This window comes from Eleutherodactylus coqui, chromosome 1 (assembly GCF_035609145.1).
Source record: "Eleutherodactylus coqui strain aEleCoq1 chromosome 1, aEleCoq1.hap1, whole genome shotgun sequence".
In the NCBI taxonomy this organism is placed as follows: Eukaryota; Metazoa; Chordata; class Amphibia; order Anura; family Eleutherodactylidae; genus Eleutherodactylus; species Eleutherodactylus coqui.
Window position 1 is genome coordinate 351,911,314 of NC_089837.1, and position 288,358 is coordinate 352,199,671.

The following is a 288,358-nucleotide window of genomic DNA, read 5'->3' on the forward strand; positions in this document are numbered from 1 at the left end:
AGACAATACCAAATATGTGGGGTTTTATATTTTTTTTACCTTTTTTTATGCTAATATGAGAAAAAGCATAAAAAAAGGATTTTCTAACTTTTTTTTTACATTTTTCTTTTTTATTCATTTTTATTATCTTTTTTTTTGCACAATTTGTGTACTTCTGGGGCACTTACAGTACAGCACTGATGATCGCTGTGATAAGGCATGGCAGGGCTACTGCCCTGCCATGCCTTATCGCTTATACAGCGATCACAGGCTATGGCAATACAGAACGCCAGTGTCTGGCATCCTGTTGCCATGGCAATCAGCCGGGCTCTCTGCGATTATATCACGAGAGCCCGGTGACGTCACAGAGGGAGCACGCTCCCTCTGTGAACACCTCCCATGCCGCGATCTACATAGATTGCGGCGGGGAAGGGGTTAACAGCGCGGGGGGGTTGGGGTGCATCTCCAATGCATCCCCGCTGTTGCAGCGGGAGGCCAGCTATGACTGACAGCCGGCTCCCGCTGCAGGATAGCGTGAGATCATAAGTGATCTCTCGCTATCCCCAGGACGTAAGTTTACGCCCTGTTGTGGGCAGTACCCCGCTGCCAGGATGTAAACTTACGCCCTGGAGTGGGAAGGGGTTAAATGCTGCCCTCTCGAGGGCTCTGTATGAAACATGGAGAAATAGAGCATGCTGTGATTTATATCTCCTGCATTTTATACGGATGTCCCCTCACAGTTCCAATGCAGGTGTGAATGGAAGAATGAAAGTACATAGACTTTCATTGCCTCCATTCACTGCGTGTGTCGATGGGAAATACGTGTGCATAATACACGGTGACAATACGCCCGTGTGAATGAGCCCTTATGCGACAATGGTTTCTGCAACTGAATTTAATAATACTGTAAGTAAATAAGTAGTAGTTACCAAAGTTTGATTTCTCTTATAATTTTTCATTTACCGTACTAATATATGGATATTTTAACCCTCATGGATACACTGCAGATTAAGGCATAAGCAGTGGATGCAAAGAAGATAAAACATATAAATCCTTCCAATATATTTCACTAGTAGTTTTGGCTTTCAAATACTAATGAAAAATACTGACCAAATCTACAGCGAGGCCTTAAAAGGGTTACTCCACAAAATCTACAGTATAGGGAATGAATATCTGGTCAGTAGGGGTCTGACTGCTGACGTCCCCACTAATTATAGCAAGGTAGGTCCAATCTGTTCCCCATTGAAAGAAGAAGTGGTCATGCATGTGTACTACCACTCCTTTCATTTCTGTGGGACTACCAAGGATCATCAAGCACTCAGCTATCCCCAGTATTCCCATGGAAATTAATGGAGTAGAATTCATAGAGCTTGGGGTGCAGAAGAGTATTACATGTCTCAATTTCCAAAATGGTGGAATAGTATGAAAAATTGTTTAGTACATGCAAGGCCGTGTTAGCAGTGTGTTACACCCTAGGGACAAAGTTAAATTCAGGCCACTCCAAATAGAATATACACAGTAACTTCCCATGTATAAAACAGCAACAGACTAAGCAGATCAGAACCAGACCAGAAATTCCTAATCAACACAACACGTTTTTAAGTCTTTCTATGGGCAGATCATGTTATTGTTTAATCAGATAAACTCTTTTGATCAGCTCTGCCTCGATAGACAGTACTACCATTGCACTGGTGAATTACTGCGTCTGACAGTTATTGAAATCACATCTACACTGCTCAGTACTGCAGTACACTAGCCTTCATGCTGATGTTATGTCTCTGTACTGTGGAGCGTTTTCTTGATATGTAGTATATAGAACAAAGCATTTCAGCAGGCTCTTCTGACCAGCTCAGAGACAACTAAAAATTAAAGATACAGCCTGCAGAGGGGGTGATACATGTCATAAGTCATATAGTGTCCAGAGCTAGCATTATTCCTTATGAACACACACGCAAGGTTATCCTGAGAAGTCATCTGAAATTGATTTATTGTTTTGGTGACACTGTATTACGTGTGCAGGTCCTGACTCCCATTTTGCAGCTCACATATGCGCATGCAAGAAAAATCATGGCACGTTCTATCTGACGCGTATTATGTTCTCATACACATCTTTTGCACTGACTTTTCTTTACTGAACCCTGACAGATTTCCATAAAAGGTTCTGCTTTAATTGACACTTAGCTTCGTATTTTCTTCTTTCTAAGTGCACTGTTTATGTTTGCAGCATTATCTAATGCTATGACAAATCTTCTGGCATTTTAAATAAACACTAAATGTACGAGAAAACTATTTAGTGCATACCCATACTATAACAAGAATAGCAGAAACCTTATAGCTACACAAACGGAACTGTGGTCTCCTGTTTCACAATAGATTTCCCTTAAATGTGTCACTCCTTTTTCCATTGAAAGTAGGATATCACAGAGCTAAAGTAAAAGCACCTTAAGGCCTCGCTCACACAGCGTTTAGCGCTGCGAGTGATGCGTGTGCTTCTAGCGAGTGATGCGTTACTGGGGACGGTAATCTCATGTGTTTTCACAAGTCATAAATAGGATAAGTTAATGGGTGCCAACTCGATTATTCAATTCTAAGCGCAAAAGAATTAGCGTCCAAATTTTACGTACGGAATCTAATTCCATCACTTCCCAATGTCATAGAAACTTGAAATTTGGCACGAGCATTGATTATGTCATAAATAGGAAAAGCTAATGGGTCCGAACTCAATTATTCAATTCTAAGCGCCAAAAAATTAGCGTCCAAATTTTACGTACGGAATCTAATTTTCTCACTTCCCAATGTCATAGAAACTTGAAATTTGGCACGAGCATTGATTAGGTCATAAATAGGAAAAGCTAATGGGTCCCAACTCGATTATTCAATTCTAAGCGCCAAAAAATTAGCGTCCAAATTTTACGTACAGAATCTTATTTTCTCACTTCGCGATGTCATAGAAACATGAAATTTGGCACGAGCATTGAACATGTCATAAATAGGAAAAGTTAATGGGTCCCAACTCCATTATTCAATTCTAAGCGCCAAAAAATTAGCATCCAAATTTTACGTACAGAATCTTATTTTCTCACTTCGCGATGTCATAGAAACATTAAATTTGGTATGAGCATTGATTATGTCATAAATAGGAAAAGTTAATGGGTCCCAACTCAATTATTTAATTCTAAGCGCCAAAGAAGTAGCGTCCAAATTTTACGTACGGAATCTAATTTGCTCACTTCCCAATGTCATAGAAACATGAAATTTGGCACTAGCATTGATTATGTCATAAATAGGAAAAGCTAATGGGTCCCAACTCGATTATTCAATTCTAAGCGCCGAAGAATTAGCGTCCAAATTTTACGTACGGAATCTAATTTTCTCATTCGCGATGTCATAGAAACTTGAAATTTGGCACGAGCATTGCTTATGTCATAAATAGGAAAAGTTAATGGGTCCCAACTCCATTATTCAATTCCAAGCGCCAAAAAATTAGCGTCCAAATTTTACATACAGAATCTTATTTTCTCACTTCGCGATGTCATAGAAACATGAAATTTGGCAGGAGCATTGATTATGTCATAAATAGGAAAAGTTAATGGGTCCCAACTCGATTATTTAATTCTAAGTGCAAAAGAATTAGCGTCCAAATTTTACGTACAAAGTCTAATTTTCTCATTCGCGATGTCATAGAAACTTAAATTTGGCACAAGCATTGATTATGTCATAAATAGGAAAAGTTAATGGGTCCCAACTCGATTATTCAATTGTAAGCGCCAAAGAATTAGCATCAAAATTTTACGTACGGAATCTAATTTTCTCGCTTCCCAATGTCATAGAAACTTGAAATTTGGCACGAGCATTGATTAGGTCATAAATAGGAAAAGCTAATGGGTCCCAACTCGATTATTCAATTCTAAGCGCCAAAAAATTAGCGTCCAAATTTTACGTACAGAATCTTATTTTCTCACTTCGCGATGTCATAGAAACATTAAATTTGGTATGAGCATTGATTATGTCATAAATAGGAAAAGTTAATGGGTCCCAACTCAATTATTTAATTCTAAGCGCCAAAGAATTAGCGTCCAAATTTTACGTACGGAATCTAATTTGCTCACTTCCCAATGTCATAGAAACTTGAAATTTGGCACGAGCATTGATTATGTCATAAATAGGAAAAGCTAATGGGTCCCAACTCGATTATTAAATTCTAAGCGCCGAAGAATTAGCGTCCAAATTTTACGTACGGAATCTAATTTTCTCATTCGCGATGTCATAGAAACTTGAAATTTGGCACGAGCATTGATTATGTCATAAATAGGAAAAGTTAATGGGTGCCAACTCGATTATTCAATTCTAAGCGCAAAAGAATTAGCGTCCAAATTTTACGTACGGAATCTAATTCCATCACTTCCCAATGTCATAGAAACTTGAAATTTGGCACGAGCATTGATTATGTCATAAATAGGAAAAGCTAATGGGTCCGAACTCAATTATTCAATTCTAAGCGCCAAAGAATTAGCGTCCAAATTTTACGTACGGAATCTAATTTTCTTACTTCGCGATGTCATAGAAACATGAAATTTGGCACGAGCATTGATTATGTCATAAATAGGAAAAGTTAATGGGTCCCAACATGATTATTCAATTCTAAGCGCCAAAAAATTAGCGTCCAAATTTTACGTACGGAATCTAATTTTCTCACTTTCAAATGTCATAGAAACTTGAAATTTGGCACGAGCATTGATTAGGTCATAAATAGGAAAAGCTAATGGGTCCCAACTCGATTATTCAATTCTAAGCGCAAAAAAATAGCATCCAAATTTTACGTACGGAATCTAATTCCATCACTTCCCAATGTCATAGAAACTTGAAATATGGCACGAGCATTGATTATGTCATAAATAGGAAAAGCTAATGGGTCCCAACTCAATTATTTAATTCTAAGCACAAAAGAATTAGTGTCCAAATTTTACGTATGGAATCTAATTCTCTCACTTCCTGATGTCATGAAAGCTGTGCTGTGATTGGTTGCTATTTCTTATACTGCTGAGGTAACATGAAAGCTGTGCTGTGATTGGTTGCTATATATTATACTGCTAATGCAACATGAAAGCTGTGCTGTGATTGGTTGTTATATATTATACCACTGAGGTAACATGAAAGCTGCGCTGTGATTGGTTGTTATATATTATACCGCTGAGGTAACTTGAAAGCTGCGCTGTGATTGGTTGTTATCTAGATATATAAAAACGAATGTATGTATGTATGTCTGTCTTCGCAGCAATGCGCGACGGGTAAGCTAGTCTATATATATAAAATTGAATGTATGTCTGCGTGTGTTTCTGTCTGTCTGTCCTTTATGCGCTACTACACCATTCATCCGATCGCCATGAAACTTTCGGAAGTTGTTGAGTACACTCCTGGGAAGATTATAGGCATAGTACAAATATTCTATGTTAAATGGCACGTGCACGAGCGTCGTCGACAGTTACGACCCCCCGCCCCCACGTAGATCGTTCGATTTCCATCATTGCCACTAATTCTCTCACTTCCCGATGTTGTAGAAACATGAAATTTGGCATGAGCATTGACTATGTCATAAATAGGAAAAGGTAATGGGTCCCAACTCGATTATTCAATTCTAAGCGCCAAAGAATTAGCGTCCAAATTTTACATACGGATTGTAATTTTCTCGCTTCCCAATGTCATGGAAACTTGAAATTTGGCACAAGCATTGATTATGTCATAAATAGGAAAAGTTAATGGGTCCCAACTCGATTATTCAATTGTAAGCGCCAAAGAATTAGCATCAAAATTTTACGTACGGAATCTAATTTTCTCGCATCCCAATGTCATAGAAACTTGAAATTTGGCACGAGCATTGATTATGTCATAAATAGGAAAAGTTAATGGGTCCCAATTTGATTATTCAATTCTATGCGCCAAAGAATTAGCGTCCAAATTTTACGTACGGAATGTCATTTTCTCACATAGAAACTTGAAATTTGGCACGGGCATTGAATATGTCATAAATAGGAAAAGCTAATGGGTCCCAACTCGATTATTCAATTCTATGCGCCAAAGAATTAGCGTCCAAATTTTACGTACGGAATCTAATTTTCTCACATAGAAACTTGAAATTTGGCATGGGCATTGAATATGTCATAAATAGGAAAAGCTAATGGGTCCCAACTCGATTATTCAATTCTATGCGCAAAAGAATTAGCGTCCAAATTTTACGTACGGAATGTCATTTTCTCACGTAGAAACATGAAATTTGGCACGGGCATTGATTATGCCATAAATAGGAAAAGTTAATGGGTCCCAAGTCGATTATTCAATTCTAAGCGCAAAACAATTAGCGTCCAAATTGTACGTACGGAATCTAATTCTCTCACTTCCTGATATATATAAATGAATGTATGTCTGTCTGTCTGTCCTTTATGCATTACTACACCATTCATCCAATTGCCATGAGACTTTGGGAAGTTGCTGAGTACACTCCTGGTAAGATTACTGGCATAGTACAACTATCCTACGATAGGTGCCGCGCGTACGAGCGTCGTCAACAGTTATGCCCCCCAGACAAAGTTCGTTTGATTTCCATCTCAAGCACGAAAGCAAAAGGCATTACGAGCAACGGGATGAGTGTTCAACTACAAAATGATGCATCCGCCGAACGTTTCGCAAGACAATTGCTGGATATTGAGAATGCTGAGGTAAAATGAAAGCTGTGCTGTGATTGGTTGCTATTTCTTATACTGCTGAGGTAACATGAAAGCTGTGCTGTGATTGGTGGCTACTTCTTATACTACTGAGGTTGCATGAAAGCTGTGCTGCGATTCGTTGTTATATATTATACCACTGAGGTAACAGGAAAGCTGCGCTGTGATTGGTTGCTATTTTTTATATTGCTGAGGCAGAATAAAAGTTGCGCTGTGATTGGTTGTTATTTCTCTTACTGCTGAGGTAACATGAAAGCTGCACTGTGATTGGTTGTTATATTTTATACTGCTAAGGTAACATGAAAGCTGCGCTGTGATTGGTTGTTATATATTATACCACTGAGGTAACATGAAAGCTGCGCTGTGATTGGTTGTTATCTAGATATATAAAAACGAATGAATGTCTGTCTGTCCTCGCAGCAACGCGCGACGGGTAAGCTAGTAGATGATAAAATTCAGTAAGATATTTGGTTGTCGGATCATGGAATAATATCTGATATACTCGTTTTCCATTACTGTATAGTCGAGTTGGTCCATGACTACTATGTTTTCTGCTTTGTTTGATGGTTTAATCACTAATTCATGATTATTGTTTCCTCCATTTGGGCTATATGGTCCACAGCTTCCAGCCATTGGATTCTCGTGGGAGGCGAGGGAGATTTCCAGAGCCTCGGAATTATTTGTCTCATGGCTATTAGGAAGAATCTAAATGGGCTTTTTTTGTTTTTGCTATGGAGCCAGGGAGTATAGAAAGTAGTGCCGCTTCCGGTGTGAGGTCTACCGAGTCCCTAAAGATTGCGTTGTAGAGGTTTATTATATCTCTCAAGAGGGGGGAGATCAAGGGGCACTCCCACCAAATATGGAGGAGGCTGCCTATTTCCTGGGAACAACGCCAGCAGGTATCTGGGGTCTGGGGATTTATCCTGGCCAGAATTGCGGGTGTTCTGTACCACTGCGAGAGTAGCTTGTAATTAGTTTCTTGGTGCTTGGACGATGTTGTTAGGGTGTGAGTTAAAGGACTTGAGCCACTCTTCGTCTGTAAAAGTTTTCCCCAGCTCTCTCTCCCATTTCCCTACGTAACCGACAGCGTCATTGCGAGTCTCTGCTGACACAAGAATATGGTATATTACTGAGACCCCGGATTTAACCGGCGTGGGAGACATACAAAGTCGTTCAAATTGGGAAAGAGGAGATCTGAGAGCTTCCATGGTACTCTGGGTCTGGATAAAGTGTCTCATTTGGAGGTATCGTAGCCACGCTTCAGGCTTGGAGGCCCCCTCCCCCAAGATCTCCCTCATGGGCCGGACCCCTGACGTGGAGATGACATCTCTGATCCGCAAAGGAGGAGGAGTCTCCTCTGATGGTCGGGAGAAATTCTCATTTAGCAGGGGAAATCTGGGTTTCCAGATAGAGGGCCCGGTCTAGATATCAGTCCAAGGCGGGTCGCGAAGTTGTTCCAAATGTCCAGAAGCCCTAATTCATGATTAGTACATAAATCATCAAGGATTGTTTTCTCCTCTTGATTTAAATTAGAATGTATCATGTATTTTCTTTGGTTTGACCTCGCAAATTTCTTTTGTGACCAAACGAGTTAATAGGTCTATATTGCTGTATTGGCTCAAAGTTGGTGTATTTTTGGATTTTAGTAATAGTCTTGTAAAGGGGACTGTCATAGGCAGTGTGCCTGTGTCATTTTCTTCTAAGAGGTTTATCAAAGCCTCCAGAGCAGCAAGATCATTCTGATTCCCCTGTGCATCGTGTTTAGCTCTTATAATATGATACTTATGGAGAGCTGGCTTCCTTGAGAATAAATAACCAGGAAAACACACTAAGGGCTCTTTCACACAGGCGTGAAGATTTTCGGCCGGCCGTGTCATAGCCACAGCGCAGCAAATCGTGTGAACGTCTGAGGGCATAAACAGAGAACAATAATATTCCCCATGCAAAGTGTAGTTTGCATGTCTGCTCTGCCACTAAATACACTGAGAGCAGCACACTCTCTCCCTAAGTACAGAGACATATCACATTCATATAGCTTCTTTCTCTGGTCCCTCTTATACAACACAATTTATCTTCTGTGCTGGTATACAGTTTTTCATACTAGTAGCAAAATATATTCTGTGCAGAATATCTCTCCCTAAGTACAGACGTTTTGTATAGGTATATAACATTCATGCAGCTTCTTTCCCTCGTTCTTCCACTGCAACCCACTCTATCTTCTGTGCTGGTATACATTTTTTCACACCAGCATCATTATATCCTCTGCAAAATATGTCTCCTAAGTACAGACCACGTTTTGTATAGGCTTATAAATGTGTTGCAGTCCTTCGTGAGGGTGCTAACATTATTTGAGAAGTTGTTCACCTTGCAATCTCCTCCGGCACATATAGTTTCCCTTATATACAGCCTATTGATAATGGAATCCTGTGATGTGGATATTTTAAGCAAGCCTAGGAAGATGACCTGGGGGCTGCGATATCCATCGGGGATTGGCAGAAGGCTTGCTTGTTTGCACATAAGCTGTCCGTTGCATGTGCCGCTCAAGAAAAAAGTTATAAGATCTTGTCAAGGTGGTATAGATACCTGGTTCGTTTGCACCACATTCGCCCCTCGGTGTCGGACCGGTGTTGGCATTGTGGGACTGACAGGAGCACAATGATCCACGTATGGTGGAGCTGTGATCGGGTGAAACCCTTCTGGGACAAAGTGTTTTGAATTTACAATTCGGTGACCAGGAAGACAATCCAAAACACCCCACAAATAGCAGTATTCTCTATCTTGCCAGGCTCGATAGGAGGTCAGAAAAGGGGTCAGCTTAGATTTTGTCTGGCAGCTGCGAGGGTGGTGATCCCACGACACTGGCGAACAGCCCACGTGCTTTCCATGAGTGAGTGGCAATAGAAAATGGCACAACTATGCCGCATGGAAAAACTATGTGCTGAAAAAGAAATTTCTAATAATATGGCAACCTTGGTTGGACTTTGTGTCCTCTGTGGAGTTCGAGGCCCTGTTTTCATAAACGTTCATAAATCTTGATGCCGAAGATGAGGATAGTTAAGATCAAGGTGATTTATAAATCTGTAGACATGGTGGACTGACCATGGGATGGTTATACTGGTTGTCCATCTTCCCCCCCTCAACAACCCTTCAGTACCCTCCCTTCCAACTCTTACCCGACTGTCAATTTTCCCTTGTATTGTATTATTTTTTTTTCATTCAATAGTATTCTTTTTTTTCCAACCTTGGATTTCAGTTCTTTATAGGTTATCCCCCTTTCATTTTTTATTTTTAGCTCTGGTTGCTGGATACTTTGCACCATAGGGTTGGGATCTTTTTTATGGGATACCTTATATGTTCACACAACCCCTTCCCCCAGTCCCTCCTTGCCTTTTTTCTTTCCTGCCTTTTGTTTCTTTTTCTTTGTGTCTCCCGCATTTGTTTTGGAGCTTAGACCAATACAGTATATCTATGAAGATACTCCTGTGCTGATATGGTTAATTCTTGTGACAGCATTTGACTTGCTAGACAAAGATTATGTGATAAGATAGGCGAAGGAGATTTTATTTTTGCACAAAGGCTGAGCTCTACCAGTTAAGTTTTTGTAATCTACTTTGATATGTATTTCCTGATTTTATGTGGTCCTGCAAGACCTGATTTGTCTGTTCTTTGAAAACAAAAAAAAATTTCAATAAAAAAGATTGAACATAGATGTGTTGCAGCTTCTCTGTCCTGTGTTCAGATGTAAAATGGCAGCTGGTAATAAGTCGTTATGTTATACAGTGGGGGAAAAAAGTATTTAGTCAGATACCAATTGTACAATTTCCCCCACTTAAAAAGATGAGAGAGGCCTGCAATTGACATCATAGGTAGACCTCAACTATAAGAGACAACATGAGAAAACACATCCAGGGGGCGGAGCCTGACCGCGGAGAGAGATGGCCACTTGCTAGAGCGGCTCCGTCGTTGAGGCTGTACAACAGACATCCCGCTACAGCTATTAGACCCCAAGATGGGAAAACTGACAAAAGAAAGGAGCGGAGAGGCTTCAGGAACTCCAAAACCGGCACGGGGACAAGCAGACCTGCAAAAATACCTCCGAGAGAGAGCTGCACGCTCCCCCCGCGCTCCTATCAAGATGGCGCCGGCAGCGGAGCCGAGACCTCGCAGTGCAGGAGGGGGTGAGTCCTCATCTGAGGGAGAAGAGGAGCAGGGAGTCTCCAGGGCTTTCATGAGGGATCTCATCACTAGGGCTATGAGCCCAGTCCTAGCGGACCTAACGGTAATCAAAGAAGAAGTCAGGCACATGGGCAGGAGAGTGGAGGACCTGGAGGGAACTTCTGCAGCTATAACGTCACACTCGCTAGAACTCGCACAGACTCTGCAATCACAACACCAACACCTTAACAAAGTTCTTCTGCAACAGGAAGACTTAGAGAATCGCAGCCGGCGCAGTAATGTGCGCATTAAGGGGGTCCCCGAATCCTGGGTGTCGGAGGCCCTCCCTAAGGTGATCCGAGAGATATTTGCTACATTGCTGGGTGCAGACAAAGCAGCGAGCATAGTGATTGAGCGAGTTCATAGAGCATTGCGCCCGTTACCCTCTGTAGAGGAGCCCCCAAAGGACTTAATCTGTAAACTGCTCTCATATCCGGATGCAGTATCTATTCTAGAAGCGGCTAGAACTCAGAGGGGCCTACAGTATGAAGGAGCGTTAATTCAATTCTACCAGGACCTCTCTCCCACCACGCTGGCCAAACGCAGGATTTTAAGACCCCTGCTGGAAGCACTGAAGGCAAAAAACATAAGGTACGCCTGGCTGTTCCCTTTTGGCCTGGGGGTGACCCACAGAGGCAAAAGAATAAATATTAGAACGCCTGATGACCTGCGCAACAGCTGGCACCTGTTGGACCTCGAGCCCATGGAGATCCCCAATTGGCTCCCCTTACCGGACTTCCCTCCTTTACCTACCCTGCCAATCGCAGAAAATTGGAATACGGTAACCAACACGAAATCACCAAGGAGTAAGAACAAGAAGAAGCAAAGAGAGGAGCTCGCAGAGACTGACACCTGAAAGCCATACCCAGGGCAGTTCTACAAACCTTCTGGGTAAGAGAACTTTGGGGCTTTCACGGCTCACTCGGGGATTTCCGGGGTTCCGGGCGCCACGGATTTAATGGATGGCCCCGTCCCGTCCCTGCTTTCTCTTCTTTTTTTTCCTTTTGCCCCCCTCCCCCCTCCCCCCTGGAGTACTTCAGACTTTTCGGTCCTCAAAAGACTGCGTCTAAAAAGAACCCCTATGGAAAAGGGATGTCTGACCGCCTCATCCGGATCAGGCACGGAGAGTTTAAAGTTTATAAAGGTTTAAACTGTAGTTTAATTCTGCCTCACATTCACGAACGTAACCAGGTCTTTGGAAGACCACGTTCGTCTCTCACTAGCAAAGTGAGAGAAAGTTAAGAGAGTTAACTGATTGTTTTATTGTCTCATCGCTTAATTGTTGTATTGTCTTGTGATATCTATTCCCTCAGTCCTACGTGTATTCCCCACCCCTTTTTCTCCTTCCAGCCTACCCTTTACTATAGATTCTTCCGGATCTTCGACGTCCAATCCCACTTCCTCAACTCGGACTGCAACTAGGAGCAGAGCAAGTAAGACGGCACGGGTTTGCCCTGCCCGACGCGACCGGGTGAGCGAAACACAGGGCCTTGCACAACATTTGCCGACCCACAGTCCTGGGGGAAAAATCATCTCGGAACCTGCAGACTCTTAATCTTTCTACTCTTTCTTTAGTGACACAGTGATCTCCCTGGTCGGATTCTACTCATGGAGGTACTGAGATGCACATCCTTCAACGTCCGGGGCCTCAACACGCCGCAAAAGAGGTATGGAATATCCCAATTAGTCAAAAAACACAAATCAAAAATATTACTCCTTCAGGAGACACATTTTAAGGGGGGCAAACATTTCCCCTTACCAGGGAAACAGTTTATGCAATCTTTCCACAACTCTCACCCCCTTTCAGCCTCTAAAGGGGTTTCTATCCTCTTCCACAGGTCGGTTAACTTTATTCCCTCTGCGGAGTATTCGGATCAGGAAGGTAGAGCGCTGTTTGTCAAGGGCTCGATCAACGGAGTCAGACTTACTATAGCAAACCTTTACGCTCCCAATACCCACCAGGTTGAATGGTTACTTAAACAAGTCAAAATTCTCAAAGAATTCGCCAGTGGAGAAATCTTGATGGGAGGTGACTGGAACCTTACCCTGAACCCCTATCTGGATTCATCTAAGGGTAGATCCCAGGTCTCACAGGGACGCATTAGTAAATTCCTTAAAGCTGTCGGTGACCTTGGACTAGTAGATGTCTGGCGCACACAACACCCTTCAACCAAGGACTACACCCACTTCTCACAACAACATGGGTCTTATCAAAGATTGGATTATTTATTTACATCCACAACCCTTCTACCAAAGGTTACCAGTGCAGTCATAGACGTGATTTCAATATCGGACCACGCTCCCATTCACTTAGACATAACTATAGCAAGCGATAGTCCCAGAGAATGGATATGGCGAATTAACGACACCCTATTAGACAGGGAGGAGGATAGGGCCAAATTATCGGAACTCTTGGAGGAATATTTCCGTTTAAATGGAGAGAAGGGCCCTAAACCCCCGGTGGTGTGGGAGGCCCATAAGGCCTACATGAGGGGGATACTCATCGCGTTAGGGACCAAACACAAGAAACAACGAAATAGAGAGATTGACATATTACTATCCCAAATTGCAAAGCTGGAATACGCCTCTAAACTGTCATCTGTTATGAACAATCTGGATGAGCTAATAGAAAAACGAAGGAAACTGAGCCGGCTATTGCAATCCAGATTTAATAGAAGGCATTTATTTCTTAAACAGACAATATATATTCAGGGGAATAAAGGGAGCAAGTTTATGACGGGTCTTCTTAAAAAAGCCAAATCCAGAAACCATATTAACTCAATAAAAGATAAGGCGGGCAGGATAAAAACGTCAACGCAGGAAATAGCCAAGGTATTTCAGGATTTCTATACTAAATTGTACAATCTAAGAAAACGCCCATCCCCGATGGAACAAACCCTACATATTAGTAAAATAAACACCTTTCTAGAGTCATTAACACTCCCCAGACTAAATGAGGCAGATGCGCAAGCCCTTCTGTCACCAGCCACAGATAAAGAAATAGAAAATATAATCACAGCCACCCCCACAGGCAAAAGCCCAGGGCCGGATGGCTTCTCGGCCACATATTTCAAAACTTTTAAAGCAATACTTATCCCTCATATAAAGAATCTTTTTAATTCACTATTACAAGGCGAGGCTTTCCCTAAACAAGCATTAGAAGCTCACATAGCCCTTATCCAAAAGGGGGAGAAAGACCCTACAAACTGTGCAAACTACAGGCCAATCTCGCTTATTAATGTTGACGCGAAATTGTGGGCCAAATTCCTCGTTAGAAGGATGGAGGACCATATTCCCAAGTTAATAAACAAAGAGCAGGCGGGGTTTATCAAGGGCAGGGAGGGGAAGGACAACGCATATAGACTGCTGCATGCGATAAAGATAGCCCAAGCACGCAAAATTCCTACAGTATTGATCAGCACTGACGCTGAAAAAGCGTTCGATCGTATCAATTGGACGTACCTAGAGAGAGTGTTGCTTAATTACAACTTCCCAAGCCCCTGGGTCACGGCAATATTTTCTTTATATAATAACCCATACGCAAGGTTGAAAGTCAACGATTCTCTTTCACAGGCATTTGAGATACGTAATGGGACAAGACAGGGGTGTCCGCTCTCCCCGACCCTCTTTGTCCTAGCGCTAGAGCCCCTGTTACAAGAGATCAGGAGCCACCCAGAGATTGAAGGGCTATCAGTAGGACGTCAGATGCTTTCTTTGGCGGCCTACGCCGACGACATTATGTTCGTCGTGTCGAACCCGCGGAAAGGGATCCCCACATTAATTAAAACTTTGGACACTTTCGGTTCCATTACAGATTTTAAAATAAACTACGCAAAGTCTAAGATCCTGAATGTCTCGGTGTCTCCAAAATTTAGTAGTATTCTGAGGTCCGAATCACCCCTAATATGGAAAGAGGACTATATCGAGTACTTAGGGATTAAAATCACGAAGAAGGTAGAAAACCTATACACATACAATTTTCAACCCCTTCTGACACAGATTAAAAACCTGTTGGGTACATATGATTTGCCATACCTCTCGTGGTTCGGGAGAAAGAATATTGTCAAATCCTATGTGACCCCTATCATCACCTATAAAATGCGCATGATCCCGATTCACATTCCTAAACCATTCTTCCGGGCCCTGAATTCTTTGCTAGCCTCGTACGTATGGAACCGGAAGAAGCCAAGAATTGCACTTAGCTTACTGTCCAAAAGAAGAGAAGAGGGAGGGATGGATTTACCCAACATCTCAAACATATACAGAGCCATAAAGCTCACGTACTGGCTGGACCTTACCCACCCAAGCAGAGATCTCCTTCTCCAAAAATTTGCGGAATGCGCACACGGGGAAGACATAGTCAAAGACCTGTGGTTGCCCGGGAGACAGCGATATACTTCCAAAAAATTCAATCCCTTATTGAGGGCCCCCTGTGAGACCTGGGACACATATAGGCCCAACCTTGCACCTGACCCTTCCCCAATAGCCCCATTGAGTATCATGTACGATCTGGTGGGTATTGACATGGACCGGAACATGAGAAATATATGGCAATGTCTTGCAGGCGCTCAAATAAGAGAGGTGCAGGCACTAGCTAGCCAAGAATCGGGCGAGGCTGGACAGGCTCTGACTGCTAATTTACAAATCTCTTTCCTACACAGAGCACATATCAGCAAAACGACAGAAGAATTTCTTAGAAAACATAGATCTACCAGACCCCACACCCCCTTCGAGAAATTCTTCTCGGACGGAGCGCCCAAACAAAAACAAATAGCGAGAGTACAAAAGAAATTTATCGATCCCACCATAGGCTACAAGCCCGCATTTCTCACTTCCTGGGAAAAAGAACTCGGTATTCACCTCACAGCAGAGGACACAAAACTAACCTTAAAGCTAGCTTTTGGCCTATCTCCGTGTGTGGCACTGCAGGAATCTCATTACAAAACCCTCGTTAGATGGTACAGAACACCGCAGTGGCTACACACGCACAACTTGGCCTCGCACGACAGGTGCTGGCGTTGTGATGCCGACGGCGGCTCATACCGCCACATATGGTGGGATTGTCCAGCTATCATCCCATACTGGAAAGAGATTGAACGCTCCATAAGAACAGTTAGACCCAACTTTGTACTGACCCCAGAGATAATTTTCCTGTGGAAGCCGTCCCCTGAGTTTCACCCCACGAAGGACAAACTAGTCGCTCTGCTAATTGATGCGGCGAAAGCGCTTATACCGGTATGGTGGCTCCAAAAGTTAACCCCCACTGGGACACAATGGAGAGAAAGGGTTGACCTGATCTATAATATTGAAGAACTCATTAGTTGGAAGAGGAACACTCACGACAAATTTATCAAGGAGTGCGAGTTGTGGAAACGTATAAGCTAAGCCCCGTGTCACACATTAATACATAAAGACGGGAGGAGAAACGCCCTTCCCCGTCCGGGGACGAGGCGGCTTCATCTCACTCCCCCACATAACGAACCTCTACATTCAAGCTGCGGTCGCCCAGCCTTGCTGGGGGGACGCCCCGGACGTTGAGGGAGATCTTAGCAAGGTGCTTTCCACTGGAAGCCTTCACAATGGAAGCCTGAGGCGGATGACCAGGGAGACACTAGAGGGAAGGCGGTATTGGCGAGCGCCCCCCCCCCCCCATTCAAGAGACAGGTAAATTCGGAAGAGCAATATATACCTGCTATAACATCCCCCCCCCCAGACCCTTCCCCACCTTACCCTATCCTACCCCACCTCCCATGTTATGTCTTTTGGTATATGTTTTAGATATTTTGTGTATAGGATAGCCGCGCATTAGGCTATTGCATATAGTAGGACCCAAGTGAATTCGAGGACACTAGAATTAAAGAAGCGCATTCATTATGATTATACGCTAAAGCTTTATTAGTCCTTAAAAGGTGACCTATGTAGGGCCCGATTATGTCCAGGGTCCAGCTTTGACTTTTATTCTGATATTGTTATTGTTCTCTGTAAAAGTGAAAACTTTGAATAAAAATGGTTATAACAAAAAAAAAAAAAAGAAAAGAAAACACATCCAGAAAATCACATTGTCTGATTTTTAAAGAATTTATTTGCAAATTATGGTGGAAAAAAAGTATTTGGTCAATAACAAAAGTCCATCTCAATACTTTGTTATATATCCTTCATTGGCAATAACAGAGGTCAAACGTTTTCTGTAAGTCCTCACAAGGTTGGCACACACTGTTGCTGGTATGTTGGCCCATTCTGTCATGCAGATCTCCTCAACAGCAGTGATGTTTTGGGGCTGTCGCTGGGCAACACGGACTTTCAACTCCCTCCAAAGGTTTTCTATGGAGTTGAGATCTGGAGACTGGCTAGGCCACTCCAGGACCTTGAAATGCTTCTTACGAAGCCACTCCTTTGTTGCCCTGGCGTTGTGCTTGGGATCATTGTCATGCTGAAAGACCCAGCCACGTTTCATCTTCAGTGTCCTTGCTGATGGAAGGAGGTTTGCACTCAAAATCTCACAATACATGGCCCCATTTATTCTTTCATGTATACGGATCAGTCGTCCTGGTCCCTTTGCAGAGAAAAAGCCCCAAAGCATGATGTTGCCACCCCCATGCTTCACAGTAGGTATGGTGTTCTTTGGATGCAACTCAGCATTCTTTCTCCTCCAAACACGACGAGTTGTGTTTCTGCCAAACAGTTCTACTTTGGTTTCATCTGACCATATGACATTCTCCCAGTACTCTTCTGGATCATCCAAATGCTCTCTAGCAAACTTCAGTCGACCCAGGACATGTACTGGCTTAAGCAGGGGGACATGTCTGGCACTGCAGGTTCTGAGTCCCTGGCGGCATAGTGTGTTACTGATGGTAGCCTTTGTTATGTTGGTCCCAGTTCTCTGCAGGTCATTCACCAGCTTCCCCCGTGTGGTTCTGGGATTTTTGCTCACCGTTCTTGTGATCATTTTGACCCCACGGGGTGAGATCTTGAGTGGAGCCAGATCGAGGGAGATCATCAGTGGTCTTGTATCTTCCATTTTCTAATTATTGCTCCCACAGTTGATTCTTTACACTAAGCTGCTTGCCTATTGCATATTCAGTCTTCCCAGTCTGGTGCAGGGCCACAATTTTGTTTCTGGTGTCCTTCGACAGCTCTTTGGTCTTCACCATAGTGGAGTTTGGAGTGTGACTGCTTGAGGTTGTGGACAGGTGTCTTATATACTGATAACAAGTTCAAACAGGTGCCATTACTACAGGTAATGAGTGGAGGACAGAGGAGCCTCTTAAAGAAGAAGTTACAGGTCTGTGAGACCCAGAAATCTTACTTGTTTGTAGGTGACCAAATACTTATTTTCCACCATAATTTGCAAATAAATTCGTTAAAAATCAGGCAATGTGATTTTCTGGATGTGTTTTCTCATGTTGTCCCTCATAGTTGAGGTCTACCTATGATGTCAATTACAGGCCTCTCTCATCTTTTTAAGTGGGAGAACTTGTACAATTGCTTCCCATATGCAACATTGTGGACACATTTGGTGACATCATCAAGGTGTCCTGGCTGCACGCTGACCTCTTTATCAGACATTTTGGTAAATTCAATTTTCCAACGATTTTGTCAAAAATCAGGTCAGGCTCACCCGATTTGAAAATCAGGGGGGTTTGACCGCCTAGCTGATCATGATGAGCAACACTACTGATAATCACAGAAACAGCATGCACAGGGGGGAAAATGGGGAGCAATGCAGGATATAAGTCATATAATGGCCAGAAATAGTGTTATAATAGTGTAGACACACAGCAGCTTATTCTGAAAAGTTATCTATAAAGCATCTACACTTTAAGATGTTTTAGGGCATCAGCAGAGGCATAACTTGAAGATCCTGAGCCCTGTAACAGTGGCCAAACCTACCATGTGACATTTATAACATTGGTGTCCTTCTTAACTGGGAAAGCGACCTTTGAGCTTCAGCCACACATGTGAATGGGAAGATTTTGACTTGTAAAGTGATGCAAAATATTTTGGCGCTATACTGTATTAATATAGATTATCATCATTATGTATCAGATTATAAAATTGAGCTATATTGGATGTGATTCATTTATGACAAATTTCATCTCAATTTGAAGAAACTACGTAACACAAACAGGATAACTTATCAAGGCACTTGTTCCAGTTTTCTAGTATAAAATTTTTACAAATTTTGGTGCGCTTTTTTGTGTAAAAATTTGAGACTTTTTCCATTTTGTAGGTTTGTTGTAGCCAAATGCAATTTTCCTTAAACAATCCTAGGATTCTTTATCGCCTTTATTGGGCTGCTTCTGTTAGACTGCTTTTATGGAGGTTTTGTATATTTGCACTATTCTCCTGATATTTGAGAATGTTAAAAAATAATAAATTTCATAAAATGTCCATATTAATGCAAGAGACTGACCTGATTTATCACCATAGAAGGCAATTGGTAGAACATAAAATGAAAGTTGTAAAACAAAAAAAGAAAACCCAGAGTACTTGGCAAGATTTTTCACATTCCCACAACTCCGTAAACAAGAAAGGAACAAGAGGATGATTAGAAATTATCACTTTATATAGTGAAGCCAAATAGTTGATAGCCAGGATTATGTAAAGCAGTGCCAGCATAGGCATGTGCTGTAACAAGCAACATTACAAAAAGAAATCAGAAATCAAGATAGACTGTTGGGATCTGCAATACAGACCTAAGATCTGACCCTTGTCTGATGGGGGTCATTATTGTTATTATTAATAATAAGGGCAAGGTTTAATATTGTATGTATGGTAACAACTTAAAAAAAAACGTTTGGTACTGTGTTAGCCAGTAGAGCAAAATGTGATTATACTCAGCCTTTATGTTGGAGAAACAGGACAAAAACTTAAAGTGAGGATGAGATCTCACTACCACGCAATTAAACAGAGAAAGACAGAATTACCTGTGGCCGAGCATTTCTCTGGTAATGGACATGACATGGAAGATATGAAAGTTTTGATATTGAAGAATGGTTTTAAGTCACAAAGCCATAGAAGACTTTGCAAATATAAATTTATAACTTTTGACACTTTCCATACAGGGCTAAATTTTTCAGAGGATTCATGCTTGACTGGGAGGTATTAGACATCTATAGCACAGATAGGACTGCTGGCCTGGTGACCCCCCCAACAGTAATTCAGAGACCATAAAAACTTCACTCCCTTATCAGTGTCTGGTAGAAAATGTTTGTTTCTGTTGCAGTATTCTTTAAAGTGCAAACCAATCACATCCGTGTCTGTGCCTTGCCATAAGCATGTATGTATAAATATGCATGTCTCTTCGGATCTATTTAATTTAAGCCTAAAGAGGAACCCTGCGTTGGTTTGGAAGCTCACTATAACATCATGTATTTTTGTTAGCCATTAAAAGGTATCATATCTACAAGATTACTTGGTTTCTCTTACTGAGAACAATCACATTTTGGTAACAACCTAAAATGACTTTTGCAAGATGTATTGTAAATTCAAAGTTAGGAACATTAAATATTTTCCTAATTACAAGAAATGTTCTCATGCCTGTTTCAATATATTTGTGCAATGTTTCCATACTGCATTTTCGAAAGGCTCAGAAATTCCCCTATGTCTTTTTTGTTATGCCAGAGAGGAATGTGCATGCACAATAGTCACTTGTATATGGTAACAAATGCAGATTAGTAAAGCAAATGTGCCTATTGGGAAAGTTCAGAAATGCCCAGAGGCATTATCCTTGAGCCGGACTTGACCAATTACTTTTAAATCATATCCAATTTTTCAGATAGCTATTGTGTGTACATGAGGAATAACACTATTTCTGGCTACATTTCCCCTATTTTCACCCCATTGTAGGCTGTTTTGTCTATAAACTAGCATAAAAGCTAGGCATGAGACTGACTCCACACTAATTGTTTCCCTAGTCGGGCAAGGGGTTTTACTCGCCTCTTGGATCGCCGACCTCGGCATCAGGAAATGGGCACCACACATGCAGATACTCCAGAGACAGGATTTAACTTCAATTCTGGTGCCTGCCAGCATTTATTTCACAGCGCAAAGCATGGCATATGCAGCATACAAAGTCCATAATTTAGGGTTCACAAACCCACAGGGCCACTATCGCTACCCTGCCCGGGGTGTCTAGAAGGCGCTTTCCTCTGTCAGATGCGTTAGGGTTCCCACACCTGGTCCGCAAGGGACCTCGGGCTCCCTGTCTCACGCAGCGTCTCTCGACTCCTCTCTGGCTAGCAGCTCTTCCAGCTCCATGGAGCTATCAATTTCCGCTGAGTGGGTTAGAAACTGAGCTTTAATCTAGTTTCTGCTAAACCCATAGGTCGTAACTATTTCTTTTCATACCAGGAGGCTTGTCTGCACTCTCCTACAGGCTGTAGTGCTGTGTACTGCACTTCTACACTAGATACCAATAGAATGAAGGACTCTATTGTTGTGTAAATTGTTATTGTTGTCTTTAATTAAATATTTAATTAATATTTTTAAGTTACCGTATATACTCCGACTATAAAGGTCTGTTTAGACACAACGATTATCGCGCAAAAGATGTCGGTCAAGCGACTTTTGAGCGATAACAGTTGTTTCATTTACAGTGCAAGATGATCGCTCAAGATGAGCGATCACCTTGCGATGCCAGCAGAGGATGCAGAAGACAAGCGGGGTGTCCCCGCTTGTCTTCTGCATCTAGCTGTTCCCCGCTGCGAGCGCCCGGCTGTTATGCAGCCGAGCGCTCGGAGCGGAGGATGCAGAAGACAAGCGGGGTGTTTTCTGCATGGAGTGCCCGGCTGTTATACAACCGAGCGCTCGATGCCGGGTATGGAGAACAGAGCTGGCCCGCTCTGTTCTTCATACTAAGCCTGTGATCAGGGAGTGGGATACAGCTGAAACAATAGTATCAGCTGTATCCCGCTGTGAATCCCTGATAAGGCTCATAGTCATCTTTCAGCATGCTAAAAGACAAAGATGAGCAACCGCATAATGAAAACTGCATGATGTCAGTGCAGGTACACTCAACGATTATCGATCAAAAGACTGCTTTTGAGCGAATTTTGAGTGATAATCGTTGTGTCTAAATGGGCCTTAAGCTGAGTTTTTCAGCACAAAAAAGTGTGCTGAAAAAGGCCCCCTTGGCTTATATTCGAGTGAGGTAAAGAAAAAAAAACAATACTCACCTCTTAGCCGGCATCAGTGTCCCTGGTGCAATGCTCTCCCCGGTGGTATGGCAAGCTGCTTCAGACGTCTTCCCACTGTTATCTCCCTGGCTCGGTTTTCAATTCCCCCACTGTCAGCGCTGTGTAACTAAGCGCTGTGATTGGATCGAGCGCCGACCAATCACAGTCGGCGCTTGATTATTCACAGCCATTCAGTGAATGACATCACTAAATGGCTGTGATTGGTTTATCACGCATCGGCTGTGATTGGCTGGCGCTCGATCCAATCACAGCGCTTAGTTACACAGCGCTGACGGCAGGGGATTTGAAAACCGAGCCAGGCAGATGACAGCGGGAAGAAGTTGTAGACATATTCAGAACATTGTCTTCTGTTGCCTCGTTTTGGCTGGAAGGTCAAGTAAGGTCAAGTAAACTAGATGTGTCCTTTGAACCAGATGAAATTATTATTTTTTTTAACGTTCAAACTCTACGCTAGTGTGCGCGAGTTTAAAAAAAAAATCCGGTAAGATAGGTCCTGCCCTATCTTTTTCACATGTAGAAAAACTATGCACGAGAAAGATAGGCCAAGGCCTACCTTTTCTCAAATGTGTAGTATTAACGTGCATGAAACCAGATCAATGGTTTCTTTTCATCCTATTTTGCGGCTGTGATTTTCATGTCTGATGGCCATGTCTGATTTGTGGTTAGTCTACAATATATAAAGTTTTTGCAGCTTGTGTATTGTGAGCTAGGCATGATATCTACAATAGTCAATATGCCTTTGAAGAGTTAATTAACTGTCGATGGCTTTAATGAAAACTGCCAGAAATGAGTGAGTCATTTGGGTCTGCATGTTCATAATCTGGTCTTATCTGTTGCTATATATGTGGTATCCTAAAAAGTTCTTCCTTCTGTGCTTCTTGTTATAAATGGTATTTTACTGTGTTTACTTCTAGTCCATTGCAGATTCTTAAAGCTAAATCCCTGCTTGGCGTGAATATTGTCTTGGAGTCTTTATACTGATAAGTCTAGGATGAAGGAGAAGGGGAGCATCATTACAGTGCTTTGGTTTTTTTTAGTTCTGGCCTCTTGCCTTATACAGACATTATTAGCTTGTTCTCAGGATTTTAATGTGTTTCAAATCATTGAAACATGTCATGAAGTGTATTTTTAGACAACTCCTTTAGATTTGATTCACATGCAGCATTTTTTTTTTAGGTTAAAAACCTTGCATCCAGAGGTTACATTAAACGTTAGCACAATATGGTAAAGTCTGTATACACAGTGGTTTGGCTTTTGGTGTTTTTGTAGCTCCTCTGGGGTCTATGGAGGTGTTTTCAAAATATATCATAGCCTTGGCATGTTTTTTTTTTCTTTTTTTTTCTTTGGCACTTTTTAAATAGGACTTCAAAAATGCCAAAAAAAAACCATAATTAAAAAAGAAATGCCATAAAGTGAAAAAAAAACTAAAAGGTTGGTAAAAATGTAATTAAAATGCAAGAAATTCATAGCATTTTTTTAAATGCTGAAAACATTGTGTTTGAAAGAGGCCTTAAGTATCCACAGACTGCTTTTAAGGCAAGGATTATATTCCGTATTTTTCAAGTTGTTCATGTCTGTCTGTATGGCTGGGTCTGTTATACAATGTTTTACTTTATTACTGCACTAACAGCCTAGGTATCTAGAGAACCATCAATGCCACTGGTTAAGGGTATGTGCCCAGATCTGCTGCGGATACTGTCAAATGGAAACTTCATTGGAAGTTGATTATAGTATTCTAGCCACCCAAAAAGAAACCTTGTCAAATACTGGCCTTATATTTCTCTAAGTGCAAGTAATGAGATGACAATGCTACTTAGGGTCAGAGGCCACACAGCAGGAATTATTGCTCTGTTTAGGCACAGAGGGGATATTATTACCTTGTGTGGGGGCAAAAGGGGGAATTACTACTATGTTGGAGTAAAGGGGATATTATGACTGTGCTGGGGCACAAATGAGGCAATATTACTGTATTGTGGCACTATTATTTTGTGGGGCACTGAAGCATTTGGGTAGTGGCAGGATGGGGAAAGTGTGCAGAGATTTGTTGTGGCTGAAAGGAGTCTTTCAGGCGATCTGGGTCTAGGTCCGTGACGGCGAACCTATGACATGCGTGTCAGCACTGCCACGCGTAGCCATAGTCGCTGACACGCGGCCGCTCACACCGTTAGTGAATACTAGCAGGGGCCGCATCCCCTGCTGGTATTCACTAACCAGCACTACTAGCAGCGCTGATCCCGGCGCACACCGTAATATCAGTCTGTAGTCGGGATCTTCCTTCCCCCGTCCCCCACCTGTTGGTTCCGCGAGAGCGTCTGGGGGAGGAGGCGTCCAGCAGCACACTGACGTCACAGTGTGCGCCGGAGATCATCTCTGCTAGTGGCGTGCCGGGCGCAGGAGGAGCGGAGCTTCCAGGAGATAAGTACGTGGGTCTCAGGGGGCACTGTTACTGTTGGGGGGCCGCTGTTGGGGGCAGTCACTGAGGGGGTCAGTCACTGCTGGTCGGCTGCTGTGGGGGTCAGTCACTGCTGGTGGACCGCTTTGGGGGTCAGTCACTGCTGGGGGGCCGCTGTGGGGCCATTGTGGGCGGTGCTGTCGCTGCTGGGGGGCCGCTGTTGCTGCTGGGGGGCGCTGTGGGGGGGCAGTTAATGCTGGGGGACGCTGTTGGGGGCAGTTACTGCTGGTGGGCCACTGTGGGGGGGCCGCTGTCACCACTGGGGGCTCATCATTACTGAGATACGTGAGGGAGAGGCAGCGAGAGGTGAGGGCCTGTGCTATGGGTGTTTTGGGTTTATTAAATACAGTTTTCCATTACAATTATACGTTTTTGTTATTTAAACTATAAATATCGCGAATTTATGTTTTTTTTTTTTCTCGAAGTGACACACCGCCCGAGTTACGCTCGTTTTTTGGCGAATTGTGACACACCGAGCTCAAAAGGTTGCCCATCACTGTACTGTGCAATGCTCTCCCTCAGCTCCACTCCCCGGCTTCCGGCTCCCAGCAGCCTGGTCAGGTGAGGTCACTATAGGCCGCTGGGAACTAGAAGCTAGGGAGAGCTGACAGTGGGAAGCCTTTTGAAAAGGTGAGGTGGAGAGCCGCATCGTATTTCCCGTCAAAATCTGCACCAATGGTATGCATTTAGATGCATATATCTTTTGAGTTAAGGAGGCGCAAAGTGTGGCTTGTGCACCTCATTTTTTAAGACCCTAGCAATGCCATAGCTGCTAGTGTTGCATTGATGAATCAGTTGAGATCCAGGGATGCAGTGGAAAGTTCCAGAAAACATTGACAGCTATTAAGAGTATTGGTAGGGGAAGGGGAGGAGTTTAAGCTAAACTTGAACACTGGGGCCCATGAGTCTTTAGCTGTGCTCGATTGAATACAGTTGGGCACTGTAGTGTGCAAGGAAGAGTTAAAGGGGACTAACTTTTCAGACAAGTTATGCTCATGTACTAGCTTGTGTTCGTTTTATCATTTTTGTAATACACTTGCATTAAAAATGTTGCTGCTTTACTACTGTAAATTGTGTTTGAAAAGGCTGCTATTGGGGGTCTCCTTTCCATCCTCTTGCAATCCACTCTCTGCAGTTTGGTTCAGAACTTCCTTAGTAACAAGGACACAGACATTTCCATAGCAAAAAGGAGAGGGGCTATCCTCACAGGCGACTCCCCTACACTTATACCTATTTACACTGACAGATGATCGCTCAAAAGTCCCTAAAACAACAGTCAGAGAGACAGTTTTGAGCGATCATCTTTGCATACTTTATATTAGCTAATTAGCTATTATGGAGCTATGCAGGCGGAGCGGACACAGCCGCGGCCGCTAATAGAACACTACTACTGTTTTGCATAAGCATACAGCTGTACTGTTCTCTATGCTTACAGCCCGTGCCCCGCTGTGAATTCACAGCAGGACACAGGCACAGAGAATCTTATCAGTGCAGCCAGCTGATAACAGCCTGCTACTCTGATAACAGCTGATCACTCAATTCTAGCAAACTAGAATTTGGCAATCAGCGACTCGTGCATGAAAAATGCACGATGTCCCTGCATTTAGACAGAACTAGAATCGCTCAAAGGATTCTTTTGAGCGAATTTTGAGTGATTCTGTGTCTAATTAAGCCTTGTCAGGCTGCAAACTGACAGATCTGCAGACACTGTGATAACGATCTGCACAGTCTCTGCCTCTCCTGCTGTTAAAGCATTAGGGTATATGTCTGTGTGTGTATACACACATTATAGTGGGTTTATTAGCCATGTGGCCAGAATGTCTGAGTGGCTGAATCATACTGGGAAAGCATTCAGATGCTGTCTCCCTGCTGATTGGACTACAGACTGTGCAATGCAGCATGGGAAGTAAGAGCAAGGAAGTGCAGATCAGTGAATTACTGGCAGAATGCTAGGCTTGCTACATGACCCCTCCCTGAAATTGAACTGCGAACAGCAGAACAACAAAAAAATGGGGAAGACGACCTGAAAATTAGAACTTACAGAAATATTCAAATAGCAGCGAATCAGTGAGTGAGAAACTGGTGTATTTTAGAAAATTTGTTGAAAACTCAAGTACGCTTTAATAGTCTTCTCTGTGACATATGTATGTGGTTTGTGCGAGCTTGATAAGATCATGAAGGTGGTCGAAACGTTGTACTTAATGTGGAGACTATAAATCCACATCATTGGATGTGCCTAAGAAAAATTTGGACTTCTTTGTGCTGCTCAATTTTTGTACTGCTGTTACTACGGTGGATTTGAAGTCGCAATCCTTGTAGTGAGCAAGCACTTTTCCTGCTTCCCCAAAGCGAACTGGTATGTGGTTGTGCTGCTGACATTGTGTTTATGTTGTACAGGTGGGCATGATGTCATCATGCCATCTCCAATGTTTAACTGAGGTCTAGCCAGAAGAGACATGGCTTTTACTGCCTGGCAATGTTTGAGCGACTGTGTGGGAGCATTGGCAGGCGAGTATTCCTTACTGGGGAATTGGGAGCATTTCTTGACACAGTAGAGGGTACTTCTTATTCAAATGACACATTGTAAGGCATACTTTCTTCCAAGGGCACATTTACTGGCAAGTTTTTTTTCTCTCTTTCTCAAAACACAGCATGGGGCATATTTTTATTCCAGGTCACAGTGCTTGGCACTTTTTATTTAAGACCATAGCATGGAGTATACTTTTATTTATGGACACAGTTTGGGGCACTTTTTATTCAAGGGTACAGTTTCGGGGTACTTTTTATTCAGGGACAAAATACTAGGGCATACGTTTATTCAGGGGCACAGTGTGGAGAAATGCTGCAAAAGCAAGGAGTAGAACACATCTAGAACCAAACTCTGTAGAGACGAACTGTGGCTGGGAAAAATCATCATGGTGGTCTGAGCTGAATGGACAAAAAAAACAACAAAAAAAACGAACATCTACGAGACAATGTTACCTGTGAGTCACTGAATAGAAATGTTCATTCTTCCTCTGACCGTATCTGATCAGTCCTGAAGTCACCACAAATGATTTTGATATTATATTTATGTTATGAGCTTGGTTCTAGTACAGTATGTATGTTATGATCTTGGTTTTGGTGCTTTTGTTATACTGTATTACGGAGGAGACAAACAGTTTAAGGATGGACTACTCATGGGTCAATGCTGTGCACTTGCCACACTAGGCGAAATTTGCCAGCTATCCACTGATAGGCAGCATGAGACAGCAGCAAAGACACCCAGTGCTCAAGAACCAATTAGAGCAATCTCTTGCTGGAGGCAGGGTTTTCAATCCCGATTACCAGCAAGAGCTGCTCTGTTGGCACTACTGTGATGGGTCACTATTAATATTGGGGCCGAATGCCGGGGAGCAGCTGGAGGGACCCGGATGGTGCCTGCTAAGTGAGTATTGCTTTTTTTTCAGCTTTCTTGGATGCGTTTTCAGCTGTGCTGAAACCAAAGCCAAGACGCTGGCATAACACATGGCAAGGCTGCTAAAACCACAGCATATTCATATAGGCATGAGAATTAAAGATGATCAGAATTGTAAGTTGATTAACTCCTTAGTGCTGCAGCCAGCTTTGGTGGTGATCTTTTTTATTTTTTTCACCCCACCCCCCTTCCAAGAGGTATAACTTTATTTTTCCACATAGCTATATGAGGACTTGTTTCTAACAGTACCGTTTAACGTTTTTAGGAATTAATGATGGTTTTCATTTTTATGGCAATAACTGTGCAGTAAAAGTGACACTTTAACTTTATTCTCCAGGTTGGTACAATATGATAACACATTTATAGTTTTTACTATGTTTTGTTGCTTTTAGAAAATTAAAATACCTATAAAATTGCAGTTCTCCACACAAATGACAAGACCTCACATAGCTTCATCAACAGAATAATAAAAATTTTATAGGCCTCAGAATACGGACATTTTTTTTTTAAAGTGCCCATGAGTTTTTAGTCCATATCCTAGGCAGGCAAGGTGACCAAAAAATGCAATTTTGGCTTTTTTTTTTAAAGCGACTTACCAGGCCTGGAGAAGCAAAGATGACCACACCAGATTCTCTTACCTGAAACACACTGTACATTAGTATGCATCATTAGGCTTAAGGCCCATTTACAATGAAAGATAACCGCTCAAAAATCGCTCAAACGTCAGTTTGAGTAACAGTTTTGAGCAATCATCTTTGCATAACTCTAAGTAGCTAATTAGCTACTAAAGAGCTAATGCAGGCGGAGCGGGATACCGCCGCGATCACTATGAGAACAATGCAGCTGTTTTGCATATGCAAACAGCTGCATTGTTCCCTGTGCTTTTAGCTGCTGTCCCGCTAAGAACTGCCAGCGGGATACCAGCTGAGAGAATCTTATCAGCGCTGCTGGCTGATTGCTCATTTCTAGAAAACTAGAAGTGAGAGATGAACAAACAGTGCGCGAAAAGTGAACGTTGGACGTTTGTTTAGACTCAACGTTTATCACTCAAAAGGCGGCTTCTGAGCAAATTTTGAGTGATAATCGTTGTGTTTAAATGGGCCTTAAGACACTATACCTGCTTTGATTAACTAGTGCTGCCCACATGAGCGTTGCTGGCCAGTCATAGCAACATGTAGTGTTTTAGACTACACGTGTATCAGGTAGTTGACCATCTTTGCTTCTTCAGGCCCAGAGCGCTGCTTTTTGATTGTGTTGGATAAGTTAAGGGATACTGTATTTGAATAGTTTCACAGACACTGCAATACCAATTATGTAATTGTTATTGTTTACATCATTACCATAATTAATAGTAAATGGTTTTCAAGCACTTAATTTAATTTTTTTCTGTTTTTGAAAATTGTTACATTTTTTAAAAATGTTTTTTTTTTTAAATCCCAAAAGACTTCACGATGTGATTGCCTGTATATTGTGTCAGTCATCATTGTCCTATTAATGCCTGCTTTCTGGTGGGGCCTAATAGGCTTTCGTACATGGCAGACCTGAAGGCTATTTTTAGGCCTCTAGCCATAGCAGCCCATCGGCCGCCCGCCATCATGCTGCAGGGGAAGGATGGTCGATGAGTTAACAAAGTATGCATCTTCCCACTGTCTAACTGCTTAGATGCCTTGGTTACTATTGGCCATGGCATGTAAGGGGTTAACATATCCTAGATTAAAATTCTCTTTAATCAAGGTCCTTGTAGATGGATGTTAGCTGTATAACACAGCAGGCACCTACTGTGCATAGAGTGAGCTGAAGTCTTGATCCCGCGTCCTACTCATTCCCTGAGCACATATGTGATACTTATACAGCAGATGGTGCGAAGGAGTTAAAGAATATAACCATCAAATATATTCATTATTCCATTTTCATGGTACATAATCTTCATTCCTTTAATTGACTACCATGCCTTGGCAGTGTTTCTACATTTTCATTGCACTCTAAAAAGGATTCTCCATGCACATGGTTAGACTGTACTATACCTTTTAATTAAACTTTATAACTCATAGTATGTAAGATATTGTATTACTAGTGATCGCTATTACATGCGTTATACGTTCTCTGTCAGTGACTGAGCCTCACAACCAAAAATATCTACTTACGGCCGGCTTCACACAAGCATATGTATATTTGAACACGCATGAGCGTGTTTTTGCGAAGCATTGCTTTTTGCGTGTGCATCGGCATATTTTACTGTACTTTTTACAGGAGCACGTGCACACCAAAAAAAAACTGCATCGATGCTCCCAGCTATTGAAATGGCTAATTAGTCTAATGAGTTCAAGATGTGTTCTTTTTCCTGCGCAATTACACAGTGTATCATGCATCTCCTAGCTTATTGCATGTGCATTTATGCATCCCCGTTGATTTCTATGGGGACTTTTGGTGTGCAAATGCACAGCAAAATAGGGGATGCTGTTTTGGGGTTTTTTTGCGCAATCGAAATATACAGGAAAATACATGTATGTCAATGAAGCCATTGAAATCAAAATACGCTTGTGTGCAGCCAGACCTTAAGAGTGCATTCACATGGGTGATTTTCCAGCTAGATTTCTGCGCGTTGTGAGATGCACAGAAATCGCACGGGTAAAGAACCCTTTTTAATGGGAGCACTTACATGTGCAAGTTCTCTCCTGCAGTGTTGCGAGAAAAAATAATTAGAGGAAAAAATTGCAGCATGTCCTAATTTTGGGCGATATTGTCCATTCTTCAACATAAGAGATAATAAGAAATTAAATAAATCACAAGTGTTTTTCCCAAAGGGAATAATACGTGTTTTTCACGCACGAGAAAATCACAAATGCTGTGAAGTGAATGTGATGGATTTTTCTTGCAAAACGGATCACTCTCACATAAACATCACAACTTTCCAAGTGCATTATCGGTCTGAGTTTCTCAGACTAATATCGTACTGGAATGAAACTCCCCAAGACAGTATTCAGATGAACAAGTATGATTTTGGTCTGTGAAAGTCTTTTTCTGTGCAATTTTCATGCTTTTTTGCAATTTGCATGCACAATTGTGATCCATTTAAATCAGTTTTTCATGCGAGTTTAAAAAATTGCAAGGTATAGGCTCCTTTTTTTCTGTGGTTTTATAGTAACGTCCGTTAAAAATGAATCACACTCACTTTATGCGAGTGTAATCCATTTTGTGAACGCTCCCATAGAAAATAATAGGTGATTCTTGAACACAAAAAGCATAAAAATAGGATATGCAGCAATTTTTCAAACTCGGACTATTGGTCTGACCGAAAAACAGCATGTATGAATGAACACATTCAAATGAATACATGCTATTTGTGTGGAAGTTCTGTTCATCTTAGACCTGTAAAGAACTTGTGCATTAAAAACACCCATGTGAACGCAGCCTGAGGGCTCAGTCACACGGGCGCATCCGGGCACCAATGCACAAGTCTTCCTGCAGGATAAGACGGCCGCACTGCAGGCGCAGAGAAAGAACACATGACCAGCTCCATTGCCGGTCATGTGTTCTTTCTTCCGGCGGTGCGGAGAGTCGTCCACACCTGCAGGGCGGCCGTCTTCTTCATGCAGTAACATGGGCGCATTGGCACCCAGATGCACCCGTGTGACTGAGCCCTCATACACAGTATATCAGAGTATAGTATTTGTCAATGATGTGAACATAATTCAAAACAAATGTCACTGACAAAATGTAATATAATAGTCTTTTATTCTTTAAAAATTCCACTCATATACAAATATTGTTAAAAATCAGAACCCACTCTAAACAGGAAAACATTTCAACAAAAAGAGAAACTGAATAATATATTTGGTCAAACCTTTTCCAAGATGTTCTGTAAAATAAGAGCTCCTTAAATATAGAATATATTAATTAATTACAGTAAGATATCTTGCATTTTTTCTGTACAATGACTCTACTCAGTAGTATAACATGTGTACACATTCCTATGCATCTTGGTAGCATGAGATACAGTATATTCGATAGTATGACAAAACAGTGGGCGGCATATCACCACTAAAATACATTATTTATAATGTGGAGTCAGTCCCTTTTATACATTTTAAGGCAAAAATTTGCTAAAGTAAAAGGAAACAATGATGTAAAGGCATTCTAAGGAACGTTTCGAATATAGTTTTAACCACATAGAACCTTACTTCTGCCCCTTGGCACGTTCTAAAATGTTCCCACCAAGAAAGCATGCCACAAATGTTTATTTTATTGTCTCCAAGGCTGAAATGTACTCCACTGTAAGCACAATAAAGTACATGCATAGACTAAGGCTTTGTACACAACTTCTAGTAGCATTTGGTTCAGCTTTTAAGATAGCTAAAAATGATAACCAATCTCTATGAAGGGAGAAACGGGATTTCAAAATGGACCCTATATTGATGATACTATAAAGCAAATTAAAAAAACAACATGGTATATATGTGGTTTGCAACCGTGAAGAGCAATGCATGTATAAGTGTATCATCAACTTCCTCGCCACAGCAGAGCAAGGAAAGAAGATAAGAAAAGAAAAGTCAATTGTAAAACTTGCCACAAAAGAGTTGGTTTTCTATTTACATAAATCAAGGAGATGAAGCCCGGTACACACTGCACTACTACTCTTCTTACATCAGACTGATCATGGGACAATCACATGGACAACTGAGTGATGATTTAGGTTAGATGGTTCAAGGTTACAATTAAAAGTTTCAGTGATGTTCTCTGAACATGCAAGTAGCAGCGGACTTGAATGAAAAATGAGGCAAAATCTGTAAGATTGTCTATTCGCTGTGTAATAAACTTTTTTAAATTACTAAGTTTAAAAAAGTTGAATCAAGTTACAATCCTTGTGAAAGGCTGAATACTCAATAGCTGAGGCTGTTGTAAATAGTGATCATGTGGTATAAACCAGGTCTTTCGAGATCGCATGGTTTTTGAAATCTCACCCATTATCTTTTTAAGACATTAAAAAGTCTAATTAGTGCGCAGTGCGGTCCTTATGAATCATCGACCATGAAAAGAAATATAGGTACTATAAAACCAGGTTTCCATCAGCAAAGAAAAGTTCGAAAACAAAGCAGCCGATGACCCGATCCACCATTGCTACTTACTTTCCACTCCTCACACACAACTTACAGTGCTAAAATCTAGATAAACCTCAGAATGTAGCATTTGTGCGGATATGGTGAAATGGATGAAGACACACCGGAGCTCTCTTGACAGATGCATATGCGGTAAAGAAGACGTGCGACAGCTTAAAACTTCACACAGTGAATGTCACAGCTTCTCAGTGTCATAGCTGAAGGGAATAGGACAATCCGTAGATCAGAAGTGGACAAGCTGATCCAAGCAGATATTTTTGGCAATAGCGGACTAGCACAAGTTAAACATGAAAGTAATCTTTGAACTGCCTTTACGCAAACTGACTACAGAGTATTGTGTGCAGGAAACGTCTCCTTTCCCTATGATGACAGGGTTTAATGCATGCTGCAGCCTTCCCTGAAGTCACATCATTTCATGTGTATGTCAGCACCAACAGGGACTAAGAACCCCTCCCCACTATCTTATAGAAAAGAACTAGTAATTTTCCAAAATCCTGCATTGCCAAAATGATTTATTTTCCCCCCACAATTAAGATGTCCAGTTATTGCACCGTTATGTACAGAAAAAAAAAGCTACAAACATTTTTCTTTTAGTTTTTCACCCACATTATTGTTGCAGGTGAAAACATACAAGCCCGGTCTCTGTTGAAGACTTGCGAACATTTGGGATTCTTCAGTTTGAACGGTGGTGACAGAAAACTTTATTTAGAAATATTGTTGTCCGAGTGTTGCGGATATCGTTTCCTCCTGCAGAAGCAAAAAGATAAAAGATGTCAATCTTCAGAAACACTTTTTACACCAGCAATAATAAATCTAAAAAATCACCAGTGTTGAAAACTGCCGTATTCTGTGCTACAGTTGTATCAATTATGTGGAAGATAATTTTATTTAAAATTCCCTGCTAGATGTCCCTCATTGATAGCTTACCTTTTCAGCAATATGACATACTTAGACTCGGTTCACATTAAGCATACATTTTTTTGCAGAACAGCCTTGTATTAGAAAGCGTGCTCGACTAGGCTTTCCAAAAATTAACATATACAGGATGCGATATAGATTGACCAAATGGATGCCAATAAGATATTCCTTTGACATATTTATCTTATAGATGTCTATGGTGTCAGCACAGCCTGTGCTCCTGTGAGATTCCAGCGCTAGGGTGAAAGCGCTCTTGCAAAAAAAACAACTTTAATTAATACAGAGCTACTTTATTAATATGTAATACCAAAGACAATAGACTAAGTCCTGCTTAAATTAATATGTCTTATCCTCATTAGCATATTTTTTGGACTATAAGATGCACCCCGGGTTTAGACGACAGAAAACAGTAAAAATATTTCATACTAACTTAAATTTCTTTGGGGGTCTAACAAAGTGAAGGGGCTAGCGTCATTAACTTTGGTGTTCTAGTATACAACTGTATGTACAGAAGAGGACTTGCACCCCGGGGAAGACGTGAGTGATCTCCAACGTTATCTGCTGGAGGGGATCAGGCAGATAGAGGGAGGACCGTGTAGCCGCGGCATGGATGGCTGCACAGTTCTCCTGATGATCAGGCAGGGAGAGGGAGGACCGTGCAGCCGCGGCATGAATGGCTACACAGTTCTCCTGATGATCAGGCAGGGAGGGGGAGGACCGTGCAGCCGCGGCATGAATGGCTGCACAGTTCTCCTGATGATCAGGCAGGGAGAGGGAGGACCGTGCAGCCGTGGTATGGATGGCTGCAGAGTTCTGATGATTCGGCAGTGTGCTGTAATATTGCAGTGCTAGATCACTAAGGCAGAGGTCAGGGGTCTCTGGATCTATAAGACCTCCCTGCCTCTAAACAATAAAGCTCAGATGCTCTTCAGCAAGATTTTATATTGCTGAAAACTGCATCTTCTAGTCAGTTGAATATGGTAATTAAATTAAAACATATAGAATAATAGAATGGTGGAGTTGGAAGGGACCTCCAGGGTCATCGGGTCCAACACCCTCATCAATGCAGGATCACTAAATCATCCCAGACAGATGTCTGTACAGCCTTTGTTTGAACACTTCCATGGAAGGAGAACTCCCCACCTCTAGTGGTAACCTGTTCCACTCATTGATCACCCTCGCTGTCAGAAAGCTTTTTCTAATATCTAATCTGTCTCCTCCCTTTCAGTTTCATCCCATTGCTTCTAGTCTTTCCTTGTGCAAATGAAAATAGGGCTGTATCCCTCTGCACTGTGACAGCCCTTCAGATATTTGTAGACAGCTATTAAGTCTCCTCTCAGCCTTCTTTTTTGCAAGAGAACTGTGACTTTAGAATGGTATTAGGTGGGTATAGAAAAAAACAAGTCTCTTCTTCAACCTTACATTGTAGTGGATTTCCTCTCAAAAGAATATTAAATGTCATACTTGGGGAAAAAAGAACATTTGTAGGGGAAAAGAAGGAGATAAAAGGAAAAGGGAAAAACATCTACACATTTCCACTACATCATTCACACTGTCTGGATGTCCTATTTTATTTTTTAATTGGGAGTAAAAGTGAGACCTCAGGTGCTCTATAAACACCTTTGTAGATTCTTCTATCACTTTCCAAATAAATAAGAGATCATCAACATACCGCTAATATCTTTATAGTAACTTTATAGTTTGAGTCATTATGGATGCGATTACACCAATTTTGTGGTTTTTTTTATCTTTCTTTTTTTTACATAAGGTTTTTTCATTTTTTTCTTCCTTTTCAAAGGGTTGCGGAATCTTTTTTAACCGCTTAATGATGAGGCCCGTTTAGGCCTTAAAGCGACCCTCTGGGTCTAAAGAAACAAAGACTGCATCACCTCTCTGACTACCTGATACACACTGTGCATTAGTATGCATTGTTGTCTTAAGACATTTCATGCTGCCTCGACTGGCCAGTGCTACTCACGTGAACACCACTGATCAATTAACACAGCTGTAGTGTCCTAGACTTATGATGTATCCCAATGCACAGTGTGCATCACGTAGTCAAGAGAAGCAGTCTGGATCAGTTACAGAATATGTCCGTATATCCGTTATTGGAGAAATAAAAATTCACCCTGGCGTTGATTGATATAGAGGCATGGACCAACGTAGTGTATGAATCCTTAGTTGATTACTACACATTGCTGCACCACACTAGCAGAAGTAATCAATAAAAGATTCATCTTCACCTCTTAGGTCTGAGTATACATATCCATCAGTACCAGATGTGATCCACAACTTTTGATTTCAATGTTACATTATTGTTACATTGAGTTACACCGTTTTTATTTTTTCATTGACATGGTTATAGGGGCTCTTGAAATAGTATTTTTTTCTGCCGTTTGGGGGGTACATATAATTATACCGGTATGTACCCCCAAACAGCAGAAAAGATACAACATATAATTTTACTGTGTGATTTATATATTTTTGCAGCATCTATATAGAAAAAAACTAGTTTTTTAAAATCATTTTTTATACTTTGACGTTTCACACTGAATAGCCTATAAAATTGATTCTTCAAGTTATTATAGACCTGTGGAAACATAATACATGTGAGTTTTTTGCTTTTAATGTAATTTATGCAAAAGATAATATAATTTCCCTTAATTCCTATCTAGAAGCAGAATATTGGGTTACTTCTACCCCTGTGTAGTAGTAGGACAGATGGAATTTTAATTAATCACTAATTAAATCGAGCCCCCTGACCTTATAAGATGGATCTCTAATTCCTCTCACTCTGTGTTTTTTGTGTCTTGTGTGGACTATATAGACTTTTATAAAGATTTCTAATAAATAAAAAGCACTGACCCAGATTGTTCTTGACTTTGAGAGGCTTTCAGAGTAGTTCCATTCCAGGACTGTTGAACGGTTTTCAGTATACCTAGAAGGGTCAGTCAATGGAATTTAGTGCAAGTAAAATAAGTTGCTTTCACATAATATAAAATTAAAATTCCAAACAAATATCTATGTATAAACATTCTTAAGGCTGCATCCGCACGGGCTACAAAATCTCGCTACAAAACATCGCTTATGTGAAAGAACCCATTGGAAACCATGGGCTTCAGGGCTTATTCCGACGTGCGTATAGCGGCCCGGGTTTTCACGCCAATATATGCTGTCTCTCTCTACAGGGGAAGGAGGCGGGCCGGGCCAGGAGCAGTGAACTCAGCTCCCGCCCCCTCTCCGCCCCTCACCACTATTTGCAATGAGAGGGGCCGGGACAGGCGGAACTTAGTGGTGAGGGGCGGAGAGAGAGCGGAGAGGGGGGTGGGAGCTCAGTGTGTGTTGCCCCAGGCCCGCCTCCTTCCCCTGCAGAGAGGGACAGCATATATTGGCCGGGTGTGAAAACCCGGCTGATATATGTGCACGTCGGAATAAGCCCTCACATTGTAGTCCCATTACAGTGTAAATGATTTTGTAGCGAGATTTTGTAGCTCGTGTGGATACAGCCTTAGTAAATAGCAGTCAATAACCTTGTATTTAGTGATTACGTTCCTGAATATTGGTGATGCCCATTAAGAGTGACCTAGTTATTCCCCCAACATTTTCCACATTTTCAGACACCAATCAATTGTTTTCACTTCCATCAGACTAACAAATGTGTCCGTTTAGCATTATCCTATACAAATAGGAATAATTAGCCTCAGCTCTAGAAAATAATCCATACGCTGCAAACACAAAAAAGGCTTTAGGCTGAGTTCTTACAAATATATGCAGAAGTCACCTTTCTACCAATCAGCAAATAGTTGTAGCTAGGTCATAACAACTGCAGTAATGGTTGGCCACTGGCATCTATTTAAAAGCCTTCTTTTTACCATTACTTATTGACAGTGCTGTGATTTTCGCCTATAATGACAGCTTATCTTACATTGTTTTCGGATTCATAATTAAGTTTAAAAAAAGTTAAAAAACATAACACTGCAAGGCCGAAATTATGTAGAAACCCCTCAGGGGTTTCAGCCATTTCAGCCACATGAATTGCTCACTGATAAATGCAATTTGGATTTTAGTTAAAATATTTAAAGGGGTGTACAACTGAGTCTGTGATTGACTGCAGCTGTAAACACAGCGCTGGCGGGGTGAATGGAGAGGCAGCGCTGGCGCACTGGGGAGCCAGGATGGGTGAGTATAGGCTAGTCTTTTGTTTTTTTTTACAGGGGCAGCATATTATTATGTAGCCCCGCTGGAGGAGCAGCAGGGCGTAGATGCTAATGTAACAGGGCAGTGGTGACAAAAAAGGTATTATCACATTACCCTCCAGCATCTAAAGCCCTATTTACACAACACTTGTCCCCGCATGTACTAGCTCCTGTGCTGAGTATCATTGGCTCGCAACGAGGAGGCAGGAGGAGTTTTTCCTCCTCGCTCTCCCCTGCCCCTCTCCATTCACTTAACATAGAGGCCATTCAGTACTGAACGGCTGCTGTTTATACTAAACGATGATCGTTCAGCTCATCTTTCATGCAGCCTAAAAGATGATACTCGCTTCTGTGTAACACCACGGGAGCGAGTATGTGCAGGGACGAGTATCAGACATCGTTTGCCTGACATTTGTCCCGTGTAAATGGGCCTTAAGCCTTGCTGCTCCTCGGTGTCTGTAGCGCTGCAGACACATGTGGAGGAATGTGGGGATGATAACAGGGAACAGAGTTGGGGGAGAAGAAGAGTGCTAGGACAAAAAAGCAGTGGCTGTCACAAATGGCACACATCATAAGGTGGCGAGGGAGGCCTGGAGAGCCTCCTTGCTTGGGCGATGGTTCGCAATTGCGACCCATGAAACTTCATTTCATCTGTTGTTCCACTAACCAGTAGCACTGACTTCCTTCACTTCAATAGGCATTTGTAGGATTTGCAGAGACCCTGCTGGTGACACAATAAAGGGAGATAGGTGTGACACCTAGATTACACCACCAAATATTTCCAGTAGCTGCAAACAGGATTTGCACAATACTGAGGAATTTTCGACCACTCCTTCATGCAAATGTGTTTCAGTTCATCAATATTTTTTGGACATCTTGCATGCACAGCCCTAACTTGGTCTTCAGGTCACGCCACAGCATCTCAATAAGGTTAAGGTCAGGACACTAACTTCGTCTCCCCAAAACACAAAATCATCTTCTCCTTGGAGCACTTTCTTCGAACAGTTGTTTATGTCCACAGGATCCCATTTCTCTGCATGTTTTTTTTGGATCACACCAATCTCAGCATACTCTCGATACAGCTGCACACGAAAACGCCACATGGAAGTTTTTGAAATACTGGCCCTGGCTAATCTAATAGTGATTACCATGCCGTACTGGAAGTCACTCAGGTCGCTTGATTTTCCCATTCTAGTTTCCCATTCCAATATGAGAACTTACTCACTTGATTTTATGCTGCACTCTGAGATTAAGGGCTCCTTCACACTGGTGAGAAAATCGCATGATTTTCTTGCGATGCGAAAGTGAGTGAAAACACATGATTATGAAACCAATGATTTTCAATTACTTCATTCTCATTTACCATGTTTTCACTCCTATGATGCTGCGTGTAAAAAAAATTGTAGCATGTTCTTTCTTTCTATATCGCCCATTATCCACAATGGGGTCGGTGGCAGCAGCAACGGCCCCATTGAAAACAATGGGAGAACATCCACGCCAAGGAATTCGTCGCATCACTGCGGGGCTGTGACATCCAGGGGTTTCCACATATTGTCAATAGGGCCAGCCGCAGCAACACCAGCCCCATTGAAAACAATGGGAGGACATTGCGATCTCCAGCTTGAAGTTGCCATTGAAGTTATTTGATTGATTACAAATTTTCCCCTTTTCTTTTAAAAGACCAGCATTTCAAATGCTGTTCTTAATATTAATTCCAGCGGCGTATGACGTGCCTAATATATGAAGAGGTGCACGCCCCTACACAGAAATGTGTGCCAAGTCTGACATTTCTGGTATAATCTATGCCAAGTTGCTGGTGTCAAGTATACATAAATGTATTGGTCCAGGGTGGCCACGCCCCCTCCCAACAATTCACCCCCCCATCTTTTGTGAAAGTGGAGGACGGTTGCAAAGATTCGCCAAAAGTCAGGCATTTTGTAAAGACAGAAGGTGGCGTAAAATCTTTCATGAATGTTCCCCCTGAGGCGTGCCACTGGAACATTCGCCTATATGACTGTGCATACAGATCAATCACTGATACTATATACTACACTGAATCTTTTCCCACAACATCAAATTGCTCAGTTCCTCCTGCTCTATAATATGCCGCCGCCAGATCAGACACCATGTTCAATGTGATGGGTTGCCTTTAAATTTTACTGTCAAAAATGTGCGTTACTTTACTGCTTTTTTAACATGACTTTTTTCATTTAAGTTTTTCTTTTATATTGAAAAGAGATTCTTAACTTTAATTTGCTTTATTCATTTTAATTCCATGTGATATAATCTGTCTCTTCATGTAAAATCTGAAACCAGCATTGATGACAGCATCCACAGAGTTAAATGGAGATTAGAGTTTTCGCTGATCTTTGCTGATAGAGCAGGCTGTGGTTATTATGGCAGTTACCCTGCTCATGATCGCATGGGCACAGTAGCAGCATGATAAGTAAGCTTGTTATGATGCCACAACTCGTTACCGCTCTTGACGGAAATACTAGTCATGCGTCATAAAGCAGAACGTGACTGCTTGGTAGGGCCAGTGACAGCTGTAATTTTTAATTTACCGAGCAAATGTGACAATTTAAAACTTTAATTCCACCATATGCAGATGCAAGAAAAAGTAAGTGAACCCTTTGGAATTACTTTGATTTCAGCATTAATTACTAATACAATGTGGTATGATTGTTATCTAGGCCAAAATTATAGAAAAATATAATACTAATAACACAAACAGTTGTACCCTCCATGTCTTTATTGGGTGCACTGAAAAGACATCCAGGGTGCAGAAAGAAAACGTTAACTCCTGAATTTGGTAACTTGTAGATTCCCCTTTACGAGCAATCGCCTTCAACCTCCTCATGAGCTATTATCGTGGGGGATGATGCAGAAGCAAGCACATACACTCACAATAAGGCTTCTTTCACACGAGCGCATATCGGCTGGCCATTTTAATGGCCGGCCGTTATTTGCTACGTTGGGGGCGAAAAACCTGGTGAACGGGCGCACAAATCAAACGTTTGTGCGCCTGTTCATATGGCCTGGTGAGGCCGGCGCAAATGCGCTGACCTCACCAGGCCATCTCCCATTTCCCCTCCCTCCCCATCGCAGGCTTACCTGTCTTCCTCCCCGCTCGGTCTGTGCAATGGTAGGGGGTGGGGCGGAGCTAAGTACCGATCCACCCCGCCTTCTCCTATTGATGGCTATGGACAAGGGGCGGGGAGAAAGCGGGTTCTTAGCTCCGCCTTTTGTCTACAGCCATCAATGGAAGGAGGCGTGGAGGATTGGCGCTTAGCTCCACCCCCGCCCATTGCACAGACCGAGCGGGGAGGAAGACAGGTAAGCCTGCACGGGGAAGAAGAATAGAGGGAGGGAGTTTAGCAGCCACGCTGCTAAACTCCCTCCCACCTACGGGCACTGCCATGGGCTCCCATAGGAGCCCGTGCAGCGGCTGAAGTATTCCGGCCCAAGATAGTTCCAGAACTATGTTTTGGGTCCGACGTAAAAACGCCCGGCGCTATATTGGCCAGCCGGGCGTTTTTATGGCTCTCGCAAATACACCCATGTGATCTGATGCATTGGAATCCAATGCATCAGATCTCAGCGCATATGGGCTAGCCGTGAAAACGGCCGGCCGATATGCGCTTGTGTGAAAGAAGCCTAACTCTGGATAATCACTAACCCTCCTGGGTAAACCATGGGTATCCTTTCACTGCCTGTTACTGTACACATTTGGTTCCTACTACTTTAGATTGACTAGCCAATGTGTCTGTGTGGAATGGTCCCATCCATGTGCTCTCATATTGCTGGTACCAGCCACTAACAAGTTCCCTATCAGTGTGGTGTCTAAGTGACATCCCTCCCCAGCACAATATTGGATAGGATAAAGTCTACATAAATCCACTGAGAGCCACTGCATTTTGAGTGCCAGAAAAATGGGCCCTCATTGCCCTTGTGAAAAGCAGTAATTTTTCCTGTGCAATAAAACATAGCTAAAACAAAAAAAGGTTTGGTACCGTGTTAGCCAGTAGAGCAAAAAGTGATTGTTCTCAGCAAGAGAAACCCAGTAATCTTGTAGATATGATACCTTTTAATGGCTAACAAAAATACATGATGTTATAGCGGGCTTTCCAACCTCTCAGGGTTCTTTCTTAGGGCTCAGTCACACGGGCATTTTGTCACATGATTTTTGTGCGCATAACTGATCCACTCAAAAAAATTGTGTGACCTAAGCGGGCGGCACGGCAGAAAAAAACGCTGCTAGCAGCATTTATCCGCCTAAAAGGCTCGGTCACACAGGCGTTTGTACGCTCAAAAAGAGCGTTGCCCACTATCCTCTGCCACAGTTGTGCCATTCATGAATGGGTGAATGAGTGCTGCCTCTGATTGGCTGAGTGCTGGGACCAATCAGAGGCAGCTCTCAGCTGTTATTCAATAGCTGAGAGCTGCCTCTGATTGGTCACAGTGCTCTGCCAATCAGAGGCAGCCCATTCATTTTAAATCCCCGCCTGCTGAATACTACTGAAAGCAGTTCAGGAGAAGAGCCGGCTGGACGCGGCTGAGCCCCGGCAGCTGCAGAGAGGTGAGTATATATTTTTAAAAATTTTTTACACTTTTTTAGGATGGTTTTCAGGGAAGGGCTTATATTTGAAGTCCTTTCCCGAAAATTAATACAGTGATGGCCGGCAGCCCATTGGTTTCAATGGAGCCGACTGTATTGCTGTGACAACTGTGGCAGAGGAGAACGATCTTTAGTATATGTTCTCAATGGGGTCGGCGCTGCTGCCGCCGGCCCCATTGAGCGCACATACACAGAACACAACGATTTGCCGCAGATTGCAGTTACATGCGTTCTACGAATCATTGTGTCCTATAATTTTCGCTGCATGCATTTATGCACATGAAAAAGTTGCACATGTGACCGCTCCCATTGCAAAGCATTGGGTCTATATAGATGCGTATCGCAAACGCAGCTGTCATACGCACGTACAAACGCCCATGTGACTGAGCCCTTAGGCTTAGATGGAATAGATCCGAAGAGGCATGCATATTCCATAAGCCTGAGGAAGAACCCTGAGAGGTTCGCAAGCTCGCTGTAACATCATGTATTTTTGTTAGCCATTAAAAGGTATCATATCTACAAGATTACTTGATTTCTCTTGCTGAGAACAATTACATAAAACACAAACACATATGTAATATATTACTAGGCATTCTCACCTAGCAGGAGGAACCTTTACTCCCACACACTAGCAAATTTCTACCCAACTTAGGCCCCTTTTAGATGAGCAGATTTATTGTTTGAATGAACGAATGAGTGAATTACGTCATCGTTAGTTTGTAATCCTTCATTCTTTCACATTCACTGTATAAGGGAAGGAGAACTACTGAATGAGTGCTGTATAAACCGAACGATAAGTGAATGAGCCAACGATGATTTTTATGTCTGCACAAAACGAACAACTAGCGAAAAGCAGACAATTATCGTTGTCAATGGCTGCGTTTAGACTAAACCGTTATCATTCACTTTCCCTCGTTTGAACGATATTTTAAATGATAATCATTCCATCTAAAAGCACCCTTAGCTCATGTTTGAGAGCCATCTTGCATAACTTCCTGGTTTAACCCCTTAGCGACCAAGCCTGTTTGCCCCTTAATGACCAGGCCAAATTTTGGAAATCTGACATGTGTCACTTTAACATAGAATAATTCTGTAAAGGTTTTTGCTATCCAATGGAATGGTGATCACATGACTGGGGACTGCATATTGCGGCCCTCCGTGAAATCTCTAGGCAATCGGCTACATTTGGTAGCCAGGAGATTTTTAATTCGCCGGGCTAGCCCTGGCTTCTGCGTATGAGTCTGACATTTTGCAAATGGCGTGCATGCGCAGAAGCCTTGCAGGACCAGATCGTTGCAGGACATCATAGAGGCCAGAGGTGAAGAGTTTCAACCCCCATCACAGATTGGATGCACGAGACAAGATGAAACTTTAACTTTTAAAAAACTTTTGTAATCGCATGATTGGGGACCGCACACCGCGCCCCTTGATGACAGCTCCAGGAGGCAGCCAGTAGCAGGGGGCTGTTAACCCCTTAAGGACATGGCCTATTTTGGGCTTAAGGACGCAACGATTTTTGGCGGATTTTCTTCTCCATTTTTCAAAAGTCATAACTTTTTTATTCTTCCGTCGACGCGCCCATATAAGGGCTCGTATTTTGCGTGGTGAACTGTAGTTTTATCAGCGTCATTTTTGGGTACATTAACTATATTGTAAAACTTTTTTTTTTTTAATGATAGCAGGGAGAGAAAACGCATTAATTCTGCCATAGATGTTTTTTTTGTTTTTTTTATAGCGTTAATCATGCAGCATAAATGACACAATCCATTTTTTCTGCGGGTCGGTATGGTTACAACGATACCAAAATGTTTACATTTTTTTTAGATTTCTCCACTTTTCTGCAATAAAAACCTTTTTTTTGGAAATCTTTTTTTTTCTAAATCGCTGCATTCAAAGTCCTGTAACTTTTTTATTTTTTTATGTACGGAGCTCTATGAGGGCTTACTTCTTGCGAGACGGGCTGTAGTTTTTATTGGTACCATTTTGGGGTACAGCCTGCTTTTTTGATCACTTTTATTGTGTTTCAGTTTTTTAGCGTTTTTTAAAGGTTTATTTCCATGCACAGTCAAAAGCATGTGCAGCTTATTGTACGCGTCGTTACGGACGCGACAATACCAAATATGTGGGGTTTTAATTTTTTTTTACCTTTTTTTATGCTAATATGAGAAAAAGCATAAAAAAGGGTTTTTTTCCTTTTTTTTTTACATTCTTCTTTTCTTTTTTTTTTTTATACAGTTTGTGTCCCTCTGGGGCACTTACAGTACAGCACTGATGATCGCTGTGATAAGGCATGGCAGGGCTACTGCCCTGCCATGCCTCATCGCTTATACAGCGATCACAGGCTATGGCAATACAGGACGCCAGTGAAGTACCCCGCTGACAGGACATAAACTTACACCCTGGAGCGGGAAGGGGTTAAGACTCCCAAACCCCAGGGCTTTAGTCTACAGGGTCAGCAAGTTTTTACAGCCTTATGGAATAAAACCCAGACCCCCAGGACGTGAAAACACGTATAGGTGGTCACTAAGGCGTTAATGGATTCAGTCTCCCAGTCCCGTTCTCTCCTTGGCCACTATTTGATTTATTGTCTGTGACCACAACAGGTCTGTTAGGAAACTAGTCTCTGTGGTCACTGACAAATGAAGAGAGAAGGAAAATTAGAAACAAAAGGGGACATTGCACAGGAAAATGACTGCAATCATGTTACATGGCATTCTGTTTTTAATTACATGTCAGATCCTGTTTTGTCACTAAATTTAGGCTTAAAGACACACATGAAAAAAGAGAGTACAAAATCACACTACTTACCATCCAAGTGATACCGTGAGATATATTTGAGCCCTTCATCTAGTAGAATGACAGGCAATGAGATTTTCATAACTACCACCCACTGATACCAGTTTAATGGAGTTACTTGAAAAATTAGCTGCAGATATAAAAAGGCAATGATGTTTCAAATTAGCACATGTTCAAGAACTGGCTTTTATTAGCCATCTAAAGATCTACAGAAATGTACGACAGGAAATTTCCCATGTGCATTTGTACTTACCGGCATCGGCTTCACATACAGTATAACGAAGTGTAAAGCCATAGACATTACAATTGCACCTAGAAGCCAGATGTTGAGCCATGGTGGCATCCTCAATAATGACTGATTTTCAGACAAGCTGTAAATATAAAAAGTACATATATTAACCATTTAACTACTGATCATTTATCGGTCTTTCCTTTTTTTCATATTCGTGTTCTAAGAGCTAAAACTTTTTTATTTATTTGTCAACATAGCTGTATGAGGGCTTGATAGTTGCAGGACACATTGTATTTTATATGGTACCATTTAATATACCATATAATGTATTGGAAAACTTGAAAAAATATTTTTGAAAACACATGATTTTTTGATTACTTTTTATTGGGAAATAGGGTCACCCCCAAAAAATTGCCATTCTGGCTTTATGTATTTTTTCTTGACAGCATTCACCATATATGATAGGTTATGTGATACTTTGATTGTTCGGACTTTCTCTTTTTTTAATTCTTTTGATCATTTTGTGAGAAAAATAGGTAAAAGGGTTTTTAAAAATATTTTCCACTTCTACATTTTGTTTTTCATTTTTTGGTAAAATTCTACACAATTTTATTAGTGGCTTTAGGGGGCTTGAACTTGTGATCATTTGATTGCTTCTACAATATACTGATATACTGCAATACTTCAGTATTGCAGTATATTTTATTTTTCACCTTCACATATTTAGCCCTGCCATTGGCCACAGACAGGAGGGCTTGATATGGTTAAATATATGTCAGCCCTGGGAGCCTTCATTAGGTCCAGGGCTGGCACAGCAAACATCAGCACCCCACGATCACATTACAAGGAAGCAAATAGTGAAGGGGAAGGGAGACAACCCCCTTCGGCTGACATTTACATGCTGTGGTGAGTACTGACTGCCCATGTAAACTGTCAAAACAGCCGCAATCAAGATCCGGCTCTGATCGTGGCTGTTTATGGTTGGTGTTAGCTATCAGAAACAGCTGGCACCTGCCAGGTATGTGGCCGGCTCAGCTCCCGAGTCCACCTCAATCCCACCCTGAACCTCTGTTTCATACATGAACATCCTAGAGGCGGAAGAGTTTAAGAAGTAAAATAGGTCTTGTTATATTATAGTTTTTATAGTCACACAAATTTTTTCAAATGAAATCACAAACATCCAGGAATGTACAAAAACAAACAATATAATAGAAGTAGCATATCTGCTTCAATAAACTTTATTTATTTTTTTAAGGAAAATTCTTCGCTAGCTATATTATTTCACCTTATTTAATGATCACTAGAACTAATCACACAAAAATCACTAGTACATGGTACCAATGTCTGATCACCATGTGTCCAACTGCTGTGCCCCCCTATTGTTAGCTAGACCTACGTACCAATATTGTTAAAAAAGCACTAGGTCTTATAACCTGTCAGCTTGGATTGGCTCTTTCTAAGCAGTTACATACACGATCATTGACTATAAAGGAGTGAATTAAACACTTGCTTCTGGCTTCCCTCCGCAGATTATGAATGATTTCCAGCAATTCTCTTAGCGGTACACTTTGTGATTAGCTTATCATTAGAGGATCCTTCTGATGGAATAAACTGTCTGAAATTATTATGCTTAAAGGATTGTGGGCAAAATCTATTTAGCATTTTGCAATAGTTTTTTTGGCATTCAAGTTACTAATTTTATGTATGACTTGAATACAAACTTGTGACTCTTTAGCCTTTTTTGTACTTGTATCACACGTTTTTTAAAAGTGGGCAGGGCTTAGCAAAAAGGTAGCAAGGCCTACCACAAAACTGGTATAAATTGTAGTGGAAATCTATGCCAGTTCATAGCAGTCAGAGTTTACAGTCTAACAAATGGACTAGCCATACATGCCAAATTATTAGGAGCCCTGTGTCTGAAATGGGGGATTTGAGGTGGAGGATAATTCCCAGAAAAGAAGATGGTGGATATGTATTCATACATTATAAATCTGTGCTAATACTTGTAATGTATCATGATCACTGCCTTTGCTTCACCTGTAATATCCTGTATTATAATGGGGTACAATTTGACCTTTTATGCATTTACATTTTGGGAGACTTCATGAATGAAGGGAAAAGGGACAAAGAAGTGACTAAAGAAGAAAAAGCCACAGTGAAAGGAACAATGGACCCTGGAAGTGGGGGCAAAAATTATTAGCCTGCTACAAAGAAGGTAAATCCCAAGAAAAATGTTCATGGACCTCATAATAAGTGGCAGTGGATGTTTACAAGATAGATACATGAGACAGACTTTGGGGCGGGGGGGGGGGGGGGGGGGTATGTTTCGGGCAAATATATTTATTTGTTTAAAAATGACAAAACACATTTAAAATAAATAATTTAAATCTGATAAAAGCGCCCTGTGGCCCCTAATACATTTGGCGTACATCGTTGCAAGGTGCTCTTTACTTAAACCAGCATATAAAATGTTCATCTAAGTAAATGTCCCCCTTCAAGTTCTAGCCATCTGCAAATTCTTTTTTCAATGTAAAAATAAAACTAGAATACAATCATAAAATAAAACACTGACCAATAATTAGACTTTTCACTTGTTTTAAATAGGACTTGGGAACACGTACAGATTTAGTGCCTTAATTTTCTCATGTACTATATAACAAAATAAAATTCAACTAGAAATTTCAGGTTTGAGTTAACGTTAATGATATCAAAACTCCGAAGTCAACATCAAAAGTTACTTTAAAGACCTAATATGGTAACATCCATTGCCATTGAGAGAACCACAAATATCTTTCTAATCTCCACAAGCGTAATATCAACTTGTTTGTTTTCAATGATAATATCAAGAATTCAGAAATGTGCAACGTATACCATTTATGGCATGGGGAATGTGGTACAATTTTACCTTATATAGAACTATTGACATTTGTGCACATTTACTATTCAATAATATTATTAGTTTCTGCAACATAAAGTCATAATTGAGGTTTCTTATAACAGAATGAATTTCCAAAAATATTTGTTTAAAATACTATAAAAACATAGAAAACCGATGGCAGAAAAAGCCCACATGGTCCATTTAGTCTACTCTTTTACCATTTCCTCTTATTTCTCTCTTAGGATAGATCTATGATTATCCTAGGCAGCTTGAATTCATTTATTGTTGACTTTCCAACTATGTCTGTTCCAACCATCTACTACTCGATTAGTAAAAAAAAACCCTTATTTTCTGACGTTGCTTCTGATTGTGCCCACTTGTTCTAGCTTTTAGCTTCCTAATAAAAACTTATTTCCCAAACTTTCTTTATACCTTTAACATATTTGCAAGTTTCTATTATGTACCCCCTTCTCCCTTCTCTTCTGCAGGCTATACAAATTATGTTGTATAAGGGTGAATGCCCACGGACATGAATCGCTACGCATTTCCCACTGCGGAAAAACGCGTGTGATTCTGCAGCTATTAGGTTCTACTAAACCTAATAGCTTTCTGTCTGCCTATGCTCACTTGCAGAATTCTACCACGGATTTCCGCAGTGGGAAAAAAAGAATCGCAGCATGTTCTATTTTTCGCGGATTTACGCTGCTGGAGGTCTCCATTAATAGAGCATTAATGGAGACCGGGGAAATCCGCGATCACTCGCAGGCACCTTTTTGTTTTTAATCGCAGTACTCCCGCACCGTAAATCTGCACGCATATCCCGCATCGTTCGTGGGCATGAGCCCTAAAGGGGTTATTGGGGCAAATGGTATTCTGTAAAAGCTTGCTGAGCTTGCAGTATGAAAATGACAGATTACATACTCACTCTTCTACGCTCACCCACCCCTGCCATCTCGCTGGCTCTCCAGTCCCTGCTGAACTTAACTTCTGGGAGGGGAGTGGTGACAATCCGACACTAGGTGACGCGAGTGCCGCAGCTGAAGGGTGACAGTGCTTGGCTTCAGCGGTTACATGGCTCTTTTATTGGGGACATAATCGCCGGCTCCCAGCACCTAATAGTGACCAGCGGGCACTGGAGAGCCGGCGAGATAGCAGCAGCAGTGTAGTAAGAAAGAGGAGTATGTGAAAAAAAAAAGCATACTCACCTCCCTTCAGCTGCCGGGGCTCAGCCGCGACTTCTGGCGCTGTCCCCGACTCTGTAGTTCTAAGCTATCAGCAGCCAGGGATTTAAAATCCCCGCCTGCTGGTAGCTCTGATTGTGATTGACTGAAAAGCTTCAGCCAATCACAATCAGAGCTACCAGCAGGCTGGGATTTTAAATCCCCGCATGTTGCTAGCTGAGAACTACAGAGCCGGGGACTGCGGCAGAAGTCGCCGCTGAGCCCTGGCAGGTGAGTATTTTATTTTTTATACACTTTTTTAAATGGTTTTTCAGGGAGGGGCTTATGAAGCCCTTTCCTGAAAAGCCATTGACGGGGATGCCGGCAGCAGGATTCTCTACCGCAGCTGTCATGTGTGACAGCTGTGGTTGAGAATTGAAGATTGTGGCAGATGCAGCAGATGTAGCAGCAGGGAATTCTTTAAACTAGCGGGGGTGAAGGAAACATGAGTCGCATGCGGCAGATGTGTTCTTCATGCCCGCGGGGGTCACGGCAGCGGCGGAGAGGTAAGTAGGTTTTGTTTTTTTTATATTAATGTTTCTTTTTCAGGAAAGGACTTATATGTAAAGCCCTACCCTGAAAAAGAATGCAGGGGTGCCGGCAGAGGGGCTCCATTGACAACTAGCACGCAGCTGTGTTCACGCGTGTTTTTGCTCGTACCTAGGTGCGCATGTATGTACGCAACTAAGTACGCACAAAAACACGCTCGTGTGAACCCACCCTATGAGGTAGAGCTCAAAAGATTGACAAGTATAAAGTTTACTTAGGCCGGGCTCACACTAGTGGATTCCAATTGTGGAATCCGTGATCCGGATCCGCAGCAAAACACAGGCATTGTAAAACATGTACTTTTCGATTTTTCATTCATACTAGCACTATTTTTCCGTGGACAACCTCCATTGAATTCAACAGAGTCCGACCAGCAGCCCATACACAATAAACGTTGCATATGGGCTGCGGTTACCTGCGTCATCGTTTAACGATGGCGCAGAAAATAAAAAAAAACCCTGTGCCGCACATGACTACCCGTGAGCCTCCGCAATTCAGTGGAAATAGATACACAGGGTCACCAGCCTGGCTTTCAGCCGTAACCCGCATGCGGAATCCGGTCCGCCTGTGTAAGCCCGGCCTTAGTCTCATGTAGGTCTGGTTCAACATTTCAGTTCTATGTTTTTTTGGTTTGTTTAGTGGGGGTAAAATGTTTTTTGCTCATTAGGCCTTAGTCAGACGGGTGTTTTTAGCCGCGATTTGCGCATGCGCATGCGTCCGGCGATTTTTTAAAACCATTGCTTTGCAATGGTATCGGACACATGAGCGCTTTTTATGCGCTCGTCCGATAAATTATAGAACAAAAAATTGCAGATCGCACCTATCTGCGATCTGCGATTCCTGTTCTCTTCTCTATATGCGCTCAATGGGGCCGGCGGCAGCAGCGCCGACCCCATTGAGAACATGTAGAAGACAAATCATTCTTCTCTGCCACAGCTGTAACAGCTGTGGCAGAGAAGAACGATGTTTGCCCATTGAATTCAATGGAGCGGCAATACAGCCGCTCCATTGAAAGCAATGGGCTGCCGGCGTGCGCGGGGTGAATTGTCGGGAAGGGGTTAAATATATAAACCCTTCCCTGCAATTCATCCTAAAATGTGTTAAAATAAAAAAAAAATTGTATACTCACCTTTCCGCTGCAGCCGGAGTCCAGCCGCGGCCGCTGTCAGTTCTCCTGAACTGTTTCTTGGCACTATTCAGCCGGCAGGGCTTTAAAATCCCCGCCTGCTGAATGATTTGCCTCTGATTGGTCACAGCCCTGACCAATCAGAGGCTGAAAACACTCACACACCCATTCATGAATTCATGAATGGGTGAGTGACTGCTGCCTCTCAGCGCTGAGCCAATCAGGGGCAGGTCTGACTCACATCCATTCATGAATTCATGAATGGGTGTGAGTGAGGCATGCCTCTGATTGGCTCAGTGCTGAGCCAATCAGGGGGCAGGTCTGACTCACACCCCCTTCACACCCACTGCAGGACGGCCGCGCGGAGCTCCGGCTGCCGGCAGAAGGTGAGTATACAATTCTTTTTTATTTTTACACATTTTAGGATGAATTGCAGGTAAGGGCTTATATATTTAAGCCCTTACTGACAATTCATCCCGGGCTCGCCCGCAGCGCATTGCTTTCAATGGAGACGGCTGTATTGCCATCTCCATTGAATGCAATGCGCTGGACAGCTCCGGCCCGTTTCTAATGAAACGCGGCTAGGAGCAGATTTTCGGGCGATTTTCGGGTGACTTGCGCGCACCGGTCACGCGATTTGCGGATGTGCATCACTCATGCGATCCGCAAATAGCGCGAAAAAACGCCCGTCTGACCTTATAAGGCCTTAGAGGTGTAAATAGTTTAGATTAGGGACAGTAATAAAAGTGATCCAGGGATCCCAAATTTTCTCAAATTGGGTAATTTGGGCAAGACTCTTGGCAGGTAATCTGTTATTTTAATACTGCAAACTTAGCAAGGTTTTACAGAATACTATGTCCCCTTTAAATCTTTCCTGATAAGTTTTGTTTTTCCACCATTTTTTACAGCCTGTCTTTGGACTTGTTCTATTTTATCAATGTCATTCTATAGATGAGGTCTCTAAAACTGAACACAGCATTCCAGATGTGGTCTCACCACAGCTCTATGCAGCGGGATCACAATCTCCTTCCTTCTACTGGTTATACCTCTAGCTATGCAGTTGAGCATCCTACTGGCTATTTCTTCCTTGTTTTGTGCTTTAGCAGCATTAATAATATGTTTTGCCTTCTGTCTAATTTTATATAATTCTCTGTCAACTACACTTCCGGTTTCATTAAACCTCTTACAAGCAGACTTCTTTTCATTTAGCATATTATGAACTTCTCCAGTGAACATAGTGGTTTATTTTTCCTTTACCTTTTGCTAGTTTGTTTGACATAAAGTTTAGTTGCCATTAAGATGGCTGTTCTTAATAATGTCCGCTGGGCACACGCTCCTGCTGTTTTATTCCACCTTGTTTATTCACTTTTGTAAATGCAGTATGGATACTCTAATCTACATCAGGCATGTTGAAGTCTCCAATTTTTTCAATTATCCGCTGTGCCCTTCTTTTCTAATGTCGTTAATGGGGTGGTGGCTCACTACAGAGCTGCTTCACAGCACTTACTGTCTGGAATAGCCGTATAACCTCAGACTAAAGACTGCAGCCTAGCAAAGCCCCCCCCCTTTTTAAAACTACTACAGTTTTTGAAACTACGCAATTCTTTCTTGCTGCCATTATGTCACAATTCACTCACAGAATTATTATATTATTAGTAATAATAATTTTAAGGCAACGTTATTTTCAGAACGCCATACATAGGTAGTTAAACAGGGGTTTAACTACCTTACATATGGAAAAAGACAGGAAAGATAAACATAGAATAAATATAACCTATAAATATACTAGAATTCCAAAGATCTACACCACCAAAGCGTGTACAATGCACAGTCATGATTCTCTTTTTCTCCTGGAGAAGACTGGCTTTGGCTTATATTTCTAGACATTGTTCCAAGACCTGTTAAAAGGTCAGACATTGAGTTGAAGGAATGTTGCTTTCTATAGGTGGCGCTGCAGAGGCATTGTTCCATCTTTCAATTTGCGGAAATTTCCCAGAGCAGCATGAATGGCTTTATACATCTCCTCATACCTAATGGGTGTTCTCCTAAAAAATAATCTTTACCCCTCCCAACCTAGAATAAAACCATTCAAAAGATAATTTAAAAACATACTTTATTGTAACCATCAGGTAAATACAGAAAAATGGCACATAAACTCATTCAACATTTATTAAAACAAAAGCCCTGCCTAAAATAAAAAAATGAGGGTATACTCCCCTCTGCTGGAGCCCCAAGATGCAGCTGCTAGCCACCACTGGTATTGGCAGTGACTTTTGGGTAGATGGTTGGGCGGAAGCACGTGACCGCTGTGGACAATCAGAGGCCACAGCAGAACCTCACCAACCTCCTGGCATCGTATCACCCAGGATATGAGCGCTGATGCCAGGAGCACTGACACAAGAGTTTCTATTTTGTGTTTCTTTTTCTTCTTCCCCTCTATTAGAGAAGGAGGAAGAAGGCAGAAGAAGAAAGCTGACACAGTGGTTAGCATTGTTGCCTTGCAGTGCTGGGGATCTAGGTTCAAATTTGACCAAGCAGATGTTGGACTTGAACCTTAAAGGCTAGGACCCTAGCACTGCAAGGCAATGGTGCTACTGGAGGAGGGAGGGGGGGGTATTTTAGAAATTTAAGACTGTGCTATGCACTAGTTTTAGGAATTTTGGTGAAGTTCCATTTCAATTTGAACCAATTTGGACAAAACTAAAGTTCTTGCTGAAGTTTTCAAAAGTTTGCTCAAATGTTATAGTGTGGTTAATAGACTAGAAAGAAAGGTTCCGTGTTATTTTTAACCTTGTCTTTGTTTATTCACCTATTAATCTCTATCATGATAACCATGAGCTCTGGCTTTTTGGTGCCACCTATTGAAATCATCCCTGTAAGTCACCGTATATACTCGTATGAGCCGACCAGAGTATAAGCCAAGTCAATATGTTTTACCACAAAAAACTGGTAAAACTTATTAACACAAGTATAAGCCTAGCTATACTCAAGTATATACTAGGTAAAAAAACAAAACAACCTGCAATACTCACCTCCCAGCCGGCGTCTGTGTCCCCGGAGCGATGGTCTTCCCAGTGGTGCGGCAAGCTGTCTTGAGAATTTTCCCCACTGTCATCTCCCTGCTCTGCTTTGAATTTCCCCGCTGTTAGCGCTGTGTAGGTAAGCACTGTGATTGGATCAAGCACCAGCTTATCACAGCCGGCACTCGATAAACCAATCACAGCCATTCAGTGATGTCATTCACTGAATGACTGAATGATCGAGCGCTTACTTACACAGCGCTGACGGCGGGGGAATTCAAAGCCGAGCAGGGAGATGACAGCAGTCTCAAGTAGCCTGCCGCACCGCCGGGAACACAGATGCCGGCTGGGAGGTGAGTATCGCAGGGAAGGGGGTTACCCCACTCAAGTATAAGCCTGGGGGGGGGGGGGGGGGTTCAGCACAAAAAAATGTGTTGAAAAACTTGGCTTATACTCGAGTATATACGGTAATTCCTGACCCATTTACAGGCCTTACAACAGGACTAAAAATATAAGCCAAACCAGAATCTTTTCCATAAAGAAAAGTGACCCACAGACATCCGTTTCAGTGTTTTTGCCTCTTGTCAGGGCAGGGTATTGGTTAGCTGGTGGAGAGGCCATTAATGGAGAATAATGTTTCACCTTGTGGACCCTGTCAAGTTGGAATAGGGTCTTATAAGCTAGCCAAAGTCAAACATTTATTATTCAGCCTACCTGTTGAGGGCATTGAACATCTCAATAGTTACAAGCACTGAAAGGGCCATAGTTGTGGGATAGCGGGACTCAAACACTTCACAGTCTATGCCCTCAAACAATTCATGGTCAGGTGTGCATTTCATAAAATGTCTCTGTAAAGAAAAAAATAATTAGAAAAAGCTTGGTAATGTTTGCAACTGTTTCCTTAAAAAGGTATTCTAGGACTACGATGCTGATTACCTATTTCTCAGGATAGGTCATCAATATTAGATTGGTGAGCATCTCCCAATCAGGGCCCCCAGTGATAAGATGGAAGAAGCTATGGGAAGGTTATTGGCCCGCTACGCCAGGCACAGCCCGTATAAGAAAAATGTACAGCATTGTGCCTGATATGCAGTGAAATGGCTACAGCGTTCAACCATTTGCCATGGCCACTTCAGATGGCTGATAGGTGGGGGTCCTACCAGCGGAGCCCACCAATCTGATATTGATGATCTATTCAGAAAAACCTTCTTAAGCCATAAGACTGATTTATATCGTTGTTGAATTATGAAAAAATGTGTATATTTGTGGAAATATTGATATAATTTTGACCAGTGAGTACAGTTTTAAGTTGTCGTATTTCATCCATATACTGCATGCAGTATATACAGTACATGCTAGTAAAATTAATTACCTAGCAAAAAAAATGTTTTATTTCACTCCCTCTGTTGTTGAGATTACAAAAATAAACTCTTGTGTAAGAGTGCATTTTACAATAATCGTAAAGTGACCCTCAGGGTTCTGGGCAAAATTCTGTTCCTGAGCTAAAGGGGGGAAGCTATATTACCCACTGTCGTTCTTCTGTGCCAATTTCCCTCTGATCCACTGGTTCAGGATCCTGTTTTCACCTGTTCAAGATGGCCACTGCAATTTTCTAGCTACCTAATGCACACTGTGCATTGCTTTCTGATTGGCCACTGCTCATCATGTGAGCAATGCTGGTCAATCAAAGAGCAGGTATAGTGCATGGTAGTCTAACACTACCAATACATTGTGAGGATTATGTATACTGAAGATTGTGTGGGCCAACATGGACAGCTGAAAACGGGAGCTGTGACTGGCAGATCAGAGGGGTATCAGCACAGAAAACCAACAACAGGTGATATAATTGCACCCTCCTGTCCCAGGACACAATTTTGTTCCAAAATAAGAGAATTACTTTAAGCGGTTTTCCGAGGCATATTAATGACCTATTCTCAGGATCGGTCACAAATTGTTGTTCAGTAGTGATGAGCGAGCATACTCGCTAAGGAGCAATTGCTCGATCGAGCATTGCCCTTAGCGAGTACCTGCCCGCTCGGGAGCAAAGATTCGGCTGCCGGCGGCGGGCAGGGAGCTGTGGGGGAGAGCGGGAAGGAATGGAGGGGAGATCTCTCTCTCCCTCTCTCCCCCCCGCTCCCCCCTGCTGACTGCCGCAACTCACCTGTCACCCGCGACGGCAGCCGAACCTTTTCTCCCGAGCGGGGAGATACTCGCTAAGGAGAATGCTCGATCGAGCAATTGTCCTTAGCGAGTATGCTCGCTCATCTCTATTGGTCAGCAGAGCTCTGCTGCTGGAGATCATCATCAATCAGCTGTTTGCTGGGCCTTCGGACTACACTTGCAGTGGCCCAGGTTGGTATTGCTAACCTATTCTGAGGATAGATCATAAATAGGTAAGTCCTGGAAAAGCCCTTTAAGTGTTTATACACATCAATCAGAATATCTATTGGCTTGATCAAGAATATTTACCACAATTAGCCCTTAGCTACACTGTTCGCACTGTGGAATTGCAAGTAAGATATTAAATGCAACTAAGACTTGATCTGGAAGAAAACATTCTCTACAAGTGAGTGATCTGATTTAGAAAACGACCATTTATCTTTTTTCTTTGCCTTTTTTTGTCATATTAGAGAAAATGCCCTTATTCCATCAAAATTCCACAATTTGGCTAGATAAAATGCACAAATATAGAAAATCTTTGGAATGTGGTCTGTCAATCCTCATGTATATCAGGGTCAAGGACCTCTTTTAGGCTTGGCCAGACTAGTGTGTTTTTTGCGTGCCGATGTGTGCGATAAAAAAACACTGCTCACATAAGTGGAAAACATGTGAACAGGCAAAGTTTCATATGCGCAGTGCATGAAACTTTGCCTGTTCACTGGAGCAGCTGTGATTGGTGAAGTGCAGCTGCTTCATGAAGGTCCCCTCATCACTGAACACTGTAGGGTTGCCTTCATCCCATTGCTTTCAAAAGGACGACGGCAGCGCCAGCCCCATTGAAAGCAATGGGATAGCATCGCGGACCTCTGCCACAGCTGTAGCAGGGAAATCTTTTGTCCCCGCTGCAGTCCCCTCATCACTGAACACTGTAACAGTGCTGTCACAGTATTCAGTGATGAAGGGACTCACCGTGGGGATTAACGGAACCCTCCGGGAGTCCCCTCATCCCCGCAGTGACTAAGGGGTTAACAGCCGGACATTTAAAGATCCTTCAGGCTAGAAGCACATTTTAAATGCCCTGCTGTAAGCAGCGGGGAAGCTATTGGCTGTGCAGGAGTTTCCATTAACAATGGAAACTCCTGCATAACACGCACCTATGTCCTATCTATCGCTTTAAATTCTGCAAATATGAACACTTCTATGGGAACCCATTGGTTCTATTAGAAGCATGCATTATGCTCGCACAAAGAAGGAAGTGGAAAGCGGAATACTGTAAGTAGTACCAAGTCAGTTAGTCAGATGTCTTTCTAGAGCGCTATGATATTACAGGATATAGACATTAGGTGACCAGCGGGGTTGATGTTCTCGAATCTTGATCCAGGGATTACTCTGGCTGCCATTATGGAGTCAGGAAGGAATTGCCTTCCCCTGGACCAACAAAGAAGGTGTTGAAACGGGCTGAACTAGATGGACATTGTCTTCATTCAGCCTAACATACTATGTTACTATGTAATTTGCCCATACATTTTGCCAAGTAATTGAAAATTATGAAAAACAATATGAGAGTTCCAGAAATGATATTAAGGCCGTTTCTGCTGATTATGTGTATAGCATTATATATAGAAGGAGAGCCGACACTCCTCTTGGCCCATATTATATACACACACACACATAAACAAGAATGAAATGAAACTCACCAGCTGGTAGAATGTGACCTGTGGTCCGTCTTCATCATATAAGAACCACCATGTTGCAGCCCCCACAGTGGCTAAGCCTACATAGACTGTGAAAAGAAATGAGATGAAAGGGATTCAGGAGATGTGTGGATGAGTCTGTATTACATCACTTTCTTTTGTGCAATATGATAACTGAAGTGTAGACACAATTTTATTAGTAACCATTTAAATCTTTGGATGTGGAAAGAGAGCTGAGATATGAACCAAGTACAGAATCCTGACTGATGACATCCATTTGGGAGTTGCGAACATACTCTTAAGGGCTCCTTCATACGGGTGTATGTGTTTTTGCGCATGCCTCAGCACAACATATTTGTAAGAGGCTTTTTTTGTGCGCATCAGCGTATTTTACTGTACTTTTTGTGCACACATGGCATTTGTGCACAGCAGACGAACACGCACAGATTTAAATGGCTATTATTTACCCTACTGCGTTCCAGATGTGCTTTTTCACTGAATTGCACCCCTCCCATAGATGTCTATGGGGACCCTCGGTGCACAAATGCGCACAAAAATAGAGCAATTCCTACTTTTTTTGTGCATAAAATTGCACGAGATGAGATGTAGAACTCATTGAACTCAATGGGTTTTATGCTCTGAGTATTGTGCATGTAAATTAAACACGCGCAAAAATACATGCAAATATGCCCATGTGAAGGAGCCCTAAGGCAGTCTTCAGAAGGCCATATGTGAGTTGTCAGGCGCAGCTCACATTGGACAGTACCCGTACACATGTCTGTGTGCTGTCAGATATCCGTGTCTCATTCTCATTCGTGATACTGACCAGAATACGACATGCTGCAATTTTTTCACAGATCATCTGTCTGTGTGAAAACTCACACATGTGAATAGCCTATGAAATACATAGACAGCATATGGATGGGTAATATGCCCATGTGAATGGGCCCTAAGTGTATGTGCACACATTGTGGAAATTTTCTGCATTTTTCTGGGCTCCCCTGGCGATCGTCAAGGCTCCTTGCATGTTGAGGGGATGCAGCTATCTGCCCTTTTGTATCAGTAAGTATCTGGCCGTTCTCAGTGATTGTTTGATTTTATATTTTTCTCTCTGTGATACATTTATATTAGTGTAGAGACTCACAAGGAGCGAGGAGCCTTGACGATCAGCTTGTGAGCTAATGTTTTTGGCAAAAATCCAACTAATACCGCGCATTTATTATGTATTATTCACATGCAGTGTGGCTTTTAAACGCCGGAGGAGCCCAGGGTGGCTGTACCAATGTGGTCTACTTTTTGGGGTGCAGAGCAGCCCGCCGAACTATCATTAATAGGTTGCTAGTCTGCATGGTGGTCTACATGTATCAGAAGGTCTGGCACTTTGTATCTACTCTGTGCAGGAGTATACAGAGTATACACCAAGCAGCCACCCCCCTCTATATAAAGAGGCTATGTGAGTGGCTGTTTCATCGGTGTCCCTCAGAGGTGCAATTGGCTCCCTCATTTGGCAGTTTAGCCGCTTGAAGGGGATGCAGCTATTTGCTCTCTTGTATCAGTAAGTATCTGGCCATTCTCACTGCATGTGTACTACTTAAGCCTATATTTATATACCTTCATAAAATCACCAGAACTGAAAAGGACAAAATTCTGGTTCTAAGCTGGAAATATCAACCTATAAAATATAGGAATTACATACCTCACGTAACACACATATACATATATATGTTTATTTATTTATTTTTTAAACGCATTAACATACATTTGTGCCTAAAACTTACATTAATTCACTGTATCTCAGACTATATTGCAGATGTAGCATTGATTTTGGTCTTGCTTTATAGCCAATCAAAGCGATCTATCACCAATATAGCATGAGGTTGCATAAACAGTCAGGAACTAGGGCTGCAGTGAAAGCTGCGGGTATATGCAGCTCCCACTTTAACCTTCTGTATCTCAAGCTTTCCTGTAACTAAAACTGTGATATAAGAATCTTGGCTTTAAAGTAAGACCAAAAGCAAATCTCTATCAACAATACAGCCCAATATATTGTTATATGAATGAGATTAGTGCTTTTCTATGCAGCTTTAAAGACTGACAGGGATGGAAACCATGTGAAATGGAGATCAAAGAGGTCTCCATCACACCTACTGAACCCTATGGTTCCATCCTGCTTCCCGTTGCTATGCAGTTTTCTGCATAGAAAACAAAAATCTGATACAGAGCCTACGCTGGATAGAAGAGCATAATGTGAAAAAACTCAGAAAGCACTTTGGTTTAAAAAGAGTTTTGAGGAGTCTCTCCTGCATATCTTTTGGGAGTGCTCACAGATGTCTGGCTTCTGGGAGAGATTCACTTTATCATTTAGGCCAGCTGCACATGGCCACATTTGCACTGTGGATTCTGAAGCGGGCATCCGCATCCGGATTCCGCAGCAAATACTGCCCATAGCATGCTATGGAAAAGTGTTTTTTCCTGTACAGAGCAGAATTAATTGTGATTTACCACTTGTGGAGAAAAAAAAATCGCAGCATGCTCCATTTCAATGCAGATTCCGCATGGATGGCTTCCATTGAGCTCAATGGAAACCGTCCGACCCGCGGCTCTTCCACAAAGACATTGCGGAAGTGTCGCGGGTACCTGCGTCATCGTCTAGCGACGACGCAGGAAAAACAGGGATTCGAAAGAACAAAAAACTGTACTGTATCCCGTGCGGATCATCTGCAGTAGAGAAAAAGAAGTGTGCAGACGGCCTTACACAGTTCTACATTTGCACATCTCCATATCTCTAGCAATATTCTTTTCACATCTTTATATTTTATTCTCAGATTTTATCGTAAATCAGTTCCTAAACATCTTATTAATACGGCTAGGACCTGCATCACAGCTTTCTGGAAGTCCAACATACCTTCTTTCCTGGCTCATTGTTTTCATAAGGTGGAGGACATCAGGAGAATGAAGGAACTCCCTACTCTGCTATACGACAGGTTTGATGGCTTGGCTCTCTGCATGGAATCTCTGGCTTATTTTTAAGCAGTATAGAGACATTGAGGGTGGGCTAGGTTGAATTTTCATTAGATGAAGCTGAAGGTGGGGTGTCTGCTCTCAAGATTCCAAATACCCCTTCCTGATTTTTTTTCTCTCTCTCATTTTCCCTCATTCTAAATCTTTCTTTTCTATATTATGAAGCACAATTTTATTGGTTCTGCAAGTTGCTCCCTTGGGTCCATATATGTACTCGGGGGATGCCAACTGTTATTTTGTTCCTTTCTCACGCTGATCACAACCTAAGGCTCTAACTTGGTACCGGATTTAATTATGTGATTGCATCAATACACTATGTCCCAGACTACACTTGCCCATGTGTTCTGTTTCTGATTTAACGTTTTTTCTGTCAGGTTTGATTTGAACTTGTATCCTTGTTTTATACTGTGTTTGTTGCTTTTTGAATAATCGAAAATAAGGAATTTATAAAAAAAAAAAAAAAAGGAAAAGTTTTGAGAAAATACCTCCAATGGCGAGGTATCGGAAAAATAACCATCCACTGATAAGTGGCTCTCGAGGATTACGAGGCTGCTTGTCCATGATGTCAAGGTCAGGTGGGTTAAATCCCAGAGCAGTTGCAGGTAAGCCATCAGTGACCAAATTAACCCAGAGGAGCTGAACAGGGATGAGAGCTTCAGGTAGGCCAATGATAGCAGTAAGAAAGATGCTGAAGGGGAACAAAGTGACAAAGTATTGTCAAAAAATCAAGACATATGGTATTATTACATATTTCTATTTAATGCGTTGAGACTAAAGATTTACAGAAATTTCACAAATATAAACTAATACCAGAATACCTTTCTTTGCATAGGGATCGATTAAAGCAACAGGTGTAAGAGGGGCATTTATTCGATACACCTGCCCTTTCATGTTTGGAATTTCCTGTATGGAATTGAGACCCATCACCCCAAAGTGTAGCATGCAATCAAGTTAGCGATTTTTCTGTGGATCAGTTTCAGTGTGAGTTCATGCTAAAGTCTGAAAAATGAGCGATCCCAATGAACTGGACGGAGACCTGGTCATTGGTGCTAGACTAGCCAGGACTAGGATTTTAAAAACTGCCAAACTTGTAGGATTTTCTCATGCGACAGTAGGGACAGTATACAGAGAATAGTGTTATCAAAGGAAAAAAGGGGATTCTGTGGGTATAAACTCTGATTCTGATAAACAAGCTGTGCATAATGAGGCAATCTACAGCATAACACAATGCTGGTGCTCCAAGTAAAGGTGCATTTAGACACAAAGATGATCTCTCAAAAGAGAGCTTTTGAGCGATCATTTTGCATAATCTACTAATTGGTACTAATGCCTATTAGTACCAATTAGTATCGTGTAAACTGCCAGGAGCTGAATTTATTCAGAGGAGCACCTGCTGCTCTGAATAAATTCTTTGTTCTGCTGCGCCGATTACAGCTGAGACCATGTAATCAGCTGTTATCAGTGCTCCCCGGGCAGAGCACAGCGTGCGGTCTGTCTTATCAGCTGTTTTGCTGAACGGATTTCAAGCTGAACTGAAATCCATCGTTCGGCAGAAAACTGAAAGATGGGCACATTTACATGCAGCGATTATTGCTCAAAAGATGGATTTTGCGCAAATTTTGAGCAATAATCATTGTGTCTAAATGGGCCTTAACATGTCCAAGTGCACAACTCATTGTTTCTAAGCACGAATGGGCTATAACAACAGATAATCAGATTGAGTGTCATTGCTGTCTAACAGAAAAAAAGACAACACTCCAATGGGTCAAACAGCAGTGCAAAATCATCCCTTGTTCATATAAATACAGATTTCTGTTGTGACCAGAATTTGGCGCAAGCAGTATCAGAACCCTTTCTGTCAGCTGTTAAAGTGATCATTCAGTGTAGGCAAGTGGTAACTGAGCTTTGGTTTGGGTTTTAGTATAATAAAAAGTATGAATTTGATACACGATAATTAGTTTTGAACAAAAATCTATGTAACTGCAACAGCATGTTGGTAGATTCCAGATTATGATTCACAGTAAAATTAGCTATCCGATTTTGCCATCTCAGGCCACAGTGGTATCCTTTCCTTACGACTATGTTCACAGTTGTGTCAAGACTTCCGTTTTTTAAATCAAAGTTGTGATCCAGTGCTGGGTCCATTTTACAACAGATATGAGTCTGACCAATCCCCTTGACTTACAAGGCGGTTTGATTGCCATTCTTCCCGATGGAATTTGTGATGGAGACTCAGACATAATTGTGAACAGTGTCTACCTGTCAGGGAAGCAGGCAGATTGTATTTGCCATTGTTACCATCGCAAATAAGCCGTGAAGTGTTTTTTTCAAGCATGCATCCAAAAAAAAAGTGTATATTCTTGTTTAAAGTATTAATAAACTTTCTGTTGACTTGTAGGAGTAAATTGTCATATCTGTGGATATACCATATTATATAACTGGCCATTATAATTATTTGTATCCTACATTTTATAGCCGTTTTCCCCTTTGGAAGGCTCGATTTATAATCGTCAATTTTCCCTGAATTCAGCTCCAGAGGGAGCGTGGACTTGCTGCTTTGATGTAGAACATAATCAAAAGCAGCAGCATGGAAGATATAGTACAGAATGACTGAGTAGTGTAGATGTGAATTCTCGACTGGAGTGAAGTAAAACCCTTACAGGAAGCTGCAGCAGCATCTCTGTGTGTATCTCTGCTTCTCTCTCACTGGGCTCCTTCTATCTTCTTCCCTCTACACTGAGTTGTGTGGGCTGCAGCTCTAATCTAATAGTGTAGGAACTTGGTGTGATGATTTTATTAGTACATTCAAGGTGAGTTAAAAGTTCAGGAGACAGATGGAAGGAGAAGTGGCTGATATGTGGAGAATGAGGCATCTTTCTGATATAAAATATATTACAAAGCTTTTATTTTTGCTTGTACTATTTTTAAAATATAAGGTTTGGGAGGTTCCTAGTCAAGTATAAGACAGGCAGTGAGGCCGAGGGTATGATAAGGGATGGGATCCGTTTATGAACCAAGTCACCTTCCAGTTTTAAGTCTGCAAAATTGGAACAATTCGTACTATGAACTGAATTCACAAAAAATATTGCTTAAAACTGAAAGTCGTTTACTAGGAGGAAAACATGCATAAAATGGTGGCTATATGCTGTATAAATATGGTGCAGATGCTGGAGCAAGTTTTTATTCAGTATCCGTTGTAAAAACACTTTCTTCAAATTTTTTTATAAATTTTTTAATAAATGTGCCTTGGTGTGTCTCAACTATTATATCAGGAAAATATGCAAATACTGAAACATAATTGATTTCTATATTATGTATATGGACATCTAGAAAATACCAGCAATGTCTTACCAGACTACTTCACCAACATTAGAAGAGATAAGATAGCGAATAAACTGTTTCATATTATTATAAATTGCTCGCCCTTCTTCAACAGCAGATACTATAGTAGAGAAATTGTCATCAGAGAGAACCATTTCTGCAGCTGATTTTGCCACCGCCGTGCCAGAACCCATAGCAATACCTATCTCAGCCTTTTTTAGGGCTGGAGCATCATTTACTCCATCACCAGTCTAAGAAAACAAGGAAAATAAAATGTATCAACAGGAAGACCTAATATTTTTAGTCCATTCTACTATTCATCTTCTTATTATATGACAGATATCTTACCATGGCAGTGATTTCATTGAATGACTGCAAATATTCTACAATTTTGGACTTGTGTGCTGGTTCCACACGGGCAAAGCACCGAGCACTACGGCAAGCATCTCGCTGTTTCTCTAATGGGAGGTCATCAAACTCCCTGCCAGTATAAGCTTTGTCCGTTATGTCCTCTGAGTCCGAGAAAATTCCAATCTTTCGGCAAATCGCCACTGCTGTGCCTTTGTTGTCACCAGTTATCATTATTACTTTAATTCCAGCTACTTTGCACATCTGAATCGAGGTAGTTACTTCTTTACGAGGAGGATCAAGCATGCCAACACACCCAACAAATGTCAAATTTGTCTAAGAAAATATACACCATAGAATTAGTACAATTTTATCATTAACACTTTAACTAACAAAATAAAAATAAACCTGTTTAGAAACACCTACCTCGTAATTGATAAATTTGTTAGAATCATCTAATTGCATGTCTTCCAATTTTGATGGCACATCTCGTGTAGCTAGAGCAAGACAACGTAGCGTATCCATACCAGTACCCCAATCTCGAATCTTGGACATGATCCTCTCTCTAGCAGATGGAGTCAAAGGAAGCTTTGTGGAACCCACACGTACATAATTACATCGCTCTATTACACTTTCAGGGGCGCCCTAAAAATTAACAAACATGTTCAGCATGCTAGACAAACATAGAACCAAAAAACTGCTTAAATTTAAAAAAAAATAACCAAATGTACTGAGATTTTTTTCAGAATTTCTGATGATTTTTTTTAAAACAAATAATTAAATTAAACTGGATTTAGAAAAAAAGGCTTTCCTTTACATTTACCCTCAATTTAGGAATCAACTTCTAACCTTTGTAAAGGAAACCCTTTGTAAATGCTGCACCAAAAATGCACTGCATGAACTGACTAAAGTCACATAATTACTTCTACATGGGTTATATAACTAAAAAGCAATATTAATAGGATTAGACTGCTGTTTATAATACGTCTTCTGGAGAAAAATATATTAACAACCATGGGTAAACTTGGATAGTTAATTCTACACTAGATGGTGGTATAGCACCATTCAACAAAGTACTGTAAGTAATCATATGGTATTCCCTGTTAAGAGGATCAGTGGCCACTTGTGTGTTAAGAATTGATTTACTAGTACAGGCTTCTGACCTCTGAATTAGATGGTCTTTATAACTACCTTCTTTTGTTGTCAATTCAAGTCTCCTGAAACAGTTTTTGTGATACAGCGCTCTTTGCAGAATCCAAAGATTGCTGGGTAAAAAGGGTCACAGCAGTAAATCTGTAACATTTTGCACAGTTCTGAAGTGAGCAGTAACTTATTCTGTTTATTGCTCATACATTATAAAAATCAGAAATGAACTAGATAGTGCTTGTTTACATAAACGTTCAGGGACTCCATCTTTCTGCTCGGTTATGGGATTAGAAAAATGGAATCTATGGCTGGAATGGATCTGTCCTATTCTGGAACTGAACAAACCCCATTGACTTTAATGGGGTCGTCTTGCTTCTGTTACATCCTCCGACATTTTCCTAGATGAAATGGAGCGTCCTGGATTTTAACATAATTTTGTATCACAGGCTCCGAACCGAATTTAGAGAGCAAATGTGAAAATAGAAGAAATAACACATCTTAGGATCTGCTTAACCTTGCTTAAAGGGAACCTGTCACCTCCCTACAGCATAATAAAGAAAGTTATGGGTGATGTATTTTTTACACTCAACTGCTTCCTAGTTCTTGTGGTGCCTGCTGCTAAAGACTGCGCAAGGAACTGTAACCCAACTCTTTTTACAGTGCCCTTAGATTTGCATGGGAGAGTACACGCACAGGACTCTGAAAGAGCTGGCTGTTCAGTGCCATGCATGATCTACAGCGGTGGGCACCACGAGAATCAGGGAATGGGTGAGTATAAAAAAAATACATCGCCCGGCTCCCTGTCATCTTGCCTAACAGCACCATAAGCTAAGGGGACGGGTGCCCTTTAAAACAAACTCTAATTTAAAAAGCCTCAAGCTAAATTCATACTAAAGCAAGTGCTTTAATATTTACAGGATTTATGGCGGAAATGAAGAAGCTGTGGTGCTTATCCAGGTTGTTCCTACGAGCAGTTTTTATGTGATAGTCTCTATTCAATAATTTATTTAATTGGCACATTTTTAGTGCACTCAGCAAAACTCGTGGACCCATCTGCGTTATACAACTAGCAACCACCTGGAATAGCTAGGATCCATCTGTCATTCGATTAGAGCCCCCTGTTTTCGTATGAAGCTATAATGCGGTGCTCTAAAAGTGGCCTTCAGGCCTGCCATGTACAAAAATGTTCAAGAATGTAAAAAAAAAACAAAGTTAGGGAGAATCCACAAGGGCGGAAATTCCGTGGCGAGATTTCCTGCAGAATTTTCGCCTGTGCACACTGCCATATAATTGCATTGGTTTATGCAATCCTATGCAGACAGTCACGAATTGACCGCGTGAAAACTCGTGCGGTAAACAAATCGCGTCATGTCCTATTTCTGGGCTCAGGAGCATCTAGGTGCTTGGGTCCCATCACTGTAATGAAGTTCTTTCAGCAGGTGGGGATTTAAAATTCCCACCTGCTGAAAAGGCTGCGTCTGATTGGCTGATCGCTCAGCCAAATCACAGGCAGTGCTCAGCCATTCATTGAATCCCAGCTGAGCGCTGCCTGTGATTGGCCACAGCGCTCAGCCAATCACAGGCAGCGCTGGGTCAATCATTGAATTACTACTGGGGGCCGCTGTGGGATGTCACTATTACCACTGGGGTCACGGTGGGATGTCACGTTTACTACTGGGCCACGGTGGGATGTCACTATTACTACTGGGTCAATGTGGGATGTCACTATTACTACTGGGGGGGCCGCTGTTGGATGTCACTATTACTACTGTGGCCACTGTGGGGGTCACTTTTACTACTGGGGCCACTGTGGGGGTCACTATTACTACTGGGGCCACTGTGGGATATCACTATTATTAATGGGGCCACTGTGGGATGTCACTATTACTACTGGAGCCGCTGTGGGATGTCACTATTACTACTGGAGCCGCTGTGGGATGTCACTATTACTACTGGGGCCGCTGTGGGATGTCACTATTACTACTGGGGCCGCTGTGGGATGTCACTATTACTACTGGGGCCGCTGTGGGATGTCACTATTACTACTGGGGCCACTGTGCGATGTCACTATTACTACTGGGGCCGCTGTGGGATGTCACTATTACTACTGGGGCCGCTGTGGGATGTCACTATTACTACTGGGGCCACTGTGGGATGTCACTATTACTACTGGGGCCACTGTGGGATGTCACTATTACTACTGGGGCCGCTGTGGGATGTCACTATTACTACTGGGGCCGCTGTAGGGTGTCACTATTACTACTGAGGCCGCTGTGGGGTGTCACTATTACTACTGAGGCCGCTGTGGGATGTCACTATTACTGCTGGGGCTGCTGTCGGGGGTCACTATTACCCCTGGGGCCGCTGTGGGGGGGGTCACTATTACCGCTGGGGCTGCTGTGGGGGGGGGTCACTTACCGTTGGGGCCACTGTGGGGGTCACTGTTACTGCTGGGGCCACTGTGGGGAAGGGGCCACTGTTACCGCTGGGGCCACTGTGGGGGGGGGGGGGTGTCACTGTTACTGCTGGGGCCACTGTGGGGGGTCACTGTTACCGCTGGGGCCGTCGTGGGGGTCACTATTACCGCTGGGGTATGTTTACACGTAGCAGAAATGCTGTAGAATGTACTCAGTGGAAATTTCTGTGGCAAATTCAGCAGTATTTCCGCATCCAAAATGCAGTCAAAATCTGCACCCTGTCTATTTTGAAGTTGCCCTGTCCTTTTTATAATGACGGAGGTAAAAATCATACATCATGATAAGCCCCACCTCCTGACATGTTGGAACTTTGCGATAAATAAGTCGGTTTGGGTTGCAGTTTGCGCACTCGGTCTCTAAAAGGTTCACCATCACTGCATTATGGTATTTGAGGTGTATGGGTAACACTGTGATTAGAACATATTCATAAAAAAGGTAATAGATTATCTCTATTATTGTATATATGTGAATTTTAAAAAAGGTTACATTTCTGAAGGTCTTGGGGGGGGGGGAAAACAATTAACCTTTAAACAAATATTACATTGGAGTACTGTATCTCTTTTCTGCAATCCAAGCATAGTAGCCAACGACATATCGTAAGCATGGGGACAATGCTAGGGCTGCTGCTGCCATATTTAACCATGGGAACCCATGATCACACCGTAAGCCTCGTGATAGGTAGCCCCCTCTGTTTGATTAATTAGAATTCCCAGGTAAAGGGCTATAATATCAAGATCAGAGTGATCTCAGTCTTTGCTACGAGAGGATAGCTATCAATCATACCTGTCTTCCTACAGATAATGACATGAACATGATTATTGTGCCTGGGTCATCCCTAAGATGCACACTAAAGGAGACATTCGTTAACAGTTGGTTTTCAATTATGTAATTGTACACTGCATACTGCCAAAAAGTTAAAGGAACTATATCACCTACATTTTTTTACTTAAAAAAAAGCTAGATAAACGGATCCTTTTTTTATCATTCATTTTTATTTTCTGATTATAGATATTTTATTCTATTATCTGTATATGACTATGGGGCTGCTTTTTGCTTGAGCAGCATTTAAAAGCATTTGGAGATATGCTTTACTGCAGCTTCATGGGCCATTCACATAGGAGCTGACCCATTAGCTTGCATGGGAGACTGTTCTCGGCATGCTCTGTGACCTGCGCAAAGAGCAGTTTGCAGGGAGGGAGTATAGATAATGCGAATGGTAGTTAAGGGTTAACAATTATGTTCTTTACCCACAATAAAATATGATGATCCATCTTACCTTAACAAACATCTTGCTGCCAGATGCTGTGCCACTGGAACCAACAGGAGTGCAATACACAGACATGGATTTGCGATCGCGAGAGAACTCCAAAGTGCAGTCCTTCTTCATAAGTTTCTTTATAACCTGATTTGGCATTGAAAGAGTAAAATTCTTCTAGACACACCATTCAATTCCTTATCCACAGTTAATCTGAGCAACCATTGTAATAGTTTATGATATCCACAAAGCTTAAACACCAATTACATGTTGCCACCTTTTAACAGACTGGAATTAGGTGTATAATTACAGGGAGGCTGTCACGGATTGGTAAGAGGTCTCTTAAGATACTATTTGATTAATTTTGAAGCTCCTTCCTTTGAATAGGTCTATGTGGTATGAAGCAGGGAAGCATACACACACACAACCTCTTGCAATGACTTGCCATAAGGGCACAGTGAAGAATTCAGCCCTCTACTGGCATCTTAGGGAATATTTATAGTTACATATCCGACAGTACATTTACTTGTATCTTCTTGCTTTTACCTACAAGGTACTTCATAGTGACAGAATTCAATCTGTCAGCAGAATACAGACAGCATACCAGGTGTGTTTGTTGGAATCTGGCTTTTTTCTACTGCTATTCCTACTTCTCCTCCAGACTAATAAAAATTACCTAGCAGCCATTGACTCCTAAGCAGAAAAATGTAGGAGTCAAATGTAGGAAAAAACCCCATAAATGACACATTAAAGGGGTTCTGACATGAATAATGTTTTTATGCTTTAGCAGCCATTGTTCCCTGGTGTGCCTAATGGACCCAGGGAACCCATGGTTTAATGGCTGCTAAAGCATAAAAAGATAATACTTACCTGTTCTTCTGTTGTTGTTGACATCGGGGGGTCATCTCCCGGCAGGCGCTGCTCCTCCTCTTCTGTCTGCACGAGCCGCGCCGCTCCGGGATCGCGCGCATGCGCAGTGGAGAGGTGCCCTCTCACAGGAGTCAGGACGGGCTGCGTCTCCATTGCGCATGCGCAGCACTCCGGAGTTCAGCAGGACGGACGGGCCGCCCACAGCAAGCACTGCTTGTGACGTGCTTGCTGTGGCGGTCCGTCCGTTGACCTCGGAAGTGCCTGACGGACGGACCAGAGCAGGAAGCGGTCTTTTTGACCACTCCTGCTCTGCTTTAAAGGCACAGAAGAAGATGCCGGCTGGAGGGGACATGCCTGGCGATCGGGCCAGGCCAGGCAAGGTGAGTACAATTTTTTTTTTTGATGTCAGAACCCCTTTAACTTTATAAATATATATATATTAAATATACACACTATATATAATCTTGATACATATTTATACATACATATACATAAAAAGTAAACAAGGGCTTGTCCACATCAGCACTTTCGTTTGTTAGGATGGAGCTAAACAAAAGCAAAAATGGAAGTCCTGGACCTTACACATGCCTGGCAAGCATGGCGTTGGATGGAACCAATTAACTATAGTGGAGCACCGTTTTGTTGGGGATTTTCATGGAAATCAGCAACGTAGGCTCCAAACTGCAGTGAGTAAGCCCCAAGACATACTGTGTGCAATTCCAATCCCTGCATCCACCCAATTTGTTTAGTCTACCCTAGTCCTGCAGTACAATAAGGGTGCAATTACATGAGTGTCATTAATATTTGTGTAAGAGCACTTACTGCTGGGCGGCACCTGTGCTTACAAATGCAGTCTAGCAATTATCAAGAAAAAGAGTGTGCGCTAGCGGCTAGCCGCTTCCACATGGGTGATGCGTTTTTTGGTAGGCCACACCACGGCCAAAAAGCGCATGACTGGGGCCAAGTCACCACAAAATCTTGCGTTTTTTCGCTGATTCATGCAGCTGGTTGCAAGCTATAGACACCGCAGCCTGGGATTCCTGCGGTTGGCCTAAATACTCCTAATGGCTCAATAGAACCAGATGGCATAGTTTAGCAGCGCTAGCCGCTGCTAAATTCCCTCCCCGTCAGTTTAGAAGCCTATGGGAGACGGCAGCTGATCGCGGCTGAAAAATAGGGCAAGGCCTATCTTTTCCGGCCGTGTCAAAACATCGGCCGGCGTATGCAGCTGCAATGTCCTATTATCATGGCCGCAATGTTTGGACGTGGCTAAAAAGTGGCCATCTGAATGAATCGATTAGAATCCAATGCTTCAGATGGTCGAGATATTCGGCCAACGTTTTATCGCGGCAAACTAGCCGCGATAAAACGCTCATGTGAAATAGGCCTAACACTCAGTCTTGACCAGCCCTGCAGTAGAGTTGTATCCAGTTGTCTCTTTCCTCTAAGATTAAAGCACATACAGCTCAACAAATGTGAATTTATGCTGTTAGGTGCAAGCATACTTACAGAATTGCAGGCATTTGCTCGTTCAACCTTAGAAAGCTTGGTCAGATCAGTATTAAATACATTCATCTTTTCCACAAGGCAAGTCAAGGCAGTCTCTGTTGCTTCTCCCACTTTTTCATAAATTCCCTTGGACTGCAAAATGAATATACTGTCAATAAGTTAATTCCTTATCACAAGAAAAAGCCAAGATTTTGGAAGGGCAATATTCTTAAAGGGCCACTCTAGTGATTTTTAAAATGTCTTCATTACTAGCTTGTTATCCACGACTTTGTCCGCATGAAATTTGTATTTTTTAATCTAATCTGTGTTTTGCTGTATATTGAAATGTAAAACATTGAAATAGTGAAAGGAATGTATCTGCAGTATGCTGTCAGTGCAGTTCTGTACGGCTTTGGTCTTGTCATGTTTTGCTAGCATAAAGGTTTTGTGGGCTATATGCACCTGAACACGCCACATATAGTTGCCCATGAGAAAAACATGGTTTTTTCTAAATGTACAGCTGCTACCTTAAGTGTTTGCCTTGAGCCTTATTGATCGTCATTAAAAAAAATGATATTTTTACAGGGAATTGCAGCCTTTTGAATTGAAAAGGCAAATCCACTGGTATTATCGGAACGTGTGGAAATAAAACACTTTCTCCTTTTGCTATTCCAGTCATAATAATGGCTCTTACAATATTTCGCCCCAGGTATGTAATTTGAAATCGGGGGCCATTGCACAGTTTTGGTGCATCAAGATTACACATTAATAGGACCGGAACACAAACTTTTAACCTTAGATTTGTGCTAGATTTGGCTTGCACTTGCGCGGCATATTAAAAGGAGACCAAAAAATGGATAGGATAGGATTATCAAAACCATTTCTTACACAGCTGAGGTGAAATAAAAGCTGTGCTGTGATTGGCTGGTATTTCTTATACTGCTGAAATAAAATGAAAGCTGCACTGTGATTGGTTGCTATGACCAACACAGATTTTCTTTAAAATCTCCATCCATGTTAATGTGTTTTTGGTTCAAGTTTTAATCCCGGGCAACGCCGAGTAGCTTAATCATCACATACGTGTGGCAACGACATCTGCCCTTACGTGTCGGGCCATTTGGGGAGGTCTAGCTTAAGATATGCAACCCCTTCCCATCCATTCCACCGCACTTAATAATCACATATGTGCGGCAATAACATCTGCCCTCACGGGTCTGCCCGTTTGTATAGGCATAGCTTATGATGTGCACCCTCTTCCTGTCCGCCTTGCCGCATGGCATGGCGCCAGAACGGAGGTGCACTTGCGCATTATCAAATAAATCTGTCTTGTCGCGCTCCCTAGAGAACTCTATAAATTTTCAGGGAATAAAACGAGGCCTATGTCCATCCTCAAGATGTAGGCCCCCTGTCCATGGACGTGATTTTGCCGTCGGTAAATCGCTGGCAAATCACGCCCTGTGAAGCTTTCCATAGCGTTGCTATTGAAAGCGCCGTCCCTCTGTCCACGAGCGGAGAATCATTGCGATTCTCCGCTCGTGGCTGGCAATTCGGCAATGCTGCGAATTGCCGCGATTCTCCGCGGGCAGCCTATCTGTCAGATAGGCTAACCAGCAGAGATTCGTCTGCTGGCTCCTGCTGCCGGGCGGAGATCCACTGGGGGATACGGCAACGCCCGTGGACAGGGGGCCTTCAGCTATCTCCCTGCCAAATTTAATCAAAAATTTGGCACAAAATCTTCAGGCCTCTAACAGAAGCTGAAGGAATTTCACTACTCAGCATGCCCATCCTCCAAATAAAGAGAATGGCTCTGCCAGAATAGGATCAAAGTTTTGGAATGGCCCAGCCACACCCTAAACAAGAATCCCATCGAAAATCCATAGATTAACCTGAAGAGAGCAGTACACATGAGATACCCTTGCAATCTGATAGATTTAGAGCGCTTTTGCAAGGAAGAGTGGGCAAAGGTTGCCAAGTCAAGATGTGCCGTACTGATAGACACCTACTCAAAAAGACTGAAGGCTGTCATAAAATCAAGGTACTAGTTCAAGCTTGTGCATATATATGAAACCACATTACTTTAGTTTTTTTCCCCACCCTAAAGGATTTCAATGGAATTGTACAGATAAGGGGTCACAATGAAGGTGGAAATAAATCTGAAATGCTTCATCTTCATTGAAATTTTTAACATGATAAAAACATGGCATTTTAATAGGGGTGTGTAGCCTTTTTACATTCACTGCACATGTAGACTTTCCCGTGTAAGGCTGGGTTCACACAGGGCAGATTTGCCGCGGATTGCCGTTGCATATCCGCACTGCGGCAAAACCGCTGCGTTTGCAGTGCAATGCAGCACAAATGAGATTTGCCAAAAAGCTGTTCTCACAGGACGGATTTCTTCTGCACAGCCGCAGTGCGGAAATGCAACTGAGGCGCGGTTTTAAAAGATGCAGCATGTTCATTCTTTGGTCTTTTCCGCAGCGCTTTTTTGTCCATAGACCTCTATGGACGCAGCCAAAACTGCACCAAATACGCGCCAAAAAGTTGAAAAACCGCGCGCGGATTTTTCTGCATGAAAATCCGCAAGCCCAAATTAACCTTTGAAGCGGTTTTGCCGCAAAAGCAGTTTGCAGCAAAACCGCAGCGGAAAAACCGCGGCAAAACCGCCCTGTGTGAACCCAGCCTAAGCGATAATTTTATCTTAACATCTCTTGTAGTATTCTACATAATAATTGCCCCATGTTCCTATATCTTGTAATAAAGATTTTGTTCTGGAGATTGTATCACAGGACCATACCAACCTCATTAAAATCCAAAGAGGAGTCATTACAGAGAGCACAGATTGTAGCCAGTTCCACCAAACCGTCATACTGTCCAGCCTGAACAGGGTTATCATCTTTCAAGCTGTTTAAAAAAATGCAGTAAAACCATTAAAATAAGCTTTATTTGGCAAACCCAGCATTTTACATATAGCTGTACTGTAGTTCAATATGTCATTCCTTCCATATTGAGGAATACAGGATTTTTTTAGTTGCATTTATACAGAATATGACAGAAAACAAGTTGTAAAATGATGCATCAGATGTTATATTACGTTACCATATTTATACCATATGGTGAACGCCGTAAAAAAATACCAAAAAGTAATGGTGAAATAACTTTTTCCCATTGCCCCCCAGTCAAAAATTAAGAAAAGATATTCAATACATAATATGTACCCGAATTTGGTTCCTATAAAAGGTAGAACTCCTTCTGCATCATACAAGATCTCATATAGCTACATTGATGAAAAATAAAAAGGTTTTGGCCACCAGAACACCAAAAAGGATATGATTTTCTGATTCTTAAGGCTATTAATTGTCACTAAGGCTTCTTTCAGACAAGCATATTGTAACTCCGTATTTGGTCCGTGTTTTGCGGACTGTAGTACAGAGCTAATGCAAATCTATGTATCTATTCACATGGCCATATTTTTTATGGCCGTTTTTCAAAAAGCAGCATGACGTATTTTTGTCTGCATTTACCTCCACTTTAGTATTATTTTCTATTAGATAAAGACAGGTCAGTATTTGACCAGTAGAAAATAATACCAATGATAGTAAATAGGGAGGCAAATACAGATGAAATTCTGATGACATACAGTTATAATGTAAGACGTCCGTATTACGGATCTGTATTAAGGACGTGTTAAGGCCCTTTTAGACACAATGATTATTGCTCAAAATTTGCTCAAAGGCCGTCTTTTGAGCGATAATCGTTGTGTGTAACTGCACTGACATCGTGCAGTTTTCGTTAAGCAGTCGCTGATTGCTGATCTTTCAGCGTGCTGAAAGACAACGATGAGGTTTATCAGGAATTCACAGTGGGATACAGCTGATATTATTGTTTCAGCTGTATCCCGCTACCTGAAAACAGGCGGGGTGTGAAGAACAGAGTGGTCCAGCTTTGTTCTTCATACCCCGCTCGGCTGTATAACAGCCGGGGGCTCGGAGCAGAGAACAGCTGGATGCAGAAGACAAGCAGGCCTGCTTGTCTTCTGCATCCCCCGCTCAGAGCGCTCAGTTGTATACTAGCCGGGCGCTACGAGCGGAGAACAGCCTGATGTAGAAGACAAGCTGCCCCACTTGTCTTCTGCATCCCCCCCTTGGAGCGCTCGGCTGTAAAACAGCCGGGCGCTCTGAGCAGAGAACAGCTGGATGCAGAAGACAAGCAGCCCCGCTTGTCTTCTGCATAACCTGCTCGGTATCAGATCTTGCCGTGTAATGCACACAACGATTAACGCTCAAAAGACATCTTTTGAGCGATAATCGTTGTGTCTAAATGGGCCTTTACACTACGTTTGTCTGAAATTGGCAAAAGGCGTTAAAAATGGACTTAAGATGATTGAATTATGCGCTAATTATTTTTACATGAAACAAATTTAGAATCTACAATTTATAAAGGTGACTTTTTGGGAGGGTTTTGTCCAATTTTATTGTGACTGTTAAGGGGTTAAATAAACGATTCAACATGGTGGCCAACATTTCAAATGAATTTGGAGTAAGTAGGTCACAAAGTCACCCATTCATAGCATTTGATGAAATGATCATTGCAAGATACAATAAGAAAAAAAAAAGCTTTGTTTAATTTAGACTTAATTAACAGATTTCCTAAGTTATGGCATCCACATCAAGACTTCCAGTTCCCAGTAAATTTGTTTGAAGCAACACATTTGACTTTTGTTATTTTGGATAAGGACAGAAAGGCTTAATATTGGACAAACAGTACTCACACTTGCCCCTCTGGAGCATAAGTAGATCCAGTAATACTGAATTCGTAAAGACTGCAGTTCGTTCCTTCAATCTTCTCAACTACAAACATCTTTAAAGAAGCAGAAAAATGCTTAGAACACATAATCTGGACTCGTGTTACTAATTCAAAGATGTCCAAACAAGGTAATACAAGACACAAAGCAGCTGAGTCGCTGGCACTGCACCACTGCAATTTTCTGCTTTTTGTTCTACTTGATTATCCTTGGATCGCTTAAAATGGGTTTTAATTAATGAATCTCAATAACATTACACATCAAGTGCAATTTAACCTTGGCACACACACCTGTCATCTTAAGGAGAAAGAATACAACGCACCAGTTCTCATAATGCCTATGCTTTCCTGTAGGAAAATAAACTTGTCTTTGTAGCTCATAATAGGATATAACCACAAAGTAAAAAAACAAAACATTTAATGGGACAAAATAAAAAACAACCATATTTAAGTATATTAATCAGGTATTTTTTTGAAAAATGCTTCACCCTACAACTATTTATTTTACTTATTTTACATGCGCATACATATTCCGCAGCGCAGTATGTCACTTAATATTAGGTTCTGTCCCCATGGGAGATCACAATGCACACTTGCCTATTAGCATGTTTTTTTTGCATGTGGCAGGAAACCAGAATACCTGAAACGTCATGTAGATCTTGTCCATGGTGGGATTTGAACCCAAAGCTGCACGACAACAATGCTAACCACTATTATGTCAAGCCGCTGTCCCAGAAGGCCGGCTTCATGCAAGTATTTTAGGACTCTACTCAGGAGCCTTCTATTCAGAATCAATGATGGCATCTTACAAAATGGGACCCGATCCCATTCTTTGCACTAAATAGAAGGCACCTGCACAGTGGCATAATATGCTTGTGTGAAACCAGCTTGTAAGTGGTATGTAAGATGTAACCTTATTAAATAAGTTGCCTGTTCATTGATATGGACTATACATTTTGCTGAAAATACAAAGTACAACACAGATGACATTTTGATGTTACAATCATGCCGAAATTTTTATTGTAGCTTCAATGATAAAGTATAGCAATGTTTTGGACTGGAATAGCTCCCTATCAAGTCTGTGGATGGTGGAAGTGGGGTCACTGGTCGCCATAGGAATATGTTAGATTAAGGGCTATTACAGCCTGAAACATTGCTATATTTTATCCCTACATACCATAAAAATCAATGGAAATTCTACACAATTATTGCATTAAAATATTGTGGGTGCTGTCCTACTTTGTATTGTCTGGGCTATCTCTAGATTTGTATCGCATATACAACTGAGGAGTTCAACCATACGCTTCTGTCTACGCATTTTACTAACAGTTTACTCAGATGTTCACAACTGTTATATATATAGCATAAAATACAATTTTTGACAGCAGCACTTCCACAATGTCCCTGATATACAGAGGAGGCACTCCACAAGAGCTGAAATGCGTATATATATATACATATATATATATATATATATATATACATACACACACACACACACATATACATATACACACACACACAAGCATTATGGTGTAATATATACTGTATGTGTTGCTTTGCTTTCATGTCGGCTGTGGTATCACTGTGGAGTGTGAGGCTGTGACTGTATGAAGGAAGGAGTCTTTTCTGAGTGACAGTTTCAGGGGATGCATAGTGGACTGAGGCCAGAGTTTGCAGATGCCGAAATATGCTGCACAACCATACTATCAGGTAGGGAACCGTGTGCCAACGGTCTGTAAGATAGTTCGAGATCTGGTCACCTGGAGAGTTGTAGTGACCAGAGAGTGGGAGATGTGACGTGGGCCTGTGCTAAACTGAGGAGAGAAGATGCCGGCAAATGGAAGCGACTTGGAGACAGAAGCAGTACAGATGCTTTTCTAAGCATGGCCTGATGTGCAGTTCCTGGCGAGTCTGGTGAGTTAACAAATGACCATTAGTAGTCTGGGAGTCTATAGAGTTGTTCCATGTAGGAGATAGGCCTGCTAGTGCTCAGTATCGTCCACAGTTTAGGTAGTAATAGCTGAAGTGCATCATTATGTTGTATGGTTAGATTTGTAGAGTCTGCTGGGGTTGTGAGATCAGTCAGCCTAGTATGGGGAGAGAGGTGCTGTGTTCCAATCTTGGAAAACAAGCAATTAGGTCCTGATTGGGATAAAAGAGGGACCACTGTCCTTATGGGCTGATGAGAGAACTACATTATGAACAGAGGCCATACTGTTCTGAATTCTATTTGTTACAATTTCTGCAATATTAAAGAAATACACAGGTTCTGAGTACTGAAACCTGCAAGATAAAGTGTTATTCCTATCTCAAGTTATCTCATATCCACAAAATAGGGGATAGCAGATTGATCGATGAGGGTCTGACCACTGGGACCCCCAGCGAACTTCAGATTTTAACCCCCAGAGTGTCTTGAAGTGTGGGCAGCTCAGGGATCACTAGAAATAGCCAAGCGTTTGAATTGGTAGTTTGTTCCAAAGCACCTAAAATGCTGCCTTAAAATAAGAAAAATGAGGTTTAAAGACAAACATAAAGGAAAGAAATAATGCAGATAAAGCAAGTAATGGCATATAAAAGTCAGAAAGATGCTGGAAACTGTGAATGGCTTTCTTTGTGGTGGACATGAGCTTCATCAGGGTCCTGTACAGAACACAGAAAAATAAAATGGAGCCAACCTCACCCGGTGATCAAAGCAGAAGCTCATCCTGGCACATATAAAGGGCAGTCCAGAACATTTAGGACTGTACTTTCTAGTCAACAAATTGATGCATGTACTTCAGTAATGCAGGTGTTTTACCAGTGAAATGCCCATGATGATTGGCTGAGTCATCAAGCCAATCCCATGTGAGGAAGATCATCACAGTCTGTGGCATTGTATGTGTGATGTGGTTTCTATTTACAATGGCCCAGAAACTACAATGACAAAGAAAACTGCTGTCTAAAGATGGCTCACTCACTACTATGTATTCTAAGTATTCTGTTTCCTGTGCAGACGTCGTTGTGTAAAGAGGAGAGGAAATGACCTGTCCACGTCACCAATTGTCAATGGTGGATACTATGTTATTTATATACAGGTGATAGCTTCCTTTGTAAATCTGCCTGTGATAATAATGATATGACTACTGAAAAAGTGATCTCTACAGAATAGGACGGTTATGAGACTCAGTGACCAGAGTAAAAACTGCAAGATTTCAGGATTAAAAATAAATAAATATTATATATATATATATATATATATATATATATATATACACACACACACACACACACACACACACACACACATTGACCAGGGAAGAGAATTGTTTAATTGTGTTTGGAAGTGGACATCAAAACTTTTAGGTTGTTTACTACTATGTCAATTACAAAAACTTGCTAGTAAAAGAAGTGTGACAACCGAGTACAAAAAAAATATATTATATCGATATACTACGCATAAATCTATGATATTTAGCTGTAAATAAAAGATTGTGCAAGTCAACAACAAAAAGCAGTAACGTTGCAGTGGGGTGTTCCTAGTTTCACAGCACTGACTTGAAGACCAAACTATTCTGAAAGCATACAATTACTATACAGACACCATGACTACGAATTTACTATATGTTTGATCCTTTATAATTTTACGTAAGAGGAAAAATGAGCTAAAAGAATCAGAAGATGTTAAAGGGAGTCTGTCAACAATTTTGAAAATCTTGAGATAGTCCAGAAAATACAAAAAACTGTTGACCTTACTTTAAAGGAACAGGGGGCACAGCTTGTTTGATGCTTGTTAGTATCATCATGCCCATTAAAATGAACTTTTATTCCTTAGACTGCAAGTGCTGTGGAGGCAGGGGTTCTAACCGAAGTCCAGCTACATTTCTGGCAAAGGATTCTACTCAGGCCCGGCAGTCCCAAGCAAGATCACAGCCAACAAAGGTCAAAACAACAAGGTGTCAGTTCAGCACCCAACATGATTCTAAGATCAATAGCTATGGAATGGTTGGCTGGTTGCAACCAACTCCACTCATCACAGACCAGACTAGATGACACTTGCAAATTCCAGTCAGTCAGTCTCATGGAGTATTTTTTACGACTGACACTTTTCACTGCAACTATGTAACAACTCACTTTGAGGCCAACAAAGTAGATTCAATAGTAGTCTCTTGACTCTACCTTTGGGCTCATGTTCACGGGTGGGTTCAAATTCCAGAATCCGCATAGGGCACCCGCCCGGATGATCCGGAGTTCAAGCCGCCCATAGGCAATTCATTGGAGTCCGCAGCCTTATTAAAGTATGCAGGTTTGTTTCGCCAAAAAACAAATTGCAGCATGCTGCATTTTGCCGCGGGACCCGTGAGGACGGCTTCCATTGAAGTCAATGGATGCCGTCTGATCTGCGGCACACCCGTAACTGTCACTCCGAGTGTGCTACAGGTCCCGCAAGAAAGCAGGAGATTTAAAAAAAAAAATCTCCACTGCGTATGTGCGGGGGCGTGCTGGCCGGCGGGCCCACCCACATGCTGGCGCGCCCATTTTGTTTTCACTATTGGGATTCTCACCAAAAGATAGGACTTGCACTATCTTTCTTACACGTAGATAAAACGAGAAACATAGGGCAGGACCTATCTGTCTGGTTTTTTTTTCAAACTCGCACGCAATAGTGCAGAATTTGAATAGTCAATTAAAAAAAGAACCTGGTTCATGAGCGAATACGCTCCATAGCAGCAAGCATATTAGCACATGTCCCTATCTGTTAAAGCCCTTAGTGTAAAGAGCTGCAGTGTGCCAGAAAGACACTCTGTATACTCTGCAGCAGCCCAAAATTGCACTGTGGACTATGCTTCCATTATATTGAATGGGAACTATGCCTGCAGTATTATTCAGCGCTGCTACAGAGTATACAGAGCGGTGTCTTTACAGTGGTGTTGTAGACTACAATAGCGGCCCCAGCGATCAGCTGATCGGATGATGTCCCGTATGGTTAACCCTCGTTAACCTCTAATGGTGACCTACTCTGAGCACAGGTCATCACTAGTTTAATGATAGAAAACCCCTAAATCTGGAATATACACTTGTGCAATAGCAATTGAACATTTCTAGTTGGAGGAAATACATGGTGTTGGTTTTTTTCGAACCATGACGCAATTGACATTATTCAATGCATTTCCTTCTCAGTTGCCTTCTGCATAGACTATTTGTCAGCCCTAGAATAACCTGGCTTATGTTCCAGAGAATTTATAAACATACTGTGTGAAACTAGTTAAGATGATTTGCACAACAGCACTATAAGTGTGGGAAACATACTCAAGTCAAAGAAGAAGTGGAAAGAGGAAGGTCACAAGAGCTCACATATTTTTAACATTCACTCACATTTGACTAAAACTGGGGTAGGACAGGATACATAAAACAAATCTAAGGTCACGGTGCTGTTCACCATCAGCGGCTTTGTTATGTACTAAGAAGGTTTAGGGTGTTTGTGGTAGCGTTATAAAAAATTTGTATCACTCTGCATTGTAATTTCCTGGATTTTTTCAAGTCCTATTTGGAAGCCTATGGGAAAACACCAGAAACAAATGCATTCCCAGAGCATACTCAACAAATGGCTGCGTGAACAATCGTTTACTACTTGTGATGGGTTGAGTGGCCATTAGTTTTCATGTCCAAAAGCACATCCAGTTTACAGAACAGTTTCTTTCCCTCAACCTTTTTTCGTCTGATTACTGGCATGTATACAAAAGGTAACGCTCTAATGACTCTAAGAGCTAACTGGCAAAAGTGTAGTAATTCCAATTAAAGAGATGAGATTGGAAGTGAGGGATTCACAGGTGCTTTGTTCATTAAAAAAAGGCACACATTAAATTAATTGCCCTCCCCAGTCATCTTTACTCCCCAGCAACCTGAGTACTCATTTTACCGACCTCAGAATAATGGAAGGCTGAGTCAAACTTGAGCTGGCTACCTGAACCATGAGGGATTGAACCCGTAACCTTCAGGTCGTGAGCGAGTGTTACGCATATCTCTATGTAAACAACTTTTAGAAGTCTTTTGAAGATACAATAGAATTACATTAGGTATATTTCAATCTACTGTTAGACAAATTCTGCAGGTACAGATAATTCAGGACCGTTGCTACTGTCCCTAGGAGAAGGTGTCCTGTTAACATCAATCCAACAATATAATAAGCAACCCTGAAACACATTATATAGAACCCAAGGTAACAGCAAAACATTTACAGAAGACTCTACAAACTGTAAAAGCCTCTGTCCATGTCTTCACTATTTAAAAACCACTGAGAGAAAATGATGTTCAAGAAAGAAGGCCGGAAACGAAGCCAGCACTGTCCAAAAAACATCTATACTACGGACGTTTGGTAAAAACGGTCTAAAGATGTCTCAACACGTCACTTTTTAAAGGAAGTCAAACCAAGTATCAGCTAATCAATGTGTGTCCAGCTATCGAAAAAAGGGGAGCAGCGCATAATACTGAGAGCAACTGTAGACAGCTATACATGTATGTATGTATGTATGTATGTATACACACACATACACACACACACACATATATATATATATACACACACATAGCAAGCCAGGTTGACCAGAGAAATAGTGTCAAAAAAGTTCAATAAAGTTTAATTTAAAGAATAAAAATCCAGTAAAAAAAAGACATAATTTTCCCCACAAAAACCTGTTATAAGTGGCTAAAATACAAAACAATCCAACACATAGTAGGCATTACCACATTTGTAATGACCCAAACAATGAAAAATATTTTGTGACTTATATTGCATGGTGAACGTCGTAAAAATACATGGTTATGACATGATCTTCCCAATTTAAAACCCTCATAACTCACATTTTACTGACACTCAGATATAGAAATTTGAAATCAATGGAAACAGAAACTCAAGATATTTTCATTTAGCAACAAGGGCAGTCTTACTGTTAGACAGCTTTGGTAAATGAGGCCCAAAAAGTTTTATCCTGCCACCGTTGACACAATCGGGAATATGAGACAAAATAGCTGCCAACAAAGACTAAAAGGATTTTCCCATCTACTGGTCTGCTATTAGTGTGCAACGTCATTTTCGAAAAAGTTTGGTGAAGATCCATGCAGTGGGCACATGATTCATTAGTGGTACCTAGACATGTTACAGATATGGCTTCTGCCACAGCTGGAACAGGTAATCCTGGGCTTCATCTTCCAACAGGATGGGGCACCAACCATTTTCACAATGAATTCAGAAGTGAGCGCCGACTACTAAATAGACAGATTGGCCACGCAGGTCGTGATGATAGTGAAATTCTTCCTTGGTCTCCATGTTCCCCAGACCTTACACTTGTGATTTTTTTTTCTGGGGGAGTGTTAAAGATAAAGTCTACATGCCACCCTTACCACCCACCATGCATGATCTACAAGGACACATCACATGTTACAATAAACGTGTATGGCGGGAATTTGACTACAGGCTCCTTGTGTGTCAAGTGACAAAAAGGGCTCATATTAAACAGCTGTGATGTCAAAAACATTTTGGATGTTGTGCAAAACAACCTTTTGAGTTTCTTTTTCTATTGATATCAAATACCGTATTTTTCGCCTTATAAGACGCACCGGTCTATAAGACGCACCCCAGTTTTAGAGCGGGAAAATAGGGGAAAAAAATCAGTACTCACCTCCCCCGGCCTTCTGCAGCTCTGCTGCAGGCTGTCGCTCCCTCCTGGTCCCCAGCAGAGCATTGCTTTCTGGACGCAGGGCTTGAAATCCCCACCTCCAGAAAGCTAATACTGTGATTGGCTGAAGGCGCACATGTGTTAGCCAATCACAGCCATTCAATGATGTCATTGAATGGCTGTGATTGGCTGACGGCGTGTGTTAGTGAATCACAGTATTAGCTTTCTGGAGGAGGGGATTTCAAGCCCTGCGTCCAAAAAGCAATGCTCTGCCGGGGACCAGGAGGAAGTGACAGCCTGCAGCAGCGCCGCAGAAACCTGGGGGAGGTGAGTACTGATTTTTTTTATTTTGACAGGAGGAGAGAAATCTTCTAACTGATCGCACATTTGTTCACGCGATCGCGAATTTAACACGCAATCGCGCCAAATAAATCGCGTCCGCGCGTTAAATTCGCGATCGCGCTAAAAATGGCGATCAGAACGAATTTTCACCACATTCGCTTTATAAGATGCAGGAACTTTCCCCCCCCCGCTTTGGAGGCGGAAAAAGTGCGTCTTATAAAGCGAAAAATACAGTATATGTATCTGAGTGTCAATAAACATGAGCTATGAGTGTTTAAAATCAGGAGGATCATTTCTAATAACTTTGTAATCATAGGCATACCGTGAGGGGTCGCAATTTCGACCTGGCGCCTGTGCTTAAGGGGCCGAGAGGCCGCCCTCCACCATATACAAATACACATTCAGGTCGCACTGTCAGTGGCTGCGCGATTAGTGCAGTCCGGCCAGCAGTACAAGCCAGAGATGAGGAGCGAGCGAGGAGGAAGGACTCGGAGGGAAGATGGGGGGAGGAGGAGAAGGGACACAGCGCATGGCAAGCCATGGCATGGAATGGAGCAGGGATGATGTCATCTCCCTGCTGCTCCCCTCCTGCTGACATTGTACAGCTATTCCCCTCACACAGAGAAGTGGTCCAGGCCTCGGGGTATGTATCTATGTATGTATCTATCTATGTCTGTCTGATGTCTGTCTATCTATCATCTATCTATCTCTCCCTCTCATATCTATCTATCTGCTTGTCTGTCTATCATCTATCCATTTCATATCTATCCATCTCACTCTCATATGTATCTATCCATCTCTCACTCTCTTATATCTATCTATTTCTCACTCTCATATCTATTTATCCTGTTTCCCCGAAAATAGGACGCGTCTTATATTAATTTTCGCTCCCAAATATGCACCACGTCTTATTTTCAGGGGGTGTCTTATTTCACCGCAGCAAACCCGTCTGTGGCCGCTAGTCCTTCAATTGGCCAGCTTTGTGGACGAAATTTCTCAGAAATCTCGTCCACATGGGACAGCAAATCTGTCACGGCAAAGCTGGGAGAAGCCAGCGTTGTGGTGCGGATTCACCGGCCACAGAAACGGAAAAGCGTGCAGCCAGGTCGCTTCAAAACAAGTGGCTGAGTGCCATGGGTTTTGAAGCAGCACTTTCCCGGCGGAAATCTCACTGTTTATCGCTGTGGCCAAACTGCGAGATTTCCGCTGGAAATACGCTCTGTGAGAACCCAGCCTTAAGAATCACACACAGGTTGCCTGACTCACACACAGAGCCATAAAAAAATAAGGGCTGTAAAGTAACGTACCTGTCTGCAGACAGAAGTTCCTGTACCATTTGTAAGCAGGGATGGTATTGCAGCTTCCGGCCACCAGAGGGAGATCATCACAGTAGACATGTACAGCAGGAACAGAACGTACAGTATGGACTTTTCCAGCCAGCAAGGGGAGCTCACAACAGCACAGCAGGGACAGGATAACAGCAGACTGTCTGCAGATCTACCTATACATTTAGAGGTAGGAGACAACGGGGATGGCAGCAGGGGACAGGCCTCTTGACTTGTCTGCACACTTTACTATGCCTTACTATCGGGGAGTGCCTTATATTTGGGACTTCAGCAAATTTCAGGGGGTGTCTTATTTTCAGGGGGTGCCTTATTTTCGGGGGAAACACGGTATCTATCTCTCTCTGTCATATCTATCTAGCCATTTCTCTATATCATATCTCTCTCATATCTAATCTCTCTCTCTTTCTCATATCTATCTATCTCTCATACCTTTCTATGGCTGGTATAAGTTATACATCTCCCTGTGTATACTGTATATAATTGCACACTTTACACACAATTAAAAAAGGCATCAAAAACACATGCGGTTTTTAATAGTGTATGTAGTTTCTTAACAACGTTTGTGGTCTTTGAATGCCGCATGCAGTTTTTTAAATTTGTTTTTTTTATTGTGGTTCAAAAGTATAACAAAAAACATGAACACAACCTAAGGCCACTCACACATGCGTTCAGATAATGCAGCTCGAAGTCGTATCATTTTTACCGCAATTTCGAGCAGCGTTTTTGAACGCATAGTGCAGCATTTGACAGCGCTTTTTAATGCACCCCATCATTGTGATGGATGAGGAGGTGTGTTAAAAGCCGTGAAAATGCAAAAAAAGAACAGGCAGCTCTCGAAGATCGCGTCGTTAGAAACACTGTGTTCAAGCTCAGGTCTGAGTAACCCCATTAAAATCAATGGGAGCATTGTACCGCTGTTAGAACAGCGCTCAGGATGCCGCGCGCTTATAACAGAATAGTAAACAACGTAAAAACAAAACCCCAAAACAACACCTTATATGTACACCAGATTGGTGCCATTAAAATATATAACTCATCCAAAAAAAAACCAAAAAACAATCCCTCATACAGCTATGTCAACGAGTTGTGGCTGTTGCAATGCGGCAATAAATATCACTTGGTCCTTAAGGCACAAAACAGGCTGGTCACTGAAGGGTTAATGGACAAGACCTGCTCAGGAGGCTGGCCCCTGCCAACAGAGTTCCCTTCTTTGTTTTACACTGGGTTAGTGTGTGCCCTCCGCCCTTATAAGGTAAACACTGAAGCAAGTTTACGCAGAGGCCTCTCTACCTGGACCTACGCCAACATCCTACAGAGAAGAGATTCTGACCACAGGCATAAAACACTCTGACATTTTACACATATTTCCACAGTTTCTTTTGTTTTTGGGTGTAATGTACATACAAGACAATGAAAATAAAAGTTTTACTGCTGACCATTTTTGAAAGGACAGAAATAATGAAGCTTTATAGTCGAACAGTTTTTTCCTTTAAGCCTATTGGTAACAAAAACTAATGCAAAAAAAGAGCATGTTTCCAAACGAGGGACAGAATAGCATCATAAGCTCTTCTATCCCACAAACAAAAAAAAGTATACAAAATGCAAGGGTGGTCACACGTAGTCATTTGGAACTACATTTCACTAATTACAGTGGCTACATCACGCAAGATATATATATATATATTTTTTTAAATTAAAACCTATATGCTTGACAGACAGTAAAATTCCAATATGAATATCCTCTTAGGGCTCCTTCACATGAGCGTATGCCTAATTGCACACGTTTCAGTGCAGTGTATTTACGTTACGAACAAGGTAGATTTGCACGCATCGTACTTTTCCGCACACAGGGCATTTTCTTTTGCGCACACGACATTACCACACCTCGATTTAAAATGCTATTTTGCCTAATGAGGTCGAAATATGTTCTTTTTTTCACTGAATTGCGCAGTGTATTGCAGATTTGCGAGCGTAATAAGTGCGAATCTCCCAAAGATTTCTATAAGGACCCTTGGGGTGCAAATGCACACAAAAATTCATTTTTTAATGGATGCACAACAAAAAAAAATAGTAGAAACCAATTCAAATCAATGGATTCTATTCTCTGCATGTTTCGCACTCAAATATTGAACATGCAAATACGCTCGTGTGAAGCCGCCCTTACTGTCGGATTCCTGAGGTCCCTTTGTCATCACCTTGTTGTCAAAGAACCATTCTATTAAGTTGGGATTGCCTAAAGTGGATGTCTCCTTCAATGACAAGTAATTACGTTCAGTTATGGAAGACCCCTTTAAAGTATCATACTTGTAAGGTTTGCAAAGATAGGGCTTATTCCCATGGACATATATCGGCTGGGTTTTCACGCCCATCCGATATACACTGCACCTCTCTGCAAGGGGAGGAGGTGGGACAGGACAGGAGCAGTGCACTGAGCTCCCGCCTCCTCTCTCCCCTCACCACTGTTTGCAATGGGAGGGACGGGACGGGGCGGTGCCCACCCCTCCCATTGCAAACAGTGGCAGGGGGCCGATATACGTCCATATGAATAAGCCCTTTTGCTAATATGTGGTTTTGATAGTAGGAGATTGAGACCCTTAAAATGAGCAAGTTCATGCTGTGGATTTTCTAAGCTTAAAAAAGCGCCATGGATTTGCAAGAAAATCGATAGCAGAAATTCCAAATGGACTCTCCGATTTCTGCTGTAGAGTTTTGTCATGCCATGGATCCGCAAGTGGAATAAATTCATTTAATGTGGCTAATCTACGCATACCCCCACCCCCAACACACATTGACAGAAATATGTAAAGTGTTACAATCCTAACCCAAAACAATTTGTATGGTTTTCACCACCAAATAATCAAATCCATATGGAGTCTATAGAGCACATTATAGGAATTACTGCTTATTTTTGGCCAAGTGTATAGATCATCTAGTACGTTTTATGACTATATATAATGCTGTAGCAACAGGTATGTTAGTTAAGAAGGTTGCAACGTTCAATTAATAGATCAAAAAAATCCCAGGGTCCTTTGTTACATATTGTCTACAAATATTATCCAGCTCTCGCTGCGGAGCGGGGCGGCATGTTTGTGCCATGAAATATAACAGAGTGTGTATTTGTTCATTGTGGCTACGCTACTGCTATTATGTAAATATTTAACAATTCAACAGGTCTGGAAATCCATCAATAATATCTATAATCCAGCCATTAGCGTTCATCTATATTTATCCAGGGAACTCCCAACAGTTAAACATTAACAGTGCTCTCCTGTCTACTATGAAGCTTGCTGAACGGTAATAATACGTGTCCTGCAGATTTATGCTCTACATGACTCCAACGGGTAGCGAAGCATTCAAACCAAGTGGCTTTGTTGGGTTTAACAAAACAATTACTAGGTGATTATGTAAAGAACACATCGCATAGCAGCTACTACTAATAGTAACTGTACACAGACCCCACACAAACTGGTCAACTTGTCATCTGAACCAAAAGGCCATACTGAATTATAGTCAAGTAGACATCTACTGCACACTAGAGATGAGCGAGCATACTCGCTAAGGGCAATTGCTTGATCGAGCATTGTCTTTAGCGAGTACCTGCCCGCTCGGGAGCAAAGATTTGGCTGCCGGCGGCAGGCGGGGAGAGCGGGGAGGAACGGAGGGGAGATCTCTCTCCCCCTCTCGCTCACTGCCGCAACTCACCTGTCACCCACGTTGGCAGCCGAACCTTTTCTTCCAAGCGGGCAGGTACTCGCTAAGGACAATGCTCGATCAAGTAATTGTGCTTAGCGAGTATGCTCGCTCATCTCTACTGCACACAAATTGATGTGTCTTGACCCCATTGACAGCCATTTTTCACCCCCACTTTCAAGAAATCATAACTTTATTTTTCGATTGGCAGCTACATAAAGGTGCGTATTTTTTGCCGGATGAGCTGTAGTTTTCAATTGCACCATTTAAAGTCCCATATAATGTATTGGAAAACTTTGTGAGGGCTATGTTTTTTGCATTTTGGGGTATATATTTTTGTTCGCCTTTTTCTGACAGCGTTCACCATGCAGGATAAATCTTTTTTAATAGCTTTGACTTTTTACGAAGCTGGCGGTACCAATTATGTTGACATTCCAGAAATTATGAACGTCTATCTTAGGGAGAAGAGTACGACCCAGCAGATTGCAATCTTCAGAGATAAGGTACTGACTGAGGTGTTTGGCAGAACATGAAAGTTTATCCAAATGTTTGTTAACCCAGCTGTGTAAAAGAGCCACCAATCAACCAACAAAGCAGCAGACGCTCATTCATGCTCGATGACTTTCAGCAAGCATAAAAATGCTCACTGATTGGCTGTACACCTTCCCCGTGAATGGGGAGACATACAGCCAGCCAATGGGGATAAACAATTTTAAGTACAATTGTTCATTCCCACAAGCCGAATTGTAGAAGACTATTAAATCAGCACTGATTGCCATGTGTCATTTGCCTCTCGTTGCATCAGGCTGAGAATTCGACTGATACAAGGACCCTTATACCCCTTTGAAATAAACATGGCTAGGGTGGATTGCAGCACTTTATTTACCTACATATGTAATAGTGTGCGTGGACCACTATGTGCAAGTTACAAGCAGTATGGTAGATTACTGAGAGGACTTAGTAATCGTTGCGTTTCTCCATGGTTGGCTCAGGCAGCCACAAAATTAGGCTCAATTAGGCTTAGCCTGGGGGGCTGGCGGGCTGGCAAGACCCACTCTGTCTCATCAGGGGGCAAACATAAAGCAGAGGTGCCAGCTGTTTGAATTATGGTGCTCTTTTATGCTTCCAAACCCAACATTGTATTATGCTTTTAATTTTCATTTAATATTTACCATGCATCCAAATTTAGGCTATTGTTTATTGTTATCAGCGTCTTTCAGGAGGCACTAAATAAAAACCTGCTTCCAGCTGTGTTGATTTCTTGGCCAAGAGTAGAAGCTATCAAACAAAATATGCAGGTTCTACTAAAAAGGGAATAGCAAAGAAAATAAAACATGGAAAACATACATGCTTTCCCCTTACATGGTCAGTAGCGTTTCAACAAACTTGTGCTCCTATGATAACTTGGAAACGTGCAATTCACTTATTTTACAAAAAAAAAGATTTTGTACTGAAAAAGTGCTCTAAAGTGCTGGTCTCTATGGGGGCGCATATTTGGTATTTCAGCCACACTTCTGTAGTGGTGAGCGATTCCAGCGACCTGATTTGATGTTGGGTACACCCCCCCCTTTGGAGATGTGCACGAGTGGCTGGCCCGTTAAATAAGCAGCAGCAGGGCCGTAGGAGGGTCGGCAACTAACCCCAACCCTAAACCCTAACCCTAAACCCAAACCCTAACCCTAACCCCCCGCGGGTCTCGTGAAGTAGCACTCGTGCACATCTCCAAACGGAGGGGTGTACCCAACAACCAATGAGGTCGCTGGAATCGCTCACCGCTACTGAAGTGCGGCTGAAATACAATATATGCTATGGGGGCACCCTTCTTTTTAACTTGCTGTCCACTTCCTGTTGAAATTAATCTCTACTAGCAGAGACGTAGGGACGGATAACAGGGCGTGGGGTGCAGTCTTTGCTTGCTGCAGTCTCATGCTGCCTATAGAAGTCTATGGCAATGGGAGGAGTAAAGGAGGGAGCTGCTATAGAGAGACAGAAACTCATACAGAGATGGCTACAAATTTTAGCTGTTTTATCGCACCCCAGTGCTAGATCTACATTGCTCAGTCTTACTGAATAGTTTCCTCCATGCTGTTTCATGTATGTGAGAGACAGGGGAGCAGCATCTCCTAGTCTTTGTGTGTGCTGTGTGTAGGAGAAATCATAGCAGCTAGTCTCTAGCTCAGGGACAACTGACAAATAGAGATGGAACCTGCAGAGAATAAACTGGTGAAAAATGCCATGTACAAGTAATATAATGATAACACATACATGACATCTTAAGCTCTGGTCACACTTAGGCCGCCTGTCCACGTCCGCGACACAATATCGCTAGCGATATTCCGCCGTGGGGAGGAGGGGGTAGCACTAAAAAGTCTCCGCGATGAGCCTATATTAATGATAGGCTGACCGCGGAGAATCGTGGCATGATGCGATTTTAATCACATGAGCGGAAAATCGCTATGATTTTCCGTTCGGGTGCAGTAGGCTGCGCTTTGCATATTTATCCTATAGAAAGCGTTTCATGCAAACTCGGCGTGCGATTTATTGCTGCAGATCTCACAATAACATTTCAGCCAGCCTTACATTGCGAAATCCGGAGCGGCATCCGCCTCCCAATTCCGCAGCAAATACTGCCCATAAACATGGTAGGGAAAAATCGCTTTTCCACATCAATGAGCAGAAATCAATTGCAATTTTCGGCTGAGGGAAAAATCGCAGCATGTTCTACTCCAGCACAAATTCTGCGTGGACGGCCTCCATTGAATTCAATGACAGACGTCCGATCTGTGGCCCTTTCGCAATTATCATTGTGGAAATGTTGCGGAATCCACGTCATCGCCTAGCAACGGCGTGGAATAATCTGCACTGCGCATGTGCGCTGGCCGCACATCTGCAATACAGATCTGGAGAGGTACGCAGGTGTCACCGGCCGGGCGCAGGGTGGGATTCCCCTGCGAGATCCCAGAATCCAACTTGGCCAGGGTGTATTCAGCCTTATGCTTGTCGTTGCCATTGTTCGGCTCAGTCATAGAAGCCAAATCGACCGGCTGCAATTAAGATAGCGCTATCTGCTTCCATTACTGTCCGCACTGACAACTGGCCTAATGATCAGCTGATTGGCAGGGATCCAGAACAGCAGACCATGAGGATAGATCATCAATCGTAAAAGACCCAGACAACCCTTTTAACCCTTTCCAATCAATTTGTATCCTGGTTTTCCTAGGGGGCTTACTCTTTTTCTGTCGTTATACAACAGCGCTATATGCTGGCTAAAGCCAGTACTGCATGAGGCGACACGTTGGATAGGCTCCGACAGCAGAGAGACTGGCAATATACAGTAAGAGAACCCCAACGGATGTCTTCCAACATCGGAGCTGTACAGCCTTAAATCATAATGTCTTCAGACGTCAGACAGTGGATTGGAAAGGGTTAAGTGAAATACATCAGGAGAGTTGCATAATGTGCCCTAAAAAACATGTATTATTAGCTGAAAACATTTTTTGCCAGAAAATACTGAAGTACTTGTACGATAGTCATGCAGTGCTGAAATGGACTAGCAATAAAATATGTAGTGTGTACCATTTTGATAAAATGTCTCGTTTTCCCTTTGTGAAGTCTCATTCTTGAGTCATCCTTGCCAACACTCCTCCTTTACCCAGCGCGTACTAGGTTCAGATTAAGAATGCAGATTTACTTTTTATTAATGTTAAAAGATGACACGGGAGAATAACTGAAGAGGAAAATGCAGACACAGTACTGTACTTACTCTAAATAAAAGCTTGTCAAACAAATGATAAGGAAAAAGTGAAACATCCAAAGGACTTATTCATCGTAGAAAATAGTAAAATAGCAATGACCCTCCATGCAATGGTAGATACTAAAATACATTCATCTGCGGCATCTAATGGCATTTTATTCAATGGATGCAAGTTTCAAATTGTTTTACAAATGTATATCAAGAGGCTCTAGAAAGGACAATAGCCCTTCATTCATATTTGACGTACAAATGTGGGCGGCATAGGATATATTTTTGGAACACAACCCTTTAATGCAATGCAAAAGAAAGTCTCACAGCTCCTTCTCTACATATTTGCGCACAAAAGCGTATGATGTTAGTCAGTTTGTTGCATAACAGCGTCCTTGTACTGGATCGCGGCTTAGCATTTCAGCAGTTAAGTCATTCATTATTCTGACTGCTTCTTTCAGAGCATCAGAACTAAAATTGCTGGAGAAAAATGTTCATTGACATTTGAAGAGCTTATTTCTCTGCAATAGGCTTCAGATTCTAGTGTTCAGAAAATGATGGGGGTGGAAGGTTAGAATTAGAGATGAGCGAACGTACTTGTCCGAGCTTGATACTCGTTCGAGTATTAGCGTGTTCGAGATGCTCGTTACTCGTGACGAGTACCACGCGATGGTCGAGTTACTTTCACTTTCATCTCTGAGACGTTAGCGCGCTTTTCTGGCCAATAGAAAGACAGGGAAGGCATTACAACTTCCCCCTGCGACGTTCAAGCCCTATACCACCCCCCTGCAGTGAGTGGCTGGCGAGATCAGGTGTCACCCGAGTATATAAATCGGCCCCTCCCGCGGCTCGCCACAGATGCATTCTGACAGAGATCAGGGAAAGTGCTGCTGGTGCCGGAGCTGCTATAGGGAGAGCGTTAGGAGTGATTTTAGGCTTCAAGAACCCCAACGGTCCTTCTTAGGGCCACATCTGACCGTGTGCAGTACTGTTGAGGCTGCTTTTTGCAGTGTTGCACTTTTTTTTTTTTTGTATATCGGCCGTGCAGAGCATTGCGTCCTTAGTCTGCAGTCATTGTACAGAGTATAGGGCCAGTACTGGTGAGGCAGGGAAAGAGATATTCAGGCTATATAGGCAGTGGGCTTTTTCAAAAAAATTGGGGAAAAATATTATATTTGGGCTGCCTGTGACCGTCTTCAGTTTACTGCGTGTCTGCTGGGGGTAGTAGTCTTAAAGGAGATGTCTCGAGAAAGCAGTGAATTTTTTTTTTGCCCAGTCCCCCTAATTAAACATACATTACTAATTACCCCTGTAAATTACTTTCCTAGCTGGTTTCTACTTACCGTTCCAGCGTTTCAGCAACTTATAAAACTTTTCCCCAAGATGGCCGCCAGCTCTTTTCCCTTCGCTTGCTGTAGCCCACGTGCGCGCTCCCGAGACGCTACCAGCTGTGTCTCCATGGCAACCAGACGCCCCGCAGCCGCCGACCGGACCCCAGGAATGAACATGGCCGACCTGTCACCCACCGCCAGGCAGCAGGTAACCGGCGCAGCCCCCCCCCCCATCACAGCGGCAGCCCCCCCGGCCTAGCGACAGCCCCCCCCCCGGCCCAGCGCTAGTTCCCCCGGCGCAGCGACAGCCCCCCCCCGGCCCAGCGCTAGTTCCCCCGGCGCAGCGACAGCCCCCCCGGCCTAGCGACAGCCCCCCCCGGCCTAGCGCTAGTTCCCCCGGCCTAGCGTCAGCCCCCCCCGGCCCAGCGCTAGTTCCCCCGGCCTAGCGACAGCCCCCCCCCCGGCCCAGCGCTAGTTCCCCCGGCCTAGCGGCAGCCCCCCCGGCCTAGCGACAGCCCCCCCCGGCCCAGCGCTAGTTCCCCCGGCGCAGCGACAGCCCCCCCCGGCCTAGCGACAGCCCCCCCCCCCCCCCCGGCCCAGCGCTAGTTCCCCCGGCCTAGCAGCAGCCCCCCCGGCCTAGCGACAGCCCCCCCCGGCCCAGCGCTAGTTCCCCCGGCCTAGCGACAGCCCCCCCCGGCCCAGCGCTGGTTCCCCCGGCCTAGCGACAGCCCCCCCCGGCCTAGCGCTAGTTCCCCCGGCGCAGCGGCAGCCCCCTCGACCCATCACTTACCAGGACAGCTGGACGGTGGGACAGCTGAGCGACTTCTCCGGACAGCTCGGCAGCTCTGCACCTTCCTCTAACAGAGGAAGGTACAGAATGGCCGCTCCAGCGCGCTCCCGAGCAGTGACAGCTCGTCTGCGCATGCGCAGAAGAGCTGTAGCGGGGAGCACACTGAAGCGGCTCGTGCTGAATGGAGAAGACCGGACTGCGCAAGCGCGTCTAAAAAAGCAAGCTGCCGGCGAATTTAGACGGAACCATGGAGACGAGGACGCTAGCAACGGAGCAGGTAAGTGGAATAACTTCTGTATGGCTCATATTTAATGCACGATGTACATTACAAAGTGCATTAATATGGCCATACGGAAGTGTATAACCCCACTTTGTTTCGCGAGACCACCCCTTTAATTAATACGCAGCTAAGCGTTACAGCAGGCTTGCGCAAAATTGTTTCCTGGATCTGCTGTCTCTGTTACATCAGCGCCGTCATCCCGCCAGGGGGAAACAGTATACATAATATTATACGCTGCCTACAGTATCTATCTGCTGGGGGTAGTAGTGCTAATTATTACGCAGCTAAGCGTTACAGCAGGCTGGCGCAAAATTGTTTCCTGGATCTGCTGTCTCTGTTACATCAGCGCTGTCATCCCGCCAGAGGGAAACAGTATACATAATATTATACGCTGCCTACAGTATCTGTCTGCTGGGGGTAGTAGTCCTAATTAATATGCAGCTAAGCGTTACAGCAGGCTGGCGCAAAATTGTTTCCTGGATCTGCTGTCTCTGTTACATCAGCGCTGTCATCCCGCCAGAGGGAAACAGTACACATAATATTATAAGCTGCCTACAGTATCTATCTGCTGGGGTAGCAGTCCTAATTAATACGCAGCTAAGCGTTACAGCAGGCTTGCGCAAAATTGTTTCCTGGATCTGCTGTGCGTTCCGTAAGGGAAGTCAGCCTCCAACCACAGGCCAATAGGCGGCACATTTAATTACAGCATTCTGTTTCTGCACTACTGGTAATACAGCATGCTGAGGGGTAGGGGTAGGCCTAGAGGACGTGGACGCAGGCGAGGACGCGGAGGCCCAAGTCAGGGTGTGGGCACAGGCCGAGCTCCTGATCCAGGTGTATCGCAGCCAATTGCTGCGGGATTAGGAGAGAGGCACGTTTCTGGCGTCCCCACATTCATCTCACAATTAATGGGTCCACGCGGTAGACCCTTATTAGAAAATGAGCAGTGTGAGCAGGTCCTGTCGTGGATGGCAGAAAGTGCATCCAGCAATCTATCGACCACCCAGAATTCTGCGCCGTCCACTGCTGCAACTCTGAATCCTCTGGCTGCTGCTCCTCCTTCCTCCCAGCCTCCTCACTCCATTACAATGACACATTCTGATGAGCAGGCAGACTCCCAGGAACTGTTCTCGGGCCCTTGCCCAGAATGGGCAGCAATGGTTCCGAATCCTCTTCCACTGGAGGAGTTTGTCGTGACCGATACCCAACCTTTGGAAAGTTCCCGGGGTCCGGGGGAATGGGGTATTCTCGGACTCCCTTATTATTTCAATTGATGACCAACAGGGCCTTGGTACTGGTGCATCTTGTCTCCACCGGAAGTGAGGGCTTTGACAGCCCTTACCAGCATGGAACGCCCCTGTCAGGCCCCTAGCTGGCGATTGGCTGCATTGCTGTCTGGCCACTAACACACTTACAGCGCCCAGCACACTGTGGAGGGCGATGGGGAGACTGACTGCCTGGCCGTCAGCAGTCTGCCGCAGGCAGCCCAGATGGAAGTGCGCCGTGATGCTTTCGGCCTGTCTGGACAGGAACAGACTGACAGCAAAGCAAGGACGACACTGCGGAGGCAGACACAGCTACAGCGCATTGCCCAGCAGAGTTCAGAGGCCGACAGGGAAGTGTGAGCGGCTGCACGTCAAGAGCCTGCTGCTGGCAGCGGTGAAAGGAAGTGACCAGGTGTTGTGCCAGCCCCCCGGCCCAGCCATCCATCCATCGTTTAGAGCCCGCCGGGGAGCAGGTCAGCACACACTTCGCGGGCTACCGGGAGCAGAGATTGGAGGGTGCCGGATCCATTAGAGCCCGTTGGGGAGCAGGTGAGCAGAGACATGGCAACCCGTTCAAGTGCCTGGGCCGGCTCGCAGGCAGGCCAGATGACAGAGACACGCACTGCTGCAGGGTCGCAACAGGAAAATGGCAGTGGAGATGAGACACTGTCAGGTCAGCTACGGGGTCGCAAGGATAGATGCCAGTGCATATGGGACACTGTCAGGAGCGGGGTTGGGAGGCCCAGTGGGAAAAGTGACAGGATGCATCAGCCAATCACCACTTGTGGGCGTCACCAGGCAGTCCCTTGTATGTCAAGCTGGCTAACCCATGTCTCCACCCATTCTTCCAGTGTAGACAAGATGCAAGAGTACCCAAGGCCTCAATAGATGATTGTCGGATCGCTGCCGATCAGGCGATTCCCGAGAGTGCTGTCACTGTGGTCAGCATAGGAAGCAGAAATGCACTTTCTGCACTAAAGATAGTGACAGTGGCCCCAGGAAACAGCGGTGATCCCGTTGGTCATCAATATAAAATAATAAAATCCTGGAAAGCCAATACAGTACCTACAGTGATTAACGTACAGTATATGGAGATGAAAAAGGTCAACAGGCAGATATTGGTTGGTAAGGTCTCTAGCATAGCATACAACAGCTTAACTTCTCGGGAAAAACATTTTGCAGCTTGCAGAATAATGTGCTTGGAATGAAAAAAACTCAAGCTGGTACATCTGCAGCTTTCATTTGATGATAAGCTTTAGAAAACATACTTTGTATATTTAGGACACAAGTTAAAACTGCCATAAAAATTGGATTCTGGCAGTTTCTTGTAAAACCTATTCAGCCTCTAAGAGCAAATGATGAATGGAATAATGAGAGTGAAAATGGAAACTATTTCATAATTATCACCCTGGCTTTCAGGTCGCTTACATGATTTATAACGAGGATTACTTTGGTTTTAACACCCAAGCTTAACCCAGAGGCTCAAAAGGTCACTTTTCTTCTAAAGTCCATTAAGGAATTGCAGCTGCAGCTATAGTTAATGGATTGAAATCCTACATTCTGTTAAACAAGACAGATTTCTTCTCATTTACAGTATTGTAGAACCGATGTCATCGCAGTATCCTAGCAAGAGCTGCATGCACAATGTACTACATATCACTGGTTAGTTTACAGAACTGGCCGCATGGCATATCATTGCATCCATGAGAAAAATAAAGTGTGGGAGACATTGGACAGAAGCAGAGAGAAGGAGCAAATGAGAAATATACATATTAAAGGGGTTATCTATTCTTCTCTAAATTAAATGGCCTAATTGTAGGTTAGACCGCCAATATTAGATTGGTTGGGAGTCTGACTCTCGGCAACCCCGCCGATCAGCTGTTTGTATGGGTGATAGAGCTCAGGGGAGGGCTGCGGCCTCTTCACTGCTTACATAGCTCCACAATGCAGTGCCATACTTTTAGTAACAGTTGTGACTTTTATTGCAGCGCTGTCCCATTTAAGTTCGGTCAGGCCCACACCAATTCAATAATGATAGGCCACCAATTTAAAAAACAATGTAAGCACATGGCCTTCTTTGGGCATAAGGATGCATCAATTTTTAAGGGAGCCATAACTTATTTACTTTTCCGTTGACGCGGCTGTATAAGGGCTTGTTTTTTGTGTGGCGAACTGTAGTTTTTATTGGTCTATTTATAAGTACGGTACATAGACTAAATTGTAAAACATTTATTAATTTTATTTTATGATTGCTGGGAGAGAAAATGCATCAATTCTGCCATTTTTTACAGTGTTAGGCCTCATGTCCATGGGGAAAATCAGGCCCGCTCCGGATTCTCCATGGAGAATCCGTAGCGGGTCCATCCTGCCCCGCGGACATGAGGCATAAAAATAAGAATAAACTTACCTCTCGCCCGCTCCGGATCTTCCCTTCGCCGCGGCGTCATCTTCTCTGCGTCGCGGCCGGATCTGTTTTCTTCGGCCCGGCGGATGCGCAGGATGACGTCAGTGACGTGCCCCGCGCATGCGCCGGCCCGAAGAAAAAAGATCCGGCCGCAACGGAGAGAAGATGGAGCATCGGCGAAGAGAAGAACCGGAGCGGGTGAGTAAATTCCTATTTTAGGTCTCCTGCGGATCCGGACGGCTTCCATACGCTTCAATAGAAGCCCGCGGGAGCCGTCCCCGCGGGAGACACGCACGAAAATGGAGCATGGTCCAGATTTTTTCATGCTCCATTTTTAAAAAAAAATCACTTTTATTGACCATCCGCAGGTATTTATCTACCCACGGGTGGTCAATGCATCCCTATGGGATGCGGATCCGCGTGCAGGAGAAGAGTTAAAATCCGCTGCGGATTTTAATTCTTCTTTTGCCCGTGGACATGAGGCCTTAATCATGCAGCATATATGACCCAATACATTTTGTTGGTACAATTACAACAATACCAAAAGTTTTATTTATTTGTTAGGTTCGTCCAATTTTCCACAATAAAACCCCTTTTAAAAATTTTTTTTTTCTAAAACGCTGCATTCAAAGTCCTATAACTTTTTTATTTTTCCATGGACGGAACTCTGTGAGGGCTTGTTTTTTGAGTGACCAGCTCTAATTTGTATGCATACAATTTTAGGGTACTTAAAAGATGCTTTTTTGATCACTTTTATTACATTTTTTGGGAGGCAAAATGAAAAAATTTCATTTTTTTTAAACTTAAACCCTGTGGTGGGAAGGGGTTAATAGAGAAATGCTAAAAGCCGGCGTCAGACGCACATTCACTGCGGTCAAAAACGAAGGTAAAATGCGATTTAAATGACCAACATGTTTCATTTAAGCTTGGATTTAAAATAATTTTTGGTTCCTAGGTCAGTTGTGTAACGATTTTAGATACTGATACTGTACGCTTTGCCCTTCAGTTGTACATATATGTAAGTTTCCTTTTCGAGCCATGTCTGTTCTATTTTAGGGCATTTAGCGTTCCTCGTCAGTGACAAGGAGCTCTAAAAGCTGGCGTTGGCTGCAGCACTGCTGCGTCCGAAAGCGAAAGTAAACTGCTGCGCTTACCGCAACGCCTGTGTGAGGAAGGCATTAGAATAGCACCTACTGTTTCTATCAAGTCCAACTCAGAAAATGTTCCAAGGTGGTCACACATGCTCAGTCTTACTTCCTTGTAGTTTTCAAGCATCTTGAAGTACATGCACTTTAAAAATATATGCACCACTCTCACCGGAGATGTTATATGGACCGGAATATTTAAGTCTCTATTGACTTTTATGGGGGTAAGCTTGGCTTACATACAGAATCCAATGGATTAAGCTGCATTTTCCCACACACTGTGTATATAAATCTAATGATATGGTCGTGTACATGAACCTATAGGCTAACATAGTCAGCACATCTGAAGACATTTCCATGCAGATCTCTTATTTGCTCATGTACATGAATCCCCTAAAGCTAAGTTCACATTATCATTTTTTACAGGATTTTTTTCAGTTCATGAATAGAGATGAGCGAACCTACTCGGCCACGCCCCTTTTTCGCCCAAGCGCCGCGATTTTCGAGTACTTCCGTACTCGGGCAAAAAGATTCGGGGGGCTCCGTGGGTGAGTGGGGGGTTGCAGCGGGGAGTGGGGGGTAGAGGGAGAGAGAGAGGGCTCCCCCCGTTCCCCACTGCTACCCCCTGCTCCGCCACGCCTCCCCCCGCGCCCCCCGAATCTTTTCACCCGAGTACGGAAGTACTTGAAAATCGCAGTGCTCGATCGAGTAATTACTCGAAACGAGTACGTTCGTTCAACTCTATTCATGAACTAATGTGACTATCATAGATAGCTGCATAAACAGAGCAAACCAAAAAGTAAGATGCCAGTTACTAATTTCTTTGCGGAGTGGCTATTAGGCCCAACACTGAAGATACCTACTGGATATTACATTTTAGAAGGATACTATGGAATGTACTATGTCCATTGACTATAGATATAGGGACAAAACCTTCAAAAGTCGAATGAAGAAGAATGCACAAGAAGCAACTTAACCCAACAAAATATTGCAGAACTAAATGATACTACATTTAAGGCTAAAACCCTGAACACCACAACTTTAATAACATACTAAACAAAATCATATGTCTCCAAGGAACAATAGAGACGATGACGCAAATTTCAGAAAAAAAACACTCACTACCCAAAAATATCCTATCTGGAGCTATCTTAATTGAATTAGCAATCTGAATATATTGGCAGAGGTCTCCAGAGACAGATATCTCTTGGTTGTTTGAGCAGTAAACAGTATTATCTCACAGCTGTACTATGGGAAAATGTAAATGCTTTTGGCAAAAACTCTTTTAGTAAATGTGAGACAAAAAAGTCTACTTAACTTTTACAATATATACCAATCAGCCATAACATTAGGACATTATTTCATGACAATTGCACCTGTCAAGGGTTGGGATATGCTAGGCAGCAAATGAACAGTGAGTTTTTGCTGAGGAAGCAGGAAAATGGGCAGGCATATGTATCTGAGCAATACTGACAGGAGCCAAATTGTGATGGGCAGATGATTGGTTTAGAGCATCTCCAAAACAGCAGGTCTGGTGGGATATTCCTGGTACGTAGTGGTTAGTACCTAGCAAAATGATCCAAGGAAGGGCAATTGGCGATCTGGCGGCAGGGTCATAGAAACTCAAGGTTCACTGATACACTTGGGGAGCAATGCCTAGCCTGTATGTTCTGATCTCAAGGAAGCTTCTGTAGCAAAAATTGCTAAAAAAGTTAACGTTGGCTAGTATAGAAAGGTATGAACACACAGTACATTACAGTTCACCATGTAGGTGGTCAGAGTGCCCATGTTGACCCCTGTCCACTGCCTAAAACATTGGTTTGAGAGCATCAGAACTGGACCATAGAGCAATGGAAGAAGGTGACCTGGTCTGATAATTCATATGCAAAACCTGTGCATGTGTGTCACTTGAGGAAATAAGGAAGATGGAACAATACCTCTGTAGCGCCACCCATCGGAAGGCAGAATTCCTGCAAACCAATGTCAGACTCTTTATATAAGTCTTATAACAATGACTAGGAATTTAAAACTAATCCAGAATCCATACACAGACAGCTGTTTTGGGGTGTTTGCCCCTCATCAGTGTGCAGCAGGTTTCTGGCTTAGCTAGTGAGAGGCCTGTGACGTGGGTCGGGAAGGGTATCGTTTCCTCTTAAGAAGAGAACCTAGAAGGTGAGTTATAAGGCCATCCATGCTACTCTTGGAAATACTTGAGGAAGAGATGGCACCAGCATGTACTATGGGGAAAGGCATGCCAGGAGAAAAAGAGTGATAATCTAGGCCAGCGTTTCCCAAACTGTGCTCTGTAGAGCCCTTAGGGTTCCGCGAGCGACAGTCAGGGGGTCCAACCGAGGGTCTGCGTGGTACCAAACCTATGGCACACGTGCCGACGGCTACTCCCCACTGTAGTGATTACTGCGGGGTGCCGCAGCTCCCCGCCGGTAATCACGTTGCAACGCTGATCCCGGTGCAAACTACGGTATGATGTCAGCGTGCACCCAGGATCCTTCTCCCCTGAGTCCTCTCCTCCTTGGTTCCACAGGAGAGGACAAGGGATGAAACGTTCCGGATCACTCACTGACATCAGTGGGCAACGGGGTTAAGGGGCTAATATTGCTGGGGCTACTGATGGGGTTAATATTGTGGGGGTTAATATTATTGAGGACGTTAATATTATTACTGTGGGCTTAATATAACTGAGAGGGTTAATATTATTACTGTAGTGTTAATATTATTGAGGAAGTTAATATTATCACTGTGGGGTTAATATTATTACTGTGGCTACTGTGGGGTTATTATTACTACTGGGGCTTATGTGGGATAATTATTACTACTGGGGCTTCTATTACTCCTTAGGCCACTGTGGGGGTCACCATTACTCCTGCCGCCGTCGCCACTGACCACAAGGTGAAACCCCTGGATGTGACAGCATCAAGGGGTTTGAAATCCATGGTATCCCCTGCTGCAGCTGTAACAATCACAGTAGGGGATAGCGATAGCACCGCACTTTATGTGCGAATTTTGAATGCACCCAAGTGCAATTTTTTAACCATGATTCCTGCTTCAGTCATGTAAATTTTTGCCAATGCGTTTTGTGTTCGTCTCACACAAGTAAATGCGCAGCAAAAAACGCTTGTCTGACTGAGCCCTAATGCATTATTTATCCCGCTGATGCGCCCGTGTTACTGGACGAAAAAGACGGGCGCGGTGTAGGTGCGGACGACTCTCCGCACTGCCGGTAGAAAGAACACATGACCGGCAATGGAGCCGGTCATGTGTTTTTTCTTCCGGCGGTGCGTAGAGTCAGCCACACCTGCAGTGCGGCCGTCTTATTCTGCAGGAACATGGGCGCATCGGCCCCCGGATGCGCCCGTGTGACTGAGCCCTCACAGTCTCAAAAAAAAAAAATGTAATGAAAAGCGATCAAAAACTCATATGGGCTCCAAAATGATACCACTAGAAAATACAGGACACCCCACAAAAATGAGCCCTCTCCAACAAGATGGAGAAATAAAAAAAACTTATGGCTTTCAGAAGACAGTGGCAAAAAACAATTTAATTTTTCCCCAAGAATTTATTTTTTAAAAGACATATCAAAAGAAAAAAAACTATATAAATTTGGCATTTTCATAATCGTGCTGACCCATAGATCACAGTTATGTAATTTTTTTTCTGCAGTATGTATGGCATAAAAACAAAAATCCCCACTCCAACTATGTCAAATTTTTTTTTTCATTCCATGTAAAAAATTTTAAAAGATTTTCAGTACATTGTATGGTTTGTTAAAATAGTTCCACTGAAAAATACAATTCACCACGCAAATAACAAGCCCTCAGACAGCTGGGTCGATGGATAAATAAAAGTATCATTCGAAGGACGGGAGGAAAAAACGTCATTAAGATGTTAAATGATCAACAGGATGGTCCATCAGCAGCTTTCAAAGAAAGAAACAGTCTGTGCCATCTGAACCAAAATTTCATGCAGCAAGGCAAGGAGACTCCAATGCAGTAAAAGCAGCTAGATCCAGTTTTTGAGTCATCTATGTACAGAAATGACTGGATTAAGGGTTTAATCTATTCATCTCTTAAAGGGGTTGTCCCACAAAAGCAAGTTAATTCGTATCCACAGGATAAAGGTTCAATTATAGAGACCACCACTGATCCCAAGAACAAGGGTGGTGCGTCTAAGTATGAACTGAGCAGTGGTCGCTACTGACCGCCAGAGAGAGCCTAGAATTTGAACTCAGCTATTTCTGGCAGTCCCACTAAAATGAATAGAGCCGTTCCGGTCGGTCCTAGATGCATTGGACCTTTGTTCTCAGAATTGGTGGAAGTCCAAGTAGTTGGACTGCCACTGATCAACAAGTTGAGCCCTGTTGTCCTACAGGGAATAACTTGCTTTCATAGGATAACCCCTTTAAGTTATTTTTAATATTTAAACGGCCGATAGCGACTTGCGCTTGCACAGAACATGGACACTTGGTTCCTGTACTGTCCGGGACACTGCACACTTGTGCGAGAATCACATGGGAATAGGACATGCTGCGATTTTTCCATCTCGCTGCAAGAGAAAAATTGCCCATGTAAATAAACCCATTACAAACAATGGGTTCTATTTTTGTCTAAATTTTGCGCGCCTCAGAACGCACAAAACTCACACCTTACTGTGAAAGTGTAAATAGTATAAGATGTACTCGTCCGAAAGCATTGATGTTAATGTCTGTTGTAACACTGACACAAAGACTCACTTACCTTGGACACAGACATCTGATTGGTGGTCAAGGTACCAGTCTTGTCTGAGCAGATTACCGATGTGCAGCCAAGAGTCTCAACAGATGGAAGACTCCTCACAATAGCATTCTTCTTCGCCATTCTACGTGTGCCCAGAGCGAGACAGGTAGTAATTACAGCGGGGAGGCCTTCAGGAATAGCAGCTACAGCCAAGGCCACAGCAATCTTAAAGTAGTATATAGCTCCACGAAACCAAGAGCCTCCATGAACAGGGTCATTAAAGTGGCCGATGTTGATGACCCAAACAGCCACACAGACCAATGATATGACTTTAGATAGCTGTTGCCCAAATTCATCCAGCTTTTGTTGTAGTGGAGTTTTCTCTGGCTCAGTTGCTACCATCTGGTTCCTGATCTTTCCAATCTCTGTGAACACTCCAGTTGCAATCACTACACCGACAGCTTTACCAGCAGCAATATTGGTTCCCTAAAAGAGCACAAAAATTGGTGCAGCCAAATCAAGTAAATATTTAAACAAGTAAATAAAGTTTTTATATATACACACACATTCATACATACATATATACACACACATATAGAGATAGATAGATAGATAGATAGATAGAAGATAGAAGATAGATAGAGTGAGTTAGTATATTATACTTTATGCCAAAAGGCAATAAACCCTAAAATGGGTGCCTAAAATATAACTAATATTACTATACCTACAAAACAATCACACTATATAAATTTTAAAATTTGGTATCAACCACTGTTGACAGTATGGGCGGGTTGCGACAGATCAACAAGGACAGGTATAAGGAGCCCAAACTGCCCTCCCTATAAGCTACAAGGCTGGATATAATTAGTCAGGGCCATTGGTGAAAGCTCTATGGTCAGTTGCGGATCAAGCAGGATGCCAGCACTCCCTACTCAGCCAAGTGTTTCTTTGAGTTGTTACTGTATAGTATTATACCTTTATTGTTGCATGAGCCTCCAATTGGCTGCATAGCATTGTTGCTAGAGGAGAAAGCACAGCAGCACACTGAATACCTATGCATACTTCAAAGCAGGGGCGTAACTAAAGGCTCAGGGGCCCTGATGCAAAATGTGAGCTTGGGCCCCCCCTCTATCTGTATCTGTACCCGTACCCATACCTAAACCATGCTGCACTGAGACATAACTTGAAGCTTCTGGGCCCCAATGCAAAACCTGTAACAAGGCCCCCAACTATAATGCTTTATTCATAGTACTGGGTTCCCTATATAGAGAGAAGAGACCTTATGGGCCCCCTAAGGTTTCTGGGCCCGGGTGCAACCGCATCCCCTGCACCCTCTATAGTTACGCCGCTGCTTCAAAGCCTTTGGGCTAATTCACACTAGTGTATTTTCAGTCTGTGTGTTGACCAACCCTACAGCTGATTGGGCTGACAGCACAAGCACCCACAATAGTCAATGTGCCAATTCACAAATCAGTTTTTTCACACGGACACAAAGAATGCATGAAATTCACACAAACATATGCGTTAATACGTTCGTCCGTCCAGAACATATATTCGAATGAATATAGGGAGGAGATGGCAAGAAGCAGGCTTGTACGTCTGTGTAGCCGATCATTCGGCTTTTTTTATGATCAAAAAGCCGGTTCACACGCTTGCGTGTAACTTTCTTCCCATGGAATAGAATGGCAATTAAATGCCCAATTATGGCCTGCAATTTTACAGCAAAATAGCTGCTCTTTTGTGAGAATAATCTTGCATTGAAGCCGCTTGTGATAAAAGTGCACAATTTTTTATAGCACGTCAGTAGGACTTTCTAATGTTAAAAACTCTTGTACAATAAGAATTGACATGTAGAAGTACAATTAAATAAGGTTTGGTACGGTGTTAGCCAGTGGAGCAAAATGTGATTGTTCCCAGTAAGAGAAACCAGGTAATCTTGTAGATATGAAACCTTTTAATGGCTAACAAAAATGCATGATGTTATAGGAAGCTTTCAAAGCTCTCTGGGTTCTTCCTCAGGCTTAAGAAAAAGATGTGGAGAGGCATATGTATGAGTGTATACATATGCTTGCCTTTTCAGATCTATTCCATCTAAGTCTAAGGAAGAACCCTGAGAGGTTCGAAAGCTCGCTATAACATCATGTATTTTTGTTAGCCATTAAAAGGTATCATATCTACAAGATTACTTGGTTTCTCTAACAATCACATAAAAATAAAAAATAGACATATACGGAACAGTACTGGGATGAAAAAAAACATGGATGTTTTTTACAGACACAACCGGAATGAGATACATACTCCAGGGTGAATTCAGCGTTAGGGTCCATAACCCTGGGGGTTATCACAGCCATTGAGGCTTGAGAAAAGCTCCGGATAGGAGCTGAAACGTTGCCTTTGCCATTGTGTGATAAACCTTTTTGTATATGGAGGAATAAAATATTTGCGGTTTCACTATTCTGCTGCCGGACATCCTCTATTTTTTGGCTCCTTATCACATTGTGGGACTTGGATCCGTCCCTTAGCCCGGTGTGCATACCCTTTATACTCCGACCACAAGACTTTCTGGTTTTATTCTTAAGTGCTGCTGATAACCTTGTGATATTGCAGGGTCCATAACCCTACTGTAATTATGTGCCATTACTCTGCATGTAACACACTCAAATTTGATGTTGAATGAACTTCAATGTAATTTCTTTGTATAGTACTAAGGCCAAAGACATACAGCCGTATGTGTGTTGTGCCTAAGAAAAATGGGTGGAAGTTGAACCGGATAGGACACGGTCCTATCGATGTTTAATCTACATGGACACTTCGAGAAAAGGATATACCACAATTTTTTTTACATGGACCATCGGTCTTTTGTAAAAAAAATCTTGCTTCTGAATAGCTTCATAGCCTATAATGGGGCCTTATGCTGTCTGTGGAATACATGGAGAGTACACGGTCCGAAAATACGCCATGTGCCTATGGCCGAAGGAGGATGTTGGTGCTAGTTACATCATTATAAGTGTGTGCAGAGGAGTAGGGGAGACAGAGAGATACACAGAGAGCGAGCAAGAGAATGAGGATTTTACTTACGGAGAAAAGCATATTCTTTTTGTCCTGATTGACAGCTCTGGGGTCTGGAACTGGATCTGTATGTTTTATCACTGAAACGGACTCTCCTGTCGAAAGTACAATGATATTTTATTAATACAGCTATTATCCTCCTCTCTAGAATGCAAAGTGACCATGAGAGCAGTACAAAATGTCTAACAATTTAGATCATACTCTGATATGAAATAAACAAGCAGCTGTATCTCATATTACCCTTTGCTAAATTTGAAAGACAATCTTCAGAACAAAAAAACTATGGAATTTAATGTACAAAAAATAGCTGTTATAATGTCTGATTCAAAAGAAGAAGAAAAAATACACATCTGAAGGGCAAAACGTAGAAGAACTACACAACTGACCTGGAAACTTATGGTTGGTAGAAACATATGCAAGCCCTTAGGCCGACTGCAAATGACTGGGTTGGATTCCACATGCGGGAGCCCGCATTGAAATCTGATCATGTGCCTGGGCCGGTGTCCGCGCGTACCTGTCTTTTCTTTTTTTCCTGTACTGCGGATGGTCCGCACAGTGAATTCCTGACCATTCTACAATGTCATTGACTTCAATGGAAGCCGTCCGTGCGGAATCCACACAGAAAAGAGGATGCCACAATTTTCACTCCGCGAGCGGAAAATTGCAATTGATTTCCGCTCGTGTGCAGGGAAAAGCATTTTTCCATAGCATGCTATGGGTGGTATTTGCTGCGGAATCCAGAGGCGGACATCCGATCCGGATTCCGCAAAGCAAATTCACCCGTGTGCAGCCGGCCTTATAGTACACCTTAGGGACATGATAAAAAAACATAGGTTTGAGGCTACACTACAGAGATTTTCCCAAACGGCACACATACCATTCCCAAACGGCACACATATCATAATACATTTGCTTCCCTCATACACAGCCAATCATAATGTGTGATTATCTAATCAGCCCAGCAAATGGCAGTTTGTCCTTTCTGAGCATGCTCAGTGTGCCCCTTCCAGGACTTTGTGGTGTATGCTCAGTACATGATAGCTCATACTTAGGTGGTTTCACATGGACGGGGAAAAAACAAAAATAAAAGAACAACACAATTTTTGCGCATTTTTCGCTTGCTGTATTAGTCAGTAAAAAAGCAGATTAGGAGACCAATGATTTGCAATGGTTTGCTTCCCATCTGCGATGTTTTTACTCATGTGATGTTGAGCGGCTAAAAAAAAAAAAAGTGGCTTGCTTCCTTGTTTATCGCATCGCACGAAAATCGCAAGTCCATGCTGTGCGATGCGATTTTTAACATTAGAAATTCCTATTAACTTTCTCATGATAAAATTGCACAAATTCATTGTGCTAGAAAATCACAGGTAGCAGAGACAAGAGGCAAGATTTTCACAAGAAAAAGCATCACTGACGCTACAAAATTGCGGGAACAAAGCTGCGATATCGCAGCGATTTTGTAGTGGTGATATTGCTGTCACCTGTGTGAAAAAGGCCTAAGATTTGCCAAGAGCTGCAATTCAACAAGGCACCTCCTCATGTAGGAATTTTCTGTCCAGATCCCCCTTAAGTTGGGTTCACACAGGGCGGAAATCTCACGGAATGACTGCAGCAGGACCGCACGGAAATACAGTGGTTCCTAAGTTCCTGAATAGAGATGAGCGAACACCAAAATGTTCGGGTGTTCGTTATTCGAAACGAACTTCCCGCGATGTTCGAGGGTTCGTTTCGAATAACGAACCCCATTGAAGTCAATGGGCGACCAGAGCATTTTTGTATTTCGCCGATGCTCGCTAAGGTTTTCATGTGTGAAAATCTGGGCAATTCAAGAAAGTGATGGGAATGACACAGAAACGGATAGGGCAGGCGAGGGGCAACATGTTGGGCTGCATCTCAAGTTCACAGGTCCCACTATTAAGCCACAATACCGGCAAGAGTGGGCCCCCCCCCCCCCCCCACTCCCAACAACTTTTACTTCTGAAAAGCCCTCATTAGCATGGCATACCTTTGCTAAGCACCACACTAGCTACAACAAAGCACAATCACTGCCTGGATGACACTCCTCTGCCACTTCTCCTGGGTTACATGCTGACCAACCACCCCCCCTCCCCCCCACAGCGCACACCAAAGTGTCCCTGCGCAGCCTTCAGCTGCCCTCATGCCACACCACCCTCATGTCTATTTAGAAGTGCGTCTGCCATGAGGAGGAACCGCAGGCACACACTGCAGAGGGTTGTCACGGCTAGGCAGCGACCCTCTTTAAAAGGGGCGGGGCGATAGCCCACAATGCTGTACAGAAGCAATGAGAAATATAATCCTGTGCCACCGCCATCAGGAGCTGCACACGTGGGCATAGCAATGGGGAACCTATGTGCCACACACTATTCATTCTGTCAAGGTGTCTGCATGCCCCAGTCAGACTGGTAATATGTACCTTAACAGTAACCGCGTTGGTGGTAATGTGGTGGTGACTGCGGACCTAGTAGCACGGTTGTATTTTGTTGGTTTTCGGAATGCGGCCAGGATTAAGTGGGCCGTGGCGGGGGGATGGTGTGGGGGCTCTCTTGTTGTGTCGGTAAAGGTGAAATTCTTGGACTGCCACCAGACGAACCAATGCAAAGGCATTTGCCAAGAATGTTTTCCCTGTTGGAGGAGGAGGGGGATGTTTTTGAGGCACTACGTGTCCTCTCCACGTGTCCGTGGTTATATGCACCTTAACAGTAACCGCGTTGGTGGGAAATGGCCTCGCCGCCATCATGTCTTTGGGAAGCCTCTGTTTCCACACCCCAGAGACATACCATTAGCAGCGGTATAGGCAGAGCCCAGAATTCGTAACATTTCAGCCGTAGCATTAGGACAGGCCCCACTAACATATCAGTAGCAGCATTATAGGAGGAGCGCAGTCTTCGTTCCATGTCAGCAATAGTAGCACTCAAGACAGGCCCCAGTAACAATTCCGAAGCAGCAGTATAGCGGGAGCGCAGTCTTCGTTCCATGTCAGCAATAGTAGCACTCAAGACAGGCCCCAGTAACAATTCCAAAGCAGCAGTATAGCGGGAGCGCAGTCTTCGTTCCATGTCAGCAATAGTAGCACTCAAGACAGGCCCCAGTAACAATTCTGAAGCAGCAGTATAGCGGGAGCGCAGTCTTCGTTCCATGTCAGCAATAGTAGCACTCAAGACAGGCCCCAGTAACAATTCTGAAGCAGCAGTATAGTGGGAGCGCAGTCTTAGTTCCATTTCAGTAGCCTTAGTATAGCCAAGGCCCAAGTTACATTTATGTAGCTAAAGTGTAGGCCAACCCCACACACCTTTCTGTACCATGAGTGCAGGCGAAGAACATACAAATTGCTATGATTACACTGTAGGTGAGGGCCCCAAAAAATTGGTGTACCAACAGTACTAATGTACCTCAGTAAAAATTGGCCATGCCCAACCAAGATGGCAGGTGAATCGCTTTGGTTAATGTGGCTTAAGTGGTAACTAGGCCTGGAGGCAGCCCAGTGTTACGAAAAATTGGTTCAAGTTAAAGTTCCAACGCTTTTAAGCGCATTGAAACTTATAAAAATTGTTCAGAAAAATTATTTGAGTGAGCCTTGTGGCCCTAAGAAAAATTGCCCGTTCAGCGTGATTACGTGAGGTTTCAGGAGGAGGAGCAGGAGGAGGAGGAGGAATATTAGACACAGATTGATGAAGCAGAAATGTCCCCGTTTTGGATGGTGAGAGAGAACGTAGCTTCCATCCGCGGGTGCAGCCTACGTATTGCTTACGTATCGCTGCTGTCCGCTGGTGGAGAACAGAAGTCTGGCGAAATCCAGCCTTTGTTCATCTTGATGAGTGTTAGCCTGTCGGCACTGTCGGTTGACAAGCGGCTACGCTTATCGGTAATGATTCCCCCAGCCGCACTAAACACCCTCTCCGACAAGACGCTAGCCGCAGGACAAGCAAGCACCTCCAGGGCATACAGCGCTAGTTCAGGCCACGTGTCCAGCTTCGACACCCAGTAGTTGTAGGGGGCAGAGGCGTCACCGAGGATGGTCGTGCGATCGGCTACGTACTCCCTGACCATCCTTTTACAGTGCTCCCGCCGACTCAGCCTTGACTGGGGAGCGGTGACACAGTCTTGCTGGGGAGCCATAAAGCTGGCCAGGCCCTTAAAGACTGTTGCACTGCCTGGGATGTACATGCTGCTCGATCTCTGCACCTCCCCTGCTACCTTGCCCTCGGTACTGCGCCTTCTGCCACTAGCGCTGTCGGCTGGGAATTTTACCATCAGCTTGTCCGCAAGGGTCCTGTGGTATAGCAACACTCTCGAACCCCTTTCCTCTTCGGGAATGAGAGTGGGCAGGTTCTCCTTATAGCGTGGGTCGAGCAGTGTGTACACCCAGTAATCCGTCGTGGCCAGAATGCGTGCAACGCGTGGGTCACGAGAAAGGCATCCTAACATGAAGTCAGCCATGTGTGCCAGGGTACCAGTACGCAACACATGGCTGTCTTCACTAGGAAGATCACTTTCAGGATCCTCCTCCTCCTCCTCAGGCCATACACGCTGAAAGGATGACAGGCAATCAGCCGGTGTACCGTCAGCAGCGGGCCAAGCTGTCTCTTCCCCCTCCTCCTCATCCTCCTCATGCTCCTCCTCCTCCTCCTGTACGCGCTGAGAAATAGACAGGAGGGTGCCCTGACTATCCAGCGGCATACTGTCTTCCACCGCCCCCGTTTCCGAGCGCAAAGCAGCTGCCTTTATGGTTTGCAGGGAATTTCTCAAGATGCATAGCAGAGGAATGGTGACGCTAATGATTGTAGCATCGCCGCTCACCACCTGGGTAGACTCCTCAAAATTACCAAGGACATGGCAGATGTCTGCCAACCAGGCCCACTCTTCTGAAAGGAATTGAGGAGGCTGACTCCCACTGCGCCGCCCATGTTGGAGTTGGTATTCGACTATAGCTCTACGCTGTTCATAGAGCCTGGCCAACATGTGGAGCGTAGAGTTCCACCGTGTGGGCACGTCGCACAGCAGTCGGTGCACTGGCAGCTTAAAGTGATGTTGCAGGGTGCGCAGGGTGGCAGCGTCCGTGTGGGACTTGCGGAAATGTGCGCAGAGCCGGCGCGCCTTTACGAGCAGGTCTGACAAGCGTGGGTAGCTTTTCAGAAAGCGCTGAACCACCAAATTAAAGACGTGGGCCAGGCATGGCACGTGCGTGAGGCTGCCGAGCTGCAGAGCCGCCACCAGGTTACGGCCGTTGTCACACACGACCATGCCCGCTTGGAGGCTCAGCGGCCCAAGCCAGCGGTCGGTCTGGTGTGTCAGACCCTGCAGCAGTTTGTGGGCCGTGTGCCTCTTATCGCCTAAGCTGAGTAATTTCAGCACGGCCTGCTGACGCTTGCCCACCGCTGTGCTGCCACACCGCGCGACACCGACTGCTGGCGACATGCTGCTGCTAACACATCTTGATTGCGAGACAGAGGAGGAGGAGGAGGGTGCTTTAGTGGAGGAAGCATACACCTCCGCAGATACCACCACCGAGCTGGGGCCCGCAATTCTGGGGGTGGGTAGGACGTGAGCGGTCCCAGGCTCTGACTCTGTCCCAGCCTCCACTAAATTCACCCAATGTGCCGTCAGGGAGATGTAGTGGCCCTGCCCGCCTGTGCTTGTCCACGTGTCCGTTGTTAAGTGGACCGTGGCAGTAACCGTGTTGGTGAGGGCGCGTACAATGTTGCGGGAGACGTGGTCGTGCAGGGCTGGGACGGCACATCGGGAAAAGTAGTGGCAACTGGGAACTGAGTAGCGCGGGGCCGCCGCCTCCATGATACTTTTGAAGGACTCAGTTTCCACAACCCTATACAGCAGCATCTCAAGGCTGATGAATTTTGCTATGCGGACGGTTAACGTTTGAGCGTGCGGGTGCGTGGCGGCGTACTTGCGCTTGCGCTCCAACAGTTGCGCAAGCGACGGCTGGACGGTGCGCTGAACTACACTGCTGGATGGGGCCGAGGACAGCGGAGATGAGGGTGTGGGTGCAGGCCATGAGGCGGTAGTGCCTGTGTCCTGAGAGGGGGGTTGCATCTCAGTGGCAGGTTGGGGCACAGGGGGAGAGGCAGGGGTGCAAACCGGAGGCGCTGAACGGCCTTCGTCCCACCTTGTGGGGTGCTTGGCCATCATATGTCTGCGCATGGTGGTGGTGGTGAGGCTGTTGGTGTTGGCTCCCCGGCTGAGCTTTGCGCGACAAAGGTTGCACACCACTGTTCGTCGGTCGTCAGGCGTCTCTGTGAAAAACTGCCAGACCTTAGAGCACCTCGGCCTCTGCAGGGTGGCATGGCGCGAGGGGGCGCTTTGGGAAACAGTTGGTGGATTATTCGGTCTGGCCCTGCCTCTACCCCTGGCCACCGCACTGCCTCTTGCAACCTGCCCTGCTGATGCCCTTGACTCCCCCTCTGAAGACCTGTCCTCCTGAGTAAGCGTTGCACACCAGGTGGGGTCAGTCACCTCATCGTCCTGCTGCTCTTCCTCCGAATCCTCTGTGCGTTGCTCCCTCGGACTTACTGCCCTTACTACTACCTCACTGCAAGACAACTGTGTCTGATCGTCATCGTCCTCCTCACCCACAGAAAGTTCTTGAGACAGTTGTCGGAAGTCCCCAGCCTCTTCCCCCGGACCCCGGGAACTTTCGAATGGTTGGGCATCAGTGACGATCAACTCCTCTGGTGGGAGAGGAACCGCTGCTGCCCAATCTAAGCAGGGGCCCGAGAACAGTTCCTGGGAGTGTTCCCGCTCCTGAGCAGGTGTCATTGTAGTGGAGTGAGGAGGCTGGGAGGAAGGAGGAGCAGCAGACAGAGGATTCGGATTTGCAGCAGTGGACGGCGCAGAACTGCGTGTTGACGATAGGTTGCTCGAAGCACTTTCTGCCATCCAGGACAGGACCTGCTCACACTGCTCATTTTCTAATAACCGTCTCCCGCGTGGACCCATTAATTGGGCGATGAATGTGGGGACGCCAGAAACGTGCCTCTCTCCTAATCGCGCAGCAGTCGGCTGCGACACACCTGGATCAGGAGCTCGGCCTGTGCCCACACCCTGACTTGGCCCTCCGCGTCCTCGGCCGCGTCCACGTCCTCTAGGCCTACCCCTACCCCTCAGCATGCTGTATTACCAGTGATTTGATTTCACAGGCAGGAAATAAATTGGTGCAAGACTGCAGGCCAAATATAATTTTTTCCCTTTTTTGAAAACGAAAGGCCCCACTGCCTCTAGTGAATGAATAATCTAAGTTTGAAAAAAAAAAAACCCGTTTCGGCGCGGGACAACCCCTTTAAGGCCACCTGCACACAAGCAGATATATTGCTGCGGAATCCATGGATCTGCAGCAAATAGAATCTATAGCATGCCATGGGAAATCGATTCTTCCTGCACACGAGAGGAAACCAAATTGCATTTTCCATTCGCAGAGGAAAAAAAAAAATCGCAGCATGCTCTATTTTTGTGTGGATTCCGTGCTAGGCGATGACACGGAAAAAGCAGGAGCTAAGAAAAAAATTATTATACTACGCATGCCTGATGGTGAGCTGTTCGGACCATCTGCAGTACAGATGAAGAAGAGAAACTACAAGTACGCACGGATGGACGCTGCTGCTGTCAGGGTCAGATTCTGCTGCGGGCTCCCGCATGCGGAATCTGGCTCTGTCGTGTGCAGGCTGCCTTACTCGATGAATTATGTTGTCCACTGAATTGAAAAACATAGAGGGGATAAGTGCGCAGAAACAGCATCTCCCCCAGGGCTAGTGCTCATCCAAATAGCTGATCGGTGGGGATGCCGCGTGGCAGACCTCTAATTGATCAGATATTGATGACCTAAGTATGGATCACCACTACTGGAGCCCCAGAAAACACCTTTACCAATTCCACTTATCCATGCCCCTTTTTCCAGACACTTTCTAAAACTGTTACGATAGGTGAAAATGATATTTAAAACATATAATAACTTCAAACCTTAACCCCCTAGTGACCAAGCCTGTTTGCGCCTTAATGACCAACTAATTTTTTCAGTTTTTCATGTTCGCATTCCAGGAGCCATAACCTTTTAATTTTTTTTGTTGACATAGCCGTATGAGGGCTTGTTTTTTTACTGTGCAAGTTGCATTGTCTAGTGGCATCATTTATGGGTACATTTAGTGCAATTCTGTAATTTGTTTTTTGGACTTCATTTTTACAGCGTTCAGTGTACAAAATAAATAATGTCATAACATTATTCTTGGAGTCAGCACGATTCCGGCGATACCAATTTTATAACTTTTTTTGTGTTTTGCTATTTTTTTACACATATATATTTTTTAAGATTTGCTTTCGTGTCACGGCATTCCAAGAGCCGTAGTATTTTAGCTTTCCATCGAAGGAGCTCTATAAAGGGTTGTTTTCTTGCAGGATGAACTTTAGCCCTCATTTATCCAATTTTCAGGAATATATAACATTTTGGTTGCTTTTTATTCCATTTCTTTTCTAGAGGCAAGAGTAACAAAATCCGCAATTGTGGCATTTTTTTTTATTATTAACAGCGTGCAGAATAAATGATATGTTAAGACAAGTACGATTACACCAATACCAAATTTATATAGGTTTTTATTTTGCAGCTTTTGCACACTGTAAAATAAATGTATCTTTTGTTTATCAATGCATTCAAAGACCCCTGATAATTTTTTTTTGTCAATGATGTTATGTGAGGTTTTTTATTCCAGGAGGAGTTGTACTTTTTAATATCGAGTTTCCCCAAAAATAAGACCTACCCCGATAATAAGCCCTACACAGATTTTTTTTTTTATCATAGCATACGCTGTGCAGATTGAGAAAGAGTGAGGGTGCTGTAGAATAAAGCCCATAAATGCCTGCCGTCAAAAGACGTATGGGTGGTCGTTAAGGGGTTAATGTCTCAGTCTAGAAGAGGTTATGCTTAAACTGTTTTATTGGTATTCGGTGTCTAGAAGATATTAAATTGATTAATGATCACTGATGAACTATTTGTAAGTTTTTTTCCTAATACATGAAAGGGGAAACAAATTTCCAAAGATACTTTGTATTCTCATAAAAATTTAAAAAAAAAACCTGTTATGACAGTGACAAAGCAGGATCTACACACAATCGGATTTACATACTTGCTTTATTGTTAGGCAGCAACCTAAACAAAATGTTGACTTTAGCAAATGACGCAACGGTAATTCTAAATGAAGTTTAAAAAAACTAATTTTTACATTGGGAAACTCCATGTCTTCAGAATTTCCTACAACATAAACCTACTCTAGAGATGAGCGAGCATACTCGCTAAGGACAATTACTCGAGCGAGCATTGTCCTTAGCGAGTACTTGCCCGCTCAGAAGAAAAGGTTCGTCTGCCGGCGGGGGGCGGGGAGCGGCGGGGAACGGAGGGGAGATCTCTCTCTCCCTCTTGCTCACTCCCGCAACTCACGGCTCACCCGCGCCGACACCCGAATCTTTTCTTCCGAGTGGGCAGGTACTCGCTAAGGACAATGCTCGCTCGAGTAATTGCCCTTAGCGAGTATGCTCGCTCATCTCTAACCTACTCCCCTCTCCTCCACACTATATTCACAGAGATCTAGGGATGTTGCTTGCAGTCTGTAGAATAGAAAGCTTCTTCAGCTTCTATGGAACTGACAAAATAGTGGCTCTACACGCAATGTGCAAAATGTATGGCATTCTTGCCAACTTGCTCTGCTCCCAGTTGCCACTACAGACATCATCCTGTCATGACACAGGGAGCAGAAGGAAGTGCAACAACAAGGAGAGGTGAGTAGCTGAAGGTCTAGTCTAATTTTTGAGGTTTGATCTGGCAGGTGAGGGAGATCTATAAAACAGGAAAGATCTATAAATGAGGAGGGTATCATTTGGAGTCTATAAATGGAGGTCTAGTCTCGTCTGTGTATTTTTTAGGGGGTCTTGATCTGAATTTTTCTGAAAGTCTGCTCTGGGGTCTGTATTTATTTACATTTTTTTTAAGAGGTCTGGTCTGGCATCTGTTTTAGGTGTTGTGGATCAGGGTCCATATTTATTTAAGGGGTCTTTTACAGTATCTGGTCTGGGTTAGAGAATCTAGGAGGATTTGTATTTATTTATTAAAGTTATGGAAAGGAGCCTACTCTGGGGTCTGCATGTACTTAGGGGTCTGGTGTGTTGACTGTATTCATTTTCAAGTGTGCTGAAGAGGGCCATACTGTATGTACTATTTGCGACTCAGATGCCATATATTGGGGCTATGTTCTATATAAATGGGTGAGACATAAAGCCCCAAAAATGTGTGTTTTTAGTTCCTCCCTGATGTCCTTTCTCAGATGATGACAAGCATAAGTTAAAGGGGTTGTCCCGTGAAATCAAGTGGGGTTATACACTTCTGTATGGCCATATTAATGGACTTTGTAATATACATCGTGCATTAAATATGAGCCATACAGAAGTTATACACTTACCTCCTCCGGTGCTGGCGTCCCAGTCTCCATGGCGCCGACTAAAGCTGCCTTCTCCTTCCATTAGACGCGCTTGCGCTGTCCGGTCTTTTGCTCTGTTGAATGGAGCCGCTCCGGCGTGCTCGCGCCGCACATGTCTTCTGCGCATGCGCAGACCAGCTCTCCGGCGTCAGCACGCCGGAGCGGCCCCATTCAACAGAGCAGAAGACCGGACAGCGCAAGCGCGTCTAATGGAAGGAGAAGGCAGCTTTAGTCGGCGCCATGGAGACGGGGACGCCAGCATCGGAGCAGGTAAGTGAATAACATCTGTATGGCTCATATTTAATGCACGATGTACATTACAAAGTGCATTAATACGGCCATACAGAAGTGTATAACCCCACTTGCTGCCGCGGGACAACCCCTTTAAGGTATTATAGTTGTCCGTCTGTGCCATGTAGAATACATTGAAAATCTTTCTACGCTCATCTAGTCTTATAGCAATAAAGTAATAATGGGAATAGTTCTTACCTGTCAGAATAGACTGATCAACACGCAGAGTTGTAGATCGGATTTCAATGATACGAATATCAGCAGGTACTTTGTCACCAACTACAAATAAAATAGACAGCTTCAACTACCTTTACATTTATTTAAAAGGCTACAGATACAATATACCTTACATTTGGCAGATAAATCGTTCGCTCACAAATCCTTCAGTCTTTCACATTCACTGTACCAGTGAATGAGAACGACTGAACGAACTGTATTAAAAACCCAACAAGCCAACAATGATTCTTATGCCTGCGTAAAATGAAGGATGAATGAAAAGGAAACAATTTATCGCTCATCGTTTGGTCATTGTCTGCATTTAATCTGAACAATTATCGTTCATTTTCGCTAGTTTGAACAATTTTTTTAACAATGATTGTTCCATATAAAAGGGCTTTTACAGAGCTGATCTGATTGCTGACCGGTGTTCCACTACAGCAGCTAGCGGTTTGTGCAGTAAGCGGATTTATGCCTTTATGAAGGTCTGAGAGTAAAAGTCTGAAAGCTTGCATTAACATCATGTATTTTTGTTAGCCATTAAAAGGTATCATATCTACAAGATTACTTGGTTTCTCTCACTGGGAACAATCACATTTTGCAGTAAGCAGTAGCGCATCGATATGGGCGCGGAGGGTGGATGTGTCCATAGAACCAGCCCTGGACATGTTTCTTCTCAAAAGAGCTGGTTCTACCTTGGGCTGAATTTCACGGCCCGATATAGCACTCGCAAGTGTGATATTAGCCTGATATCGTGATCACCAACGTGCAATTTTCCCGTGGATGCAAGGGGGGTTTGGGGGCTGATCCCCCTCCATACTATGTGGATGCAGGCTGTTTCTTACAGCTGACACCCTCCCGCAAAAGCTCTGATCCATCAATTCTGCCAGCAACATTTAAATGCCTCAATCGATGTTCGGGGGTCCTGAATGGCTCCCCGCAATATGATTGTGGGGTGCTGTTCGGCTGCCATGACTGCCGGGGGTCTTAGGACTGCCACTGCAAATCGCGGTATAATGTTTTTAAGGGGTTAAGTTATTGTTACATTAATTTACTATCTATACTTGCATATGTGATTTGTACGCTATGTTAATTGGCAGAGAAGGGGGAGCAGCAAGTGAAGTTAAACTTGACATGTCACAAATAATGTACTGCAACATATGCATGGAATTTTAACATTTGACTGCTGGTTTATATAGTAAAAATGAATCTCTGACTGTTTCTATTGGTGTGCTCTGCTGCATTAAATACATAGTAGTTCAAAATCTCCTATGAGATGCTATTGATTAGAGATTCTGTTACACATACGGATTTTAGTGACTTTCTAACATTTTCCATTTCCAACAAAGCTCTTATTGTGCACTTTCTATTTGTGTGGTCAGATCACCCTTAGGGGTGCTACTGGCAAAATCCTATGTGGAAAGTACCATGTTTTCCTAAAGGAAAAGAAAAAAAAAATCTCTGGAAAAGTATTCTGCAACTTTCCACAAGCAAGAGCATCCAGCTCAGCAGTATTTTCTATAGCACAGTAAATGCTCAATAATGAGAGCACTGCTGCCTATGGAGACAGAATCAGTCGTTTGATGAAAAGGTTCTGATGAAGGCAGAATGCAACCGAGCAGAATTTCTTATTATTTGACACTTTGCGGTTGCTTCCTTACTGCATTGTGATAATTCTATTATCTATGCAGAACCACACTAAATTAAAGTGTACCTGCACTTTAAGATGACTTTTTAAAATAAGCTGTTGTGTGTGTACATGAGAAGTAGCACTATATTTGGCCATTATATGACTAGTAGATGTCATATTTTAAGTATTTACCTCTTTCCACGTTCTCCCTCTAACTTTCAGTTCTCTCTGAACTAGTGGAGGAGACCAGCTGCTATGATGTCTCCCATACACTGCACACATTGAGACAGAGGAGCAGTAGCATGAGAAACATTATACAGCAGTAATGAGCAGTGCAGGTGTGAATGCAGTAGCTATGAGGAAGAAAAACACTTATCTCCTGCAGCACTGTGTTTCTCTGCTTCTCTCTCACTTGGATCCCCCCCCCCCCCCCCCATCCATAGACAAGAGCCTGATGAGTGGATAGGGAGGCATTTTCTCTTCTATAATATTGTACATGGCTCCTTATATTCACCTATACTATAGATTTGTGCAAGGTTTGTTGAAAGTAAGGTAACCATTTAATGATATCCCAAGGATATATGCAAAATGAAGAATTCACTCTCATACTAATGAATATAACAATGTAGTATTTTCTTACTGTATAGTGTCAAACTGCAGTAAGTCATTTTTTTTGTTCTAGCAGAAGTTACTCACCTATAAAATGTCAAATAAACAGTAGCTTATTGTATTTGAACGTTTGGATGTATGACAGTAGCGTTATATAAATAGGAACAGTACCTGCCACCTCTACAATGTCTCCAGGAACAATTTCTCTTGCTCTGATACGCTGCACTCCATTCCGGTCCGCACGGATTACTTTGCCCATCTCTGGTTCATATTCCTTCAGAGCTTCAATTGCACTTTCTGCATTTCTTTCCTGAATGTGAAATATGGGATATAAAAAATATTTTATAGAAGTTATCCACTGTGGATGAAGATAATCCTGAATCTTCTACCATTTATACAATGGATGGAAGGTTGGGCAGATTATATGAACTTTTATTTAGCGTTGATATAGCTGACATTCATACGGCATGGCATGCGAGAGCAATCCAATGCATTAAAGGTCCCATGGAAATCAATGGGCGATGCGTTCCGTGAAATGTTAAGAGACAGGTCATGTCGCGATGCGGGAAAAGATCACTTATGTTTATGACTCCATTCAAAAGAATAGGGTTCTTATTTGCCTGAGATTCTCGGCTGTGTGAAAGTGGCCTTAGAAAGCCTAAGGCCCCCTATCCACGGGCGATGCAAAGTCCCTGGAGGAGCCGCCGCTGAATCTACGCCAGTCAGCCCTATCTGATAGATAGGCTGGCAGCGGAGAATCGGGGCAATTCGCAGCATGCTCCGAATTGCCCGCCGCGAGCGGAGAATCACACTGATTCAGCGATCGTCGACAGGTTCCGGCGCTTTCAATAGCAATGCTATGGAAAGCGTCGGCCGGCGTGATTCGCCGGCGGTAAATCGTGGACAGGAGGACTAAGGCAGGATATGATGCTGCAGAAAAATACACAGCAAGATCTAAAGAAAAATGAGACTTATTTTTTTTCCAGTGGAATGTAAATAAAGTTAGAAAACCCACAATCACTTGCTTATAGTATGTTTTTTAGCTAGGTTTTCATCAAAAATTGAAAATTCAGGGGTGACTGCAGTTGACAACAGTATCTCAGATTCTGACTTTGGCTATTGAAGCTGAGATATGAGGAGTTAGCAGCTGTTCCTATGCCTACCTGTGAAACTGGAGAAGTACCACAGTCACTGGAGATTTTCTGATTTGCTAAATGGCAGCTCTACAAGGTCAAATAACATCCATGTTTCACTCATTGACCCTGCAGAGCTAAAGTGAAATAGTGATAGCAAGGCAACAAGGTTCTCTTGAAGTCACAAGCAGACATGAGGACAGCTACAGTGCGAGGACATTAATATATCACTTTGGGGGTTTGAATGGTGTTCGACCTTAAATTATGTCCAGTTTTCAGAGCAGGTGCAAACTGCTAGAGGGCCTGGTTAATGCTACAGTGTAACAGTAGGCAGAGAAAATTATACAAATTAAAGCATTCAGATCCCTCGCCCTTTATTACTCGGCTTGAAATTGGGCACTTTTTTACCATTACAATAGTTGGATCATGATTTAAATACAACTTGATGTGTTTTCTTTTTTAATTTCCTTTTCTAAAACTTATGGCTCTTACCCAATGGTGATGGGTTTTCCTAGCAATGCGAGAGTGAGTGAAAACACATGATTATGAAACCAATGATCTTCAATGGTTTCATTCTCATTTGCGATGTGTTCACTCAAGCTTTGCTGTTATACCAAAAAGCTGTGATGTCACCCATTGATTTCAATGGGGCTGGGGCTCCATTGAAATCAATGGGCGGTATTGCAACGTTTTTGTATCACAGCAAGGCTTGAGTAAACGCATCGCAAAGGAGAATGAAACTATTAAAAATCATTGGTTTCATAATCATGCATTTTCACTCACTCTGGCATCGCTATAAAACCTACCGCCAGTGTGGAAGAGCCGTTACAGGTGTAGAGAAGTACAATATTTCAGTAGAATTAGGCTCCAACAATCTACCAGAAGCAGAAAAGTCATGACAGTCTTCTAAAGTGCTAAAATAGAGTTTGTGGGTGGTGAGGGTTTTCACAATTTTCAATAACTGACAGGAAAAAAAAAACCTTCCATTGATGAAAGCCAGTAAGTAATTCCAAAAATGTCCTCGGGTTTTCTTGGCAGGAAAGCAGTGAGTAATTTAGGAAATACTTTTTACAGACACTAAATGCATTATAATTACATGACCACTTTATGTGATAGATGTTTTAGCAAAGGGTTTTCGCTGCACATTAAAGGGGTTTTCTGATCTAACCTCAGGATATCAGCTAATTGGCAGGAATCCTGAGCAATGGACACCTGCCGATCAACTGTCCTGCGGATAGGTCATCAATACTAAAGTCCCAGATGACCCCTTTAAAGCGCTTCTACTTTCTACTGTACTGATAGTACTTTAAAAAGAGAATGTGATATATTTCTAAGTCAGTTTGTACTTTTTCCCATTCCAGCATTAAGTTTAAAAAAGCTATTTAGGCTTTTTAGCTGCCAGCATGTTGTATGTCTGCGGTATGCCAGCAAGAACTTTCCAGTGAATTTCGTCATGGAGATCCCCCTGGCTGAGTTCAATTAACCACCCAGAATTTCCCCAACTCCAGTGTTTAGCAGAATCTAACATTTCTCTGCACAGTGAAAAGATGTCCAGTGTCTATTCAGATTGGATTAGATAGAATGCATTTCTTTACTGGCAACAAAGACAACTTTTCGCACATTTCACAAACAGTGAATAATATTATGAATTAGGAATGATGCATAACTGTACATATTCTAAAAAGAACACCTGGCTAAGGCCCAATGCCCACGGACGGATTTTCACTGCGGAATTCATGGCCAGACACCTGCTACGAATTCCACAGCAATGTTCGTCCATAGCATGCAATGTTAAAAGATGCCCACAAGCGGAAATCAACTGCGATTCGCAGCATGCTCTATTTGGTGCTGGAAATGGCTTGCAGTCCAGTCAATAAAAAAGGTCTGATCCAAAATGTCAAGTTTGAAATCGCTGCGGATTCACGTAATCACCGGCGCATCACGCCCTGCACTACGCATGCGTGCCGGCTGAGACACTTGGACAGGTGAGTATGTGTCTCTGGATGGGTACTGGGTCTGTATCCGCTGCGAGATTTTGCAGTTGGAATCTAACCCGGCCATGGGCATTCGGCCTTCAGATGTAAATTTTTTCCCTACCGGACAATAAAACCAACAAAAGCTTGAACAGCTTCTAAAGTCAGTTGTAAATGAAGATAAAACAACTCAGTACGATTACTGCTCCTAAGATAGTAAGACCTTTATACGGCATCTGGACAACATAAGAATTGCCAGAATATCAAATATTCTGAATTATTAGGTGCTAGCATTCTGTATTATAAGCATAATAGTTATATCATAGGATTGCTCTGGCTTTTGTCTTGTGAGTATTGCAGTTCTATATGAAACAAGTGCCAGCTAATCAGAATCACTGTATTCATACTACAGAAAGACTGTTTAAAGGGGACGTAAATCAGTAAAATAAATTACCGTACTTCATAGTAAATATCTATAGGGACGTATTTTTGCTTGCCTTACATTTTCACTTTATTTTCTTAAAGCAATTTTCCTAGTAAATCTTTTCTTTAAAATAAGGTCCTCCAAGAGTAAGAAATAATAAACCCCCACTGACAGTTCTTGGTCTCTTTTCTGACATACTGTTTATAGGCTGCTGCAGCCTGTATACAGGAACAGGCTGTTGTAGCCAATGACAGCACTCCACGATCAACCGCTGAGCTTTATGATTGGCTGCAGCATCCTGTAAACAATATGCCAGAGAGGAGACCTGAAGCTGTCGGCAGTAAGCCAGGAGAGAAGAATCTGAGCTGGTTCATTATTTTTACTCACAGAGACCTTGTTTTAAAGAAAAGATTTATGTCGGAAACGTCCTTTAAAAAGGTTTCACCGTTTTTGTAAGAAAAAATTAAGTAATCACTGTGTAATTAAAATTTCTGCACATTCCAAAAATATTTTCTGTATCAATTCTTGAAGTGTTTGAACACCTTTGCTTGATTGATGGAAGAGAAACCTTCCGGAAAATGACTGTGTTCTCGTCACGTAGATTTGGTACTTAACGATGCAGCTATTTGTTTATTTTTTAAATGTTTTTCTACCTACAAAGCCATAGGAGTGTTTGTTCGTTCCATAACAAGCAGTAGTTTTATTGGTACCATTTGGGGTGCATATTATTGTACAACTTACCGTATATTCTGGCGTATAAGGCGACGGGGCGTATAAGACGACCCCCCAACTGTCACCTTATACGCCGGGAATACAGCGGAGCAAAAAAAAAAAATCATTACTCACCTCCCCCGGCGTTCTGCGGCGCTGCTGCAGGATGTCGCTCCCTCCTGGTCCCCGGCAGAGCATTGCTTTCTGGACGCAGGGCTTGAAATCCCCGCTTCCAGAAAACACACGTGCCTTCAGCCAATCACAGCCATTCAATGATGTCATTGAATGGCTGTGATTGGCTGACGGCGTGTGTTAGCTAATCACAGTATTAGCTTTTTGGAGGCGGGGATTTCAAGCCCTGCGTCCAGAAAGCAATGCTCTGCCGGGGACCAGGAGGGAGCGACAGCCTGCAGCAGCGCCGCAGAACGCCGGGGGAGGTGAGTAGTGATTTTTTTTTTTGACACTTTCTTTTTTTGTATTACCGGCGTATAAGACGACCCCCGACTTCAGAGCAGATTTTTCGGGGTTCAAAAGTCGTCTTATACGCCAGTATATACGGTATTAATTTTTGGGGAGGACTGGGTGTCATTTTTCCTTATATAGTGTTCACCATGTGGTATATACAAAACAACATTTTTTTTCTCTGGGTCGGTAGGATTAGAAAAATTTGCAAAATTATATATTTTCTTTAGGCTTTTCTACTTTGGCACAAAAAAAAATCTATTTTGAAAAATGAATTATTTTGGGCATCCCTCTACTACTATTTACACTGAATGATAATCGTTCAGATTTTTGCTGGGTCGCAAAAATCTGAACGATTATCGGCCCGTGTAAAAGCACTTTAAAACCATCCATTCAAAATTGGCTTTTTTGAAGCAGCTTAAAATGTCAACAAAATCATAGCTCGAGCTCTGTGACAATGAACACATACCTGCCATACTCCAACAAAAGCATTGACAATTAAAATCAAAATAATAACTATAGGCTCCACAAATGCAGTTGTTGTTTCTTCTCCCTCCTCAAACCATGCCAGTATCTAAAAGAAATGATGCAACACTGTATTAATACAAATGCAAGAGAAATTCTTGGGAAAATACACACAAGGAGCTGTTCAAACCACGGTTTAGCCAGTCATTGAACATATATATTGTGATACAAAAAATAGTTAACCCTTTCCAATCCACTGTCGAACGTCTGAAGACATTCTGATTGAAGGCTGTACAGCTTCGATGTCGGAAGAAGTCCGGCAGGGTATTCTTATTGTATATTACTGGCCGCTCTGTTGTCGGGGGCCTCTCCAGCATGTCCCATATCGCAGTACTGGCTATAGCCAGTAGATGGCGCCATTGTAGAATAGCAGAAAGAGAGAACCCCCTAGGAAACCCTAAATCCAAAATTGGATTGCAAAGGATTAAAATATGTTGCTTGACATACTCAGACTATAAATGGTACAAAAAAATAGTTCAAATATACATGCTTTTCACTGCATTTGACCTTCCTTACATTTGTGTGTGTGTGTGTGTGTGTGTGTGGGGGGGGTTGGTGGTATAGAAAACTGTATGTTTTTTGTTTTGAAAGGCTCATATTTAACGTATACACTAAAAAAAAAATGTACAGGTATACTTAAAATTGCACACTTTTTGAGGCTATGTACAAAGTGACCACTGTACTATATAAGCATGTCCAGCAGGAAAAGGGTTTTACCTGAGTTCTGAGCTGTTAATGAGTTAATTAGCAGCCAAATTAGAGGGGTCAATAGGAGCTTGTAAAGAGTGTTTTTTGGGGGTGTAGGCAGTACACTTTGCTTCTGGTTCAATGAGGGACAACATTATCTTTAGCTAGTGACAAGACTGCCAGGGGTTTAAATTTGTCCTTGTGCTATCATGTTGATGTGCTGTGACTTGTTCTGCTGTGAAGAGACAAGTGAATAAAAGTTGATTGGGTCAGTTTGATCCGAAATCCACAGTCCTGCAGTGTTTCTTCATTTTACCCCAGAGATGGCGAGTTGCTATTTTTGCGCATTAAAAAGGGATGTGAATAGCACCTAATGAAGTCTATCTGTTGAAGGAAAACAAGTATGTTTCGGTGTCTTCTTGCTTTTTTAGACGCGCTTGCGCAGATGGGTCTTCTCCCTTCGGCTCGGAAGCAGCGGCGTTATGGCTCCGCCCCTTGTATGCATCATCGCGTAGCTCCGCCCCCGTCACATGTGCCGATTCCAGCGTCCTGATTGGCTGGAATCGGCACATGTGATGGGGGCGGAGCTACGCGATGATGCGTACAAGGGGGCGGAGCCAAAACGCTGCTGCTTCCGAGCCGAAGGGAGACCCATCTGCGCAAGCGTGTCTAAAAAAGCAAGAAGACACCGAAATTAGACGGAGCCATGGCGACGGGGATGCTAGCAACGGAGCAGGTAAGTGAATACCTTCTGTATGGCTCATATTTAATGCACGATGTATATTACAAAGTGCATTAATATGGCCATACAGAAGTGTATAACCCCAGTTGCTTTCGCGAGACAACCCCTTTAAGACTGGTATTTTCAATGCTGGTCATAGGATAATGTCCCTCATCACACAATGAACCTCTGTGCACCTAGACTGTAATTTATGCTAGGTCCGAGTTGGTGTAGATTTCTCGCATAGTTTATACCAGTTTCTATCGTAAGGCTGGATTCACACGAGCGATTCACACACCCGGACGATATACGCTGCCCCTCTGATGCATTGGTTTACAATGCATCAGTTCACATTGGTGTATTTTCGCGGTGTAAAAGCGCCTGGCTGGCCAAAATAGTGCATTTCCGCCGGATGCTTTTACGCTGCCTGTGGCTGCATATACTCCTATGGGAGACTATGACAGCTGCCGGAGAAGGGAGTTGGGAGGGAGTTTAGCAGCGTGACTGCTAAACTCCTACCCCCTTCCCTCCTCGTCTCCACCCCTTGCCAGCTGATTGATGTGAGGGGGTGGAACGGGGGGCAGAGCTAGTTGCTATGCTCCCACCTTCTCCCATTGCTGGCTGTAACAAGGGACGGAGAGGGGACAGGAGCTTAGCACACTAGCTCCAGCCCTGTCCCGCCTCCTCCCCTTGCCAAGAGACGGTGAGAGGGAGGGAAGGGGAGAGACAGTTTAGCAAAGCTACACTGTCTCCCCCCCCCCGCCAAACAGCATTGCGACCTCAGCATATATGCGCCGGGACAGGGCCGTCTGAACAGGCGCACAAAGATTAGATTTGTGCGCCCGTTCACACGTTTTTAAGTTGCCGGCGGGCGAACGTAAAACTGCCGACGCCCGTGTGAATAAGCTCTAAATTATACGTAAATTTGGCAGTCTGATCGACCATGCCCCCCCTTCCTGCCTTACAAACCCTACCCAATTTTCAGAATAAGATAATACCCCTTTAAAACTATTTCCCCTCATTTTATGCTCCAATCTACTTGCCAAGACAAAGAGGAATTTCATTGCACTGGTCAAATATAAAATAGTGCATGCAGGGCTATAGACTTCAGTCCCTTATTACCTACTAAATGCTTTAACTGTGTGGGTTAATTTGTATTACAATCCCACAATCTACCAACATGCTCAACTCTATATGGCAGGAAATATGTGGTAGAAAGACTCTTCGTTTAAACTATATAGCCCTCAAACAACATGTATTTATTATGAGGAAAGGAAAGATTGGGCAAGAGCTTTTGAAATATTTACTTCATACACTCACATCACCCAAGCAAATGGATTGCTCTTCTGCTATATGGACTGCACAGTCCTAGAGACGTTCGGGATCAGAATAATGCTCCTGCTCTTGTGTTCCAGAGAACAGACGCTGGGTCTAGACTCTGTAGGATGTGTGGGGGAATCAGATCTTCATTTACACCAACTGAAATGATTTGTGAGGACTAATCCAAACAATCCGCACAATATATCAGAGGCGGCAAGTCAGTAACAGAGAAACACACATCAAACTAAAAAACTGATAAGCAATATTTAGTTGAAAATACCGTACCACTAGGATATGTAACACTGATATGCATCAGCCTTACAACCTCTTTGCAATCTGCAGAGCACTAACAGTCCACTGCTGATTATGTCCATATCCACAATCACTGGACTGTATTTTGTTGCTGATTTTCTGTGCAGAGCTATACAGATTTTTTGTATCTAAGGCCGCTCTCACACGACTGGATTTGAACACCACATGCAAGGATTTTCAGGGGGGGGGGGGTGCTTGAAATATAGGCCCTACCCCGAAAATATGCCCTAACTGCAGAAATTGTTTTTACAGAAAAAAAGTATACTTCAACTAGAAGATCTATTTATATGCTTGTTAGTTTACCTGAACAGTTCAAAAAAATATATATATGGATACCATGTTTTTTTTTTTATTAGAAAACAATGGCGCATTTAAATCAGTTATTTTTTTCTATGTAAACCTACAATGTGGTTTTAAAATCACCATAGAAACATTAATTATGTCATAAGGATTGCCTTTTGTGGCTCTAGATCCTAATGCAAGTGCCAAAAGGAAAGCTTTCATTTTCCTACTCCTATATTGATCTTTAGGGTGGATTCAATATCTACACCTTGTAAGTGCACACAAGAGAACGTCTAGGCTAGGCAGATGGTAAATGTTGAAACAGACATGTGGCACTTAGTACTAAAGTCATAGCTAGCTCTTATCAGATTACTCCACTAAACTCTGCTCCCTGCATGCATTTATATCCCTTGCACAGTATAGATTCTGTATCATGACTCAGAATTGTAGAACAGCCTTGTATTCAGAGGTTATTGATACTGTGCAGCAGTTCTAGGGCTACACGGATGTACACAAACATGCTGGGCACAAATGAAAAACATACAGGATACCTAGATTACAGAGCACATTCCTCTAGTAGCCATACGTTGCAGAACCTTTACAAGTAGAGGTATGCATCCATAGACAAGTAAAGATCTACTGTAGAAATTGGGGAGTGTCTTGAAACCTACAGTATTTGCTGCCGAGCTGTGACAGGACTATGAGGATTATGGTATTTGGGCATAATCAAAGTCCTAAAAGACACTGACCCTGAATGGATATTACTTTTCAAATGAAATTCAGTGTTACAGGAAATATAGGAGAGTACAGCACTGATCCGATGAAGTCACAACCAAAATACACAACTGTTACATCCAGTTGCTGACAAGCAACATTTTCTCCAATTGTACGCTTTCTCTTTTCTCATCTTCTCCATTTGATCTAGACCACCATGACAACTTCTTCCAGCTACAACTCATCTCTTTGTAGAGTTTACTGCACACACCCCTTAGGTTCCTGACTTTTCCATCTTCCTCTCCTTTTTCTCAACATAAACTCCCCATTCTGCTGCTTACCCCTAATACTGTGCTCCCCAGTATCCTCAAATACTGTATTGCAGAGATACTAATAACAAAACTAATATGGTCTTATATATGATGCATATCTGGACGTCCTACCCTCCAATCAAGCTTGTCTTATAGTACCAGCCATCAGAATTCACCGCGTTGACAGGGACCACAATCTGTTGATGCCAACCTCCAATTTTCAGGGCATACACATTTTATTGATACAAGCATTCAATAATCACCCGCTTGGTTAATAGCAGACATCAGAACCCAAAATATGTTAATGCCAACCTGCAACAGTCATAGTCCATCCCACAACTTAATACCAACCCCTTGTTAGAGTGCACTAATGCCAACTTCCAGAGCCCACTAAAATTTTAATAAACCCCAGTTATAGGAGAACACCTCTTGCATTATTCCCATCTGCAGACTGTCACTTTTCATACCAGATTGAGGCCCACACCCATTCCACTGATACCACCCTCATGTCACTACCCATTGTTGATTGGTAAACCACCATGGACTTTGTTGATTCCACCCTAAAGCCATCCGCCATTCCTCTTACCTAAACATGAAAGTTTACCCATTTCAGTAGTCTACACATTTGTTCTAAACCCTCTACAGCATTCACAAATGTGAAAAGCAATTCTCTTGCAGTGTCCATTACATACTATGATTCCAACTTGTAGCCATCAGCATCCCCTCCAATAGTTTCTCCTTCTTGATTATACACCCTGCACGTTCCCTACCACATGTATGTGATGTGCACTGGCTCAGGTCTACAGGCAGCACAGGTTGGCAGTTTCACAATTGTTCATCTCCACAAATTAACCCTGCTAGAGAAGACCACAAATTAGAATGTAGATGTCGTACACACAAAGCATCCCATGAAGGGCAGCCAGTAGCTGCTACCAGGTTATTGTGGAACAGAAACACCCAGATAAGCCATGCACAGAGATCAAGCAGATTATGGTGGAGGGAGCAAATTACGTAATTGTCAGTGGCAAGCACCACTTTCATCTTTATCAGCATCTTTGGGATGTAGATAAAGTTGAAAGTTAGGCTTGTGTGTACCCGCCATTCCGTCTCCGCTGCTGTAACATGATCTTCTCTCCTGAAAGTTGTCACCTACCGGCTCCGGCGCAGTGCATGCCCCATGGAGACTCTCCCCGTCAGCCTCCCATCAGCACTGCAATGTGTACGCCGCTTACAGAGTTCCATCCCCTCACCTGTCACTGGCCCCGGCACTCTGCTTTCTCCCCTCCCTACTCCAGCAAAGTCGGTCAGCCGCTGTCAGTTTCCTCGCCGGCTGGCCTCGCATAAAGGCTGCAATCTGTGACGGCAGCGAGGAGACTGACAGCACAGGAGCCGGGAAGGGGTCAAGAGAGAGCAGTGGAGGGGTGAGTGACACGAGGCGGGAGGGGAGATGATGGCCACCCATTCTCCTGCCCAGCCAATCAAGTTGTGGGTGCTGGTTGTCGGCGTGCCTTTTTGTCAGCACCCATTGTTCTGGTGGAGACAAGATACACTAGTACCCATTGATGTATTAGGCCTCCTTCACACAGGCGACAAAGTTGCATGATTTTGTCGCGTTGCTACAATGCTAAAAATCATATGTATGTGAAGTCCATGCTTTCCTATGGGTTCCTTCACACATGGAATGTTTTGTAACATGCAACAACCCGACATAAAAACCTTGCGGGTCCGGCGATATGCCAGTGATTTGTGAGGTTTTGTAACCCATGTTTCCCTATGGAGCCTTCCTCTCTGTTAGATTGCATCACACGAAAATGCGATTTTCATGCACTGTGATGCAACTTTGACAGTAGGAAATCCTACTGTCAAAGCCAAATCTAAGCGCTAGCTGCAGAAAAAAAAACAAAAAAAACCCTCATACATCATCTTAGAAGCGCTCTCCGCCGCCGGGGAGAAGCTGTGGCGACGCCTCGACAGCACGGGAGAGGTGATATATACTTATTTTTTTCTTCAGCTACAGCTTATGTTCGGGGTCGGGCTTATGTTTTAAGCCCCACCCCGAAAATCCTCACGTTATGCTACAAAATCGCAGTATTGCCACGAGAAGACGCAGCGATATTGCTGCGATTTTCTCGCAGTAATGCCGTGTCGCCCGTGTGAAGGAAGCCCTAATCACACACATTTCCTCACTTTGGAGCCCTAGGATCGAGTCGGATTCCACATGCGGGAACCCGCAGCGGAATCTGACCATATACCCGGTCAGTGTATCTCCTATTTCTTCTTCTCCTCTGTACTGCAGATGGTCTGCACGGCTCACCGTTTGACATGTGCAGTACAGACTTTTTTTTTTTAAACCCCTGCTTTTCCTGCATCATCGCCTAGTGTCAATTGCGGAAGGGCAGCGGGTCAGACGGCTTCCATTGACTTCAATAGAAGCCATCTGCGCAGAATCCGCTCAAAAATAGAGCATGCTTCGATTTTTCCTCTGCAAGCAGAAAATCGCAATTGATTTCCGCTCATATGCAGGAAAAAACGCTTTTCCATAGCATGTTATGGGCAGTATTTGCTGTGGAACTCGGAGGCAGACGCCTGCTCCAGGTTCAGCAATGCAAATACGATCGTTGCAGCCGGCCTAAGGCTGGGTTCACAATTTAGTCTGCAATTTCGCTGTGGCAAATCCACCTGCGGCGGCTAATCCTAGGGTTAGCTAGCAATGTGGACAAGATTTATCAAAAAGCTCGTCCACACGGGACGGCCAATCCGCCGCTGCAAAGCTGGCACTGAGGCGCGGATTCCCCGGCTGCAGCATGTCTTTTCTTTCCCGTTGCGGTCGCGCTCTCCTCTATTGGAGCGCCGTCTGCAATGGAAAAGCATGTGGCCAAGCCGCTCCAAAACCCACAGGTTTTGAAGCAACGCTTTCCCGGCGGAAATCTCGCGATTTTCACTGCAGCCAAACCGTGAGATTTCCGGCGGGATTCCGTCCTGTGGGAACTCCGCCTTAAAGGAAATTGCTATTACCTGGTCTTAATTTTGTTTGCATTTACATTATAGAACAACCCAGTTTATGTTCACGATTTAAATTTTCATTTGTAGAGATGAGGCATTTAGTCACATGAGTGATCACTGACAATTTCAGTTCTTTAAATAACAGTCTTCTGTTTACATGGTATACTGTGGAAGCACCTGTTGGCAAACATCAAGATCTACTGTAAGTAGTTATCCAGACACTAGGTCGTTGTACTTCATATTGTATATCAGACCAGGTCCGTGTAGCACCCTGGCCTGTTATTGACTATATATCAAACTTCAAATAATGTATAGTCCAAGCAGGCACTGTAGAGATATTTATTACTTCCATGAGTCCACTGACATACTGTTAAGGAATAGCAAGATGAGCAATTCCTGAAATCATTGCCATAAGCTAAATTACCCATTTCTTACAAAATCCCTGTTGCTGATGTATGGTAGCTACTGTAGTGTGCCAGGGAGCTGAAATAATCAGTTCTGTCATAAAAGAACATCCACCCATTATATTGAGCGCGGTTTCTACGCAGTCAGGGGGTTTCCAGGGAATTCTGTAACGGCAGTAATGATGTCACAGGGATTCCCTGTGTAGACAGTGTTTGGAGGCATCAAGAGAAGATGCGATGTGCATCAGAAGTAACAGTGGTCTAATGGGCTGCTCTACTCCGATCCTGTATGCTTTGGTGCCTTTACCAAAAAATGCCTGTAGTTGGATGATTATCTTCCACGTACTGTGGCTTCAACTAAGTAGGGAATTACTTGTAAAGCTAAAAAAAGGGTTTTTTCAGCGCTAAATCAACATCATGCATTGTACAGCATGCAAATATTTGATATCATTAAACACATAGTATTATAGGAGTAATTTTTTGTTTAAATACCAATTGAACTGACTAAACACAATGTAGAGAAATGAGGAAAAAAACTATTCCTATTTCTAACCAGTTTTCCATCGTAAGGCCTACAAAATTAATATCCATTAAAGTGTACGTGTAGGTCAATATAACAGATGAATGCAATGTAGAAAGCCTACCCAGCTGAGATTACATATGCCCCAGTGTGTTAAATGTGAGAGCTGCACCACCTGGTAGTAGTATTGCAAGTCAGGTACAGCAGCGCCACCCAGTTCACAAGGATGATACAGGGTTTGCCATGACAATTTTGTGAAGGAGACCAGTAGAGAAACAATCTTTTGGAAGATGGTAGAGTTCAGGTACACAATGTCTGAAGTAATATATAAAGAAGTTTGGAGAGCAAGGGATTTTGATAAGTCGGCCAGAGACATTAATTCCCACGTCTGAAAATCTGGAAGTCCACTAAGGAGGAAGAGAACATACTCATTGTGATGGTACCAGGACATCTACAGGGGAAGTAAGCATATTTTCCCCAGTTAATTAGAAGACTGCAATATTAACCATCTGTATCTATTAAGTGTATGAGTACAACAGGAACAGGTATCCGGGTCCTGAAATTACCAGTATACTAATGCATTATCAGCATACAAGCTAATCTTCCAATGTAGAGGACTACATACAAAAAGTCAGCAAACTTTGGGTAAAAAGCAGAGTTTAACTACCAGGAGTTCCATTGCAAGAGCAAAAGGAGTGGTTAAAGGGGGGCAGCCATGCTTAGTTTCTCTGTGAAGTGAAAAGTCGTCCAAAATAGATCCAATTACATGGAAGAGTGCAGCCAGGTTAGTACACAGAAGCTTTACCCAACAAAAGCTTCTCCAAATTTGAATTTGTGCCACTGCCAATTTGACTGAACCAAAGGCTTTGTTGGCATTGAGGGAGATGAGAATCCGTGAGTTGAATTTTGAGTGTATCTTACAAGTTTTAAGGTTCATGCCAATGAATTTACCCAGCACAAAGCCAGTTTGGTCTGAGTGAAGTAGCGATAAAACCGCAGTATCTGTACTGCACTGTGATTGCACAGTTACAGTACAATGTGTTTGGAGTAAAGAAAAAAGCCTTTAGGATAAACATCTGCTGCGGCCTATGCCTGGTTTGGGTAAGATGGCTATCAATGTTATGATGTGGGAAGGTAGAGAATTCCCAGGTTTCACTATAAGATCCGAGTATTATCACTGCAAAATATTCACAATCCTGTCTAAAAAATACACAGGGGAGTCCTGCACTCCCAAGAACCTCCGCATTCGGGAAGGTGGAGATTAATTTTTTATTAAAGTTAATGGTATATCTAGTAACTGAACCCTATCTCACTATAACAGCCTGGAAAGAAAAGGGCATTTGGTTATAACAGTAAGTTAACAATGACAACTGGGATACTTGCTAATTCTATAGCCTGCCTCAGCAATGTTCGAAAGTCTGTCAACTGCAGAGCCTTTTTTGGAGATGTGTTCTTAGTCCAGGCGTGCGCTGCCTCAGGGATTTCAAAGAAAAGTGAGTGACCATGATCTCCCTTGCCTGGAACTTGGCATATTTTAGGCTTTTTAAATGAAGATATATTTCAATATATTATTGAAGAATGGAATTGTGTTAGTTTTCCCTGATTGTCTACAGAGAAATCCAGGTAGATGAGGAATTGTGCATTCTACAGGAAAAAGGCCATATTCATTATGAGATGTAGGAGAATCTCTGTCCCTATAATACTAAAACTTGGTAATAAGAGTTCCTGGGAGGGCCCTAGAGGTAGTCAGGTAATGCAGTTAAACATGAGTGAGAACTGTGTTCTGGTCAGGTAGTTTCAGAGCTTTTTGGGTGGCCAACAAAACAGAAATTGTATTTGCATAAACATTTTTTCCAGACATCAACGTGTTAAGTGGAGCTTATCTACCCAGGATATGATCTCAGCAAGTTTGGCATCAACTGTGGTTGCATGGTCTTTGAGGGTGATGATTCCTTCCCCCATCTGTAACACTCTCTCCTGGTTTCAGAATCTTGTTAGAGGGAGTTATCTACTTTGATTTTGTTGATTCTGGAAAAGTGAGTTGTTGGGCATTTCTGAATTACCATAAGCATTTAGGCTCCTTTTCAGAGGATATTGATGGCTCTGCTTTACCTGAGGTAGAGGGTCGGATGAATGGTTTTATGTTTTCAGTGGATCCTGCTCCTCAAGATGTATAGTTTTGGCAAGTATCAGAAGTCAATGATAGAAGTAGCTACATCACTTTCTAGTTTTTGTTATCAAAGTATGAATTATAGCAAGCTGGAGTTCAGTTGCATTAACCCTTTCCAATCCAGTTTGTATCCTGGTTTTCCTACGGGGCTTGCTCTTTCTGCCGTTATACAACAGCGCTATCTGCTGGCTAAAGCCAGTACTGCATGAGGTGACATGTTGGATTGGCTCTGACAGCAGAGAGGCTGGCAATATACAGTAAGAGAACCCCAACGGACGTCTTCCAACATCGGAGCTGTACATCCTTAAATCAAAATGTCCTCAGACATCAGACAGTGGATAGGAAAGGGTTAATGGGTTCAGGGGATGTTAGAAAATGAGAATGGGTACTGAAGAACCACGGAAAGACATGCTATCAGTAATTTCAGAGGATGTTGGGGCACAAAATGTAAATTTAAAATAGAAGGGAGCAGTAAATAGTCTTGCAAATATCTTGGAGGAGGGTGGGTATATCAGGAAGACTTCACTGACACACTGCAAGAGGTGATATTCAGTCCATAAACAGACAGGGATACGGTTCAACAGAGTAAGGTCTCAGGTCAATAGCATGGGCAGCTTACATGCACTTAATCTTTTGAGCAGGGGTACAACTATAGGGGATGCAGAGGATGCGGTTGCACCCAGCCCCAGGAGCCTTAGGGGGCCCATAAGGCCGCACTTCTCCATATAGGGAGCCTAGGACTATGAATAAAGCATTATAGTTGGGGGCCCTGTTACAGGTTTTGCATTGGGGCCCGGGAGCTTCAAGTTACGGCTCTGCTTTTGAGGGCAAAGAATATGAGAAAGGCAGCATACTCACTAGAAGGTAATGAGGTGCCCACATGTTGCTTTTTCATAGCTGAGATGGAAAACCACTGCTAAGGTTACTGGCCACCTGGCCGATAACTACAGAAGCAGCTTAGTACTGCAGTGCAGCATTGTTTCAGTAGTTCTTATTGAAATGAATGGGAACTATGGACACAGCATAGCGCAGCACGCTACACAGTTTCTTATATTATTATACTTCTTAGTCAATAAGAACTATGCAAACAGTGCTCGGCTGTTTCTAACAAGTGGTCAGAAACAGAGGGCCGGGTTTACCTATCTAAAACGTGAAAAAACAAGATGGGAACACCCCTTTAATTATAGTTCTCAAATCTGTTTGTCATTAAATAAGCATCTGGGCCTTTTTTTGAATGCTGACACTAACTGCTATTAATATGGTGCCTCTTATGAGAGGCTATTCTATAGTTTGACTCCTCTAAGTGTAAGGAAGAGTTGCATACTTACTTTGATTGAAAACAGAGTTTTGTGTACATGTATTCCAAAAGTGCTTTTCAGACCTAATAATTTTCTACATTTATTGACCAGAGAGATTCTGCCTCAAAATTAAGACAGCGTCTTATACAAGTCAGCATTAATATAAGAAGAGATTTGCATGAGATACTTTTAAGCGTAAGACATTTAAAATAATGGCTCACCCCAGCAAATCCCAATGCAACTGGGCTAACAAATCTGAATCACAATGCCACCTCCATATATACTTAAATAGAAGAATAGATAAATAAGATGTTCTTTTACTAAAATGACATGCTTGTTAAAAAGTAAACTATGTTTAGATTTAATCTTAAAGGGGTTGTCTCGCGAAAGCAAGTGGGTCTATACACTTCTGTATGGCCATATTAATGCACTTTGTAATATACATCGTGCATTAAATATGAGCCATACAGAAGTTATTCACTTACCTTCCCTGCGCTGGCGTCCCCGTCTCCATGGCTCCGTCTAACTTCAGCGTCTAATCGCCCGATTAGACGCGCTTGCGCAGAAGGGTCTTCTGCCTTCGGCTCGGTTCGGCAGCAGCGGCGTTCTGATTGGCTGGAATCGGCACACGTGACAGGGTGGAGCTACGCGATGACACGTAGAAGGGGGCGGGGCCAGAACGCCGCTGGGCGATTAGACGCTGAAGTTAGACGGAGCCATGGAGACGGGGACGCCAGCGCAGGGAAGGTAAGTGAATAACTTCTGTATGCCTCATATTTAATGCACGATGTATATTACAAAGTGCATTAATATGGCCATACAGAAGTGTATAACCCCACTTGCTTTCGCAAGACAACCCCTTTAATGACAGTTTTGATTTTTCCAATATAGTGTTTCTGAGCAAAATAAAGCAGAAAGAACTATTTAATACCTTGACTATATAAGTAACATCAATAGCAGACTGTACATTCTGTATTTTTTGGTGCCATAACCTTGCTCATCTTTGTGGATTTTACATCTCTCTGACTCACATGCTGTTAACAGCAGGAAAAAAAATCTCACTCCTACACACAGTTTTAGAAAAGTTACCCAGCAGCAAGTATCTTTTAAAATGAAATTTAAGACTTGTTTTTATTAATCATTATTATGCCACTATTCAATGTCTTTTCGGAGCTCCTTTATAGCTATAGTATCAACTACAGCATATTGGGATGTATATTTATGATTCATTCAATAAACCTAACGGGTATACTTGGACAAAAGCAACGTCTGCCTAGGCTGTAGTACATGGACGGTTTATAGCAGTATATTATATCTGATCTTTTTGTATCCCATGTTGGCAATATGAATTCTTAATTATGCCCAGGACTGCATAGTTGCTGATTTAACAAGAGGAGCTCTGTATTCCATATCAATACCGTTGTAGTAGATTTTAGTATATTCATTATAATGGAAATAACGGTTAATCAAGTAATAGCTATTAATCAACCAGAAAATTATCATGAACACTTAAGATAGGTGTATTAAAGGGCCACTCCAGCAAAAACTCATTTTTTAATCACCGCACCGCTCACCTAGAGATGAGCGAGCACCCAAATGCTCGAGTCCGCGTTATTAGAGTCAAGCTTTTCGTAAAATTCGAGAGCTCTACTCGAGTAACGAACCCCATTGACTACAATGGGAGACTGGAGCATTTTTGTATGTGGGACGCCGAGTTCAGAGCTTTTTTTTTTCCTTTGTCTCTCGGTCTCTCTCTCTGGCCGCCTGCACACGGGCGGAAATCCCGTGGCGGGATTTCCCGCGGGATTTCCGCAGCTCAAAGTCTGCATAGGAGTGCATTACAATACGCACTCCTATGCAGACGGCCGCGGTTTGGCCGTGTGAAATCTCGCGCGGCAAACAAACCGCGGCATGTCCTATTTTTGTGCAGGGCTCGCAGAGCCTCGCACAGAAACGTCACTCACCCGGCCGCCGGCTCCGGTCTGCGCATGCGCCGGCTGCCCGGCAGCCGGCACATGAAAGAGCCGGGGCCGCCGGGCGCGGGTGAGTACGCGCTCGTCTCTGCAGGCGCTTGGGTCGGGTCTCGCGGCGAGAATTCTCGCCGCCGGATCCGACCCGCTCGTCTGCAGGCGGCCTCTCTGTCTCAGTCTCTCTCTCTCTCTCTCTCACCTACCAGAGAAAAAATTCGTCACAGTGGGGAGGAGCCAAAAACTGGGGCGGGGTCGAGCACGATTTGTTGCATGTTCGAGTAACGAGCACCATCGAGTACGCCAATACTCGAACGAGCATCAAGCTCGGCAGAGTATGTTCGCTCAACTCCATGCTCATCTAATTGTCACACTCTGGAGTTCTCCTATGTATATTGCAGTCACTTCCATGCAGTGCAGCCCCCTGTCCGATACTTACATAATGGTAAAAAGGATTATCCTCTATATTCTGCTAAATAAGCTACAGACCATAAATATGCAGTCATGGAGGATGAACTGTCATCATATTCATTATAACTGTCATGTAGTAGCCTCTAATCATCAGCAATAACTGTTATAGGACTTTGTCTCCCCCTCTGGAAAGTATATATGGTACAGTCTATGCGGTTTCATCATCCAGGAAGCCCTGTTGACTGAAACAGTGACTTCTTGAGAGAAAACAGAGCCAAGTAATTCTGAGGCGGTCACAATGAGATCACATTAGAAGAGAAGGAGTGCAGGTATTTTCTGATAGAAAGGAATAACTAAACAAGGTATATACTGGGGGACTATTACATAATGAATTTTAAAAAAAATGACTGGAGTGGCCCTTTAACTATAGATATCTTCATAGTTTATCTCTAAACACCCACTGAGAGGACATCATGACTCTTGGTTATGCCAAAACACTAACAAACAATTAAGAAATAAAAACAATAGAAAATAACATGTATTATGTTTAACTTACAAAAGACACAAATGCTGCTAGGAGAAGAATGCGAACTAAAAGATCTTCAAACTGTTCCACCACTAGTTCCCAAAGTGATTTTCCTGGAAAGCAAGACATTCATTACTTTAAGGATACAACAGGCATTCCATATTCTTCATGCTCATGATATACACATAAAATATTGTGCAGAAATCGCTCCCTGTAACACAAAATCACATTTGCTTTTGTACAGCGACAACAAAACTCAATTGACCGAAGACATCCCATAAGAGTTGATGTTCAACATGCCCAATTTTCTTTTCCCATGGGACATACACTTTTGCCAGAGGGAACTTGACAATGACTTCCTTTCCTCTCTCTATTAACATAGACATGGTGAAGTCGAGAGAAATAACTCTGGCCTGAATGTGAATTTGGCCGACAGCTATCTCAGAAGTATGGCCAGCCTAATTGAAACAACCCAGTTGTCAGTAAAGAGATGCTCTGGCTGAGGACTCCTACACAGGACTGTGTCTTTTGGCTCACAATATGGTACATGACACAAATATACTCTGCAGTGTATTTGTGTCTAGTGTTTTCTACTGCCAAACGCCACAACAGATCTGCTTGTAGAAGTGCTGAAAACAAGACAGAATAGAGTCTGCGATGTTGCATCTGCTGGTAACACTATGGCAATTAGGGGTTTTTTTTACTTCAAAGGGTTATCAGAGTTAATTTTTTAAAGTCTATTTTCCCCATTCCCAAACATAATAAAACAGCTAATACTTACCTCTCCTGGTTCCCCATGAACGGTGATGGAACACCGATCTCTGTGATTGGCTGCAGCAGCAACTGGTGTTCCGTACAGGGGTAAACTGCAGCCTGTGAATAATACAGCACAGGGAGACAGATGTCTGCGGTGCAGGAGGTGTGGGGAGCAGAGAGAGGGGAGTATCAGCTGCTTATTCTATTTGGGCATGGGGAAGATAGGTTTAAAAATTTAACTTGGACAATGCATATATATATATATATATATATATATATATATATATATGAATTCTTATTAAAGAGAACTTTAGTTTTCACTTGCAGTATGCATTTATGGCCGCCAGAACGCATACTGATCAGGTTTTTTAATGCAAATTTTGAAACCAAAACCAAGAGCGGATTGAAAGAAAGAGAAGTCATATCTGTCCTTTATACTTTCCCTTATGAGCTACAAATGATTTTGGCTTTAACCCTTTCCAATCCAATGTCGGGCCTGCCCCGACATCATAATTTCCTTCCACAGCTCCGATGTCAGGGCAGGCCCGACACTGCAATACAGGAGTGCATCTGCACCCGATCATCAGACACATCGGGTGCAGATGCACTCCTGCACTGGTCCTCATCGAGGACCCCCGAGGAGAAGGCAGAAAAGGGTTTTTAACCCTTTCTGCCTTCTCCTTTACACATTACAAAGCGCTCAATTAGCGCTATGTAATGCACAGGATTCCGGCCTGCGATCATGCGACCGCCGGTGTCACCTGACCCCCAGCGGTCACATGAACGCCGAGACGGTAGCCTGCACCGTGGGGGGGCCTGCTTACCTGTCCGACGTCTTCCGCATTCTCTCTTCTGTCTCCCGATTTGGCGATCATGTGACCGCTGGGTGCCACCCGACCCCAGCGGTCACATGATCGCCAAGTTGGGAGGCAGAGGGAGAATGCGGAAGACACCGGACAGTTCAGGAGGGTGCAGGGAAATTTATTTTTTTCTCATCTATTCTCACCAGCTCCAATTTATTTGGGAGCATGAATGAGAAAAAAATGGGATTGGAAAGGGTTAAAAATGCATATAAAAAGCTTGATCAAAACCTGAACATGTATGAGAACCCCAATTAAAATAAATTCATCGTCTTACCTTCTTCAGCTGGTAACTCTGTTAATCACCCAATCCAATACGAACAACAAGAAGGGTAGGGTTCATGAAAAAAATAATAAAATATTTGCGAGTTAGAGCAGAAAATAACAAACGCATTTATTAAAGTACAAGAATCTCACCTAAAGAAAGTATAGAACATCTACCGTATATCCTGTTGGGTTTTCAACAATGTGTCCATCCAAATTTCCAGCATCACAAAGTGTAACTTTGATTGATTAAAGTATACATTCTACTCTACCATATTGGTTGCATAACTAGAGAAGTTTGCAATTTCAGGAAAGCAGAGTTAAAAGCTTAAAGGGGTATTCCCATCTGGGGAATCCCATTTCAACATGTTTGAAATCGCAAATCAAGGCACTCACCCATAAGATGTTTATTTCCAAAATACTCCGTTCTCCAGATATTGCAGCTATTGATACCTCTGTCCTCTGGTGGTTTACTGCGCATTGCCAGGGAAGTAGACCACTTCTTCTATGGGGGAGTGCATTGTTTCACGATTTTAAATACATGGAAATCAAATTCCCGAGATGGGAATACCACTTTAATGCTTTCAGTTCTTTTATTCCATTAGTTGTTTTTTTTTTACCAGAACAGATAGCACATCAGAGAGAAAAAACTGAAATCTAATAGAATGGAAACAAACCCAAATCTGGCATTTACCACCCAAAGAGAGATCTTTCTTTCCAGGAACCACCTTAACTTTATTTTAGAAAAATAGTAGTAATGAAACATTGTTAAACAGCTCCACTGTAATTACTATTACTTACATGATCTAATGGTATAGAAATAACTATTTTGGCCAAAAGGGCACTTTTTTGCCGTTCTGCATACTCAGTTGTTATATTGAATTATTTATTATGGACCATTCATTTTATGCCCTGCAAAGAGTATCCCCATGCTATCCTGCGGGCATCTGTCGTCCCATACGACTATTAGAACAACTGGATTTTGAACAGACGGATAAACTGTGGCCAATTTACTATTGAAAATTCACCAAAACACTGTTTTACAACCTTTGGACCACATTTATCCTGAGCGCTATGATGCCAGGAATTCTGAACGGTGATGTTGCAGCTTCTGATTGGCAGTCAGCAATCACCTGACTTGCGCTGTTAACAGAGACACTGAATAGGGGGCTGCAGCGCTGAATTGTCGGGGCCATGGATGGGTAAGTACTCCTTGATTTGTTATTTTAGGCCATGTGCAGATGACATTTAAATTTTCAAAAGTAACCAAAAGTCCCTTAGACTAGGCTGTCTAATCTAAGTTTGTACTGTTTAACTATTAGACAGTATTACTATATCTGTCCCACAGTGTGCCGGGTCTGTGGAGACTGCACAACATATGAACGGGTGTATTTGTGACGTTCAATAAATGTTGCGCCCGAGTTTCTTGGGTGCGACATGCCTACAGCCGTGTGAACCCGGCCTTACTGGAATTGGAGAGGAGTTCCCAAAACCATGGAATTCACCAGTAGATTATCCCATATGTTGCTCTGTCTTATTGTAACCACATGAATAAGAAAGGGGAAAACAATGTAGGTAGAGAAATAGATTCTTGGGAAGGCTACAACATCCAGTTCCAGGATCACCACTATATCCAGATTACATCTGTAAAATGTCAGACAGGAACTAAAACATTCTGCTCTTCAACTCTCACACTGCAATCATTAATGACACTTTAAATCCAGACAATTTTACTTAAAAGGGTGAGCTCAATTCTAAAAATAACCTATATTTACTTTATTTCATTTTAACATGGTAACTTTCAACTCTGACAAAGAAGGCTAAGCCTGATGCAGCAGAGCCTCGCATGTTACAAGGGGCATTTTATTTTATTTATAAATCAATAAGCAGGGCTCATTCCCACGGCCGTATGTGTACAATGCTGTATTACGCCGCGTTGTATCGCTGTGCGAGAAGGCTATCACTCTGTGGGGCAGAGATTGCGCACTGCGTATGACAAACATATCTCACGCATGTGTAGTGTGACTAGCTTCTTTTTTAATTCCCCACTCTGTCGCTTGGCGACATTGTGCATTAAACGCTGCACATGTTTTGCGTATTTAGTGTTCTATACGCAACCCATAAAGGACAATAGGGCTGCACGCACGTAATACATGGTAGACTAGAACATGCTGCATTCTTCTTCGTGCGCATATTATACGCAATTAAAAAACGCTAGCGTGAGTGGGTAAATGAAAATCAATGTACTTTCACAGACTCCATTCACCGCGTGATACACAGTGAAATTATGTTTGTGTGAACGGGCTCAAATTCTTTCTGGATAAGTTTTATCATTTCAGCTCTAGAAGAAATCAAAACTACTCTTGTTACTGGAGAAAAGAAATGACAACTAGAGTCAGTCACTTTGGAGGCTAGTACAAGCATCCTTTATTGTTGGCCTCCCAGAGAAGTGTTATGGTCTCATCCAGTCAGTATATGGCACTGCCATTGGCTTCCCCTGGCAGCCTATATGCACGGTTGGAGCTCCTAACGCAAATGCCTTTAGCTAAAGTCTCAGTTCAATTTAGCAGATACAATAGATGAAGGTGAGCAAAGCGCAAGAGCAGCCCACTCACAACCTTCCATACACAAAACACATACACATCAGATACACAAAAGGAATTATTTCATTATCATTTAAAATAATAGAAGCACAATCAAATCTTCCACTAAATATTGAATTCAATTTAATTAGAACCCCACTTTTAAAAAGAAAGATAAAATAAATAAAAAGTTAAATGTTAACTGGAGGTGCACTGCGGCACTTTTGCATGCCTCCCTGCCTACTTACTTTTTTGGAGTTTTATGCACATGAAATCTGTATATTCTGCACGTGGATATAGTTCTGTGAAATCCCATGTGCGGAACATCCTGTGCTCTCCCTGTGGAACCACATGAAGAAGTAACGTGTCTTTTCTTCACATGGATTCGAGAAGAAACATATCAAATATTCCACATGTAAATTGTGCATGCAGATCTTTGGTAAGAATCGTGGCAGAATAGCAACAGATTTCCACAGCGTTTTTACAGATGGATTCACTGTGTGCCCTAGGGGGACATTCTCATGTAGTGTCATTTGTTGTAGATCCATACCAAAATCCACCCTATTTTGTGTGGATTTTTCTAAGGTTTTTGACGTGGATCCACAGCGGATTTTACTTTTTCAGTTGAAGAAGAACTGAAGTCTGTTGTGGGTCTACATCAAAATCTGCAGCAACAGAGCAGACTGACGTGATTTGAGGCAAAATTTGGTGCACATTTTCTGCGCCAATTCCCTATGTGCGAATGTACCCTGACTAGATTCTAATACAATCAGCAATTTTACTTTTCATCTTCCACCTTGAGGATATTTGCTATTTCTTGACTGTCAACAACACAGTGTTTCTTTCCCTGCGCTGCCTCCTCCAGCAAAGGAATCTTGGTGAGCTGAAAGACACTATAGAGGGCGATTTATAGTGCAATTTTTGATGTATAAAGTCGCAAAATTTGACGCAAACATTCCTTCTGCAAAAAATGTTGCAGCTTTTAAACAGGTACACCGCTCTACGCCACTTACCCGAAGAAAGGGTGCGGCTTGGTCACCTCAGATCAACATATTTATGGCAGAATTTATGCCAAAAACGTACATAAATTATATCAAGATCTGTTCTAGCTTGCAGCTGGTGTCGATTTCTATGTAGGCGCACAGAGGAGCCCAGACACAACTAATATCTGAAGAGCTGTGCGCCGTTCATGTATTAGGTGCATCCTGCGCCAATGGGGATAATATGGAGACTGGCATATGAAACGTCTGTCTAAATCTCCCCTAAATATTTCTCGAATGTTGAATATACATGTATGGCCAGCATACTTTACTGGAATGCACCAAAGAATTAGGAGTTTGGCATTATAAAATTTCCAGGTCACTCTTGTTCTATGATTTGCCAACTAAAGCGTTCAAACCTTACATTGTTATGCATTCACATATGCATTCGGGATCCCATTTTATTTTTCCACGGGTGGATTTGAATTGCGTAATCCACAGTTCAAGTCGCCCAGAGGGAAACATGGGCGTCCGCACCTGAATTAAAGCATGCAGATTTGATTTGCGGATTTTTGGGTTCGGAAATCAAATCTCAGCATGCTCCATTTCAGTGCGGTTCCCGCACGGACGCCTTCCATTGAAGTCAATAGAAGCCGTCTAATCCACGTCCCATCACAGCTTACAATGCGGACGGGCCGCGGATTCTGTGGGAAAGCAGGAATTTGAAGGGGGGGAAAAAAAAAAGGTACTGTGCATGTGTGCCGGCACTTCTGCAGACATCCGCAGTACAAAAAAAGGAAGACCCAGACAGCTAAGGAGGGTCCTCGGCCGCTGGCAGGGTAGGATTCAGCCACGGAATCTGACCCGCCCATGGACATGAGACGTGAAGCTCAATCCTAGCCCAAATACATCTATCCTTTGATAGAATTAAATGCACTCATACCATTGGCTATAGTGGGTCTGTCTAGGTTACGGTATGCCCTCCAGCATTTTTCTGAACAAAGTAACATACCTTGCTCTGTGCCAAATGCGAATGTGGCTTTACAAATTCCAAGCCACAAGAAACAACGCATCCAGACATACAAATTTACTACAGCACTTTAGTAATTGTCAAAGAAAAGAACAATTTACTCCAACTGGTACTGATGACATTTTATACGGTTCTCATACAAGGCTTTTCAATCACTATTTTTGTAACTTGAATGAATGGATGTGCATGTAATCCTTGAGCTCTTGCATATCTCTTTACTTTAGTGTAGTAAATGTTATTCATTTCACCTCTGTGTCAAATTGCATACGGTTTTGCAAAAAGTGCCACTTTTAGAAATATATAAAATGTAAATGATTGTAAAAAACAGTAGAAAATAAGTTCAAAAAGAAATTTGAAAAATTAACAATTTGAAACCCAGTGATCTCAACATGTCTTTCAAGATTTGCTTACAACATGTTAAAAATCCCCATTATCTATAAACACCTATATTAGCAATATAATGTACAGCAATAGGAGGCTACTGTTTTATCCTAGAAAGATACAGCGCTTTAATAAATCCAGATCCAGCCGCTGACCTTGTCAAACATAAGCCGCACACAAATAAGAGACACCTGCTACATAGGGAGTTAAAAAAAAAAACAGCATGACATGTTGATCAGAGGAAGTAGTGTGAAAAAGAACAGAATTCATCTTTGTAAAACAGCATTAACAAGAAAACTAAAGCAAGCTGTCAGTGCTCAAAAATATCATCAAGCCTCGACAGAAGTCAGCACCATCTCATGTAAAACCGGACAAAATGCTTTCTAATCTATAGGGCAAATACCTTACTAAATGGGAAAAAAGATTACTACTTGGAAAAGAGTATTTAATTGGATACATGTTAAACTCAAATGCAAATAGGGCAGAGGTAATGAAGCACATCTGTACAGCTGTGGAATCTAGAGATTGCCCCTACACCAACCAAATGACTATTTGTATGGAAGGATTTTGTCTACGAATGATTGGTGGCTTGAAAAATTATTTCAGAGCATCATTTCAACCATAAGAATCCTCAAGTTCTACGCAGATGATTTTCCTTCCGGCTCAGTGAGAAATGCTATTGTGGCCTTGTGAGAATTTTTCTGTTGACGTGATTGACCAAGGTCAACAAAGAAATTGTTTATTCCCTAACTTTGATCTTTTCTTGCATTTATGCTGGTTCACCGTTGTTATAATCGCTTGGAGGTAAGGGAATCCTGATGATAACTGCCCAGTGTAAAAGGAGTCTTCACCCAGAGCAGTGCTGCCAACTGTCCTTAAAATCGCACACAGTAAAAATAGGGGACAATTTTAAATGCTGGAGGTGGTTCTGTAGCTCTGTACACACTGGTCTGGGTTTCTACAGAATGACGTGTGCTCCCCAATCAGTAGTTCATCATCACCTCTACCAAACATAACTAAATCTGCCTTTTCCTGATCCTGACCTCTTATCTATTCCATATTTCGGTCTATATTTGGTAATTGCTATAATTGTTACCCCGATATTTAAGTATTATTTTCTATAGTGAAATAGTTACACGGATTATTGGCATGATGTTATCACACTTCTATCTGCTCACCATTTGCTTCAATGTCTTAGGGTAACTTATGACCTCCTTAGTGGTTGGGACCAACACCCCTAACTTCCGGTGTCGACATAATACAACAGTATCCTATTTGGGGAGGTGATGTGGTGGATGTTTTTTTTTATACCCCCATTCCCACTGGATGTATTTTTTTTTATACACCCCATTTCCACTGGTGACGTCTGTACAGAGTCAAGAAAATGTGACTCTTTTCAGATCACTGTGCATGCACTCTACCTTAGATTTTCATGGGAGTGTGTTGTGCACAGCAGTCCGAGAAGGAGTCAAGCTGCTGTGCATGCGGACTTCACTTGAGTGCATTGCAGAAACGGGGGATCAGATGAATATGAGACACAGCTCCCTGGATTCCCCATCATCTGAAATATAAGCACCGTAACTTAGTTCATGGTGCTTATAGTTGACGGCAGGTTCCCTTTAATGAAAAGTATTTGATTAAAGAAAATAAAAAGCATGTTCATGTCCTGTATATAGACACACTGCAGGGAGAAGAGCAGATGCAGTGCTGGAGCTGCAGGAATCCAGGATGAGCAAGTATTAGCTATTTTATAATTTTTCAGCAAGGCCAGCTGTTCTACGTAGAAATATTTTAACTTAGAAAACCCTTTTCAACACGGAGATGTGCAAGAGATACGTAAAGTTTAGCTTCATGGCAATATATCTTCATGTCCTTTTTGTGGTCTTCATTTGATTGCAGCTGATTGATTTTTACTCTATGCAGAATAGAAAACAAAGTTCTAGTTGATTAAACTATCAGCAAGTAAGGCTGCATGCAGAAGGCACAGCCGGATTCCGCATGCAGAATCCATCTCTGGCAGCACCAGCGCCTGTGTGGGCCTCTCTTTCTTTCTCTTCTTCTGTACTGCAAAAGAACAGTCAAAGATGCTGTTGCATGCTTACAAGATGAAAATGGTGAATTGGTTAAGAATGATGTTGAATCAGGAACAGGTGGTATTGGGGGATCCTCCCCTTAAGGGTGTCACAATTGTCGTGCCATTGCCGTGGGTGGAACTTCAGCATTCTAGGCCAGTTCTCCATTTTGTTAATCGGGGATTTGTCTCAGGTGCATAGATGCACTAAGAACAGACCCTGAAAATAGTTATACAATGTCTAAAGAATAACAAGTGAAAAGAGGGAGATGGCACATAATACTGAGGTCATAACAGGTCTAAGTTTGTTTTTTTATTTTCTTTGTAGTTATTTTTGATTATTAGTTTTAAAAAAAACCAAAATGTATATCGAGAAAATATCTATGCACTAATCTGCTGATAGACAGTCACAATGTGTTCCAGATGTTCAAATTGATCCAGATCACGGATTCTGGAAAAATCAAGAATGACTGATTAACTGATGTAATGTAGGATATGTATCTCAATTGTTTAATAAAAACACTTTAAAAAAGAATGATGTTGAAAAGGCCAAACTTCAAAATTCCTATTTTGTATGTTTTCTCTCAGACAGTAGATGGAACATTAACGGATCTTCCATGTGCTATTAGGGGAATAAAATTATGCAGGCTATCTATAAGCAGAGAGATGGTGAGGGAACACTTAGCTAACTTAAATGAATTCAAGTGTCAAGGCCCAGCTGAATTACATCCTAGGATACTAAAGGAAGCAGCAGAGGTAATTGCTGAAGCACTCGCCATAATCTTTGAAAATTCCTGGAAAACAGGAGAAGTCTTAGAAGATTGGAAAAGGGCAAATGTTGTCCCAATCTTCAAAAAAAGGGAAGAAGGTGGATCTAGGAAACTACAGGCCTGTGAGCCTGACTTCTATACCGGGAAAGATCTTTGAACAAATTATTAAACAGCATGTATGCAATTACTTGGATAAAAATGGAATCATTAACCAGAGCCAGCATTGGTTTGTTACTAGCAAGTCATGCCAGACAAATCAAATTTCCTTCGATGACAGAATCACCAACTGGGTGGATCAGGAAAATGCGATAGATATAGTATATTTTGACTTTAGTAAAGCAGTTGACAAAGTATCTCATACCATACTTATTGAAAAAATGACCAAATATGGGATTGACAAGGCAGCTGTTAGGTGGATTCACAACTGGCTGAGTGATCGTACTCAAGAGTGGTCATAAATGGCTGCACTTCCAAGTGGAAGAATGTATCAAGTGTGGTACCACAATGCTCTGTCCTAGGCCCAGTGTTGTTCAACATTTTTATAAAGGATCTGGAGGAGGAGGGAATTGATGGGAAACTGATCAATTTGCTGATGACACAAAGCTAGGAGGGATAGCTAACACTAGGGAAGAGAGAGAGAGAGTATTCAAAAAGAAAAGCTTGAACAGTGGGCGGCGACTAACAGAATGGTATTTAACGAGAAGGAGAAATGCAAAGTCCTATATCTGGGAAATAAAAATTAAAAAAGCACATACAGAATGGGAGGAATTGGGCTAAGCAGCACATGTGAAAAAGACTTGGGTATACTTCTAGATTATAGACTGAACATGAGTCAACAATGTGATGCAGCAGCCAAAAATGCAAACACAATTCTGGAATGTATTAAGAGAGTCTAAATCACGTGAGGTAATTATCCACCTGTACTCTTCTTTAGTCAGACGTCATCTGGAATGCTGAGTCTAGTTCTGGGCACCCCACTTAAAAAAGACATTGACAAACTGGAGCAAGTTCAGAGAAGAGGTACCAAGATGGTGAGCGGTCTGCAAATCATGTCCTATGAGGAATGGTTAAAGGATCTGGGAATGTTTAGCTTGCAAAAAAGAAGGCTGAGAGGAGACTTAATAGCTGTCTACAAATATCTGAAGGCTGTCACAGTGCAGAGGGATCAGCCCTATTCTCATTTGTACAAGGAAAGACTAGAAGCAATGGGATGAAACTGAAAGGGGGGAGACACAGATTAGATATTAGAAAAAAAACTTTCTGACAGGGAGGGTGATCAATGAGTGGAACAGGTTAGCACGGGAGGTGGCGAGTTCTCCTTCAATGGAAGAGTTCAAACAAAGGTTGGACAGACATCTGTCTTGGATGATTTAGTGATCTGGAACTGAGCAGGGGGTTGGACCAAATGACCCTGAAGGTCCCTTCCAACTCTACCATTCTATGGTCTGCATGGCTCATTGTCGGACCTGCGCAGTACAAACTCCTGCTTCAATGTCAAATGTGGAAGGGCCGCAGGTCGGATGGCTTCCATTAACTTAAATGGAAGCAGTCCGCTGAAAATCTGCTCGAAACTTGAGCATGCTGCGATTTTTCCTGCACATGCGGAAACCGCAATTGGTTTCCACTCATGTGCAGAAAGAATCACTTTTCCATAGCATGCTATGTGCGGTATTTGCTGCGGAGCCCGAAGGTGGACGCCCGCGCTGGATTGTGCAATGCAAATCCACCCATGTGCAGGCAGTCTAAGACAGCTACTGCTACCAAATCTTATAGCATGTGTGAATAACCAGATTCATAAATGCACTAGTACTTGTAGTTTAACACATGAACCTCCAAGCAGTCTTACCTACAGTAGTACTTTTATTATATGCATGCATGTGTCATTCTCGCACTCCGTACTAAAAAAATGTTCAAAAAATAATTAACAGGCGCATTCTACCCTGCTTAAAGCAAAAATATTTAAGTAAAACATAGGTGACAGAGTTTACAAAAGCTGCTCCTTAAATTGTCTACCCACAAAATAGAGATCACTGTTTACAGTAGCTTGAGTGTGTTAAAGGTGCAGCACCAAACACTAGTCTGAATGCTGATGAACCGCAGGTATGCCCCAGCAAAGACTTGTATTTCCTTCCTCTATAAGAACTCACTCCTAATGACAGCACCTTTGGCATAGTGCATGTGGAGGGATTGCTGTAGATGGTGAGCCTTCATCTCAAGCACAAGTTGCAGAAAAACATGTTATTTTTGTTTGTATTGTTTTGTAACATCAGGGGTGATACTGATACAATGTATATAATATAACAACGATCATCAAATGTTCATTTTTCCAGAGTCGATTTCTCTAATGTTTGTGCTCAAATTCCAATCAGCATATTTTATACAATTTGACTTTTTGCTCTCACATAACAGAAATAGTTTTAGGGCGCTTTCACAAGAGCAGACTATATCTGCAATACACACCTAAAGGCGCAGAAAATTCTGCACCAACATCCACATGTATACATGCGAGTTATGGAGCGGGAATCTGTAGCAGATTAAGCTGCGTCTTTAGGCAGCCTGCACACGAATAGATTTGAATTGCGGAATCCGTGATTGGCTCCCCCGCGAGCGATACGCTGTAATATTTGTTCATTGGAAAGCATTAACTTCTGCAGCTTCAAGCAGACATTCAGATGTGAATTGCGATTTTTTTTTTTTCGCGGGGAAAAAAAATAAATAAATAAAAAATCGCAGCATGCTCTATTTTAGTACGGATTCCGCTCGGACAGGCTCATTGAGCTGGAGTGTTCGAATCGCAGTGCATCTGCAATTACATTGCGGATGGGTGCAGATTTGTAGGCGGATAGCTTGCAGGTCGCTAGGAGACCACATAACAAAATGAATAAAAGGATGCAGGAATGCGGGGAAAAGATAATGCAGGACAGAGTTCTTCAGAGTAGAACACATCAGTGTCCATTGCAGTAGCTGGGTATTGGATATGGGCAGCTTCGTTGCTCTCCCAAGCCCAGAGAGCAGTCTGCTGTTCTGCAGGCGGTTCTAAGCTCCCACCACCACAAAAGCACAAGAGAAGGTCATCTGGGCATTAACCCTTTGTATAGAAGGGTTTTTCCAGGGGGTTGGGCAATTTTCCGACATAATCACCTCCTTGCAATCTTTTTTTCGTGCGGACGACACGCTGTACTTCCACGTACATTCACGCAGAAAAACCATTGCATCCGCGATCGTCCGCAAACACTCACAATTCGTTTTCACGGTGAGTTGCAGGTCTTTTGCGGCGGAAATCTGCTTGCACAATCTGACCCATTCTCGTGTAGGCGGCCTTAGGTGCGTGTTGCAGAAATATTTCACTCGTGTGAAGGCCTGCTCACTACATTTATTACATTTAGGGCACAAGCACATGTGCTAATATACTCGCCGCTACGGAGCGTATTAGCGCATGAAGCAGGGTTTTTTCTTTTTGAATATTCAGATTCTGCACTACTGCACATGTGTTCGAGAAAAAAGTGGGAAATTAGGGCAGGACTTACGTATGTAGAAATGAATGAATGAATGACGTCGAGAGCTGCCTGTGATTGGCTGAGCATGTCAGCCAATCACAAACAGCTCTTTCAGCAGTTGGGGATTTTAAATCCCCGCCTGCTGATAGATCAGCACTAGAGAGCTGGGGACAGCCAGGAGAAGACGCGGCTGATCGCCGGCAGCCAAAGGGAGATAAGTATGTATTTCTTTTTTGTTTTTTACAGCACTTTTACTTGATTTTCAGTTGACGGCAGCAGAATCCTCTACCGCAGCTGACATGTGTGACAGCTGCGGTAGAGAATAGAAGAATTCCTCTGCTGCATCTGTCACAGATGTGGCAGATGTAGCAGCAGGAAATTCTTTTAACTAGCGGGGGATGAAGGAAACATCGGCCGCATGCGGCAGATGTGTTATTCATCCCCACAGGGGTCACGGCAGCGGCGGACAGCAAAGTATATATATATTTTTTTATTTTTTTTTACCCTAAAATGCTTCTTTTTCAGGGAAGGGCTTACATGTAAAGCCCTTCCCTGAAAAGAAAGCAGGGGTGTCGGCAGACCATTGTTTTCAATGGAGCCGCCAGCAGCAGCCGCGGCTCCATTAAGAACAATGCGTGCATTCCCTATGGTGCACGCATGTCCTATCTTTGCAGGCACACGCCTGTAAAGCACGGACATGTGCACACACCATAGGGAACGCAATGTTGCAAATAGAAGTGTGTTTTTGTGCATGCGTATGCACGCAGAAAAACACGCTCGTGTGAAGCCACCCTAACACACTAAAATCCTAATAGTAAAGACAAAACCATTAACTTCTTCCCTCCCCATGACGTTCGGGTACGTCATGGGAGCGGGGTACTGCCCGCAAAATGACGTACGCTTACGTCATAGGGATAGCGCATATCATAGCAGATCTCGCGCTATCCTGCAGTGGGAGCCGGCTGTCACTAGTAGCCAGCCTCCCACTGCGACAGCGGGGGGGCATCGGAGATGCGCCCACCTGCCGTTAACTCCTTCCCTGCCGCGATTTAAGTAGATCGTGGCAGGAAAAGGGTTCACAGAGGGAATGATAACATCGCGATAGAAGTCCTGCCATGCCTTATTGTAGCGATCATTAGTGCTGCACTGTAAGTCCCTCAAAGGGACACAAATGGTGTAAAAATAAGAGCAAAATAACGTACAAAAAATAAAAATGTAAAAAAAGTTAAAAAACCCTTTTTTTAAATGTTTTTTCTCATATTAGCATAAATAAAAAAATCACACATATTTGGTATCGATGCGTCCGTAACAACGCGTACAATAAATTGAACACGCTTCTTATCCTGCATGGCAAAAAGCATTTTTTTAAAACGCTAAGAAACTGAGGCAAAATGCTAATTTTTAGCATTTTGCCTCCCAAAAAAACGCAATAAAAGTGATTTTAAAAAAATGTATGTACCCCAAAATGGTACCAATAAAAACTACAGCTCGTTTTTTAAAAAAAAAGCCTTCATAGAGCTATGTCCATGGAAAAATAAAAAAGTTATAGGACTTTGAATGCAGTGAGTTTAGAAAAAAAAAATTATTTCCAACAAAAGGGTTTTTATTGTGAAAAGTGGATAAACCTAAAAAAAAAAATATAAGAATTTTGGTGACAAAATTGATGATCAATTCTGACAGCGGCATTTAAATCTTTTTTCGGGGGTCCCGTACGGTCCCCCCTGCATGAGATCACAGGGAGCCGTAGGGGTGTATTGGCAGCTGGGGTCCTTCGGAAAGGCCCCAGGGTTGCCTGTCAAGCTGTCCCCGTGGGGTGGCTTGATAGACGGCCTGTCAGACTGCAGTATGATGTAATGCTATGGCATTACATCACACTGCAGGAGCGATCAAAGCATCACATCTTGTGGTCCCCCAGGCGGGCAAAAAAAAAAGTAAAAATAAGATCAATAAAGTTTTATTACTTTTAGTTGCACTATGGAATAAGACAAAAGCTTTGTAAATATAAGGGGAAAATGTGTGGAAAACTCGTCTCCATGTGCGCTTTTGTTACTGTATGGCGCCGAGTTAAATGGCATTCATCAGAATGCTAAACTGGTGTGGATTTTGCATGGATTGGAGCACGCAATCCAAGTTCAAATTTGCAGCAAAATGATACTATTTTAATGTGGTGTTAGAACCGAAGCATCATCTGTAGAAGGAAGCAAAGACTGTTCCTCAATCGAAAAACTGATCACACAGTCACCACAGCGCACAATAACATTTCCTCTGTATTCTATTTCAGCAGCAGAAAACTTCAAAGTCTATTAAAGTAGAAGTCAAACTAAAAAAAAAAAAACACATGTTGCAACACTTAAGGAAGTTGCTATGCAATGTAACCAACCGATAACTTGGAAAAAAGAGCCAACTGACGGAAACTACTACAGTCAAGTGTTACACATTATGTATCAACCCTACGAAGTCTATACTGGAATTCTTGGGTAAACCATTATATATTGCAAGCTAATAGGTACCGTTTATGTTACATTAGATTAGACACATGGGTAAAACACGCACTGCACATACTTTTCAAGTTATAATGTTCTCAATGTGATCTAATGTGGTCTAATAAAAATACTGTATTAGGCAAAAGGATCGCAGCTATAGGAGCTGTAAAGATCGCGTGAATGGGCTGCTTCCAGCTACTTGAAGTACCATGTTCACACAACCTAAGGTGCGAGTCGTATGCCTTCAAAGCTCCCATAGGAGCCCATGGAAAGCATGAAGCAAAGATAGAACATGTCCTAACTTTGTGCAATCCTCGGAGCCGACATGCAAGTTTGCACTCGCATGTCCTATGTTTGTTAGGTGCTCGCAGTTTTGCACACCTAAACATCATCCATGTGAACACTTCTATAGGAACATATTGATTCCTTACAGAAGCGCATTTTGTGCGCTGCTAGGAGCGCGAAAACTACGTTCGTCTCAACAGGGCCTTATAGTAGTTCTACAAGCTACCAGCATTTAGTATTCTTTCTCCATTTAAGGCCGCCTGCACATGAACAGATTTCTGCTGTGGAATCCACAGCAAGCATCCGCACCATTGCATGCTATGGGCGGTATTAGCTGCGGAACCATATTACACAATGCAAATCCACCCATGAGCAGGCGGCCTAAGACAGCTGCTGTTACCAAATCTTATAGCGTGTGTGAATAACCAGATTCATAAATGCATTAGTACTTGCAGTTTAACACGTGAACGTCCAAGCAGTCCGTTTAACAGCCTTACCTACAGTAGTACTTTTATTATATATATATATATATATATATATATATATATATATACACACACACACACACACACATATATATACACATATATATACATATATATACACATATATATATACACACACACACACACACACGTGACGCGGGTATCCACAGCCATACACAATGTTAATTGCATATGGACTGCGGGTCGGATACCTCCATTGACTTCAGAATAGAACCTGCTGCGATTTTTCTTCAGCTCCCGGAATACGCAATTCATACCTAAGAATGTGAAGGAAAAATTGAAACTACATGCCTTTCATTGTCTGCGATTTGCCGTGGAAAGTCTGCGCAGACGGCGATTGTGGATTCTGCAATTAGAGACCCCTCTTACACTGTGCATTCACATAGCCACTACTGTAGGGGCCCTTTTACATTGAACGATAATCGTGGGAATCTGAATACTAAACGTTCAGTGTAAATGATAATTCATTCGGCGTTCAGTTTCTGCAAACACACAAATCAATTGATGATCGGCCTGCGTAATCCGACTGTCTCAACAATGAAGGACTGCTCATTTACTGTGAATGGAGGTGGGTGGCCGCAGCGATCTCTGGTCCGCTTTATCCTCATTCACTGAGTGATCCTCACTCTTGTGTGAAAGCACAGGCGTAATATCTCTGGGATGACTTTTGGGTGCTGACACGCCTGACAATAGTCCTATAAAGAACCCCAAGTACAGAGCTGCACTTCGTAAACCATGAAGCAGGCACGACACTCACTTCTGTTCACTCATCAGTGCATGTAGCACTGGACAGACCCCACTGATCCGATATTGATGGCTCATCCTAAAATGCGGTCCTCAATTTTGCAATCTCACAGAGCCCCTCTAACATTGAAGCAGTCATTGAACGTACAGGTTCTCATGCAGGAACCTGCTGTACATGGAAGAATTATGTAACCATAGCATTGACCTTCTTTTATTACATCAAAGAGAAGCCAAAGCATCATATATATTATATTAGCAACTCACAGGCAAGTTATCCCTGACGGTGCTTGGTCACTTGATGTCTCTATGTAGACCAGGCTCATAAGTGAATTACGTTGCTTGGTAACATCAAGTTAAGAAAGATTCATATACGCGTAATTTAAGTATTATTCATTTCATGACACAGCTTGTATCACGGATCCCGAAAATATAATGCCTCATTGTCAGGCAGAAATGCTCTTCAGCTAGATTCCTTATTCTTCCGTCAGTTATATATGATAAACTGGTTTGGTAAGTATGTTGTCATTAAACAAACTAATGAAAATGTTTTTCTTCCACTACCTGTATTGACAAAACACAATAGAAAAATCTCTAGAACTAGATAGAATATGTTCAAAGCTTACGATATATATGAAGTAAATGTCAATTCCAATTATCAATATCAATTAATTCTAATAACAATCCAGAGCTTAGGTGAAACTAAATGCCTCTATAGGTATAATAATAATAATCTTAATATGTATAGCGCCAATTTATTCCGCCGCGCTTATCTTTAGCAGAATACAGACAGAAAATAACAGAATATCAAAGATTATTATTAGAGATGAGCGAGCATACTCGTCCGAGCTTGATGTTTGTTCGAGTATTAGGGTGCTCGAGATGCTCGTTACTCGAGACGAGCACCACGCGGTACTCGTCTCGATTAAACGAGCACTGACCATTGAATTCAATGGAGCCGGCAATACAGCCGGCTGCATTGAAAGCAATGGGCTGCCGGCGATCTCAGGATGAATTTTCGGGAAGGGCTTAAAAATATAAGCCCTTACCTGAAAATCATCCAGCTGAGAGCTGCCCCTGATTGGTCCCTGAGCTGAGTCAATCAGAGGCAGCACTCACTCACCCATTCATGAATTCATGAATGGGTGTGAGTGAGAGCTGCCTCTGATTGGTGAGGCTGTGATCAATCAGAGGCAGCTCATACAGCGGGCGGGGATTTTAAATCCCCCGCTGCTGAATACTACTCAGAGCAGTTCAGGAGAACTGCCGGCTGGACGCGGCTGAACTCCGGCTGCAGCGGAAAGGTGAGTATACTTTTTTTTTTATTTTTACACATTTTAGGATGATTTTCAGGTAAGGGCTTATATTTTTAAGCCCTTCCCGAAAATTCATCCCGCGCTCGCCGGCAGCCCATTGCTTTCAATGGAGGCGGCTGTAGTGCCGGCTCCATTGAATTCAATGGGCTAACATCGTTCTTCTCTTAGCAGAACGATCTTTATGCTAACAGTGCGGGGAGGGGGGATCTCACTCTTGCCACTATTGTGGCTTAATAGTGAGACCTCGGAGCCCGAAATGCAGCCCTGCATGTTGCTCCTCGACTGCCCTATCCATTTCTGTGTTTTTTACATGACTTTGGTGATTTGCTAAGATTTTCACAAATGAAAACCTTAGCGGAGCACCAGTCATATACAAAAATGCTCAAGTCGCCCATTGACTTCAATGGGGTTCGTTACTCGAAACGAACTCTCGAGCATCACTGAAAGTTCGACTCGAGTAACGAGCACGAGCATTTTGGTGCTCGCTCATCTCTAATTATTACACAAATTGTTTCCATCTTCATATAACGCAACAGGTGATTATACAGGGTGACCATTAGGCTGGAGTCACACGTGCCGCCAACCGCCATGCACTATGTTGGCGTGTATGCAGGTGTACTATGCGCCAAGATAAAACATGCTGCTTTTTTTTCTCATGAGCAATACGCATGCAAAAAAATGCTGCTGTGAGTGGCCAATACAAAACAATGGGCTATTGGCATCGCATGTCACACGCGGGAAAATTGCGCAGTGACATTACGCCCGTGTGAGAGCGGCCTAAAATAAATAGACATTTTCAGTATTTTCATAGAAACCAGAGTATTATTGAAATGCTCACATGGTTTTCTATGTCTGAAGTTTTAAGTTACAAACAAAGTTTATGTATAAGCCTCTCATGAACATGATCTACTTGTTCCGCTGCCACAGGTCTTCCCAGAACTTGTCCCTTTATATAAACAACCAGTCTTCTGAAATGTCTTGTTCCACGGGTGCTTATGTGATGCTGACATCACGAAAAGCTGCAGCTCTACACTAAGGGCTCTCTCTCACACAAGCGCCTTACGCACATGGGTTTCACGCGCATTATACGTGGTAACAAACTTTACATTATTTTTAATGGTGCCTGAAATGTGCCCACAAAAAATAACATGACATGCACTATCTAGTCGCGTATGTGCCACATTTTTTTGAGCATGTTGCTAGGAGAAGAAAGTAAAAAAGAAACATGGAAGCCAGTACATCACCGTGCACGCGGTACATGCACAGGCAGATGCGAGCAAAATTATCTTGGTAAACATTTACCTTAAGTCTGTCCTGGTCAAAATTAATATATTTGACCATGTATATAGATATGTGGCACTGCAGTGACCTTTATTGCACTGTAATTGCCTTCTACAGTGCGTTGTACTCTTAAGACCACCTGCATACGGGCATATTTGCATTGCGGAATCCGGAGCGGGCGTCCACCTCTGGGTTCCACAGCAAAAACCACCCAATTATTGATGATCTATCCAGACAACGGGTCATCAATAGTATTTTTCAGGAAAACCCCTTTAAAAGAGTTTGCGCCCCTGATAACACACAGATGGTGGTGTCCTGCATCAAATAAAATGGAGTTTAAGCTAGCCCTAAGTGGTTCTGGGCATCTGAAAGCTGGCATCAAAGTAGGCATGCTTTTTACTGATTTGAACAACTAACTGGTGTTTTGAAAGGGGGTAAAATTTTCCAACGTAACCGTTTCATAACATTTTGGGCCCACCATGCCCCAAAACTATACAAAAGCAACATATTCACTGTGGCGATGGAGCACAGCTCTGGCACCACGGCATTTGACAGGTGACATCACTGGGTCATCTGGCTTGGCGTCATTCAGCAAACCCGTTATGTAAGCTTCTAATGTAACCCCCTCATTGGGTTTTTTTGCCTTCCTCTGGATCAACAAGGGGGGGTGGAAACAGGCCGAACTGGATGGACATTTGTCTTTCTTCAGCCTTGCATAGTAGGTTACTACGTATGTTACATAGCATGCTATCCGCTCACGGAGGAAGAAAAAAAAAAACCGCAGCATGCTCTATTAACATTGTGGACAGGTTGTGTATTCCGCGTCATCGCCTAGCAACGGCATGGGAAAAACTGTACCGCGCATGTCCAACGATGACACGTCCAGACCATACGCAACAGATAAAGAAGACAGGTATGCGGGGTTACCGGCTAGGCACAGGGCCAGATTCTGGTGCAAGTTCCCGCATCCGGAATCCAACCCGGCCGTTTGCAGCTAGCCTAAGGATGAGGTACGACAATCCTGCTCATGCCTGTTGGTTCCTAATGAAAAATGCTTATGTAATTTAGATGCTAATTACAGCATGGCTGCGCTCTAAGTTCATGTTACACATCTGCTGAACCCATAATTTAACCATATCCTGAGGATTCCCTCACACATGCTTTTTTTCGTGCAAGGCCAGAAAGAGGAAGGGGAAAAAACAAATGCTTCTGTAGCCAGGAGTTTCCTTCCATGGCAGACAAAGGGATTCCCCAGGCTGCAGGCTGGAGTTTCCATCAACATAACATGCCCAGCCACATTCCGAGGCAGCCAGATTCCATCCCCACAGAGAGTGTACATTACAGCATGCTCACACTGTGCATAGTCTTCTCACACAGTACAGACACAGGCTGCCCTGTTGGCTGGCAGCGCTTGCAGGAAACATTCTTGTCTGGCCCATGTTCCTTTTTTTCCCCCCTTGGAAAGTCAGATTTCTGACAGCGTGAGTGTTTATACGTCTTTTCAACAATTGGTTTGGCAGTAAGCAGTGGAAAAATGCAAAGCCTTCTCAATAAGCAAAGCTTATTGCGGCATCAGATAACCATCCCTCACTGAATGAGCAAGAAAAAAAAGCCACTGAACGAGGGCTTTGTTTCGCCTGGAAAGATCCAAGTGGAAAAAAAGATTTCGACTAAATCCAAAGAGGAGATAAAGGTGTAAATGGGGGTTTGAGATTTAAAAATAAAATAGTTGGCTTTTGCATAAAATCAATAAAAAGTAAGAACAGACTTCTATAGGACAGGTCTATCTAAGATTACTAGCAAGTAGTCCTTGCTGCAGAAAGCAGATTTGGATCATTTTTAGAACTTCCTTATGGCTTATTCATAGAGGCATAGTTAGTTTTGGTCCGTGAACATATTGGCAGACTGAACCTTGGCGTTTTCCCTGCATATCTGGACCAGGCTGTGTGTTTTTTTGCGCTCATATCAACTGCGTATTTCATGCGCACTGAAAAAAAAAAAGGATGTGACCGTTTTTGATTGTATGCATAAATATGCAATGAACACACATGTATCATGCGTATTTACATGGTACTATTCATTTTAATTACCTACTTTGGTCCGTAATATAAGTTGGTTTTTTTTTTTTTTTTTTTTTTTACACGTATGTGAGAAGCTCAGGTCTGAATACCCCAATGCAAATCAAGGGTGTTTTAGAACTCCGTGTTACACACGTAATACAGGGCATAAATACACCATGTGAATGAACACTTAGCCTGGGTTCCCACACAGCGGAATCCCGGCGGAAATCTCACGGTTTGGCTGCACCAAAAAACTGTGAGATTTTTGCCGGGAGAAGCGCTGCTTCAAAACCTGCGGCACTTAGCCGCGGGTTTTGAAGCCGCCCGGCCGCTCGCTCTTCTGCTGCGGCCGGTGCTCCCATAGAGCCAGGAGCAGGAACTGAGCTCCCACCCCCTCTCTGCCCCTAGCCACTATTTGCAATAGGAGGGGGCGAGACGGGGCGGAGCTAAGTCCCGGCGCTTAGCTCCGCCCCGTCCTGCCCCTCCCATTGCAAATAGTGGCAAGGGGCGGGAGCTCAGTTCCTGCTCCTGGCTCAAGGACACCGTATAACGGCTCGGCGTGAAAACCGAGCCGATATACGGTCGTCTAAATAAGCCCTTAAAGGGAGTGAAACTAGCTATTACACTTTCAGCGTTGTCCAGCGGTGATGACAAGTAATGGAATCTAACAAAAGGGTAAAGGCCCATTTACACGAGCAGATGATCGCTCAAAGATTGCTTGAACGACAATTTGAGTGACAGCTTTGAGCAATCATTTTGCATAAACTATTAAGTAGCTACTCAGCTACCTAAATATCAATTAGGTATGCAAATGAAGCGTTCTCTGAATGGAGCTAATAGCCTGAGGCTATTATCTCCGCTCAGATCCTTTGTTCTCCATGGGGAAACAATTCTATCAGCACTCCCCGTAGAGAGCTACTGATAAAAATGAGTGACGATTTTTATGTTGGACTGATTTTAATGATCAGACGAAAAGCTGACAATGGGTGCACATTTACACGCACCGATGATCGCTAAAACGATCGCTGATTAGCGATTTTTTTAGCCATATTTGGCCAGTGTAAATGGGCCTTTACTCGGTCATGGGTGCCCACCTGGATTATAACTCAGCTGCATTATTACATCATAATGAATATAATGATGTAATATAATGTAATATAATAACATAATGGGGCAATGCCTAAAACAACTATACCCAAGGACATATTTTCTTTTGTGTTTTGAAGGATGTCTTTTACCATCCTTCTGCATGCTTGCCTTTTTGATAATGCATATTTTCCTTCTCCATGTCTGCTGAGTGGGCAGACCCTTTCTGATGCGGCAGGCCCCTGTTGATCTACTATTAGATTAGCACTATTTGATTACTTCCATTTCTTAGCTCTTTAACTTGGTTTTGTTTGATGTTTGTGATTTTACTCATTTACACACAGGCTTATAAAAGGTCTTGCAAGGTCGAAACATTGCCTTTTAATGTGATGACTGAATAAAGGTTAAGTTTTACATTTTCATCTGATGCCTAGGAAACCCTTTTATTCTCAGTGAATAATTGGTGATACACGGTGGACTATCGGACCAAGAGTTGAAGGTAAAACTGTGCGTTCCCGAAGAATTACATTGTATAGCACTGTATATAATGTTGCATAAGTTACAAGCCCACCTACCATCAGCACACCTTGGGACTCTGATGCATGAAAAAAAACAACACATGACTATCAGTGCCATTTGTTTTGTTAAGGGTGAGGGCAACCCCTTTAATTAATGCTGCCAAATAACACAAGCCTGCAAAATAAATGAGCTGGTAGAATGAGAAACAATGCTCAGTCACAAGGTCACGGATGAAATCAATGATCATAAACTGCCATGTCCAAGGAGACAATACTTCAAAATGTGTACATGAGGAATAACAGCATTTCTGGCCATTATATGACTCATATTCTACATTATTTTTAGCAGTTATTCCCTTCTACAGGCTCAATTTCTAATGTCTGTTTTCTCTAAATTCAGCTTCTAGTAGAATAAAAATGTTTATCTTTAATGGATACAAAAAACAGTGTGAATGTTCCCTAACTGCTATATGCGGAGTGTACTGCCCTTCTTAGGCTGCATTCCCAGGAACGTATATCGGCTCTGTTTTCACGCCGAGCCGATATACATCTGCCTCATCTGCAGGGGGGGGGGGGGGGGGGAGGATGGAAGAGCCAGGAGCAGGAACAGAGCTCCCGCCCCTTTGCAATGGGGAGAGGCGGGATGGGGACGGGGCTAATTCTCGGAACTTAGCCCCGTCCCCGTCCTGCCTCTCTCCATTGCAAATAGTGCAGAGGGGCGGAGAGGAGGCAGAGAGGGGGCGGGAGCTCAGTTCCTGATCCTGGCTCTTCCAGCCTCCCCCGCCCCCTGCAGATGAGGACGATGTATATCGGCGCGGCGTGAAAACCGAGCCGATATACGTTCATGGGAATGCAGCCTTAGGCTAAGTTCTGCGAATTAGCCCCGCCCCCGTTCCGCATCTCCCCATTGCAAACAGTGCAGAGGGGCGGAGAGGAGGCAGAGAGGGGGCGGGAGCTCAGTTCCTGCTCCTGGCTCTTCCATCCTCCCCCCTTGCAGATGAGGAGGACGTATATCGGCTCGGCGTGAAAACCGAGCCGATATACGTTCGTGGGAATGCACCCTTAGAGGAATATTCCAGGACTTTAACTACTGATGATTTCATGATAGGTCATCAGTAGTTGATTGATGGAGGCCTGCCGCATAGGATCCCAGACAGTCAGCTGATCATTCGGCTTGCAGTCATTGCAGCTCGTCGAACGTCATGATAGGTAGTCAGGCATGGGGGGTGTATTAGCTGACTTTACTTTGAAATGAATGGGAGCACTGCCTCCTTTTACATTCCTGGCTCCTCATTGTGGTCAGGCTCTGAGGTCTATTCCTGAACACAATGATAAGACAAAAGTGTACTAAGAGGCAGCACTTCCATTGATTTCAATGAGAGTGAAACTAGCTATTACGCTTTCAGTGTTGACCAGCGGTGATGTTGTTCCACCTGCTGCACTGACAGAGGGCCAAACAATCAGCTGATCAGTGGGGATCCTGAGCGGCAGGCCCCTGTTGATTAACTACTATTAGATTAACATGGTTTAAAAGGTAATTAAAAGGATATTCTGGGACTGTAACTACTGATGACCTATCCTCAGGATAGGTTAACAGTAGTTAAAGCCCTGGAATACCCTTTCAATTACCTTTTAAACCATGCTAATCTAATAGTAGTTGATCAACAGAGACCTGCCACATCAGAAAGGGTCTGCCCACTCAGCAGACATGGAGAAAGAAAATATGCATTCTCAAAAAGGCATGCATGCAGAAGGATGGTAAAAGATGTACAAAACACAAAAGAAAATATGTCCTTGGGTATAGTTGTTTTAGGCATTGCCTCATTTAGGTATTCATTATGATGTAATAATTCAGCTGAGTTATTATCCAGGTGGACACCCACGACCGAGTAGCCCTAACCCTCCTCGCCAGGCAAAAATCACTACAGACGCTGCAAGGACCTTTAGGAATTCAGCCAATAAGGGAATAGGGGTGTGACGGGCGTTCCTCCATGCAAGCCCTGTCAAACCCCTAGGTGGTGACAAGATACAATAATACCGACAGAGTAACCCATTGCTAGATTCCATTACTTGTTGTTCTTTTTTTCTTCTCTCTGCTCTCTTTAACACTATTGTCACATTAAGCTTTGCCCATACTAGCCCACGATCTGCACAAGGTAGTTGATGGGACCAAGACAACCCAATGTATGCATACCGAGCGAAGGTATACTCTCCCACCCACTTGGACATGTGCATAATCAGATTCAAACAAGTTAGCCAGTCGACACCATACAGTGAGGGTGATCAATGAGTGGAACAGGTTACCACGGGAGGTGGTGAGTTCTCCTTCAATGAAAGTGTTCAAACAAAGGCTGGACAAATATCTGTCTTGGATGATTTAGTGAATCCTGCACTGAGCAGGGGGTTGGACCGGATGACCTTGGAGGTCCCTTCCAACTCTACCTTTCTATGATCCTATGATACCCAGGTCCCATTATATGTTGGAATGTGAACCACATGTTGATTACGTGATTCTTTATACTAAAGTGGTGGGCTATAAACGGTGTACAGATACTCCCCGACTTGCGAACGGGTTCCGTTCCGGGAGCCCGTTCGCAAGTCCGTTTTGTTCGCAAGTCGAACAAGTAGTAGTATGGAGCGGGATCGCGGGTGGATCCCGCTCCATACAACGTCGGGTGCAGGCTGTTCTTACAGCGGACACCCGGCGGCAGCAGTTCCGACGAGCCGCGCCGCTTGTCGGAACTGTTAACACTTTAAATACCGCTCTGACAGCGGTATTTAAAGTGTTAACAGTTCTGGCGAGCGGCGCGGCTCGTCAGAACTGCTGCCGCCGGGTGCCCGCTGTAGGAAACAGCCGGCACCCGGCGTTCAGGGGGCCCGTATAGCGTCCCACGATGAGATCGCGGGACGCTGTGTGGTTGCTAGGCAGCCGGGGACCTCCTGAAAGGCCCCAGGGCTGTCTATGCTGAGTGCCCATCAAGCGCACGGCTTGCTAGGCGCTCTGCATAGACAGCCCTAGGGCCTTTCAGAAGGCCCCCGGCTGCCCAGCAACCGCGATGTGACCGGACAGGCTTCTATCAGGCTTGATAGAAGCCTGCCCGGTCCCTGCACAGCATGATGTAATGCCATAGCATTACATCATACTGTGCAAAACAGATAGTTCGTATCTAGCGAAATTCGCAAGTCGAATGTTCGCAAGTCGGGGACTATCTGTACTGTACACCCTATGCACCGGGTACATTTTGTAATTTACATGTTCTCTTATTTCATGTTTAAAAAAATCCAATAAAACACTTGTCGATAAAAGATGTACACAACAGGTTAGACACACAATTTCTGGCTGCACTTAATCTCAGTTCACATCTGCGTTGTGCTTTCCGTCACATACGGAAAACACAAATGCAGTGCAGGATCCGTCGCTAGATGCACACAAATAGCAACAGAGCGATACCACTAACAATGTGGTCTGTAGGGTCCCGCCATGGTATCCTTCATCTTGGCTTGAAAAATATTGCTATATGCAGCACTAATCATCTTGTCTAAAACAACTGAATCTGATACAGATGTGACCATGGACAAATATATATTGACAGCTGGCTAAGGAGTCATTTTGTTTTTTTCCCCCCGTTTACTATAGCTACGTTTTAAACAGTTAGAGAAAAGTTTTGCTTCAAAACCACAGTTAGGAGAAAAATACAGTAATTAGCTTCCCTCAGCTAGAGCCGCTTCTGGTGCATTCGACATATTACTGAACATCTTGCTAACACTAAATTTGCTTTTTGGTCTGTTACTCCGCTTTTTTCCAGTTTACTACTCCCACATGTAGTGCATGTACACTGTTCTATTTATGAAATGTTTTCCTGTACCGGATGAGGTTGTGATATTAATAACCATGTGGAATTAGCCTCAGTATAAGGACTATTTCCCCACATTTCAATGTAACATATTCGTGTGTATATCGAATAAAACAGACCACAAAATATGATTTGGCGTTTACTGCAGATGCACTTTGAATTACAGTTACTAATATGTATATTCAATATTTAAATGCAGACAGTAAAAGGGTGTCTGTGATATCTAGGGTTCACGTTTCTGCTGAACACCATGCTTTCATAAAAGGTAGGCAGATACACAGGAAACCCAGCTTGTATACACCTATGGGAATGGAGGAGCATTATGCAATGGCAGTCTGAAGTAAATCTGAAGTTGAAAATGTTATGTATGTATCTAATACTCTGCGGAATTTGTTAGGCCGGCCTCACAGGAACAGATTTGAATTGCGGATTTTGAAATAGCTCTCTGCGCAGATCTGCGGTAAATCGCGGGCATTGAAAGGTATGCATTTTTACATTTTTCTTCACACTTGTGGGTATGAATTGCGTATTCCGCAAGGACGGACGGCTTCCATTGAAGTCAATAAATGTGTCTGCCTGCAGTCTATACAAGAGCAAGAGCGAGATCAAGCGCGAAAGAGAGAGAAAGCGAGAGCAAGAGAAAAGGAAAGGGGAGAATTTTCATCTGTGTGACGTTCTAATTTCATTCCCTGCTTGTGAGTTTTCTTCCATGCAGACGATACTCTGTGAATACGCATAGATTTGAGAGGAAAACCGCACGCATCCTCAATCATCTGCGACCATACGCATTTACTTTCTGTGATGCATCAGAGGTCCTCCACTGCGGATATCCGCATGCGGATTCCGAGCAGTTCGTGTTATTTTGACAGGGATTCCATGGCAGCAGATGAAAATTTTAAACTTTACTTTTTTCAGTCATAGCATAAAAAGGCAGTATTCCAGCCTTTTTCATGACAACAGCATACACAAGTCATCTTTATACCCTTCTGATGTTGGTTGGGCCCCTCTCCACCAAGGACCATGACCCAGTTTTCATACCTAAAATGACATACGTGAAACATTAAAACTATTTTAAAAAGACAAGGAATGGTTGCATTAATCTGTATGGAAAGAGTGATAAGTTCCCTACAATGGTCCTGCCCAGCATCCAGGCGATTGCTACCATTTCTTATCTCTTTAACTCAGTTTTGTTTCAGGTTTGTGATTTTACTCATTTACACACAGGCTTATAAAAGGTCTTGCAAGGTCGAAACATTGCCTTTTAATGTGATGCCTGAATAAAGGTTAAGTTTTACATTTTCATCTGATGCCTAGGAAACCCTTTTATTCTCAGTGAATAATTGGTGATACACGGTGGACTATCTGGCCAAGAGTTGAAGGTGAAACTGTGCGTTGCCCAAGAATTACATTGAACAGCACTGTATATAATGTTGCATAAGTTACAAGCCCACCTACCATCAGCACACCTTGGCTGTAAACAATAAGGGACTCTGATGCATGAAAAAAAAAAACATGACTATCAATGCTATTTGTTTTGCTAAGGGTGAGGGCAATCCCTTTAATTAATGCTTGCAAATAACACAAGCCTGCAAAATAAATGAGCTGCTAGAATGAGAAACAATGCTCAGTCACAAGGTCACCGATGAAATCAATGATCATAAACTGCCATGTCCAAGGAGACAATACTTCAAAATGTGTACATGAGGAATAACAGCATTTCTGGCCATTATATGACTCATATTCTGCATTATTTTTAGCAGTTATTCCCTTCTGCAGGTGCAATTTCTAATGTCTGTTTTTTCTAAATTCAGGAGGGGTGGAAACTAGCTGCTAGAATGTCTCCCATACATAGTGGGAAAGAAACTCTTCTCTGTCTCAGTGTATAGCAAACCCTCAAAAGCAGCCATCCAAGAGGGTATTATACAGTAGTACTTAGCAGTGTAGATGTGAATATAGAACTGGGGTGAGATAAACACTTACTAGTAGCTGCAGCAATGTCTGTGTGTCTCTCTCCGCCTCTGTCTCCCTCCAGTAGTTAGTTCCTTACTACTCCTCTTCCCCTCCACTCTACAAAGACTTCTACAGGCAGCAACTACAATCTCATCTGTGACCAGACTTCTGTACACATTCTATCACTACAGTGAGCGATCAGTGCAGGAGACAGGGGAGGAGAAGTAGCTAATAAGTGGAGAAAAAAAGCATTTTTCTTAGAGTTGCTGGAAGGCTACTATTGAGTTATGAAAAAATATTAAAAGTTTAGTTACTCCTTAAAAACACCCTCTCCTGACAGGTCTGTTTTAACAAATGCTTGTATTTCCTGTAATATAACAATTCTAGATCATCTTTTCTTAGAAATGTATGTTGTTGTGTTCCTCTATTATCCCTCCTAAGAACTGTGGATGTAGATTGGCACTAGTTCACAGAGGAGGTTATAGGGGAAAGGAAGGAATATAAGGGTGCTAAAGTCAAAGATGCTTTTACACAAGCTGTTTTGATGCAATTTGTAAAGTGAATGTCAGGAGAGAATGGTGAAGGGAGGGGAAATATATAAGCAAAATTCTTCCCTTTTTTGATTCCACTAAAAGTTTGGGCTTCAAAACTCCATCAAATTGGCTTATGTAAAAGTACCCTAAAGAATGAGGGAGACAAAAATAAAGTTTTAGGAAGTAGCAAAACAAGATGCCAATCACCAGTAGCATACATAGAAGAGTTGGGGCCCCATAGGTAAAACATAAGTTCTGTCACCCCACCAAGAGGGCCTGGTGATTGTTTCCCATTCCATGCCCTTCTAAATGATGCTGTGGCCAATTCTCTACCTCACTGTTCGCTAACAATGCAGTTCCTCTTTAATTCCCGCATAGAGTTTACATTAGTAGCTCTAGCTTACATTTTGGCTGCCATGTAGATGCCACTGTCAAATTACTGACTGAGTGGCCAAACATAATTTTCCATACTCCAAGATGGGTGACAATGATTACATCTTCCTGTTCCCAGTCCCATAAGAATGTAATCTTTGTAGCACAAATAGCTGCAGTACTGTACCCAACAAGTAATACTGTGTAGGAACTGAAACATCAATGAGAAAATGAGATTTTTGTGGGGCACTCTTAGGGATAGCAAGGTCACATAGCCAGAATGTGATAAAAGTGTTCAACAGTCATTACTTGTAAAATCCATCTTTGGAAATATCTGGGAACTTGTGTTCTGGTTAAAGGAGATTCCACTATTAGAAAATAGGATAATCAGTAACTGCTGGATATGCCATGACTTCCTGATTAAGGCCCCATGTCCACGGGCAATATTTCATTGAGTTATCCGCGACGATAATCCACCCGCGGGTAATACATGAAACACTTTCCATAGGATAACTATGGAAAGCGCAGCCCGATGTACACGGGTGTAAATCCTCCGCAGTTTTCCCCAGTGAACCTATCATAATGATAGGCTCATGTAGAAAAATCGCAGTGACTTTAGTGTTCTTCCGTGGGGGAAATCCACTGCGGTAAAACACAACGCTTAGTGGTCTGAGAGTTCTAGCTGTGTTACCACCCATCTGCTATGCAGGAAAATGCAACACAGGCCTATTCCAAGTTATCTCTTCATGTATCAAAAATGGCCACCGGATTCTCAGACTACCCTGTGTATGTTTGGTTAGTTTAGGATATTCCCCCTTTTGGCCATTTTATAAAGAAGGAGGAGCCAGAAATGGGATGAAATGTGGGAGCAACACTGAAAAGAAGGACACTGGGTATGTTAAAGGGGTTGTCAGACTTTAAAAAAAAATGGAAACAGCTGGCCAGGTCTTAGAATAAAATAAGAATTACTCACCTCTTTTTCCTGGGAAACAGGGCAACGAGTCCCACGGCGCTCCCAGTCTGTACTGACAGCAGAAGTCATGTGACCACTGCACTCCTGTCTTCACGGTGCCCAGGATGTGCGCACAATTGCCAGAAGAACGGACTGCGATGCTGCGGCCACTGTTCGGCTGTAGCAATCTTTGGCTAAAGGTCCTGGTCCTAGATATATTCTGTAAGGCGCCATCAGAGCTGCACCCCGCTCTCTCCATAGTCTGCCTCTATGATAGGTGCACCCTTGCCAATAACTCTACTTTTCATCCACAAGGTCTATCATGGCTCATAAGTACAAACTAGATGCACATCCTCTCAGTGAACATATTAAATGAACATTTTGCTACCTTGTAAAACATAATTGCCATTTTGTCTTGCTGTGAATTTCCTGTACATGAACATAGCTGAAGCTGTCTGTGTACAGTTTAATAAAAGGCTTCTTGTTAAACCTTTACCTTAATGCAGGCTTAAGCAACATGTTGCTAAGCAACTTAAGTCTAATATCAATTGATTTGCATTCTTATTTGGCCATAAAACTGCATCTAGCAAACTATGTGTAACACCTGGTTATCTCTATACACTGGTATAATAGTGTGTTTTATCTACAGTCTGTAATGTGCAGCGCCTCCACCCTGATCTGAAGAAGAGCCTTTTAGGTATGTACAACATCTGCTGCTCCTACCATGGGTTGACTCGGGAAACCCCTGTCCCCGCTCAGTGCACTTGATGATGTACTTAAAAGGTCAAGATAGAGGAAGTTATATAAAAGCTACAATAACTACCATTAACAGTTAATGGCTAAATCTGACAAAGCAAATGAATCAAACCTAAAAGTAACTCTACAAGACAAATACGGTTATGGCAAAAATAAAAGGGGTTTTCCAGGCAAATTCTATTGATGACCTATCCTTAGAATACATCATCAATAGGTAATTGTCGGGACCTGCCACTCAGGATCCCCAGTGATCAGCCGATCGCCAGGCCCGTTGTCAATACAGTGGAGCCGGGCATTGTTATCGGGCTCAGAGGCGGAAGAGTGATAGAGGACTTCATGCACACTTAAATCAATGGGAGCTTAAGCCACGGTACTTCTGCCTCTGATACTGGAAGCAGTGCAGATGACCACGGCACTCCTGGCATCATGGCACCCAGGATGTGAGCATTATTACCAGGAGAATGGGCTGCGACGCTGTGGCCACTGGTTGGCTGCAGCAATCACTTGACTTCTACTGTCCGTACAGACCGCGAGTGCCACAGGACCAGTTGCAGTGTTTCCTGGGGAGAGAAGAGAGGTGAGTATTGCTTATTTTCTTATTTTAAGACAGCTGTTTAAATAGTTTTTTTGAAATCAGACCTTATGTTCTGCATTTTTAGTGAAACTTTTACCATGAACCAGAGGGTCATTTTAAAGCGTATAAAAATCAAGTCCAGGGAGAGATCAGATAGGTTTCCTTTAGGTTTACTTTTTTATACAGTAAACATAATAAAATAAACAATACTCCTCCCTTTCTACTTTACCTCTTTGCTTTCTGTTTCTCCTACCCAAACTCCCTTGACAGGTTTTCCTTTTCACTTACATCATTACTGGTATGCACAGCCTATTGCACCTTATTCGCTGTTGCGAGACTAAATTCAATAAAAGTTTAAAAAAATAAAATAAACCACAATTCCGGTATATGTTAAAGGAATATATCATACAGCTTCACACACCATAAAGGAGCTTTTGCTCACCACTCAGCAGTCCAAGCCTAATGTTTCGCTTAGAAACAAATTTCTGAACTTTTCCAATTGATAAAAAAGTAACTCCTTTCAAAGAGCAAAACTCTATTCACCCGATGTTTCCACTCACGGTGCATTGTTCTACTATCACTATGGCAGACTGGCCACTGTATTAAGGCCCATTTACACGAGCAGATAATCGCCCAGCTTGAGCGATTATTTTGCTTAAAAAATAATAGGTATTCAAGTAGCTTCTCAGCTACTTAAAGGGGTTGTCCCGCGGCAGCAAGTGGGTCTATACACTTCTGTATGGCCATAATAATGCACTTTGTAATGTACATTGTGCATTAATTATGAGCCATACAGAAGTTATAAAAAGTTTTTCACTTACCTGCTCCGCTGCTGGCGTCCTCGTCTCCATGGTTGCTGTCTAATTTTCGCCGTCTAAAATGGCCTAATGGCCAAATTAGACGCGCTTGCGCAGTCCAGGTCTTCTCCTGTTCTCTATGGGGCTCCGTGTAGCTCCGCCCTGTCACGTGCCGATTCCAGCCAATCAGGAGGCTGGAATCGGCAATGGACCGCACAGAAGAGCTGCGGTCCACGGAGGTAGAGGATCCCGGCGGCTATCTTCACCGGTAAGTATAGAAGTCACCGGAGCGCGGGGATTCAGGTAAGCGCTGTGCTGTTCTTTTTTTCAGTCCCTGCATCGGGGTTGTCTCGCGCCGAACGGGGGGGGGGGGGTTGAAAAAAAAAAAAACCCGTTTCGGCGCGGGACAACCCCTTTAAATGCCAATTATGTATGTTAATGAAGCCTTCACTGAGTGCATGCTAATAGCCCGAGGGTGGGGGGGGGGGAGGGGGGGTGCGATGCAACTTTGACAGTTGGAAATGCTACTGTCAAAGCCTAAACTGAGCGCTAGCTGATGGGAAAAAAAACATATACATCACCTTAGAAGTGCTGTCCGGGGCTCCGCTGCAGCTTCCTCTCAGTCACCAGGACAGTTTCTCTTCATCTCTTCTTGCCGGGGATTGAAAAATCCCTGCTTCCTGGAAGTGCTGGCTGTGATTGGCTGACACTTAGCCAATCACAGCCAGCGCTTGATGAACTAATCACAGCCATTCATCGAGCGCTGGCTGTGATTGGCTAAGCGTCACTCAATCACAGCCTCCACTTCCAGCAGGCCGGCTTCCCAGTCAGAAGAGATGAAGAAAAAGACTGCCGGAGATAGAGAAGACACTGCGGCGGAGCCCCGGACAGCGCTTCTAGGTGATGTCTACTTTTTTTTCCCCTGCAGCTATGGCATATTTTCGGGGTAGAGCTTATATTTCAAGCAAAACCCCTCCCTTTCCCCCGAAAATCCTTGCATATGGTGCTACAAAGTCTCGTGGTACTACTGCGAGAAATCGCAGTGCTATCGCAATGACTAGCGATGCAATATCGTTGCAATGCGTGTCGCCCGTGTGAAGGAGGCCTACAAGAGAGGTGAGGGAAGAGAGAAACAGGCAAAGCAAAGGTCTGTGTGAGCTGCATGGGAGTGCACAAACTAGTATGAACTACACCTAATATGTGAAGTGGTAAACCAAGTACATGGCTTAGCAAGAAAGCGAATGTGAGGTTAGTGACTGGACAGCCCAGGATTTATTTTGCTATGGTGCTATGGTGACAAGGCTTTAATAATAAATCACCTTTATTTATATAGTGCATGCATATTACACAGCACCTTACATATCTGAACCAAATCCACAATCTGGGAATTAATTTTTGAGTGTGCCAACCATCTTGTCCTGGAAGATGATGATCCCTGTGAGATGATATTCCCCAGATGTCATAACACTTATGTACAATCTCCAACTTAGCTGAAACCAATAATTGAAGAAGAGATCTAAATTTCTACAGTTTACTATAAGTGAATCTGTAATTCCTTAAACACAAGTATAGGAATGAAAAGAATATGGATTTTGGATGCTCCATTGCAACCACCTTCCTGATATTACATACTGTATTATAGCCCTCTCCAGTGTGAACCTTGACTGATGAGGATGTACAAAAGGATTTCATTACTTCCAGTAAAGGGGTATTCACATTTCAGTCAATCGTGGATACTAGTGTGTTTGTCACGGGCACAAGTGTCCAGACTACAAACAGCTGAACTGGCTATTTACACTGATTCCATAACTCTCATAGGAGTGAATGCGACTTACAAAACACGTTATTTCCTTAGCTTCTGAGATGCAGAAACAAGTATAGCTCGCTATGTTACACTGTTTCCATAACTACCATTGGCTTCTACGAAAGTTACGGAAACATTGTAACACAGCCTCTTTGAATTCCTTTAAATATTTCCAAATATTTCAATAGATTATACATTCTTGTAAGAAATGATACCAAAGTATTGCACTGTAGTGTCTATAGAAAATTATTTGGTAGGGATTGCAGATTTTATAAAAAATGGTAATAGTGGTTAAAGTGTATAAAAATAAAGATGTGGAGGGCTCCGTTATTTAAGTTTCTCATCACAAAGTAGTAACAATATAATACGTTTTAAGAAAAATAGACATGCCGAAGACTGAGCTAACTACACATGTGGTGCTTGTGGTTATAAGGTTAATAAACAATGTATTATAAGGCTGATGAAGACAGATGGAATTAAACCGGGTCAATGTGTTCTGTTTAGTCGATTCTACATCACTGGCAAAGTAGGATGCGTAATAGGACACCACATGTCCATGTGTTAGTGTTGCACCCCTATCTACAGTAACAAACTGGTTATGTGTTTAATATAAGGATTAGCTGTGTACATACAGACCTGAAATTACCATAGAAACAATTCAAGCAAGACTGAAAAACAGTTGGATGATGCTCTAGCATAGTTCTTGTCGATAGCACTGGTATTGGCAACAATCTTTCAGATATACACTATGGAAGATGTCTTACGTAGTGCAAAGGGCCTGGTAGGCGGAAACACAAATCTCAACGTTATACAGTGACGGAGTTACTGCGTTTAGACTGAACGACCGTTCTCGTTCAAATGAGCGGACCGAAATTCTAATCATTCCGTTTAAACAGAGCCAATGACAAAACAGCGAATGAGAATTGTACGCTTCTCGTGTGTTGCTTCAGCCGACATAATAATCAGCGCCGGCTTGGGCACTTATCGTGCAGTTTAACCCTTTCCAGTCCAATTTGTATTCTGGTTTTCCTAGGGGGCTTACTCTTTTTCTGCCGTTATACAACGGCGCTATATGCTGGCTAAAGCCAGTACTGCATGAGGTGACACGTTGGATAGGCTCCGACAGCAGAGAGTCTGGCAATATACAGTAAGAGAACCCCGACGGACGGCTTCCAACATCAGAGCTGTACAGCCTTAAATCATAATGTCTTCAGAGGTCAGACAGTGGATTGGAAAGGGTTAAAAACAGATTGTTCAATGTTTCACATGGGAAGGTGAAACACTGAACTATCAGTGAATGAGAATTCTTAAACTAGAATCGTGCCGTCTAAACAGGCTGCCCGAGTGCGAACGAGGTGGAGAGGACATCCCCAGCTCATTTGCTCGGGCAAGCGAGAATCATGAAATTCTCGGCCCGTGTAATAGGGGCATTAGACAGGGAATTCGACTGAGTTAAGCCCCATTTACACGCAAAGATAATCGCTCAAAATTTGCTCGAAAGACAGTTTGAGTGACAGTTTTGAGCTATCATGTTGCATAGCATTGGCACTAATGTCCATTAGCAGCTAATTAACATCATTTGAATATTAATGAGCCACCAGGAGATGCATTTACAGAACAGCAGGTGGTCTGTTCTTTAAGTACATGGCCTTTGTTCTGCCATGGGTTGCCAGCTAATAAAAATGTTATCAGCACTGCCCGTGGAGAATTCAGCCTGTGGACCCTGCTATCAGGAATGATAGAGTTTTTATGCGCAAATGAAATCCATTGTTCAGCAAAAAAGCAAATTTGGATGAATTTTGAGCGATAATCAATGTGTCTAAATGGGCTTTTATACTTGAATATGATAAACGAATTAAAGAAAACTTGGATCACTGTGTTTAAGATTATGTAATGCTTCAATTTGCTGCATAAGAAACAGAGTAATCCATTCTAGAAAATAATTTCATCAATTTATTTTTTATATTATAATTCAGGTTTCAATTGTGTGTAATAAATGTGTGAAAATTGTCCTGAATTTTAAAATGTCAGTACATTAAATATACCTAAATAGCAGCATAAGAACTTGGCTATGAAAAAAAAAAGTTAAAATACCCTTGTGTACATTTCCATGTAGTTATACAATTCTCCCCGGGTTATTTCTCCATACTTCTGCAATGTGCTTCTTCAATATCTTCTGGTCTGGCATTGCATTTTGTACTTACATAATTTAAAACCACATTCCTATGACCCTGTGGAAATACATTTATTTATACTTCATTTATGACTCAGGTTTGCACATTTCTTAAGAAGTGTATTATAGACTATTGGTGACCGCAGCAGGAATGTTGGGCAATATGTATAGAAGAAACAGGAGCACTGCTATGCCAACATAAGGAGAGAACAGACATTTAACAGGTGCGATTCTTGTTCTCTTCTGAAAATTAAATTTAATAAGTCTAAAACACACCACTCCTATAAAACAATGTGGTTAATTTCATATACACTATATTATTCGCATGATTACAATGTTGTCAGTAGAGTATGAGATGATGTAAACTTGTACAAATCAATAAATACAGATATATTCACATTAGGGGATCTGTAACCAACTTCTGCGGCAGAAAAGTCCACTTAGCCTGCCTGCACATGGCTGGATTTGCATTGCAGAATCCCGGACCGGTGTCCACCCCTGGATTCCACAGCGGATACCTGCCATTTACATGCTATGCAAAAGCGTTTTTTTTGTGCCCACGAGCTGAAATCAATTGCGATTTTCCACTCGCGGGGGAAAAAATTGCAGCATGTTCTATTTTAGTGCAGGCTACGCACGGACGGTTCCATTAAAGACAATGAAAGTTGTCCATCCCTCGGTCCTTACGCAATGAGCATTGCAGAAGAGTCGCGGGATCTGCGTCATTGCCGAGTAGTGGCATGGGAAATTCTGTACTGGTCGGCCAGAAAATCTGGAGTACAGAAGGCCGTCTGGTACGTGGTTCCCAGAAAAATCTCCAACATGTTCCCAGGGACACGTTTGGTGGAACTGCCCAAGACTCTGTCGGCTTTGGATTCAGGTACACACCCTAATATTCACCATTACAAACTTATCATTACACAAATCGCCTGGGGAAGCTCTATTTGGCAAGTGAATTCCTAACATTCCTAGACTCATACACAAATGGATATCTTATTGCCTCCTATCCGCACATATAGCAATCGCTCACTCCTGGAGGAAAACTTCAGTCAGTATCGACTTCGTGAAAACTAAACTATTGTGGCTCATGGTCAATGAGAAGTTGGCACTATCCTTATGGAACATGAAATGTTATATGAAAAAACATGGTCGTTTTGGCACCAATATTTTCTTACTGTGCGCCTATGGAATCCTACAGCTAGATCTTTGAGCCATCCACGGAACCATAGCTCACCATCAAGCGTATCCTCCACCCATCCCTACCCTCTAACACACAAACTTATTAGGAACATAAGCTCTGATCTGGTCAATTGGACGGTTCATTCTAATATTTCAACTTGGCTTTAATCATACGATCAGAAATAATTACAGCCTTACCCCCCCCCCCCACCTTCCTTATATGCGTTTCCCCACCCATCTGATCTTTCCCCAATCTTTACTTTTGTTTCTGATCCACTCCCTTTGCTACTATTTTAATCCAGGGATTAAGGCCGGCTGTCCACGGCCGATGCGGTATCCCGCGGCGAAGCTCCGCCGCGGGAGTCGCCACCCCGGGAGCAGGAGCCACTGGCGAATCTCCGCTGGTCAGCCCTATCTAATAGATAGGCTGACCGCGGAGAATCGGGGCAATTTGCAGCATGCTGCGAATTGCCCACTGCGAGCGGAGAATCGCAGTGATTCTCCGCTCGTGGACAGGTGCCGGCGCTTTTCATAGCAATGCTATGAGAAGCGTCGGTCAGCGTGATTCGACGGTGATTTACCACCGTCGAATAAACTGTCGTGGACAGGGGGCCTTAACATAATTCCTAATTTATGTGGACAAAGACACTGTGAACATGACGAGAATACATTTTGTTTTCTACAAAGAACCCATTTAAAAGGGAAACTGTCAGCAGGATTTTCGTTCTCAAACTGCCACCACACTGCTTACAAGCACATTTAACACACCACTTACTTATGTCTGGATAAAAAGAAGAATGATCATGAGTCTAAAAAAAACTTACATTTATCATTTAGTGCCTTATATTCAAGTGTCCCGTTTCTAATCATTGGGGCGGGCAGCTGGATCCCATAGTCACCACATCATTAGATTATGTAGTTTGCCTCCTCCACTGGATGCCCACCTCCATGGCTGCTGATCTCAGAACAGGTCGCAGTAAAAACCTGCGGTGTACAGCTTCCCATCAGAAATGCAAATGTCCAGTGGGTCGACGTGTCCATATCTCAACTTCACTGGCAGATCGCACATGCACCGGAAGCTGAGGTAGACCGATTTCTGGGCCTCACAGACACTGTGACAAGGAGAGAGGGCCACACAGCATAAGCACACGATTTCACAGTGACTTGTGATGTCAGCGGCTGTGAGAGAAGGCACCAGTGGCCATGCTCTCTTGACTCAAAACAGGACATTTGCATACAAGATGGTAATTTATAATAGGTTGACGATCTCGCGTCTATTTTATCTAAAGGTATGTCAGTGGTGTATTAAACATGATTGTAAGCACTATGATAGTAATTTCACAACAAAAATTCCTGATGACAGGTTCCCTTTAATGAGCATTATTGCCCGCAGATATTATAAACAGGATCCTCAAAAAACATATCACCTTGCAACTGGATAACAAGTTCACATTTCTTTTTGCTTGGGCGCATTTGTAGTGGAAAGTCACATCTGCCCTAAGGGCAAATTATGCTCAGGGAAGACGATGCCAGTTTTTCGCCCGACCTCTCTTTCATTGATTCTGTCATTGAGAGAACGGGATTTAAACCCATAAGAAGGAATTTGTATTCTGTTTCTGGAGACCTAGAGCCGCCGGAGGAGAACAAGCGGGAGCAGGGATTGGGGAGTATGAGTTCTATGAGCTCTTCATTATGTTTACACACTGTTGGAACCCTTCGGAAAAAACTTTTATTTCAGATAATCTCTCTAATTAATTAATTAGTAGCTTACTTCTCTAGTAAAGTACGTACTACAGGAGACCACATTAAAGGGAAAAAAATGCTGGCATGATCTGTATTTTCGGAATGTTCTGTGTCCTCTTCAATATTAGAATGTTGACTGGTCCCCTGTGCTACCTGCCTTCCTGTCAGTGTGACCTCTATGCTTTCTTACCTCCTTTCCATATCCCATTCAACATATTTCCAGCCTCGGCTTCTTCTCTGTTCTGTGCCCCTTTGTTGGGTTGGCTGCCAGGGTCTGCCGGCCTCCTGCTATTGTGGGCAGACACGGTTGTCGTCCTCCCCATCCTGCATGAATAGCTCTTTTACTTTCTATCAGCATTGCCGGAGTTAATCCTCCACAGTGCTGTGCTTTCCACTAGCACTGCAGGAGTTAATCCTTTTCTATGCTCCCAGCCCAGCTGCAGGGTTAATGGGTTTACTCTCTTATTTAAGCTGAGCTGGGGAACTTCCTCCTTGCCATAGTATTGATGTTGTTTGTTTTCTGTTCCCAGCTAGCTATTCTGATCTTGATCTACTGTGAACCGACCCTTGGACCTGTTTACCGAACTTGCCTGAACTCTGCTTGCCTTGACCCTCAGGCTTGTGACCTGAATTTTGTTTATATACCGCCTGCTCTGAAATAAGGCCCATATTCAGACTCTGCGCTTTGACCTGTCATGTGGTGTGTGGCACCAGTGTCGCTGACCCCCATGGGTCAGCCTTCAACTACACCGGGACTACTCAAGGAGGTAGCGGTCTGGTTGGTTCCCCGCAGCATAGTCTAGATCTCTGTATAGGGGTTAAAGGGTGAATACCAGTGAACCGCCAGAATAACACCCTCAGGTTTAGCCCAAAGCCAAACCGGTTAGTTGACACAGAGGGTCCACACCAGCTGGTCATAACACCTTTTCAGTAATAGAATGTTCTTCAGTCCCTGTGTCTCCTACCTTCAGCTAAGTGTGCTTCGTATTCCGTACCCTGTTCCTTCTCACCTGCCATGTATTCATTATAATAATGTAATAATTACCCCAGCAGATTGAATAGTCCTGAATTCTGTTCCCCACTATAGTCAAATCCAGATCCTGATACACTTTTTCCCCCCCTTTTTTTCCCTTTTAAATCCCTTAACTCTCCATGATGTACAGTTACATCATGAAGGCCCTAAATTTGTATGGGGCAGGATAGGGTGTTGATCCCGCTTCATACAATGCAGGTACTGGCGGTCTTTGACAGCTAACACCTGCCCACGCGTAAATTCATGTCAGCATTGGCTGGCAGAAAACCTATTAGGTTCAATAGAACCTAATAGCTGCGGAATGCTGCCTCGGAAAGTGCGGAAAAATCCGTTTGTGGGCATTTGGCCTAACTGTGGACATGGAGTTTCACACACCCATACCAGATTATAGATTTCCGAGAGTCGCGTACCTCCCCCACTCTTTATTATATAACATTTCTAAAATATTTAAATAAAATTGTTTTCTACATGTTTTTTCAATTATTTAAAACCTGAAAATTAATAAAAAACAAGTTATTGTGAACATCCAGTTCATTATTGCCTAAAAAATTCAACCACAAAATATGGCCTCCGGTACACAGCATAGCTGGATTCCGCATGCGGAATCCGGCAGCAGAATCTGGCTCGGCAAGCAGCAGCGCACACACATACCTTATCACTTTCACTTTCATTTGTACTGCAGATGGTCCACACGGCAAGCCGTCGGACGCATATGCGCAGCACAGATCTTTTTTTAAATCAAAGTCCTGCTTTTCCCGCGTCATTGCCTAATGATGACGTAGAATTCACGACCTTTCTGCAATCTGACTGCGGAAGGGCCGTGGATTGAACGGCTTCCATTGACTTCAATGGAAGCAGTCAATGCGGAATCTGCACAAAAATGGATCCTCCTAAGATTTTTCCTTTAGCTTGTGGAAACCGCAATTAGTTTCCGCAAGTGTGCAGGAAGAATCGATTTCCCACAGCGTGGTATGGGCACTATTTGCTGCAGATCCGCGGTGCAGACGCCCGCCGTGGATTCTTCAGCAAATATCTATCCGTGGGCAGTCTTATAGCAGACTGTAAGGCCCCATGTCCACAGAAGTGTAACAAATAAGTCACTTCTACAGTTGAAAGTTAAATAGTACCTTTGAAAAATACAACTTGTCCCACAAAAAACAGAGAGTTAAGTTCTGGATAAAAAAAGAGTTGCGATTTTTTGAACTTGGAGAAGAAAAATTGAAAATGGAAAAAAATAAGGCCAGTCCTTAAGGGGTTAATACTGTGAAGGGAGCTGCCTATTGAGAATTTCCCTACTGCTGGTCAGAGTGGTACTAACAGCAGAATATAAACAGAAACCGTAACTCTGCTTTTATTTATATTGGGTGGTTTTGAGGGAAAAGACTGGAGAGCTGTACAGGGCAAATCCTGTCAAGAATAAAACCTGGAGTTAAAAATAAACTGCATATCCAATTTTTGACACTTTTTTCGACCACGCATATATTTTATAACTTTATTAAATAACAAAAACCACCACAGCAGCTACAACATAAAAAATGGTGAAAAGTTTATTAGCTACACTACATACAGTAAAATTGGGGAGCTCAGAGTAGTAGTAACAAGTTTGAACTTCAAGAGAAGGTTTCCTTGTCAGAACTTTCTGAACTACTGATAACACTTAAAATTCAGGCGAGGAGGTTATTGATTTTACAAGTGGGAGCCAATTTTGCAAAATAAATAGGAATAGTATGCTACTTCCACCAAGGTTTTCTTCTATTGAGGAGCGAACAGTTATTTTTTTGCCCTGAGGAAAACACCTGACACCGATCTTCCTCTATGTACTATTACATTTATCAGACGGCCAGCACAGGCAGCAGTAAAACCCAAATCTTTTATTCCCAATACAAAAAGGAAATAGGCAGCAGATCCAAGGTACTTGGAACCTTGGATCTGTTCCTCATCTCCTTCTTCCTCTATGGAAGCCAGATTCTGGCACATGGTTATCAGACCACAGTACAGACTTCATGACCTGGTCACTGGTGAGTACGCTCTTACTTTATGGGTATATTTACACAGGCTGTATCTTCTGTGGATTTTTAAGAGCATTTGCATTGCAAAGGATGAAATCTGTGCTTGAATCCACAGCAAACTGACATGGTATGATTTAAAATCCGCAGCACATAACGATTCAACACTGAATTGTTCTGCACCATGTAGACAAGGTTTGTTAAATCTCATCCACATGGGATGTACTGCACATCCTGTGGGTTTTCCATGCAGAAAAGCTACACCATTTACCCCCTCATTGTTCTTAGATGCAATAGTACTTGAAACATATTTTGCCTAGCAGTCTATAGCAGCTTCTAAATCTTCCAGAGTCCCAGAGTATGAAATTGTAGAAGACAAAATGGGCACATGTGCTAATTTGCTTGCTGTGATTGGTTCCTCAGGTTTCAATGTATGACTGTGATTGGTTCCTAATGCGCTGGCTCTGATTGGTTGAGCCGTGTGCTTAAGAACCAATCACAGACAGAGCTTCCGGGAGGTGGGTATTTTCAAAGTCTCGAACAGGAAGCTCTGCAGGAGAACTTCAAGCAACTGCTGGGGAGCGTCAGGGGAGACGCTCCAGGAGAGGACAGCACCAGAGAGGAGATGTATTTCTTTTTTTTAATTTTTTCATGCAGCTAAGGCTTAATTTAGGGCTTTTACAATAGGATTTCCGCGATTTTGTGGTCTTGCAATGTGGCAGACTACAAAACATTGCCCGTATGGAAGGACCCATAGAGGAAAGCATGGCCTTTACTTGTAGCACTGTCACATTGCGACAAAATCGCGTGAGTAATTTGCCTATGTGGAAGCGCCCTTTACCTCACAGCCTGTGAATACCTGCACTGCATTGTTGGACACCTCCGCCACTGCAGCCGGTCTCCTCTGTGCCCTCTGCCTCCTGACATGTGAATTAAAACCTCCAGCTCACAGACACAGCAGAGATAACAATACATACTACTGTCTTTCGTCCTCCGTTAGAGGGTTTACTTGTGCAGAGAATCGTTACTGACAGGCTCTAGACAAAATGAGACGTTAGATATAACAATTCAGGGATCTATTTATCCTACTGGATGCACTGGGGGTTTTCACCATTTAGTTTTTTCTATCTCTCAGACAGCCCTTTAAGGACTTGCCTATTTTGTTTAAAATTGTTATGACTAATTAAAACACTTCTGGGTAAAGGGTACCACAAATTATTATTATACGCTGCCACTATTAGCTGACCTGCTTGTAAAACACTAAATGGATGTGTACAGGAAAGAACAGAAAGGAAGTGCCTTTAGAGCTACAGAAAAGCAAACTCAGGAAGAGAAACATAGTTGCATTTCAAGTTTGTATAATGAGATGGAAAGCCAAGAAAGATGCCTGCCTGTTATCCGCCATTCACAATCTAGAACTAGTCAACATCAGAGACAGTGAAAAAACTAAAAGTAAAAGGCATCCTACAGTATAACTGTACCATAGGGGTGTGGATATGGTATATCCACAACTCATAAGTTACCGAGTTGCCAAAAACATGGAAAATATACTATATGAAAAGTTTTTTTGTACTTGCTTAAACTTGTGCTCTCATGTAAAAAAAATAATAAATCATCCTAAACTTTTCTCTCTCAGCTGCCTACAGTTCTATTGCTGTATCTCTGTCCTGTGGGCTGGGTCTGGGCTAACAGGCTGCAGTCAGCCCGTTTACGGGACATCATAGGCTGCCGCAGCCAATTACAGACCTCCCTACTTGAAACCACTGTGACTGGCTGCAGCAGCCTGCCATGTCCCATAGACAGGCTGACTGCAACTCGTCAATACAGCATCATAGGGAGACTGGAGCTGTGGTAAGGCAAGAAACGTGTGTACAGGATCACTTCCCAATTTTACACATGTTGAGCACAAATAAAAAATAATAATTCAGACGACCCCTTTAAGGCCGAATAGACACAGCCGGGTCGGAGTCTGCACACAGGACCCCGCAGCGGAATCCGACCCTTTGCCCAGCTGGTGACCCTTCCGCAGTTGTCTCTTCTATATTACAGGTGTGCTGCCCAGCACGCATGAGCAGTACAGAGAATGCGGTGCCATCCCTATGCGATGATGCGGAATTCGTGACCCTTCCACAATATCACTGCTGAAGGGCCGCAGATCAGACGGCGTCCATTGACTTGAATGGAGGACGTCCGCGCTGAAATAGGACATGCTGTGTTTTGCCCTTCGCGAGCGGAAAATTGCAATTGATTTTCGCTCGTGGACATGGGGCATTTACCTGTTCGCAGCCCTGGCAATCCAGCGCTGTGGTCCCATGATTCTCCCGATCCCTAACAGCAGAGGTCAGATGACCACTACCTGCCAATTAGAGGCTGCAGCATCACTATTCCAAGCTCGAGGCATCATGGTACCCAGGGTGTGAGTGATGATGCTAGGAAATCGTTCGGTGACACTTCAGCCTCAGATTGGTGGACAGCAATCACCTGACTTCATCTGTTGGAGACAGGAAGAATCACGGGACTGCAGCCCTTGATTGCTGAGGCTGAGGACAAATAAGGACCCTTTCTTTTATTGTTTTTGGTCCTTTGGCTCTAATTTTAAAATGTAAGGTAATAACTGGACAACCCCTTTAAAGCCACCCTCTGATTTCAGGACAAAATTCTATTCGGGCCAGACGGGCAAGGTGTATATATAAGAGAGCAAACTTTTGCCGTAAGTATAAAGGCAAGAAAATGTGTTCTGCATACATGCTATTATTCAAATGAAGTTTTATTGATGCTGGTACTTGTAGTTCTGTATACGAACTCCACAACATGGAGCCAAACCAGTGGAGCTCTTTATGTAAGGGAACTTATATATATTAGTGGTCCAAGACAACCACCTGTACCCGGCTGGTGACCCTTGTGTACCTCTCCACAGTCTGTTCTGTATTGCTGATGTGCCGCCCGGCCGGATTCTGCTTGTGGACATGGAAAAGCAATTTTCCATAGCATGTCTATGGGCAGTATTTGCTGCAGAATTCGGAGGCGGACGCCCATGTGCATTGGGCCTATACCTCCGGACATTCTGGGCTGAACAGTCCCATCAGTGATTGACAGATATCTGTGAATGACTCTACATACAGAGATAGGTGTCAGTCGCTGATAGGACCGCCCCATGGACTGTTCAGCTCAGAATGAGCAGGGATACAAATGAATAAAATACAAGTTATACTAAGTCTTTCCCCATAAAACTATATAACAATCTGCTCAGCTCCTCCTGCTCTATAATGTGATGCCTGCAGAATGGACAGTGAGTTCACATCAACAGGCTCCCTCTAAGAAACCTCTTTTCATAATACCCACATATATATTAAAAAAAAACCTTTGCTGAGGTATAAAAAGCGCTTTGCTCACAAACTGCTGTCATTAGTTATATCTTATTTAATGGTATTTTATGCCAATTCTATTCTGTGAAGCAATACAAGTTGGAGAAGCAAAAATACTGACGCTGTTGAAAATTGGTTTTTGCACTACGAATCTATTACAAATTAGTCATACCCTTCAGTTAAGAACACATTCCCTACAGAAGCCTGTATCAGAGACTGGCATTCGCATTTTTCCATAGCAGATATTTTATCTAATGTGGATTCTGGAGGTGGATGATGTGTGCAATAACGAAGTGAGTCAGGGGATTTATTCTTCCTATTCATGCTATTTTCAAGAATTTCTTCTTAAAGCAGGACAAACTTTAAACATTTTATTTCCAAGCAGACACAAAGCGTAGAAAATGAACAATGAAGTTTCATGGTGAGGGAGCAGGGACAGATGTCTAGGCATGGTAATTCATGCATCTGCTATGGAAGTCATAGTCATTATGGGTCAATCAGAAGTAGCAGGTAAACTGCCAAACATTCTAGCAGAAAGATGCTTTAATGTATATAGTTATATGCCTATATTGGCGCCTATCTTCACGCAGCGGAATCCGCGCTGGGTTTGGTGGATGCCTGAAGAACATTACATAGTAGCTACTGTAAGATTCATCCAAGAAGTCATAACGGCTTGGAGCTGTTTTTCAGGGCTTGAGCTATGCCTCTTGTTGCCAGTAAAGGGTAATGTTAATACTACAGTATACATAGACACTGTAGACAATAGTAGGCTTACAACTTTGTGGCAACAGTTTGGGGAAACCACGTTCCTGTTCCAGCAAGATTGTGTCCCTGTATACAAAACAAGGTCCATACAGACAGAATTTGAAGAGCTTGTCGTGAAAGAACTTAAGTGACCTACGCAGAGAGCGCCCTTACTTCGCCTCCACTGAACACCTTTGGGATGAAATAAAATGTGAGGCGCAAGCTACACCATCCTGTTGAGCATCTGTTCTTAACCTCACATATTCTTTTGGTTGAATGAGCAGATATTTCCACAGATACAATCCAAAACATTGTGGAAAGCCTTCCCAAAAGAGTAGAGGCTGCAGAAGTGGAACCAATTCCATTTTAACACCCATGGTTTTGGGAATCGATATTCAACAAATTAATTCAACATGCTTACACTCTTATGGTAATATAGCATATATAGAGGATATTAAAATACACCTGTCATCCATCAACTTCTCTTTTTTCTCAAAATAGCCCAGGATGAGGTTAGTGTATGGCTGTGAGAGATGCCTCAAACAGATGCTATCTATCTGCCAACGGCTGCCCATGGGCTCCCAAGTAAACATAAAAATTACATGATTAACGTGTACATTTTTATTTGACAGTGCAGGAATGTATTGAGTCTGTATCCTAAAAAATTGGATTCCTTAATGAAATTCAACCAAAGGGGTATTCCAATAAAAAAGAAACATTGGCGGCCGTGAGCAGGAAAAGAAATCAAAAGAAAAAAAAGCAAAACTCACTCTCCGCTGACCCACTGCCCTCCTGTGCATGCTCCAGTCTTCTGGCTGCTCTTTGCTGACATTGCTGCGGCTACAAGAGTTCCTAAACTGGCCATCATCAATGGCATCCCGTAATATAGGCCAGAGTCTCTACATCAGAAGTCCAAGTGATAGTTTTAAGGGATTACAATGGGGCCAAGAAAACCTGGTGACATAATGAATCACATGACATGGTTCCATGGTGAGTAAATTACAAAATTATTGCTTAGGGCGGCGGGATTTAAAAAATTTAAATAAATTAGAAACCCCCTTTAATGGCGGACACATCTGTATATAAAATATATGCAAAATAAAATGTGTGCATCTCGGCTCCAGCTGCTAGCCGTGGTCCTCCTCTCAGTGGACTCCGCTGGTGGTTCGCTAAGTATGTACCCTGTGAGTGTAAACATGTGTTTGTGTGTGTACGTACGTTAAATATATAGAAGCAAAAGTTCATCTATGTATTGGTAAAATGTGTATATGTGTAAATCTGTACTTGTTTGTGTACATTTGTATTAGGCCTCATGCACACGGGCGGATTTGATTTGCGGAACCCGCAGCGTGGGAGATCCGCAAATGATGTTGCCCGTAGACAGACATGGGTGCCCGCAGAGCAGCTAAAAGCATGCGGATGTGATATATTTTTTCCCGGCGTGTAAATCGCACTTGTGAAAAGAAATCGAAGCATGCTCTACTTTCCTGTGGCGCGACCCGGGCACATATGCCGTGCTGAAGAAAGAAGATCTGACCACAGCGGAGGAGACCAGCGCTGGATCCAGAGTGGTTAGAAACTGTATTTTATGCCCATGTCTGCAGGCACGGGCTGATTCCACTGCGGGATTCAGCAGCGGAATCTGTGCGAGCCCATGTGCATGAGGCCTTAAGGCTGGGTTCACACAGGACGGATTTGCCGCGGAAATTCTGTCCTAAATTTCGCCGTCGCAAATCTGCCTGCGGCCGGTAATCCTGGTATTGGCCAGTCATGTGGATGAGATTTTTCAGAAATCTAGTCCACACGGGTCGGCGAATCAGTCGCGGCAAAGCCGGCAGAAGCCGCAGCATGTCCATTCTTTTTTTTCCTGTTGCGGCCGCGCTCTTCTCTATGCGAGCGCTGTTCGCAACAGAAAAGCTTGCAGTCTAACCGCTCCAAAACCTGTGGCTAAGTGCCGCGGGTTTTGAAGCAGCGCTTTCCTGGCGGAAATCTCGCGTTTTTTCGCTGTGGCCAAACCACGAGATTTCTGCCAGAAATACGCCCTGTGGAAACCCAGCCTAAAGAGGTTTTTCAGGACTTAAAAATAAAGTTAAAAGGGCTTAAAATTAATACAAACTGAATATTCGCCTATCCCAGCGGCTCTCCACCCTTTAAACTTTTTCTTTTAAGTCCCAGAAAACTTTAAAATGTGTCTATGTATGCTGGCAGCATGCTATACGTCTATGTATACGCAAACAGTATCTCTTTTCCACCTGGATCACTGGTCAATGTGCAAAAATGGATGTGTGACTAGCCCTATTGATTACTTTAGGTCTGCGTACTATCTGTGTGAAGTCTGTTGGACACATGGACAACACATGTTGTCTATTATGCTTGTGTGAATAGGCCCTTACAAAAAGTAGTCATTTCCAAAGTAAATTGTACACACAGTATAATAGATAATAAATATACCAAAGCTTCATTTGCATTTCAAATAAGGAGCAGGTTTTTAAGCCAAATATGATCTTTTTTTGTTTATAAGGAAATTAGCAGATGCAAAGCAGCCAAGTGACATAGGTTGCAGTCTGTAAAGAAAAAAAAGGAACCTCAGAAAATAAAATAAGGTCTATGGAAATGATATGGGATTCTGAGCATGCAGCACAAACAGGAAATGCAGGATATCAGCATGTCATAGTACTGTAGCGTGCCCAGACAACACTGTAAACAAATTGTGTTGTTTTTACAGAACTGGGCATATGGCAGGTAGATCCAGCGAGGAACATCTGAAGAGCTAAGAATGGCAGACTTTTTATACAAAGCTGTTATCAATACTGATAAGCAACATCGTAGCCATTCCCGATACATTACATAGAAGGGAAAATCAAAGCTGCGTAAAGAAAGAATGAAAAAAATTGGCAATAAAGTCCTGATTGAAATTTGAGTTAAAATCTTTAATTGTAGATTACTTTGATAGAAAAGAGATTGTAGTAATTAATGTAACATACTGAGTTTGGGTTACCGTAACTACTAGGGAACAGCTGGGGTCAGTATGAAGCCCTCTTTTGTGTTGATATTAATTACTGTACGTGGTTTAGTATAAGAGGACAGTATTATGTTAACAAACAGATTTGGATAAATTGGTGTCTTGAGCAGAGAAGTGGCAAATGAGGCTTATTTCAAGGGTCAGCACTTGGGAAGAGAAACGCTCATACCTGGCCTCTGCTATGGTTCCCCCTGCAGCCGTTGCAGAGGGGACCGTTGTCACCGTCCATGGTGCGTCGGCAGAGGGGGGTTGGTGCAGGAGCTGGTGACCGGCAAGCATCAGTAACGGTCGCATCTTCAGGGCCGGCCTCACTTCCAGCTGCGTGCGTGGGGGCTGGGAGGATGAGGCAGGAGGTCGAGCTCAGAAGGGCATGTCTGCGGCAGCCAATCAGCCGCTGGGGGCGTTTCCTTCAAGTAAGGACTGCCAAACCAGGTCTCCACCCATTATTCTGGTGGAGACATAAAGCATCAGCACCACTACCGATCACTATTACATACTAAATGGGGGGGGGGGGGGGGAATTAGTAAACTGATTTAAAAATGGACTGTATAGTATTTTGACAACTAGGTGTTCCATTAGCCTTGTCCATTGGGAGTACCCCTACACACACTGACACACTGACACATCAAAACAGTACTGATAAAGACAGGGCATCTATACCTGTTGCGGCTAAGCTTCGGTAACCACTAATTACGGTTTCACAAGTACATATGTAACACGGAAAATTGCAGTAATCCACATAACAATACTACAGCTCGTTTGCAACATGTACAAGCAAGAACTCAGTTTTTAAAACAAAAGATGCTCCAGAATTGTTATCTTGAGAAACTCAATTATTTGATAAAACAGATATGTCAGGAGAGCTGAGCATTGCTCTTTAAGTAGGCCAAGGGTTGGGGCTTTAAAGCTGAGCGTACAGGTATATTGGGGTGTCAGGTAAAATCGTCTGTTGACCGAATGAGTTTGGACAACATCTAAAGGCCCATTTAGACGGAATGAATGCTAGGTAAACGATGCTCGACACTCGTCCCCGCACATACTCGTGCTTCTGCACGGGAGCTAGTATCGCTGGCTCACAGCGGGGAGGCTGGAGATTTCACTTCTCGCTCTCCCACGCCCCTCTCTCATTTGACCTAACATAGCGGCCGTTCAATACTGAATGATCATCGTTCAGCTCATCATCCATCGTTTATGCTGCATAAACGATGGACGATGAGATGATCTTTCAGTGTAAACAGTAGCTGTTCAGTAGTGTACGGCCGCTGTGTTATCTCAATGGAGGGAGAACGAGGAGAGAAATCTTCAGCAGCTGCCCCGCCCCCCTGCTGGCCGCTCTGTGAGTGAGCCAGCGATACTAGCTCCCATGTAACAGCACGGGAGTGAGTGTATGCGGGAACGAGTGTCCATTCGTCTCGTCTAAATGGACCCTAACTTGTGTATGTGGTTAGCTTGAAGATCAGTTATAATGAGCTTGTCATGTTGGCCTGTATTCAATGCATGCGAATAGAAATGTCAAGGACCTAAGAGTTAATGCAATGCAAATCTGATTAGATAGCAGGCATCACATTAGCTTAACAGCTGCACAAGAATGCTTTAAATACTTATCTGTCATTTCTTTGGCTTCTCTGAGGACCTTATTTATGACTTGAATCCTGGTAAGGCAGCTGATGTGGTATTATTGGGATTTTTACAAATATACATAAAATATTAGTGAATAAAACAGAAAATCAATTAAATTCATACAATGCTATCAGTGCTACCCGCTGAGAACACGACATGCAGTCCCTCTTATCAGGGCTGACGGCTTTTATGTTGAGCTGAACTTAGCGATGGACGAAGAGTGCATGGTAAGTGCACGATGGGCACACATTTACACGCAACGGCTATCGCTCAAAAGTCATTGTTTGGACCAATTGTGAGCGATAAGTCGTCGTACACATTTAATTTAAGGGGGAGGGGAGGGCCATCTTAGATGTTTTGAGAGGGGAAGGGGGGGGCTCCTGACTCTTCCCAGTCACTAGACAGAGGGAAACCAGCATTGGGCATGTTGGATTTCTGGATTTCAACATTACCAATCCCTGTGTTTTTAAGAGAAGTACACCATCACCAGAGGTATGTAGTTGCAGTTTATTCCTCTCTTCCCATTAAGAACATGTATTCTTGACTCAGTGTATAGAGGAGGTTTGGAGAACTAGCTATAAGACATATGCTCAACAGCTATTGAGGGTGGATGGCTAGAGAGAGAATGAAGTCAAGTGCAGATATAGATGTTCTAAGACTAAGCACTTAGGACTTGATACGTTATAACAAATGTCCACATTACATGTTAAGCAGGAAACAACGGGGTTACACAAACATGGAAAAGGATTAAAGGAAATCAGTAGACTATAATAAGAACAGCAAAGAGCTAAGCAGCTACACTCTGTAAGAGAAAATAAAAACAAGCACCTAGGAGGAGTTGTCATTTTGCTGTAAAACCTGGCATGCAGTTACATCTCAGGCAGATATACAAATGATTAGAGTTGGGGTGTGAGTAGATGACGCGGGAAAAGCAGGGAGGGGGGGGGGTTAAAAAAAATCTGTACTGCGCATGTCCGACCACGAGCTGTGCGGACTATCCGCAGTACAGAGAAGATACAGAAAAGGCGGGTACATGCGGATGCCGGCTGGGCACAGGGTCGCATTCCGCTTTGGGCTCCCGCATGCAGAATCCCACCCAGTCGTATGCAGTCAGCCTTACTTATCTCAACGTTACAATCACACATAGAAAGTTTACTTCAATTCCAACAACTTTTTTGTCATTTTCTTGACAATGAGTGCATTTCACATGTTTTAGGCATCCGGCACACTATCGTACTTGGGGCCGTGTGCTGTCTGTGTTAATTCTCAGGCAGCACATGCTCTATTAGAGCCTATGGGGCTTTGCGGATTGCCATTTTTGGTCTGTGTGACATAACTAATTGCATGTCCTATTCCTATTCGTATCATGGATGAGAAATAGGTAATGCTAATGCATGTCTATACGCGGCGTCCATGTAAATCGGACAGCAAACGGATAGGACAGGTCTCAGAGTGCTGTCAGACGCGATTGTGGCCGAACCTCTCTGGTGTTGTACACCCAGCTTTATAGTAGCAAGCCTGTGGTTGTAACCTGTAGCTATCAATAGTTTAGATGTTCCTTTCAGGCTAGCCAACCATAATTTTATATTTTTCTGGGCAACCTATGCAGAAATGACTGACAACTGACATTTATTTATATAGCCATTGGAAAATGATAATTAAATCTAAAGATTCTAAGCAATAAATGTTTATAGGTCAGATACGAATATGAACTAATTACTAGCATTGACTGTGAGCTGTAAGATGATGATAATTACAATCATATTAATCGGTCAAGTACTACCAGCATAAAAAAAACAACAAAAAAAAACGGGGCTTCCATTTTTTTTTTCACGGACACTGAAAAAAGTAGCCTATTTTATGGACTGCCCAAGAAGCTTCTGAATGTGAAAAAATAACTTTTTCATTTGATTATACTGAATGCCCAAAATATAATTAGTATCTCAGGGACCTGCTGAACACATGAGAACATGTCATACATCCTCTCAAAAACTGGCAAAGGACTGAGAATCTGAGGAGTAAGCACCTGGTAGAACATGCTCAAAAATGCCAATCTGCATAAAGCATAAGGAGAGTAATAACAAATTTACTGAAAAGGGCAAAACTGTATGCATAAATAGTACTGTTTCCGTATAACATTAACCAGCTCAGTTCCTGTACCTTGTCGTTAGAGCTTTTTCACACAGTGTTGTAAAGTGTGTTAGATGGCAAAAACAAAGACAAACCCTGACTAGACGTAAATTTTAAGTCTATGATGAAATATTGTAACGTCTACATACACCGGATTACGGTGTTTTTTAAATCAAAGCATGGCATACTCAATGTATGGGGTTTTACTGGTACAGTTCTCTATAGGACCTCAAAATAGCCAGAATAAAGGCATGTACAAGAGGGCGATGAGTAAATTATGACATCAAACATTTATTTCTAAAATGCCAGTACGGTAAGTGTATGCATTTTTTTCACGCTTGATAACACAGGAAAAAAGTGCGTGTAAAGGAGCCCTCAGAGTTGTAGTCTGCCCTCACAGGGGCATATTCACTATGGCACTTTTAGGGAATAAAGGGAAAAACAAAACCACTTTTTTTAGGGTTTCAGTGGTTTTGTTTTCACTGCAGGGCTTTCTCGAACGTGATTTGTACGGCCGAAAAAAATATAGGACATGCCCCATCTTCCCTGCATTGTGTGGGGAAGATCGGGAGGCCGCCATCTTCCCACCTGTTCTTTCAAACTTCTGCACTCTGGCACGGAGTTTAAGCTGCAGGTGAGAGAGAGAAGATCTCCCTTGTTCAGGCGCAGCTATGCTCCGTACTGCCGAGCGTAGTTGTGCCCACGGCAATGTGTTTTAGCCCTTAAACAGTTGGGGGGGGGGGGGGGGAACGGCAGCAAATCAGCAGGTGCCAATCCACACCTGAATGGTGCAGATTTTGCTGCAGGTTTCAACCTCTGCATTTGAAAGCTTGAAATCCGCAGCAAAAATTGACACATTTCAAATATGCTGCTAAGTTTTTTATTTGCTCCTGGCTGAAATTTTTTAAAATCTGGTCTACATGGCTTGTAGTTTAGAGTAAATTCTGCAGAGGTTTGACAGCATATACACCCCATGTGTAAGCACCCTTTGGGACCTTTCACACAGAGATGGAATTATTCTGTACGGACACTTCTACATCACAAGGTTATCCCTATGGGGCTTGAATTCCACACTTGTTAAAATCTGCACTGCATTGAATGGCTCTGATTGGTTCATCGAGCACTGGTTCTGATTGGCTGAGATACGGTCCTCGAGGACCATCATAGCCAGTGCTTCCTGGAGGTGGGGATTTTGAAACTCCAAGCCAGGGAGCGCTTGCTAAAAATAACAAGCAAGCCTGCCGGAGCTGAAGAGGAGATATGCGACGGACCTGATAGCGGCTGTTAGGTGATGCATTTTCTTTTTTTTTTATTTTAATGCAGCCTGGGATTATTTTTGGAGTAGGGCTTTTATTTCAAGCACACACCCCCACCGCTGAAAATCCCAGCAAAATAGTGCTACAAAGTCACACAACTTTGCAGTGACACAAAAATCGCGATTTCAATATTGCAGAGAACACAGATGCGATATGGCTGCGCTTTTCTTGCTGAGATATCGCTGACGCCCGTGCGGAAGAAACCTTCTGGATGTCTTGCGAAATTGTTACTGCAGATTTCTAACATACAGGAGATGTCATTCCACAATTAAAGTCTGTGTAAATAAACGTTCCTCAAAAGGCATTCTGATGTGGAAACCACAACAAAATCTGCGTCCTGCAGATAATTCTGTCCCATGTGAAAGGTCCCTCAGTCCACTTTCACATGGATGAGAAAATCACACGAGCTTTGTGTGTTCCAAGATGCACAAATAAAAACCCCATTCTTTTTAATGGGGTCATACACATAAGCGACTTTTTCCCACATCGTGGCCCGTCCTACCATTGGGCGTTCCCTCAGAAAGCATCGCCCATTGTTTTCCATACGGCTGGCAAAGCATCAAGGTGCTCACGAGTGTGATGCTTGAAAACAATGGGAAACACTCTGTGATCCTCCGCTGCAGCTAAAAGCCACAGCGGAGGATCGCTACTTCCCTAACAGACAAATTTCCGAAAAAGGCATGTGAAAAAAAGCTAGAACCTTTAACTTGCACGTGCATTTTTTTGCGGTTTCTTTTTGTTTTCTTTTAAATAGGCGTTTTGGGGCATTTTTTTTCCATTCACATTTTAGTAAGTCCATATTTTCTGACATTTTCCATATTCTATAGAGAAGCTTACACAAGAACACCAGCATTAAAAATGCCAAACCTAGAGCCTGGGTCACTAAGCCAAAAAACACACAAGAAAAAAATAAAAATAAAAAAATAAAAAAAAAAAAATCACAAAAATCCCTGCACGGTTTGTAATGCATTTCAGGAATCGGCGAACATCAGGCTACTGCATTTTTGTCTTGCAAAAAACAAAAACTGAGCAAATGCACCATTAAAAGTGTCATGCTACACGCGAAACCATCCTTAGGGCTCTTTCACATGGGGGAAACGGTTTTTCCAGAACACAATGGAATTTGTAGTCCTGAAGAAAACTCTGCACCACAATCCACAATGGGAATGTGTAGATTTTAATGCAGAATTGGAAATGGTTTTTATTCTGCATCAAGATCCAGGTTTAGGCATTAGAGATGAGCGAGTATACTTGTTAAGGGCAATTGCTTGAGCGAGCATTGCCCTTAGCGAGTACCTGGCCGCTCGAGAGACAAGGTTCGTGTGCCAGCGCGGGGGAGCGGTGAGTTGCGGCAGTCAAGCAGGGGGGAGAGAGGGATCTCCCTTCCGTTCCTCCCCGCAGCTCCCTGGCCGCCGCCAGCACCCGAACTTTATCTCTAGAGCGGGCAGGTACTCGCTAAGGGCAATGCTCGCTCGAGCAATTGCCCTTAGCGAATATGCTCGCTCATCACTATTAGGCATGCATCCTGGCAGAATAATTCTGTCGGTGTGAACGAGCCCTTAAGGAGCTAATGGCACCCAAAGCTCGTTTGCAACAATACCCAGCCATGCAATGAGTAATATAGAGAGCTAAATAATAACTCTACATTGTCTAGAGTTATAATAGGTACCAGTAATTGGATGTTCCTAGGAAAGTAATATTTACTTTTCAAGAAGCAATCTTTTTCCCATCAACATGGAGCAACACCATGCTGTAATTGTTTAGGTCCCATTCCTTTCTGCGTCTGGCGCTATGGTTGTTTTCTTCTAAAAACAGTATTTTGATTTTCTAATTGTGGACAACTCCTTTAATGGCAGCACTGTCCACCCCCACCTTCCTTAGCAACACTTTACTTCTCAAACTCTCATGGTGCACGTCAGCTGGAGAAAGTAGTATGCTTTTTTTGCAGAAGCTGTTAATAGGAAATATTGTGCAATTCATAATGAACATAAAAAGGACATGCAATTTGCACGTGGTTTAAAAAAAAATAAAAAAAATAGCTACATTCTTCCAAAAACAGTGCCACACCTGTCTATTGGTTGTGTCCGGTATTGCAGCTATGTTCCATTAAAGTGAATGTTGCTAAACTGCAATACTAAATACAAACTGGGAACAGGTGTGGCACTCAACTCTAGCCAAAAGCAGCTAAGTTATTTTAATCCTGGACAGAGCTCTCCGACGAGGGGACTACTTCCACAAGACACACTGAAAGATCTGGAAAATTCTGCACCAAAATCCATATGAGAGTATTGGAATGGAATTCTGCAGATTAAGGTGCATCTTTCAGAGCATCTTGTGAAAATATTCTGTTCGTCTGAAGGCTTCCTACACACGGCCAAGCGCGATATCGTAGGATGTCCCTGTGGATGCAAGGCGTTCTTGTGCCAAAAGCACCTCCCATCACTTCAGTACAGTTGCGATCCTCTGGATCTGCAGGTGTTGCTCATTGTTTTCTATGGAACACCTTGCATCAGGTGGCACCACCGTTACACCCCCATGTCTGTGAGAACTTGACTGCAAGACATTTGGTTTCACAGGCGCCCATTATGTATACAACCTTTGACATCCACCAATCATCGCCTCCGTTTGCAGTGTTGTTATGAATGATGAAACTTGACTGCCACGGAGTGGAACCGGGTTGTCTTCTCCGACTAATCCAGGTTTAGTTTGGGCACTGATGATGGCGGTCTTTGTGTCTGGAGACCTAGGGGTGAACGCTTCAATCCCGCCTTTGCTGTGGAGGGGCACACTGCCCCCACTGCTGTTGATGGTCTAGGGGGCATCACATGGGACAGTCGGTCACCCCTAGTAGTGGTACGAGGGACAATGACAGCTCAGCGATATGTTCAGGACATCCTGCAGCCACATGTGTTCCTCACATGGCGGTTTCCAAGAGGTATTTTTCAGCAGGATAATGCTTGGCCACACACACAAGGGGGTCACAGGAATGTCTCCACAACATTGTCACACTTCTGTGGCTGCCCGGTCGTCAGACTTCTCACCAATAGAACATGTATGGGACCATCTGGGACAATAACTCTGACAGCTTACGAGTTTGTATGATCTATAAGCTCAGTTACAGCAAATGTGGGCCGATATGCTGCAGGATACTGTATGCCTCCATGCCCACCCGTATCACATCTTGTATCCAAGCTACAAGTGGTACAGGTATTATTGTATCTTGACGCCACCGGAAGCTACGGGTTTGAAAGGAGGAACACCCCTGTCACACCCCTAGCTGCTGATAGGGTCAAGCCTTGAAGGTCCTAGCAGCGTGGGGATTTAGTTAATGCTGGAATGGAGGGTTAGGCTTATGGGTGGTTTTAGTATTAACCCCAACACTGAAACTAACCCTCACCCTAACCCTCCATGCCAGCCACACCGTCACCCAGCTACCCCCACACTTTTTATGCAGTGTCCCTGCTGCCCTGCAGCCTCCGCGTCCCCCTTCCTCCTTCCGTGACTCACTGTTAGCCAGCGCTATGCTGGTGCCGCCGCAGGTCCCCCGCCGCTGGCCACTGCAGGGAGTCCGCCGGGAAAGCCACTTTGCCGCTACCACTCCCTGAATGTCCGGAGGTGCTACAGAGTGCAGGGAGTCCGCCGGGGAAGGATCTCTGCCGCCGCTGCTCCCCGAGTGTCCGGCGCCGCTGCAGAGTGCAGGGAGGCCACCGGGGAGAATGCTATGCCGCCGCTCCGTTCCTGTCCCCTGCCGCTGGGCAGTGCATCCAGGCAGGCCGCCGGGGAAGCTGCTCTGCTGTTGCCAGTCCCTCACTGTCCGGGTCTGCAGCTTACTGTGCAGGGAGTTCGGGCCAGGAAAGCCGCTGGAGCGCAGAGTAAGGCGCTGTTACTGAGTGGCAGGACCTGAGAGGGGGGAGTGGTCTGCCTGTCAAACAGGCTGTATCTTGTCACCACCCACACTTCCAGTGGTGACAAGATACAAGAATACCGGTGGTACAACAGGGTACTAGATCCTCCCTTCAAGTGTTCAGTTTTCCACAATAAATGATCCTTTTGCTCAGATATTGTAATCACTTATATCAGTGTTACAATCACACATAGAACGTTTCATTAGAATCCAACAACTCCTTTGATGGGAGGGGTTTTGTTTTTTTGATAATCAAGTGCTAACGACCACTTGTCTGTCAATCTGTGTGTGTGTGATGTGCTAGTTACATGAAGAGCTTGACAGCACCTGTGATGTCAGTTACCGACTCTTAGCTCTGCCCCCTGATCAAATGATGGTGACATCACAGATCCTTTATCATCCTTCTGCACTGAATGAGGAATTATGAGCAGACTACATTCCCCACAAACCCCTGCGGCCTCAGTTGCTATGGATTCAGCAGTACTCAGTCTGGAAGTTTGTACCTGCTTATGAGACATTTGGACACCTGTGTGAAGACTCCAATAAAGGACACCTCATGCATAGCTGGCGGTGCATATTGACCAACATTGAAGCATAGTCCTTCACTGCTATCTTTACATCTCCTGAACATAATATCATATCATCTCAAGTGCTAATGCTGCCAACACCAGCCCAGCCTTCATCTAATCATGAACCGTTGTCTAGTGTTGTAACAAACCTTTGCTGTCGCACAAACATGTCACCACAGAGGGGCCAACGCCGCCCTAAAGCTAATGCAGCATATATTGTACAGCGACAAGCCACGATTTCACCTCAGCGAGCTGCTGAAGTTCGTAAATCACGTGCAGCTCATGTGAAAGCAACGTAGCAGAGCTGCGTGTGTGTGCGACGTGCATGTAGCAGAGCTGTGTGTGACGTGCATGTAGCAGAGCTGTTTGTGTGGCGTGAATGTAGCAGAGCTGTGTCGCGCATTGTGCCACCAGTAACACTGGTACTATAATTTCCTAATAATTACTAGGGAGTGTATATTGAAAAAAGGAACAATACTTTTTGAGACAAGAAATACTAGAAGTCTTTAGCACTTTCTTATCACACGCACACAATTCATAAAAGGTGTTGCAATAATTATAGCTCTGATAGCATTTCTAAACGCTTCCCTGAAAATGTTGTAATCATCATATTAAAAGGGGATTCTGGGATATTTATTTTTTCTATTGATGGCCGACAGGGATCCACTACTCGGATCTCCGCTGATCAGCTGATTTCTGAGGCAACAGTTACTGTGTTCAGCAAAAGAAGCAGAAAGTACTGACTGCAGCACCCCAGGTTGTTATTGCAGGCACAGCTACCACTAAATTCAATGGGAGTTGCATGCAGTACCAACCCGGCCCACTGCGCTATGATCAGTGCTTCATGCTTCTTGAACTAACTGCAGTGACAGCGGCCCCGGGAATCAGCTGATTGGCAGGGATTCAAGTGGTGGGTCTGGGCTGATCAAAAAAATAAAAGTCCTGGAATACACCTTCTGTGTTTCTTTAGCTTAAAGTGGGTTTTCCATGTAAATACTGTTAAAAAGCTATTTTCAGGACAGGTTATTAATACTTGATCGAGTGGAATCCGCCGCTCGGAACCCCGCCAGATTGGCTGAATGGGTGCCCACTGTTGGTGCTGCAACACACGCTGTGTAGCGGCTGGCCCTTGTAATTGCAGGTATGGTTCTCATTAAAATCGGACTGACTGAGAGTGCCCGATCTGACCCGGTCCAGAGAGGCAACCCCAGCTGATCAACTACAATGTCCAGAGAAATAGTATTAATGACCTATACTGCGGATGATGCTATTTCCCTGGAAAACCATTTTAAGGATCGGAACACATGTAGAACAAAATTCAACCTCCCACGGCCATAGAAATGAAGTTGAGCAATTTGCTTATTTGACACATTACTGCACCTGCTGGTATGCCATGAAGTCTGGAAGTAGATCTGAGTTATAACATGAAACAGGTAATGGACTTGGTTATAAACTATGCAGTACAGTGACTCAGGGGCCGCCTCATTTACTTCTTATACATTACAGCAAGAGATGCAAATACCATTCACCTGGTCTATATTCTAGGCAACTCATTTTATAAAACCTCTGACATGTAACAATACCCCTCTGTCTGATAGGCTATCCAGGGAGAGCTGAGCAGTGTACTTACTGGTCCACACACCGTTAATCCCACCTCTCCCAGGATCAGCCACAGGACACCAAGCTTCTGGCCATACACGGTATAGCGAACTGCAACACTGCTTCATTTAAAGGGACTAAATCGCCAAAGTTTTTTTGCATTAATTAAAACCAGATAGTGAAACATTCTCCATTTTTTTACCTCTTGTGAATGATGTCTACCATGTTATCTACAGAGAGATGTCACCTTTCAGTGTAATCCTGCCTGTGATGTAAGTGAGGCCAGTCTCACACGATGGGATTTCAATTGCGGAATCCGCGATTGCCACCTGTGCGGACGATCCGCAGTATTCCGCACCAATGGAAAAAATAAAACATTTGCATATCCGCTCAGATGAGCGGATAGTGATTGCGATTTCTGTGAGTAGATTTAACATCGCAGCATGTTCTATTTTTGTGCATGTTCTATTTTTAGCCTGATGAAGACCTTTTTATAAGGTTGAAACGTTGTGTTATGTGTGTTGGGGAGAAATAAAGATGCGTCAGACAAGATGCTAAAGTTTGCACCACGTATGCTGCTCTTGGATTCTCTATACTATTTTTGTGTGTAATCCGTACGGACAGTGCCCATTGAAGTCAATGGAAGCCATCCTACCCGCAGCCTATCTGCAACTGACACTGTGGATAGGCCGCAGGTACCAGCGTCATCGCCTAGTGACGGCACGGGAAAAACAAATTAAAAAAAACAACTTTATACTGCACATGACCTACAGTGAGCATCTGCAGTCGTCCGCAATATAGAAAAAGAAGGTAGACGGGGGAGGGGGTCAGAGCGGGATTCTGCCGCAGGCTCCCCCATGCTGAATCCGGGCCATTCGTGTGAGATCGGCCCAAGATGACTGCTGCAAAGCCTTCTTTATAGATCAGGACGTGACAGACTAGTATTAGGCTCTGTGGTCAGTGCTACAAATGCAGGATTTTAGGATTTTTTTTTTAAAGAAATATAGATTGTAAACAAAAAAAATAAAAAATGACCAAAAATTATTTAAAAATATGTTTATCAGAAAAACGTGATTTATATAATAGGTCATTTTCTGATGACGCGTTCTCTTGAACTTTGAAGGGAGTCACAGCACTGCACCTCCTTCAATCTCAAGATCAATATAGTGTCTCTGGAAGTCAGATCTGGACTGTATTGTCAAAACTGTTAACCCTTTAAATGCCAGGGATGACAATGCTACAGGTGCGATATTTGGGTGCGAGTGCCATCAGGAACAAAGATCAGAACTTGTTACTGTCTTCTTCCACCTTATACAAGCCTATAGGGAGCCAAGGATGGGATGTAGGAACTTTTGCGCATGTTATCACCCCCTTTAACCATCGCTGAGGATATTTACCCAGTGGCTGTCACATTTGGGAGGGTCTTTATGTTTCTTCTTTAGGAGTGACAAGATGAACACTTGCACATGTAATCACCCCCTTGCTCCTATTCTACAACCCAAAGCTTTACTGGGATCCGGGTCATGAAGATCTTAGGTTTAGTGATGATGTGTAGGTGTGCATGTAGATGTATGTGGCATGTATGAACTCTGTACATCTTGTACTGTTATTTTTAGGAGGTGTTGTCTGTTTCAGCCTCCGCTTGAGTCATTCTTTTAGACATAGACATGCATTTTCATCCATTTTTAAGAAAACGTGACACTTTGATGCAAAGTTACAGAAAGATACTTTGTGTTAGGAAAAAGTCAAGAAAAATCAAATGCTGTCAAGATGCTGAAGTTGACATTTGGAACAAGTGCACAATGGCGTACCTACACCAAACATGAGACGTTTCCGCTTAGGAACCCTCAGCTAATTATAAGCGCAGTTGGTTTCAGTGGTAAAACATCTCTTCATTACAGACCAGAAGCTCGCCGTATAGGACCAGTCATGCCAGGACTGTGCAAACGGCGCACTGAGTATTACATAACTTGTCATGCCAAGTTGGCACTGGTCACACCTGTTCTTTATGGACATTCTACATATATACAGTGAAAACGTGTGGCAGGACAATTACAGAGAGTGGAGAACCAGAAGATACATGATGTAACAATGATGGATTTAGTGCATGTCACATCGGTGATGTCAGCTTATTGTACCAGGGGATATGATGGAGGGATATGAGACAGATAGATCGATCTGCATACTGTCTGCTAATTGCCCTCCGCTAGGGTGATCTGACCAGGTAGATGTGATGCCACCTGCTCTCGCCTATACTTCGGCTGTGCAGCATGCACAGGTGTGGGGGCAGATACTGCACCGGAAGTCATGGGTGAGGTCTCATATAAACGATCGGAGAAAGCCATCAGCCTCCCACCCGTGTGAGTACTACAAGTCCCAGCACACACAGAAGTGCCGCTAGCCCGGCTGACAGCACCCCGCTGACATAGGAGGATGCTGCGGGGACTACTCACCGTTCGGTCCGTACTTGTCCCGGTTCCTCCGGACATGCTCGGTGCTGAGCCCGCAGTTCTCGTTCACCTGGAAGTGTCGGAGCACCTCGGCGACGGGTCTGGCGTGCGCGCTGTCCATGGTGGTGTGGTGCCCCTCCGTGCGGGTGTAGGCTGAGGCTCTGCACTAGTGGGGTCCGTGTCCCTCTGGCCGTGCACCTTGTCTTCCTATGGTGTAAGGTGAGCTGCTGTGTGGACCCGCCTCTGCACTGACTACACTGCCCTCCTCCTGCCCTCCGCTGCTGACTGTGCCATACTACTCTCTGCCCGGTGCCACCATGGATGAGGCTGCTCTGCCACTGACTGAAAGTTCCTGTTCTGGGCTAACTTACTTATCCTGCGCTACCTGCAGCCTCCTGATTGGCTGCTGTCAGCCCCCAGATAGCGCCAGCCCCCGCCGCAGCCCGGGCCGCTACCCATTGGCCTCCGCCGAGCTGTACATTAGCATGTAGGAGATGGAGCCTCCGGTAGTCGCTCTGTGCTCTCCGGCATGTATAGAAATGGGCAGCCTCCCTCCCCGCTGCACTTCCTCTTCTGCTGCTACATCTGCAGCCATGAAGGGGTTAAAGCGGGAAACCGCAGAGCAGATAACGCGCCGACAGTTGTCTTGTCATGGAAAATATGTCAGTGCAGCAACCTTGTGACAAGTCAGAGCGCTAACACTGCGGCTCGGGTGCTGGGATAGGGGGGCAGCACTGTGGGGCCCTTACACTTCATGGGCCCCGCAGCAGCAGTACTAGCAGTGATCATGAAGAGGTGCTAGGATAGGGGTGCCAGCATAATGGGACCGTTACACTTCATGGGCCCCGCAGCAGCAGCAGTACTAGTAGTGATCATAAAGAGGTGCTGCGATAGGAGGTGCAGCACAATGGGGCCCTTACACTTCAGGGGCCACACACAGTGGTACTAGCAGTGGACCATGAAGAGGTGCTGGGATATGGGGGGCAGCACTGTGGGGCCCTTACACTTCAGGGGCCCCACAGCAGCAGTACTAGCAGTGATCATGAAGAGATGCTGGGATATGGGGTGCAGCACAATGGGACCGTTACACTTCATGGGCCCCGCAGCAGCAGCAGTACTAGCAGTGATCATGAAGAGGTGCTAGGATAGGGGGTGCAGCACAATGGGGTCCCTACTAGAGATGAGCGAACGTGCTCGGCCACGCCCCTTTTTCGCCCGAATACCGCGATTTCCGAGTACTTCCGTACTCGGGCGAAAAAATTCGGGGGGCGCCGTGGCGGCACGGGGGGTAGCAGTGGGGAGTGGGGGGGAGAGAGGGCTCCCCCCTGTTTCCCACTGCTACCCCCCGCACCGCCACGCCTCTCCCCGCCCCCCGGCGCCCCCCGAATCTTTTCACCCGAGTACTGAAGTACTCGAAAATGGCGGTACTCGGGTGCGTAAGTACTCGAAACGAGTACGTTCGCTCATCTCTAGTCCCTACACTTCAGGAGCCACACAGAGTGGTACTAGCAGTGGACCATAAAGAGATGCTGGGCCACACTGTGCACCTTGGACAATGCTGCAGACGAGCTGCTATGGAAGATGGCAGAACAGGCACCAGAGAAAGGTCCTCTGCCTGGGAATGGGGTACCAGTGTTCTGAATGGTAGTTGGGGACCCTGTTATATGGGCTCCTGCTCACGGGCGGATATTCGCTGCGGAATCCACACCGCGAATACGCAACAAATACTGCCCATTACTTACTATAGAGATCCGCTGCCTCCTGCACACGAGTGGAAATCGACTGCGATTGCCGCTTGCGGAGGAAAAATCGCAGCATGCTCTATCTTTGTGCAGATTCTGCACGGACGTCAATGGAAGCCATCCGATCCATGGACCATCACAATGAGCATTGCGGACAGTTTGCAGATTCCGTGTCATCGCTAGCCACGGCGCTGGAAAAAAATAATAAAAATAAAATGTGTACTGCGCATGTGTGACAGCGAGCCGCCAAGTCCGTCCACAGTACAAAAAATACGACAGCGGGGCAGGGACGCGCGGACATTGCTGCTACCAGAGCTGGATTCTGCATGCGGCATCTGGCCCTGCAGTGTGCAGGAGGCTTTCTTTCACAGTTATGCCCTGGGGTAGATCTTTCCCCCATGGCAGGGTGGGCATGCTATATATGCCATATGTATCGGCTGGAGTGCTATATTTTGTAGCTTCAAGTTTCCTGCATTAGTCTAACTTCACACAGGTGAGTGCGATATCGGGTTGTGAATCACAGTCCAATATCATACTCGCCAATATGCGATTTCCCCGCAGATACAAGGCGTTTTTATATCAAGACCGCCTCGGTTCATTTCGGGGAAGAAGCGATGCTCCGCCACAGCTGGCAGCCATGGCAGAGGATTGCGGAGTGTCTCCCATCGTTTTCAATGGGGAGACATCGGATTTGTGCGCCACGGTGCAATGCTGCCAACCCCATTGAAGGCAATGGACGATGCGATGCAAGGGCACACCGAAAGATATAACATGCTACAGTTTTTTTCCTGTATCGCATCAATGGGGTTCATATTTGTGCGAGATTTGTGTGTTTCGCAATGGAAAAAGCTCGCCCGTGTGAAGCCGGCCTTATACATGCCCCATGAGGATGTATTCACACGATGCAGATTTCACTGTCAGACCGTATTCACATGGCTGAGAGTGAGGTGCGCCCGACCATACGCTGTGCGGGATGCTGCACATTACATGTCATACGCTAGTGTGAACTTCACACAATCTTGGACTATTGGTCAAGTGAGAAATCGCTCTTGTGGGGAAAAAAAATGTCATTTCCCTTTGCGTCTTTCCTGAAGTTTCCCAGCAGTTGCTTGAAGTTCTTCTGCAGAGCTTCCTGGTCAGGACTTTGAAAATCCCCCACCCCCTCCAGGAAGCTCTGCCTGTGATTGGTTCCCGACCACGTGGCTCAGCCAATCGGAGCCAGCGCTCAAGGAGTAAATCCCAACTATTCTTTGAATCATTGACGCACGGGGAGATAACAATGCTAAATGATATTCAGGGGTGCCGTACGGTGTCCCCTGTGATGAGATTGAGGGGAGCCGTGCGGGTGTCATGCTGGGCGGAGGCTTTTTGAAAGGCCCCAGGTCTGTCTTGGCAGAATGCACATCAAGCCATGCATGTGGGGTGGCTTGATAGACTGCCTGCCCGATCGCAGCATGATGTAATGCTATTGCATTACATCATACTGTAGGAGTGATCAAAGCATCGCAAGTTGTCCCTCCCCCATCCCCCCAAAAAAGTAAAAATAATAAAGTAATTTTAAAAATTTATACTAATTATTGGAAAAAAATGAAAGTTAAAAAAAAAACCCTTTTGCCATATTTGTAATTAAAAAATCTAAATAATAAAACAAAATTACATTGCTGCATCTGTAAGGCTGCCTGTCCACGGACAAGTTTGCATTGCGTTCCCCGCGGCGATAATCTGGCCGCAGGGAACGCAGTGAAGGCTCTACATAGCGTTGCTATGGCGAGCGCAGCTGCCCTGTCCACGAGCAGAGAATCATTGCGATTTGCCGCGATTCTCCAGGCTCAGCCTATCTGTCAGATAGGCTCACCGCGGATATCCGTCTGTCGGCTCCTGCTCCCGGCTGCAGCTCCCGCAGCGGAGATCCACCGCGGGTTATCGCTACGCACGTGGACAGGCAACCTAAAAGTCCGATCTATTAAAGTAATGCATTATTTACCCCGCACGGTTAACGTCAGCAGAAAAAAAATAACACCAGAAATGTGCTCTTTTGGTCATTCTGTCCTCAAGAAAAAAAACCAATAAAAAGCGGTCAAAAAGTCATATGTATTCCAAAATGATACTACCGCAAACTACAGGACGTCCTCCAAACATGAGCCCTCACACAAATATATTGACGGAAAAATAAAAAAGTAATTGTGCAGGCTGGTACTTCCCACAAAATGACGTACCCTCACGTCATAGGGATAGCACGAGATCATAGCAGATCTCACACTATCCCGCAGCGGTTGTCGGCTGTCAGTGATAGCCAGTATCCCGCTGCGACAGCTGGGGGCATCAGAGTTGCTCCCACCCGCCGTTAACCCCTGCCCTGCCGCGATAGCCTAAGATCACTGTAATAAGCAATAAGGTATGGCAGGAGAGAAGTCCTGCCGTGCCTTATCATAGCGATCTGCAGTGCTGTGGTGAAAGTCCCTCAGAGGGACATAGATGGTGTAAAAAAAAGAGAAAAATAAAGATAAAAAATTTAAAAAAAGTTAAAAAACCCTTTTTTATGCTTTTTCTTATATTAGCATAAACAAAAAAAAATCCCACATATTTGGTATCGAAGCGTCCGTAACGACGCGTACAGTACATTGAACACACTTTTTATCCTGCACGGCAAATAATTTCCAAAAAAAAGGGCTTTTATTGTGGAAAAGTGAAAAAACCTAAAAAAAATATATGAATTTTGGTATCGTTGTAACTGTACCGACCCACAGAAAAAAAAAGAAGTGTGTCATTTATGCTGCATAATTAAGGCTCTAAAAAAATGGTACCACTAAAAACTACAGTTCGCCACGCAAAAAACAAGCCCTTATAAGGCCGCGTCGATGGAAAAATAAAAAAGTTATGGCTGTTGAAAAATGGAGATGAAAAAATACCAAAAATCGTTTGGTCCTCAACGCCAAAATAGGCCATGCCATTAAGGGGTTAATTTCTGAGACCAGACTTTGAGTCATGTTACACACTAGTGCCACATGTGGGATATTTCTAAAAACTGCAGATTCTGGATATTGCTAAAAACTGCAGATTCAGGATAACAGATATTACGTTTTGTTTATCTGTTAACTTCTTTGGTGCTACCGAAAAAAAAATTACTTTAAAGACATAAGAAAAAAAAACATTTTCTAATCTATCCTCCACTTTGCTCTAGTTCCCGTGAATTTGTAAATTACACTTTTAAGGGGTCCGCTTTTTTTAAAGGGGGTGATGTATGGGGTGTTCTAATATGCAGGCCTCTCAAAGTCCCTTCAGAATTAAAAAATATATTTGGGATATTTTCGTCCAATTAAAAAAAGCTACCCCTTTACCAGGGGTGTCAAAACTCATTTTCATTGAGGGCCACGTCAGCCTTATGGATGCCTTCAAAGGGCCGACTGTAACTGTAAGACTGTATAGTAATAATAACCCTCAATATAGCCCCAGTAGTAATAGTGGCACTGGTAGTAATAGTGACCTCCATAGTGGCACTAGTAGTAATAGTGACCTCCATAGTGGCACTAGTAGTAATAGTGACCTCTGTAGTGGCACTAGTAGTAATAGTGACCTCCGTAGTGGTTCTGGTTCTAATAGTGTCCCCTATATTGGACCCTATAGAAGTCCTAGTAGTAATAGTGACCTCCGTAGTGGTTCTGGTTCTAATTGGACCCTATAGTAGTCCTAGTAGTAATAGGGACCTCCGTAGTAGCACTATAGTAATAGGGACCTCCGTAGTGGTTCTGGTTCTAATTGGACCCTATAGTAGTCCTAGTAGTAATAGGGACCTCCGTAGTGGCACTAGTAGTAATAGTGACCTCCGTAGTGGTTCTGGTTCTAATTGGACCCTATAGTAGTCCTAGTAGTAATAGCGACTCCCCTATTGGCCTCCGGCCAGGCAGGCATACCTCTCATCCAGCCTGCAGCCCCGACCTGGCGGTGGCGGCAGCCACTGCTGAGTGTGTGACTGCAGACCTCTCACCTCGGGGTCTGTAATGCATAACAGACAGCGCATCCAGACCCCCGGGGGGAAGAGGCCAGCAATCACAGACTCTGCATTACCGCCGGACCACAGCTGCAGGCTTGATGAGTTGAATGCCTGTTAGGTTTCTGCACGGTCCTCAGAAAACATATAGTGAGGTGGCGGGCCTTGTGTTTGAAAATGTGTGTCCTATACTTACCTATAATACCTATATACCTATAATGTCTCTGACATTCAAAATAAATAAAAGGACACTTTCAAAATGGTACCAACATACAGTACACTTAGGCTAAATGTTATTTATTAGCTATTTTGTGCGGTATGATTCTATCTTTTAAGCAGAAAAATTGAAAGTTTGAAGAATGCAAATTTTTCCAAAATTTCTCTAAATTTAGGATATTGTTTATAAGTAAACACAAAATGTATCAACAAAAATTCACCTCTATGAGGTCATACCCACGATCGTGTTTTCCCCACATATCATGCAAGGGTTGCATGGACGGTGATACGAGGTGAATGGAGTTAATGAAAGTCACGCACACCGGAGTGTATATACAACTTTGTATGGATATGCAAGAGAACTAAATCGCAGCATGCTCTATTTCTCTGCATTCGTACACAGTGTAAGCCCTATACACATGTATGGGCAACGTATGATACACTGTCCATACACAATACATTGCGTATGGACAGCGTTTCCATACGCATACGCTTTGAACAGAATGGGGAATTTAAAAAAGAAAAAAATCACACTGCGCATGTCCGTGAGCAAGTGATTCGCGGGCATGCACAGTACCATACACAGCCTTACGTGGCCTCTGTCGACTTTCTGTCTGCAGAGCGTTACCAGCAGAGCATATGGATGTCAAATGTGTAAAACGCTGCGGGGTGGCCCACAGCATCTTCTGCATACGGCCGTAGGCATAAGCCCACGGAAAGTCTGCGGCAATTCCACTTCATATGAACCACCTTTAAATGTTTTTGATGGTGTACAACATACTGTTTAAAAAATACAACTTTATAATTTACTATACACAACCACCTTCATGCAACTTTGCATCATGCAGTGATTGTAAGCAAAAACTGCATGAAATTTCAAATCTGCAACTTAAATTTATACTCAAGCATACCCCTTAGGCCTCATATCCACGGCTGTATCGGTAAAATGCTGCAAGCTTTTCCCGAGTATTTGTATAGTGGGTCTGCCGGCAGAGAAATTCGCCAGAGACTGCGTATGACTGCAAGGGTACTGCGCATGCCAATATATCACCCGGTCATGGGCAGTGTGACTCTTTTTTTAAAAAAAAATTCCCCATTTTGTTTCATAGCAGGGTTGCCTATGAAAATTCCGCCCATACGCAATGTATTACGTATGGACAGCGTTGCATACGCTGCCTATAGAAATGTATAGGGCACACGCTGTGTGGTACACAGAGAAATTAAAGAATGCTGCGATCTATTTCTTGTGCGTATCGATACACAGTGTCTGTATGCACATGTACATGGATCAATAGAAGTCCATTGACTTTCATTGACTCCACTCCCCGTGTATCACAGCTGTGCAACGCACGCGTAATACGCAGTGCAAAAAACACCCATGGACATGAGCCCTATTGCAGATAAAATATAATCTGTAAGATTTCAGGAGTTTGTACGTACCACACATCTGCATTCACAGGTGCGTGTATTAAAGAAATACCAAATCCGCAAGAATGCACCAACCAAATTTTGCATGCAAATTAAATATGGGATTATATAGGTATATGACTTTCCCTTACTCTATACAAATTAGAACTCTATAAATACCCAAACCTAATGTAATGTATTAATTAAAGTTCGTTTTCAAATGCAGGTAAAACAGGTGCTTTTTTGCTCCTATATTATGGACACAACATTTGAAACACTTGTGTTTCAACAAAACACTAGGTTACACCTGGTGCACACGGGCATATTTGTATTGCAGAATCCGGAGTGGGTCTCCGCCTCCAGACTATGCCACAAATACCACCCATAGCATGCTATTAAAAAACGCTTTTTCCAGCACACGAACAGAAATCAATTGCAATTTTCTGCTCGCATATTAAAAATCAAAGCAGATTCCGCACGCACTGCTTCTATTGAAGTCAATGGAAGCCATCCAACCCGCGACCCTTCCGCAATTAACATTGCGGAAAGGTCGTGGATTCCGCATCACCGCTATTCGATGACACGGGAAAAGCCAGCGTTTAAAGAAAAGAAATCTGTACTGTGCATGTCCACCAGTGCGGATCATCTGCAGTACAGAAAAAAAGAAGAAATGACAGGTACGCACAGATGCCGACCTTAGAGTACTATAAATCTGGTTCTGACTATAAATCTGAACCTTGGGAAGCATCCAAGTCTTAGAGTAAATAGCTACATTAGGTGCAGAGGGGTGATTAGATGGGCAAGTGCTCTTCTTCTCACTTTTCTGAAGAAAGAAAAAAAAAAAGAACCAGGATATATGACAATTAGAGAGCAAGTATGTGCTCTGATTGATAGGAGGGAGGGTAAGGGGTGATAACACAAAAAAGACCATGTAACTGCTTCCCTGGGGTGATCTACATTTATAGAGAGACACAGAACCATCTGATCCCTGTCTTTCTCTTCCTTCCTCTCAGTAGCCACAAAGCCTCCCTCCCTCATACTGCAGTGAAAGTGAGAGCTGAATGAACTTGTTCTATCTCAGGCTATGTAGCAAATAGTCTAGCTTGGTCTAGCTGGAAATCTTAGCTTTAAAACAGGCCCAGTTGTAGGAGCAACACAGCCTGAGATTTTGCATGTATTGAGAATGAGAGCTACAGGTTTGTACAGAGGTCACTTTATCAACCACTTCAATCTTCTATATCTCAGGCTGTGTTGTGACTAGGAACACCATTCCAGTTTTGTTTTAAAGCAAAGAGCCTAAAAACTATGCTGTAGCTGCAACGCCAATATAACGAGATACAGCCATTATAGCTACATACACTATCATACACTTTTGGCCAGCTACTAAAGTGCCTTTCTGCAAGTACATAGAACTTGGGTGGCAAAAAAGGGTTAATGTTATCACTACTTACCGTATGTTTGTAAACCCACACAAGCATTGCATACTATACTCTATCATTATCTACTTTTCTAAATACCAGCATAACAAATGCATTACAATAATCACGAAAGACCATGGATAAGTGTGAGCTTTAGGCATCTGGTCTGAAAGGTCTGTGAACCATATTAAAAGGGTTCTCCAGGCATGGCTGGAAGTCAGTGTTGGGATGCGAGCGGTGGCCTCTACACAGGTGTCGGAGCAGCAGCTTCTGCTCCAACCACTGTGTAGTAGCCGCCTCACATAATTACAGGCCCAGCTCCCATTGATTTCAGTGAGAGTTGCATCTGCAATTACGAGCACCAGCCTCTACAGAGAGCTCAGAAGAGCAACTTATCCCAGGACTGACAGTGGGCACTGCCTGGAAAACCCCTTTAAGAATATACTGGGGGGGGAAGTGGAGAGCTCCTTTTACATAAGCCGATAATCAGGAAGAATGTTTGTCCATCATTGCTTTGTGTGAAGGTGCTGGTGGTCAGCCAACAAAAAAGCAAGCACATGTTTGTCTGCAGCACATCGCTTTGTTGAAACAGGGATGTGCTGATGACAACAATGAGCTGTATGTGCCAGGACAATCGTACTAACCATCTTTTGGTTAAGGCTAGTTCACGCTAGCACTAGAGGTTTCCATTTACCTGCTCCATTCGGGGAGAAAGAAAATAACCCCTGGCAGAAAGGATCCGTTTTATGATGGAGCCAAACGGTTCCAAACAGATCGCATTGACTATAATCAGGTGTGTTCAGTTGCTGTCCAGCCAACATTTTACTGTTTTCTAGCAGAAATCAGTGATAGATGTTTCAAATAGTACCTCTCACGTTGATGTTAACAAGACCTTAAAGGCAGCTCAGTGACAATGTATTTGGGCCCTCCAAGTCCTCAAGTCAAGAGGACCTGAAATATTCAAACACAATGTCCCTCAGCTGTAACTCAGCTTTACCATATTGTGTTGAGATTCCTCCCCTCTGTATATCCTGTCCCCAGATCAGGATCTCCTCTCTGCACCAGTTAGAGCTGACAGAGCAGCCAATAGTACCATTAGTAGCAAAATGAATTTAAGGAACAAAAATACCCAAATAAATTGTATGGCAACGAATGCAAGAAGTCGGATCGGTAAAGTGGGTGAGCTTGAAATGAGAATGACTGATAAAAACTACGATTTAGTTGGAATAACGGAAATATGGCTTGATGATAAGTGCAATTTGGGCAGTGAGTTTACAAGGTTACAATCTCTTCAGAAGAGACCGTGGAAACCAGAAAGGGGGAGGGGTATGTTTGTACGTTAAATCCTACTTAATGCCGAGGCTACGTGAGGATATAGGGGCAGGAGAGGAACACGTGGAATCACTGTGGGTAGAAATACAGGGAGAAAAAAAATAATAAAATACTGATAGGGGTTTTCTATAGGTCACCAAAAGCAACGGAAGAAAGTGAAACCTTACTATTAAGGCAGATAGAAGAGGTGTCAAACTGCAATGAAGTAATTTTTATAGGGGACTTTAATTATCTAGATATAATATGGGATAACAAGACCTGCAAATCTCACAGGGGTGATAAGTTCTTGAGAACAATTGAAGATAACTACCTTACCCAACTTGTGCGGGAGCCAACTTGAGGGAGGGTCATTCTGGACTTAGTACTAACTAACAAACCGGACCAAATAATGGGGGTGCAGGTTGAGGGACATTTGGGGAACAGTGACCACAATATAATTAGTTTCCAGCTTTCCATTAATAAGAAATCTTATCAGGGAGCGACAAATAAACTAAACTTTAGTAAAGCAAAATTTGATCAGCTCAGAGCTACTATCGGTAACATTAATTGGGACAACATCCTCAAAAATAACAGTACAGATGACAAATGGGAAAATTTTAAAAACATCCTAATTACCTCATGTGAGCAGTTCATACCCTTTAAAAATAAAATAATTTTACAAGTAGAAGGAAACCAATGTGGCTCGACAAAATTGTAAGGGAGGCAATAAACGAAAAAAAGAAAGTGTTTAAACTACTAAAGCAGGAAGGCAGTGAAGAAGCGCTAAAATCATACAGGGAAAAAAGCAAAATATGTAAAGAAAAGATCAAAATTGCTAAGGAGGAGGCAGAGCGACTAATCACCAAAGAGAGCAAAAACAACCCTAAACTATTCTTCAATTATATTAGCAGTAAAAGGATTTGCACTGAGAGCACTGGCCCTTTAACAAATAATACAAGAAAGCTCATAGACGACAATGGTGGAAAGGCAAATCTATTAAATAGTTTCTTTTTCAAGTGTATTCACGAATGAAAAGAAAATGTCACACGAGATGCAGGGGAATAAAACGAACCCTCCACAAAATATTACATACCTAACACAGGAGGAAGTGCAGAGCCGGATAAAGAGGATTAAAATCAATAAATGGCAGGGCCCAGATGGAATACACCCAAGGGTTCTAAGGGAACAAAGTGATGTGATAGCTAGGCCGCTATTTTTAATATTTATGGATACTATCCAGACCGAGGTTGTACCACTGGATTGGCGCATTGCCAATGTAGTTCCAATATACAAAAGGGGTCCAAAAGAGAGCCTGGTAACTACAGGCTGGTAAGTCTCGCTTCAATAACTGGAAAAATATTCGAGGGGCTTCTGAGAGACGCCATCCTAGAATACCTCAAGGAGAACAATGGAATAACTCCTCACGAGCATGGGTTCATGAGAGGTCGATCACATCAGACCAATCTGATCAGCTTCTATGATGAAGTAAGCTCTTGGCTAGACGTGGGAGAGTCTATTGATCTCGTATATCTGGATTTCTCTAAAACATTTGACTCTGTGCCGCATAATAGGTTGATATACAAAATGAGGCAGCTCAGACTGGGCGAAAACGTGTGTATCTGGGTAAAGAACTGGCTCAGAGATAGAAAGCAGAGGGTGGTAATAAATGGTTAGTACTCTGATTGGGCCACCGTAACGAGTGGGGTGCGACAGGGTTCAGTATTAGACCCCATTCTGTTCAATATATTTATCAACGACCTGATAGATGGACTGCACAGTAAAATATCAATATTTGCAGACGATACAAAATTATACAAGACAATTAATACAATGGAGGACAATGTACGGCTGCAAATGGACCTGGAAAAGTCGGGGGCTTGGACAGAAAAATGGCAAATGAAGTTCAATGTTGACAAATGTAAGGTTATGCACATGGGAAAGAGGAACGGATGTCAGCAATATACGCTACATGGGGTACTGCTAGGGAAAAGTGAGATTGAAAAAGACCAGCAGATTTAACTGAAGCAATCAATGCCAGTCAGCTGCTGCAAAAGCAAATAAAATCTTGGGGTGCATTAAAAGAGGTATAGGGGCGAGGGACGAGAACATTATTCTTCCACTATATAAGGCACTTGTCAGGCCCCACATGGAATACTGTGTACAGTTCTGGACACCGGTGCTCAGGAAAGATGTCACAGTGCTTGAGGGGATTCAAAGAAGAGCGACTAAACTAATACATGGAATGAAGGGACTTGAATACACAGAAATTGGGATTATTTAACCCTGGAAAAAAAACAGCTAAGGGGTGATCAAATAACTATGTATAAATACTAGAGATGAGCGAGCGTACTCGGAAAAGCACTACTCGCTCGAGTAATGTGCTTTATCCGAGTATCGCTGTGCTCGGGTCTGAAGATTCGGGTGCCGCTGCGGCTGACAGGTGAGTCGCAGCGGGGAGCAGGGGAGAGCGGGCGGGAGAGAGGGAGAGAAAGATCTTACCTCCATTCCTCCCCGCTCTCCCCTGCAGCTCCCCGCTCCGTGCCGGCACCCGAATCTTCAGACCCGAGCACAGCGATACTCGGATAAAGCAAATTACTCGAGCGAGTAGTGCTTTTCCGAGTACGCTCATCTCTAATAAATACATGAGGGGACAATACAAGGATTTCTCCCATGATCTGTTTATACCCAGGACTGCGTCGGTAACAAGAGGGTATCCGCTACGTCTAGAAGAAAGCAGGTTTCATCACCAACGCAAAAGGGTGTTCTTTACTGTAACAGCAGTGAGACTGCGGAACTCTTTGCCTGAGGATGTGGTGATGGCAAAACCCATAGAGGAGTTTAAGAGGGGACTAGATGTCTTTCAAGAGCGCTATGATATTACAGGATATAGACATTAGGTGACCAGCGGGTTGTTACTCCGGGTCTTACATTCAGGTAGGAACTATTAGAGGTTGATCTAGGGATTAGTCTGACTGCCATTATGGAGCCAGAAAGGAATTTTGCCCCCGAAAGGGCTAATTGGCTTCCTCTGGGTTAAAAAGGAGGCTGAAATAGGCTGAACTAGATAAAAATTGTCTTCATTCAGCCTAACATACTATGTTACTATGTTATCAGTTATCTCTCCCCACCGAGTATCTTCATTGCCCCCATGGTATAATTATACACACCTCAATAACCTCTCTCCCACCAGTTATCTCCCCCCCCCCCCCCCAAGAATACTGTGTATCTGGCTGGTCTCCGCCTCACCTCACTCTCCATAGTCAGAGCCCAGCTCTATAACTCTTGTTAGTCAGCTGTTCTCCACAGTTCAGCCTTTTGCAGCTCCCGAGAGAAACGCCTCCTAGTTGTTACACATTTCCTGTGAGAAGCGGAGTCGGGCCCAAGAGTGTGATTGATAAAGGTTATGCTCCAACTGTGGAGGCAGAGGTGTGGAAAAGTGGAGGGGCGGACAGACATATGTCTTCTATAAAAGGGGAGCACCACCTAGAAGGAGTTATTGCCCCTCCTTAATACTCCGGTTGGTGCAGGTGCCATTTAAAAGCTACAATTTATCATCCAAAAAGGCAAGCCCTCATATGCCTATGTTGTTAGGGAAAAAAAAAAGTTCTGGCTATTGAAATGCAGAGATGAAAAAGCCCCCAAAATCGACTTCTCATTAAGTACCAAACTAGACCTTGTCATTAAACAGTTATAATAGAGAATAAATTATAGGTCAAGAGTAGTATCATTTTGTATTTTCATTGTTGCTCTACTTTCAGCAGCGGTGTCCACGTGTACCTGCTGGCTCTCAGTTTCATCTGTACTGCGGATGGTCTGCACGGCTCGCCATCGGACATGTGCAGTACAGATTTCTTTTTTTAACTTCTGCTTTTCCCATGGAATCTGCAACCTTTCTGCAATTACATTGCTGAAGGGCCGCGGATTGGACGGCTTCCATTGACTTCAATGTAAGCCGTCTATGCGATATCCGTGGTAAAATGGAGCATGCTGAGATTTTTCCTCCGCTTGTGGAAACCGCAATTAGTTTCCACAAGTGTGCAGAAGGAATAGATTTCCCATAGCATACTATGGGTGCTATTTGCTGCGGATGTGCGGTGCGGACGCCCACCGCGGATTCCGCAGCAAGTATCCGTTCCCTGGACAGGAGCCCTAAATTGGACAATATATGAACTGGTGCCCATGTGATGTCCAATGCAAGTTGTACCCAAATCTCTGAGCTAGCGTGCTGGAGGCCTAAATGATAGAGTGGCCTAGAAAGAGATGCACGTGTTTTCTCCCCCGGCTTCTGTATCTAAAGGCCCGTGTCCACAGGCGATATAGCTCATTGCGTTTTCCGCGGTGATAATCCCGCAGGTAATGCAGTAAACGCTTTCCATAGCGTTGCTATGGAAAGTGCATCCCCGACATCCACGAGCGGAGAATCATAGCGATTCTCCACTCGCGGGATTCAAGCTATATTCAACAGGACCTTTCAGCTTACCAGACATGTCTGCCTCAGTAAATATTTACATCTCCATTGTACTGGTTCTTTGTTATGCCTTCTGGAAATGTATAAATAAATTGACAACTTTCCTCTATAGACCGTGTCCGTACTCCTTCTAACATTGTCCAAACAGTACTGATATTGTCAGACCGTGCAAGGGCACACCCTGCAGATAAGGAGAATTATAATGTTTTGTCCATTTACTTGTCAATTCACTGTTTCCTAAAGGAACTGCAGAATATAGAATTGTAAGAAAAGATGCTCCAGAATGTGCTTATTTAGTAACTGAAATAATCTAAAACATAAGACCCTAGTAAATGCGTAGGGCATTAGGTTAGTAAAGCCTTATCAAATTGCCATTGGCAAAAACAAATCAACCAATTTTTTATATCCACATGAACAGTAGTGGTGCATCTTGTCTCCACCAGAAATATGGGTGGAGACCTGCAGAGTGACAGGTAATGCCTTGTTAACGCCCCCCAAAGCTCTGGATTGGCTGACGAGGGTCCTGAGCTTCCCTGCAGTGTTTTGTACCTTGGGGCTTCTGTGGCTGGAGGAGATGTCCACAGCAGCTGATCCACCTGCAGCTGATAGTGCCTCAGCACTCACTTGGCTTCCTTGAAGAGCACTTGGAGGTGATTGTAGCCCAGAAGCAGGACCTTCCACATCGGCACTGTTGGAGTGGCTTCCAGTAGCTGGGCGGCACAGGCGGGATGCGAACGTAGCTGATGCAGCGCTTACCTACATCCGTCATGTGACAGCGGGGCTGGCTTCAGCATTCATCGGAGGACTGCAGCAGAGAATCCAGCGGTGTAGCAAGCCAGGTACATGTCAGTGGCAGAGCTGGGAGGCGAGAAGGGAGAACAGCGGCATGTGTGACAGGACACTGGAGGGGAGATAATGGGAAAGTGGTGGAAACACTGACAATGTGGTCAGGAGTAGAGATGGCTGTCTGCCAGGGGAACACTGACAGCGGCCCAAGAGGCTGAGATGGGAGTCCGCCAGGAGAAAATGATTGGGAAGAGGACATCCATCTTGACCTCCTTCAGACCTTTCATATTCCCCACTTATGCAAGAAACCCGGACTGAGGTTCATTCCATTCTTGAGATTGTCAAACATGGCCATAAACTTATACTCCCAAATTCTTCTGTGACGCTGTGACTTGAAGTTGCCCTTCAGTATGATAACTCTCATCTGCACTATACCATGTCCGTGACCGCAAAAATGTTTTGCCACAGGTAATTCCATTTTTTCCTCTCCAATTGAGTGTCAATGAGATCTCATCCTGGATCTCAGTTTTTGGTACTCACAGCTAGAGGTACTAAGGAAGACTGCAAAGAAATTCCATCATACCCTACACAAGGATGACCGTCTGAAAACCATATTCCTGGACCCGCCCCTTCTGTGTTACACACAACCTCCAAATTTGAGGAACTTTATAATCAGCAGTGCATTGCCCTCCGATACACATAAAGGAACTTATCCCTGTAATGTAAGGAGCTGCAAGACCTGTGCACACAAACTGAACACAGACAGGATACAGATCCCCAACACACAGCAGGACTATAAGATCTCTGGGACATTCACATGTTCCACGTCCAATGTTGTGTACCTGATCCGGTGCAGTAAGTGTCCTGTTAGAGGGCTTTATATCGGTAAAACAGGGCAAAAACTGAGAGCTAGGATGAGATCTCATCGACACTCAATTGAAGAGGAAAAAACAGAATTACCTGTGGCAAAACATTTTGCTGGTCATGGACACAGCACAGAGCAGATGAGAGTTATCATACTGAAGGATAACTTCAAGTCACAGAAGAATTTGGGTGTATAAGTTTATGGCCATGTTTGACACCCTCAAGAATGTAATGAACCTCAGCCCGGGTTTCTTGCATAAGTGGAGAATATGAAAGGTCTGAAGGAGGTCAAGACGAGTGTCCGCTTCCCAATTATTTTTTGTTCTCATAAGAATTCAGAAATTGATTGTAAGAATGTTTCCATCCAACAGATGGTGCTGTTGAGGTAGTATTTCTATCTTCTTATGTGTGCATTAGTTTAGAGACATCATAAAACTGTTGCATTCCTCAGCTTAGTGAACTGATTTAGTGTTTGTCTCTCTGCTCAGACTGTCTTGTGTTTTTTTCACATCTCAAATTTCTGTGTGAACATTTATTTAGATCAAGAGGAGTGTGTCCTCCCTCCCCTCTGCATCTGTATGTTATAATTATGTGCCATCCCTCACAAAAGTATCAAAGGACCTGATGACGGCAAAGTCGAGGTGACTACTCCCTACTAATCCTCCTTGACCTGTCTGCTGCATTTGACACTGGCAACCATGACCTCCTTCTCACTATGCTCCGCTCTATTGGTCTAAAGGACACTGCTCTCTCCTGGTTCTCCTCCTACCTCTCTGACCGTTCTTTCAGTGTCTCCTTTGCTGGTTCTATCTCCTCTCCACTTCCTCTCACTGTTGGGGTACACAAAGGCTCCGTCCTTGCTCCCCTTCTCTACTCTATACTGCCCCAATTGGACAAACCATCCACAAATTTTGCCTCCAATACCATCTCTACGCTGACGACACCCAACTATACACCTCCTCTTGTGAGATCTCTGCACCATTCCTCCAGAATATCACCGACTGTCTGTCCGCTGTCTCTAACACTATGTCCTCCCTTTTACTCAAACTTAACCTCTCTAAAACTGACCTCATCTTTCTGCCTTCCAACCGACCTCCCCTCAACATCTCTATCCCAGTGTCTGGCACCATCATAACCCCCAGACAGCATGCCCGCTGCCTTGGAGTCACACTGGACTCTGACCTCTCCTTTACCCCCCATATCCAATCTCTGGCCCAAACATGCCACATGCACCTCAGAAATATTGCTAAAATACTGCCGTTCCCCACCACGGACACGCTAAAGACACTTGTGGTTGCCCTCATCTATTCCCGACTTGACTACTGCAACTCGCTACTCATTGGCCTCCCCCACACCAGACTTGCTCCACTCCAATCTATACTAAATGCGGCAGCTAGGCTCGTTTTTCTATTCAGCTGTTACTCAGGCGCATCTGCACTATGCCAGTCGCTGCATTGGCTGCCCATCCACTGCAGAACTAAATTTAAACTCCTCTACCTCACCCACAAAGCTTTGCATGGTGCCGCGCCACCATACATTGCCTCCCTCCTGTCAGTACACCACCCAGCCCGCTCACTCCGATCCGCTAACACAGTCAGACTAAACACCCCTGTAATACGAACCTGACATGCTCTCCTCCAGGACTTCTCCAGAGCAACCCCCATCCTCTGGAACGCTCAACCTCAAGGCATCTGGACAATTCCCGATGCACGAAATTTCAAACGTGCCTTAAAACCGCACCTCTTCAGGAAAGCATACCAAATCCCCTTACCTAGTCTCTCGCCCCTCCCTATGGCTCCCCAAACCTTCCACCCTGCCTATCGCATATGACCTCTACCCCTGCACCTCCTTACCGCCCACCCCATTTGCCTTCTAATAACTGATTTCCACATTAAATCCCCTATTGTTTCCCATGCCTTGCTCCTCCCCACCCCCTTACACCTCCTGTACCACCCCCACCCATTTGTTTCAAACTGAATGTACCTCACATTGTAATTGCTGTATTGCTTTGCATTTATCCCATGCTTGTAAGCGCTGCAGAATAAGTTGTCGCTATGCAAATAAAGATTATTATTATCCAAAATAGTTTCACTCATTAGCCCGACTAAGAGAGCGAGATATCCCCGAAAGCTTGCTGTAACATCATGTATTTTTGTTAGCCAATAAAAGGTATCATATCTACAATCTTACTTGGTTTCTCTCACTGAGAACAATCACACTTTACTCTACTGGCTAACATAGTACCAAACCTTTTTTCATATTCCTGCCCAGACTTACAGAGAACTTGTGGAAAGTATGCCTCGACGTGTTGCCGCTGTAAGACATGTAAAAGGAGGGCCGACACATTACTAAATAGAATAATAAAGTACTTTTTCTGAAAAACATGCAGTGTCCAAATACTTTTGTCCATATAGTGTATGTGTACAGTACATTGTAATTCGCTTGCTTCTAAGCCTTTTTTCAAAGCTCAGTAACCTTAAGTTAAGCTGATAAGATGTGCACAAAATTGAGCAGCTGAGTTAGGTCAAGCTATGGCTGTTGCACAGACATTTTCTGTTGGGAGGGTGTATTGTGACAGTGCCAGATTTAGTACTTGTGTGTGCCAGTTTTTATACACAAAAAACTAGTATAAAGAATACCACCCAAGAGGTAGTATAATGTAAGTAATGGAGTCTTATGTGTGCCAAATCGATCAGACACACCCTCTTCAGACTGCCCAACTAACTATATGCTAACTATATATCAGACAATCTTACTAGACGTGCCCCAGTTTTCCATGTAAGATGTGTGGTGTTACAATTGGTTTGTAAATGGCCAAAACTATGATCCTGGCATAAATATCTATAACCATGGTTAAATTTACCATGGTCACAGCTACCTGGTGCTGGTTGCTAATGTTAGATGGTCACTGCACTTTAACGCATTTGTGTTGTCTATGTCATAGAGTTGTGGGTTGGGCATGAAGTGGGCTCGGGAACTGAGCTTGCTGCAAACAGATGTTATCAGAGCTAGCTAAGATTGTAGCCATTTGACACTAACATGCACTATCAATCCTGACTGCGGCATGTAAGCTGTCAGGCAGATGGGGGTCTACCCTTTAACTCACCATCAGCCACACCATAATGCGATTATGGGGTGCCAATGTTTGCCATAGGCGTTCTGAACCTAATGAAGGCTCCCAGGGCTGCTATGTATTTAACCATACTAAGCCCTGTCATGTGAACATTGAAAATGTATACTGCAATACTGAAGTATTGCACTATATTGCAGAACTTATCAAACAATCACAATTTAAGTCCTTGAAAGATACAAAAAAAATTGAAGATTATGTCAAATAAAAAAAAAAAATATTTAAAATTCACCCCCCCCCCAAAAAAAAAGAGCCACATGCAAATAAATCTAAGCATATTCATTTCACACTGTGAGCACTGTAAAATGAAAAACCATTACAGAATTGATTTTTTTTTTGCTCATCCAAATAAAAATGGAATAAAAAGTGGTCAGAAAGTCATGTGTACTCTAGAATGGTGGCAATAAAAAGCGATTATAAATGGAAGGTTTTACATTTCAAATATGACTTTTAATTAGCATAAAACAAACACTACATTACAGAATTGAATAAAGAGTTGTTTAAACATTCATAGTATGGGGATGTTTTATGTGTAAGTCCAAAATGCTACAACTGTATATAAATTCATTATGAAATTAAAAGTTTGAAGATCCTGACATTAATTGGACTAATAGAATATTTAGTTTTATCTTTCATCATTAATGGAATGAAATTAGATCACATTATATCAGGCAGGGTTTGCAGTTATTCAGTCAGTAACATTTAACTAGAATCACTATTTGTGACTTTCCCTAATCTGTCATTATTATTCACATCATGGATTTTCCTTTTTTTTCTTTTTCCATATTTTTTTAGCAATCTGATATTTTCCCCTTCATATTATTACTTGCAAAAAATTATAAATAAAAGTTAGCATTAGAGGAATCAGAAGAAAGATTTCAGTTTTTTTCCTGTGGTGATAGAAATAGTCACTGTGATCACTATAATTTCAACATTTAGGATGACTTTTAAAATGTGGTCTACTATAATATGATTATCCACTGATAACAGATAATAGTTCTTTGAAGTACTCTGACCTAAATACTAAGGGATTTTCACCAGTATGTTTAAAAAGAATTTACATATACAGGTAATTATAAATGAAGTATAATGAAAAAAGTTTGGTACCGTGTTAGCCAGTAGGGCAAAATGGTTATACTTCCATATAACCGGACTACCCATTTGATGCTCTCCTCATTGGATGTCCTGAAGACCAGTGCATACCACTTAATCTCTACGTGCCCACTTGGATTATGGACACCCTAGGGGCCCCCTGTTACCTCATTAGGGGTGTTCCTAGGTGTGTCAAGGTAAGTCAATGATATGATACTCCTTCTGCTTACCATTCTCTCTTGTAGCGCTGCCTAACCGATACTATTCCCAATGCTATTGAGTGACATCACCATCTATGCTCACCCCAACTCTACTTACTTACAACCTTTAGCCACTAGCACATTCTGTATGGAAGAAAGAATATCAGGGCTGACGTAATACCCAAACTTTGTTTCTTTTTTCTAACTTAATAATGCTGATTTTCATGATACATGAAGAGAAAAAGATCACACTGTCAATCTGCTTTTACTATATAGAATTCTTTGTAAAAATGCTAGAACTGAACACATGCAGAGTTAAACTAATATAAAATTTCGATAACATATACCTCTGGGACTACCGCTGTGGTGGTGTTGATACCTCATTGTTCATACTACTCTGATATAATAAAGCAAATACCTATATGATAAAAGGCTTCACTTATGAAAGCTATAGGAAATAAAATGTATATGGTGGTAGATGAAACTCAGTGCTAATGTTGCTAGTCTTTATCGGCCCAACAATTAAAATCGACCCAATTTTCGCTAAATCGAATTTGGTATGCATGGCCTAATTTTGGACGAAAATAACGGAAAATCAAATTTCCCATAAAGCCAGGTACAGAGGTCAGCGTACAGCCAATCAGCAACCAGGGCACCTTGATGATGTCACCAAATATGTCCTCCATCTTGCATAATGGCAGCCGTTTCATTGGATGACTGCATCACACGACCTAACTTATAAATAGGCAGAGTATAACCAGCAGCTATTTTACAACTGAACACAGGACAAAGACGCTGCACCACATTTATATGCCTACTAGTAATTGGGAAATTTTTGTACCTGTGTTTCTGGTGGCGCAATGTGCCACACAGCTGTGCTGCATGCTACATCCATCATGATCCCCAGACATCACACACACAGCCGTACTACATCCATGCTGTCCCGAAACGACACACACAGCTCTACTACATCCATCTTGATTCCCACACATGACACAAACAGCTCTACTACATCCATGCTGATTTTCCCACATCCCACACAGCTCTACTACATGCATCCTGATTCCCATACATTACACACACAGCTCTACTACATCTATGCTGATGGCCAGACATTACACACACAGCTGTACTACATCCACGCTAATTCCTACACATGACACATACAACTCTACTACATCCATATTGATTCTGACATATGACACAAACAGCTCTACTACATTCATGCTGATTTCCACACATCACACACAGCACTACTACATCCATGCTGATTCACACACATCACACACACAATTCTACTACATCCATCCTGATTAACACACATCACACACAGCTGTGGTACATCCATGCTCATTCTCACACATTACACACACAGCTCTACTACATCCATCCTGATTCCCACACCTTAAATGAACAGCTCTACTACATCCATCCTGATTCCCACAAATGACACACACAGCTCTACTACATGCATCTTGATTCCCACACATTACGCAAACAACTCTATTCCATCCATCCTGATTCACACACATCACACAGAGCTCTACTACATGAATCCTGATTCACACACATCACACACACAGCTCTACTACATGCATCCTGATTTCCACACCTCACACACAGCTCCACTACATCCATCCTGACCCCACACATTACACACACAGCACATTACACACAGCTCTACTACATCCATGCTGATTCTCACAGATTACACACAGCTGTACTACATGCATCCTGATTCCCACATATCACACACAGCTGTAGTACATCCACATCCATCCTGATTTCCAGACATCACCAGCACAGCAGACTCCTGGATACAGTGATCCACCCCTGGTGATGTGATCCCTGACCACCCACACAGGTAATCACATGACAGTGACATCATCACGTGTCCTGGTAGCTGCTGTCGGCTTAGCTAGAATTCAGTGCTTTCTACCAAACTCCAGAATGGTTCCTCCCACAGAAGTGACATCACTATAGGTCCTTCAGCCAGCCGGATCTCTGTTCTGACGGTAGGTCAGTGTCTCCTGTCAGGACCGCTGAGTTGTGTCTGATGGCTTAGTTGTATTCTCATTTTGTTATTTTTGTCCTCCCCTTCCAAGAGCCCTAACTTTGTTCTTCTTCAGGCTCTGTGTTTTATATATGTTGTAGGACCTGCAATAACATCACCAGGGGCGGAGCATGAGAGGCACCCATACACATACATACATATAACGGACAAGTAGTTGTTAGTACTTTGATAAAATGTGGTCTGTTCTTAGGTGACTCTCACACAGGTGTTACTGTAAATGCAACGTTTTTACTATAGCAGAGCTGCTTTGTGCAGCGTTTAGTGTAATTGTTGCCTGCGTTGCTACTGCTCTTTTAGCACAGTACAACGTTGGCAAAGAAAGATGATGATGTCACCACTTCCACTTTCGCTCTTGGTGGCATAGAACGCTGCATTCAAAAACGTGGTTAAGCTCTGTACACAATGTCATACTGTGTTTTTGCAGGATGTTAAAAATTTACTTCAATGGGGAACTCATCACGTTTAAAAACACTTAAACACCAAAAATAGAACAGACAAAAAAAAACGGCGTTTGAATACTAGTCTGAGAAGCCCCATTGAAATCAATGGAGACAACATACAGAGTTTATGCTGTAAAAAGCATTGTGTGTGAAAGTGGCCTTAGGGACAGATTCTACAGAGGATATAATGGTGCTGATATGAAAGGTTGTGTATTGGAGTTATACTGGAGGGACTTTAGAAAAAAGTTGTATCATGTTTATATGCCTATTAGAGATGAGCGAGCACCAAAATGCTCGGGTGCTCGTTACTCGAGACGAACTTTTCGCGATGCTCGAAGGTTCATTTCGAGTAACAAACCCCATTGAAGTCAATGGGCTACCCGAGCATTTTTGTATATCGCCGATGCTCGCTAAGGTTTTCATTTGTGAGAATCTGGGCAATTCAAGAAAGTGATGGGAACGACACAGCAACGGATAGGGCAGGCGAGGGGCAACATGTTGGGCTGCATCTCAAGTTCACAGGTCCCACTATTAAGCCACAATAGCGACAAGAGTGGGCCCCCCCCAACAACTTTTACTTCTGAAAAGCCCTCATTACCAATGGATACCTTAGCTAAGCACCACACTACCTCCAACAAAGCACAATCACTGCCTGCATGACACTCCGCTGCCACTTCTCCTGGGTTACATGCTGGCCAACCCCCCCCCCCCCTGCACGACCCAGTGTCCACAGCGCACACCAAATTGTCCCTGCACAGCCTTCAGCTGCCCTCATGCCACGCCACACTCATGTCTATTTATAAGTGCGTCTGCCAGAGGAACCGCAGGCACACACTGCAGAGAGTTGGCACGGCTAGGCAGCGACCCTCTTTAAAAGGGGCGGGGCGATAGCCCACAATGCTGTACAGAAGCAATGAGAAATCCAATCCTGTGCCACCTCCATCTGGAGCTGCACACGTGGGCATAGCAATGGGGAACCTATGTGCCACACACTATTCATTCTGTCAAGGTGTCTGCATGCCCCAGTCAGACCGCGTTTTTTTATAAATAGTCACAGGCAGGTACAACTGGGAATCCCCAACTCCGCAATGGGAATTCCGTGTGCACCCACAGCATGGGTGGCTCCCTGGAACCCACCCGCTGTACATAAATGTATCCCATTGCAGTGCCCTGGACAGCAGAGCTAACGTCAGATGAAATGCAGGTGGGCTTCGGCCCACACTGCATGCTCCAGTCAGACTGGGGTTCTTTAGAAGTGGACACAGATGCATTTGCAACTCCCTGTAGACCCACAGCATGGGTGGGTGCCAGGAAGCCACCGGCGGTACATAAATATATCCCATTGCATTGCCCATCACAGCTGAGGTAATAATGTCATGTTTAATGCAGGTGGGCTTCGGCCCACACTGCATGCCCCAGTCAGACTGGGGTTCTTTAGAAGTGGACACAGATGCATTTACAACTCCCTGTGGACCCACAGCATGGGTGGGTGCCAGGAAGCCACCGGCGGTACATAAATACATCCCATTGCAGTGCCCAACACAGCTGATGTAACGTCAGCTGTAATGCAGGTGGGCTAAAAATTAATTTGATTACACTGTAGGCGAGGGCCGCCAAAAATTGGTGTATCAACAGTACTAATGTACATCGGAAAAATTGCCCATGCCCAACCAAGAGGGCAGGTGAAACCCATTAATCGCTTTGGTTAATGTGGCTTAATTGGTACTAACTAGGCCAGGAGGCAGCCCAGTTAAAATAAAAATTGGTGGAGGTGAAAGTTTCAACGCTTTAATGAGCATTGAAACGTATAAAAATTGTTTAGAAAAATTATATGACTGAGCCTTGTGGGCCTAAGAAAAATTGCCCGTTCGGCGTGATTATGTGAGGTTTCAGGAGGAGGAGCAGGAGGAGGAGGAGGAATATTATACACAGATTGATGAAGCGAAAAGGTCCCCGTTTTTGATGGGGATACAGAACAATGCTTCCATCCGCGGGTGCAGCCTACGTATTGCTTAGGTATCGCTGCTGTCCGCTGGTGGAGAAGAGAAGTCTGGGGAAATCCAGGCTTTGTTCATCTTGATGAGTGTTAGCCTGTCGGCACTGTCGGTTGACAGGCGGGTACGCTTATCTGTGATGATTCCCCCAGCCGCACTAAACACCCTCTCTGACAAGACGCTAGCCGCAGGACAAGCAAGCACCTCCAGGGCATACAGCGCGAGTTCAGGCCACGTGTCCAGCTTCGACACCCAGTAGTTGTAGGGGGCAGAGGCGTCATGGAGGACGGTCGTGCGATCGGCTACGTACTCCCTCACCATCCTTTTACAGTGCTCCCGCCGACTCAGCCTTGACTGGGGAGCGGTGACACAGTCTTGCTGGGGAGCCATAAAGCAGTCAAGGGCCTTAAAGAGTGTTGCCCTGCCTGTGCTGTACATGCTGCCTGATCTCTGCGCCTCCCCTGCTACCTGGGCCTCGGAACTGCGCCTTCAGCCACTAGCGCTGTCGTATGGGAATTTTACCATCAGTTTGTCCGCCAGGGTCCTGTGGTATAGCAACACTCTCGAACCCCTTTCCTCTTCGGGTATGAGAGTGGAAAGGTTCTCCTTATACCGTGGGTCGAGCAGTGTGTACACCCAGTAATCCGTAGTGGCCAGAATGCGTGTAACGCGAGGGTCACGAGAAAGGCATCCTAACATGAAGTCAGCCATGTGTGCCAGGGTACCTGTACGCAACACATGACTGTCCTCACTAGGAAGATCACTTTCAGGATCCTCCTCCTCCTCCTCCTCCTTCTCCTCAGGCCATACACGCTGAAAGGATGACAGGCCAGCAGCATGTGTACCCTCACCAGTGGGCCAAGCTGTCTCTTCCCCCTCCTCCTCATCTTCCTCCTCCTCCTCCTCCTCACCGCGCTGAGGTATAGACAGGAGGGTGCTCTGACTATCCAGCGACATACTGTCTTCCCCCGCCTCTGTTTCCGAGCGCAAAGCGTCTGCCTTTATGCTTTGCAGGGAACTTCTCAAGAGGCATAGCAGAGGAATGGTGATGCTAATGATTGCAGCATCGCCGCTCACCACCTGGGTAGACTCCTCAAACTTTCCAAGGACCTGGCAGATGTCTGCCAACCAGGCCCACTCTTCTGAAAATAATTTAGGAGGCTGACTCCCACTGCGCCGCCCATATTGGAGTTGGTATTCCACTATAGCTCTACGCTGCTCATAGAGCCTGGCCAACATGTGGAGCGTAGAGTTCCACCGTGTGGGCACGTCGCACAGCAGTCGGTGCACTGGCAGATGAAACCGATGTTGCAGGGTGCGCAGGGTGGCAGCGTCCGTGTGGGACTTGCGGAAATGTGTGCAGAGCTGGCGCACCTTTCCGAGCAGGTCTGACAAGCGTGGGTAGCTTTTCAGAAAGCGCTGAACCACCAAATTAAAGACGTGGGCCAGGCATGGCACGTGCGTGAGGCTGCCGAGCTGCAGAGCCGCCACCAGGTTACGGCCGTTGTCACACACGACCATGCCCGGTTGGAGGCTCAGCGGCGCAAGCCAGCGGTCGGTCTGCTCTGTCAGACCCTGCAGCAGCTCGTGGGCCGTGTGCCTCTTATCTCCTAAGCTGAGTAGTTTCAGCACGGCCTGCTGACGCTTGCCCACCGCTGTGCTGCCACGACGTGCGACACCGACTGCTGGCGACGTGCTGCTGCTGCTGACACATCTTGATTGCGAGACAGATGTTGCGTTGGAGGAGGAGGAGGGTGCTTTAGTGGAGGAAGCATACACCGCCGCAGATACCACCACCGAGCTGTGGCCCGCAATTCTGGGGGTGGGTAGGACGTGAGCGGTCCCAGGCTCTGACTTTGTCCCAGCCTCCACTAAATTCACCCAATGTGCCGTCAGGGAGATATAGTGGCCCTGCCCGCCTGTGCTTGTCCACGTGTCCGTTGTTAAGTGGACCTTGGCAGTAACCGCGTTGGTGAGGGCGCGTACAATGTTGCGGGAGACGTGGTCGTGCAGGGCTGGGACGGCACATCGGGAAAAATAGTGGCGACTGGGAACTGAGTAGCGCGGGGCCGCCGCCGCCATCATACTTTTGAAGGACTCCGTTTCCACAACCCTATACGGCAGCATCTCCATGCTGATAAATTTGGCTACGTGCACGTTTAACGCTTGAGCGTGCGGGTGCGTGGCGGCGTACTTGCGCTTGCGCTCAAACACTTGCGCTAGCGACGGCTGGACGGTGCGCTGAGAGACATTGGTGGATGGGGCCGAGGACAGCGGAGGTGAGGGTGTGGGTGCAGGCCAGGAGACGGTAGTGCCTGTGTCCTCAGAGCGGGGTTGGATCTCAGTGGCAGGTTGGGGCACAGGGGGAGAGGCAGCGGTGCAAACCGGAGGCGGTGAACCGCCTTCGTCCCACCTTGTGGGGTACTTGGCCATCATATGTCTGCGCATGCTGGTGGTGGTGAGGCTGGTGGTGGTGGCTCCTCGGCTGATCTTGGCGCGACAAAGGTTGCACAACACTGTTCGTCGGTCGTCTGCACTCTCAGTGAAAAACTGCCAGACCTTTGAGCACCTCGGCCTCTGCAGGGTGGCATGGCGCGAGGGGGCGCTTTGGGAAACAGTTGGTGGATTATTCGGTCTGGCCCTGCCTCTACCCCTGGACACCGCACTGCCTCTTGCAACCTGCCCTGCTGCTGCCCTTGCCTCCCCCTCTGAAGACCTGTCCTCAGTAGGCGTAGCAAACCAGGTGGGGTCAGTCACCTCATTGTCCTGCTGCTCTTCCTCAGAATCCTCGGTGCGCTCCTCCCTCGGCCTTAATGCCCTTACTACTACCTCACTGATAGACAACTGTGTCTCATCGTCATCGGCCTCCTCACCCACTGAAAGGTCTTGAGACAGTTGCCGGAAGTCCCCAGCCTCATTCCCCGGACCCCGGGAACTTTGCAATGGTTGGACATCAGTCACGATAAACTCCTCTGGTGGGAGAGGAACCACTGCTGCCCAATCTGAGCAGGGGCCCGAGAACAGTTCCTGGGAGTCTGCCCGCTCCTCAGAATGTCTCATTTTCATGGAGTGAGGAGGCTGGGAGGAAGGAGGAGCAGCAGCCAGAGGATTCTGAGTTGCAGCAGTGGACGGCGCAGAACTGTGGGTGGACGATAGGTTGCTGGAAGCACTTTCTGCCATCCACGACAGGACCTGCTCACACTGCTCATTTTCTAATAAAGGTCTATCGCGTGGACCCATTAAATGTGCTATGAATGTGGGGACGCCAGAAACGTGCCTCTCTCCTAATCCCGCAGCAGTCGGCTGCGATACACCTGGATCAGGAGCTCGGCCTGTGCCCACACCCGGACTAGGGCCTCCGCGTCCTCGGCCGCGCCCACGTCCTCTAGGCCTACCCCTACCCCTCAGCATGCTGTATTACCAGTAATGCAGAAACAGAACGCTGTAATTAAATGTGCCGCTTATTGGCCTGTGGTTGGAGGCTGACTTCGCTTACGGAACGCCAGGAAATAATTTGGCGCACGCCTGCTGTAACACTTAGCTGGCTGCTTATTTATTTGTAGAACTACTACACCCAGCACACACAGACCCAGAACACTGAGCACAGTGACAGGCAGGCCAAATAGATTTTTTGCCCAATATTTTTTAGAAAAGGCCCACTGCGTATATTCAATCAATAATATATGTCTTCTGTCCCTGGAGTGTGTCACAGAACTGCAGAGTGTTGCACTGTTATTAACTGCAACAGAGCGGTGATTTCACAGCCAGGAAATAATTTGGCGCACGCCTGCTGTAACACTTAGCTGGCTGCGTATTTATTTGTAGAACTACTACACCCAGCACACACAGACCCAGAACACTGAGCACAGTGACAGGCAGGCCAAATAGATTTTTTGCCCAATATTTTTTAGAAAAGGCCCACTGCGTATATTCAATCAATAATATATGTCTTCTGTCCCTGGAGTGTGTCACAGAACTGCAGAGTGTTGCACTGTTATTAACTGCAACAGAGCGGGGATTTCACAGCCAGTAAAATAATTTGGCGCACGCCTGCTGTAACACTTAGCTGGCTGCGTATTTATTTGTAGAACTACTACACCCAGCACACACAGACCCAGAACACTGAGCACAGTGACAGGCAGGCCAAATAGATTTTTGGCCCAATATTTTTTTGAAAAGGACCACTGCGTATATTCAATCAATAATATATGTCTTCTGGCCCTGCCTACACAATTCTGTCCCTGGAGTGTGTCACAGAACTGCAGAGTGTTGCACTGTTATTAACTGCAACAGAGCGGTGATTTCACAGCCAGGAAATAATTTGGCGCAAGCCTGCTGTAACACTTAGCTGGCTGCGTATGATTTTGTTGAAGTACTATACCCAGCACACACGGACCCAGAACACTGAGCACAGTGACAGGCAGGCCAAATAGATTTTTGGCCCAATATTTTTTTGAAAAGGACCACTGCGTATATTCAATCAATAATATATGTCTTCTGGCCCTGCCTCCACAATTCTGTCCCTGGAGTGTGTCACAGAACTGCAGAGTGTTGCACTGTTATTAACTGCAACAGAGCGGTGATTTCACAGCCAGGAAATAATTTGGCGCAAGCCTGCTGTAACACTTAGCTGGCTGCGTATGATTTTGTTGAAGTACTACACCCAGCACACACGGACCCAGAACACTGAGCACAGTGACAGGCAGGCCAAATAGATTTTTGGCCCAATATTTTTTTGAAAAGGACCACTGCGTATATTCAATCAATAATATATGTCTTCTGGCCCTGCCTCCACAATTCTGTCCCTGGAGTGTGTCATAGAACTGCAGTGTTGCACTGTTATTAACTGCAACAGAGCGGTGATTTCACAGCCAGGAAATAATTTGGCGCAAGCCTGCTGTAACACTTAGCTGGCTGCGTATGATTTTGTTGAAGTACTACACCCAGCACACACGGACCCAGAACACTGAGCACAGTGACAGGCAGGCCAAATAGATTTTTGGCCCAATATTTTTTTGAAAAGGACCACTGCGTATATTCAATCAATAATATATGTCTTCTGGCCCTGTCTCCACAATTCTGTCCCTGGAGTATTACTGCAGGGTGCAATGCTCTGCACGGCCGATATACCAAAAAAAAAAAAAAGTGCAACACTGCAAAAAGCAGCCTCCACACTACTGCACACGGTTAGATGTGGCCCTAAGAAGGACCGTTGGGGTTCTTGAAGCCTACAATAACTCCTAACGCTCTCCCTGCCTCCACACTTCTGTCCCTGGAGTATTACTGCAGGGCGCAATGCTCTGCACGGCCGATATACCAAAAAAAAAAAAATGTGCAACACTGCAAAAAGCAGCCTCCACACTACTGCACACGGTTAGATGTGGCCCTAAGAAGGACCGTTGGGGTTCTTGAAGCCTACACCAACTCCTAACACTCTCCCTACAGCAGCTCCAACACGATAGCACTTTCCCTCAGCTATGTCACAACGCATCTGAGGCGAGCCGCGGGAGGGGCCGATTTTTATAATCGGGTGACACCTGATCTCGCCAGCCACTCACTGCAGGGGGGTGGTATAGGGCTTGAACGTCGCAGGGGGAAGTTGTAATGCCTTCCCTGTCTTTCAATTGGCCAGAAAAGCGCGCTAACCTCTCAGAGATGAAAGTAAATGTAACCCGAACATCGCGTGGTGCTCGTTACGAGTAACGAGCATCTCGAACACGCTAATACTCGAACGAGTATCAAGCTCGGACGAGTATGCTCGCTCATCTCTAATGCCTATATAAAATGTGGTCTGTTGTTAGGGACAGATATTCTACATTTAATATATTCCTGCTGGTGTGAAAGCTTCTATACTAACAGAGAACTTAAACAAAGTTGTATTGGAGGGACTAGAGAAAAAAGCTATTTCACATTTATATGCCTAAGGAAGCTTTCACATGGCGGTACGCAAGAATCTCACATGAATATGAACCCCATTCTTTTGAAGGGGGCCATACACATGAGCAATTTTTTTCCTGCATCGTGGTGTGCGAAAAAATCGCGGCATATCCTATCGTTGCCATTCCCTCAGAATGCATCACATTACCCATTGTTTTCAATGTGGCTGGCACAGCATCGCATGGCATGCGAGGTGCATGCAAGTGCAATGCAAGGTGTACCCATTGAAAACAATGGGAAACACTCTGCAATCCTCCGCCATGGCTGAAAGCTGCGGCGGAGGATCGCTACTTCCCTTAAGTGATGCTTGGCATCTGCAGGAACATTGCACGTTGGTGAGCGCGATATTGGGCAGAGTTTCATGGCCCAATAGTGCACTCACCCATGTGAAATTAGCCTAAACAAAACTTGGTCTGTACATTGGGAGAGAATATATTTCTGCTGCTGTCACCATATATAACAGCAAAGCAGACAAACAAGCTACGCTTTGGCTTGGGGGATATTGCATATCACTGATTGTGGCCTCAGACATTATTCGATATGTGTCCAGCCGCTTATACAGCTAACAGAGGGGAGTAAAATTATGCTGCACAAAAAACGGCAGTTCACAATATACAATCTATACTATGTGACCATCTGTTTCCACATATTGTGCTGCCAAGGGATTGCGTGCTTTTAGTTGGCAGTGGTTTTTGAGAATATAAAACAAAAAGAAAGCCAAACAGGAAACAGCAAATACACATAATGTACACAAAGTGTACAAATAACAGCCAAGTCAATAAATAAGGTCAACCAAGATAATGTAAGTTGTATGAGAAATAGAATAGCAGAATTAATCCTGCCATAAAGCTCATAAATATGGAAGGAATCAACGTATTGCACACTGCCCATGCATTAGATATCATCCCTCAAAAAAGATTCCAAAATCAGAGTAGAAAAACAAGGATTTGGGGTCTCCTCATAACAGTTGTATTTTGTCACATCCATCCTTAAGGCCTCCTTCCCACGAACGGATTTACGCCGCGTAAATCCGCGGCAAAAATCCGCTGCGTTGCCCCCTGCTATTAGGTTCTATTGAACCTAATAGCACAATGCTCACGGTGCGGAATTCCACCGCGGAATTTTGCACCGTGAAATCTCCCGTCCTCACCCGCAGCATGTTCTATTTGCCGCGGGTGTACACGCTGACGGCTTCCATTGCAGTCAATGGAAGCCGTCCGTTTACGCTATCTCCCCCTGCAACCAGCGGAAGATAGCGTGAAAAAACGCTTCCCCGCCTACCGCCGCGCGTCATATGACGCGGCCGGCGCGTCACGTGACACGGCCGGCCGCGTCATGTGACGTGGTGGGTGTGTCACATGACGCGACGGCGGTGGGCGGGGAAGCGTCTTCACGCTATCTTCCGCTGGTAAGTATGGGGTCTCTGGGGGGCGCCGTGACGGGCTTCACTGCGGAATATTACGCGGCGGAGCCCGTCACGCTCGTGTGAAGCCGGCCTTACCCTATGAATGGGTAACTTGTGAATATCCTTATGAATATTGGCATTGTAACCTTGTTATTTGACATTGTCACTTTCGATTTTTTACTTTGATTTTGGAATCTTTTCTGAGGGACGATTCTAATCCATGGGCAGTGTACAATACATTGATTCCTTTCATATTTATGCACTTTATACTAGGATGGGTTGAGCTATTGTATTTTTCATATGACTTACACCAGTGTTTCCCAAATTCAGTCCTCAGGGACCACCAACAGGTCATGTTTTCAGGATTTCCTCAGTGTTACACAGGTGATGTAATTATTGTCAGTGCCTCAGACATTGCCACAGGTGTTTTTACTATAGGATATCCTGAAAACATGACCTGTTGGTGGTCCCTGAGGACTGGAGTTGGGGACACCTGACTTACACCACCCTGGTTGACCTTATTTATTGGTGTGGCTGGTATGTGTACACTTATTTATATTATTCTCTAAGTGAGGGTGCATTCACACAGGCGGGTTTCTCGCATGAGTTGTTTGCATTGCAAGACACATAAAATTCGCACTGAAATTGACCCAATTGTTTTCAGGCAACTTGCGGATTTTGATGCGCAATTGAAAAGGGCTTAAAACCTGCCTGCAATTACACGTCAAAATTTGCATATAGACCCATGGATTTTGGTGTGGAATTTCATAGCTGCGGACTTAGAGGCTCGTCCTCTTTCTCTGACTGGTAATTAAATGGCTCTGATACATAGAGGGGCTGTGCTGGGCGAGAAGCGTGGGCTGCTTCTGATGGGTACACTATATCTACTTCTCTTATTTTTCACCCTTCCCTTTCCTCTTTCCTCCTCTAATTCCTTATCAACTCTCTCCTCCTTCCCTTTTCCTTCTCTACCCCCTTGCCTCATTATTCTTTTCTCTTGTTCCCCTCCCTACACCAGCATGTCTCCCGCAACATAAACCGTGCCCTCACCAAAGCGGTTACTGGGAAGGTCCACTTAACGATGGACACGTGTACAAGTACTGGCAGGCAGGGACACTATATCTCCCTGATGGCACATTGGGTGAACTTGGTGGAGGCTGGGACTGAGTCAGAGCCTGGGACCGCTCACGTGCTACCCACACCGAGGATAGCGGGTCCAACCTCAGTGCTGGTTTCTGTGGCGTATTATGCCACCTCCTCCAAAGCCCACCCCTCCTCCTCCTCCGCCACCTCTCAATTAAGAAGTGTGAGCACGTCACCAGCAGTCGGTAGCGCGCGGCAGCACAGTGGTGGGCAAGCGTCAACAAGCCGTGCTGAAACTAATCAGCTTAGGTAACAAGAGGCTGTTACAGGGTCTGACGAGCAGACCGACCTCTGGCTTTCGCCGCTGAGCCTCCAACCGGGCATGGTCGTGTGTGACAACGGCCGATACCTGGTGGCGGCTCTGCAGCTTGGCAGCCTCACACATGTGCCATGTCTGGTCCACGTCTTCAATCTGGTGGTTCAGTGGTTTCTGAAAAACTACCCCCACTTGTCTGACCTGCTCGGCAAGGTGCGCCGTGTCTGCGCACATTTCCATAAGTCCACCATGGATTCTGGCACCCTCAGGACACTGGAACATCGGTTTCAGCTGCCAGAGCTCCGACTGCTGTGCAACGTTCTGCACATGTTGGCCAGGCTGTACAAGCAGTGTAGAGCAATTGTGGAATACCAGCTGCAATATGGGCAGCGGAGTGGTAGTCAGCCTCCGCAGTTCTTTATAGTGGGCATGGATGGCAGACATCTGCCAGGTCCTCGGAAACTTTGAGGAGTCTACCCAAATGGTGAGCGTCCATCATTAGCGTTACCATCCCACTGCTTTGCCTGCTGAGACGTTTGCTGCTAAGTATAAAGGCCGACGCTTTGCGGTTAGAACAGGAGACGAGGGATGACAGTATGTCGCTTGAAGCCAGACCACCCTCACATCTATATCTCAGCGCGTTTTGGAGGGGGAGGGGGAGGAGGAGGGGGAAAAGACTGCTCGTCACACTGCAGAGGGTACCCATGCTGCTTGCCTCTCATCTGTTCAGCATGTATGGGCTGAAGAGGAGGAGGAGGATCCTGAAAGTCATCCTCCTAGTGAGGACAGCGATGTGTTGCATACTGGGACCCTGGCACACATGGCTGACTCATATTAGGCTGCCTTTCCCGTGTCCCTTACATTAGACGCATTCTGGCCAGCACGGATTATTGGCTGTACACCCTTCTTGACCCACGGTATAAGGAGAACCTTTCCACTTTCATTCCTGAAAAGGAAAGGGGTACGAGAGTGATGCAATACCACAGGGCCCTTGTGGAAAAAGTGATGCTAAAGTTCTCATCTGACAGCGCTAGCAGCAGAAGACGCAGTTCAGAGGGCCAACTAGCAGGGGAGGCTCGGGGATCAGGCAACATGTCCAGCGCAGGCAGGGGAACACTCTCCAAGGCCTTTGCCAATTTTACGGCTCCCTAGCAAGACTGTGTCACCACTCCCCAGTCAAGGCTGAGTTTGAGGGAGCACTGTAAAATGATGGTGAGGGAGTACATAGGCAATCGTACCACTGTCCTCCGTGATGCCTCTGCTCCATACAACTATTGGGTGTCAAAGCTGGACACATGGCACGAACTCTTACTGTACGCCCTAGAGGTGCTGGCCTGCCCTGCCGCTAGTGTCTTGTCAGAGTGGGTGTTTAGTGCAGCTGGGGGGATCATCACGGATAAGCATACCTGCCTGTCAACTGCCAGCACCGACATGCTTGCACTCATAAAGATGAACAAAGGCTGGATTTTCCCAGACTTCTCTTCTCCACCGGTGGAAAGCAGCAGATCGTAAAGATTCTTTTAGCTGCAACAGGAGAAATATGCCTCATCTATCACCCCAAACAAGGGGAGAAGTAGCTTGGTCTATCCCTCTCGGATATTACTCCTCCTCCTCCTCAAACAGCATGTCATCACGCTGAACCGTCAATTTTTCTGCGGGCCAAAAGGCTCTGTTAAAACCACTGTTTTGGGAGGGCTGCCTCCAGGCTCCATTACAAATTAAGCAGCAACGAGCTGTATCTTTAAAAAATGTTTAAGGGTACCACCTGGGTTAAGCAATTTTTCAGGGGTACACTTGTTCTCTTGGTACACCAATTTTTTAGGCCCTCGCCTATACTCTTAGGAAACTAATTTTTCCAGCCTTCGCCTATACTCTTGGCAAACAAATTTTTTCAGGTGTTCGCCGTATACTCTTGCTACAGAAATGTTTCAGGGGTCCGCCTATACTCTTGCTACAGAAATGTTTGAGGGATTCGCCTATACTCTTGCTACAGAAATGTTTAAGGGGTCCGCCTATACACTTGCTACTAAAAGTTTGAGGGGTTTCGCCTATACTCTTGCTACCGAAATGTTTCAGGGGTCCGCCTATACTCTTGCCACAGAAATGTTTGAGGGGTTCGCCTATACTGTGGGTGCACAAAGTTTTCCCATTGCAGTGTTTTAGCTATCTGGTAGAAATACACTGAATGACTTGGGTAGGGCGCAGAAGGCTTTTCCATTGCGGTGTTCAGCTATCTGATGCATACAAAGAATGAATTGGGCAGAAGTGTGGGAAGAGGCCGAGGTCCTTGGCGGGGTGAAACTCTGCCATGTGTGGGCACTCTGATTTCTTCATATTTAATACTGTCCCTGGGTTGCAGGGGCTCGCCTATGCTGTGGATGCACAAAGATTTCCCATTCAGTGTTTCAGCTATCTGGCACAAATACACTGAATGACTTGGGTAGGGCGCAGAAGGCTTTCCCATTGCGGTGTTCAGCTATCTGATGCATACAAAGAATTAATTGGGCAGAAGTGTGGGCAGAGGCCGAGGTCCTTGGCGGGGTGAAACTCTGCCATGTGTGGACACTCTGATTTCTTCATATTTAATACTGTCCCTTGGTTGCAGAGGCTCGCCTATGCTATGGGTGCACAAAGATTTCCCATTGCGGTGTTTTAGCTATCCGGCACAAATATACTGAATGACTTGGGTAGGGTGCAGAGTGCAGACGGCTTTCCAATTGCGTTGTTCAGCTATCTTACACATACACAGAATGAATTGTGTTGGGACACATGGATTTCCTATTGCTATATAACTTACCGCACCTTGGGTCACACAAGGTGGGGGCTTGGACTGAGCCTGACCCTGGGCCCGCTCACGTGCTTCCCACTCAGAGTATTGCGGGTCCTACCTCGGTCACGGTTTCTCAGGCTTATTATGCCACCTCCTCCCTTGGGTCTGGGGATCAGCGTTGGTCGGCATGTATTATCTCTCTTGCTACAAATTACCACAGTTATCCAAGATACTGGATTGGAGCATTCACAGGAAGCGTAAATGAGTTAATGAGACTTTCACAGCGTCACTGTATACCTGTGGTGGCTACTTTTGCGACACTTCCTGCTTCAAACCAATATTTGGTGTTAGTATGCGCTGCTGCATTGTGGAGATGTGTAGAAGTGCTGGCACCTGAGTCCCCTTTATGCCCACGTTTGCGGCTCCTGGCAATTTTGTGATGGAGGTGGCACGGGATTGGAATTATGATCGGACGTCACGTTATCATCAATTCTCATCAGCATTGTGGGCTTTCGCCCACACTTTCAAAGAAGGTCACTGCCTGGCCCTGCTAACCCTCTGCAGTGTGTGTCTCTGGTTTCTCCTCATCCAGTACGCACTTATAAATAGACATGAGGGTGGTGTGGCAAGCCAGCGTGTGGCATGAGGGCAGCTGAACGCTGCGCAGGGAAAATGTTGTGTGCGCTGTGAACGCAGGCTCGTGCAGGGGGTTGGGCAACAACGCCAGAATGTAACTGAGGAGAAGAGGCAGCGGTGTCACCCGCAGGCGGTGATTGGCCTTGGGTGCAGCTAGTGTGGTGCTTAGCTAAGATGTGCCAGCGCGTGCGCCTTGCTGCTTATGGTCTGTACCAAGTAAATTGTTAGGGGGGTGACCGCCAGGCTCTTGTCCCCAATTTGGCTTAATAGTGGGACCTGGGAGCCTCAGATGCACCCATGCATGCTGCCCCTGCCATTCCCTATCTGTTTCTGTGGTGTTTTCATGACTTTCTCATGTTTTTAGGTGTTTCACACAACCTCCCCTATGCGGAGCATCGGTCAGCTTGAAAAATGCTTGACTCCCCCATTGACTTCAATGGGGTTTGTTACTTGAAACGAGCTCTCGAGCATTACGAAAAGTTCAACTCGAGCAACGAGCACCCGAACATTTTGGTGCTCGCTCATCTCTTAGCCCTAAGGGTCCCTTCACACTGGACAGAAATGTCTGCAGGACACAGTGCTCATGCAGATTTTGTCAATTATTGCAGCTTATGTTGCGCTTTTAACTGTGGAATGTGTTCTGTGGAATTTCTTGTGTATTTTTACACACACTTTAATTGCAGAATTACATCTCCCGTATGGCTTCCTGCACACAGGCGGAAATTCCGCTGCGGGATTTCCTACAGAATTTCCGCCCGTGCCCGCTGCCATAGGATTGCATTAGATAATGCAATCCTATGCAGACGGTTGCGATTTGACCGTGTGAAATCTCGCACGGTAAACAAATTGCGGCATGTCCTATTTCTGTTCGAGCGTCGCAGAGGCCCGCACAGAAACGTCACTGGTGACGTGCTGGCTCTGCTCTGCGCATGTGCGGGCTGGGCAGCAGCCGGCACATAGCAGAGCAGGGAGACACTGGGAGGAAGTGAGCCGCAGTGGTCACTGCAGGGGCACGGCTCGCATCCCGCTGCGAGAATTCCCGCAGCGGGATCTGACCCGGCCATCTGCATGAGGCCTAAGTTAGAAATCTGCAACAAAAATTCTGCAAGATGTACATAATTCTGTAGCAGAAATTCTTTATGCTGGGGAATTTAATCTTGAGGTTTTGAAGTAAAATGTACAGATTTTAACAGATGCAGGATTGAAACCCCGTAGGAATAACATTGTGATCCATTGTGATAAAGAAATGTCCACTCGGACTAATTCTATCCCAATTGAAAAGTCTGAAATTTGCCCACAGGACGCACCGCAAGCCATGGTAAATTCTGCACTAAAATCTTAAGGCTACCTGTGTATTTTGATGCAGAATTGAAAATGGCCTGCTTGCAATTCCACATAAGAATCTGCAGTAAGGCTGCGAATTTGGGTGCGTCCTGCAGGATGATTCTGGCCCGTGTGACAGCACCTGAAACAAATGCTTTTTTCCCAAAACTGAGGAGAATAGACTAAACTAATATTTTAGGCAATATGTGGAATAATAGTCAGAGATTTGAAAACTTTCTTGGTAAAGGAAGGGGTGTGTGTGTTGCAATCTGTACAGTTAAATTAGCAGTTTACAGACCCTAACACTAATTGTATTAATAGAAGTTGTTGCTTTCTAATTAAGTTAAATCAGATTTTATTACATTATATCTTACAGGATTTGCATGTATTCAGTCAGCGGCATCTGTAATCAGCCTCATGATTGTGACATCCCACAGCATTTTGCTTTTTTTGAATCATCAGCGTTTTTCTTTTTGTCATAAAACTGCTAAATTGACATTCAAACTCATACCACACAGTCACTGCTACATAATTATAGATTTATCTATAAAAAGTCTTTTTAAATAATTATCTCTCTAGAATTACAGTGATCAGTGGAAATTGTAGTTTCTTTCCCCTGTAAAAACGTCCATGCATTTTAAATGTGTCGGAAGTCTCACTTGTCATGTTTGATGTGACAGATTCCCTTTTTGCAATGTTCAACAGGGCTATGCATATTAATTTACCATAGCAAGTTTTTTTTCAAAGCTTCCCTATATCAAAAACTTGAAAATTCATGCATGACTGCAGCTACTCAAAGTACCCTACTTTTTTCCTCCCACATCACACAGTGATCCACGAAGCTGAGCTACTGTATGAAAAGTTGTTTGGCAGAGTTCTTACATAGGAAAAAAATCAGATCAATAGTTCTCCAGTGACAGAAATAACAGCTTTGGTGGTTCAGTAAAATCTATTTTTATATCATAATTCAGAAAAAAATTCCTTTAACATGAGATGACAGATTTTTAGATATTTATATTTTCTTGTTAAAATAAAGCACTAGTTGTTCAGAATGAAATCCTGATGTTCCAGTACTTCATGTTTTTGGGGGTAGTGTGCATGTACTAGTCCTCCCTGCCATTGTCAGAGTCGGTATCAGCGCCAATTTTTGGAAGATGATGAGGCCAGTGGGCCACACCACCACGGTCACCCTAAAGGCCCATTTAAGCAAAGATAATCATTCAAAAGATAGGTTATGAGTAGAGATGAGCGAACACGTTCGGCCCCGCCCCTTTTTCGCCCGAACACCGAACTTTGCGAACACCTCGGTGTTCGGGCGAAAAAGTTCGGGGGCCGCCGTGGCAGCGCGGGGGGGGTGCGGCGGGGAGCGGGGGGGAGAGGGAGAGAGAGAGGGCTCCCCCCTGTTCCCCGCTACTGCCGCCCGCGCCGCCGCGCATCTCCCCGGCCCCCGGCGGCACCCGGACACTTACGCGCGAACACTCCAGTGTTCGCTAAAGCCGGTGTCCGGGTGCGGATGTGTCCGTTACGGACACGTTCGCTCATCTCTAGTTATGAGCGATTGTTTTGCATAAACTGCTAATGGACACTAATGTCCATTAGCAGCTTATCACCTTTATTTGCAAGTAAATGAGCCTCTGGATGCTGTATGCAGAGAACAGCAGGTAGTCTGTTCTCTGTATTCAGCTCCTTTGTTCTGCCGCAGGGATGCAAGCTGAATACAATGTAATCAGTGCTCCCGTGGAGAATGCACCATAGACAGCAAACACAGCATGTGGTCTGTGTAATCTTCTCCCCAACTAAATTATGGATTTTATGCTCACCTAAAAATCATCGGTCAGCGGAAGAGTGAAAGATGGGAGCATTTACACACAACAATTACTGCTCAAACAATGGCTTTTGAGCAATAATTGTTGCATGTAAATGACCCTTAAGGAGCTGTCTGAGGAAGAGCTAACTGTATATGTATGTCCAGTGATTTAGATTAGCAATCAGATGACAATATTTGGGTCTGAAATATCCTTTAATAATTGCTTATTTACGCACATGCAGAACTTAAAGAGTAGGAAATTTCATATAAAAAATTTGCCTAAGTTGTGTGCCGATAACTTGAAATTATAGTCTCCCATTTAAATGCACACATGGGCACAATATACCTTGGGGGCAGTAATTGGTATTTAACTGAGGTATATGAGTAAACTAACAAGGCAATTCCTCCCTGGTGGATTACACCTTCACAGTGGGATTATGTGAATGTGTTCAAGATGCCAATGTAACCTAACTATGCAAACCTCCTGTATCGTAATGTGATTTGGCTATATGTATTTGTTTTGCTTATGAGAAAATTTTAATAAAAAGAGTTTATAAAAAAAGAAATTATAGTGTCCCATAAACAGCAGTTGATTTTCCAAAAATATATAAAAAAATATTTCCTTAATTGTCCTAATATTTGCTCTATTTGAAAATGTGGGTAAGAATGATTGGTGATCATTACAAATGTCAGCCATTACACTCTCATAAGACATGTCTGTGCAAAGGAGCTCTGTACAACAATGAAAATTTTTAGGCAATCCAGGGAAGATGAAAAGCATCACCTAGAATCTTATCAAAAGATTTATACAAAAAAGCACTTATGTCCCCATATTCCCTAATTTATACTGTGCAAAAAATATGCAGTGCAATTGTTCCTTATGCATAACAATCGTGCCCATGTAATGTAGGTGAACTGAAAAGCATTTTGTACTTTCTTCCATAAGTACTGAGAGAATAATTAAGATAACAGATATCTAGTTCTGAAATTAAAAGAATGGAATTTGAACTCTAATTCAACAGCTATTTGGTCCATCACCATGAAACATGAAGGAACCAATATATTATAGATAGATAGATAGATATGAGATAGATAGATAGATAGATAGATAGATAGATAGATAGATAGATAGATAGATAGATAGACTTGTCTGGCTACTTGCTAACACTCAGCCTACTTAGCTGACCAAGTGTGGGTCTACTGCCTGACTCCCCAAAACAAGCACATTTGGTTCATACCAGAGCCCCAGACTTCTGACTCCAACAGTCCTTTTCATGTCCTTCCGAGTCTCTTATTCAGCCCTCTCAGGTTATTCATTAAACAGCCAAAGATCTGGAATCTCTTGCATAGATGAAGTAAAGTGGAATCAGTCCATAATCTTCAACAGCTCCAAGTCCTTTTTCCTGGGTTACACAGTCTACCCTGCACCAAGAAATAACTATTTCTCTGCTACCTGCATCCGGGATGCCTATACTTTGGCACTTTATGATACAACTCTGCCACTTTAGTAGTTGCACTGCTGTATACACTATTCCAAGAACAAGTTAGTGAAACTTTTGGAATTACCTGGATTTTTGCACTGGAATTTGGGACCATTCTTCCTTGCAAATGTTTCAGTTCAGCAATATTTTTGGGATGCCCTTTTCAGGCCATGCTATAGCATCTCTGCCAGGGTTTCGAATTCCTCACCGGCACCTGCTGAGTTGGACCACCCACTTCCCGCTGAGTTCTGACATGGAGTCACATGGTATTGCATCTCTTCGATGTTGGTGACATCATAGGTGATGGATGGTCTGTCGGCTCATTATAATAACTAAGCAAAGCTCCTCTTTCTATCACTGCACTGTTGGAACACAGCCGTAGGTGACTGGTCGGACTCAGCAGCCACCGTTGAGGAATTCAAATCACCAGATAGCCCCCTTAAGGTCAGCAATCTGACTTGACCATCCCTAAGCACAAATCTTCTTTTTCAACCATTCTTTAGTTGATTTACTTGTGTGCATTGGGTCATTGTCTTTTTACATCAGGCAATTTCTCTTTAGTTTAAGGTCATGGACTGCTGGGACTTTTTGATACACCTTAGAATTCATAGTTCTCTCAATAATCACAATGTTTCCACAGCTTCTAAGGCAGCAAATCACCCCCAAACCATGATGCTCCCTCCACAATGCTTCACAATTGGGGTGAGATTTTGGAGTTGGTAAGCGGTGTTCTTTTTCCTCCAAACATAACGGTGTGCATTTGGGCTAAAAAGTTCAATTTTTGTCTCAAGTGTCCATAGAATATCTTGCCAGAAGTATTAACATCCATGTGGTCTGGGGCAAACTTGAGCCAGGCCACAGTGTTTTTTTTTTTATAGCAGTGCCTTTCTTTGTGGTGTTCCATGAACATCATTTGTGTTCAGTGTTTTTTAATAGTAGACACATGAACAGAGGTTTTTGCAGTCTGTAGAGTCTTCTGTATGTCTTTTGCTGTTACCCTTTGTGTCTTTCTTATATTTTCAGGTTTGCCCAGCAGCAACAGTCCCAATTTTTTTTTATTTGCAAATAATTTGTTTAACCACAATTGATGTACACTCAGGTCTTTAGCAATGCTTTAGTAGCCTTTTTCAGCTTCATGTGTCTCTATGATATATCTTCTGAGGTCTTCTGAAAGTTTTTGCCTTGAGGCATGCTTCACAATAACCTATAATCTTGAGATGAGCAGATTTGTCAATAACCAGGATTTGTGTGCCTTTATTTAATGGTCAAAGCACATGTAAACCCCACACTTGTAACCTCATCTCCTTAATTAAAAGACCTTTGGATAATTAGCTACTGGAGAAGTCACAGTGGTCACTTACTTTTTCTGTCTGCACTTTGAATGTTTATGCAATTTGCTCAAGCACCATAGTAACTCAGTAGTTAGTATTGTTGCCTTGCAGCACTGAGGTTCTGGGTTCAGTCCAAATCCAACCAAGGGCAACATCTGTATGGGGTTTTTATATTCTGCTTGTGTTTGCGCAGGTTCCTCAAGTTTCCTCCCAAAACACATAAATAGGCGAATTTAGATTATAAGTCCCAATGGGCACAGGAAAGAATTAGAGTGATTGCAGTATCCGTACAGCATGTGGAATATGTGTGCACTATATAAATGAAATACATGAAATGTTTTTGTATTATTAGTGTTTGTTTATAATTGTGACTTCAATAACAATCAGACCACATCTTATAAGTAATCAATACACAAATCTAAGTCATTAGAAGGGGTTCACTTAATTTTCTTAGAAGTGTATGTGTATGCACATTACATGTATTAATTCCTTACTATGTAACATTGCAGCATTTAATCACTTGTGTGGCACTGCTTTTAATGCCATGATTTTCCTACACCCCCTGCTTCGCCAACCTGTGCCAAATGGCTTAACATTTTCCAGTTCATTTAAAGAGTGTTAAAACATGCCTTGTTTGGCCAACTTTCCTTGAAGCCTTGGAGTTGAAATCATATTTCCTTCCTTTTTCTATTACACTTTAGCTTACATATCTTTTATCATGCCCATGGAGAGTTTTCTCTAAAGGTCTCTGTAAAATCCAGCTCATGAACATGCCTTGCAGGCAAATGGTATCTGGAGCAAGTTCACATAGTCTTTAATTATTAATTAAATATGTAGAATATGGCTCATGGGATACATGAGTTCAAATTAATTCTAGTCAATGTTGGCTTTAATACTATCAAGATTAAATGGAAAATCTTTCTTCTCACTTTCAGTCTCATTTTAGAAGAAAGAAGCATAAAGGGCAAACAGCAGGTCACAGACCCAACGCATTGGTTAAAGGGGTTATCTAGGGTGAAAAAGAAATCAAAGCAGCTGCGTGTGATTAAATAATATAAAAAAGCCTATTCCTCTCACCTAACCCCTTGTTTCGCCAGTTGCCAACCCCTCTGCTGGTCTTCATTTCCAGCTGCTGCAGCGAAGGTATGCTGACAATGGGACATGTGACTCCTGTAGATAATCACCAGCCAAAGTGAACCGGTGATTGGTTCTGGCTCATTGCAGTGAGAAGTGCAGACCGGTAGACGAATGGGCACTGGCAGAATGGGAGCAATGAGGGATTGGGTGAGGGGATTATGGCTTTTTTATGTAATTCCACCACAGTGATCAATTTTTTAAAACTTTCCGGATAACCCTTTTCAACTAAATATACATATTTTTTCACTTAGCATTGCTTTTTAGTTCACTGTAACTGAATATTGTTCCTTCACTTATGCAGGATTCCCCAAAAATCATTTTGATGATCTTTAAATTGAACCTGTCAGGTCATTTGAGCTTCATAAACAAAGTTTATAGGCTCACAAAATCAGGGCCACTGATTTCAGGAGTCGTATTATTATAATAGCCTGCGTCCCTGTTGCAGTGCTGGCAGCTCGCAAACTCACTGCTCATTAAATGGAATGGATTTCTTCAGCACCTGCACTGTCTTCTCTTTATATCACAATGAGAAGACATTGTACACATGCTGAAGGAGTCTGTTCTCTATAACAAGGGTCAAGTTTGCGGGCTGACAGGGCCAGAATAGGGACGCAGGTAAGTATGACAGTACCACCATCATATGAGTACAAGTTTATGGAAAATACAAGTATTTAAAACATGTTTAAAGTCTATGCTTACACAATATCTACTGTTAAAAATAATTTCTTTATTAGTTCTGCTATATAACTCTACCATTAATTTCCACAACTCTGCATTCCCTACCTCCTGCCTTGTCTACAATATGTGTGGTAGAATTGGTGAAAATAAGACCCCCTGCACACGGGCGGAAATTCCGTGGTGGGATTTCCCGCAGAATTTCTGCTCGTAAAAGCTGCCATAGGATTGCGTTAGAAAACGTTAGATTTAGATTGCGTTAGATTGCCTTAGAAAACGCAATCCTAGGCAGATGGCCGTGATTTGTCCGCGTGAAATCACGTGCGGAAAACAAATCACGGCATGCTATATTTCTGTGCCTACGTCTGCAGGCGCCCTATGGCTGGTCTCTGTTAGGTCTAGCAGATGGAGGCGTCGTCCTGCCTCCTGAGTCTGCTTCTGTTTCTTCCAGCATCTACAGCGTTACTGTGTCTGGCTCCTCCACCCAGCTGAAGGTGATTTGCAATTATCCTCCTATTTAACCTCCCCAGACCTTTCCCAGAATGCTTTGGTGTTGTTGTGTAATTCCTTGCATGACTGCATGTTAGCTGCTGCTGCAACCATCCTGTTGCATCCAGTTCTTTGTGCGTGCTTTTGCTTGATGGTATTGTATTTCTGTTTCTATCCAGCTTTCTGTCTGTGCTGTTGCTGGTCACTGCAGCTTGTTCATTGTCTATCTACTGTGTCTATATAGGGTATGCCCTACTGTTACTACACGTCCACTCTTCACTCCTCCAAAACTGCTCAGTTCGGTGCAACTGACCCTGGGTTCCTGTCTTCACCAGGTAGGTAGGAATGACTAGGAGTTAGGGATAGGCAAGGTGGCCTGGACCTCCAAACTGTTAAGGTTGTGTGATGGGAATTGTGGTTCTACAGGCTTCCTTGTGCACACCTTCATAGGTAGGGGTTAATTGAGCTGGCTGGGTGTGGTATTCTCCACCAGCCAATCCCCCTCCTCTGCGGCAGATAAATACCAGTAAATTCTTGTGAGAGAGTGCTGGTCATTTTAGTACTTTATTCTGTGTTGAGCCCACTCAGAGATGGTGTGTGCATATGCAGCATCCAAGGAGCAGGCCCACAGCTGAGGAGATGGCGAGGTAGATAAAGGTTTCTGTCGTGCTCTAGCATCTCCTTCCTTGAGGGTAGCTCCGGAGCCATCCAAGTTACTGCTGGGCCTGGGGGCTTTAAGGGAAAGGGTAACTAGCAGTTACCTTACAGTTTTTTGTCACTCGTGACGCCACCGTTCCTTCCTCTGTGGTGATCCTTGAGACAGAAATAAAGTAGTCCACACATAAGGTAACTTTCTGAGCAAACCGGGTACAGTCGGTAATGCCTGTTTACGTAAGTCCAACAAAAACCATAACAGTCCAGAAAAAGAACACTTTACACTTTCAGAAGGTGGTGTGACAGGGAGGATTTCTCGGGGTAATCCAGACAATCCACAGTCTCAGTTATCTGTGAGATCCTGCTCCCGGCCACTCTCTTCCTCTCCTATTCTCTACCGCTCATCACTCACTCTTCTGGTGTCTTTCTCACTCTCCCTCAGTGTGGATGGCGGCACCGACACATCCTGAATGGTGTGGGACCAGGACAGTTTCTTTCCCGGAGTCAGCTGTCCGTCCTGCCACGTAGTGTCACTTGATAGGACGACACAGTGGATCCACAACCAAATCGTAACAGTCTCATACAACTGGATTTAAATTGTGGGTTCAACGATTGGCGTCTGCTTGGACGATCCACTGGAAAATGCGGGTATTGAAAGGCATTTCTTTTTTGAATTTTCCTTTACACTCGCAGGCACGAATTACCTATTCTGCAAGCAGAAGAAAAATCGCAGCATGCTCTATTTCAACACGGATTCTGCACAGACAGCCTCCATTGATGTCAGTGCAGGCGTGTGAATAGCAGCCCATACACAATAAACATTACCTATCGGCTGTGGGTACCCACAACATTGCTAAACGACAGTGTGGGAAATACAAAAAAACTGTACTGCACATGACCATCGCGTGCCTCTGCAGTCATACACAATACAGTTAAGTTGCTGTACGCAGGTGCACCGGCCAGGCGCACAGCCGGAATCCGCTGCAGGCCTCTCGCATGTGGAATCCGACTTGCTAATGTGAGCCTGGCCTGAGGTGGAAAGTTGTTTTTCTGTGTTTTTAAAATATTTACATTGATACTTACATTATATAGTTGCACTTTATATTTTCATGTCCATATATAATTGATACAGTTGGTAAACATACACAATTTGTGTTGTGACCTGTGAACAGCTTTGGTCACAGACAGTCCAGGGGTTAACAATTACCTAGGTGTCTTGGCACACCATAGTTTGAAGAAGAGGTTAGAAACTATTTAAACACCCGCACATTTCTAAACATAACTACAATCTTGTGTGACAGTTACCATGGAAACATTTTTCTTTTTGTATTTCAAGGAAAACAGTGTTAAAGCAGGCATTTGTATGTCAGAAAAGAAACTGGTTACCTCTAAAGTCCATCATCTCTACTTATTTGTAAGGCCTCTACTTTGGTAAATGAATAAATATAAATCAATAACAAATTTCTACTGAATGAAGTTCAAATAGAAATGGAGAGGTCGGAGTATTATTATTATGTTTATATAATGTTTTAAAATGCAGTGCTTTATTGTTTCTCCAAGGAGCCAATAGAAATTTACTATGTCTACATCATGAGTAAAGGCCCATTTAGACACAACGATAATCACTCAATAGATGTCGCTCAAGTGACTTTTGAGCGATCGTTGTTGTGTAATTTACAGTGCAAGATGATTGCTCAAGATGAGCGATCACCTTGCACTGCCAGCGGAGGATGCGGTATCCCTGCTTGTCTTCTGCATACAGCTGTTCCCCCGCTCTGAGCGGCCGGCTGTTATATAGCCGAGTGCTCGGAGCGGAGGATGCAGAAGACAAGCGGGGTGTCCCCGCTTGTCTTCTGCATCCAGATGTTTTCTGCGTGAAGAGCACGGCTGTTATACAGCCGAGCGTTTTGTGCCGGGTATGGAGAACAGAGCTGGACCGCTCTGTTCTTCATACCCAGCCTGTTATCAGTAAGCGGGATACAGCTGAAACAATAGCATCAGCTGTATACCACTGTGAATCCCCAAAAAGACTCATCGTTGTCTTTCAGCATGCTTTCAAAAAGACGGCTTTTGAGCGAATTTTGAGCGATAATCATTGTGTCTAAATGGGCATTTAACAATCCATGACTATGTACAATTGCAGAATGTGCCCATTCTTTACATGGCATAATTCTCCAAATATTTATACCAGAATTTTAAAAGGGTGTCAATTCTAAATTTCCATAGACTAGATATGATATCCAGGAGTGCCAGTTACCATGTGATAGATATGTCAGAAGTTCTTATCCGTGGGGGGCAATGCACTGAGCATCCCACGAATCGAATGAAGGGTTGCAGCAGTTGTTAGAGCACCTTACCCATGTAACTCCATCGACTTTAGTAGGGATGAAGACAGACAGCATATAAGTACCTACTGATGAAAAATTGACATGTATCTAGGTTTTTTTCTCTTAGCCAAAGCATGGATCTAAGGATGGATCTTAGGGTGCCTACCCACTAGCGTTTTTATTTCCGCTGCAAATTCGCTGCGTTTTTGGTGCATTGTGTTTTTAACATTAAAAAGTCCCATTGACAATTGGAAAAAAAAACGCAACGAATTCACAGTGGAAAAAAACGCTAGTGGGTAGGCACCCTCAAAGGGAGGTAACGTTTAAAGGAAAGATGTCTCTATTTTTTGTACACAATACTGGTTCAAAAACTGCAGCAAAACTTTGGTCTGCTTTTTTTCTCCCTAGAAACTGTGCCAGTTTTGTCCATGAGCTGTGTTTTATATGTTAGCTCCTTGCAAATAAGCCAGATTCTAATTGTGTTTTTGCCTTTTTCCTACTGAAATCAATAGCAATATCACAATGCATGAAAAATGCTAGAGTTTTAATAAATGCAACAAACTTTTGAAAATGGGTTGTGCAATTATGGCCTCATGTTCATGGGCGGCTCGGGTTCTGTGGGCGGGAGCCCCGCCGCGGGATCCCACCCTGCTCGTGGCATGAGGACATTACTTACCAGTCCGGATGTGTGCGGGTTCTCCAGGGTCTCCTCCACGCATGTGAGCAGGCGCGCCGGTGGGCAGGTCCCCCGCGCATGCGCAGGGGAGATTTATTAATTTTTTTAAAATCTCCTGCTTTCCTGCGGGACCCGCATCACATCCAGAGTGACAGTTCCGGGTGTGCCGCAGATCGGACAGCTTCCATTGACTTCAATAGAGGCTGTCGCTGCGTTACCCGTGGACATGAGGCCTATGTGATAAACACGTGATCGCTGCAGACATTTTCCAGCCTCAGTGTTAGTGAGACTGCAGGGATCTCCAAATACCTTGGCATCCCAGCTCCAAAAGTTTGAAATGTTATCAAAAAGTTTTCTAGTCATAGAGTAGTCAAGAACCTTCCAGCATGTGGTGGAAAGAGGAAAATTAATCAGAGAATCCTGGGACTGGCTTCACACAGGCGAGAAAATTGTGTGAGATTTGTGCGTTGCGAGATGCACAAATCTCGCACAAATATGAACTCCATACACATGGGTCATATACATGAGCGATTTTTTTCCTGCATGGCATGACCTATGCGATGCGATGTCTTCCATTGAAAAACAATGGGAGAAACTCTACAAACCTCCGCCGCATCCTCGGTGATTTCACATAGATGGCAAGGGTGATATCAGGCCGTGATTCGCGGCCTGATAGCGCCCTCACCTGTGTGAAGTTAGCCTCGGAGAGTTGATTTGAAATGTGGCAAAGAAACCAGAACCAACCAAATAACTTCAGGCTGAGCTGGAGACACCTGGAGTGATAATTTCAACTAGTCCCATACACTGCTCACTGAAAAAAACAAGACTCTATTAGCAAAGGCTTAGGGGTCCCTACTGATTAAAGGAAGGCGTGAAAAAGAGCGAATGAACTGTGCTAAAGGCTACATAGACAAACCAGGTAAAATGTTCTATGGATAAATAAAATGCAACTAGAGCCAATGTATATCAGTGTTATGCTTATAGGTGATGACTAGAATATCTAAAGGTCCCTTTACAAGGGAAGACTTTTGGGCAAACGATGCCCGACACTCGTCCCTGTGTCTCCGCGCTCCCATGCTCCAGCTAGCAGAGCTGGCTCGCACGTGGAGCGGCCAGCAGGGGGGGCGGGGCAGTGAAGGAGATCTCTCTCCTCTTGCTCCTCCGCCAATCTCCATTGAGATAACACAGCAGCCATTCACTACTGAACGGCCGCTGTCTAAACCGAGCATTGTGTATGCTGCATAAAAGATCAGCGATGAAGCTCATCGTGCAGTTTAAACAACCGCTGTGTCATGTGAATGGAGAGGGGCGGGGGAGCGAAAGGAGAGAAATCTCCTGCACTGCCCCCCCCCCCTGCTGGCCGCTCCGTGAACCAGCCTGCTCTGCTAGGTCCCGTGCAGGAGTACGGGAGCACGAGACATAGGGACGAGCGTCGGGCATCGTTTGCCCGACAGTCGTCCCGTGTAAAGGGACCTTAAATCTATGAAAAGTGCACTCTAGCTACAGTACAACATTGTGGGGCTGCTTTGCGTCCTCTGGGACTGGAGGCCTTGCATGTGTTAGAGGAACATTGAAATCAGAGGTTTGTCAGAGCATTTTAGAGCAAAACGTGCTCCTAATTCTAAGAAAAATAGATTTGAGGATTACAAAATGGGTAGTACAGCAGGATAGTGACCCACAGCACACATCCAAAAGTACAGAAGGATGGTTAAGAAGGAAAAAATAGACTCCTTTGAACTGACTAGCAATGAGTCCTGATCTTAGTTTCTATATAAAGAGCTGAAATCTGCTGTTTGGAAAAAGTACCCTGCAAATATTTATGAGTTTAAGAGAATTGCAGCAGAAGAAAGTACCAGTAGATAGGTGCAAGAAGTTCACAGATAGCTACAGAAAACGTTTGGAGCACTGGCATAACTATAGAGGATGCAGGGGATGCGGTTGCACCCGGGCCCAGGAGCCTTAGGGGGCCCATAAGGCCTCTCTTCTCCATATAGGGAGCCCAATACTATGAATAAAGCATTGTAGTGGGGGCCCTGTTACAGGTTTTGCATTGGGGCCCAGGAGCTTCAAGTTATGCCTCTGGTTTGGAGGCTGTTATTGTTGGTGTCTTTAATCCTGTCCATGACATATAGTATGCTCATTCTTTCTTTTTAGAAATCACTCAATGACTGACAGTGGCCAATAATGCCAATAATGTTGTCCACAACTGAGTATATTCTGTATAAATATGTCGTGCCTATCACCAGAGACTCCTACACACATGGTTTCGTAGGTCTATGGATTATTTCTGAGCAGGCTGACGATAGAGCCAGATCCCAGTTGGATTGGGGCTTGGCAGGACGCATGGGGTAAATCATTCTCTGGAAAGCTCTGGACCAAATCATATATACTTACACATGAAATGTCAATATCCAACAGACTTCAGGAACTCAACTATAAAATAAAATCACAATGGTACAGCAGAAACGGCGACATAATTGACATGTTGCAGATTTGAATTCCGTGCCTCGAGTCACTCTAAGCACGTGTTTTATGCAGGTTTTTTCGCAGCATATGGATGAGATTTTCAAAATCTTGTCCACTTTGCTGCTACTGTAAATGCAGTGGAATTTCCATGCATAGTGTCCGCATGGAAATCCTGCGACAATTCCACACTGCGTGAGCGCAGCCTTACACAGGACATATAACATGATAAGACATTATTGAGAAACTTTGATCCAGCACCATCCTTAACTCCTTTTGACAATCACAGTGTATTATGTGAGTTTTAGGAAAATATGTTGCAGTACTTTGGGCATGATTCGAAGTCAATCCATGGTTGCCACACTGACAGAAACTTATCAGTTTCTATGGAGTGTTCTGTGCACAGTTCCTCCATATGGCATACCTGGGACAATTCCTGCTGCTATTCTGGCATCAAGGGAACACTGGTGCTTTGTCAATGGCGAGGGATGACCGTTCTAGCTGCAGCCAGGCAAAAGCAAAGTAGGCCCTTCTTCTGTACACTAATTTATCCAAGCAATATGGAAAGAAGGGCCACCTGGGCGGTACTGTATATCTTTTTCTGACTAATTCGGATATGCCTAGTGAATATCCCAAAAGAGCCACAACAGGTCGCAACTCCACCAGTCATGTGTCATAGTGCCCTTATTGGTTTTACAGCGCCAGCATACCTCAGGCACAGAATGGAAAATGGGATGTAGGCAAGTTGGATATCTATACCAACTAGTCAATATTTTGTAGTTTTTTTTCTTGAGCGGCGCAAGCCATGGATAGTTTGGGTGTGAAGATAAACGCCTTCTGCCAGTCATTTTGTGAGATTGTGTCGCCCAGCTCCCGCTCCCAAGCCTGTTTGAAACTGGGATCTACCGTGAATGTCTCTCGAATCAACAGGCTATATATCAGGGCTACTGTATGTGTTGGAGGGGAGTATTGGGTAAACATAGTCTCAAAGGGTGTGGGGGAGGATTCAAAAGTGTTTCTGTCACCGTGAGTAGCACGACAAAAATGCACTTGGTTGAATTCCAGCCAGGAAAGATTATGTTTCCTGAATATTATTTTTAGTCCCTGGAACAAGGGCATTGAAGAACCATTAAGGATGTGGTGGACTCTTGGATCCTCTCCTGCCTCCCATCCCATAAAGTATTCCTGGGTGTCAGCAGAGGGAATGCTGGGTTGGAAAATAGAGGTGTAAGAAGGCTGTCTACTCTCGATAAGATCTGTTTCCGCGTCTTTGTATCCCATAACTTCAGCATCCCTTTTAAAAGGAAATTTGGGAAAAGGGTCTGTGCCCTGTCACATGGTCAAATCCAGGGAAGGAGTTTTAGGGGGATTGAGCAGTCAGCCTGTTCCAGCCCCACCCACTGTTTATGAGCAGAGTGGAAATACCAGTTCAGAAATTGTGTTAGGAACACTACCGCGTGGTATAGTCTAAGATTTGGTAAACCGGCCCCAGCACTCATCTTGGAGCGGAAAAAGGTGTTGACTCCCAAGTGGGGTCTTATGTGTCCCCACACAAATGTAATCAGAGCCGATCTCAGTGATCTAAAAAACGCAGTAGGTGGTACAATAGGAACCGCCTGGAAAATGTATAAAAATTTGGGTAGCATGTCCATTTTAAGGGTGTTTATCTGCCCGAACCATGAGAGGTCTCTTATGGCATATGAAGAAAGGTATTTTACTAATCTCTCCAAGAGGGTTTGATAATTCAAGGAGAATAATTTATTGTGATCTGTGGGGACTGGCACTCCCAAGTATTGGACATCTTCCTTTTGCCACTTGAAGGGGAATATTTCCAAAATTTGTCTTTTTTCTGGTATTGATAGTGATTAGAGATGAGCGAACGTACTCGTCCGAGCTTGATACTCGTTCGAGTATTAGCGTGTTCGAGATGCTCGTTACTAGAGGCGAGCACCACGCGATGTTCGAGTTACTTTCACTTTCATCTCTGAGACGTTAGCGTGCTTTTCTGGCCAATAGAAAGACAGGGAAGGCATTACAACTTCCCCCTGCGACGTTCAAGCCCTATACCACCCCCCTGCAGTGAGTGGCTGGCGAGATCAGGTGTCACCCGAGTATATAAATCGACCCCTCCCGCGGCTCGCCACAGATGCATTCTGACAGAGATCAGGGAAAGTGCTGCTGGAGCCAGAGCTGCTATAGGGAGAGCGTTAGGAGTTATTTTAGGCTTCAAGAACCCCAACGGTCCTTCTTAGGGCCACATCTGACCGTTGAGGCTGCTTTTAGCAGTGTTGCACAATTTTTTTTTTTGTATATCGGCCGTGCAGAGCATTGCGTCCTCAGTCTGCAGTCATTGTACAGAGTATAGGGCCAGTACTGGTGAGGCAGGGAAAGAGATATTTAGGCTATATAGGCAGTGGGCTTTTTCCAAAAAATTGGGGAAAAATACTATATTTGGGCTGCCTGTGACCGTCTTCAGTTTACTGCGTGTCTGCTGGGGGTAGTAGTCCTAATTAATACGCAGCTAAGCGTTACAGCAGGCTTGCGCAAAATTGTTTCCTGGATCTGCTGTCTCTGTTACATCAGCGCTGTCATCCCGCCAGAGGGAAAGAGTATACATAATATTATACGCTGCCTACAGTATCTATCTGCTGGGGGTTGTAGTCCTAATTAATACGCAGCTAAGCGTTACAGCAGGCTTGCGCAAAATTGTTTCCTGGATCTGCTGTCTCTGTTACATCAGCGCTGTCATCCCGCCAGAGGGAAAGAGTATACATAATATTATACGCTGCCTACAGTATCTATCTGCTGGGGGTGGTAGTCCTAATTAATACGCAGCTAAGCGTTACAGCAGGCTTGCGCAAAATTGTTTCTTGGATCTGCTGTCTCTATTACATCAGCGCTGTCATCCCGCCAGAGGGAAACAGTATACATAATATTATACGCTGCTTACAGTATCTGTCTGCTGTATCAGCTCAGCATTTTAAAAAAATAGAAGCAAAATACTTAAGGCCTACTACTGGCCTTTGGCCACTTGACTGCTTCAGCGCTGTGAATTCCACTAGCTCAGTCATACGCACCTACGTCTCACTACAGGCATGCGCAAAATTGTTTCCTGGCTCTGCTGTGCGTTCCGTAAGGGAAGTCAGCCTCCAACCACAAGCCAATAAGCGGCACATTTAATTACAGCGTTCTGTTTCTGCACTACTGGTAATACAGCATGCTGAGGGGTAGGGGTAGGCCTAGAGGACGTGGACGTGGGCGAGGACGCGGAGGCCCAAGTCAGGGTGTGGGCACAGGCCGAGCTCCTGATCCAGGTGTATCGCAGCCGACTGCTGCGGGATTAGAAGAGAGGCACGTTTCTGGTGTCCCCACATTCATCTCACAATTAATGGGTCCACGCGGTAGACCTTTATTAGAAAATGAGCAGTGTGAGCAGGTCCTGTCGTGGATGGCAGAAATTGCATCCAGCAATCTATCGACCACCCAGAGTTCTGCGCCGTCCACTGCTGCAACTCTGAATCCTCTGGCTGCTGCTCCTCCTTCCTCCCAGCCTCCTCACTCCATTACAATGACACATTCTGAGGAGCAGGCAGACTCCCAGGAACTGTTCTCGGGCCCCTGCCCAGAATGGGCAGCAATGGTTCCGAATCCTCTCCCACTGGAGGAGTTTGTCGCGACCGATGCCCAACCTTTGGAAAGTTCCCTGGGTCCGGGGGATGAGGCTGGTGACTTCCGGCAACTGTCTCAAGAGCTTTCAGTGGGTGAGGAGGACGATGACGATGAGACACAGTTGTCTATCACTCAGGTAGTAGTAATTGGAGTAAGTACGAGGGAGGAGCGCACAGAGGATTCGGAGGAAGAGCAGCAGGACGATGAGGTGACTGACCCCACCTGGTTTGCTACGCCTACTGAGGACAGGTCTTCAGAGGGGGAGGCAAGTGCAGCAGCAGGGCAGGTTGGAAGAGGCAGTGCGGTGGCCAGGGGTAGAGGCAGGGCCAGACCGAATAATCCACCAACTGTTTCCCAAAGCGCCCCCTCGTGCCATGCCACCCTGCAGAGGCCGAGGTGCTCAAAGGTCTGGCAGTTTTTCACTGAGAGTGCAGACGACCGACGAACAGTGGTGTGCAACCTTTGTCGCGCCAAGATCAGCCGGGGAGCCACCACCACCAGCCTCACCACCACCAGCATGCGCAGACATATGATGGCCAAGCACCCCACAAGGTGGGACGAAGGCCGTTCACCGCCTCCGGTTTGCACCGCTGCCTCTCCCCCTGTGCCCCAACCTGCCACTGAGATCCAACCCCCCTCTCAGGACACAGGCACTACCGTCTCCTGGCCTGCACCCACACCCTCACCTCCGCTGTGCTCGGCCCCATCCACCAATGTCTCTCAGCGCACCGTCCAGCCGTCGCTAGCGCAAGTGTTGGAGTGCAAGCGCAAGTACGCCGCCGCGCACCCGCACGCTCAAGCGTTAAACGTGCACATAGCCAAATTTATCAGCCTGGAGATGCTGCCGTATAGGGTTGTGGAAACGGAGGCTTTCAAAGGTATGATGGCGGCGGCGGCCCCGCGCTACTCAGTTCCCAGTCGCCACTACTTTTCCCGATGTGCCGTCCCAGCCCTGCACGACCACGTCTCCCGCAACATTGTACGCGCCCTCACCAACGCGGTTACTGCCAAGGTCCACTTAACAACGGACACGTGGACAAGCACAGGCGGGCAGGGCCACTATATCTCCCTGACGGCACATTGGGTGAATTTAGTGGAGGCTGGGACAGAGTCAGAGCCTGGGACCGCTCACGTCCTACCCACCCCCAGAATTGCGGGCCCCAGCTCGGTGGTTGTATCTGCGGCGGTGTATGCTTCCTCCACTAAACCACCCTCCTCCTCCTCCTCCTATGCAACCTCTGTCTCGCAATCAAGATGTGTTAGCAGCAGCACGTCGCCAGCAGTCGGTGTCGCGCAGCACGGCAGCACAGCGGTGGGCAAGCGTCAGCAGGCCGTACTGAAACTACTCAGCTTAGGAGAGAAGAGGCACACGGCCCACGAACTGCTGCAGGGTCTGACAGAGCAGACCGACCGCTGGCTTGCGCCGCTGAGCCTCCAACCGGGCATGGTCGTGTGTGACAACTGCCGTAACCTGGTGGCGGCTCTGCAGCTCGGCAGCCTCACGCACGTGCCATGCCTGGCCCACGTCTTTAATTTGGTGGTTCAGCGCTTTCTGAAAAGCTACCCATGCTTGTCAGACCTGCTCGGAAAGGTGCGCCGGCTCTGCGCACATTTCCGCAAGTCCCACACGGACGCTGCCACCCTGCGCACCCTGCAACATCGGTTTCATCTGCCAGTGCACCGACTGCTGTGCGACGTGCCCACACGGTGGAACTCTACGCTCCACATGTGGGCCAGGATCTATGAGCAGCGTAGAGCTATAGTGGAATACCAACTCCAACATGGGCGGCGCAGTGGGAGTCAGCCTCCTCAATTCTTTACAGAACAGTGGGCCTGGTTGGCAGACATCTGCCAGGTCCTTGGAAACTTTGAGGAGTCTACCCAAGTGGTGAGCGGCGATGCTGCAATCATTAGCGTCACCATTCCTCTGCTATGCCTCTTGAGAAGTTCCCTGCAAAGCATAAAGGCAGACGCTTTGGAATCGGAAATGGAGGCGGGGGAAGACAGTATGTCGCTGGATAGTCAGAGCACCCTCCTGTCTATATCTCAGCGCATTGAGGAGGAGGAGGAGGAGGAGCATAAGGAGGATGAGGAGGAGGGGCAAGAGACAGCTTGGCCCACTGCTGAGGGTACCCATGCTGCTTGCCTGTCATCCTTTCAGCGTGTATGGCCTGAGGAGGAGGAGGAGGAGGATCCTGAAAGTGATCTTCCTAGTGAGGACAGCCATATGTTGCGTACAGGTACCCTGGCACACATGGCTGACTTCATGTTAGGATGCCTTTCTCGTGACCCTCGCATTACACGCATTCTGGCCACTACGGATTACTGGGTATACACACTGCTCGACCCATGGTATAAGGAGAACCTTTCCACTCTCATACCCGAAGAGGAAAGGGGTTCGAGAGTGATGCTATACCACAGGACCCTGGCGGACAAACTGATAGTAAAATTCCCATCCGACAGCGCTAGTGGCCGAAGGCGCAGTTCCGAGGGCCAGGTAGCAGGGGAGGCGCAGAGATCAGGCAGCATGTACAGCACAGGCAGGGGAACACTCTCTAAGGCCTTTGACAGCTTTCTGGCTCCCCAGCAAGACTGTGTCACCGCTCCCCAGTCAAGGCTGAGTCGGCGGGAGCACTGTAAAAGGATGGTGAGGGAGTACGTAGCCGATCGCACGACCGTCCTCCGTGACGCCTCTGCCCCCTACAACTACTGGGTGTTGAAGCTGGACACGTGGCCTGAACTCGCGCTTAATGCCCTGGAGGTGCTTGCTTGTCCTGCGGCTAGCGTCTTGTCAGAGAGGGTGTTTAGTGCGGCTGGGGGAATCATCACAGATAAGCGTACCCGCCTGTCAACCGACAGTGCCGACAGGCTAACACTCATCAAGATGAACAAAGCCTGGATTTCCCCAGACTTCTCTTCTCCACCAGCAGACAGCAGCGATACCTAAGCAATACGTATTATGCACCCGCGGATGGAAGCATTGTTCTTTATCACCATCAAAAACGTGGACCTTTTAGCATCATCAATCTGTGTATAATATTCATCCTCCTCCTCCTGCTCCTCCTCCTGAAACCTGACGCAATCACGCCGAACAGGCAATTTTTCTTAGGCCCACAAGGCTCAGTCATATAATTTTTGTAAACAATTTTTATACGTTTCAATGCTCATTAAAGCGTTGAAACTTTCACCTGAACCAATTTTTATTTTAACTGGGCTGCCTCCAGGCCTAGTTACAAATTAAGCCACATTAACCAAAGCGATTAATGGGTTTCACCTGCCCTCTTGGTTGGGCATGGGCAATTTTTCTGAGGTACATTAGTACTGTTGGTACACCAATTTTTTGGGGCCCTCGCCTACAGTGTAATCCAATTAATTTTTTGCCCACCTGCATTAAAGCTGACGTTACATCAGCTGTGCTGGGCACTGCAATGGGATATATTTATGTACCGCCGGTGGGTTCCAGGGAGCCACCCATGCTGTGGGTCCACAGGGAGTTGTAACTGCATGTGTCCACTTCTAAAGAACCCCAGTCTGACTGTGGCATGCAGTGTGGGCCGAAGCCCACCTGCATTAAACATGACATTACCTCAGCTGTGATGGGCAATGCAATGGGATATATTTATGTACCGCCGGTGGCTTCCTGGCACCCACCCATGCTGTCGGTCCACACGGAGTTGTAACTGCATGTGTCCACTTCTAAAGAACCCCAGTCTGACTGGGGCATGCAGTGTGGGCCGAACCCCACCTGCATTTAATCGGACGTTACCTCAGCTGTGATGGGCACTGCAATGGGATACATTTATGTACAGCCAGTGGGTTCCAGGGAGCCACCCATGCTGTGGGTCCACAGGGAGTTGTAACTGCATGTGTCCACTTCTAAAGAACCCCAGTCTGACTGGGCCATGCAGTGTGGGCCGAAGCCCACCTGCATTAAACATGACATTACCTCAGCTGTGATGGGCAATGCAATGGGATATATTTATGTACCGCCGGTGGCTTCCTGGCACCCACCCATGCTGTGGGTCCACACGGACTTCACAATAGGGAGTTGTACCTGCCTGTGTCTATGAATTAAAAACCCCGGTCAGGTTGGGGCATGCAGTGTGGGCCGAAGCCCACCTGCATTTAATCGGACGTTACCTCAGCTGTGATGGGCACTGCAATGGGATACATTATTGTACAGCCGGTGGGTTCCAGGGAGCCACCCATGCTGTGGGTGCACACGGAATTCCCATTGCGGAGTTGTACCTGCCTGTGACTATTTATAAAAAACCGCGGTCTGACTGGGGCATGCAGACACCTTGACAGAATGAATAGTGTGTGGCACATAGGTTCCCCATTGCTATGCCCACGTGTGCAGCTCCTGATGGCGGTGGCACAGGATTATATTTCTCATTGCTTCTGTACAGCATTGTGGGCTATCGCCCCGCCCCTTTTAAAGAGGGTCGCTGCCTAGCCGTGCCAACCCTCTGCAGTGTGTGCCTGCGGTTCCTCCTCATGGCAGACGCACTTATAAATAGACATGAGGGTGGTGTGGCATGAGTGCAGCTGAAGGCTGCGCAGGGACACTTTGGTGTGCGCTGTGGACACTGCGTCGTGCGGGGGGGGGGGGGGGGTTGGCAGCATATAACCCAGGAGAAGTGGCAGCGGAGTGTCATGCAGGCAGTGATTGTGCTTTGTTGGAGGTAGTGTGGTGCTTAGCTAAGGTATGCATTGCTAATGAGGGCTTTTCAGAAGTAAAAGTTGTTGGGAGGGGGGGGCCCACTCTTGCCGCTATTGTGGCTTAATAGTGGGACCTGGGAACTTGAGATGCAGCCCAACATGTAGCCCCTCGCCTGCTCTATCCGTTGCTGTGTCGTTCCCATCACTTTCTTGAATTGCCCAGATTTTCACAAATGGAAACCTTAGCGAGCATCGGCGATATACAAAAATGCTCGAGTCGCCCATTGACTTCAATGGGGTTCGTTACTCGAAACGAACCCTCGAGCATCGCGATAATGTCATCCCGAGTAACGAGCACCCGAGGATTTTGGTGCTCGCTCATCTCTAATAGTGATATATTTAGTGCTTTAGTTTTTAAATAATTTATTTTAAAATTAGATAAGTGGCCATGCCTCTCAAACTCCTGTATCAAGGAGGGAAGAATAATCTGAGGTTGAGAGATGTAGAAGAAAAGGTCATTGGCATATAGCGCTGTCTTATAGTATCCACCTTCCATTTGTAAGCCCAGGATTGTGGGGTTATTCCTAATTGCAATTGCAAGATGCTCCATCACCAGCACATAGAGCAGTGGAGAGAGCGAACAACCCGGTCTGGTACCGTTTCTTATGGGTATGGAAGAAGATAGCAGTCCGTTCTATCGAACCCTGGCTGTAGGGCATGAGTAAAGAGCCATGACTGTTGCTTAAACATTTAATAGAAAGCTGGTGTGAAGCCATCGGGTCCAGGACTTTTACCTGTTGGGATGGATTTGATATCTGGGTTTTATCTTTTTCTGTGATGTCTATCTCTAATACTCCTCTAGAGTCGTTGTCTAGGGTTGGTAGCGTTGTCTGAAATATAACCGGAGATGCATTCTGTCAGAGCAACTGGATTCAAACTGTCCCTTAAGGTTGTATAGTTGTGAACAATAAGTCTGGAATATTTCAAGGATCTCAGAGCGGTTGTATCTCTCTCCGTTGATTTCTTGATCTTAGGAATGTAAGTATGGGCAGCGCGTGGGTGTGGAAAATGAGACAGATATCTTCCCATCTTGTTTAAATAATCATGGTAAAAGTGCCTGCAACTGTTGCTAAAGCATAGATATTTTTCGTCTGACTTTAATTTGAGTTCTGTCCTAGCCCTGACAAAGTCTGTATATGTGGTTGCAGAATGGTTCCGTTTGACTGATATCTCTAAAACATGAATTATTTTTGAGAATACTAGCTATTTGGAGTGTCCCTTCTTTTTTTAAGTTGTGCGCCGTGTTTAATTAAAGTGTCTCTTAGAACACATTTCAAGACCTCCCACTGAGTGGGTATGGATGTGGTGTCTGAAGCATGGTTCGATATGAACAGATCAATTTGCTCTTTAACCTCCACCATATAGAGTCTTGGAGCAGGTCATCATTTAGTCTCCAAGTCTGCTGTCCATCCAAGTGGTCAGGCAGCACGAGATTGAGAAATATCGGAGCATGATCAGACCACACCATGTCCCTAGGCTAAATGGATCTAGGACAGTACATAGCGACTGAGAAAGAAATAATCTATGCGACTATAAGAATCATGTGGTTGGGAGGTATAGGCCTTGTCTTGTGGGTGAAAAATACGCCACATATCTACTAATTGGAGAGAGTGCAGCATATGTCTTAGTAATCTTAGCTGGTTTATTGGAACAGTGCCCCAATCTGCCGAGGAGTCAGCCGTAGAGTTTAGGTTATGGTTAAAGTCCCTTCCGACAATAAGCACCCTTTCAGCGAGCGCAGTTACCTTGTTCAAAAAAAGAATGACAGGCTGCAACCTAGTGCTGATTAGGGGTATACTAATTAGCAACCGTAAGCTTAGTTGATCCAATGGTTAATTTTATGAGAGTCTACATGCTGTAACTTAAACTGTAAGGCATTGTTATAGATGTGGAATATCTGAATTCGGAATGGGCCGAATTATTGTAAGCTAAGGACCCTGAAGACCTGCAGCCCACCTTGTGGTTTGTGCACCCATCCTTGTGAGTGTATATTTTCTACGCCTCCCAAACTAAAACACAGTGGTGCTAGCAGTCAGTGCAGTGATGAAACTCGTGGGGCTGATCCCGGTCCTCAGACCTGGGGCCAAGGGACCTGTGAGTCCTGTCTAGCTCAAGAGAAGAGTCCTGGGGGACTTCTAGAATAGAATTAAAATCATGGCTAAGTGTGCTTTCTAAATTTTGATGTTCCACCTCTTCGGGCATTCAGTGTACCCTAATATTGTTTCTTCTTCCCCTGTTTTCCACATCATCTATTCTAGAGAGTCCACCAGGTACTGCATTTGAGATGATATCAGCAATTCCTGCGTGTTCACTCTGTTCGTGAGGTCAGGTAAAGAAGTGTCAACTGAAGTGACTCTCGTGTCAATTTGGTTAACTTTGGTACATACTGCGGCCAATTCTGTTTTACATTTTGCCATTGGATGATGGGAAAGATATCTGGCCATTATCACTTTGACTGGGTGAGGAGGAGGAGGAGGCATCTGGCTGCCAGCATTACCCTGAGAGTTCACTGGAGAGTCAACTCTTCTCTCTTCTGAGCTGCATCACCAGGTAGAGACAGAGATGTATCTCCCCTCTGCTCTACTGCCTGCGCTGTGTGTAGTGCTGACGAGCTCTGCTGCTGCTCTCCACTAACCTCTCCCTGCGATGTCCTCCTCACTACGCTGCATTTTCTGCCAGAGGCTGAGACTCTGAGCTCCCCTGCAACCATGATGGCTGAGACCCACTGTGTGTCTGCTTGTGGAGAGTCTGTGAGGAAGCGCTGAATACCTCACGGTGCCGGTGTTCCAGGTGGAGGGGAGGTATGGAGAGTGGTCTTTCCTTTTTTATTGCATATGGTGGGTTTTTAGTTTTGAGTGCTTTTTTGACCCTGAAAAATGGCTTGCAGTTTGGGAGAAGAGGATTCATGCGTCCACGCTCCTCCATAGCTAGGCTACACATCCCACTTTGACACTTTATAATGGCAATGAGTCAAGTCATTCCTAGGAAACAAAACATTGCTATCCCGTGAATAGTATAGTGGGTGGTAGCCCTGGATCGTTTGAGATGCATGGAAAACTCAGATGCTCAAACCTTGATGCGGCGGTGTTCTGGGTCCCGCAGTTGGGTCGCCTCCCCCCGACCTGTGGTCTGGCTGCCAGGGGCACGGGTGCTGGTGGCTCGCGGTGCGGTGCGCGCACCTGGGAGTGCAGCTCCCATGCACGAGCTCCCTTTTGATGTGCTATGGGGAGTTGGCTGTCTCCCTCCCTCCGCCTCTGGACGGAGGCTTCTGTTTAAAAGTCTGGCAGTGACTGCAATCACTGCCAGTTATTGGTTTCCCTCAGGTTGCTAGCTAGTCTGCATCTGTAGGTCTCCTGCCTCTGTTAGCTTGTCTGCTACTTTGTTACCATCTGACAGGTTGTTCCATCTGCCTCGGTACTATCAGTATTGTTTTGTGTTGTTTTTTTTCACCTGCCTGTCCTGTCGGTAGTCTACCCATTTCATCTAGGTACGCCAACACTCCTTCTCGGTCCCTAGATAGCATAGGGACCGCCGCCCAGTTGCCCGCCTGGGGTTAGCCAGGGGTGGAGGCAAGTAGGCAGGGACAGGGGTTGCGGGTAAGATCCAGGGCAACCCGGGCTGGCGTATCCAGGTTAGATTATTGTAACAGTTTATCTTTACCTAGTCTGTGTGAGTACACTTCAGAGGCTCATCTTCTTTCCCCAATTAGTTATTAAATGGCTTCAATCCATAAAACAAACCAATTGGGTGCGGATTGTTGGTCGCTTCAGATAGGTACACCATACTCTCTTTTGAAAGTCTCTCCAGTCAATGGAGACGTGGTTACGTCACCGCATCACTCCTTTTGGAACGCACATTCTATGCACTCCAACTGCCTCATCACGTCACTCCCTTGGTGAGCATGCCCCATCCCCTCTGAAATCACGTGACCAGCAATACCATTTTGTAGATAGCAGAGTAGAGGTGACAGCATGCGAGGTGTAGTTAAAATACTTCCTTGAAAAAAATCCTTAAAATACTTGAAAAAGACTCACTGGCGTCGAAACGTTGTATGTTTTTGTAACGTTTGGAGGAATAAAGGAAGTATTTTCACCGCACCTTGTATGCTGTCACCTCTACTCTGCTATTTATGTGATGATGTGGGTCTTCTTTGGATGAAACTTCGCATTTTTCACTGTCCATCCATATTCTGGCAACAAGTTGTGCTGTTGGCATCCTTTTGCATTTAACAGTGATACCATTTCCTGACGTCATCATTTGATGCTGCAACACTGCCTGTAAGTAATTGTCCTATTTCCTATATATATGTGATTATGCTGTATGTTTTTTAAGCTTCAAAAAGGTTGATCCTAGGCCGAAACGCATTGCTTCAATTATACCCTCATTAAATAAACCAAATTTTTGGAATACTCTCGGGTCCGGAGAGAAGTTTCTATTTTACTGTTGTTGTACAAGCAGGTAGGTTCATGGAGGAATCCCCCCAAGCTAGTAAGTGATATTTCATTTCACACTGGTATTTATAAGGGACATCTTTTACAGAGATGTTCTTTCTCACTGTGAGCCATTCCTATTGTTTCCATTGAGCACAGCTTTTCGTTTCCTTTTTCTCTGTATTGTATCCTGGATCACTGTATACGTCTTCTGGTGCCCAGGCCGACTGCTCTCCACTTTGTTGTGGATCACGGTTTCATTGGAACAGCTTACCATCTAATCTGATTTTTGGAGTGCTGTCCCTTCACGTAATATGATATCTTGGTTAACTACAAATTACCATCTGGACCGGCCCATGCCAGACTTGGAGCAGGCATCACCTTCTTAGATGTTCTTCTGTTATTAGATTTCATTATATTTCAGGAATCGTTATTGCTACTAAAACAGAAGAACAGGCGATGAGAGATGAGATACAATTTATTACTGTATTGTATTTTCACGATGTATAACTGATGCATATTCTGACTATATGCCTGGGCTCCCCCGCAACAAAAATTATCTCTGAGTCACACTTAAAAAAAAAAAGCCAGGCTACTAACTGTGCCCTTACCTGTACAGGGTTAGAAATAGTATAACAAACAGCTTAGTGCTGATATGTTACCCCAAACAAGACCCAAAAATAATACTACAGGGTGCAAATATCATTCATATTATCTTTAAGGTGTTACTGAACAAAATCCAATACTAAGACCAACATTACCAATAATACTACTATATAAGGGCTAAATATTTTTTCCACACAATGATCACATATTACCACCACATAGTGACTGAATAATACCGCACTATAAGACGGCCAAATAATATGTTACTGAAAAAACACTATACAAAGACCAATATTACCACTATACCGTAACCGTATAGTGTTAAATACCAACTATACACAGTCATTCTGCAAACTGTATAAGTGATTACAGTACAGTTACTTCCAGTGACATTCTCTCTGACCCGAGTCATTCTCCTTCCATTTTCTTCTCTATCTGGCCCAGACCGCCATGACAACTTCTCACAATCACAACCTATCTCTGCAGACTTTGACACCAAGATGACTTTGGCTTCATAATTTTCTAGCAACCTGCCTACGAAATTTTCCCATCTACAGTTCCCCAAATATTAAATATTGCCATCTGTTGTGACCCTTTTTTGTGCTTCTTGTACACCCCACACAGTAAATGCCTTCCACACAGTAAAAATGCCACAGTTCAGTAATAATGTCTAATTTCATGCACCCACTAAGTTATAATACTCCCTTATGTTCCCAGTCATAATTAATGCCCCTTTTATGACCTCCTGAGTCATAATACTCTTTTATACCCGCAGTCATAATGCTCCTTTTAAGCCCCCACTGAGTCATAATCTCTTTTTATATCCCCAGTCATGATACCCCCCCCCCCATTATGTCCTCACTCAGCCATAAGGCCCCATTTTATGTCCCTACTAAGTCATAATGTCACTCTTATACTCCTACTCGGTAATAAGGTTTCCCTTTGCCCTGAGTCAGTAATAACACCTACTTATATGTAGTACCTGCTTCACTCCCACTGCTACTGCAGTCACTGGCTTGAGAAGAGGCTGTAGTGATTGCCTGAGCTCTCTTGCCTCTACAAATAGATGACCAGCCTGGGCCCTAGACAGCAGACACCCAGAGATTCAATATTTATGACCCTTCCTCCACCACACACTTAAAGTGTCCACACTCAGAAATAATGTCTTCTTTTATTCTATTTTTCTAGAGGCCAGATTAGCAAAAAAATGCAATTCTGGTATTGCTTTTTTATGTTTTTTTAACAGTATAATGACATGTTCCTTTAAACACTTTAAAAAAATACTATTTTTCGGTATTGTCTCATTCAAATGACATTTGTATCTTTCTGTTGACAGAGCTGTGTGCGGGCTTTTTTTGGCAGAACAAGCTGTAGTTTTTAATGGTAATATTTTGTGGTTCATATAACTTTTTTATTGCTTTTTATTCTGTTTATTCATAGGTGGGATATGCAAAATGAGCACTTTTATCCATGTTTTTTATTTTTTTGCACACCATTGACTGAGTCAAATAACATGCCCAAATTTTTCATTTGGTTGATACTAATTTTGTGCCTTTTTTCTTTTAACATATTAAGGCCTCATTCAAAAACATCGCTGCACATGTTTGGGAAAAAAAAATCGCTAAAGGCATGATCAACGGTTGCGCATAATTTGCTCGTTCACATGATCCGTAGTGCACGCTCCTATAGGAGTCAATGGGAAATCCTGCGCAAAACGGCCGAAAGATAGGTCAGGTCCTCTCGCAGCACGCACTTTAGATGCGTGCATTGTAGCCACGCATGTCCTATCTTTTGCAGGTGCCAGTATTTTGCACATCAAAAAATCGTTCATGTGAACACTTCAATAGGAAACCATTGGTTTTAATAGGCGTGTTTTATTTATGCAGCTATTTGTGCGCAAAAAAAACACTCTTCTGAATGAGGACAAAGGGAGTAAAGGGAGGTCTTTTGACTTTTAAATTGTATTCTTTTTTGTATTTTTTATTACATTTTTATTAGATTTTTTTCTCCCACTCAGGCTTAATTCACATGAACGTATATCAGCCACTGATTTCACAGCCGGCCGATATACACTACCAATGGATTCCGAAGCATCAGTTCAGATGGGCGTATTCCTGCAGTGTAAAATCACCCGGCCGGCCAATATAACGCAGGGCATTTTTACGCTGGGCAGGAAAGATAGTCCTGGAACTATCTTCCTAGCCTGAATACGTTGGTGGCTGCATAGACTCCTATGGAAGCCTATGACAGCTGCAGGAAAAGGGAGGTGGGAGGGAGTTTAGCAGCTGTCATGGGCTCCCATAGGAACCTATGCCCCTTGCTGGCTGTTTGCAATGAGAGGAGCAGGAGCTAGTTGCTAAATTCCTGCCCCCTCTCCACCTCTTGTCGGCAACCAGCAATGGGACGGGGCGGGAGTTTAGCACACTAGCTCCCGCCTGTCCTGCCTTCTCTCCTTGCTGAGAGCCAGTGAGAGGGCGAAAAGGGGGAGACATTTTCCCCCCACTCAACGGAAGCCTTACAAAGGCTCGCTCTCTGATTTGGGGCTCACTCCACTCACCTTTAAATTTCAGTCGCTACGGGATATCTCTCCTCAGCTTCCATCTTCACCACAAGGAAGCTGAAGGTGCTTCCATGTGGCTCTGTGTTAGGTGGTAGGCAAGATGGAAGACACTCCTGAACACTTGATAGAGCTCCTTTCTCCCTCTCAAGCACTCCTATTTATACCCTCACTCATACCACATGATATGACAGACTGATACATTTACATGCATGCAATGATTGTATTAGACTTAACCACTCAAGCGCCGCAGCTGTGCAACACACACTCTGGAAATGACAAGACAGGCTTCCACAGTGCATCTACATAAGACAAACATGTATGACATTTATGGAGGGGACCAAGATGGTGTTCTGGGCCACTACACAAACGTTAAATTTGTGCGCCTGTTCACGCGTTTTTACGTCACCGCAAACGTAAAAACACAGACGCCCATGTAAATAAGCCCTCAAGGGCATGAACTGCCATGACTTACTGTAGATTACTCATAGATTCTTGCAGTGGCTTATTAGATCCTGCCAGAGGCTTGTATTCTACAAGCCTTTTAGACTTTTTAATTCCAATGACTTTATTATTCTAAAATCTATAAAAGAAGAAAAAATATTGAAAACTACTTCTATGAGCAGGTGTGTCCAAACTTTTGACTGGTATTATTTTTAATTATCTATATACACACACACACACACACACACAGAATTGCCACTTTATATGGGACTTACAAGTAACACATTGGACCTCCTTTTGGCCTTCAGAACTGCAGGTATTTGTCGTAGCTTAGTTTCCACTCACAGATAAAAGGGGTTGTCTCGCGAAAGCAAGTGGGGTTAAGTACTTCTGTATGGCCATATTAATGCACTTTGTAATATACATCCATACAGAAGTTATTCACTTACCTTCCCTGCGCTGGCGTCCCCGTCTCCATGGCTCTGTCTAACTTCAGCATCTAATCGCCTGATTAGACGCGCTTGCGCAGAAGGGTCTTCTGCCATCGGGTCTGTTCGGCAGCAGCGGCGTTCTGGCTCCGCTCCCTTCTACGCGTCATCGCGTAGCTCCGCCGCGTCCCGTGTGCCGATTCCAACCTCCTGATTGGCTGGAATATGTATGGCTCATATTTAATGCACGATGTATATTACAAAGTGCATTAATCTGGCCATACAGAAGTGTATAACCCCACTTGCTTTCGCGAGACAACCCCTCATTTTGCAGGAGTATTGGCCCTTGTGGACAGGATATCTTCTTGCAGATGAAGCAATTACTGACATGCTCTGAACAGCTTACAAGGTTCATTGATTCATGCTAAACGATTGATCAGTACTCAATCCTGGCGTAAAATCTGCCTGTGTAAAAATCCCACAAGAAATCTTCAAAACATATATTTAATCCACAATACATTATCTTAATGCCTACATTACAAATCTCCATCCATTCCGGAAATATTTTATTAGTTTTTGCAGACAGTCAGATATCCTAACTTTCCATTGCATCATGTACTAGGAATGCTGCCAATGCTGATTACATAGATCACTGTGTATTGCTGGCCAAAATTAAGATTCCCTGATAGATAACCCCACAGAAATAAGACTATACTGAGTCTTTTCAGCAAGTCAAGAATGCATGCAATTGACTTGATATAGTATTGTTATCAGTATGCTAATAAGGTCCCAGAATTGTAAACTGCTTGTCCTTTTATGGTAAAAGTATTGTTTGACAATGTTACATGTGGCATTCCCCAAAATGTATAATTGTGTACTAATTATTAGTAAAATTCAAGACAGTAGGGACATACAATTCGATTGCAAATGGTGAATCATAGTAACATAGTATGTAAGGCCGAAAAAAAGACATATGTCCATCCAGTTCAGCCTATTTCCCCTCCAATGTTGATCCAGTGGAAGGCAAAAATAACTCAATGGGGTAGAAGACAATTTTCCCCATTTAAGGGGGAAAAAAATTCCTTCCTGACTCCAATCTGGCAATCGGAATAATCACTGGATCAACAACCCTTTTGAAGCTTTTAATCAATTTATAACATATAATATTCTATAGCTCAAGAAAGACGTCCAAGCCCCTCTCGAACTCTTTTATCAAATTTGCCATCACCATGTGCTCAGGCAGAGAGTTCCATAGTTTCACTACTTTTACAGTAAAGAATCCTCTTTTATGTCATGAAAATAATAAGAACAATAATAATCTTTATTTATATATGCCAACATATTCTGCAGTGCTTACAAGAGAGGGGGCATAAAAACAAAACCACGGTTACATTAAGTAATCAATTGATGGAAACAGTAGGGGTGAAGGTCCTGCTCCAACGAGCTTATATACTACAAATAATGGGGTGATAGAGAAGGTAAAGGGGCTGGAGATATGCACGGTATGGCAAGGTGGAAAGTGTGGGATGCTATACACATATATAATGGTCAAATTGGGCCCTATAGTTGCTGAATCAGTATGACTGCAGGGGGCGATTGATTATGGCTATCAGGGATTGCAGTCGGTTGGACAGGGAGCATGTTATCAGGCAGAGTACGCAGGGGTTTGGTTTAGGGGATATGTTATACCTCCCTGAAGAGGTGCGTTTTTAGAATACGCCTGAAATTTTGTGTCAGTGATTTCCCTGATAGTTTTGGGTAGCGCGTTCCAGAGAACTGGTGCTGCTCTGGAGAATTCTTGGAGGTGGGAATGAGAGGTTCGAATTAAAGGTGCACTTAGTCTGATTTCGTTAGCGGAGCAGAGGGCACAGGCTAGATGGTGAATTGAGATGAGGGAAGCAATGTAGGGGGCACGGTGCTATAGACAGCTTTGAGGATGAGGGTGCGGAGTTTAAATTGAATTCTGTATATAAGGGGCAGCCAGTGCAGTGACTGGCATAGGTCTGAGGCATCAGAGTAGTGGCTGGACAGGAACATGAGCCTGGCTGCCACATTCAGGATGGATTGGAGGGGGTAGAGTCTGGAGCAGGGGAGGCCTATCAGCAGCGAGTTGCAATAATGGAGCCGAGAGTGGATGAGGGCAACAGTGAGCGTTTTTAGCGTGTACACAGTGAGAAAAGGGCGTATTCTAGCGATGTTCTTGAGGTGCAGCTGACACGTTCGGGCTAGAGATTGGATATAGGGGATGAAGGAGAGATCAGAGTTGAATATGACCCCAAGGCAGTGGGAGTGCTGTCTGTGAGTTATGGTGGTGCCACACACTGAGATGGAGATGTCAGGAGGAGGTCGGTTAGTAGAGGGCAGAAAAAGCTGTAGGTCAGTTTTTGAGAGGTTCAGTTTTAGGAAGAGAGAGAACATAGTGCTAGAGACAGCAGACAGACAGTGGCGTTCTGGAGGAATGTTGCTGTGATGATTTGTGGTTGCTTTGTGCTAGAGGCAGGATATAATTATAATTGAGGGTTGGAGGCCAGGATCTAGTCAAGTGTTTCCCCACCTTTTCAGCTGTGGGGCACCCCTGGGAAAAAATTTTTACTGTCGGACACCCCTACCAAAAAGAAGGTGTTGTTAGGCGGCATGGCTAGAGATTATCAGGGCGTATGATTTTACCTCCGACATTCCAGGCACCCGATGGCCTCTTGTCAGCGCAGTGCTGCTGGCCACTTCCGCATCACGTGACCAACGGCCCTGTGCTCATTATAGGCTGTTGGGCGTAGAATGAAGGGGGCACTGAGCACAAAGAGGGAGCGTGGTATCTACTGAAATCAGCTGCGGTAGTGCAGCTGATTTCAAATCAAAATCCACACCGATGGTGCGTATTTTGACTATGTGTCTTTTGTGGAAATGCTGCGGATTTTGTAGCAGAATTTTCCACTGCAGAAAATCTGCAGAATTTCTGCTACATGTAAACCTACCCTAAGGCTGGGTCCAAAAGGGGCTCATTTGCTGCAGAATGTCTGCTACAGATCAGCAACGGAAAGTCTGTCTCCAAATCTGCGGCATTCGGGTTCGGGTTTTGAGTGGCTTTTATCACGTATTTTTGTGCAGAATTCACCCTGTCATTGTAAAGAGGTGAATTCTGCAGCGAAAACAGCAATAAAATTGACATGCTGTGGAATTTAATCCGCACCGTATGTCGATTTCCGCACTGGTTTTGGTGCCAATTTTTCTCTGCAGTTTGTAGAGAAGATTTTTAAAATCTCATCCACTGTACTGCCACTGTTAATGCCATGGAAGTACCATCACCTAACCAGTGGCGCTACACTCAGTACAGGTCACCGGGTGCTGGGTGAAGGAGTGTGCTGACAGCTGAAGACTTTTGAGGGCAGTGATGTATCTTCTGAAATCAGCTGCAGGTATGCAACTCATTTCGACTCAAAATTTGCACCAATTTTGACTGTTTTAGATGCAGAAATACTGCGGAATTTGCCACATATTTTCCACTGCCTACATTCTGCAGCTTTTCCGCACTGACACCACCCAGTACCTTGAAGTTCTAAGTGCTGCTCTTGTGATCAGCACAGCGCTGCTGCAGGATGCACTGGCCGCAGTGTGTGCACCGGGACTCCTCCCCCATCTCCTTTACTCCCATGCACCTCAGAGTATCTGAGGAACCAAGAGGAGAGGCAGGGAGAGGTGGAATCTGGGTATGTCCACAAATTTCTGATTTGCTGCAGTGACGCCGCTTGCACATGGGCGAGAAAATCGCATGATTTTCTTGCGACGGGACAATGCTACAAATCGCATGTATGTGAAGCCCATGCTCTACTATGAGTTCCTTCACATTAGCGATGTTTTATGGGCTGCTACCTTGCGAGACACAAAAATTGTGGCATGCTGAATATTGCCCTGATTTGCAATGTTTTGTAGCCCATGTTTTCCTATGGAGCCTTCCTTTGATACAACTTAGCGGTCTTGACAGAACACACTGACCTACCTCCACCACAGAGATTTGATGGGCTGAAGGACCTGTGATGATGTCACTTCTGTGGGAGGAGCCAAGCTTGTGTGTGATGTGTGGGAATCAAGCTGCTGTGTCTGTGATGTATGGGGATCATAATGCGTGTACTATGTAGCAGAGCTGTGTGGCGCATTGCACCACCAGAAAGACTGATACTATAATTTCCTACAACTCAGCAGTCCTGACAGAACACACTGACCTACCACCACCACAGAGATCCGGTGGGCTAAAGGACTTGTGGTGATGTCACTGCTGTGGGAGGAGCTTGTGTGGTAATCAAGCTATTGTGAGTGTGATGTCTATTATACATACAGCACACTAGGCATAGCTAGCAGGGGGCAAGAGGGGTGACTGGCCTGGCCCACTTGGGTGGTGGAGTCTACCTGGTATCCTGGACTAGCGGGTGAACTCCACTCTCAACTTTATACAATTGAAACCTGCATTAGAGCCTTACCACTGACTCGGGCAGTGTGATGTCACTCCATCATGCTGCTTACAGAACAAAATCATTTTTAGGCCTTTTTCACACGGACTACAAAATCTCGCTACAAAACCCATGCATGTGAAGCCCATGGTTTGCAATGGGTTCTTTCACATGAGAGATGTTTTGTAGCCTGAAAGAACCCGTTGGAAACCCTGGGCTTCACATACAAGCGTTTTGTCGCGAGATTGAATGGCTGTGATAGGTTAATCGAGTGCTCCATTGATTGGCAGAATCGCGGCGCTCGGGAACCAACTAGAGCCAGCACTTCCTGGAGGCAGGATTTTTGAAGCCACTGACCAGGAAGCGCTGGCTGAAGACTACAGACAAGTGTACTGGAGCTTCGGAGTGTGGCAGAGCAGACAGCGCCTGTTAGGTGATTGTTTTTTCATTTTTTTTGTAGCCAAGGCTTGTTTTCAGGGTAGGGCTTATATTTCAAGCCCCCCTGAAAATCCCGGGAAAAGAGCCCTACAAAGTCTAGAAATGCAGCGCTATTGCCAAACACAGCTGCGATTATTGCTTAAAATTTGCTCAAAAGCCATCGTTTGAGCGATAACTATTGTGTCTAAACGCGCTTGTTGTGTTGTTTTTGTTAACGATTTGCTCATCGTTGTCTTTCAGTCTGCTTAAAATCCATTGTTCGGCTGTTTGCTTCTCGTTTGGTTAAAATAACATTGTTCAGCGATTTGAGGGGAGTGTTTAATCGTTTGGCGGGGCGTACATTCAGTCTGCTAAAGGCAGAGCGATTGGCTGTTGGGAGGACAAAGCTTAGATTTCAACATAGTTGGGAAACACCTACACTAGCCATCGTTTTATTTTTCACTAATTAGCAGACTTGACACATACAGGATTTTTTAAAGGTCAAGTCACAAAACCTATGTTTTTCCCTAAACACAACTGCACATTCTTTTAGGTCACTTGTAAGTCACTTGTTTATTGTTCATTCAATGCAAACGATACACAACGATGATACAACCACTGAAATGCCCGGCCGCAATGTCCATTTTCCAACTAAAACTAATGTGTCTGAATGCACAACCTGCCTTTCTTTAGCATTGATAGCCTATTACAGCAGGTGACCAGTGTGAGTGCCATTACTGTCTAATAGAATCATATAGGCAAGACTCCAGTGAATCACTGAGCAGTGGAAAACCATCACCAGTCAGATGAATCCAGATTTATGTGGCACCATGCTGATGAGGATGGGGTATCAGAATTTGCCACCAGCAGCATGAACCCCTCCTGTCAGGTGTCAACAGTTCAGGCTGATGGAGGTGGAGTACTGGTGTGGGACATGTTTTCTTGGCACACCCATGGTCCTTTGATACCTGTGGATGGGCACCACAATGTATTTCTGTGGCTCTGAAGACCAAAGGTGCTACTAGAAAGTTGCCGCTAATAAAGTGGTCTTTCATTTGTATACTGTGAACTCACCAGCAGATCATCTTCTTGACGGTCTTGGGTAAGATATCACTGAGCTAACTAGCATTGGGTACAAAACTTGGCATTTGAGTGTATACACTACGAAAAACAGTGGGTTTATGATGCTTGAGGTTATGTGGTGCAAAAATGAAGTTGCCTAAGGAATCCACATCCAAAATGCCATTGTTACAATGCAGAGGTAAACTGTGGATAGAAAACATCCTTCATGATAGAAAAGAAAGGGGAACCAATCCACTATAATTAGAGAAGACATGCACTATAAGCCATCAGCTGATTTTGTCTTGACTGTTCTTGTTCTGTATTGTACTCCTTTATCCAGCTTCCATAATAATGGTACCCTGCAGGCTGCCTCTGTTGAAATGTTCTAGTGTCATTAATCATTTATTGTATGGTGTTTTTATTCAGTAAATATTTGGTGTTGTTACTGTGTGACTATTATTTAAAGTAGTTATGCAATGATTGTAATTCATTATCCACAGGACAGGTGATATCTTGTAGATGAGTGGGGGTCCAACTTCTGGGACCCCCCAATCATAAGAGCATGCTGCCAGAGTTAGCAGAGTTCGAGTACGCCACTGTCTCTAGCAGTCCTATTGAAGTGAATGGAATGACAGTGCTGATGTGCGACCACTGCTGCCCACACTTCAAGGACATGCTGGAGGCTTGTTCTTGAGATTGCTGTGAATCCCAGTGGTCAGAACAAGACTAAGGCCCCCTGCACACGAACGGGTCGGATTCTGGATGCAAGATTCTGTAGCAGAAGACGACACTATACCTGGACAGCGTCCGCGCATACCAGTCATTTCTTTTCGTCTTCTGTACTTTAGATGGTCCAGCCGGCAAGTCGGCGGACATGCGTAGAATAGATTTTCTGTTCAAACGTTTATCTTTCCTGCGCTGTTGCTAGGCGATGACACGCGACCTTTCCTCAATGTCAATTAGACTTCAATGACAGCCGCCCCTGTGGAGACTGCACAAAAGTGGACCATGCTGCGATTTTTCCTCCACAAGTGGAAAATCACAGTTGCTGCCTGCTCATGTGAGCGGACATGCGAATGCTCCATTGGTTTGAATTGGTGCGGAATGCCGCGGATTCCATAATTCAAACCCGGTCATGTGGCGGGGGCCTAAGGGGCAACCTAATAACTATGTATAAATATATCAGGGGTCAGTACAGAGATCTCTCCCATTATCTGTTTATACCCAGAACAGTGACTGTAACCCCTTGTCTACGTCTAGACGAAAGAATCTTTCTACACCGATATAGAAGGGAGTTCTTTACTGTAAGAGCAGTGAAACTGTGGCACTCTCTTCCTGATAACATGATAGTGTAACAATATTACATGTTATAGTCACTAATTACTTCAGAGGAGTTGTTGATCCAGGGATTATTCTGATTGCCAGACTTGTAATTGGGAAAGAATTTTTCTCTAAAATGAGAAAAATTAGCTTTTACTTAATTTGTTTTTTGTCTTCCGTTGGATCAACATTGCAGGATAGTAGGCTGAATTGGATGGATGGCTTTTTTCAGTCAATCAAACTATGTGACTATATTATTCCCATGATCTTCGAATCATGGCACAACTCCTTTAATCACTGTTTGATGGTAGTATTTAGGTTACTGTATGGTGGTATTATTTGGTCATTGTTTAATATTATTCAGTCACTGCATGATTGTATCATTTCCATATTTTCATGTGCATAAGACCTAACTAAGGCACTGTCATATGAGGTTTCAAAATGTACTGCTCTTTGGTAAGGAGTCCAACAAAATTTTAAATTTAGCATGGAAAATACATCATCCTTGATTTATACAGCTGTATTAGATAAGTAAAAGAGTATTTGCAAAACAAACATTTTATGTTGATTCAACCTCTGGAATGTTATTGATATGTTTAGTTTTGTAATAATTTATTTTAATATTCGATATAAATTTAAATGTTTAATGAAAGAAATAAGGTATTAAAAAAAGCAACTTGCCTAGATTTCAGCTGAAGAAAGCATGTAAATATTCCCCAAAATACGGACAGATGCCAGCATTGTTGAAGAAAGTAAAGAAAAAACAAAAGGAAGATTGCACTTGCATATTCCACAAGTGGAAGAGAAATCACAGCATGCACTATTTTACTGCATAATCGCATGGACAGCCTCTATTGATGTCAATGGATGTGTCCAACTCGCAGCCCATATGCAATTAACATTATGTATGGGCTGCGAGTACCAGTGTCATCACTGAGCAAGGACGGCCTGGGAACAACAAACAAACCTGTATAGTGCATGACCGCCTGCGAGCCTCCACGGTCATGCGCAATACAATTAATTGCCGTACGAAGGGTTACTAGCCGGGATCACAGACTGAATCTGCTGTGGGCCTTCTGCATACAGAATTGGCCCCAGTTGTGTGAGCCCGACCTTGGATGTAGGTTCTATAAACATCTCCTAAATATTATTCTGTTTTTAGTACCTGTTTAGATGTAATACTTTTCTCGTTATTTAGTTAAACTGAACCAATCAAGCAAAAATATACAGATGAAGTGGAAGTTGATAAAAATGCAGCTAAGGGAGCCGGCCTGGTTTGCCCACTGGACTGCTTGGTACATTTACATACAGCATGGGAGATTTTCAAACATCCATTATACAGGTATACCTTCATCAACAGTGATAAGAAAAGCAATGTGGGAAATACTGTGACTGCAATATTGTAGCACTATTGTTTAAATGTGTTAAAAACTGGCGACACTTTCCCTTTAAAGCACTGACAGTTGCACTATATAAAGGTACCTTAAAACAATGAGGGTCAGGTACTAATGTGTTCTTTATACAATGGTCTAGAGGCTACCCAGTGCCTTAACATACAATCTCCCTCCCCAACCTCATAGAAAGGAAGGTTTTTATCTAGATCAGCATCTAAAACTACTGTGCTTTATAACTTCTCTCATTTTATAAGGAACAGTAGCTGTGAGATCTGTTGGCAAGTACTGTAAGTACGACACAAAGTGTTTACTCAGGTAATAACTGGGGGTAGGAAATATGATGCCTGGGGAAAAGTTAAGAGATGATGCCTGGATGTGGGGAGAAGAATTTATTCATGGGAAAAGGAAGGAGTTTTGTGATTAGAGGAAGTAGGACTGTGGTGATATCTTTGGAAAGAGAAGATGAGGTGAAATTTCAGCCGGACAAATTAATCCAAAAATCGGACAGAAGCAGTTGTCCGGACTCAAACCCGGGACCTCTTGCGTTCCAGTCAGCAGCTCTCTACCCTGGGCTATCAAGGATTTAGACAGATCCTTGCTTAACCCTTTCCAATCCACTGTCTGACATCTAAAGACATTATGATTTAAGGCTGTACAGCTTCGATGTTGGAAGACATCCGTCGGGGTTCTCTTACTGTATATTGCCAGCCTTTCTGCTATCTGAGCCTATGCAATGTGTCACCTCATGCAGTACTGGCTTTGGCCAGCAGATAGCGTAGTTGAATAACACCAGAAAAATATTAAGCCCCCTAGGAAAATCAGGATACAAATTGGATTGGAAAGGGTTAAACCCAGCTTTGTTCTGTGTTTCCTGTCTCCCTGTCCTGGCTCTGGTCTGCTAGTAATTAGGACTTCCTATAAAAGCCTGACCATGCCTCAGATCCAGCATGTGATTATTGTGCTCCACCACCCTGATAAAGCTCCTCTTCCTCCTGCTCCTCTGTGATTGTACTGGTACCTCCTGCTGCTGACCTCTGGCTTTCATTTGACTACGCTTCCATCTAATCCCATTGTACTGCATACCGATACCTCCTGCTACTGACTTCTGGTTTCCATTTGACTATGCTCCCGTCTCATCCCATTGTACTGTATACCCGGGCTTCCTGCTAACAACTACCGGCTATCTTGACTACTCACCAGTAACCGGCACAGTTACTACACCTGCGGCTCCAATCCAGCGTCGGTAAGACGTGACAACAGTACGCATTCATTTCAATGGGTGTATGTACACTGGCTTTTTTTTTACTCAGACTGACAGTTCGAGTAAAAAAAAACAAACTGTAGCATGTCCTATTTTTGTTTGATTGTCAGACGGGAATAGAGGATATCAACGTGCTATGTTCAGCATATCGGACATCACATGAATGGAATGTCTGAGTGCCATCCGATGTGAGTTGTACCCGAAAATGTTGGGCACAACTTTTTAATCACCCCTGTGCATGTACCCGTAGTCTGCTTAAAATAGTATATTGTCAGCAGGACTGTGACTATCTCTTTGTGTATGTATTTAACATAAGCTATTGGTGTTTATTACTATGCATTTGTTAATGCTCAGTTGTTAAGCATTGTTTGCCTCACCTTAGCTAAACAGGTGTATCCGGGTTACATAGTATCGTGGGGCGGCTTGGCTTACCCTAGAAAATAAATAAATTGTTTGCCAAATTTGAAAGAATAGTTTACACTCTGTCAAACAGAGTATCTCATTACTAATGTGACAAAAGATCAGAATAAAAAACTTCGGGTGACTGAATAACATACAAATGAATCCATTGTTTAGGACATTTATTAGTTGTGTGTAAAGACATTGCTAGAAAGGATATTATGCAGGCAAAATACATATCTGATGAAAATGCAGCATCAAAATCTGCAGATTTTGCTGTGGAATTTTCCAGCTCTTTTGCTATGTGTGAACTTGTGATTTTTGTGCTATGTGTTTTTAACATTAGAAAGTCCCATTGACATTCGCGTAAAAAAACGCCGCTATATCGCACGAAGAAAAACGCAATTGTGGAAGAGCCCTTATGGTGGTTTGGTTTTTAACCCCTTATGGATCAAGCACAATAAATATACGGCACTTGGTCCTGGGCTTTAATCCTGGCCAATAATAAAAATACTGCACGGGATTAAAGCTCCTGTCCCTGCAATGTAGCAGGAGCAGGTCGGGTTCTCAGCTTTTAGTCACATCTGAGGACCCAGAAGAGAAGGCAGAAGTGGTTTTTAACCACTTGCGCCTTCTTCTTTACCGGCTACATAGCGCTCATTGATAGTGTATGGGGAATAACGTCACGCAGCAAGTATCATTATATACTTCCTGCGTGGTTCCAGTCACGTGTTGCGCACTGCAAAATGAGCCCTCAGGGTTCTGTTTTATGAAATTTGGGTATAAAATAAAACAATCTCTTCTATATTAATGTAGTACTAATACTCATAAATGTGTACACTGGTAATATGAACATGTTAATGCAACTTTCATGTATTAATGTATGCTTTGTCATTTCACTCCTTATTATTACCATTGTGACAACAGCATTTAATGTATTGTACGATGCTACTAAAATGTTTCTATAGCAACCAATGTATATGCAAAATTCATTTGTAACCTCAGACTAAAATACTTACACTTTCACAAATGTCTCAGCTTTTCTAAATATAGTATTATTTACATAAAGTTTCTATTTTACAGAAAATCAGTTAGCTACGACACAGTATTGAAATAAGTTTTTAAAAAGTCCTTCGCCTCCTACCCGTGGTATAGGAGGTAGCTACAAGAAACAGGGAGTAACAGGATAAGAAAAAGATAAGGGTCTAACAAAAGACATTGGAGCCAGTCTCTCATTTTTATTATTTCTTCACAAACGTTTCCAAAAAAATCTAAACTTTAACCCCTTTAGTGACGAAGCCTGTTTGTGCCTCAATGACCAACTCATTTTTCTGTTTTTTTTTTCATTTTCACATTCCTTTTATTTTTACCGTTGACATGTTCAAATGAGGGCTTGTTTTTTGTGGGTCAAGTTGTATTTTTTATTGGCATCGTTTTTAGGTACATATAATATACTGTATAACTTTTTTTTTTTAGGGGATTAAGGTGAATATAATATACCGTATAACTTTTATTAATTGTTTTTAAGCGATTGGGGGGGAAAAAAGATTCCATTTGTTTCTTGGATTTCATTTTCACTGCGTTCACTGTGCAATATAAATAACATTCTTCTCTGGGTCAGCACGATTCCAGCGATACCAAGTTTATACAGTTTTTTTATGTTTTGCTATTTTTGTACATTAAAAAAACACTTAAAAAAAAAAAGATTTGCTTTTGTGTTGCCGCATTCTAAAAGCCATAGTATTTTTATTTTTCCATTGGCGTATAAATGGTTAAACACCAGGGATTGAAGGTTTCTTCTGTCACCGTTGTTATAGCAAGTGCCAGGCTGTCATCCAACCGCTGAGCACCCAATCACCCGGAAATGGGAGACCTGCGCCAGGCTTCTCATGCAGCCGCATCAAAAGATGACATTGCAGAATAAAACCCCTTAACAGGCCCTGCGAAAAAGACGTATAGGGGGAACAATAAGTTTTCAAAATGAGGGGTGAGTGATTATTCTAGTGCTGGTCTTGGTTTACTGTCTTAGGCCGAATGCACACGAGCAGATTTGAATTGCGGAATCTGGAGTGCCTCTGGATTCCACAGCAAATACCACCCATAGCATGCAATGCAAAAGTGATTCTTCCTGCACACAAGCGGAAACCAATTGCGGTTTCCACTCATGGATGAAAAATCGCAGCATGCTCCTTTTCCTGCAGCTCCCGCACAGACAGCTTCCCTTGAGGTGAATGGAGGCCATCCGACATTGTGGACGGGCTGCGGATTCCATGGGAAAAGCAGCAGTTTAAAAGAAAAACTGTACTGCAGATGTCTGATGGAGAACCGTGTGGACCATCCGCAGCACAGATGATGAAACCTAATGGCAGGTACGTGTGGACGCTGCTGCTGCCAGGGCGAGATTCTGCATGCGGAATCCAGCACTGCCTTAAAAAATGCTGACAGGTTCCCTTTAATTAGAAGCATTTGTTGAATTGAAGCTCCACTTATATTCAGGGCTTTGTTTCTTGCTTCCCTAGGCACCTTTAGTACTCACACCCCTTATTGGCAAGCTGCTGCCTACACACTTTGAATTTGGAGGGCTTTACACTTTGGAGAGATTTGCCTCCATTCCTCTAGAAGAGCTTCAGATAGTGATACGGGGGATGTTGGCCATATTTGGAGTGCACGGATATGGCATTCATCCCAAAGATGCTCGATAGGATTAAGATCCTTACTTTGGGCTGGCCAATGAAGCGCACAGACATTCTGCTTCTCAAACCAAGCCCTGTGTGCTGAATAACATGGTGCTCGGTTATGTTGGTAGACACAGAAACCGGTACCAAAGTATTGCCACAGGTTAGGTAATGCCACATTATATGGAATGTTTCTGTACTCATTGGTGTTGAGGGTGGATTTCACTATAACCCCTGGACCTAGTCCTTCCCGACAGAACCCCCCCCCCCCCCCCCATAACAGAGCCTCCTCCAAAGCATAACAGTAGCATAGAAACCCTTCTCCAGGCAATTGACAAACCCAAGTCCGGCAATCCAATTGGAAGGTGGTGTACTGTGATACAGCTGTCCACAACACTTGCTTCCACTCATTTACATTCCAAGAACGACGCTCCAAGCGCCATCGGAGGCGCCTCTGTGCATTCACTGCTGTGATGTTGAGCTTCTGTGCAGCCGCTCGTCCGTGGTAACCCTTCACATGTAGTTCCCTATGGATGGCTCTACTGGTAATGGATGTTCCAATAGCCTGTGAGACCACCTTGTAATACTCTCCTTTATAACTAATACTTGCACGTGATTTAAATATCCTTGGTGGGTGTCCCAATACTTTTGTCAGCACAGTGTATATATAGCAGCAGAACTAAGATGACTACATAAATATGATAACAGAATTGAGCTTACTACATAGATATATGGTAAAAGAATTGAGCTTATGCTTACTACACTAATGGTGCTTTTACACTGGCGATAAAATCGACGAAAGTGAGTGAAA

The 288,358-nt window shown here is 43.8% G+C and overlaps 1 protein-coding gene across 1 annotated transcript; it reads right to left on the reverse strand.

Annotated features, from left to right (window-relative positions):
* Positions 1-31,738: 31,738 nt before the first annotated feature.
* ATP2A3 (ATPase sarcoplasmic/endoplasmic reticulum Ca2+ transporting 3) lies at positions 31,739-206,589 on the reverse strand. Its single transcript, XM_066576944.1, has 22 exons — positions 206,085-206,589; positions 144,063-144,080; positions 142,200-142,282; positions 127,468-127,572; positions 122,467-122,605; positions 120,039-120,119; positions 109,069-109,154; positions 106,012-106,476; positions 77,239-77,327; positions 75,269-75,371; positions 72,492-72,623; positions 70,134-70,259; positions 65,661-65,879; positions 65,235-65,570; positions 64,917-65,137; positions 62,051-62,253; positions 58,548-58,633; positions 55,405-55,538; positions 45,919-46,036; positions 45,678-45,795; positions 36,921-36,993; positions 31,739-33,884 (listed from the first exon to the last, which is right to left on the reverse strand). The coding sequence occupies exons 1-22, from the start codon at positions 206,200-206,202 to the stop codon at positions 33,839-33,841; spliced, it is 3,099 nt and encodes a 1,032-aa protein (XP_066433041.1). The 5' UTR covers positions 206,203-206,589; the 3' UTR covers positions 31,739-33,838.
* Between the last annotated feature and the right edge of the window lie 81,769 nt (positions 206,590-288,358).

Coding starts and splice junctions, on each gene's coding strand:
- ATP2A3 (XM_066576944.1), bottom strand. CDS start 206,202: ATGGACAGCGCGCACGCCAGACCCGTCGCCGAGGTGCTCCGACACTTC. Junction 127,573..142,199: donor TAGCAGCATTTGTGTCTTTT/GTAAGTTAAACA, acceptor CATTTCTTTTAG/ATACTGGCATGGTTTGAGGA. Junction 70,260..72,491: donor GAGCAAATGCCTGCAATTCT/GTAAGTATGCTT, acceptor ATGCCAAATCAG/GTTATAAAGAAACTTATGAA.